This window comes from Lytechinus variegatus, chromosome 1 (assembly GCF_018143015.1).
Source record: "Lytechinus variegatus isolate NC3 chromosome 1, Lvar_3.0, whole genome shotgun sequence".
NCBI classification, from domain to species: domain Eukaryota; kingdom Metazoa; phylum Echinodermata; class Echinoidea; order Temnopleuroida; family Toxopneustidae; genus Lytechinus; species Lytechinus variegatus.
Window position 1 is genome coordinate 70,831,225 of NC_054740.1, and position 237,631 is coordinate 71,068,855.

Genomic DNA, 237,631 nt, shown 5'->3' on the forward strand with positions numbered 1-237,631 from the left:
TTACTGTTGTATCTCTCATTCAAAAGTAATCCTCACATCTTTCTCAACCATCAATTCACAAAGAACATTTCACGAGGGATTTGTCAAAATGGTTACATTCAGATACCTGTGCTTCTCAGCCAATAATAATCAATGGAAGTTGCAAGATCTGACATTACAGATGACGAAACGTCATCCCCAACCTCTTAAGTTTTCTTCCCTCTCTCACTTCCAATGCACCCATCTCTTCTCTGACCATTTGACCCCTTGCACTTACTTCTTCTGATACACCATCCTTTTATTCAATCTTTCTCTCCTTTCCCGCACCTTTGCCACTTCCTTCTCATCCCACTCTCCACACTCTCTAAGTAGTCTATACATTTATCCTTTTCATTCCATTTCTTTCTTCCCATTACTTCTCTTTCTATCTCCTACTTTAATCCATACTATGATGCACATGAATGAAAGTGCTGTATATTCATTAATATTACCATCAACAAGTTTATTTTCAAAAATATAAAAATACAATGTACATCATTTCACGCTATAACCTTTCTATATTACATGAAGTATGTCTGAAGTTTTAGGACTGGTACCATAAAAGTATTTTGATGTGAAATAAAAACTAGCACATCAATGATGTGGAGCTCATCCGGTATCACGTAACAAAATTTCACACAATTTTAATTTCAGCCCAGTTGACACTGTAGTGAATTATATTGGTGACATAAATTGATATAGAATTCAAATTGATGAAGAAATGACAGAGAAGCATTTTTTTGTGATCTACGAATAAATTTCAAATGAATTAAGTATTAATGATTATCTAGTCAAAGTTTCTTAACTCTGCGTAGAACCTTGGTGACCCTAATGTAGCTCTCAGATGGAACAAAAATAACCAAAGTCAATCAACAAATAAATAAGTATTTTTTGTGAGTTTTGAAAATATATGAATAAATTCGCATATTATAATGAGTTTCAAAATTCTATGTTGAAATTTTGTATCACCACCTCGAGCTATTATATAAAGCAAACAAAATTGAAAATTGATCAACCAAAGAAAAAAAACAACATTTTTTTGTAATTCTGTGTAGAAGTTTGGTGAACCTCAAAGTTTTACAAGATGGAAGAAGAAAAAGTAAAAATTGGTCAACAAATAAAGTAGAAGCATTTTATGTGAATTTCTAAAAATATGCATAAATTAATTTCGCATAAATTAGCAAAAAATTGTCCTTGTCAAAATTTCAAAATTCTGTGTAGAAGATTGGTGAACCTCATGAAGCTCAGATGGAAGAAAAAAATCAAAATCGGTCAATAAAGAAAAAAAAAAGTATATGTGAATTTTAAAAAATTTGCATGAATTGATTTCACATCAATTAGCATAAAAATTGTTCTGGTCAAAATGTCTAAATTCTGTGTAGAAGTTTGGTGAACCTCATGAAGCTTTACCAGATGGAAGCAAAAAATTCAAAATCGGTCAAAAAATAAAGAAGAAGTATTTTTAAAGAATTTTGAAAAATGCGCATGAATTAGCATATTTAAGGAATTTCAAAATTCTGTGTAGAAGTTTTGAATCCCCCACCTAGTGCTATCATATAAAGCAAACAGAATTGAAATCGGACTTAAAATGGTGAAGTAGTAGCATTTTGAAATTGTGGACGGACGCTACGCCACGGCATAAGCTCACCTTGCCCTTCGGGCCGGATGAGCTAAAAAAAAAAAAAAAAAAGTTTCCCCTAGCCCTTCAAGGTAATCATCCTCAAGTTAATGTTCCATTTGATCGATGATTGACAGACTCTTCTGGAAGACATTTCAGTTCAAAAAATTTGGACAGGGAGCCACAGATCATACACAACTGAAGTCTTGTCAGTTACATTATATTGATACAGAAGCATTAGGGAGTTTGCAAAACCACTATGCAGATGATTTCTGGAAAATTGAGAATCTATTGTCAAAATCCTTTCCTGACAAAGCAACCTTTGTTGAAACTCTGTGAAACAAAACAGCAGTGTCATCTTGGACTCTGGACAAGCAACACATTTGCAATTTCTTGTCAGCTCCGAATCTTAGGACCATCATGAGGGCGTTTCATGAAAGGACTTGTCGGACGTTTTATCCGACAAGTCCCATTTTATCCGACAGTTACCATAGGAACAGTGCCTCTCAGCCAATCAAAATCATGGAAAGATGTCAGATCTGACAACTTGTCGGATGAAAATATTGATGAAATGCTCCTGGTTCACCAGTTTTCGACAAAGGCTTCTAAGCTCTTCATTGTAATTTGACTGTCATCTTCAATAGATTTACTATGTTGTAAAACCTGTCCATGTTGGAATTGCAAAAATTTGCTATTGTCTGCAATGAAAATGGGTTGGTGTTCAATCAACAAATCTATAGTAAGATTCTCCTGCATTCAATAAATGCTTGAAAAAATATAACGGCAGGACAACCTGGGTGCTTGACCATAGCAATGGCTCAGATTACAATGCTATGATCATGATTTCTGCATGACTGAACTATTGCTGTACTGGAACAACCTCTCAACTTTTAACTCTGTCTGTATTGATTGTTTCTTTTCCCCAATCCAAACAGATTCTTACAGACGAGTGAGTCCACAAGAATGCCAATACAACAAGTTTGAAACATTAGATTTAGCAACAATGCCCATCAAAAGAGGTGACTTGATAACTTTAACTGTTCCTGAAGTCAACATTATGACAAATTTGCACCATTTTTCATTATAATGGCAGACATTAAAAAAACAGACTTTGCAAAGTTCAGTGTTGATAACAGTTCATTGCATGACAATAGCTACATGACCCTAAATGCTATGAAAACATGTCATAATAATATAAGGATGAAACTTTCAAAAATGAATTTCAAAAGGAATACCAAGTGCTTCAAACTGTGTAAAATAAATGTGAAGGTGACCAGTATTACCAAGCACTGGCATACACAGGTTCGGGCAGCAAACTACAGAAATAGTTTCGTAAAAGAGTGATGTAACTCCAATAGTGTGGCAAGAAGATTTATTTGGTCATAGATAGATAAACAGAGATAAAATATAACGCTACCACAGAACAATTGAACAAATGGCACTTTTCACTAATGAGATACATTTAATATAGGTACATATATCTACAGAGATTAAAAAAACCTTCATATATCCTGACTTATAAATAATAAGCAATCAATTTCCACATACATGCTAGTTATTTTTTTTTTAATGACAACAAAGTCTATTTTGCAATAAAGCTAAAAAAGCAGAAAAACAGACCATAAAATATTCATGAGAGAAAAAATAAGACAACAACAAATGACAAAAGATTCATTAATTCTGTGAAATTGTTCCTTGAAGAGGAATGTTTAACCCTAGTGGAAAGCAGGTTATATATGTCATTTGAAGATGAAACCTGCCTTTGACCATTTGCAATGCTTTGAATGTATTGCAATGTAAAAGCAAATGCTCTAGGTGACAATAAAAATAGAGGAATGGCAAGTGCTTGGAAAAACTTATGCACAAGTTTATTTGCCTTTTACATTTTGTCCACCAAGAGCTAGCCATGTACTTTTATTCCATTAGCAGAATTCATCCTGGTGGAGACACTATAGGGCAATTCCACAGGTTGGTGGACACGAGCTTAAAAATTCAAATTCAATATTTTCTTGAATTTTTTAATACTTTAAGTCCTTCATACATGATAGTTTCAGGAACTAGAAATAAAAAGTTTATTTTCATATGTATACTTTGGAAAAAAATGGTCAAAAGTTGTGTCTTCCATTGTGTACCAAAATATAAGAAAAATAGTGAAAAATGAAATATGCCTTATTACCATTTTGTTATTGCAACAACATACCACTTTATATATTTCTGAAGTTTAGAAGAGTCAAATTACTTAAAATACACAACCGCTTTTCAAGTAAATTTGTAGTACTCATTCAAAAATGAATATTGCAACCTGCTCAGGTGATGTAACGTGAGTAACCGAAAAAACTGACTTCCGTAAACCACATCAGCAAAACTGACTTTGTTTTCTGAGAGAAAAATTCTTCACAGTTAATTGGTGGGATTTTAAATTCTCTTCCTTCAAACAATCTTTGACACAGTGATGACTATCAAAATCATTAAAAATTACAATTTTTTTATAAAGATGATGAAGAAAAACTGTAACGTGAGTAACTTTGTAACGTGAGTAACCATCATGTAATGTGAGTAACCAGTAAAAATTATTCAGTTCGGTAACATTTTCTGTGGGATGTCAAGTTTTAAGTGTCATGGTGAGTTGAGAAGTTATTTTTGATTAATTAAAAGCAAAATGAGGGTACATCTCTTTGATGCGACTCTTTGTTCATCAAAATATCAGTGGTCATACAATCACACACAAAATTGAATATTAGTAGAAGTATTCACAATGCGAGAGTGCATTAGTAAGACTTGGTTTTGATTAACCCAACTTTAAAGAGTGTTGGAACAACACATTGAATGCTCTTACCTGTAACCCTATCTAGGCCGGGGTATTTTGGGAGTTGATATGGCCCGGGGGGGGGGGGAGGGGGGGCTCCCAGGCCCCCTTGAGATCTCGGCCATTGGCCGCACGATCACGCCGAAAATTTGCGTGCAGGTTGTCTTGGACATAATCTACAATATTATACAGTAATTTATTTCATGCAAATTGGTAATAAGCGATTATGCTAATTTATGCATAATTAGTAAGCGAAATCATACTTTTCCCTCCTACTCCCTAATAAAGCTCCAATTGTTCCAATTTTTGGTATAAAATCTCTTTTTGATGTTCCTAGCAATGAATTTTACACACATTATTGAATTTTTAATGACATGTGTGTTGTTAACCATACATGGACAAAATGTAACGTGAGTAACCATATTATCTGCACCCCAAGTAAAAACCATGTGTTCTTTATTTTTTTAATTATATACAAAATTTGTCTCCCTAATATACTTCTTTGAAATGGATATAATCAACTTTCATAAAAGCCTTGTATGAGGAGACTTTTCACTTATGTCGACTTTTCATTTTATGCATGTCCAAATCATGTAACGTGAGTAACCGACACATTCCAAAGATTTGCCAGGAGCATAATAGAATTTCCCAAGTTTTGTTTTTATACAAAGGATAGTCAGACTGTGTACTTTGTTGTGATAAGGAGATGTTTAGTTCCTATCAATAATAATGGAGTTACAGCTCCAAGTATAAGTCAAGGTGTCTCCAAATGTAACGTGAGTAACCGTGGAATAGCCCTATATGAAATTTTAGTTGCCCAAATATGGAGTAGTGTGTGTACAGCGATTTGTAACCGAAAGGAAAAGGCGCTACAGTATATCAAATTATCTTTGATCGGATTGGCAAAAAAGGCTGGCAAGAGGCTAAACAAGTGGAATGCCTCTGGCCGTCTCACCTGCATCACGCGATTCAACATAGCAGCAGTGCTGACTTTGAAAACTACTCTAACTCGCACAAGATGTTCAGTGATACATGGTTACTCTTATGTCCACTTTTTATGAACTAGACCAATAAACTTACAGAGATATGGTTATTCAACAAAAAACCCCAACATGGCCAAAGTTCATTGACCTTACATGACCTTTGACTTTGATCATGTGACCTGAAACTCGCACAGGATGTTTAGTGGTACTTGATTACTCTTATGTACAAGTTTCATGAATCAGATCCATAAACTTTCAAAGTTATGATGGTAATTCAACAGATACACCCAATTCGGCCAAAGTTCATTGACCTTTGACCTTGGTCATGTGACCTGAAATGCGCAAAGAATGTTCAGTGATACTTGATTACTCTAATGTCCAAGTTTAACGAACTAGACCAATAAACTTTCAAAGTTATGATGGTAATTCAACAGATACCCCCGATTCGGCCAAAGTTCATTGACCCTAAATGACCTTTGACCTTTATAATCATGAGACCTAAAACTTGCACAAAATGTTCAGTGATGCTTGATTACTATTATGTCTAAGTTTCATGAATCAGATCTATAAACTTTCAAAGTTATGATGGGAATTCAACAGATACCCCCAATTCGGCCAAAGTTTATTGACCCTAAATAACCTTTGACCTTGGTCATGTGACGTGAAACTCATGAAGGATGTTCAGTGATACTTGATTAACCTTATGTCCAAGTTTCATGAACTAGGTCCATATATTTTCTAAGTTATGATGACATTTCAAAAACTTAACCACAGGTTAAGATTTTGATGTTGATTCCTCCAACATGGTCTAAGTTCATTGACCCTAAATGACCTTTGACCTTGGTCATGTGACATGAAACTCTAATAGGATGTTAAGCAATACTTGATTAACCTTATGGCCAAGTTTCATGAACTAGGTCCATATACTTTCTAATTTATGATGTCATTTCAAAAACTTAAACCCAGGTTAAGATTTGATGTTGATGCCGCCGCCGCCACCACCGGAAAAGCGGCGCCTATAGTCTCACTCTGCTATGCAGGTGAGACAGAAAGAATCCAGTACTTTTTATGCATTTGGCCCACAATTTTGCAGCATTAAGTCTGTCATGCTACCCTTTTGAGTCTTCACTACATAAAATTCCTTGTATTGCAACCTTTCGAATTAATTCAGTGCTGCAGTTAGAAAGCGAGCTGATGTATTGATTACCAGTAATATTTCTCTATTTATTTATTATTGATATTTTCTATGAACAAAAATGTCATGGCCAATGTGCAATAGAAGAATATTTTCTCTACAACTGATAATAAAATCTTTTCTACTTCATTTGTATGTAACTGATGAAAGGTGATTGATAAAGTCAACAAGGACTGTTTAACTACTATAAATTATAAGATGAGATGCTAAGAAACTGTCTAAATGTTATTTCTATTGCATGAGACTTGCCCACTTAAAGAGGAAATTATCCATAAAATCAAAGGGCAAATGATGGGTGGTGCATTTTGGGACAGTTTCATGAAAATTGTTAGCATCGACAAGATGTCATCATTGGACAGTCCAACTGCAACAGTCAGAAACCTGTGTTTCACAGCCAATCAAGCCAAATTAATTTGATGTTGGTTGGTGGGGTTAAGTGGTGATGGCGCTATCCCATCGGTATCAATGATTTACTCCAGGCTATGCGAGAGGCATTCCCTCCCCTGTACAGCTCCTGTCTTTCGATTTCACTATTAATTGCATTGTGTGTTAGATTAAGATTCACCCGACTGTGTGTGAGATTAAGGTTGATCTGACAACTTGTCAGACATCAAATGGATGACATGCCTTCCAGATTATTGGCCAGAAACATGCTCTAAGAAGGTAACTCTGCAGCCATGCAAGACTTTTGATCTCAGTCTGGCAAGAAAATATAATTTCTGCCATACTCTGTCAAAATAAATTATAGGTGGTTTCAGACCGCCTCAAAGTTTGTCAGTTCCAGGTATTCTCTGATCGGGAAATTTACCCCGATCAGAAAATACCAGGTATTTTGGTAATGTGAAAGCAAACTACGCGTAATCTCCCCGAAAGAAAATACCCGCTAAATAGTAGGTACTTGGCGAAATTACGAGAACTTTCGCGGGGATTTTTCCAAGGTCGCAGGTATTTTGGCGATGTGAAAGCAAATTACGGGAACTTTTAGCCCAGCGTGTTGTTGGGTGCGGGAGCTGAGGGTGGCTGCTGGGCTATTGATTTTGAATATCGCGCCTTGCCTGCTTATCAGACCATACTATAAGCATGCTCGTAACTTCAGGCACTTATCCCGAAGGGTATGTTTCGGGGCGGTGTGAATGCAGGAATAATTAATGGGTATTTTTTAGCCGAAAACAGTTCCTGTAATTTAACGGGGATTCTTGTGATCGAGGCGGTTTGAAACCACCTATTGATCTATCAAACTTTGGGCATAGCAAAAGATGGAAGACAACAGAGAGTCCAGGACCACGGCCTGAAAATATTGCAGGAGATTAAGACTGTTCACAGACTATATCTTAAAAAGCCACTTCAGAAAGTTCAACCAGACACCAGCCGACATGAGGCATGGTTGTTTACTCTTTCCTGTCTTTTTCAACATGTATTCTTGGTCACATCTATATAAATTGGTGGTGGACCTTTCTGCAATATCCTAATTCATTGAAATTGACCTCAGTGTTGAAACTTTTAGCAAATAACAGGACCTGAACTAATGTACAGGACGGATGAATAGGGGTCTATCAACATCAGCAGAGAAAAGTACATCACTGGAAACATCATAACAGATAAACATTAGGAAAAGTTAAAAGCTTCAATACTTAAGAGCAATGGTTCATGCCACTTACAGAAGAGTTGACTAGGCTCAATATGGAAAAGCAGCAAAGACTATACAGGATCATAAGCTATGGATGTGCAACAGGCACAATCTTAGTTGAAACTGGAAAGATAAAACTATGGGGAACACAGAACCAATGGGTTTCTCAGAGACAAGGTCACCAATCTAGTGGGTCACTGAGAGACAATACTAAAGTTGGTCAAGAATTACAAGCTGGTCTGGTATGGCAATGTTCTTTGACACAATGCTGCCATGGTAGAAAGAAAAAGAGATGGTCACATGATGAGAAGGAACAGACAGTGCTATCCATGCCCGACCTAAGCTGTATTACAACAGCCTAGATTGGAACATTTGGAGACAGGTCTTTCCTACAAGCCAAGGGATGTTAGTGAATCCTTCATTTCTGAATGTGTTTCTAGTATGTTCCTGCACAAGTTCCACAAGGCTGCCATTCACACTATACATGTATAAGCAGCTCAAGTTGTTCCCAAAGATGGCCTTTCCCTTTTTCACGTTCAATGCTGGAAAACCTGCCTTTACCACTGAGAGCACTGTGTTACTCTGGTACAGTTGTCTCAACATGAGTGGCCACATGCACATCATAGCACTTCTTGTAGCGAAATACCCTGCTGCACATTTTGCAATTGAAGGCTTTCTTCTCTTTAATTCTGACACACTTGTGGTGATTCAGATTACTTTCTAATTTGAATTTTTTGCCACACTTCTGACAATCAAAGGGGAATCCATCATGAAACTTTGTCATATGTCTTCGCTTCAAGGTCTTACAAGCAAATTTCTGTTTGCATTTGAAACATTCTAGAGGTATCGGTCCAGCATTACCCACATGTGCATTGTATGTACCCCTATGGATAAATTCCATGTCACAATGCTCACATTTATACAGTTTCTCTTTTGTGTGGATTCTTACATGGTAATCTCGACGATGTTCCTGGTCAAACGTCTTGCCACAATACTTGCATTCATAGGTTGCTGGTAAATTTCCCTCAGTATACGCAGTCATATGAGAATCATATCGAATCTTGTTTTCAAAGGATTTTTCCTTTGCGTGAAGTTCAAGATGTTTATTCAGATTACTCCTTATAACGAATGTCTTTCCACATTCTAGACACTTATAAGATTTATTACAGTATCCATGATACTTTATCATGTGTCTTCTCTTCATGGTCACACAGGCAAATTTCTGCTTGCATTTGAGACATACTGGTGGTTTTGTTCGTCCAATACCCAAATGTGACATTAATGACATCCTACGGTATAATTCTGCGCCGCAATGTTTACATATGAAAGAGGATTCTCTTGTGTGGGTGTTAATGTGCTCCACTAGATTACCTTTTAAGCGGAATTTCTTTCCACAATACTGACACAGGTAAGTCTTGGGTAAATCTCTCTCAACATGTGAGGACATGTGCCTATCATATTTCTTCTTGTCAGAAAATTCCTTGCTGCAATGGTTACACTGGAATAATTTAGCCACTCTATGTAATTCCTGTGTACGTTTATTCAGATTCTGTTTCAATCTGAATTTCTCGCCACATTTGAGACGTTCACAAGATTTATCGTGATATGCACGACAATTTTTTGTATGTGTATACTTCATGGTCACACAGGCAAATTTCTTTTTGCATTTGATACATTCTGGATTACTCACATGAAACTTTAATGAAATCGCATGGATGAATTTTTTGCTGCAATGTTTACATACTAAACGTTTTTCCCTTGTGTGAATTCTAATGTGGTCAATGAGATGGTGTTTCAGCTTGAATCTCTTTTTACAATACTGACATTCAAATGGCCTTTGCTCTTCATGTGATCTTTCATGTTCATTTCTTTCTTGTGGAGATGGGAAAGATTTGTCACAATAGTAGCAATCATATGATTTTTCTGCATTATGCTTTATGTTATGATTTGCGAGATCACACTTGGATGGAAAGCTTTCGCCACAATGAGAGCAGTTGATAAGTTTCTGAGAGTATTCTTTGTCTTCATCTTGGAGATAGTCTAAAACACAGATTTTCATGTGTTTGCGCCTCATCGTCTTACATGCAAATTTCTCTTTGCATTTAGGGCATTCTGGTTGAGTCTTACCTACATGTTCACTCAATGATGGTTGATGACTATATTCCTTGCCACAGTGCTTACATTGGAATGGTTTATCCTTTGTATGAATTCTAATGTGTTTCTTCAGAGTACCTTTTAGGCCAAATTTTTTGTCACAATACTGACATTCATGATAATTTTCTTTTGTACATTCCAAGTCAACAATTCCATGATATCTTTTCATATGTCTATGCTTCATGTCTAAAGATGCAAATTTCTTTTTACACAGAGAACATTCTGGAAAATCAACCCCAGGGTGTTTGATTACATGCATATCACATTCTTTCTTCCGGGAAAATTTCTTCTTACAATATGGACATTCATAGGGTTTTTCCTTTGTGTGAATTCTAATGTGGACTTGGAGATCGTGTTTCAACCTGAATCTCTTTTTACAATACTGACATTCAAAGGGCATTTGGTCGTCATGTGATCTTTCATGTTCATTATTTTCTTGTGAAGATATGTCACATTTATAAGACTTACCATGATTTACAATATGATTAGAGAGATCACACTTGGATGGAAAGCTTTCGCCATGATGTGGGAAGTTGAAAAGTTTCTGAGAGAAGTCTTTGTCTTCATCTTGACGATAGTCTAAAACACAGTTTTTCTTGTGTTCGCGCCTCATCGTCTTACATGCAAATTTCTCTTTGCATTTAGGGCATTCTGGTTGAGTCTTACCTACATGTTCATTCAATGATGATTGATGACAATATTCCTTGCCACAGTGTTTACACTGGAAGCTTTTACATGTATCCTTTGTATGAATTCTAATGTGTTTCTTCAGAGTACCTTTAAGGCCAAATATTTTACCACAATACTGACATAAATGACAACTTTTTTCTTTTGTACAGTCAGCAATTTCATGATACCGTTTCATATGTCTATGCTTCATGTCTAAAGATGCAAATTTCTTTTTACACAGAGAACATTCTGGAAAATCAACCCCAGGGTGTTCGATTACATGCATATCACGTTCTTTCTTCTGGGAAAATTTCTTGTTACAATATGGACATTCATAATGCTTCTCATTTGTGTAAATTCTCATGTGGTCTTGGAGATGGTGTTTAAGCTTGAATCTCTTTTTACAATACTGACATTCAAATGGCCTTTGCTCCTTATGTGATCTTTCATGTTCATTTTTTTCTTGTGAAGATATGTCACATTTATAAGAGTTACCATAATGATTTACATTATGATTTGCGAGATCACACTTGGATGGAAAACTTTCGCCATGATGTGGGAAGTTGAAAAGTTTCTGAGAGAAGTCTTTATCACCATTTTGAAGTGTTCCTTCATTAAATCTGCTATCGTCTGAATCAAGTTTTTTAAAAGAACTCAATCCAAACTGCTTTCCCAAAGAGCATTTCGCTTCATGCGTCACAAAGTCAGAATTACATCGAAATGACTTTTTACAATGCGAACATTGAGTCATGTCTTCAGACTCTATGACGATGTAATGACATCGTTGGAAGTGTTCCCTCAGTTGAGACTCTTCAGAAAATGAGAGAGCACACACTAAACATTGAAGAGTTCTTTTATCCTTGGAAGTAGTTGTTTCATGATTCTTAGTGCTTGAATGCATAGACCTTGAACAGTCTGCCCTATTACAATTACATGGCCCAGTCAAAACATCCTCTCCACTTTCCACTCTCCCTTCATCAGAGCATCGTCTATCCTCATGCTGCTGGGGACCAGTTTCTGTAAGTGCGACATAAGAAAATGTACGTAAAGTCATTTATCGTGGAAAAAATTCAAATGTAAACATGAAGTCAATAAGAAATTACGCAATAAAATACTGTGAAAAAGTACAATTTGAATATTATGAGGGATGGAAACTGAATCATCATATTCCCAATTAAGTTACAGCACTCCTTCACAGAGGCTGCTCTATTATATAAGTTTGACATATACAGTTGTGCTCAGAAGTAATCCCCAAAGAAATTTTTTTTTTTTGCATTTTTCATAAAAATGAAAGCTGGACTAGAATAACTTGCATAGTAGATAGATACTACTAGACATTATCTACAAAGCATGATGATTTTATTTTCATCTCATTTGCATAACAATAGAGAAGATGACTTTTCTGAATTCTCTGATGTTCAAAAGAATTCATACCCCTGTCTTGCTCAAGTATAAGATACCTTATTTTCCATAATTAAAATATTTTACTACCCCCATATGGTTTCATGCTGAACCCTATAATGTCAGACATAAATACAAAAGAATTTAAGCCATGTTGCATGATATCCACGAAGAGGAAGTTCCTGAGATCTCAAAAATCTTCCCTCTTCTGGCGTTTATTCAGATGTTAGTTGCCTACATGTAGTTGCCTTGTTGATGAAATTAATTTCAAATCAATTCAATTCAAGATGGGGGAAGGGGCATTCAAATTTTTAAAATAAAATTTGATGAGAAAGTAAAAGTCTTTGAAATACAAAAATATCAGTGGTCCTATAAATTGAGAATCAGTGGCAACATCTTTGTCAGTTCATCGGAATCGGCTTAAACTCCATCATGTTCAAGCGAACGGAGCGAACGGACGACCTGAGATTGCGAATAGTGAATGCTCAAAAAGATGGTTTGTGCTACAGGGCAATCCAAGCAGTTTAAGGTTCATGTGGCTACTGTCCAGAGCATCATCAGAAAGTTCAAGGCTTTCAACAAAGTGGAGAACCTTAAAAAAAGACCCTGACAAAGCCCAAAGTCTCAGCAAGGCAAGCGAGATGCTTAGTACGAGCTGCTGCTGTCAAACCCAGAATCACTACGAAGGAGATGCAGAAAGATCTTGATGGCCAAGGGACCAAGATCTCCAGGCAAACCATCAAGAGGACATTGAATAAGGCAGGATTGAAGGCATCGATTGAAGACTCGACTCCTAAAACCCAACCACACAATATCATGTTTGGACTTTGCCATAAGACATCTGGGAAGGGCTGAAACTTTTTGGAGGTCTATTCTTTGGTCTGATGAAATGACGATGGAGCTGTTCGGACACAGAGATGTCCCCTGCATCAGGAGGAAGAAAGGCAAAGCCTTTAACCCAAAGGACATGGTGCCTGCAGTAAAACATGGTAGAGGGAGAGTTATGCTTTGGGGCTGTTTTTCAGGAAGAGTCTGCTGAAACACTTCAGCTTGGCCCCTATTGGATCCTACAGGACAACGATCCAAAACACACTGCCAAGAAGTTCTAAGCATGGTTTCAGGAGCATACCGTCTGGAGTGACCGGGCCAAACATGAGACAAAAATTTAACTTCAATTGGCCTTGAATGCAGGACAATTACAAGAAATAACTTGCCACAGTGATGATTTAATCATAGGCCTACATGTAACATGTGACAAGCATTTAACTTCAAATAGGCCTTGAATGCATGACAATTACAAGAAATAAAATGCCACAGTGATGATTTGACACCAGTTCATTAAGTTGAATCATGCTCAGTCATGCATGAGAGTTAGATAACATAAGTGATATAACTGGACGGAGGACTCATTGGACTATCTAACTATGAAAAAAAAATTGTAAATATTTTTTAATTTTTTTCTGAAAATTTGCTGTTGAAGTTGTGTTTACTTTTTTTTAGAGACATGCTGTATAAGAGATGTCTGGAGGCAGACATTGCTAATAAAGGCTATTCAATTGATTATTAACTTGTGGTTCATGACAGGATTATGAATACTTTTGGACATCAGAAAATCCAGGAAAGTTATCCATTCTTTTGATATGCAAATGAGGTGAAAATAAAAATGGCATGCTTTTGCATATGATACCTAAATGTATTTATCTGATTTGTAACTTACCCCAGTTCTACTCTTATCTTTATTAAAAATGTAAAAAAACTGTGATTTTCCAAGGGGTATGAAAACTTCTGAGCACAACTGTATGAGCATTAGTGACAACAGCATTCATAGCTGTAAGGTCAGTCTAACCTGTAAATGTTCAACAATGAATTATAATCAAGTGCCATCTATAATTCAATGTTACCAAAGTTTGGTGGTCATTAAATCCCTTTTCATCATTAAATTTCAATGAAAATTTAAATTGAGGTTTTGGGGATATCAATTATATTTAGCACCATCTCCTGTCTTTATTTTTTTTTTTATTAGGGTTACTATCACAACGAACATAGAGGGCACCAACACTTTGCAGTCTTGCTTTTAGGAAGGTCCACTTGATACGCACACGAGTGCATGCACAATTTGGTAGACATGCAACAAAATCATGAACCGATATACATGTAGGAGACCGGGGTTAGTTGGAACATGGGGTAAGTTGAAACATTGAAACACGGTCATGCTAGAAGATCAACGTATTGGCTTTGGTACTGGCTGGTGTATTATTGGTATGGGCAGCAAAATTCAGCAGAAAAACAGAAATGCAATGTCATCAGACTATGTATTTTTAATGATGTGCAAACTACAAGAATCCTGATGACCTTTTGTCTTACTTTTCATAAAAAATACAGTAGGCGTAATATATTCTAAAATTATATTCAACATTCTTTCTTGGAGTTCTCAGACTCATTATCCATAAAAAATAGTAAAATAGAACAAAACAAAATAAAATTGACTCTACAATCTTCTAAAAAGTGCGCTGAGTGAAGGGCAGAGCTTACATGTAAGTGGTCACAAAATCTGAGCAGGGTGGACCTTCCTAGAAGCAACACTTATGTGTGTTGCTGCCCTATATGTTTAAAACCTGTAGTTACAGTTACTCTACTATAAAGTGAACTTAATCCACTTTAATCCGATAGGTCAGGTCTTACATGTACCTCTAAGGCTCCAAAAAAGAAGTTGATTTGAATACATAGAAAAAATCTAATGAGCATAACAATACAAATTTCATCTAAATCGCATGAAAATAAGAAAGTTTAGAAATTTCACTATTTTCACAATCATGTTTTATGCACAATTATCATACAATTAAAATGAGGGAGGTTATAATGTCACAAATCAGATTTTGTTATATTAATCATAGACTATTTCTAATTGAAAAGGAGCTCTTCATTGAATCCGTGTATGTTCACGTGCTCAGGGAGGAGTCGAAACTTGTTTCATATTATAATGATGACAACTTACAATATTTCATATAATACAAAAGAAATTGTGGGTGGAAGGCTTAATTGGTTCCCTCACTTGCATAACAACCCAAAAGTACATAAACCATTTTTTCTTTAAAGTTTACAAGCAAAACTTCAAAACCTTACCTTTTTCATTTTACCTCCGATTTTTCTGACTTTTTCAACGTTTTGCCTTAAATACTTCTTTTCATTTAACTTTTATGGGTTGAAATGACCTTCAAATCCTCAAATATCTGTTCCACTCAAAAGAAACATACTTCACCTTCTTTGCTTGAAAGATCAAAACTCAAAGAACTACTTCCATGGTCCCCAGGCCCCTTCTCATCATTATCTTGAGAAGTTTCATCTGTCTCCATGAGAGCTGCAGACTTGCCATCAAACGTTCCCTCGTCTTCAGGAAGAGAAGAATCCTTGTCGGTTGCAATCAAATCTGTTTCACTTTCTTCAATCTCACATTTAATGAAAATCAAACTATCCTCATCAATGCAGGTCAATACAATACCGTCATGCAAAGAATTCTCATCACTGTCATTCTCATCCATCTTGGCATCTGAATACTCAAAGTCCTTCCTAATATGCAGAATTTAACTTGGCTTTTCTTCTCTAACCAAAAAGTAGACCGACTTCACAGATTCATGAATGGCCCTTTCTGGCAGGGTAGAAACTCTATCCTCATTGGACTCTTCGGTGTCTTCAGTTTCCAAGTGATCTAAGCAGCAAAACAGAGAAATATAACAATTTTTAAAGAAATTTTAATGTATCAATAAAAAGTCAAGTCCACCACAGAAAAAGGTAGATTAGAATCAATAGAGAAAAATCAAACAAGCATAATGCTAAAAATTTCATCAAAATCAGATGTAAGAAATTTATGATATCTTATTTAAAATGTTTTTTTCGCGAGGTGCGAGCAAAAAGTTTATACAGTGACATCAAAACATTTTATTATAATTTTCTAAGTCTTCCCAGGCTAACTTATTTTACTCACTCTTCTTCATCCTCTTTTTTTCCTTTTTCTTTCTTTCCCTCCTTTTTATTTTTATTTTTGCTCCACCAATATGGGGGCCCAGGCCCCCATGGATCCGCCTATGCCATACTAGGCAGCACCCCCCTGGAAATCAGATTGACAAAAAAAAAATTATGGATTTTGCTCCCAAATGACAGTCATCAGCTAGAAAAACTGGGAGCGGAAACCACTTTTTTTCTTGCATATCAATTTTTTTTCTGTGATGAAATTGTCATTGATAATCCCTGGCTTGAACAAACCCTCAGGGCCAGGGCCCAGCACCCCATATTTAAATAAGTGGAGCACCTCTGGCAGTCTCACCTGCATTATCAGGGGCCCGTTTCTCAACACCTGGACAAGTTAGTCATATCTTTATCCACCAACCACGGAGTTAGTTCCAATCTTACTAAACCCGTTTCTCGAAAGGCTTCCTAACTAAAATACCTTGATATCGATATTATCGGTAAAAAGAGCAGACGAGACGTAGCCTTAGTCACAAAATAGCATAATTTTCAAAAAGAAAAATTATAACAAAATTGCAAATATTTCGATGAATTGGGAATTTCATCTTTTAAGAATAATAGCACAGGTATATTATGCACCATACATACTTAGACCATGAAGACTTGAGCATTCAATTGCTGAGAAAATGGAATTATGAATAATTGATCTCGTGACTAAAAAATCACATGTGGACGTTGAGATGGGTACCCCCGGGATATCCAATTTTAATAGTTTACGAAAGTAAAACCATAACGGTTTTCGTTGTAAAATGATGATAATTATACGGTATTTTACGATTCCAAACATCATCAAAATATAGTTTAACAATTTTCTTTTAAATCTTAGATACTGAAACTTACTATTCGACAAATTCTATGCATAAATTAGAGATAGAATTTATCAAAATGTTAATAGGGGTCTGAAAACGACAAATACGAGTCCATTTATGGATGGCCTGACGTGGTAGAATCTTTATCAAATAGATTATTTTACTATTTCAAAATGAATGGTTTTGTGGAGTATTACCAACAGTTTTTGTAGATTCTTTGTATTACAATGATCATAGAATGCATTATCCAACTTGTTTTTTATGTAATTTCAACATCTTTGATTGATTACGTAAGATTATAATTTTCACATTTCTAGGCACTTTTGCATGTCATAGTCTACCCACGTGATGCCACTACGTCATTAAGAAAGAAGTTGTGACAGGTTCGGAGGTGTCATAAATATTTAGTGAGGTTGTTGTACCCGATCTTGGTAAAGAGGGCTTCGTGAAACGGTTAGCGGACAAGTAGCTCACTATCTCCGATTTAGTCAAGAAGTTAGACTTATGACGGTGTTGAGAAACGGGCCCCAGAAGTGCTGACTTTGAAAATTACTATAAAATAATTATTCACAAAAATAAACATTCATATAATGATACAATACTACTTTCATTGACCCTAAATGACATTTGACCTTGATCATGTGACCTGATCATGTGACCCAAGACTTGTCAGTGATACTTGATTATCCCTGTCCACATTTCATAAACTATATATCCATAAACTTTGAAAGTTATGATAGCAATTTAATAATTACCTCCAACCAACATGGCCAAAGTTCATTGACTTTAAATGACCTTTGGCCATGTGACCTGAGAATCACAAGAGATGTTCAGTGATATTTGATTACTCTTCTTTATGTTCATGTTATATGAATTAGATCCATAACCTTTTGAAGTTATGATGGTAATTAAAAAAATACCCCCAACTTGGTCAAAGTTAATTGACCCTAAAGGAACTTTGACCATGGTCATGTGACTTGAAACTCAGGCAGGACGTTCAGGAATATTTGATTACCCTTATGGCCAAGTTTCATGAACTAGGTCCACATACTTTCAAAGCTATGACATTTCAAAAACTTAACCTTAGGTGTTTTTTTTATGAAAGGTTTTTATAAAATGTTTCACCTACTTTCCAAAATCTTTAAATAAAGTCAAACGCATGACCTGAAACTGAAAGAATGATTCTGCTTCTTTCCAATGACACCAAAATCATTAGATCTAATCTATAATATATTTGACGTATATTTAGAGGAGCAATGACCGAATAATAAAAGAGGTGTTTTGGTCTGCATCAACATAATTGGCAACCTATATGTTGGGGTCATAGCCTTCGCGGATGACATTGCACTTCTTAGCAATGAGCCCATGGAACTGCAGCAGATGTTGAATGCCACTCTTCATTACACTCAGGAGTGGAAGTACAAAATCAACCCTTCCAAGAGTGCAATCATCGTGCTAAACAAAGACCTCCAGAACAGTGACAACTCTTGGCAGATCAATGGTGAACCGATTGCACAGGTCTCCTCACACAAGCACCTTGGCATCATCAGGACTGACAATCTCCAGTATGACTACGCCGCTGATGCTATCACAAAGGGATACAGATCATTTTATGCCCTTGTTGGGAACCTCACCACTAGGAGCAAGGGTAGTTCCCCATGTCGCTGCAAAACTATGGAAAATGTTTTGTGTTCCCAGGATGATCTTCGGCTGCTCCAGCATTCCCTTCTCAAGGGCAATGTTGAATCGCCTAGATAAGGCACAGATTCATCTATTTAAGCGGATTCTGGGTCTACCAACAACATCAGCCGACGAAGCAGTATATCTTCTCACTGACACAATCCCAATTAGCCTGCTGGTCACCCAAGAAATGCTCCTACTTCTGGGTCAGATCTTGTGCACCGACATGGACAGGATAGAACGAAGGATGCTTCTTCATGGTATCTGTGCCAACACCAAATCCATACAAAAATGGCGTAATGCACTTCAACAACTTAGCCTTCCCCCACTTGATGAACTTGTAAGGAATCCCCCTAACTACCATCTATGGAAGCGAATGGTTCAGTCAGCAGTGATACAGGTGTCTGAGGCTAGACAGCATAACGCCCTCACCAAGAAGACATCCTTGTCTTTATGGACTAGAACACCTAAACCAAAGGCGAAGGTTCTGTACCCTGGGCACATTTCCAATCCAAGTCTGCGGTCAGCCATCACCATCCGTGCTCAGATCTCTTGCCAAGTCTATCTGACCCAAGTCCGGCTCGCCAAGATTGGCAAAGCACCTGATGATTGCTGTCGTCTGTGCATGACAGCCTGCGAGGATGTGGAACATCTGGTTGCTACCTGTCCTGCCCTAGCACCTGTCCGACAGGACCTTATCCAGCGGGTTAAGGCTAATCCCAACACCAAGCAGTTTGGACCATGCTTTGAATCTACCCCTGCTCTTTTCGTAGAGTCGGTCCTTTTTCTACCACTGGGGCGTATTAGCAGCAACACAAAAGCCCAATTACATACGCTTATTCTATACTTCTTACGCAACCTCCACACAACTCGTCAAAACTTACTCAGTACTTCATGATTGCATCTATTAGAGCCTTAATTTGATAGCGGCTCCCAACGGCGCCTTTGATCTCCGACCTTAGTGGAGGAAGAATACAGGAGAGACTAGAGATCAAGCTCATCACGCAAAACCTTAGCCTAACTTTTGTTAGACCAATTAATAAGTCTAACGGCAACGTTAGATTTTTTTTCATCAGGAATAATATTTGGGACCTGCCTACTGACTGTGATCATGACACAGTCACAGGTTATAACAACTTACATCTCAAGCTCTCTTACTAAGTGTAAGATAGACTTAACTCAACAATGCTCAAGTTTACTCAATGATGAAGTTAAAGTTTCGACTTCACAACAGTTCTTCCGGGGGGGCACTTCTATTGACAAGTGGATACCACGCGCAGCCATCACCAAGTGACCATGGGGTCTCGAAAAGCACCCAAAACACGTACTTTCCATACTCTGAAAATGCACCCCTTAACAAGTATTGGCGTGTGAAAGCCTACCCTTAACAAGTATTGGAAGCAAAATGATACTCTCGGCAAATATTCCCTGAAATAAACCCCTTAACAAGTACAGGAATATCTAATTGTTTTGTTACGGGTCCTTTGGTCGTTGGTTTTACCTTTGCACATCACTTGGTTTAGTACGACGCCACCTTCTACACCTCGCGCAAATCGGACTCTAAACACTTAGTTTTGGGGCAATAAGGACATCCTTTATCTGTTTATAAAACATTTTAATTTTATCATCCCCGCAAATTTGACCCTAAACACATAACTTTCCTAGCGATTACTATTTTGTCCAAGTTTCAAAAGTCAGATCAATAAACTTGCAAAGTTATGATGGTAATTCAACAGATACCCCCATTATTGCCAAAGTTCATTGACCTTTGACCTTGGTCATGTGACCTAAAATGCGCACAGGATGTTCAGTGATACTTGATTACTCTTATGTCCAAGTTTTATGAACTAGACCAACATACTTTCAAAGTTATGATGGTAATTCAACAAATACCCCCAATTCGGCCAAAGTTTATTGACCCTAAATGACCTTTGACCTTGATAATGTGACCTGAAACTTGCACAGGATGTTCAGTGATACTTGATTACTATTATGTCCAAGTTTCATGAATCAGATCAAAAAACTTTTAAAGTTTTGATTGTAATTCAATAGATACCCCCAAATCGGCCAAAGTTCATTGACCCCAAATGACCTTTGACCTTGGTCATGTGACGTGAAACTCATGCAGGATGTTTGGTAATACTTGATTAACCTTATGTCCAAGTTTAATGACCTAGGTCCATATATTTTCTAAGTTATGATGACATTTCAAAAACTTAACCTCAGGTTAAGATTTTGATGTTGATTCCCCCAACATGGTCTATGTTCATTGACCCTAAATGACCTTTGACCTTGGTCATGTGACATGAAACTCTAATAGGATGTTAAGTAATACTTGATTAACCTTACGGCCCAGTTTCATGAACTAGGTCCATATACTTTCTAAGTTATGATGTCATTTCAAAAACTTAACCTCAGGTTAAGATTTGATGTCGACGCCGCCGCTGTCGGAAAAGCGGCGCCTATAGTCTCACTCTGCTATGCAGGTGAGACAAAAATGATCTAAAAAAAAGTTATAACTTTCATTTGTTACTGTTTGATTAAATTCAAACTCAAAGTACCGGTAGTTATCTTCTCTCTGGTGTTGGCAACCAGTCACTAAAATTAAAAAAGGGAAGTTTTTTGCCACTGCTTTAATCTAATAAGCCAGTTCGTAGTTCCTTTCTGCGCATGATCAAAAGATTTTACGCATGATCAGAAGGTCATTTGTAATGAAGTGACATGGTGCTTTGAGATACCGTAAGCACCAACTTTGATGTCTTGATTATTCATATATTCTTTTGAATTGTTGTTTTCATTTACATCCACAAAAAACAACAATGCTTCCACGAACGACTACATTTGTCAAGTACATAATTGTGCAACATGCTATAATATGCATTCAAAGTAGGAATGCAACAAATACCTTCATTAAGTGTTCATTGGTGTGCTATTCTCAGAGCTACCAAGTCTCACGCATTATGCGTGAGACTCAAGCATTTTGGACTCTTGTTCATCCCCTCAAATCTCTGTCTCACGCAACTTAGCTTTCACAGCCTACATGTATCCCCAGGCCCCATATACATTGTACACAACGTCTGTGATCTCACTCAGATTCACAGAAAATCTCACGCATAGGCCTAGCTGGTCGTCTGAACTTGGCATCTCTGTATTTCTAGTCACCTGGGGCCGATTGCACGAAAGGGTCTTTCCAAGGACCGTCTTTCGTGTGGCCCATCTTTTATGATACGCTATAAGCGGGGGTGTTTCTGAAATTTATGATAAAGAATAAGATTCGTTAGCTTGCTTTTAAATCAAATTTTATACAATTTCATATGTCACATCATTTTATAGACGAATATTTTGTTTATTTTAACGGACGAATGAAATATGTTTGCAGATGATTTATTTAAAATGCGTTTCACATGGCGCATCATAAAAGATGGGCGACACGAAAGACGGTCCTTGCAAAGACCCTTTCGTGCAATCGGCCCCTGGTCTATTCAATTTCTTCATCCTGCTATGAGTATGACTGTAATTGTGTAAAAAGTGTAAGGCAAGCTTACGTAATATCTTGCTTTGATTGAAATCTGGCTATCATGATGAAAGAAATGAAAGGTCATTTGACCAAAATTGCCCATGAAGTAACTACGAATATTTGGAACCTTCTTTGACAGGATGAAAAGCAAAAACAAAAACATGTCTCTTGTCTTACCACCAACACAACAAGGCTGGCTCTAGGCTAGCTCTGCCGTAACTTCAGGCTTCAGCACTGGCAGTACAGTGGACAGGACACTGCCTATGCATGCGTTAGTCTTGAGCGCCTCGGCCCGATCGGGCCGCTCCCCGTCGCCGCCGACCCGGCCGGCCTCAGCCGCAGCTCAGACTCAGATGATCGCAGATTTCAGAGAGAAGCAGACGAGTACAAACGGAAACGTCGAAACCATTTTTGTGTTCATTTGGGGGAAATGGCTGTACAGGACGTTTGGAACCGCCTGAGGCAGTTTGATGCCTACCCTAAAACTCTCGAAGATTTCCGAGTTAAAACATTTGGAGGAGCTGCAGGTAAAAACCTTTTTGATTTCGTGGCAATTCGAAATAACAAACATGAATAGATTCATGTGGGACTGTAGTGTAAGCCCTACCAGACCGCCATGCCCATGCACTCAGCAGTCAGAGGCTCTGTGTACTGTTGCCTGGCCGCGCCAGGGAGCTCTTAAGGCCCGCGCCCGGAGCCCGTGCAAAACGAGGAAATCGCTGGGGTCGATTGGGGTCTCATATATAGTCAATAATAGGTAATCTTAATAAAACATGGAAATAGAAATTATTACCATGAAACTTGAAATAGGGTGTGCTGGAGAAAAAAATTATTTTTCTTATTTCAAGAAAATTTCACATTTTCTTTGTGAATTTGAAGAGAAATGACCTTCAGACTGACACTGACAGAAATGTAACATTTTTGAAAAAATCCAATTATTGGCTGCAAAAAAGAGGAATGAAATTAGGTCAATTTTCAGCATTTCTCTGCCATAGACTGTGTAGTTTAGAAATGGACACACACAAATCCAAATTTTTCGCATCCGAGAGCTGTTGTATAACTTCTAAATTTATTATTAATGCCAAAAACTTGTCCATAAAGAGTCAAATAGGATTTTTTATGCTCTTTCTGATGGTATGATTTTTATAAAGATTTGGAAACCAGATCACAATGAAAAATTACGACAAAGTGAAAAAAATTGTACAAAACAGAAATTTCATTTTCCCATAGAAAACACATGGGGAAATAGCAATCTCAACACGCACAAAAATAAGGGTTTGCAATTTATCTCTAAATCCTTATTTAAAATGATCATATAAACTTGTCCTTACTGTCAAAAGAAGCCCCTGAATTTTCTCTTTCCATAAATGCCAAACACAAGTTAATAATCAATTCATATCACATTTTTCTAGTAGCCTGAACTTCCCGAAAAAAATCTGCCATATTTTCCCCTAAATCAGCCCATTTTATGCTGACACTTTTCAGTGTGGCTTCAGACACCCTACTTGAAAGGTCTATCGTGACACAAATCCTGACTTCATCAAGGCACAGTGACAGTCTGGAAGTGGAACCTCAAGTCAAAATAAAAGAAGAAAGTTCTGTCGCGATACCTCTCTCAAAATTAAAAACAAAATGGCAGATCGAGACAGAGGCTATATTTTGGTTTTTTTTGAGGTTCCAGTCTGCTTTGATGTCAGGATTTTTGTGTCACGATAGACCTTCATCCATGGCATATGTGCATAATTTCTGTTCCCACATTTTATTAAAGGAATGCTCTGGCTGAAAGTATTTATAGCTTAATAAATAGAGTAGAATTAGAATTCACTGAGAAAAATGCCAAAAATTTCATCAAAATCGGATATTAACAAATGACTAAGTTCTTGAATTTTGAAGTTTAGCAATATTTTGTGAAAATAGTCATCATGAATATTCATTTAGTGGGCTGATGATTTACATCTCCACTTGTTCTTTTGTATTATTTTATATGAAATTAGGTTTATTAAATTTTTTTCCTCCAAGAACTAGAAAAATTGAATTGACCACTTCCTTAGTGCATGAGATATTTATTGCTGCAACTTATTTCATTATATATTATTCACACAAGTATGAAATAATGAAAAAAAAAAGATTTTATGTAATAACATAAGAAAACGGAAAGTGGAGATGTGACATCATCAGCACACCTAATGAATATTCATGACGACTGTTGTCACAAAATATTGATAAACTTTAAACTTCAATAATTTTATTATATGTTATCCGATTTTGATGAAATTTTTTACATTTTGCTTAGTGAATTCAACTCTATGTATTAAGACAGAAATATTTCAGCCTGGACCATGCCTTTAAGAACTATTGAGATCCCAATCTACCCCAGTGTCTCCCTCACTTTGCACGGTTGACTCCTGGGCTCTGGCCTGCTTTGCGGGCTGGAGCTCCCAGGGTTACAATCTACCTAGCCTTGAGGACTCCATGATGATATTTTTTAATATTTTGACATATACTTCTTCATCATGGAGCCTTGAACTGCCTCCCATTTACGTATAGAGACACATCAAAACAAATATGGATCTTTGTAGATAGAAATCACTCAAATTTTTGTGATTTTTACGCCTTCATATGCCTAATGTGTATGAAGGTTAAAAAAATTTGTCAATAAAAAGGTGAAAAATTGAAGGTTTCCTACCAGACTGATCTTGTGTAGATTCCTCGATCCGTTTATCAACAAAGCAAATACAATAGGTCTGACCTTGAACCGCTTCGTTATGACGTACCTTCGATAAGCGATGTTACAAAATGCTGTTTTGAAGAACAATTTATAAGTAAAAATTATTATTAAACAAATACTGAAATCCAAGATGTGATTATGAATAATTATTATAAATGGATCTTGGTCTACTCTTATTAATCAATATTATATTTTGCTTATAAATATTTACCTTTTCTTTAAATTTCAGTGACCATCGTAAGCAGTATTATTATGATCACACTGTTCATATCAGAACTGAATTTCTATCTTACAAAAGAGGTGAGAACATTTCTATTAAGAAAATTTAATTCAATTGAAATAGTGTTTAAATCATTTTAAAATTCAATATTGAATGCATTTTAAAAACTCTTAAATATATATTTTGATTTTTCTGATTGTAGCTTTCTCTTTCTATCCAATAACAGGCTGCTGTAGAAAAATCATGTTCTAAGAATTTAAAGTCTATGTTAAGTAAAGGTAAATGAGTTTTTAAAGATTATCCATCGTCAAAATATTGATTCATTGGTAGATAAAACGGAAAATTAGAAAATATAAAACACGCTAGTTTATGTGAAAGATGTAGTATAATCAAAATAATCTGGTGTGTTTGTTTATTTAAGTGTTTTAAAGTTATTTTGCAGGATGTGATAAAAAGAAATGCCAAGCCTTCATTTTTTAAAAGTGCTATTGAGATGGAGATACACTTTTATTATTGTTATTAGTATTATAATCTTAATTATGCAGGAAAGAAAATTGAATTAAAAATGACTGTATGATAAACTTGCAAGTCTTTTTCCCCTTACCTTAGTTAAATGCAGCAAGAGATGCCTATGGCTTGTGACATAGGATCAAGAAGCAATCAAAATCTGCAAGTTTTAAAGCAAAACATGCACTGAATTATCCCAGGTGTCACTAAATAGATCAAAAAAATAAATTTTTGTGAATTGTCAAGAGATTTGAAGAAAGTGATGAAAAAGGTGTCATCCAATACCACTTCAGTTTGCTAGGTACTCATAGTTGACTCAAATGAGAGATTTATTTACTGTCTTTGTTTTTGTTTGTTTTCACAGGTTATTCCAGAGCTTTATGTGGACGCAACTAGAGGCGAGAAACTCAAAATCAATATGGAGATAGTATTCCCCAAAATGGCTTGTGCTTGTAAGTTGGCTTTATAGTAAACAATTTACTGTTATTTTTGCTGTTGTGTGAACAGCAAGGACAATAGAGTACCACAGTGATGACATGATATGACATCACAATTTTTTTTATGCATTTCAGAATTTTTGATACCATATTTTGGAAGAGCATGATGAAATGCCTCCACTACCAAAATTTTGTGCGAATCAGTTCATGGGGGCTGAGATATGACCTTGTGAATACATAATTAGCCCCATTGAAGTCAATGTATTATTGGCCTTGTTCTAAAAGTTTGGAACAAGGCCAATAATACATTGACTTCTATAGGGCTAATTATATATTCATGAGGTCATATCTGAGGCCCACATGGGACCAATTCACACCAAATCTTGGTAGTGGGGTTGATTCATCATGCTCTACCAAAATGTGGTATCAAAAATGCTGAAATACAAAATTAGAAAATTGATGATGTCACACTTCCGTACTCTATATTGTAGCAGCGTAATCAAATTTCATCTTCAAATAAAACCATGAATGGATGCATGACTTGTAGAAAAGTGTACATAATAGAAAAGTATCATGAGTGGAATTTTGGGTTGGGGTCAACAAACTAAGTAAATCATCAAATAAATGGTGTTTTGGGGGAAAATTATTCATAGTTGTTTGCAAAGTCAGCACTACTGCTATATAGAATTGTATAATGCAGGCAAGACTGCCAGAGGCGTTCCAGGTGTTGACTAATTTCCAGAGTGACTTTATTTCCAAATTAGGAGGGAGATGCATTTAGTTATCCAATGAAAATCCCACAAAAACTCTTTGATATTCACTTGTGTGCCTTTGAATAGAATACATAGTGTTACATCATTTATTTATTCATTTACTTATTTATTTGTTATTGATATAGATCTTAGTATTGATGCAATGGATATATCAGGAGAACAGCAGTTAGATGTAGATCATAACATCTTCAAGCGAAGGATTGACAAGACCGGAACTCCTATTAGTGAAGCTGAGAAGGAGGAACTAGGAAAGAAAGAGGAGGAAGAATCAGAAAAGGTAAGAAAGAAATTTATTTTCTATTAACACATTATTTTTTTTTACAACAGACATCTTTAGACACAAATATCAAGACACAGACCTCAGGAACTTTTCAAAGAGCGAGTGATTTTAAGTTTTGATAACATTGCTTTTTAAATTAGTAAATGATAAAATCATTTCTTTTTTAAAAGGTACTTCCAGCCATCATGGGTGCAAGAAATAGTATATATTTGTGCCATAGTTTTAGCCTATTGAAACAACTTGAAGGCTAGTATAGCTTGTGGCAGAAAAAGTAAGTACTAATAGAATAGATTTGCAGAGGATCAAATATGATGAATTTGCCATTTCAGTTGAAAGTGATTATTGCTTCCATGATCACTGCACTGTCAAGAATTATTTAAGAAATTCTATATTTGGAGATTGTTAGGCTTATCACATGAATATGGGTTTCTTCTTAGGAAGAAGCTAGACATGTTTGATGGTAACATGCTATGCAGTATACAAAACCAGAATATTTTGTTATTGTTATTAAAAAACTTATATTGTTGCCATTTTCAAATCTTTATTTGTATGTTTATTTTAGAAAGAAGAGGACCAGAAAGAAGAGAAGAAAGAAGTATTAGATCCAAATCGATGTGAGAGTTGCTATGGTGCAGAAACAGCCGATTTAAAGTAAGTATGACTTTAACATAATAATAATAGGAAATCTCATGACATGTTAGGGATCATTCTGAAAAAGTCACATTTCATAAATATCATGTTTTAGCCATAGGTGTTTTTTCTTTGTTTTGTTTGTTTTTTATTGGAGAGAAATAGGTTTCCTTTCCTATCCCTAACTTGAATGTGAAGCATTCAAACATCTTTTGGTGTTCATGGGTTAGAGAACTTCTCACTTTCTCAGCGATGCAAATGTAGATGCTATCTTTGTTCAGCTTCACTTCGGAAAGAAAGCTACATCAAAATTTTATTTAGAATAATGGTTTGTCCCGTCACTTTCACCGACTAATTATTTGCTTGTTATTGTTGTAGTTTCTAACATGGCCAAATTGAATACTCTTTTTCCCGGTCACAGATGTTGTAATGATTGTGAGGCAGTACAGGAAGCTTATCGTAGGAAAGGTTGGGCTTTCAGTGATCCTTCCAACATAGAGCAGTGTAAGCGGGAGGGCTTTGCCGAGAAGATGCAATCACAGAAGGAGGAAGGCTGTGAAGTATTTGGGTATCTAGAAGTAAACAAGGTAACTATTAAATACATGTGCTTCTATGTCAAGGGTGTAGGCTGGTTTGAGCATGGGGAGGAACTTAAAGGCCACCGCACACCTTACGACCCGACTGGTCTTCGACAGAGTGAGGGGAGATGAATCGCAAGGTAGTTATAAGCCGCGACACCGCACACCTTGCGATTCGACTGCCATGCTGTCCCCGACTCATGCGTGCGCTTTTTGCCATAGCAACTAAGAAAAAGCTCACTACTGCGTATGCGCATTGTTTATCATATATGCGTCGTGCAACTCTGCTGTCTGATTGGCTGGAAGTTGGATTGAGCTTGCGATCCAGTCATAAGGATTCGACATGTCAAATCCTTACGATTTTCCTTGCAACTTGTCTCTAACCTGTCTGCGACTCAAGCTGACAAGAGCGGGAGGGTACATGTGCATCCCCCCCTCGCCCGCCTACACCCTTGGCTATGTTTATTTGAAGATTTACAATCTTCAGATTCAGACTGATCTGGGGGGTGTGTATTTTTTTGTGTGAAATGGTTATGCTTAAGTGCCACCACACACATGATATATATCACTCTAACTCATTGATTCATACCTAGTAGTGCCATTCCTGGATCAAGATCTGACCAATGCAGTGAAACAAGTATATCTCAAGTTATAAATGAAGTTGTGAATCTTAGTAAAACATGGACAACAATAATGCAAGACTATTACATCAAAAGATGCATAGAAACATAAATGATTTAATAATTAAGAAGATCAGTTATGAACCATGAAAAAAATTGAAATTTATGCATTTTATAATGGGCAGCTGCTCGCATATGACGTCACAAATCAGAATCTTCAATTCTAATAATTTCTTAATCTTTGATGGATTTTCCTCAAACCTTCACCAATGTGTTTGTTTTTTTTTTGTCTGGTATTTTTACAACAAACCTTTTGTCAAGCTGAACTTCCCCTTTAAACATAATCCCTTGTAAGTTTGAGGCATATCATGAAGCATCTACATTGATCTTTGCCATGGAAACCTTCAGAAGTTTACTTTACAATGTTTAAATGCAGGTTGCTGGTAATTTCCACTTTGCTCCAGGAAAGAGTTTCCAACAGCATCATGTCCATGTTCATGATTTACAACCTTACTCAGGAGGAAAGGTAGATATCTAATTAAATCATCAAAACCAACATCAATGGCCCGAATTCACAAAGGTGGTTAAGAACTTGAAACTTGGCTCATGTCTTTATGTGGCAGTGATCTGATTAGATTTTGGGGTCATGAGGTCAAAGGTCACAGAGGTCATTATACGCATTGAAAATTCTTGTTCTCGCAAGAGCCAGATGATGTCATATATAATCAGGGTCCCGTAAGTTAAATGTTAATAGCTATTAATTGTACGCATAATTTTCATGATTAATTATACATTGTAGTCAATACAATCAGTCTTGAAAGAAATGACGTACAATGATTGCTTTGCTTTGTGAAACGAGTCTCAAATCATCTGAAATACTATGGTTCATCCATGTACATTAGAGGGAAGATGGTCTGATTATATTTAACATCATAATGTAAATGAGCAAAGGTCGCATTGATCATCATATACCTGATTATCTTTTGCTTGCAGTTAAGAACAGTTTTAGGGATCATTTCAAATGAGGCTCATGTACGCATAATTATGTGTGTGAGAATGAACTGATCAGAGTTTGGGGTCACAAGGTCAAAGCTCACAGAGGTCATTATTTGAATTTTAGATGTCAGGTTGGAATATATTCATGATCTGACAATGCCAGAGCTATAAATTTTTACTACTTGCATTTAAGAATCCATCTCACTTTCGTGGATGGCTGGAATGAATTACCAGAGTAGTCTGACACATTTAGTAGTACAGATTTATTTCATAGATGAATAAGTTAGTGAGCCCTAGTCAGAACTTATTAGACCTCAGAAATCTGTTCAATTTAGCAAAATTTGTCTTGAAAGATGTGAATGATGCATGGTTTTCATGTTCAGGGGTCCGTTGCAGAAAGAGTTGCGTTTAAACAAAAAGAATCAATCGCAAGTCCCGAATGCGTGCTGTTGATTGGTTGAAAATCAAGTTGCTGCGTATGATTTTTAGAGTTGCAATTCTTTGTGCAACGGGCCCCAGGTCTGAGAAAATTGTTTCCACATAGCTGATTATTCAGGTAAATGCTAGTTTTGGTAACGATATCAAAATGATTTCGTACAGAATCCAATGAAATGACCACCAAAGTGTCTGTATAAGTAAAGAATATGTGCCAAGGATTCTTGAAGAAATTGTGTAATTGCTGAGAAATTAGCAAATAAGCACAGAATTTGGGTCAAGCGTCGGGCATGACATTCAAAGCAATAATAATAAGCACAGAATTCGGGTCAAGCGTCGGGCACGACATTCAAAGCTAATTTTTTTCAGCGTAGATTTCAAGATTTCACAAAGTTCAGTATATGTGACTGTACCAGATGTAGATCCTCGATGATATACTGACAATTAAGCCTGGTTTTACAGACTTTCTCATGAAATCAGCGTTAACTGCAACTACTGGCATTTCTCTTTAATCACACTTGACAGTACATATTTAAATATCAGTAAAAGTCATTTTTTCTATTAAATTGCTTTCTAATGTTGTTTTCTATTTATATTTATTCAGTTTAACATGACACATCACGTCAAAACATTGTCGTTTGGAATGGAGTATCCTGGCATGGAAAATCCTCTTGACAATACAAAGATCATTGATGTTAAAGGTAAATATTAGTAGCAAAATGCTTCTTGTTATATTAGAGGCTTCAAAGTTGGATCTAAAATCTTATAGAGCATTTATTCTTTAATTCATATCTGCTGTAGACTTAGCATGATTTATTATTTCTCCCTCTTTCACCCCCTCCCCTTCTTTACACCCTCCATCTCCCTCTTCTCTATCCACTTTTTGCTCTCTATTTTTTTCTCTTCCTTTCTGTTGTCCCCCCCTCTCCTCTGTTTGCCGATCTCATCTATGTTCTTTCTCTTCACTCTTTTTTACCTCCCTTTCTTTTCTCTCTCTCTCTCACCCCCCTCCTCAAACCTCCACCTCTCTCTCTGCTGCCCCCCTCTCTCTTCTTTTCTGCTGTCTCCTCTTCCCTCTCCCTCCTAGCTTTGTATGTCTATCTCGTATATTATCTTATTGACCCTTTATGAAATCTTCAGATAGACATTTGAATGTGCAAAGAATACTACAAAGTGATACTAAGTATCCAGACTGAAAAAATAGCATATAAATGAATCTTTATTTGCAATATGGATTTTAAAGTGTTTTTTTTTTACACATGTATACCATGTAATATTATTGATGAAATGAATTACAAGTAATGTCAAAGAAATCAGAATATTGCAAAGTGCTTCCTGACTTTAATGTATTAGCCTCCTAGCAAAAAGTATTACAGGTGATCAACTGATCTTTTTGAGGCAACATTTCAATTAAGTTCTTTGCCAAGATAAAAAAAAAGATATTAGAGGGTGTTTTCAGTTAGTTAAAAAAAGTTCTCAGCTTCAACCCATGCTGTGAAGAATGAATGGAACCTACACTGTGTGTTAATGTGCCCAGTGCTGCAAGCTACATATACGCACAGAAACCTTTAACAGAGTACTATGTAGACCTAGTTACATTTTTTTTATTGTGATGTCAAATAGGTTGTTGAGACATTAAGCATCTGCTACTTTACCGGTTGTAACAGAGGCCTCTTAATGCTCACGTTTCTGTGCCAGTACCACTCGACAAGGTATAAGCGCTCATTGGATTTACCAGTATACCATGAATACACATGTTTATGATCGTAATATGCTATTGGGTCATTTATATCAATGTATTTGTAAAAAAGAGGGTTGGTGTTCGGTTCTCATAATGAAATTATAAATGCTTCAACAGATAAATCATCTACTATGTTATTGAATGAACTCTGCACTCCAAACGATTTAATTTATGCTTTGTTTCTACAATGTATTCTTTCTGCAAAGTTAACACTCTTTTCTTGTACATGTGATATCATTTTGCATGTTAAAAATAAAACAAACACAATTCTCTGCAAACTAATTGTAGTCTAGCCTTTCATTATGTGATATGATGACAATGCTGTGCATATATTATCACATTTAACTTAGCATTCTTACTCATACCCTATCCAAATGTCATTTTGGTCGCAGTATAAAAGCTTTCAACCGAGTTCCTTACAGCCTTGTTTAAAAATCATATACGCAAAAGACTTTTTGTGTAGCAACTTCAGAGAATGTGGAGCAAATTGGGATGCGATACCAGGAAAATTATTCCCTAAAATGGACTTTACTCAAATAACAATCCCTAAAAGGACATTTAGTTTTTATCTCTTTTCCACTTGAAAGGAAGAGGTGAAGCCAAACAAAAGCCTATCAAAATTTTGTGTTCAAGTTAAGCTATTCATCGATCTGTTGGTAAGCATGGTTTACATTTTGGGATGTACACACCTACAGAAACACCAAAGCTTATTCTGCTGGTTCTGTTCACGGCGAGATCAATGGATTTTCTTTTTTGGGGGGGAGGGGGTGTGGATGTGCTCTTCAAATAGAGTCCTATATTCATCACCTTGAAGTAGCACTTTCTCTGGAAGAAGAAAACAAATTTAAAAAATACACAATGACGAAAAAAATGTATTTTTTTGTTCTCTGTATTAGTAATTTTTTACCACATGAAAATATTTGTACATCAAAATTCTGAATGATTAAAGCGTACATGTATAAATATAACAGACTCGTAACTGTAAATCAGTCATGGGAAAGTACACAAACAGATCATTTTGATATGTTTGACAATGAGGAAAGAAATGCTTGTTAAATCATTCTCACAATTGAACATCCACCAAATCAAATACACAGGAGGAGAGTTAGTCTCACAACCGCAGTATTATTGTTCAAAACTCTAGGTCACTTCCTTGATGAATGATATCCTATTTGTGATCAGTTCATGATTGTAAGAGTCCTTTCAAGATATTCCTCATGTATCAGCATCGTATTCCTGTTCCAATTGACATGAAGAGTCCAAACGTTCCCCCTCCCTGCACCATGCTCTTGCCTACTGTATTCATCAGCTCGCGACCACGAAGACCGTATCTGGAGATCAGGATAAAAAGATACACAATTCTTAGTTTTGACTATACAGCATTTGCCTCTCAATGTATGGGTTTTCTGTGCATTAATAGATTAAAGGGGAATGAAACCTTTGGAACCAGTAGGCTTGTGTAGAAACAGAAAAATCAAAGAAGAATAAAGAAAGTTTGAGAAAAATCGGACAATAAATGAGAAAGTTATGAGCATTTAAATATTGCAATCACTAATGCTATGGAGATCCTCCCATTGGCAATGCGACAAGGATGTGTGATGTCACTGATGAACAACTTTCCTTTTGGTGGACTATAAAATACCCTCAAAATGTCTCTTTTTGCTTTTTCTTATGCATTAATAGATTTAAGTCCAATAAGGATTGATCAATTAATATCTTTGATAGAAAACAAAGATTGGTACAAAGTATGCACCGTCTGAAAATGTATACAGTTAAGGCGTAGCATGAGAGGATTTTTAAAACAGGTGATCTTAGGGAAGTACATTGTAAATCATAGGTTTTTTTCTTCTCTCGTTTCAATTCAAATATGATGCTGTAAACAGGTTCATTTCATTTTGTACTGTAGAGGTATGCAAATATATCAAGGAGAGACATCCCTTTTATGTTTCATTTTTATTGAAAGATTTATAATATACCACCGTTCGACTACTGTTAGTCTATGATCTAGTTTGAGGCTGCGGCTATTGTCGTTTCGGTTTACAATTCTGATCTGGCAATATTTTATTTGCTGTTATGCTCAATGCAGGTCATACTTCTGATGTGGCAAGACTACAAACAGCCTACACCCTCTTCTCTTGCTAAATGATTTTGTATCGCGAAAAAATCTGTACCAAAATTGTGCCTTGTGGCCCAGTGGATTAGTCTCTGGACTTTGAAACAAAGGGTTGTGGGTTCGAATCCCAGCAATGGCGTAATTTCCTTCAGCAAGAAATTTATCCACATTGTGCTGCACTCAACCCAGGTGAGGTAAATGGGTACCTGGCAGGAATTTATTCCTTGAAATGCGTGTGCGCTGTTATCTTAGTAATTACGGCTGCCAAGCTACAGCTGGGGTAATAATATCCAAGCCCTTTGGAAGTGCATAGAGACATTCATAAATGCACTATACAAGAACTGCATATTATTATTATTACCTGCACCAAACCATCTTCTGTACAAAAACAACAACTGCAATAGCCTATAGGCCATGACTGTTAGCTCTCTGCAGTCTCACTGCTTAAGGAGTGTTACTTATTTTCAGCATAACAGCATATACAATAGCTGCATTCTTTGCCGAGACTACTTATTACCAGTAGGCATGAAAATAAATCAATCAACAAATGATAGTAAAGAATGAATAATAAGATATCTCTCCTTGACATATTGCCATATGGCATAAATCTATTTCATAGACTGGTGGTTCTAGCCGTTTGCTCAGAATGCATGGAAAGGTACCTGCATGTACGGTGCAATGAAAGTACTAGTATCATAGTGTAGTTGATGTTAATATTTCAGCTAAATGCCACCCAACTGCCAAAATTTGCAAAAAAATAACCCACCACCCCCCTGGTAAAAATATATAGCATACTGTCTGAAGGAAATTCTCAAATATATACCTTAAAGCTGAAAATCCACCGAAGAGTGCACCTGACCCCATCCCAACACAGAAACCGATCATAAAACCCATCTTCACCCTGTCAAAACATGAAGGTCCCGATGTAGGTTGCATTGACACTGGCATCTTGATCTCTTTTGTCCTGAATGAGGAGACATCAAAACATCAATTAATTAATGACATGTATTCATGAAACCAACCCTGTCAAAGCAGGGAGGCCCTGACATAGGTTGCACAGACCCTGGCATCTTGGTCAATTTATCCTGAATGGGGAGACATCAAAACATCAGTGAATTAATGACATGTAGGGGAGACCGGGGTTAGTTGGAACATGGGGTAAGTTGAAACATTGTAATTTTCTTTAATGCCTGTAAAGTAAATTTATGCAATACTGCCCTCAATTTCACATTATTGATAATACAACAGTTGTATTATTAATAGCAATAAATTGAGGGCAGTATTGCATAAATTTATTTTACAGGCGTTAAAGAAAATTGCAATGTTTCAAATTACCCCATGTTCCAACTAACCCCCGTCTCCCCTATTCATGAAACCAACCATGTCAAAGTCAAAGCAAGAATATTCTGTTATAGGCTGCCTAGGCACTGATATATCGATCTATTTATCTTGAGGGGGAAATGTTAATGAAAACAACCATGCCAGAGTAGGAAGGTTCTAGTGCAATTTGCATAGACACTGACATCTTCATCATTTTGTCCTTAGTAGGAAGACATCACAATATCAATGAATTAGTGCATTTCACAATACCTGCAACATCAATATTCTGTTTGTTTTCATATTTTATTAATTTTTAATATATTTGTATATCACTCCTAGGTTCGTCCATGTTTCAGTATTTCGTCAAAATTGTTCCTACAACGTACACCAAACTGGACCAATCTATAACGAGAACAAATCAGTATTCCGTCACAAAACATGAGAAGCAAGTAACGACATCGTTTTCAACGGGAGAACATGGTCTACCGGGTGTCTTTGTTCTATATGAACTGTCTCCACTTATGGTTAAATTTAAAGAAGTAAATAGGTAAGATTCTGATCATTAAATCATTTCTACAGGGGGGGGTGGCTTCAGCCCCCACTTTTTTTAAAAACCATGTGCAATATGTAAAAGTATATGATTGTGATTTTTTGCATAGTCAGCCCCCCCCCCCTTTGAAAACCGTTCCGTGGCCCCTGTTCTAATTGTAAAGTTGTTAAAAATCTAAACAATCCATTGACAGAAAGATCTTTCCTGAGATATACATAAAAAAACATATTGAGGTTAATTTGTTGACAAAAATTTAATATTACCAACAGGGTATACATTCTATACTAGCAATAGTCGTGGTAGAAAGAGAATGCAAAAGTTGTACATTATTTTTTCTTAATATTTTTTTTCACTGACTGCTTATTGAAGCATTGCATCAGTAAAACCTGGCTGAAAAATTTTGTCTTTACAGTGCATAGCTTTTATAGAAAACAATGCAATGAATTGTCTTTATTTTACAGGTCATTTATGCATTTCTTAACTGGAGTGTGTGCTATCATAGGGGGAGTTTTTACAGGTAAGTGTATATTTTTTATCACATAAGACATATTTGAAGTTTTCAGTACTGTACCATATTAAAATTTGAATATCCTTAAAATGTGTAGTCTACTTAATACATTCTTGGACATGCTGATGAGATAATTTCATTACCACATCTTTACAATCTGTACAAGCAATAGTTTTCACAATGCTGTTATGATTAATTTCAAATAATGTAATTTTAACGCCCTGCATGTTCAGGTTAAAATTGTTAGAATGGACATGTGAAGGGCTATGTCATAATTTTTCATGTTGTGCAGGTTTCAACGATATAGCGAGTGATTTTTTTTAAATCCTTTTTTCTATTTTCTGTTTCAATTGTTTTTTAATACAGTTGCTGGACTGATTGATTCCATGATTTACCATTCAGCTAAAGCGATACAGAAGAAAATTGAGCTTGGGAAAGCTTTATAGCACTTTATCTCTCGCTTTCTAGGCATATGTACCATTTCTTTATGTGTATGTTCTCCATGAAATAATCATGGTTCTTAAGGAGAATGAAACCCTGGAAGAACAATTGAAAGACCTGTATAAATTGGAAAACCTAGAAAGTTATTACTATTTTAATGCTGATGTCATTCTACAAAGATCATCCCATTGGCAATTATACCAAGATGTGTGATGTCACACATAAACAATTTCCTCATTAATTTTGTAGGTAATATAGTATAGATCATGTTTTCTTTTGAGTGCAAGGATTTACTGCAATAGTTTTACAAAATTCATCATGGACAAATAGCTGGAGCTAAATCAGAATTAAGCTAAACAATATTTATTGAAAGATTTTTTAACTTATCAAATGAGAGAGCTGTTTATGTGTGACATCTATATCTTGTTCACTTTGCCAATGAGATCTCCATAGCATTAACATTCTCGACATTCATATGCTCCTAAATTTTAATTCAGAAGTGAGAAGAAAACAAAAATTTAAGCAGGCCTATATGAAGGTTTTTCAAAATATGCTGGTGCCACCCTGGCTTTCTTGTTGCATGTCTAATTTTCATTGTACTTTATTCATCAAGGGTTTCATTCTCTTTAATTCCTTCAAGATATTTTTATAGCATTTGCATCCTAAAGGGGCAGTCACATTTGGACATCTTAGCTAGGGTATGCTGACATTCCGTGTGTGTGGCCAGCCGTTTTCCCTTTTAATCTTGTTTCTTATCAAGCATTCCATTCTTCATATTAAGAACTGCAGTTTGTTTGTAAACACAAAATATCAAGAATTCAAATTCTTCACATGAAGAATCATATGTGTAGTAAACAATAAGGCGATTCTTGATATAAAAAATTTGGATTAAGAAAATGACTTGCCATAGCCTAGGTATGTCAGTGTACACTGGCTAAGATGTTCAGGTGTGACTGTACCTTTATTCTCTTACTTTTTGTTCTTATTTATTAAGGTTCAGTTGTAATAACAGTCTTAGTAGTAGAAAACTGAAAATGAAAGCGTTTGAAGGCAGTTGGCAACTTTGTCCGAGTTCATTGAATTCACTGATTCAGCCGGTACTTCATTCACATTTGCACACCTTAAAGGTCAAGTCGACCCCAGAGAAATGTTGTTATGAATAAATAGAGAAAAATCAAACTAGCATAACGCTGAAAATTTCATCAAAATCGGATATACATAAGTTATGGTTCACTTATTTTTCACAAAACGGTTATATGCACAACTCGGTACCATGCAAATGAGACAGTTGATGATGTCCTTCACTCACTATTTCTTTTGTTTTTTTATTGTTTGAATTATACAATATTTCATTTTTTTTAGATTTGACAATAACGACCAACTTGACTGAACCATATAGTATTGAACAATGCTAATTCCAAATGTTCAGGGAGGAATTTATCGTTGTTTCACTTGGCAATGAGGAGAAAATTAGATTAAATTCCATTTACCGGTAATAAAATACAAATGATATAGTGAGTGGATGATATTATCAGTCTCTTCCTTTGCATACTGACCAGGATGTGCATATAACTGTTGTTTTTTAAATTAAGCAAAACTTTAAAATGTCATAACTTTCTTATTTTACATCCGATTTTGATGAAATTTTCAGTGTTATGCTTGAATTTTCTCTTTTTAATTTTTATTTAAATCAACTTTTTGTTGGGGTGGACTTGTCCTTTGGGATGGGTTGGAGCTCAGGCCAAGTGGTCAATTATTTACCAATACAAAATTGAGATGATTTCATGCTAAGGGTACCTTCGTTAACCACTGTTAAGTATTCTTCAGACAGGTATGGTCTTCCTGTGTCACATGTCATTGTGATGGGCCAACATGGCCATCTTTGCTGTCTACCAGCTGGGTACTCTCAAGCTTGCTGTATGGCAAATATTATTTTTCATCTTTTAACATAGTTATTGAGTTACATGTCATCCGAAAGTTTAGGTATTGTTGATTAGGCTTGTACACTACACCTTTTATTCTGGCAGAAGCAAATAGAGACAAAGTTGTTTCGTCCCTTTAAATTGTAGTCTTGTGCACTAGGACAGAATCTGGCCACTCCCTGCACAGCACTTCAAAGAAATGAGCAAAACTCTCGAACAAATTTGAGTTGTGTTTCGAGCAGTACCAAATGTTAATGTTGATAATAGATTGCCTATTTGACATTCCAGTATTTAAGCACTCATTACCAAATACTTCGCCTGAAAGGAAGCTATTTGACGATATGTTGAGGCTGATTTTAGTGATGATTTCAAAGGGGGGGAGGGTCTCAATGATTTTAAGTGATCAGTTTTTAAAGTGCTATTTTTTTTTTATCTTGGGGTTAACATTGGTTTATTTAGGATTTTTTTTATGAAAAGGTGTTGTGAATCAGCTTCTTTTAGTTTGAAAGAAGTCTGTCCAGAGGTAAAATCTAATGTTATGTCTACCATTCCCTACCCAAGTTACATAAAATATTACCTTATGTATTTTCAAAGAAATTAAATGAATACTGGAGTGCCTTATGATGGTAGCCATGCAAAAGCTGGGGGTAATGATATTGCCAGCACTTGGAAAAATGTGTTATTTAACCCTATCTAGGCCGGGGGGGGGGGGGCTTGGAGGTCCCCCCTCAAAGATTCACGCAACACTTTTGCAGCACGAAATTTTTTGACCATGCCGCTCGCTGATTTTTTATTTTCAAGTCTTGTGCAACTTTTGAGACCAATTTAGCGTCACCCAGGTAATGTACATGGTTCCGAAATTACGCAACATTATGTAAGTGCATGTCAGACCAAAAAAGTTGGTCAAAAACTTGACTTTGTGTACTAAGGCAATGCAAATTGTTTTTCAACCAAAAATCACAACTGTATTATTTTTAGTTTTGCTGGTCTACATGCATTTATTTTATGCTTTTTATGATCTCAGAAGAGTCCCCAACAAATTTCATTGAAAAGACAAGGAAAAACAAAAGGCAAAAACAAGGAAATGCATAGAAATTGCAAAAAACAATACATAAGAAAATGATTTGATATCACAGTTTTGTTCATGTTCACTTGCTAAGAACACTACAAAGAGTTTCTTTACCAAAAAATAGAACATTTGGAGCTTTATTTAGGGAGTAAGAGGAAAAAGTATAATTCCACATTCTAATTATGCATAAATTAGCATGATCACTTACATAGCAATTCACATGAAATAAATTACTGTACAATTATGTAGATTATGTCCCTGACAACCCGCGTGCCAATTTTTTGCGCAATCGCCTCATCGCTGGCCAAGATCTCTCCCCGCCTGGCCATATGAACTCTCAAAATAACCTGGCCTAGATAGGGTTTAGCAGTTTATAAATGATGTCACACTTTGTTGGATTTCTATTTCTCAACTTCATGAGAAAAGTAGCTTATCATAGCTGAATGTTAACTAACATATACCATCATATGCATCAGAAGTTGGTATAATGAATTATTGATAAAATAGGATTAAACGTCAAAATGGACTGTGATACTTATGTTGCTGTAGAATGGCTATAATGTCCAGGTCTAACAGCCCCATTTGCTTCCAAGAATTCGTGAACTGCACATCTGCAATCAACCACAGATTTTCACTAGAAATCTGTATCCTTTATATATATATATATATATTTAAACCCAAACATCCTTTTTAATCTCTGCATGTGACAAAGGTTGTATGGAGTCCTTCTGACCAGACTGCTACCCAAATATTTTTACTTCACATAGCTTGTCTCAGTAATTATCTGTCCGTTTTATCTCTACATATAGTATGTTCTTGGTTGAAAGATATTTATGTAGGGAATTCAATTATCACATTTTATGTCTATCGATCATGTGACAAATAGTAATTTGTATTTTGATTTTTCAATAAATGCAGTAAGTCCTTGGATACTGGTATCTAAAAGTGAATAAATTCAATAGCATTCAAATCTCTATCTAGCCAAACATTGGATTTTGTTTCTTGGTTAATTAGGCTGTTCTGCATTTTTTTTCTAATGTCTGTAAAGACGTTTCTTTTAACTTTTTAAGAAAATAGAATCATCCAATAATAAGGCATAAAGAGGCACATACTCAGGATATTTTAGCTGTAGGTGCAGAAAGGGTCTGAAATTTAGTATTTGCATCATTGTATGAAGATGATTAGAAGAATTATTCCTATTTCCCCTTAACAATTATTGAAGAAGATGTGTTTTCTTTCTGAGGATAAATTATAATAAATCTTTTATTCTTTTCAATTCCATTGTCTTGGTCTTAGTTCATTGATTGTTGAAGTATAATTAGTAATATAAAAATCTAGTATCCCGAGATATCCTTTCCTTATTTTGAATTCAAAATAGGAGATAACAAACAGCAACAAAATTTTAGAAATGTGAGACTTCAGAAAAAAAAATTGTAATGGAAATATCGTTATATTTTATCAATGAATATCATTGTTCAGAAATCTCACAAATTAAACAATTTCAATAAGAAAACTCTACAAAATAAAGATAACCACAGAAATAAAAGCATCCACAGAAATAAAAATAACCATAGAATTATAAGTTTCCGCGGAATATAAACAATTCTCGGAAATAAACACAATCCAGCATAGATTTGCATGATTTTGTTATCACAAAAATAATGTTTTTTTTACATTTATTTCTGAGAGTTTCTTTATTTTTGAGATTGTTAATTTTTGCCCTATTGGTTGCTGTATCTCAGAAATAAATGTAGTCTTTCAGAAATAAATGCAGTCTCACAGAAAAAAATTGCTACTTCTCAGAAATAAATTAACTTCCTCAGAAATGAAAGTAGTATCTCAGAAATATAACATTCAGAAATTAATACATTACTTTGGATGAATAATACATAAGTCAGAAATAAAAGACAACGAAATAAAGCTTGTCAATCATAGATAACTGAAATAGTTGCATATATTACAAAGAATGTATCGTTAAGAAAAAGATAATCTCACAAATAAAACAATTTTTAAAAATGAGATAACTCTAGAAATAAAGGTCACTACAGAAATAAAAGCAACCACAGAAATAAAGACAACCATAGAATCATTTAGCAGAATCAAAACCATTCTTGGAAATAAACACAATCACAGATTTGCATGCTTTTGCAGGAATATATGTAAACCACAAAAACAATTTATTACTGAGAGTCTCATTTCTGAGATTGTGAATTTTGGCCGTTTGGCTGCAACCATCATGCCAGTGGGGAGTCTACAGGTAGGACTATGGTATGCCAATGCAGTACACAATACACATTAAAAAAAATATTGTTAAAATATTAGGTATTACTATTAAGAAGAGGACTGAAAATCAGAAAAATATTCAGTCTACATCAAGAGAGATTCAGGTCAAGGATGCGAGACATTGCCAGGCTTCCACTAGGCCAAGGCATGCCATGGCATGGGCATCAGAGGACAATATTATCTTGTATGTGTGTGTGCGGGGGGGGGTCACTTAGTATAAATGTAATATACGTATGTGTTGCGGTTGAGACCACCATTTTCAGCCGAAATTTCTGTTACAGAGCATCACCAATAATGCTTGGAGCCAGGCCGGGCTGGAACTAGGAGCGCGGCGAGTTAGGGGGATTTCCGCTGGGTCAAGCCAGTTGAGAGCTAAAATAGCAGAGATTTGAAGGTGTGATAAGTCAAATAAACAGCGAGATGGTGTAACTATTTACCTCCAAGGTGAACTGAGCTTATATTTACTCCCAAATGATCTTTCACATGAATTTCAGCCTCATCTAGTATCGGAAACTGCCTTATTTTGACTTCGATTGAGACGTCTTCATTCTAATTCTTAGTCAATATTTTGCCAAATGAACGTAGAGGGCAGCAACACTGTTAACTTCATGTTTGCTGGTTGGAATCGCTAACTTCAGCTCATAAGATAAAAAAAATAAACGGCCGAGTAAGACCCTAAATCTGATCAATTTGATCAATGAAATCAAGATCAAAGCTGGAATAAACCTGTTCCCAATGCTCAGTGAGGATGAAACTCAGGCTAAGATCGTTACTTTGGAATTTGATTCGGACAAAATTTTAGTTTTAGTTCGCTGACATTGCGGGGTACGAAAGTGCATGCAGGCTTAGCGTGCACCTAGCGAGGCCAGGCTACTCTAGGGGCTGCAGCGACGGACATACTCAGCACAGAAAAGTTGCAAACTGCGTTCAATGGAATGACAGCAAAAGATATGCAGAACGATTCGGAGACTGCTAGTGATTGGTTCATGGTGCAAAAACATTATGAACAATTGTACGCATATTCATGTGATGCTTCAAAACATAACACTTTGTGCCATTCCAGACAGGGTTGCCATTTTGCTTTTTTCACGGCCAGATTCCTGGAAACTGGCCGTGAAAAAAAATTTCACGGCCAAAGAAATTTGGCCGTATTCTGGCCGTTAAACAGAAATCTTGGCCGCGAGTTTTCATTTCTGGTCTTTTTCATAATCAGATAGGAAATTTGATCAGAAAATCACTTGAACATGTATGTATGTACAAATGCAGTCAGGTCTTAGCACGCATGCATGTGCCACGGCGTGTGCTTTGCATGGATAGCAGGTCAGCCGTTCAGAAAGCACACGCCAGACAAACGGCAAATCTATCTTCAATTTTGCCTCATGCTTTCAAGCAAAGAAAATATAGATCTGGATGTGTGATGATTGTGCATTATTCTTGACCTTGAAATTCAACGTTAGAAAGTTTTGACTTTCATCAAATGAAATTATCGATGAGTTTGAAATAAACTAACATAATTTTTGAAGAGCTCCACTTTTTGTTCTAGTGCAAAAGTTGACTTAAAGTTATGCAGATCAGGAAAATAAAGCATAACAAATTTCAACATAAAACTTTCAAGAACGATTTAGCGAATTTGGTTGAAGACTTTGGAGTTACACTAAAGGTTTAGAGAGTTGTGACTGTGATGAGACAATATATTAAAGTGGTACAAGCTAGTGGACATGGAAGCAACTTTCCATCTTAGTATTTCAGTTAAAATAAACAATGAGGTGAACAGGAGAAATTGAAAAGAAATGCCATGGATCAATATATTTTTGTGACTTGGTATCCCCTCTTGCTGTTTATCCTGACATGTGTGTGAAATTGGCGAGATAACTCTCCAAACGAATATTTTAAATCTGTTTTGTTATTTTGTAAAAGCACTGCATATTTAAACATCTAAAATTATCAGAATTATGAAAAGGGCAGATCATTGGTTCTATAATCTTTAACACATGGTAGGGTCCGGATCAAATCTAGAAACTCGCATCTTGTGGTATCGCTAAATATCATGTCAAACTATTTATGTTAAGTTCATACAAACGTGATCGACAGGAGGATAATTATCGCGGGATACTCGCCGATCACAACACTGGAGTGAGTGGGAATGTGCGCAGCATGTGTGGATTGTGCAGCGTCCGCTATACGACATGTAGCTCTGACGAACTATTCTCCGCTCCAGCACCCGTTCCACACGGTTTACACGAGATCTAACTTTTTTTTAAGTATGCAGGCTCTATTAGGGCAGCACATAGCATCATGAATTTGAGGAGGCTATATAGGGATACATTTATGTCTAATTCTTTTCCAAGGTAGAGAAAATTTGGCCGTGAAAAAAAAATTGTTTGGCCGAAATTGGCCCCAAAATCTGTCGAATTTGGCCGTGATCAAGACTAGCGACAAACTGGCAACCCTGATTCTAAAGCATCATTTCTAGCAATCGATGATACTAGAATAGTTCCAGAGACCTTGATTTTTTTTAATGACAAAATTTTAGTTCCAAAGCCCCTGATTTTCATTTTTGGTGTGGCACATAGCAGGTATCGATCCACTCAAGCTCAGGGTTCATTAAATGCCACCACGCACAGAAAAGCCATGATAGAAGTCATGTGTTGTGGACGCCAGAAGTGGCGTTACAGCAAGCGCGACTCGCTAGTTAGAAATCCACTGCCAACTGTAATTAGAGTACCACTGGCAATTGCACTTGACACAGAAATAAGCATGTGGGACTGTAATATAACAACAGTGTGGTAAAACATTCAAACGATTTGAAATAACTTTTACATAATCAATTTATTTTTTCAGGATTCACGATTCACGATCAATCATCATTAAATTGGCAATAAAATTTTCTCAAATCTACCTGAGTCCTGACAGTTGTCAATGTAATGTACCTTTTCTAGCCTTTCGAAGTGATTCTTTACTTCTGTAGCTGTTCTGCCTTCTTTTTGCTGTAGGTCAACGACCGTAGAGAGCAGCAATCCTGATATTGTAAGGCCCTATATATACACACAACAAAAAAAGTAAGTCCCCCTTATATAAAATTGCTGTAACTTTTGAACCGAATTATTTTGATTGAGATATGATATTTCATGGGTGCTTTTCTACACTCATTAAGCAACTCCTGGGGCAAAATGAGATTGCTCGGTTGAGTCATGCACGAGTAATTAAAGATTGAATTAAAAATGACCATTTTTGAAAGTCATCACAATTGAGTCGTTTTTCAGATTGTGCAAATACAAAGTTGGGCAAAAATTGTGAATTTTATGGTGTTATGCTGTTTTACTATCCATCATTTAACCACTTCAGACCAAACTTTGATATCGTATGTTCATGGTTGAGTGAGCACGGTGTATTGCAGCAGGGCCGCGGAAGCGGGGGGGGGGAGCTTCAGCCCCCCACTTTTTTCCATATAAGCAAGTACAAATATGTAATACGATTGTGATTTCTGGCATGGTCAGCCCCCCCCCCACTTTGAAAACTGCTCTGCGGCCCCTGTATTGTGACGTATCATCATAAGGTAGTATCTTCTACACCTTGTTAGATCATGTTAAAATTTGAAAATGTTGATGGCTCCCCCGATTATAGGCCCCTCCCCCATTCAAAATTCTGGATCCACCACTGATCTGTCCATACATTCAACTGATCCTGAGAAATTGTTAGGAAAATGATAAATTCATGCAGTTCAAAGAATATTCATTCCTAAGTTTTCAAATGTGCTCGCTCAACCATGAAAATGGTTAAAGTTCGGGAAGTGTTTGGTGAAAGAAATGATGGATGATAAAAACAACAGCAATTAAAGACACATTTGAAACCAAATTTGCCCCCAATATTCACTTTATTACCCTTTAAAACGATAATAAAGCCTACATAATGTGCTAAATATTACTGTTACCACATCTAGCATTGCTTGTTTTCAATGGGCATAGTTGTTTTATCCCATCTTGGTATAATTGTTTAGTATGCTAATTCCATGTTTATACATATAATACAACCAGAAATTATTTAATCGATCTTTAGATTTATGATATCTCTTATTTCCGTGTAAGCCAGGTGAATTATACTTAATTCATTGACAGAATCCCTTTAAGCAGTTTTACCAACCTTATCAACATATTTTTCATTTCCCCCTTTTTCCGGCTCAGTTATATTTCATATTCAATTCTTTAAAGAAATACCATTTGTTTATAATTTGGTTATAAAATCATACTCTGGTTACAACTACCCAAGGTTACTGTTATCCCATGTATAAAGTTATTGTTCTCTTCTCCTTTCTTTATTTTCAACATATAACATTTATTTATTACTTTTACATGTCATTTTGTTATTGCAATTGTTATTGTATATATTTTGTATTTTACCTTGTACAGAATTTCGCAATTCAGCCTTTGGCTGCGATGAAGTTTTCTGAATAAAGTTTTCTGAATAAACCATTTCAATTTCAATTACAACAATTTCAATTTCAAAAACAAGTCTGTGACTATTGAAAATACAAATTTTTCCACTTTGATGCGTGCTCACTCATCCATAAATAAACAAATCGATTTCATTTTTGCACAGAATTCTGCCCATAGGTTGATAAACATTACTGCCAAACGACATTGCTAAAGACAGCCTTGAAAAAAAGGTTCCACCATATTGAATAAGGGGTTACGTATGCTTAAACATATGCACCCATAATGTACACAAGTCTATGAGAGAAGTCAAAATTTTAGCAAATATGAAATGAGGGTTTGTTTCATGAACGGTTTTTGTTACTTCTGCTAACAGTTATTTCATGAAACTTCGCACATGGCTTCATAGTAACACTATCCAAAAGGTGCGCACACCAAAATAACAATTCAATACGGCACAGAGTGGGGCCAAGGCCTTGAACTTTCTTCTCATTTGCATAATTTTCGAATATTGTGTGCTCACTGATGCATTAAACATCGGGATTTTCATAAAAATCAAATCAAATGAACTGTGCAAGGAGATTTGTGACAGATATCCATAGTTATAAATTGCATTTTTTCCAATAACGTAAAAAAGAGCTAATCACATTCCACATGTTCATTCAAGCGTAAATGTTTAATTTGACACCTTTGAATCATTGAAGCATGTTAATTGGTCATGAACATAACGAAAATGTTGAGAAAAGATAATTTTCAGTTACCAAAATAAAGCAATACTTGCCTACGATATTTGAAAATCGCATTTTAGTTTCCAATAAATGTTCATTGAACCGTGAAACGATGAATATTGTTGAAGATAGTCTTCCCCAAAATAACTGTCATCATATTCTAGCATTTTTATTGATAGAAATGTGTAAAAATCCAATTATAGCAAATTTGGACTTGAGTTTATTCAACCGTGAAATTTAGCTAAAAAAAGTTGCATCGTTCACTCCATTCCGCTGCGCATGCGTTAATTCATAATATACTGTTTGTTTGTCTTTTAGAAAGTAGCCTTTAAAAGCCTTCTGATTATTTTTCATGATGAGCTAGAATGTGGAATTAGTTCCAATAAAATGGAATCAAAGTCATGATATTTTGCTTGTGACTTTTGAAAAGTGACATTTTTGCCTTCTGACGGTGCTCACTGAAGCATGACGTAAGATACGTCCACGACATTAACATTTACTCAGAGGGTAGCTTATAAAATTACCTACACGCTCATGTAAAAATATATCAAAAACTTGCATTGGTTCGGAAATTATTGATGCTTGTTTTTTTTTTTGGGGGGGGGACTTACTTCTTTTGTTGTGTATATTTCGTATTCCTTTATGAATTTTTCTCAAACCCCCGGGGGGGGGGGCCACTTACATTGACGAGTGGATACAGTGGCGTAACTACGGGGGGCAGGGGGGGGCACGTGCCCCCCCCATCGGCTTTCCAAAAAAAAAACGGGGAAAAGAGGGAAATTAGAGTTATTATTGTTTTAAGTAGTGATATATTCTTCTTTTCATGACTACTGTCTACTGAAAGATATTGCCCTATTTTAATGTCTTAATATAAAACATTTCCTGTCCGTGCTAACGTTCACATTAGTGGATTGGTGAATTTTTTGCTCTTCATGAACTCCTAAAATCAGTCCTTAAAATGTCAATTTTTCTGATCTGAATATCAAAAAATTTTAGCTCGCGCTTCGCGCTCGCATCATTTGGTTAGTGAATACGTGGGGTCTTAGTGAATTCCTTCAAACAACCTTTAGAATGCCCCTCTTCAGGTCTATATTTCCTAAATTTTCAGCTCGCGCTTTTGCGCTTGCAGTATTTGATTAGTAAGATGCGTATGATAATCATGATTACATGACTACAAAAGGTGCTTCATGACTGTGTTTAGATGTAATTCTAACAAAATCAGCAAAGGATGGCAATAGCATTAGATGACTATGGTGAGATATTTATACTCTTAATGGATTCTAAAATATAATCCTTAAAATTTCCTTGTTTAGGGTCAATATATACAAAAATTTTAGCTCGCGCTTCGCGCTCGCATTGTTTGTTTAGCGAGACAGTTAAGTATCATGATTACAAAACAATTCGCTTATAATGTCAATTTTTAGCTCGCGCTTCGCGCTCGCATTATTTAATCAGTGAGATACATATCCGTTTGATGGCACTGCATGTCCTTAAAATATCTCTATTAGGTCAGTATACCTGACAACTGAGCGCGCTCCCTAAGTGACCCGAAATTTTTGCTGGTGCCCCCCCCCCCTTCCGTGACCCACGGTACGCCACTGAGTGGATACCATGCGCGACCCCAAAAACAAGTAAAAAGGATGTCTTTTTCACGATAGGGCACGTTACGTACGTAACGTGATAAGGGTGTCAAAATCACAAAAATAATGAAAAAAGGGTATCTATTTCGCTAGGAAAATTACGTGTTTAGGGTCGAATTTGCGGGGATGATAAAACAAAATTAAAATGTTTTATAAAGGATGTCCTTTTTGCCCCAACACTTCGTGTTTAGAGTCCGATTTGCGCGAAGTGTAGAAGGTGGGATCGTACTAAACTAAATAAGGTAAAGCCGACGACCGAAGGACCCGTAACAATAAAACATTCCTGTCCCGGATTCCTGTACTTGTTTAGGGGTTCATTTCAGGGAATATTTGCCAAGAGTATCGTTTTGTTTCCAATACTTGTTAAGGGTAGGGTTTCACACGCAAATACTTGTTAAGGGGTGCATTTTCAGAATATGGAAATTACGTGTTTAGGGTGCTTTTCGAGACCCCATGGTCGCGCATGGTATCCACTCGTGAATGGAAGTGGCCCCCTGGGCTCAAACCTTTATCTTAGGTGATCTGTCAATCGACAGATCAACTGTTAATTTCTCACGAATTTTCTTTTTTATTTCTTTATTATTTATTTTTATTTTCCGCCCTTTTCTTGTTAGCACAAAATCTACATTCAATTATCTTCAAAATATCATCAGATATGGGGACTTATCATGTGATGTGTATAAAACAAGGTCAAGGTCAAAAGGTCATCATGATGTCATCTAGTTTATTATTATATTTTTTTTGGCTATATTTTTTCATCAATCTTTTTGTCAGGGTGAACTTCGGTTGTGCCGAGAGCGTTACCCACGCCATGACCGGGCTGAGATTCCCTGCCCTAGACGGATAAACAGAGAAAAAAGTACAGTCATATATTGAAGGGGGAAAAAGGAGATATAGCCTAAATAAACAAATAAAGAGTTGGATAATAGGGAATATCTTCTTGAAATTTTTTAACTAATTTATTATTTGATCCCGAATATAAGTCGTTGGGTCGAAGAAGTAGTAACGAGGCGCCTCTGGCAGTCTCGCCTGTATTACGCAATTCGATACAGCAGCAGTGCTTTCTTTGAAAACAGATTTATTCACAGAAGAAAACACTAATATGATAACAAAATATTATGTCCATTGACCCCCCCCCCCCTATTGGCGGAGCAAAAAAATGAAAAAAAGAATAAAGAAAGGAGGAAAAAGAAGAGGTAAAATAAGAGGAGGGAGACGAGTGAAAAAAGGTCAGGGAAAGACTTGGAAAATGATTTTAAAATACATTTCATATTACTGTATTAATTTTTCGCTGGCGCTTCGCGCTCGCATAGCCTGTTCGATGAGATACAAATCTTGCTAAAGAGGCTGATATGTAGCTTAAAATATCAAGTTTTGAAGTCGATATACAAAGCATATTTCAGCTCGGACATTATTCATTATTTTGTTTTATTTACAAACTGATTTTTTAAGTGCTCTGTTTAACGTCCATTTTATGGTGTGAATATAACTTGCAGCTTGCGCTATGCGCTCGCATTATTTGATTTGCCAAATTATATAACAAACTACTTAACCCGCCCCTTTATGACAGTTTACCAAACTTTCGTCTCACGATTTGCGCTCGCATTTTTGTTAAAAATATATTAACTCACAAATCCTATTCATGATTACAAAAGTGCTTAAAATATCCAGTTTTCAGGCCTCAGTGTCAACACATTTCACTTACTCATTAGGCCTATTACATTAATAAATATAATAAAATTTTCATGAATTTTTAATGACTAAATTGTCCCTTTTCAGGAAACAATATCGACAATATCTATTCACAGTTTCATATGTTTCATATCGCGCTTAGGAAGAGGAATAAGAAAGTTGTCATAATTTTCATATGATGACAAAATGTCCTTAGACCTATAGAATGTCCAGGTCCTAGGTCAAAATAATAATGAAGATATCAGCTCGCGCTTCACACTCTCATCATTCATTAAGTGTTTTCCACATCCACTTCACAATTTCCCTACACAATAATTTAGATAGTGCTCAAATTCACAATATTGATACAGGAATATCAAATATTTTGCATTATTGATTTTCGTGATAAAAAACTCTAATAACTCTAATAACAAAAAAATTTCACGACCAAGAAAAAAAAAGAAAAGGAAAGGGATAAGGGTGAAATACAGGCCTATTATTTTCGAAAAATGTTATGTCAAAACCTATCAAAAACTTTAATTTTTGTAATAAAAATGTTGAAATTTTTGCTCGCTCGCTCGCAACTTCTTATTAATTTTTACGTGATATGCTGTATTGAGCCCCCTCAAAATTTTTGGCTCATTACTCCACTGGGACAACCCCTTCAAAGAAACAAATTAAAATCAACTTTAAGCGGCGGATCTGGGTAAATATGTATAAAAAAAATTCGGCCCCCCTATTGGCAAGAGCTGGATCCGCCCCTGCCATCTGCAAATCTTTACGAAACCCAAAATTCGATCATAATTTGTATGTCACCGTAGCAGAAGATCATTCGTTTTCCCGCTCGCGTTGCTTTTTCGATGAGATTCATATCTTGCTCAAAATAGGCTGATATAGAGCTTAAAATATCAAGTTCTGAAGTCAATATACAAAACATATTTCATCTCGGATATCGAGCTTTCATATTTTTTAATTTACAAATTGATTTTTTCAAGTGCTCTGTAAAATGTCCGTTTATGATCTAATATTATATTTTCAGCTCACGCTGCTCGGTCGCATTATTTGATTTGCATAGGCCTACTTCTTTATAAATTCTTACAAACCGTCCTTAAAATGCACCTTAAACGAATTGCATACTATCATGGTTGTCAATTTGTATAGAAAAAACACTGTATTTGATTATGTCATATTGTTTACAATTAAGTAATTTTGGTACTTAATTTCCTTCTTTAATGTTGCTTTCACCAAAGAATAATACCCAAAAAAAAGACACCTTGTAATTTTACCATTTAGGGCCTAAATGGTAAAATTTCAAGATGTTCTTGTGTGTATTATTTTTCCATAAAGTTTTTTTAACTTACTGTTTTAAGTTACAAAGCCGCATCTTAATCTGGAATGTGCACCAATATTGTTTCATAATTCTTAGCTTCTTGTTAGTTGAATTTTTTAACAGGATTATAGGTCCGACTTAACAGTGTTAGTGCTGATAGTTACGTTATCGACTTTCAATATATTTCTACCTATGAAGGTGTCTTTTTTACGTTTTATCTATTTGCCTGATTTCTTTCCTGAAATTAAACCCAAAGTAAATATTTAAAAAATCAGATCAGTTGGAATCAGAGATATTCAGCATTTGTGATTATTATGACTAATCTTGTTCAATTGTTCTAAGAAAATTTAGTATGAGGGCCAGTTTACACACTTTCTGATTAATATATGCATAGCCAAATGGGAGGTTTCGGGTGCAAGCCCCCCCCCCCCATTTTTCATGATGCAGAAGGCGCCGCTAAACAACAAAGGAAGAAAAGAAGAAAGTGAGAGAACAGGAAAAAGAGCAATATAAAGAGAAAGAAAAAGTTATCAACATAAGATAAAGTAGAAAATATTTCGAAAACCTGTGCCACCGACCAAAACTTACAATGGGTCCCGCTTAGTTTTAACAGTGATGCTAGAGAAAGGGGAGGATTTTTGTCCTCGGGGGTAGTCGTCCGGGAGGTAGTTGTCTGGGGGGTAATTGTCCGGGGGGGTAGTTGTCTGGGGGGTAGTTGTCCGGGGGTAATTGTCCGGGGGGTAATTGTCAGGGGGGTAATTGTCCTCGGGGGGTTATTGTCCTCAGGGGGTAGTTGTCCGGGGGAATTGTCCTCGGGGGGTAATTGTCCGGGGGTAATTGTCCTAGAACCGCCAATTCAACACATGCTCCCAATACGGCCAGAGCTCATTGACCTTTAATTGACCTTTGATCTTGGCCACGTTCCTGAAACGCACTTAGGGTATTCAGATATACATTGCTGCTCCGTAAGTCCAAGATTCATGAACTAGATCCACTAGGCTTTTAAAGTTAAGATGATGCCCCAACGTTACAAAAGTTTGATGACCCTAGATGACCTTTGACCTTGGTCATATGTCCTGACACTAGCATAGGATATTCAAGGATACTTGATTGTTCTTATGTCCAAGTTTCATGAACTAGATCCATAAAATTTCAAGTTATGATGACAATTCCTCCTATACCACCAAAATGGCCAAAGTTTGTGGACCCTTAGCGACCTTTGACCTTGGCCATGTGACCTGAAACTCACACATGATATTTAGGGATACATGGTTGCTCTTATGGCCCAGTTTCATGAACTAGATCCATAAACTTTTAAAGTTATGATGATAATTCCTAAAATAATCCCAACATGGCCAAAGTTCGTTGACCCTAAGTGACCTTTGATCTTCATCATGTGACCTGAAACTCAAGCAGGATCTTTAGAAAATCACAAGATATTTATGAGAAAAAGAAGATAATGGGAGAAAAAAATCATAATAATCGAAGAAATAGACCATTTAAAAATTGATTTTGTATATCAATTTCTTTTGTCTTGAGTTTCTTGTGTCATTGAAATCCCTTAGATTACAGGGACAAATTTTATTCTGAAAACCACGATTTCAGAAGAAGAAACTTTTATAATGAAGCATTCACCTCAGTTGAATTTATTTTTGAAAAATGTGATATGCTCGACTTACAATATAATTTTTTCTGCGAAATGAAATGATTTGTTAGAGAAATTGGTTAATTACCTTGATTTCCAAAAAAAAAGAGATAAGATTTTGTATTTCAACATTTTTAGAATAGACCTGGCTGTTTCTTTGTTATGAGAAAGCAATATATAACTAAAGCATTTGTAAATTGGTTTTTAAATGTCTTTCAAGCCCAACTCATTTAACCTACATCTTGTTCATTTCTTTGAAGGGTTGAATATTGGAAACAATGTACGAATTATCTATATAAACTTTGATAAAACAAAATATTGTTGGTGTTACCTACCTCCTTGATATTAAAAGGTATTTGGCAGTGTTCCTTGTAAGTTTCTCATCTATACCCATCAGAAATACTATTTTTAGATAAAGATATTTCATTCAGGAAAGAAAAGCTGTTTTAACCCTTTATAAAGAAACGATTGATATGGAAAGGAGTATTTTTTCAGGGGTTTTCGAATTTATCACATTCATTTTTATTGTCAACTGAAACTATGCTTTGGCCAATTAGCAAAATTTCCAAATAAAAGGCATTCCTGTCAAATAAAAAATTCAACCTAAGGAAGAATTCGTTTGTTGGTTTTTTTTGCAAAATACTAGAAAATGAAAGATATATTAGAGAAAGTTTGTGGAAAATCCATGAGAGATAAAGAAAATTATTAAAATATTAAGGTTTACTTGTGACGTCATTTTCGAGCTGCTACCCATATATCATTATGTAATAGGGCCTATGAGTAATAAGTTATATACACTGCATAAATTTTGATTTCATAATTGGTCATGGTGGCTAAAATGTATTTTTCTTTAAAGGTCAAGTCTATCCCAGATGTTGATTTGAATAAATAGAAAAAACAAACCAGCAAAACGCTGAAGATTACATCAAAATCGGATGTAAACTAAGAAAGTTATGACATTTTAAAGTGGGAAAGTTTTGCTTATTTTTCACAAAACAGAGATATGAATAACTCAAATGAGACAGTCGATGATGTCCCTCACTCACTATTTCTTTTTTTTTTTAATTATACAATATTTCATTTTTATTGATTTGACAATAAGGGCTAACTTGACTGAATCATATAGTATTAAACATTACTCATTGAACATGTTCAGGGACGAATTAATCGTTGTTTCGCTTGACAATGATGAGAAAAATAGAATATTCCCTATTTCATATAACAAAATACAAAAGAAATAGTGAGTGGATGACGTCACCAGTCTCCTCATTTGCATATCGACCAGGATGTGCTTATAACTGTTTTGTGAAATATAGAAAAAAATGTCATTACTTTCTTATTTCATATCCGATATTGATGAAATATTCAGTGTTATGCTTGTTGGATCTTTCTCTTTTATTCAAATCAATTTTTTGTTGGGGTGGACTTGTCCTTTAAAGGGCAAGTTCAAAATAATTTGTCTATTGATATACCAAAGGTACAATAAAGACCATTTTCATTTTTGGAAAATTACATTTCATTGATTTGTACTAGACGATATATAGGAAAGCGACTTGCAACATCACAAATAAATCAATTAAAATGAAACTCTAATGATTTTTTAAATCTGTGATAAATATTTCCTCAATCAATTACCACTGTATTGTTTATTTTACTGTGTTTTTTTCACAATAAACTTTTTCGTCAGGGTGAACGATCCCCTTAAAGAATAACAAACTAAAACTTAATATTTTTGGCTGTAAATAGTTCTTCTTGCCTTATTGATGGTTCAAATCACTAGCGTTACTAGAAAAAACAGGTGCCAGACAGAGCCAATTGGTCATTTAAAAAAAAACTTTTTATAGCCCTTCAACTTTTCATCCTATTTTCTACCAAATTTTCTCTTCCTCCTTGTGCAATCAGAGATGGCAGATACTATAGAACACTGCCCTCTCTGTCTGTTTAACGCTGAATCTTTTGAAAACGGTTTCAAATTCACAATGGGAAAATTCAAGAAAAATTATGCCCAATAGCAGCTTGGCACATCGGAGGCAATGCTGAGTCATGACAGGGAGGGGGGGGGGGGGTTGACATTCCAGGGGCATATTTTTTTTTTTGGGGGGGAGAGGGCCCTGTCACATATATTTATGTGGCATTTTGGATCTGTACGCAAAACTTTCCCGGAAGGGGGGGGGGGGGGGGTTCCCACATATTTTATCGAAAAACTGGAAAGCGAGGAAGCAAAGCGACTGCGTGCTTATCACAAGGAAACAATTTAGTGTATAATTTTGGTAAATTAAAGTAAACCTCAAAGTTGTGAGTTTTCATAATTTTGAGGTGTAGAGGGCAACAGCAGACACCCTGTTCACTTTGGGTTCTACGGACTTAGATGTGACCCCCACATTTGAATATTGACACACGTTTTAAAAAGTAGCTACCTCCTCACACTCGGCCTCATATTGACACACGTTCTAAACCTAGCTACCTCCCACACACAAACACCGTGACACGCACAGAAAAAAGTGAATTTTCGTTTCCTTTCACTACAATTTAATATACTGAGATTTACTAGGTTATCTAGTTTCGGCCCTTCATATGAGTTTCATTTACAACCTTCGGAAGCTACAACCCTGCTACAATGAAAAATGTCAATAAGGGGGGGGGGGGGGGGGGTGATTTATTTGCAAAAATAGATAAATTATGATAATACACAAGATTAACATAGCGCACTTCTATATTCATATCTTCATTAGATGTCTAAGGTTTAGAGTAAAATGAATGAATAAATAAATAAAGATAAAATTAACAAACTTTGAAATCGTTATGACGAAGCATATCTGATTTAATATAATTTGGAATAGTGCAAGCGCAAAGCGCGAGCTGAAATTTCAGTTGATATAACGTTATGAAAACAAATAAATTTAACCACTTTCTGTATAGGCCGATCTCGAACGACTCTTTTTTTTTGGTAATTTTATTTTGTACAAATCCATGATTAGGCTGCGTATCTTACCAAACAAATTCCGCGAGACATGGGAACTTTCCTAGAATCATGAACACGATTAGATGCACATCTCAAAAAGCAAACAAATGAAAGAGCGAAGCGTAAGCTGACCTATTTCTTTTTATCAGAAAACGAGACAATTATTGCTCTCTATTTGTAATGATATGACAGGAGACAACGACTTTAAATATCCAAGATTCTTTATTAGGGGGGGAGGCGGTCGCACAGGGGCGGAAATCTCTCCCAAAAGATATAGGACAAGGGTCTGGAAAATTTGACAAGCAAAAAAAAAAAGTCTATTACCTAAAATTTAAGGTCATTTCGACGAAAATATATTTGACAAGCAAAAAAAAAAGTCATCTAGTCCGAAAACGCACGTTTTATTCACATTTTGAGTGATATGTTTCTTAGCATCACCAAAGACCCAAAACAGTAGGGGGGACATTTGATATTGTGTCCCCCCTACTATTTTGAGTAGGGGGGACACGTCCCCCTGTCCCCCTGGGATTTCCGCCCATGCGGTCGCATACTGCATTTCTTCCCTATTCCCCTCTCCCCTTTCCGCCCAGTTTCTTTCATCTTCCTCTTATTTCGTCCCGCTCTTTTTGCGCTTTATTCCCTTCTTTTCATTCCCTCGATCTTTACTTTGTCTTCTACTGTTTTTTTTCTTCAATAATGTTTAATGGGGGTGGGCTTGCGCGGACGAGTCTGTTTTGACCCCGGACTCCTTTGTTTTATTATATCATTTCTTATTCCCCATCACTATTTTTGCAAGAGGGAAGGTACATGGTCGCACGGTCCCTGGTCTTGAGGAATGTGTAATTATTTGGATTTCAATGCACAAGATGTTTATATAAGCGCGAATCAAATAACTGTGGCAAGTACAGAGTTAATTGATTTCAATAAAAAATACACTGTATGTACCCCTCAAATATTCAGTTTTAACTGTATGTGACAAAACTATATTACTTGAGCAATCCAGGACAACCCTTTTGTAAATCCATCGAATTTATCAAATGACTTTCATGATAAACTCCCAATTTTTTCCGAGAAATCCCATTACAAAATGTGACCATTCTAAATTGAAGTTGAATCGATCAACGTACCTAATAACTGTCTCGCTGGCCTTTTCCGTTATGTTGTGCATGTTATATCTGCTGAAATCATTTTCAGGATATACATGTTTGTAGCGTGTTATAGGAAGTACATGAAGTTTATTATGCCGATTGAACAGAGAGTTTATTTAAGTAAAACATAAACTTATTTTGAGAACGGCAACGGAAATATAGCCGTGCTTTCTTTAAACAATGAGATGAAAACATTTCTTAAAGAATGTACGAGGTACTACATCTTTTTGCTCGGAAAATGTCATGGTATGAAAATATCCAAAAACAATATAATATTCTTTTTTGGGTTTAATATATCGTACATAATAAAGAATATTGTAGCCTTGGTAAGGGCCATAACTATATGAGTAGTTTATGTCTTGAGCCAATGCTGTCTAATCTTGCTGTGTTATATTGACTACATAACTCTTGCGAAATTACTTTTCAATGAAATAAACACGAGAATCATTACCAAAAAGTGTGATTAAATAATGATCATGTTATTATTTTTTGAAATAGCTATTTTGCAAGGTATTTACTGCAATTCGTAATATTATGGTTTCATTGACACCTGGTTTCATTCCTCGCATCCATGTGATACGAATCGAATTTTACTCATTCCAAAAATGCCTCCTCATTATCCAGTTAATCATAATATGGGAAAGGAGACTCTTTCTGAACGTTTATAGTAATCACGTGTTCATGACAGGGACTCTGATTAATGTTAAATTGGCAATATTTGAGATGTATTCTTATTTTACTCATTCGGTATATCGTGCATATGACTGTGTTCTGTGCCAATAATAGAGAACATGACGTCAGAATATGGAGGATGCCAAAAGGCTCATCGGATCTCAAGGCAAGATGATTATATAGAGATTGAGCAAGTTCAATCAATATCCTGTTTCATCATGAATTTATTCAATTACAAGGTAATATTGAATGCAAAATCAATACCAAGTGGTATGCCACATCATCCAAGTCAGATTAAGATAACATTGCTGTGAAAACAATGACGGGTACAGAACAATAATATCTAATAATTATGATTATGATAATGAATATTATTCTGATCATCATTATTATGATGATGATGATAATAACATTATTATCATTATCCTCTTTTGATAATGATAATAATGATAATTTCAATTGTGACAATAAGAATAATGATGATGATATAACAGCAATAAAGATAATAGGATTTATGAAGCGGGTTAAAACACACACAAAAATCAGAGTGCTATTCCAACCACAATAAAAGGAGAGAATAAAAATGGAAATAACTGAGGGTAACAAAGTTGTATTTTCCCCTTTTTTTAAACATAATCCTATTCATTATGATGCAAAAAATTAAGGTTCTTGCATAACATCTGTTTGCTTTACGTAATGTATATCAAAAGTCTTTTTTATTATTAAAAAAAAACAGCTGTACTGAGTGTTGAGCAAGGATCTGAAATGAAATCAATGTATTTTGAAAGCTTTATTATGATAGGCTATTATTTATATATATATTGTTTAAATACTGCTTTATTGCTAAGAAATACTCGCCTGTGGAAATTTGTTACATTTATATTTACCTTATAGTCTATATTATAGATCAGATAGAATTCATACTCAATATAACCGAGTTAACTAAAAAGCAACAAATAAAAGTCAAAATAAAAAGAAAGAAAAATAAGCAAAGCGAATAAAATTTTTACCCTTGTACTCGAGATAGGTGTACAATAATATCTTGACAAATTATTTCATTTGAACTATCCACCATGATATAAAAATACACATAATGGCGTATCAAAGAAAAGGGGAATAGATAATGTATGTAAGTATGTAAGGGTGGGTGTATGTATGTAAGTGTATAGTCTATTCGCAGATTCGTGTGGTTTAAAAATTGAACGATCAATTGTGAAAGCCCGAATCACGAATTTATCTATAAATATATATATATAATTATGTAAAAGTACGTATTAATGCGGCTTCTGACTCTGTATCCTTCCTTTGCCTTCCAACTATGTGCTTTACGTACATTATGACGCCACGGGTGGAAATCTTTTGAATTCGTGGCTCTTGATTTATATTTATTTTTGAGATGCTCATGTGCATCGCATTATCTACAGCAGCCTGCCGTGGCCATGAAGGCAATGTAACGGCGTCCCGTTCCCAGCTACACAAGATAGCTTTGAATTCTGGTGGAGAACCCCGATACTACTTCATGCACTCTCACAAACACACACACACATATAACGCATACCCACACAAAACTCTCACGCACACACACACGCATCCTAACACACACCCCATAATACAACACGATACTCGTAGGATGCATGCATACGCACACTTGCTGATTTCATTTCTTCAGTGTATGAGGCGCATTATTTCAGATGTGTACGTTTTTTTACCACTGGTTTGTAAAGGAGAAAGCGAACCACTCTCTTGTTTCCAGCTCGACTGATTATGCTCAAACCAGACTGGTGCAGTGTATTTTCCTCTTCATCTACGTGAATGGAGTTTACCGATTATCAATATATGCACATATGAGCAGGAGGGAGAGTACGTACATCTTCCATTCTCGCATCAAAGGAATCTAGTCGTTTGAAAAGAGGAAGAAAATATCATTCTCCACTTATGAGGATAATTTTCTTTGGCATCTTTTAAAACGGACTAAGGAACATTATATTTTGTGAAGATATACCTCAGACGGCCAATGCGTCCAGGGTAAGCTATTACAGCAACATGGAAGGATACGGATTAGCATATTTATTGATAGGGACATTTGTTACAGTGTGTGTCTGCAAGAATGTTTCTCCAGAAAGAGCTCAAGGGTTGTTCAGCGTGAATGGAAAGGTCCAACAAGGATACATTGATCAAGTTCTGAATCCCAATCGTCTCTCCGGGCGCCATAACAGAACGCTGAAGAACGAAACGAGAATGCATTCGGGACCACATGCTAATGAAACAAGAAGTCGAAAACTGCCGCTCTATGCGCCAAGCTATAACGACATTGGACCAAGTAATCATTCACAAGGTGAAATGGCCAATATTGATAAGCATGATATAAATCAGGAAAATGCTATTCAGTCGAGAGAGAGAAGAGAGGTGTTTAATTTAGATAGTATACTGGAGAGTCCCAACCCTGTAACAAGCTTCCTTAACGTACTTAAACGATCTCAAACCCTGGATGAAGGGAAATGTGGGTGGCATTCTCACTTTGACTGGGATTCGGATGATGTAGAGCACGATGTGCTGTCTCAAATCATTGATTTTGACTCAATAAGAAACGTTAATAGTACAGCGGTATATACTGCCAATCTCCTTAACACCTTCTTTGGTCAAGGTAACCCTTCCCCATCCAGCGTATTTAATAAGAAATCACTTTACTTCTCACTTGTACGAACGAACGTAGAGAGTAATAAAGAAATAATGGGCTGTTGCATTTCATTCGCATACATTGGAGAGGACTTGTTTTCTTCTTGTGCATTTCGCAGGGGTCCTGGAAGCTCCACGATTAACGAAATAAATGTTGATGACGATAAAGTTCAAAATCACCCGATTCTTAGTGGAAACGGTATTTTAGATGCACATCCGTCCATTGACAGGGCAATCTTTCCCCTTCAAAATCACATTGTGATCCGAAGACTAAATGAGACTACCAATGGAATATCAGAGAATATATCTTCTTTCTTTGTGACTAGTAAGCATGGAACGTGGTCAAAACCATATTTTGACTGCAATAAGACAAATCGCTGGTTAATAAGCTATTCGGTGCCGTTTTTCAACGCTTCAGATTCGATATTGTAAGTATAAAAATAAAGCACGTATACAGGATAATAATAATGCAATCTTTGTACATGTAGAAAAATATTTTGAACAAAGTTACACTTTAATACTGTTCCTAAATGTATATATTCATCACAAATTCGAATTATTTTGTCCGGGATCGAATGTATCAGAGCAAATCGCATTCATAAATATAAGATTCAACGCGCTCATATCGGCTCCCGCAAGGTAAACACCATCCCCACATTAAGCGAGATAAATGCCCTGAAAATCCTCCCTGACACATGACAGTATCAGTTCGAACCACCACTTTCTCTTCGTATACCTACAATGCTTTTTTGGAACGGGACGTGTATTTCCTCAGTTTTTCTTTAGTCTGAATGTTATTGATTGTGATATGTATTTTGAATAGTAACTTTGCCAATGCATCAGTAATATATGCAACTTGAAGGGCTATGTCTACCAAATGCATTAACAATCAAGAAATCATTGGTTTTATCTTTAAATCATATTCATACATATTGTTCCAAATCAAGAAGATTTCCATTCTTCCATGTCTTCTAATTACATTCCATTTTACCTTTAGATGTTATGGCTTATAATTGAGATTCAGACTGATATCCCCAACACTTATCTTTCATAAACAAATTAATTTTTAGAACCCCCGGTCCTTTTAACGATGTTCATCGTAATAATGAAGAACTTGTATTATTTGCATGATCATCATAAACATTGTGCTAGAGATATCACACACCAGTGTTACTGATTGCTATTCCATCGGTCGAGTTCATGAAGCCTGGAAAATGAATCTCTTCTGTCATTTCGACATGGCGAAAATCGCAAGAAAGCTCGTCACAACACCTGTTTCACAATGTCTACAGGAAGTAAGGCAGGTGATTGGGGATTTTTGGCGGGAAATTGATTTCTATCAAAGGCAATTGAGTATTGCTGCAGGTATGTGTTTGGGGTTGGGGTAAATGCAATCCGTCCATATATTTGTGCGAAGTTGGGTGTGATTTGTGTCAGTGTTCAGGGCTGGGTTCAGATTAATAATCATATCGCTGGTGGAATCGTCTCCGCGATATTTCAGTCTAACAAAGGTTTTAATGCAAGACGAAAATCAGGCCGGAGTTCAGGCATTCCTTTCGCATTATATTCACTGGACACATATTGGTTACGTTGGTCATAAGCCAACGACTATTATGAATCTATAATACATAATCATAAGTGGAATAGAGTGTTTGATGTTTCAACTATCAAAAATATACTCAAGATACTCTAAGATAAACGTTAGAATTGATTAAAAAAAAACAATTATGGCTTAGATTCAGACTTATATCCCCAACACGTATGGCGCGTTACACGAAACTACCTTTTAAATCCAAATCAAGCGTAAGCGTAAGGCCAAATATTTGCATTATGCTTAACATTCTTGCAACGTTCTGTTACGCTCGAGTTTGGGACTTATGCTTCATTTGCAAAATGAACGTAAATTGTGTTTCCTGTAATACCCCACTTGCCAGTCAGAAAGGAAAGACATATGATTTTTGTGTTTCACAAATAGACCATAAGAATATACCCATCCGTCTTTACTACATTTCGGGTATTACAGCACTTGCGCTCCAGGGCATGATCCCGATCACGCCACCTTTCTTATCTTATGGATTGCCTTTTGAAATTCAGCAAGGTTCTGTCATCGGACCATTATAGTTCACTCTTTACACCTGGGGGATATTTTTTTTATGGTTCATTGGGTAATCTTTCATGAAACTCTGCTTCAATTTATTGATGTAGTGCATGGTGGACTCAATTATATTGTAACAGTTGATTTTTTGTTGGAAAGCTCAAACTAAATTATTAGAAGACTATTTTTGTTTCATCCGCTTCAACATGTTTCCTCAAACAGAACAAAGGATATCATACTAATGATCATTGAGAAATCCTACCAAACATTACCATGCAATTCCATTGTAATCTTGGTCTCGTCAACTCGATGCATCATCTACAGTGTTGAATCCCCTTGTCTAAGTTGTTGCCTACGCAAGGTGAGGCAGTAAAGCCAATATCACGAAGGCTATTGTGTCTGTCTGGATTAGAGATCCGCTATCTTATCCAGAGGGACCAAATCGTCCTCTCCTTAATCTCCAGACACTGAAAATATCCTTATCCTCTTCGGACTCACACACTCCTTGATCTGTCTGCATACCCTATGACTGACAGTTCATGTACAGAGAATTGTCTTGTCGACAGAAAATTACTTTTACGACCATATTGCCATTGCAGGTGTTAATTTGTTATGCATGGGGGTTTATTGTTGATGTCTTCAGTATGTTTGACTTTGCTTAAGTCCGAAATTTACGTTCGTCGTGATGACAAAATAATGTTTATGACGTAACATTGTGCAAATAGCTCTACTTCCCATCCTAACCTTGACTTTCTTGCCTTTCCATTTCATTTCTATATCTAACCACTTTTTACCTCAGACCTTCCAGGACTTTACACATGGTGTACCGTAAACCACTTCCGCGATTAACAAACATCAGTTTATAAGATGTCAAAATTTGGCGAAACTCAATTCTCATTATCTCATGCATGTCATCTGTGGGTTTATGCCAGAGAGGAGGAGAGGAGTAATGAGAAAAAGAACGGAGAAAACGGAGGTTACCATTTTGTAAGGCTTCGTATACCCCCCCCTCTCTCTCCCTTGATCTGCACCTGCACCTCGGTTAGCCATTTATTCGTGTTCCTGGTGTCACGGTTTTCGTCCACTTATTGAATGACTGGAGAATAAATTTCAATAAAAATCATATCATATCTGTGTTGGAGTATATGTGGGTTAGCTATGTGGTATAATGATTTATTTGAACTACGTCTATATTAGAGATACATTTTGATATCGTAAACTCAATTCAATTCGAATCAGTATCTTAATTTCCAAATCATTATAAACATTACATATTTACAACACATAAGATCATATAAATGCATTTGAAATCATTAAATATATATATTTATAGGAAAATAGATAAACTGTGTACACAAAAAACTAAATATTTTAACATGCAGAATGAAAAAAAAGTGGGGAGGAAGGAGAAGAAGAAAAAATCCACACCACAAAGTCAATCACATAGGGATGGGGGGGGGGTAGGAATTTAAAATATGCATTACAGACATTGTAGAAAAAATGACTATAAGTGGATAGGAAGCTTGACTTACATTTTCGTTTTAAACAGTTTAAGTAGCTACATGATGTAACAATGACATTTAAAGAATTCCATATTCGAGGACCTTGATGACGGATCTAATTCAGCGAGCATTATTTTTTTTTTTTACTTTTGTCGGGTATTGTAAAAATTATCAAGTTGAAGAAAAGAGGAGATAATGAAAGGTAATATTGCTTTTGTTATGTTTGAACATTACCAGCTTGAACTTAACGTCCCCCATTTGTAAACACACTTTACAATGATCATGCTTACGTAATGCACGTTTTTAGGATAACTTACAGCTACTATCAATAGCTATAATTTTTTAACATTTTAATCTATTAAAGTAACCAAATTCTAAATAAGATCCGATCCCTTAAGATTTTTAATCTCCAGATATCTGTAGGTCCAATTTACTTTTTTTTTAATTGCCACGTTCTTTATATTCTCATTTCCCTTTGATTATAGCTATGTTGAAGTTTTGTTAATTTATCATTTATTCCTTTGCTGAAATTTTCCATGTGAAATCGTGGAAAGGACACATATGATTGAATAATAATGATTGAATGTTTGGCTGATATATCGTCTTGAACTTCCCCGTATCAAGCCTTTCTCTTTACCTGACACAAGTTTATCCACAATTCTCTGTTCACTTGTATTCAATTTGAAGTGGAATATACTTTAACCAAATAATGCAGTAGCTTTATTACGCCACTACTGTACGCAACGAGTCGATACTCTAGAAATCAGATGAAACGTGAATTAATGATTTTTCTTAGCAGTCACTGGCTTATAAAGACAGAGAGTAAACGTCCCTCCTATACTGTAATATATTCACATCATTGTCAGAGTGTAGGTATAAGAACAAGCACAGGACGCGATATATACCATCTAATATCCTGCTTATATAAATGACCATAAACTACCGCATCACTAGAAACTCTTCATATCATAGAAATCAATTTTCTATTTATGAAAACTCTATATAGCCTCTACAGGCGCGCGCTGTTTCTTCTTCTTTTTGACATAAATTATGCACAGTTGGGTTCTCTGACTACTAACAATATACTACCCTGAGGAACTCTTTGCTTTCGACTGCCGAGTGTCATGTTACGCTCACCGTGTCTGGCGTTCAGCTATAGGTTGAAGCATAATAATATCCAGTCAATGTACTGACAGTGCAAAAATTAATATCGAAGATGAACGATTAGCAATGGGCATCCAAGTGAACTCCTTTATTATATGTAACCGAGTTTATATGGTTTCTTTAATTTCCTCTTATTGCAGTTTGTTAGTAGTGCATGAGATTTGTCAATTGGGAATTTGATCTGATGATAAATCAGTTTAAGAGCAAATAAGCTTGTTGATTAAAAAGGAGAAGCAAAATTATAAGATAGAACCGATTACGTAATAAGAAAGCACAGCAAAGTAATTAAAAGGTTCGTCTTTAAATGACGGTAAAGTGGATGACATTTTCCCATGAGCAAGACATTTATTTTCTAGAGTGCCCTCTTAAATGAATTATGTTTCACTTAAGAATTATTGCGCATTATATATGTATGAGTGTGTGGCTTAGTGTGTGTGTGTGATGCGTGTGCTTGTGTGGGTGTGCGTGTGTGAAGGGTTTATGTGGGGATGTGTATGGGTCTGTTTAAAAAAACATTGTGTGTGATTGTAAATGTGCGGTTGAGGCATGCCCTGTTGTGAAAGTGTGAGTATATTTGTGTGTGAGCACACTCACGGACGTATGTGTGTGAGTATTTTGTCTTCATTGAAGATCTGTTGCGTTGACTAAAGTAAACATGACTTATAAATTCTATTAAACATTTATGTAGGGAAAAACGTATATTTGATATGATAGGCTATCCCCATTGGAAGTATTGATTTATTCACCTGTTCACTTTCCCATTAATTACGTGAATATCAAAATTGAAATATTAGCTGCCATTAATGATATAAATATCACACATAGAGGTAGCTTAACACGTCATTATGAACTGTACCAAACTGACAGGTCAACGTTTTTACATTTTACGTTGACACACAAGGGAGGATATATAACAACATTAGTAACTGCATCAATGCGATACGAAATAGCTTATCTTGAACTGAGGGCTACTCGACAAAACCTTTTATAAATGATTAATAATTTCAAAATTATCCCTGGCTCATTTCACAACACGATCCTAATCAACGCTAAGTAGTTATGAGGTCTGTTTCAAAAAGAGCTGAAATCAAATGCAATTACAAAAATCATTTGCTTTTTTGAGATACAAGCAATCAAATCTGCATTTCGGACTTCAGATAATTTTATGTTGGGTTAAACAGAACTCTTTCTTGTCTAGTATCTGTTTCTTTGTCCACCTTGCTTCATAATGCTTGATATATCAATTGTAAGTTTGTGCTCCATTTGCAAGGTGTCCCATAAAGAGTGGAAACACTATTTTATTCACCATTTTGATCACTTGATTAAAGACTCGTATCTGTCCATGATGCCATATTAAATGTGGTAATATTCTGTCACCAATACTCTTCTTTAACGCTGCAATCTGTGAATAATAAATACGCATAATAAATACGCCAATAGTTGTATTTGATGATATAATAATTCAAAATAATGCAATTATATTGAAAGCAACTGATTAAATCAAACCGTAGAAATATACAACAATGTGATAGCAAACATCTAAATCCTTTCAACACAATATAGGGCCTTTTCACACGTGAATCTTGAATCATTTTTGTAATGATGATTGTAATTCGTCTTTAGGATCGTGAGAACTTTCACACGGTCACTCAAAAGCTGTGATTTGAGTGACATTAATCTTGAGGATTCACCTCGTGAGTAGAATTTGAATAGGCCTACGTGATTGTGAGTAGCGTTCATGATTCTACTCATGTTCTGGTTTGGTTTCACACGTGCTCAAAATTCGTCATTACATTATATTTTTAACTGGAATCATCATTCAAATTACGATTTTTTTTACCGTGTGAAAGGGTGGATAGAGACATAGGCCTACACAATTCACGTAGCACCTTGAAAGCTTCCTGCAGTCTCACGACGAATGGGCTCTTGTTAGTATTAGAAATTGTATGGGGGAATATTATGAACATTTATAACCAAAAAGTGTCATCAATATTAAGCACTGATGCGTTACTTAATCACAGATTTCTCTTCTATGATGTGGTGAGGTTGAAAAGGCTTTAAAAGTTTTCTTAGTTATCATGGATCGATGAGCACTAGGAGTGTCATGTTTGTTTGTTTGTTTTATTTTTTTCTGCATTCATTAATAATACGCATCCTGTCCAAATATGACATAATACAAAGCTGTATAAATTTTGTACAAAATTGCTCTACATGTAGGGATTGCGAACAAATAACTGAAGTTCTGTTCAAAGATGCAACAAAATAATAATCAATTAGTTCATCTAGCGTTACATAATCGCAAAGGACTGTCATTATCATTATTATGCAATCATAATTACAAATTAATGTTTATGGCAAAAGAAGATGATAAAGACGGAAATAGCATGGATGAAGATGATGATGATCATCATCATGTCATTTTCATTCATTTGATTTTTATTTCATTTTTTATATTCTCGTTTGACATCTGTTTAACATAGAAGAAACAGCAAAAATAATGTATAATATAAAATTATAGACGATTGAAAGGTATACAAGTATCATAATCAGTCAATTGAAGCTTAAATAATTTAAGTCAAAGAAATATGATCAAGCTTGTAGAACTGCGGGGCCCGATAAAGTAAAATGTAAGTAATGAATGGTGCAAGACGGATCAAGCTTTATGTCATTAAACATACAAAATTGATTTTCCATTTAATACCAAAAAATAAAAAAAAAGAGAACGAAAATACATTCGAATGGGTCAAAAGCAATGAAAATAATTTGTATACTCTAACAGATTAATATACATCCCTACATATTTATGTATGTAATACAAATATACCCCATATGATGATGATGATGATAATGAGGATAATAATGACAAATATGGCTGAGTAATATCAGACTGACGTGTTTGTGAGATGTAAAATGATCCATAGCACTTATTCTATTTTTTTTACGAATAGATACCTTTTCCTTTGAATTTTACATCGCATCGGTTATCACAGCTAGAGTGTATTTTTAGAATATCTGAAATAAATAAGATGAAGACTTTTGTAAGAGAGCCAGAGAATTAAGTTGAACACAAGGCCGCATTCTTGAGTTATGCCATTTACGTCATACAATGGGCGTATGGAATCATTGCTATCGTATGCAGTCTGAATTGGAAAGAAGGATTTGAAGTCAGAAAGCCAGATACAGACACTCAGATAGACCCTTAGTTTTATCATTCACCTTTAGTTCATGATCAACTGCAATGTCCGAAACGTTTGTACATGAAATCAACTGTGGTATTCGCTGTGACTTTAGTTCTTCAAAGTTATTTCGCCATTGAGTTATACTTTTATTTACTCGGGAATCTTCACTTCAATTTGAAAAGAACAAAGTTATCGTTTATGACTGGCGATCTGCTGTCCATATGATTTTCAGTATTTATTCAAACCAGTAAAACATGATGTCATTTTCCCTTAAAACTTGAACTAAATCGTTGTTAAGAATGTGCAATCATTATAAACGACACCCTTTATGTTATGACCTTTCACGCTTATCGCATATCTTCGATTTGACAAGTTTGGTTAAAAATGGATTTCCATTTTCTTCAGTACTAGTAGGAGAACGTTTTAATGGAAGCTTGGGGATTAACTATATACGTGCATTATAAAAAGCGAATAAATTTGAATGTCAAGCTTGTAAGATAAATGAAAGTAAGAATAACACCAGCACCTACCACCACCACCAAAATAATTATGATGATGATAATAATAATGATAATAATCATCATCATCAGGTTTGACTTAAGAATCAATGCGCTTATGTATGAGGGTGTGGGTTGGTGTGTGTGATGCGTGTGCCTTTGAGGGTGTGCGTGTGAACAATAAATTGTTCATTATATGGTAGTAATTGTTTCGTCCTCTCCAATTATTATTCAACAGCCCAAAATAAATATTTTTCCCCCTGTCTTCTGCAGGGGCGGATCCAGTTGTTTGAGCGGCATATTCCCATTAAGGAATATATTGGCTGTGACTCTCAAATGGGGGGGGGGCACTTGTGTATGAACGACATATTTACATTAAACACATTGACTATGCCTCTTAAAGGGGGGGGGTCGGGCCAGAAATGCCCTCCCCCCCCTTGGATCCGCCACTAGTCTTCTGCTCTATAGTTACAGGAAATCACAATCATCCACATTTCAATTATCAACACTTGTTTGTTTTTCAGCAACAGTCTGGTTTCAAACTACAGAGAAACCTTAACACCGAAACAATAACTTTCGTCTCAGATAGCAGCTATGCGTTTTGAAACAGTTAGCCCATCTCTCAAAATGTCACCTCCACCTAGTGCAACTAAAGACATTTATGGTTTGGAGTTTGAGCTGGCATTTTGTTTTTGTAATGCTTTACAGGAGTTGATACTTACCCGTTCTGACTAATTATATAAACATTTTAGAACATATCCTTATACCTCAATCAACATGATCAATGAGTTAGTTTTATAAAAGACAACGAATCATTGACCATCTTTAAAGTTTGAAATCATCCTAATACCTTTGATTCTCATTTTACTCCCATAAAAAAAAGATATTTCGCAGTTTCCTTCTTTTCAAGATTGCACTTCTTTTCAAATGACTAAATTGCCTACATCACTTTTACCTCCATGATAGAAGATAGCGAAATAGCCAAACGGCGGATGGCCGGACGCAATATGCCATGGTGCTTTCATCGAGACGTGTCAAATTATTGTCGAACTACAACTGTTCAGTTTGTTCAATTATGTGTGCATCAATCAGCATGACATGGTCGTGTTATTGCTCCTACTGTTATTCCAGGGTTCTCCTCCAAGGAACGGAGAAGCGAACTGTAAAGAATTATCCCAACATAACTAGAGTTAATAACCAAAGTATTGCAGATATGTCACATAGCTTTTCAGGAATGTGTTTAGTCACATAGGAGGTATCCCGACTCTCCAGGAGTCTTCATTAAGGAATTATTTATGTTGCTTTGTTAAACTCTATTCAGCTAACATTGTGGAGACAGTGGTGGGCCACATGGAACACAAGTGTTATGTTTTGCCAAATATGTATGCTGTATGACGTGTGCCACATATTATTTGTAAGATGTATTATTTGATTGTTTTAAGCTCATTAAAATTAATTTTAAGTACGATAAGAATATCGTGGCTGTCCTTGACGTACCTATTTGAAAATCCTTTAATATAAAGAATCATATTCCGTTTTCAATTTTATTTTTTTTTATTATTACTTGCCACCCCCCCCCCCCCACTCAAAAAAAGAAAATTAGGATCATGTGCAATGTAAATTGAATTGGATATAACTTTAATACATTTTAACTGTTTTGGGGGGAATATTGTGATCATTTTCGTCACATTGGTGAAGCGGGGTATATGACGATACCTTGGATTTTATAGAATAGGTCATATTGTACAAAATTGTCATATTAATACTTTATTGGAACAAAGATGAATAGAACTGTATGATTCACTTAATTGTGTTTTGACGGAAGAATTTGCATTCTTTCAATAAAATCTTACCATAAAATTCCAAGCTATAGTAATATTTGACACATGTATGTGATAAAAGAATATATTCTAAATATCTTAGGCTTTTCATGCTCATAGTATATTTGAAAAAAAAATCCATGGAAATCCATATCTTATTATTCGAAATAGACATGAAATTAATTACTACGAAAAATTGCTTTGCCCAATTGATTGTGGGCCCGGCAGCCGCTGTGCGGCGCCAGATCGACGAGGCTCTATCCCTTTAACATGTTTAAACAGGGTAGCAGCAACTCCATTGAAATAACTGTTTAAGCAGAAGTTCAAGCCCCCAAAGATTTGAATTTTGGTGCAACATAAAATCATATATATAAATTTTAGCAGATGTGACGCTCTTGAATTTTTAACAAATCTTCTCCATCATATCTATCCGTAACGCCACTATGTCTGTCCTTGGAGAAAGTTTCTATCTCTTGCAAAATTGGAACTGAAATTGATATCTTCTTAGAATGTTTGAGGGTCAATACGCCATATCAAGGGTTTTAAGAAGAAATCTGGAAAAGTGTACCAAAAGGTCAAGAAAACAATTTCCTGACTTGTCTGCCCTCGATATTCAATTTCTCTCGGAGTAGTCGATAGAGATAATTTTACCTTTGCACTCATAATGCAATATCGAACTCTGTTTGATGATTTAAGTCGTTTGAACAGAAAATTTATTTCAGTCCTAATTTATTTCACGTAGGATTCTACATCTCTTGTAACGTTTCTTCTTTCTAACATAATGACATGCAGAGATCTCTCTCCGTGCACATCTTTCACTCAATGTCGGAATATGGGATTATTACTTTTAATCGTTTCTGATACACCATTTGATACTACGTTGATGTCATTGAAATTATAATTTTACTACTATGACCTTGGCATGGGATCCGGGCATGGGATGAGACGGGAAATGTGTTTTATTATCAAATCAACATCCTTTCAACAAGGCGACAATCTCTCTTCGTAATATTAGATTAAACGAAAGGAGAGTGTCTATTGTCAATTCAACTATGAAATGATATTTGAAGTAAAGAAATTTTATATCGTAGTGTTGAATGGTTTTGATCAAATTTACTTCAGTACATGGACTTGTGTAAATGATCTTTTCATTTTCTCATCTTATAAATTTCATACGAGTATAATCAAATAAGAATCAGAGATCAATTTTCAAGACAATAAAACGAACAATAAATGTTGATAATCTTTTGCGCACTCATTTTTCTCGAACCTTGATTTATGAAATGATTTTTAGTTTTGTACTAATAATTGTTTTTACTGGTCATGTGGGATTGACTTTTGTCGTATTTCATTTCCATTGTTATCATTTTCATTGTCATATTAGCTTTAGTACTCATCAATTGCTTTTGTTAGCAATAAAACACTCTCCAGCAGTATTAGAAGAAAAAATTGAAGCTAAATGTAATGAAAAATACTCATTTGAAAGTGATATTGTCCCAAAGGGGTATACGATTAATAAAGAAATTGTGTATGGTAGAAAATGACTGTGAAACGCAGTGGAGAGTACAAGGAAATTCATTTTGTACCGCACGCATTCGATTAAGAGGAAGGCCCCACCACCACCACTGAAAACAGAAAGATGAATGTTTGTTTAGCTGTTACTTAGTAATTAAAAAATGTTTACAGAATGGTTTTAATCAATATGATGAAAGACATAATTATACTTATAATAGCCGTGGGTCTAAATATTAATTACTTCATTATTAGGAAACTGATTGATGCAATGTAAGATTTTGGAGAGAACAAAGGATATAGAGAAAAAACAGTTTTCTAAAATTAATATGAGAATAGAGATTAAAGAATGGAAATTAAAGGAAAAATGATAAGGAAAGTTTAGGGGGTGAGAAAAGGAAGAACATCAACAATTATCAGACACCATAAAAGATGCGAGAGAGTTTAGCATGGACCAATCGAGCTGAATTACGGAAAGGCAACTCACCGAGTCAACTAGGGAGCCGAACGGGGGGGGGGGGGGGTGGGGGGCATTTTCCTTGTTTGTTTTGATATTTTTTTGCATGTTATTTTTGAGATAATACTGCTACAGTGGTGACCTTTGACCTTTTTTTGGTTGACAGATTTTGTCTGTACACAGTGCTCCCCCCCCCCTCTCTCTCTCTCCACATGTCAATCCTGGATCGATCCATTGAATAACCTTCCCCTTGTGTAAAATAATACCGAGACTAGTATCATGGGAAAAGATCCGAGAGATTGCACTTTGTTCGTTAGAACTGCTCAGACATTGTGACAGATGTATTTCTGCAACATCTCCAGAGGTGACATGACATTCGCTCCTGCGACATTTGCTCTGTTCTTAATATATCAGATGTCATGCTATTAGAGTTAGGATTGTAATAAAGTTTATGGTTCAGAATAATGAGAAGATAGGGATTCGAGTTGATTCAGTGTTAGAGGTTATATTTTAGATTTCATATTTGGCTTAATGAACAAATTTTCCATTGGAGCGATTGACGCCGGAGCCAATGTCATAGAACTTCTCCAGACAAGTTTTTTTTTGCTAACTGTTTAATCACATCAGGAATTTTCTTAGAAGAGCAGTAGGAAAATCCATTGATAAAGGTTTTACTCAACTGATCGAATCCTCCTCAAGAGCCGGCACAAGCATTGTAGATCACTTGTTCAGATTCGGTTTTTAATTATTTGTTCTACAACAATCCGCAAGGAGGTAAAGGACTGATAGAAATGGAGAGGTATCAGTTTAGATGTCCAAGACATTCCTTCCTCCATGCAGGGCATCGCAAATATCCGACATTAACAATATTAATGAATAAAAGGGGCCCATCTTGCCCCTTTAGGCACACCAGTTAGGGATCAAACTTCGAAGATGGTGTTACCTACCTGGACAGAATGTCTAGGTCCGCTTAGATAGCTATATAGAAGATAGCAGCAGTATTATATTCATCTATCCCACCGTTGGATAAGTTTTTAAACAACTACACCGTGATTCACTAAATCAAATGCCATTAAGAAGTCGATTGTGCGCAAGATAGCTAACTTCAGTTGCTCTTCGACTTTTAAAAAACAGATTGTAGTCACTTATTGGATGTTCCAAACATAATATACCTTACGATAAGGAGACTGATCACACAAACGTTGTTTAGATATGAAAGATCCAAACATGAAAAAGAAGATACATTGGAAAAAATCGACTGCAGGGTAATTCTTTACGATTATCGAAAAGCTACCAGCAGATTGGACAAACAAAATATCGAAAAGATATAATTGCCTCAGTGATATCAACTAGGAGGTGGCTGATTGTCTAAGGCCTCAGACTAGAGACCTAGGTTCCGAGGTCCATCATGAAAGCATGCCCTTGATATCAAGGGATTTTTTTTTCTACATAGCTCTTTTTAAATGATCGATACCAACATGGCCACACTGTCATACCTGTAAAAACCCAAACATTTTAGGGAACTACAATATGGTCCATAATTCCAATGCTTAACACAAATGAGTTGATCATTGAATTTGTGAAATATCTCGAACATGTTCTTCCTTCTGTATTTCTATCATTTTCTCATTGATTATTCTACACTGGATTTTTTTTCAGAGGCATAGTGTCCGTTGATATGGATCTGATGTCTATGGATATCGACCAATGCGACAATGGAACAGGGATTTTCGCTGGCACACACAAGTGTCGAAACACTACAACAGTAAGTATATCATTTTGATATTTTTTTTTCTAGACGGCCAAACCTACCCGGCAGAAGTGGTGATACCTGAGGGTAGACATTTTTAAACAACCCCACCTCTTTGCACATTGAGAAACTTCTTGCGCATTTTAAAGGTACAATTAGCTTCATTTATTTAGCTTTAGAAATGCAGAGTTATTCCCTTCTGGGAAGGTGTACATGTTGAAAGCAAATATCTGTAGTTGCGCAAATGGGCATTTCCGGATGCAAACAAAAACAAATATATGTATTTTATACTTGAAGTGCAGATTTGCGACTAAAACGTGCTGCTGTAAGTGATGAATTGATAAGTGATGCACCCTCTTATAACCAATAATAGAAACAAATGATCCCTTCTCATAAAAAGGGGATAAAAGGGGGTTGTACATCCATGAAAGATTTGACTTTTAATAACTCATTTTACTTCCTACATAATTGTAATACCAAAAATTACGATACCTATCTTTACTTTTGCCTCTATTTCAAGACTGGAGTTCATCTGCTCTTATTGTTTTGATAATATTACCCTGATTATGGTACCAAGCTAATAATCATATCATTTCGTTGCTTTCCAGTGTGTTCCTGTATCAGGACGTGGGTTCTCCAGTGGTTCCTACCAGTGTGTCTGCAAAGATCGTTTCTACTTCCCTGATACCTTTGCGCCGGTAAAGGGCTTCAATGGATCGCTGGTTGAACAAGCTTGGATACTATCAATATCTCCACAACACCAAGGAGGTGTCGGAGCCGATGCCTATATACATGATTTTGACTGTCGACCTTGCCGTGAAGGCTGTACCACCTGTGTGGATGATGCACCTTGCTTCGTGACTAACGATGCCATACTTCGAGCTGTCATACTCACCATGCAAGCTTTGTGCATGCTCCTGACGATTGGTTTGGTCGTAATCATCCTCAGAAATAGAACAGCTAAGGTAGGTTCCTATCCACTATTTCTCATTATTTCCTCCTCAATTAAGCAAATAGTTTTTGTTGGTGAAAATGATGATACAACCTATCTTTTCCGGGACGATATAGATGTGGCTATCGGAACCAGAACTGAAGACAGATTCACTTCGACGACAAAGTGATGGTTTGCTTCATTGCTGAAACGAAAAAAAAAATTATTATTTTGCTCATATAAAATAACGTACAGACAAAATATTTTTTCTTTTTCGGTAATTTGTGTTTTTTATCTTAATTGAAAATATATGACCAAATTTAGGCAAAGCTAAGAGTTTTCATCTTTCCTTATGCATTCCTTTAAGCTATGGTGCGCGTATGTTAACTATTATCCGAGTTCTCGTATGAGAAAATACGACACAGTGCAACAAACTTTTATCTAACATAATACAAAGTGCAACGCACTATTACAATGTATTTCTATGACTATGCTGTACATATTCCATATAATACTAGTTACTTCATAGAAGTAAATTGTAAGGAAAGGAAGCTATCATGCTCATTAAACTGCCCATAATCCAAGTAGTTTACAACTATTTTAAAGAGTTATATAAAAGTCATAGGCAAAATAATCCATTTTAGAATAACATTACAAAATATCTTATTCCATACTGTTTGGATAATTATTCTTTCAAATGGAAGGACTTCCCATCGAACCAACATCTATATGTCGTTGAAAAAAAAAGAGATTAAATGCACAGCTCATATAAAGAGCATGCAAACCTTGATTTGAACTCAATACCTTCAATATTATTACAGGTGATTTGCTGTGACAGTCCGTGGATGCTTGTCGTTCTCCTCATTGGAGCCTTTGTTCTCTATGCTGAGCTTATCGCTATGTACTTTGAACCATGTGCACTGACCTGCTTCCTCGCAAAGTGGCTCAGAGGCTGGGGGTTTGCAATTGCCTATGGAATGCTTGTCCTAAAAATTTACAGGTTGGTGGTAGGATTAAGACCGCTCATTCGCTCATGGTGATTTCGTGATTATTAACCATTCTGTTATCTAAATTCTTGTTTTCATTAGGATTGCCTTCTTTCTCTCTCTCTCAAAAAATGGAATACCCTCTTATCCTCGTATTGGTGTTGAAATATTTATTTGTCTTTACACTTTTAAATTAGAAGGGCAAAAATGCCCAACTTTTAACCAACCCTGGACAACATACTGTCCATACAACTATTGGTTAGAATCTGTCCAAACTGGGTGATAAAAATTAATAATTGAGTGACAAATTTGCTAAATTGGATAATAATTGCCCAGAATATAAATATATATTGCCAACATACATTACTCAACACAGTATGTGTACATTTTTTTTCAAGTGTGTAGAGATATTCATAGTAGTAGTAGTAGTATTGTTGCTGTTGTTTTTATTATCATCAACATCATCGTTATCTAAGCCTTCTACATTTATATCATTCATGTTGTCGTTATCATGGTTATTATTTCGCTGCTATAGGCGAATAATTGATCAGCCCTAAAAAAAATGCATAGTGCATGTTCATTAAGGTTACCAGCCCCTATAGGAATCTAGTCAGACCAGAAAGTGATGACAACACAAGATTTGGAGTGTACATCACATATAAAAAAAACAAATGTAATTTCTAATATAAATTCTATGAAAAAAATAAATCGTTTTTACTGTGTATGTATGCAAAATTTAAGAATTTCTCATATTAATTTTGATCTACATTCAGGAAACTGGCCATTTTCCAAACCCGATCAGCTACTCGTGTTCTAGTGCGCGACCGTGATGTCCTCAAGTGGCTCCTTCTTATCATCTTAGTTCTTTCGGGTTACCTAGCTGCTTGGACCACATTCTCTGTTCAGAGTATGCAATACTGTGACGTCGATATCGTCGCTTTAGGGCAGGACGGGGATGGAATGAAGTTCTATACGTGTGAAGTACGATGGTGGGATTACGTCATAGATGTCAGTAAGTGCGATTGAAATTTAAGATGATGATGATGGTTAATGATTTTATTGTAATCGTTTAAAAGTTTGCATTATGGAAAAGAGGTACTTTAAATCCATTTAGTATTGGTATCACCACCGTCGGCATCATTACTAGTATTGTTATTATTGCTATTGTTATTACTATTATTATTATATCTATTTACCATCATCATCGTTATCATTGTAGTAAAAGTGATAGTGTTCATACCCTTTGTAGTCACTTCAGTACATTTTCTCGTCTACTAGAAGCGGTGGTGGTGCTGCTGCTGCTAGTGGTGGAGGTGGCGGCGGTGGTGATGGTAGAAGAAGAAGTAGTATTATTATTATTATTATTAGTAGTAGTAGTAGTAGTAGTAGTAGTAGTAGCAGCAATAGTAATAAAAGTAGGACTGGTAGTAGTAGTAGTAGTATAGTAGTATAGTAATAGTAGTAATAGTAATAGTAGTAGCAGTAGTAGTAGTAGTAGTAGTAGTAGTAGTAGTAGCAATAGTAATAAAAGTAGAAGGACTGGTAGTAGTAGTGGTGGTGGTGGTGGTGGTGGTAGTAGTAGTAGTAGTAGCAGTAGTAATAAAAGTAGAAGGACTGGTAGTAGTAGTAGTGGTGGTGGTGGTGGTAGTAGTAGTAGTAGTAGTAGTAGTAGTAGTAGTAGTAGTAGTAGTAGTAACAACATGCAACATGCAGCGAATTTGGTATCTAGAAAATTTGGGGAAAAAGAAAATGAGAAAGAAAGAAATAGAGAGAAAGAAAGAATAATATACCCCCCCTTGGTCATGTAATGTCCCCTATCAAAATATTATACCGCCACCCCTCTTAGTATAGCCTTTGGATCAGGTGCTTTATTTGAAATATGCTATATAAATATAAGCTATTAACCGAGTGCCTCTATGAAGACCTTAATAATTATGTGGAAGTCATGGGGAAAACTTACAATTCCGAGACGATTCAAGTGTTGCTATCTTTCGAAGCGAACAGATATGTCTAATCATCTGAAATCACTGGATTTATTATTATTGATTTATCTTTTTCATTTGCTATCAACTACAGAAAGTAACAACTTATTGTCCACGAACAAAAAATGACTTATTTCAGAAGACAATGTTTTGTATCTATAAACTGCCACACATTTGCGTGTTCGCGCACACCCTCACACCGTAAAGAAAATTAACGCACACACACACACAAACATCCTACAGACCAGAAAGGTTGAAGATTAATAATGAATTAAACAGTTCGTTTTTTAAAGTCTAATGTAGAAAAATCACTACAGTCACGACAGACACCATCTATACTGTCACAGCAAACTTTGACAGTGTAGCGTTTAAATAGTTAACCCAAAATGATGAATATGTACATGCGCACAAACAGGGTATACAATCATGACTGTAAAGATGGATTTGAGAAAAAGCTTTTACCAAGGAATACATATATGATAAAATGCATCATCGGGGGAATAATTAGCCTCAGGTTCGCTTTTTTTTACTATCTCCTCCCAAAAAATAAAAGTAGAATTCAAATAAGTATGATGAAAATAGACATTAGTATACTTACAATATGAAAGGTCGGCATTAGAGATTAAAATGGATCTATATACTTCAATCTAAAAGTAAGAATAATGAATATGTTTCTGCGCAAAGTGAACAAATGTACATTGCCTTAAAAAAGTCGAAGCGCTTTTGGCGTTTATTGAGTATACTGATTAGCATGTTTAAAAACAAATAAATGTTACATAATTATTTTCTTTTCTTTGTTTGCTTTGTATAGTTGAATTCCTATTCCTTCTGTTCGCTATCTACCTTTGTTATGCGGTAAGAGGAGCTCCCTGTGAATTCCACGAAACAAGATATATCACAGTAGCCATCTATAACGAGACAATACTTTCTGTCTTTCTACATGTGCTAAGGTGAGTAATTTACAGAACAAAAAAAGTAAGGGGCCTCCGCTTCATCCACCCTAAATAAAAATGTTGTAACTTTTTACGCTAAATTTCAATGTTTCATAATTTTATACCTCTTTTAAGTTTTGGAAAATTCCCTAAAGAGGGGATGAAATTGCGCTTTTACATGAATTTCCTCTGTGGTCCGGATCTTGGTCAATATAAAAATAAGTGCGCATTATATTTTTTTATGAAAGTACTTTTGATATGAAGATGAAGAACCATTGTATTGTATTGTGGATGGGTCGTTTATCTGGACAAGACGGTCATTTCCATTACTTTTGCAAGTAATATATATCATGAACAATAGTAGGCTTAATTTAAAGCAATATTCGGAGATCATAACTTTATAAATAATTCATATTTGTTTATGAATATAATTCCTGACATCCCGAGGAAAAATAAAATGTAGATAACTGGTAGATGCTATTTTATCTGTGTCCAAAAAACTGACCCCCATCTTATTATGATTCTTGTTCTATTTTCAGACATTTTCTGTGGTCAACTACACCGCCTGACTGGACTTTTCTAATGACCTTCATTCATTCTCAACTAACAATAACTGTCATGGTATCAATTATCTTCATACCAAAGGTAAATATATTGTGATATACTGTACACCTGTAAAAACACACGTACATACATATATATATATATATATATATATATATATATATAATCAATGAACGAAGTCTATTTCATAATGTTAACTTTCAGTGTATAAGAAGTAAATAACGAGTCAAAAGCCCTTTGTTATAGAAGAAAGCAGCAATGCAAATGCTTTTTAACACAAGCCATGGAGAACGTAGTGATCCTATATGCTCTACTTGGAAAGAGCACTTTGATATTTCCAATATCTTCTTCATCATTGTATAGACTATATTAATGATGACATATTATAATGAAAACTGTAGCTTTGTTTATGAATTTTGAGGACTGACCAGGAACCTTTCCCCCTACTTTCGCTTTAGCTGATAGTGTTACACAAGCTGATACATAATGAGGAGTTTCGAGAAAGAGTCAACTCTAGAGTGGTATACGATGCAGCTAGCAAGTGGCAAAACTCCACTTTCCTCAAACAAAATTCAACGTCTAATCCTTCTACCGACCAACACAATTTCAATGCAGAAGATGTTCGGGTAAGTATACAGATGGAAAAGTGATGATTTGCATCACTCACATGGGAGCAAGTTGGCGACTGCTCCCTGCGATCTTACAAGTATTGAAAAGGGGAGGAGGAATAAGCCGAGAAAGGAGATGATAAAAGTACTTTGGGTCGTTTTAGTCTATGATACTCCTATTATTCAATAAAACCATTCATTGAAACCATGAGATAGAGATAATCAAAACCCCGATTAAAACACACCTTGTGCAGAGACATGTCCTTTAGAACAGCTGGATCCTCAGTCGAGGTCCTCCTGTCAGCCATTTCGGCCCATTATCTGTATGGCTATGTGGCAGGAGGAGGGCCAGCAGCATTAAGACGAAATGCCACCTCCAGCTGCTCGTTTGGTAAGTTGGCTTTGTATCCGTTCCAAATCCAGACTGAGAACCTTGTAGCACTCTCCATTTAGTCGAAAGCCAGCTTCCTTCTGTTCGTAATTCCCATCCTCGAGAGGAGCAAATTGAGAGATTTTGTAGAATATCCTCTACAGCAGATCTCCGCTGGGTAGCTACCTTCCTTCCCCCTCCTTGCATTCTGAGATAGGTCTGGCATACTTTGCTGTCTTGTACTCATCTCTTAGTTCCCCTCCCATGGGACAGTCAATTTGCAGAGGATAACAGACTTGGACTGCTTCGACCAGACTACCATGTCTGGTCGAATTCTGGTAGACGCAATCTCATTGGGGAAGGTCATCTGCTCAAGTCTGTGACCAACTGCCAGTCTCTTGCTAGACAAAGGAGCCTACTTGTATGTGGTCTATAGCTTTCCTGTTGTATCCAGTGCTTGTTCCTGCCTTCATAAAATATATCATCACTGGAGCATTTGATGATTTTGTTTGGTTTTAGATTTTCTATGGTGTTATTAAAGGAATTGCTAAGTTCTTTCGAGATTTCATTGTGCCTCCATGTATAAAGGCATTTTATTAGAGACATATCATCTGAAAATTTGATAGAATGTGCCTGAGTGAACTCTTCTTTCCACATCTAGAGTAATTCTCGTTCTTGGCCCACTTCTTCAGGTTGTGAGGGGAAGGAAGATCGAGCATCATAAGTTGCTCGTATATAGCAAGAATTTGAGTATGCCTGTTTCCATTTTCCATATGTCTTTCCATGACAGGGACCTCGGTTCTACACACTCCCATCGACACAAAGCTCCCTGCTACACGAGACCATCTGCTTTAGCTATGCGACGTTCCTCCTCTTTGTGACGGATTTCGTCAGGCAGTATCCTTCGCTTGATTTTCTTAAAGAAGTACTGGATTGGATTCATGCCTAGCCATGCTCTGTTGGTTTGCAGGCCCAACCATGTCTTTGTGCCTCAGCCGAGACTCCATTTCCTCAATTTCCATTTGCGTCTTATGCGGATGTCTGGCACAGTCCCCTTAACAAGCTGGTCGCTGGAGTCTCTCAATGTTGAACTCATGTGAGCCCTTTTCTACTAAAACTCCTCTGTACAGGGTAGCTTCAACTTCGTGGAATAGCTGTAGAAGCTTATGCATGGAGGAATGCCAAGCCACATAGTACACTAAGATTCTTTGCTCCATCCTCTGAACATGTGTCTTTGCTATCTCATAGAGCATCAAAGGCCATTTGACCCTTGGGAAGAGACCTAACTTTAGGCACCACAGCGTAAGTTTATTCGGGAGGGTACATTTGTCAATTCATTTTGGTCCATCCTCCACCACTGTTTGGACTTTCTTATTGTATCATCATAGGAAAGTTGGGATGGTGACTGACTAACATAGACTGGAGTGTCTAAAACCATGTAGTATACAATTAAGTGCCCTAGGAAGTTCATTGCAGCCAGGATGGCTTGACATCTAATGAGAAGGCTTTACAATATGCCAGGTTAATTATTGAACTGTGTCTGATTGATTTGCGGAAATTATATAAGAGGGAAAAGATTGTTTTTAGGAATTCATGCAGGTGTAAAAAAAACCTATCTCACTAGCAAAAATAATTATGTTTTCCTATGATTAAAACGGACGTTCATTGAAGAATATCTCGCAATTAGTAGAATAAGCATGATCATAACCATGATAACTGTTTTTTCCCCTCACTTCCAGGAGGAACTAAAGCGACTGTACACTCAGCTTGAACTCTACAAGACCAAGTCTCTGAGGATAGACAACCCACACCTACCTTCAAAGAAACGTTCCGGAGGGCCAAGATGGCGACCTCCTCGTAGATTCTCTCGGGGTCACAGCCTGCGTACTCACAGCGGTCACTCGGAATCCGAGTTCTCTTCGGAAATTGCTCGGAGCAACGAAAGCCTGACGAAGGCCGTCGAACTGCACGATTACAGGCCGAATCATGTCGATGGTTTAGAGGTCCACGCGCATGTCAACCAAAAGTGGTCCCCTCAATCATGACATCTTGCTGGAAACATATGATTTCGGCAATTACCTTTCTTAGTAAATCATCATTTTACAGGAGCAATGACCACAGCTATGAAATTATTGCAGCCCAACCTTATTAAAAACATCATCTTATGACATCCTTTTACCGCCATATTAACAAGTACTTGTAATAGATTAAATCGCAAATTATACCGTGTACCAAGGGGTCTATAAACTCAGCTGGAACTCTACAAGACCAAGTCACTGAAGATAGACACTCTGACGAAGGAATCGACTAGTATATCTAGTTTTTTTTCGCTTGATGCGGCAACGCCATCCCATTCATTAATCCAGTGGATACATTATAATGCCCTGCATGGCAAGCTGTAACGCAATGAAATTATTTTAAACGAATGTGTTGTGTATTTAAAAGAGGATTTCAAAACGTATCTCCATATCTCACTAAATGATAATTGTAAGAAACCATGCAGTCCCAAAATGTAAAGATCCGAGGGGAGATGAGGTGAGACAGATCGAGGGCCTCACTGCCTCCCCAGAAATTCTCTAGAAAAAAACCCCGCACAAACATTGTACCAGATTCATCAATTACTACTTAAAAAGGAAAACTGCGATATGCTTCATCGCTTCGCTCCCCGCTCAATACTGCCCGTCAACGAGGAGTCATAAACCGATCATGACCTCAATTCCAGTCAGGTGTGTTATGCCGACTCATCAGATGCTGATATTTAATACGTCAACCATCTCTAACCACGTTATACCTATTATAAAGAGTCTGATATACAACCCCGAATAATGTCATTCATTATTAGATGATTATTAGGTATATTATGTTCTAACAAGCGTTTGTAGGATTTTAACATGATTCCTAATAATGTTGGCGTTTATTAATCATTCTAAACTGTAATGATAGTAAGTAGGGACTTACATTATCTGCAATACACTCATTTATATATGATTGATTTCTGCTTCGTTCGAAATTTGTACTCCATGTATTTTTGGTTTTCATTATGAAGGAACTATAAGAATATATTGCATGTGTAATTATTTTTTAGACACCTCAGGGGAAAGAGAACGAACTGCAAATAAGTGATATTTAAGGGGCTGTCACCAAGAGGGTATATCACTCGGTGGGTAGCTAATATCAAATGCATGACAGGTATTGGTTGGTCTATTTAAGCTTTTGTCGACGATCTATTTGGTCTTTTCCCACATGGTCTAATCCTGTATGTCGTCTGAAACCAATTCGTCTTCTAACCATTTGGTCTAATTGCCATTTGGCCATTTACAATTTCTCTAAAGTAACACTCTAAAAACAAATCAGTCAAATTGACTAGACAAGTAGTCAGCTGGGTGCAAAGTCTGATATGCTAGTCACACTTCTGACAAATATCCTGGTTAGAAATAACTCTCTCTAGTAACATACGACTAGAAAATATTAAAATATGACTACAATAACAGTAACACCCAGCTGACCCTATTAACTAGTAATTTTTTGACTGATTTGTTTTAAGAGTGTAGATTATCCCAATTTTAACTATCCACTTGGTCTAACGAAACACCACTTAGTCCATAAGGTTAATGAACTGCTAATGAAGGAAAATTTCATTTGTAAAGGTAAAGAATATCGTAGATCAGTCTTGATCCACAAAATGTTCTGGAAACAATTGCAAATCTAGCATAATGTTAAGTATAGGCATGCATGGTCATTTATCATTATCAGGGTTTTGATTTGTAATATGATTATTTTATTCCTCGGCAACATCTCTGGTATAAATGATGTAAGAGGTGAATGGGATGAAACTGTTATCATTCTGGTAAATAAACAATATAATACTACATGATCCAAATTAAGATATATATTGTGTTATGGGCAATGCCTAGTGAATATTTGGCTTCAGCCATCTGGATATCTATTTTTTTTTTGTTACAAGTTTCCTTTCGAATTTTGGGCATAATCACCATAGGTGATAGTTACGTTGATAGTCCAGCCACGTTCTGTTTTATTTACCTTTACAGATGAAATGAGTGAGTTTACACGCTGCAGAATAAAAAATAGACAAAGGTAGATCGAAAATAGGAGTGTTGTTACTTTCACTATTTTTTATCATTGTAGATCATTAGTATATGAATGTTGCATTTTCAGAGACAGAATACTGAATATCATTACGTGTATTACTTCAGAATAACAAAGTTTAGTTCTCTATCATATATAGCGTGTTTTTTAGAAACCGTTTTTCCTAATATAGATTTTTTAAATACATCAAAATATTTGCATGAAATGTATAAAATTGTATTGAACCGAGCATACCTGTGTGTGATGTAACATTTCAACCAAAATTTCATGTTTGTATATGTACAACTGTATGGTAATTTTAGTGTATAAATGAGGGATGCACTATATAGTCACGTCATTTTGATTGGCTGCTTCCATTTATGAAAGAAAAAAAGTCATGAATTGTCAATTATTGTTAAACAGTGCATCAAAGAAAATTGAAAAAAAAATATATCCGACAATAATAACTACTGGTGTTTTCTGAAAATTTAATTACGTTACTGCTACGCTGCTCTTTAAAAGCTTGAATCTTCTTTCATTTTGATGGAACTGATATGATAAATGTTTCACTGATAATAGAGAAATAGCGATTTGAAATATAAATAAAAATGACGGGAGAAATCTTAATTTCAAAGGAAAAAAGTGTTTTTTAAATTCAATTTTATGTTCTTCAATGTGATACCTCGATGTAAAAACAAAAAGGTCAGGAGGTAACGAAATTCTGATTCCTTAATTTTATGCTCATATTAAAAAAATTATGGTACCAATCGAAGGCGTTTCACAATACTGTTTGTCACAATGTGTCAAGTTTTTCGATTGTCAGATGTTTGTTGCAGCAATGAAAACTAGTTGATTAAATGAAAATTAAGAAAATACAGGCGGTTTTGTAAACAAACAACTTTGATATTCCTCGCTCATTTCGTTTTTCGATCGCGGTGTACATTGAAACGGTAGAAGGCGATCTTTCTAGAAATGTCCTTGAAATCAAGATATCGCCCTCTAAACAACTTTTCGTGGCAATGAAACCCTTTTCCTGTTGTTTTCTTCGGTCATGTATCATATATGCAATTATACATCATCATAACTTTTTCATCAAATGAAAGAGGGTCACCAAATATATCGTTAATCAATTAATAATTGTGATTAAGTTATTGTAAAACATAAGTATTGGCTTTATTTTAATGGGTTGTGCTACATAGCCTCATAATAAATCACAATTTTACTCATCCCTTATTTCATGCTCTTCAAATGTGCGCACTAGCTGACTTTAATATTTACCACAAATAATTAAACATTGAATCTTAGTTAAATGATTCAAGTTGAATATTTATTTTGAAGTGTGACCTAGTCAAAATAATTACTATGTTTGCTATTAATGGTGTATAATATAGAGGCTATCTACCTTGCTGTCTTGTATTTCATGCGGTTTCTACTGCAAGGATTAATTTCATTAAAAATTCACATAACTCATGAAAGATGCTGGAGAGTTGTCCTTATGATTCTGTTTCAATCGGATGTGGGGTATGGTGTGTCTGTTAAAGATGAGAGTGACTGAGCAATCACTGGCGTATCTTCGAAAAGAAAGAAAGAAGAAAAAAAAACAGCCCGCAAAGCAAGCACGTAAATGGCGCCCCATTCCAACGTATTTTACCTATGGATTATTTTGTTATAACGTTCTGGGGATTTTTGTCACTTCTACCTTGTTGATTCCCAATTCAGATGGACCAGCGTAACAATGATTTGGGCCAACTGGTGGGCCACAAAGAAAGCACAGGTGGGCCGCGAGAAGCCCCAGAGGGAGGGAAAAATAGAAAGAAAACTATACCGTAGTATATTTCACAGACCTGTCCGCTAAAGCACGCTTCATTCTCGGTATTGTGCATCTTGCAAAGCACGAAAATGCAAACTATGATGGTTTCGATCTAACTTTGATGTGAACCTCTTGTGCATGCATATTGTTTACATGTATGTAGTTAATCGTCGAACATTTACCGGACATTTGCGAAACAAATGTGCTTCACAGCTTCGTGTTCAAATTTTACGATACTTTTTTGTCATAAAAATTTTCGTTTTCCTAAAATTTTGGTAGTTGGGTCCTGAAAAAAAAGAGACAAAGTGGTCCTCGAGTAAAAAAAAGAGGTTGAGAAGCACTGGAGTAAGCCAATATTGTACAGCAGAAAATCTCTATCCCATTTCATTACTAGATTATGATATTAATGCATGTGCCTCAACGGTCGCGGTGCGAAGGATACACGCTAAAAAGGTGTTTTATTTGATAAATTTACCGACTTTATATTTCATTTTAATTTGATCGGGTGCCTAACCACAATAAGATATTTTTGTCATGTTTAAATAAAACACCTTCACAAGCACATAATCGGCTTAAAATTTCAGGATATAATCTTTGTCAGTATCCCGGGGGGCCACTTACATTGACGAGTGGATACCATGCGCGACCAAAAAAAAAACACGTAAAAAGGATGTCCTTTTCACGATAGGGCGCGTTACGTACGTAACGTGATACGGGTGTCAAAACACAGAAATAAGGGGAAAAAGGGTATCTATTTCGCTAGGAAAATTACGTGTTTAGGGTCTAATTTGCGGGGATGATAAAACAAAATTAAAATGTTTTATAAAGGATGTCCTTTTTGCCCCACACTTCGTGTTTAGAGTCCGATTTGCACGAGGTGTAGAAGTGGGGTCGCCGTACTAAACCAAATAAGGTAAAGCCGACGACCGAAGGACCCGTAACAATAAAACATTCCTGTTATTGTTTAGGGGTTCATTTCAGGGAATATTTGCAAAGAGTATATCGTTTTGTTTCCAATACTTGTTAAGGGTAGGGTTTCACACGCCAATACTTGTTAAGGGGTGCATTTTCAGAATATGGAAATTATGTGTTAAGGGTGCTTTTCGAGACCCCATGGTCGCGCATGGTATCCACTCGTGAATGGAAGTGCCGCCCACCCCCGGGGTCAGTATCTTTCTAATATGGCTATTTTAAATGAAAAATAAAAACATAACAGAGAGGGACGCTAGATTTAGATAAGAGTGCACAAATCTGTTTCTTGATGCATATCACTGAGTTCAAAGAATAAAAGCTGGTGGTACCAAGTTTTATTTGCACACACAATTTGGAACCTTCATATAATTGTTATTTATGAAATAGAAATGCATCTCATGAAGATTCATATGATACTTTAAATAACTGAATTACACATTTCATGTTAGAATATGGTGATACATAAAGACGTTATTGGGCAAAGCTTGAAATCAACCGGTGACATGTTATTTTGATAAATGAGATACCCAAGGTGGTTTTATTTTAAAAAAGTAAAAAGTAAAGTTTCTTTCAATTTGCAATCAAATAATATTAATTTTGATGGTAATAATTATAATACTTTAATCTACAAATATGCTGATGGAAGAAATGATTTTAAAAATCTTACACATGTATCTACGGTGTTTTGATGATTCGCATTCAACGGGAAAGATCCTATAAATTAGGTAAAACGGAGAAATACACCCTACACACATCCACACTACACTCTCGCTCATATTAGCCTTCTCAGAAGAGTGGCTTTCAATCAATTTTCATGCACGTAAATTGCAAAAGTGAAAAAAATATAAAGAGAACATTATTTTACAGGACTATAATACCAGTATTGAAAGGGGGATGGGACAACAAACACTCAAGTAATGGACACTGAATCATATTCAATCTTTATGTAGTACTTTCATTAATTTTATTATTTACAAGCATTGGCTGCGACTGAAAGAATTGTATTCTGGGTGTTACACCTGCAAAAATTAAAGAAATTATAGTAATTTATGGTAATTCAAGTGATTACATCATACAAAATATAATATAGAAATATACATAACAAAAAATATAGAACTCAAAATTACAGTTTTATAATTTGTAACATTTAGGAATAGCTCTTATTTCTATTTCATTAGCTCAGTATGAAAGACACCCTTTAAAATCCGAGAAAATAACTCTCACAAACTTAAGATCTAACAAAGATTAGTGAGATTATTTTCTTTCTTATTCTTTGTGTAAAAGGATTGATTTGATAATATTGAATTAAATTATTAAATGAAGCAGATATTGACTTCACAAAAATGTCATGAAATCATATGTTCTTTACAGTTTGAGAAAGTTGCCATTATATTAAAGCAGCAAAAACATAGATCTAGATAAAAAATTATCATATAAGATAAGAGCCACCTTTTCATGTCATTTGACCAGGTTTCATTCGTAAAATTTAGGCGTAGAGATTTGTGGTAATTAATTTACAAGAATAAAATTATTTTGATTTCTTAGTCAATTTGCAGCAAGATACAACTTCATAACAACACAGGATAACATCAATACAATGTCATAAGTTTATATCATTACTGATAATACATCGCCAAACTTTTGCAAATTCTATTTACCAATTCCCACATAACAGTGCTAAAACATCTTAATATTTAAACAATATATATCCAGCCTTTTGAGTGTGTGTGTATGTGTGTGTTTGCGCAATTTAGTTTTATAGATGTGTAGTAATGGGATATGATTATTATATATTAACCCCAACCTTTAGCATCACTATCCAAAGATGCAATTCTAGCCCTAAACCTCGTACCGCAAAAATTAGTTTGTATCATATACACATAAATGTAGCTTGATTAAAGGTGCATGTTACAAAACCCATTTGCACTGAAAACCAACTTATATCAAGCAATGGGTAAATGCATTCTCATAATATGTTATTTCATAGAAAATGCATCGTTACAAGTATCTATGTACAATCACAGACATGTATTTGATAAATGCTACAATAGTGGAATTTGGTATCATGATGAGCAAACAACTGCTACCTGATGAAAGTGACGAAACAGAAGCAATCATATCGGAGGCCATTTTAATGTAGTTTTCTTTCCGCAGTTGAGAAAGGATACATTTGGGATCTATGTTCCTATCACTAAGGAAGTGATTATTTATCTTAATTATAGTTACAGTTGGCTACATGTTGACTGGTCTGGCATAGACAACACTTACAAGCTGCTTCCAAGTCCTCTGTAAAGCGTCATCGACTACAGTCCTGTCTGTAGAATGATACTACACTACCCAGCAAGGCTAGGCAACTTTGACCTCGTGTGACCTCCTGAAAGGTATTTAGTTAACCCCGCCCCCCTCCATAAAAAGGACAAACCCACATGCTCTGTTAATCCCTTGTTTAACTACCACTCCCCCTCTAAAAGCAGATCCTTTGGTTCCATTCCAAAACATTCAAACCAAGCATCTCCATACAGTACCATGAGTAGAACAGTAATCATCAAACTTCATAATTTTGCATATTCATTTCAAAATTCTGAAATACACATTTCAATTGAATGCTTGCATTTCAGTTAGATACAATATACATACATGTACAGGAAATAATATACTGAGGGTGATAGATACATACTTTTCTTACATACATTTTACATGTAACATATTCATGACATACTTCTTAATATCTTCTCATCAACAATACTTTCGTTGTTTCCATTCCTCCATTGTAGAAGTTTATGCACATATAAACGCTTATCATCAGGAGAAACACAATAAAAATGCAGAAAATATAACCTCTGTATAAATATGAACAATAAAGTACAAAATCAGGCATTTTTTTTTTCTACGTTGCTGTAGTAAATATAAGGAAGCATTATTTCTTCCTCTCACAAGACCTTTTCAAGAGGAAGTCTTGCCAGAAAAATGAAGGTACTGTATATGCAAAGATTAGCAAAATACGTTATAACCATATTATGAATTCTATCCAGGGCTCCAACCCCAAGCTTCGTTGACACTATAGTTGAAAGCAAGTCAAGATCCAGAAAAAAAGGTTAAAACTCTAATAAAATTTCCTTCAGCAGAAATAATGTTAATAAATAGATAATAGTAGTATCAGTGATATTTACACATCCTCCTATCTTTCTCTTCTTTAAAGGTCAAGTCCACCTCAGAAAAATGTTGATTTGAATCAATAGAGAAAAATCAGACAAGCACAATGCTGAAGATTTCATCAAAATCGGATGTAAAATAAGAAAGTTTTGACATTTCAAAGTTTCGCTTATTTTTAACAAAATAGTTATATGAGCCAGTTACATCCAAATGAGAGAGTTGATGATGTCACTCACTATTCTTTTGTTTTTTATTGTTTGAATTATACAATATTTCAATTTTTACGAATTTGACGATTAGGACCTCCTTGCCTGAAGCACAAATGTTAAAATAATGGAATTCCGCGTGTTCAGGGAGGAATGAAACTTCATTTCACATGACAATGACGAGAAAATCAAAATATTTCATATTTCAAACAATAAAAAACAAAAGAAATAGTGAGTGAATGACATCATCGACTCTCTCATTTGGATGTAGCTGGCTCTTTCATATAACTGTTTTTTGTGGAATGAAGCGAAATTTTGAAATGTCATAACTTTCTCATTTTACATCCGATTTTGATGAAATTTTCAGTGTTATGCTTGTTGAATTTTTTCTCTTTTTATTCAAATCAAGTTTTTGTTGGGGTGGACTTGTCCTTTAAGACATGAGTAATGAGAGAACCTCCCTTGGTTTTACATTTCCATGCATTGTAAACTTCCTCAACACACTGCACAGCATTAGGGTATACATGTATCTCCCATTATGAAAATATGCTTAAATGAAGCTTACTCAAGAACATCACATAATCGCATTCGATCACATGTAAGTAACCCAATCTTTCATGAAAAAAATCCCCTAATTTCCAAAAGGAAGGGACCAGGATTTGGGATATGTAATCCCATCTAGAAATATTTGGGTCCAATTTACTCATGTTGCCTGATGCTTTGTCATATGAAGGTGATATTTTTTCACAAACATTGCTGAAAATTCATGACAAGGACCATCACTTGATTAGACTGATCTTTTGGAAACCAGGGGCCGTAACACAAACCTTAGCAATGATCATAGAACATTTTTCTATGATTTATTCCATTGACTACAATGTACAATCAATCATGAAAATCAAGCTTGTGATCAATTGCTAACCTTTGTTGTGGGACCCAGAGTTACTTTTTCATTAAAAGTAAAGTGACAAAATCTCCTGACAATATGCAATTACTGGATGGATTGGTGTAAACCCTAAAAATATATTGTGCTTCTTGCGCAGAAGCCAAAATTTCATACCACCTTTAAAGAAATATTTCATTATTTGGTTGTGACAAGATAGTCAAGAATGCTATGGTTTGTATGGATATGGAAGTGCGGATTACAAAAAGTGCATATAATATATACCTAGAGGACGAATAAAGCACCATAAAATATATACATCTGCTGTCAGCATAGCTTTCAGAATAGAAGATTGCAATTGTAAGAGGAAAATATTAGCCATGCCAGACAGATAGTCATAGGTATACGACTTATAAAAATGAAGGAGTACTACATAAAATACCCATAATAAAAGTGAAGCATGAGTAGCTGTTCTGTCACCATTTTAGCAATGACTTATATTTTTTGTACTGAGTACAGACAAGGTGATTAATATTGAATTCTTTTTTAGAATAATAAAAGCTGTAGGTAAGTTGAATACAATATAATATAAAAAGCCCAATTAAATGAAAAGTTCAAGATGTTGAATAAGGTACATAGAGCTACTGATCAAGATATTATAAGTACAATCAAGCATTGTAAAAGTAAATGCAACTTTTTTTAAAGGCATATTTCAACTGCAAGTCAAGATATTTTTATTGTAAAATAAAGTACTGTGACTTGATGATTAAGGACAAATTGAGTACTTTTAGTAATTAATAATGCTGAATTTCAAGGAAGCATGATTTTTTTTAATATAAAATCAAGAAAAAAAGTTCCAGGCAAGATTTTGTCCTCTTTGGGAGCATAATTTGGCTTACAGTACCTTGATGTGCCTCCAATCTAAAGACTTAAAATTAATAATTTAAAAACAAGGTTGTATCTCTTCAATTTTTTTAGCATGATCCATGATCTATACCCGCTATCAGAAGCAGAAAATATTAGAATCAATAAGTCAAAAGTTGGAAGAAAAATAGACAGGACTAAATATAAGTTTTGATGCTTTAAAAATTGGAGTCAGCTCAGGGGAGAATTTCATCAACATTTTTGTCTGACAAGTTGTCAGATCTGTCAACATTCCGTGATTTTGATTGGCCATGAAGCAGTGTTACTATGGTAACTCTCAGATAAAATGGGGCTTGTGGGATGAAACATCCGACAATTCCTTTCATGAAATTTTAGTCCAGATTCCGGTGCCTTTTTAATAACCAGAATTTTGTATTAGAATAAATGGATCTCTGAAATTGGAAAACACTTTTTTCATATATACAGAAATAATGGATTTGTTTTATTTGTCAATGTAGGGTTCGACAACTGAAACTGTAAGTATAAATTAGTGCTATTTCACAAAAGCGCATTTCAAACGTTGAAGCAAACATGTCCTTGCGTAGGGCTCCAGCGATCTCCATAGAATACATTACAGACCATGATTTGATTTCAAGCAATCAATGGCAACCGCTGTGGCGACAAATAAATATTTATACCTAGATATTATTTTCTATTTTTTGTTTCAAACTTTCATTGAAATGCTTATTTAGATTTTTCTGCATCTGATAAAGGGTATAGAAGTATGGGCTGCATTCTCCAATAAAATAAGAATAATTTGATTTTAAAAATTGCAAAAGCTTTTCAGAAACAGGCATGGAAACAATCAAACCTTAGACCGACATATTCAAATTCATAAAAAGACTAGAACATCAGTTTATAAGCATGAATTTCCCATCTTTCTTTTTTGAATAAAATGTAAAAATATAAGTCTACCCGTATATTTTAAAAAATGTAAACATAAAGCTGTTACCACAGCCACATTTCCATAATAAAAAAAGAGATAAGAGATTTCTTACTGTGTCTAGAGGTCTGCATTTGAATGAAAATAAAACATTTTTTTTCTTATGAATCATCCACTATTGATACATGTCATTCTTTTTTAGTTTTTATTAGTAGTTCTTTTAGCTTACATTGATACATCTTACACTATAATATACTATAATATTGGCATAATAACTTACGAATAAAACAATTTTTAAAAATGCTTTACCAGAAAAGCAGATGCACACTTCTTTGGTGTACATTTTTAATGAATACGTTGCTGTTGATTTCACACATAGTACAAAATTTAAGTACAGTGTTTTACATGCAAATACTGTAATATTGACTTTGGATTAACAATAATACCATCTCTGAAGCCCGGAGGTGTTTCACATAGGTTTAAGTGTGACTAACATCACACTTACATTTCTCTGTAATAGAGAATCTATCACCGCATCGTTGAGATCGTGATCGCGGGACATGTTTAACCTGGTAATAAACAATGAAATCATGCAATGAATACAATATGCACATTGGTTCTGAAGCATAACTTTAAGTCAGACTCTTCCCTTTGTGAAACACTTCCTTGGGATAACACATCAATGAAACACATAGCAATGAAGATCCCATTCGTCAAAATGCAATGCAAAAATAAAAAAATAGCTTGATTCACATTGGACTGAAAGTTCGAGTCTCGGTGGCATTGCGGAGAGCGGGAGAGTTGTTTGTATTTCAGCTGAGTTAAACGACGCCTCCTATCGGGCTTCAGTCATCATCTCCATCATCCTGAAGAAGTCTTTCTGTATCTCGCTCTGGTAGGTCAACAAACTGTTTATTTTCTAAGCTGAGTTCAGAGCCTCTTTGGTTGAGATACGAGCTGTACATCGGGTTTGTAAGGTTGGTTCTTGCCTGCAAAACAAAATGAAATGAAGATCCAAATGTATCAACACAAGATATATTCATTGACTTTCTTCAGGTGAAGTAATGCGCAAAGTTTTGGCAATTTCTTAGTCCCCCCCCCGGAAAGAAGAATAAGATACAAACAGACAATATGTTTGATGCATATTCACTCTCCCACTCCTGGAATAGATTGTAACAACAGCTTAAATCATGTACAAGTATATACAATATGTTAGTACCATTTACATATTTACAAACAGGACAAATTCAAGTAATCTTCATGTAAAACATATACATATTAGGGTTAGCAGGCGATCATGAAACCCAGTAAGATATATTCCATTGAGAGGAGAAACATGTAGATCTACATGTAGTATGAATACCTTGTGATCAAGTAATGTGAATGGGGAATCCATTGCATTGAGAAGAGAAAGATCTAGTATGATGGTATTACCTTGTGATCACATAATGTGAATGGGGCATCCATTGCATTGAGAAGAGAAAGATCTAATATGATGGTATTACCTTGTGATCACGTAATGTGAATGGGGCATCCATTGCTTCCCCTTCATCTTCTTCATTCAGTTGACGCGAGTATTTAAATGTTGGGTTTCCAAACTCCATATCCTCCTCGCTTTCTATTCGACGATGAGCAAAACCGCTCGTTGACCTTAAAATATAGAACATTACAAGGAATCCCATTGTTCATGATGTACTTATAACACAAATCAAACAATGAACAAGTATCACATCTTAGGTCTTTGGGATGCTGATGTCATCAACTTTCTCATAAGTTATAGATATTCTTTGTTAGTCATTGGAAGAATATATAGACATAAATAACATGAAAAATGGATTTAAATCTATAAAACCCTATAAAACAAATGGAAAATTATGAATCAATAACCTGAAACTATAATTACTAAAATTCTACATGTCAAAATATAGTGAAATTGAGTAAGAGTTAGTTTGGACAGTAGATTCATAATTTTGCTGTTGTTGAACTCAGATCAAATAAATGATAATCATCATTATTTATAATCTTCATAGTAAACAACTTAATAAATGTGAAATAGATTTCCATTCCTATTCAAATGCAAATAAAAGACTTACCTTTGTCTTCGTTTTAAGTATATTAAAACAAGAACCACAAGAATAAATAAAATGATGAGGATGGGCACTACAGCTGCCACTGCCACTGTAAAGAGAAGGATAAAAGTAAATAATTTTACTCTCACAGGTAAATAATATGGCAACAATTCATTAACTACAAAGATGACATGCTGTTGTTGCTTAAATAAAGATATAAATAATAATACTTACAAGGCACATAACTGATTTCAAGAATAAGTTAAAAAAATAGGAACCAAAAGCAATGAAATTTCACTTATCAATGTATACATCTAAAAAAATATGACGTTTAATATCGAGGGGCATACCATATCAAATATAATTGTGTAAGATAATATGGGAAAAGAAACCCCTATCAACAAATTCAAGATAAACATTACCAAAAAAAACAACATCATCATCCTCATCATCATCATTTTCACAATCCTCATTATCATCATCCTCATCAACACAATCCTCCTCCTCATCATCATCTTCATCATCACCACCATCATCACAATCATCATCATCGCAATCATCATCATCATCATCATCACCATCATCATCACCATCATCACCCTCATCATCATCATCATTACCATCATCATCATCATCATTATCATCATCATCATCATCATCATCATCACAATCATCATCATCATAATTATTATCATCATCATTATTACAATCAGCAACACATACATGTAAGTTTGCAATGGGTCAGATCAAGCCAGATTAGACACAACAGTTTGATGGGCCGACTATTGTGTAAAAACATCACAAGCCCCTGAAATTTTATTGTATCCAACCACGCTTGATCTGCCACCGGCACCACTTCCCTGTCATTTATCCTCTTCTCAAAACAAAATCCTTACCTTGTGATGACTGTGAGTTTGTGCTTGGATGCCCATCACCATGATCTCTGTTAACAACAAATATAACATCTCTAATAAAAAACAGTTGACATCATTATAAAAGCTGATCATAAAGTTAAAGGTCAAGTAAATCCCCATCCACCCCCCCCCTCACCAAAACAAAGTTATTTGAATAAATTTTTTAAAAATCAAGCAAGCACAATCTTGCAAATTTTATCAAAATTCAGACATAAAATAAATAATAAGTGAAGACATTTTCAGTTTTTATTTATTTTCACAGACCAGTTATAAACAAACACTATTACGCATATCTAGCAGCCTATCAAGTCTCACACTCAATATTTTTTTTCCATTATTTTATGAATGGATATTTGAAATGTTTCCATTTTCCCTTCAATAATGTAAACTTTGTTTGATTCTTCACGGAACAAGTTATGTACATGTAATCAGCATTTATTTATTTATTTTTGTGAATTAGGGGAGAGCAAAAAGTTTAAGTGTCATACATTTCTTATTTTACATCTAAATGTATTTTGATGAAGTTACAAAGTTGTGCTTGTTTTTCTTTTTCTTTATTAATTCAACTGGACATGATATAAGAGAGGACTTGGCCTTTGATTAAAAAAAAGTATGACCAATTGCTTCAACATGCCATCAAAAGTTTATACTGATGACACATAAATCTTTTTAACATAACTTTTAAAAGGTACAAAAATGAATAGCATCGAAAAGTATTTGTCATATCTTAAACTGCAGATCTGTTTCTTCATTATTATGTTGACCACAGATTCTGATTTGTCAAACCACTTGTAATTTTTTTTAGTTTACTTTACCTAATATTTGAATAGGGAAATAAAAGGAAATTGCCAATTCATCTACTGCCAACTCGTCCACTCACCACATGGTCTACTTTCATCTAGTCTAATGCCATTTCATCCTTCAACATTTCGTCAACAACCATTTGGTCTAATTATTATTTCATCCAATCACCATTTTCGTCTATGACCATTTCGTCTCATAACCAGTTGGTCTAATATCCATTTCATTTTCATTCATTTTGCACAATTTAACACTTCGTCCAATTAGACCAAATGGTATACGGACTAAATGGTTATTGGACCAACTGGTTATTATACGGAATGGAAGTAGACCATGTGGTGAGTGGACAAACTGATGGTAGACCAAATGATAGTAGAGAGTTGGCAATTGGACGAATTGGCATTAGACAAATTGGAAATAAACCGAAATAAATACTATACCTGCATTCAACACTATCGGTCAAGACAGCATGATTGATTTATGAGTTTACTGCAGTCACTACATCTATCCTCTTCACATCGCTGACCAGTATAACGAGCTGAAGAACAGATACACTGAATAGTCGTACCTGGTAATTTAACAAAGAATTGGTAAGGAATCAAACCAGGAGGCAAACTAGGCTTGGGTGCTGAATGTACATAACTTATATAATGACTTACTTCTTTAGATTACTAAACAATTAAAGTGATTGGTTAACATTGGCTTGTCTTTTAAAAAATCTGAGCTAGAAGGTCATACTTGTCACCTGTGTCTGTGATATGTTACAAAAATGAAGCCCAGAAAAAATTGCATTCGAAAATAATTATTTAGTGCTTCAAAAATTGAAATATAAAGTGACCGGAAACACCATCTTAATTTCATCCCGTACACTTATGTGTACTATTTAGGTGTCTATAAGACGCCTATTTACAAAATCGGGGTTTGCCTTGTAGTTTTAGCTTTTCATTCTCAATAATGGTTGTTTTCAGTGTTTATTAGTTCTAATACATGCACTTGTACACATGTTTCATCTTGGTTTGAGATTTTTTAAATCCGCTCCTCACAAAGTTAAAAAATACCTTTAAAGATAATACACAATTATTACAGAACACATTACATGCCTGTTAGAAATATCCGTCTGAATTGATGTAAATTGATGTACTTCTGACAAACAATCAAAATAATGAATACTTAATATTGAAGAAGCAACAAAATTGTGTCATTCGTTCAATATATCACCTAAAAAATTCTCACACATACAACAGATGGTGCTATAGCGGATTGTGCCTGCTGAATTCCAAAGTGGCGTTGCATTCAATGTTTGTTAATGTGCAGTAACAACTGTCATATCGCTTAGATCTCTCAAACTGCAATTCACATGAGCTCTCCATTAAGTGCTTTAGAAATATTCTGATTTTCACATATAGAAATTGCAAATACATGAAGAGAAGAAAAAGAGTAGTCTCTGACCTATTTGTTGACATTTGCTGCCCGGAGAACAGAATTCATGACAGTCGTCACCATCGCACCGGGTACCAGTGAATTCTTTAGGACATAAGCACTGTGGATTACCATTATCATCTATTGAACATGTTCCTCCATTGCGACAATATGAGTCACAGATGTGATCATTGCATTGATCACCACTCCATGGTTGATGACATCTGTTCAAGAATTAAAATAAGATATGAATCAGATGTGATTATTGCATTAGTCACCACTGCATGGATGATGACATCTGTTCGAAGATTGAAATCAAATATGAATCAGATATGATCATTGCATTGATCGCCACTCCATGGTTGATGACATCTATTCCAAGATTGAAATCAAATATGAATCAGATGCGATCATTGCATTGATCACCACTCCATGGTTGATGACATCTGTTCCAAGATTGAAATCAAATATGAATCAGATATGATCATTGCATTGATCACCACTCCATGGTTGATGACATCTGTTCCAAGAATGAAATCAAATATGAATCAGATGTGATCATTGCATTGATCACCACTCCATGGTTGATGACATCTGTTCCAAGATTGAAATCAAATATGAATCAGATATGATCATTGCATTGATCACCACTCCATGGTTGATGACATCTGTTCCAAGAATGAAATCAAACATGAAGCAGATGTGATCATTGCATTGATAACCACTTTATGGTTGATGGCATCTGTTCCAAGAATGAAATCAAAATGAAATATGATCATTGCACTGATCACCACTCCATGGTTGATGGATCTGTTCAAGATTGAAATCAAACATGAATCAGATATGATCATTGCATTGATAACCATTCCATGGTTGATGACATCTGTTCATGAATGATAAGAATGAAATCAAATATGAATCACAGATATGATCATTGCATTGATAATCATTTCATGGTTGATGGCATCTGTTCATGAAATCAATACTAATATCAAACATAAATCATATATACATGTATGTGATCACCATGTCACAGTTGATGGCAGTTGTTCATAAATGAAAAGAATGAAATCAAATATGAAGCGCAGATATGATCATTGAATTGATGACCACTCCACAGTTGATGGCATCTGTTCATGAATGAAAAGAATGAAATCAACTACATCGTACAAATCAGATATGATCATTTGAATCTAAACTTACTGTGAAGATCAAACGATGATGAGTGCAACATATCAAAACATTGAAGTCATGAAGATCTTCTCCTTGCTGTTAGTTTGGATTCTTGATTTATGTACTACTTCATTTGAATTTAGACTGAATGAGTGAACTTGAGCTACAAGATTCTTACCGACATGCTAATGTGCTACCACTCTCAAAGCACTGGCCGCGACCATTGCAGTACGTACGACACCTGTCCTCTGTACAAAATGGCCCTTTCCATCGCGGAGTACAAGCACAGTGTAACATTCCAGGAGATTCATATGTACACGTTCCATTATTTTGACAACGGGAATGGCACCGATTACGCTCACAATGCTCCCCACTGAATGGAACTTGACATCTAAAAAAACACACAGTAGTCTAACAATTAATCACCCGTGAACAAAATACAGTCTTGGATTAACTGATTTATTACATTTCTAGAGACTTATGGTTAAGTAAGTTATATGTAGATTACATGAAAGGTAAAGCTGTATCTCTCACCCATTTACAGATACAATGACTAGAACAAGGACTTACATAAGTGAATAACCAAATAAACTTTACTGATTTCGATCAAAATTCCGCCCCAATTGATGGCTAAATAGAACATCATACCTGCACTTTGCTCTTCCATTGACTTCAACACAGTTTCCATTATTAGCACAAACATGGCTGGCACAAGGAGAGTTATCTAGGGTTTAAAAAAAAATACATAAATGAACTTCAGCTTTTAGATGTTTTCATCCCATATACATGTATAACATGAGAATATAAATAAGATTGTTGAAAGACCGTGCATAGGGAATTAATTTCTTAACTAAAATTCAATAGATTCTTGACTGCATCTTGAATCACCCCCCCACATTTTCTGTAACCATTCCGCAGTGAAAAATGTGACCTCATACCTTGATATTCAAAAACTAATCAGATCGTCGTCCCTATATCAAATCATGCATACTTGTCCAGATTGGACGTTGAAGTTTTCTTTCCCAAAGCTAACATCGATTTGAGGGCCTCCCGACTCGATCCCAAACCCAGTGACAATCCCCTCATCTCAGGAGGGGATTTGCACTGGATTAGGGATCGAGTCGGGATTAACTATGACCAAGTTTGAAGTTCATTCAACAAACATCTCTTTAGTCAATGTGAGAATGAGAACAACGGAAGACCCCAAAACATAATCCCTCCAGCAACCGTCTCAGTTGGGCAGAGGCATAAAAAGACATGAATGAAAAAATTGTTGTTTAATTTAGATTTACCTTGTACTGGTATGCAATCTGATATCCCATCAGGCTCATAGCCTTCCTTACAGACAGTAGAGGGACCAAATGGAGTTAGCAGACATAGCTGATTGGAAGAGTACGTCTGGTGTTCACAAGGATTGACGATACCTGAAAAAATACATACATCACCAGTCATTTCCACACCGTTTCAATAGGTTTGCAGTCACTTAGTATACAAGCAAATGGTCTCATTCTTAGGTTGTCTACACAAGCACGGCTAAAACCACTTGGTCTACTATCACTTTGGTCTAATTACCTAGTGGTCCAACCATCACTTCGGCTTATTGTCATTTACCATATCCCGCAGATGGAATAACTTTCCACTTCTTCTAATAACTGTTTCAAACTCTTCATCTCTTCATACTGACTAAGACATTGTTCTCATTATACTTTCTAATACTAGTTTTACTGGAAACTGGTTCAGGAAATACATTTTTGAAGATCTCTTTGCTAGCATTCCCATTTGATCACCCGAAAATGATTTTCAAACCCACTTCACGAAAGTGATCCTGTTGCTATGGGAACGCTCTCAGTGGGGTGACATGTTTTGCGCAAAATTTGAAACCGCAGCGTATAAATGAGTGAAATAGCACGCTCAAAATGTGCCACAAAGATTGCTTCCCGAAGAGCGGTTGTGTCCTCACTTACTCTGCAACAGTTTAACAAGGCTAAGCGATCTTAGATAACTAGGTGTCAAGATAGCAAGGTGGTTTTCGAACTGGTTTGGAAGATTGCTTTCAACCTTCTCATTGTATGTTAAACTAGTTTCCAGTAAACTAGTTTTTCGGGCAGTAATGAGAACAGGATCTAAGTAATAATAATAATAATAATAATTGGATTTATATAGCGCTTTTTCCAGAGGATACAAAGCGCTGTTAATTGCATAAGACAAGTTAAGGTTTATGGTTATATAAGTGTGTTTTGAGATGTTTTTTGAAGAGGTTAAGAGAAGAGAGGTTTCGAAGAGATGGAGGGAGTTTGTTCCAAAGACGGGGGGCAAGAGATTGAAAGGAGTTGAAACCGGCCTGTTTTCTGGACTTTGGAATTACATAGGAAGGAGCAGCAGTAGAACAAAGTGAGTAAGTAGATCTTTGTTGCTGAAATAATGAAGAAATGTAGGTAGGTAGTGTGGTTGACAGAGACTTATAGGTTTGAACAAGTATTCGATAATGTATTCTATCAGAAACAGGTAGCCAATGTAGTTCATTTAGAAGAGGGGTAGCACGACACCATTTTGGTTTTTGACAGATTAATCGTGCACATTTGTTCTGAAGGCGTTGAAGTCTTCCAAGATCCTGTTTACTAATACCCCCCACAAGCAACCACCATAGTCCAGCCTGGAGAACACAAGAGCCCTAACGACATTATGACACGTGTCCTTATCAAGGAAACTTCTAATGCGATTGAGATTATATATTTGCCAGTTGAGAGTGCGACACAAGTATGTTACATGTTCGGTCATTTTCATTTCACTATCAAAAACAACTCCTAAATCCTTAATGGTTGAAGATAATGGAATATCTATGCCATTAAAAGAAAAAGAAAGGTCAAGGAACCGATTAAGGTGTGCAGGAGATGCAGCAACAAAGAATTCTGTTTTACAAGAATTTAATTTTAACTTATTATCAACAAGCCACGATTGAATGTCAGACAAACATTTTGAAATACGAAAATACGCGCAGGCTGCATCTCCAGGCTTGGTAGGATCAAAAGTGGTGAACATCTGAATGTCATCGGCATAAACATGGTACTGAATTGAGTGCCGACTGATGATGTTCCCAATATTACCGATGTAGTATGTAAACAACTGAGGCCCGATAATAGACCCTTGCGGTATACCATATTCCAATGGTTTCTAATGTGAGACCAATGCAACTGTCAATTGTAACTTCAGCATCTGGGGACCCAGGCACTTCCAGGAACCTGTCTAACACCATCATAGCTAAACCCACAAGGTCTACTCTAAATTTGGTCTAATAACCATTTCGTCCAACCATTACCTGGTGGGTAAATTCCCTCGGGGTTACTGTCATTTGGTACAATGGCCCAGATGATCTAAATTTCCACTTTGTCTACTTACTTTTTAACACTCTGTAATATGAATTATTGGTACATATAAGTTCAGAAACTCCAGAAACAACAGAAATTATTTTCACAATATCTTTTGCCAGTTTCACATGAATCAAATGAGATTATGAAAGACTAATCCACATTTGGGTAAACAAAAACCTAGTTATTTACTTTAGTTTAATCTTTTCTTTCTTGATATCTACAATCTCTAAAAGAGGGTTTATTCTTGATTATAATGACTAAATCAACATTCAAATGTGACTGTATCAACTGGGTTCTTTGAAAGTAGATTTATAATGTTCTGAAGTAATACATTACCTGTGTCCTGTTTTTGTTGATGGACAATTTTGACCATGGATGTCTTTGGTCTTTGTCGAGTAAGAAAAGTGAGCCTCTTTCTATCAGTACTCTGGTGACCAAACTTTCCTACTCTGAAGAGTTGGTAAGGATTCTTGGTGGAGCCGTAGATACGATCCTCAAAGATATCAATGGAGAAAGGGGAACCGCCAGCTGAAAGCAACAAACAATAATATTTTTATTGTTTAAAAGCAACAACAAATCTTGTTATGTCTCAAGTACAAATGAAATCAACTTTTAGGACTTTAAGACTTTTAGGAAGCACTGAATATGTCAGAAAGATATCTATACACTGACAGATACATTTAGATCATTAACTTGGCCAATAAAATTCTAGCCTATAATCACATAATGTCTGTGAAACATTATGGACATTGCAGACACAAAAATTGTATAAAAAGGAGAAAAGAATTAGGTGTAAAAGCATTATAAATTATGATATGGATCATTACTTTGGCTGAAACTGATCATGCCACCAGTCATTTATTTCAGCTAACATGACAATTGCCTATGACTAGTCATGGTTTTACAGTAGAGGATGGTGTATCAAGTAACAAGTATCCACACATTAATACCTCACAAACCATACAAAGCACATTATTTTTTTCCTTGGAAATTTGAATAATTACCCACACTTCTTAACTAAATTTGAAATGGTCCAAATGCCCTCCGTTAAGCCTCAGGCATGCTAGAACTCTTCCAAAGATAACTTGTGCTTGTAATTCTTTCTACCGTCCTCAATTATGTGTACTATTTGTATACTACTCACTATGAGGGAATGTAACCACCGGAACTCGGTCTCCGCCATCCAAATCAGAGCTCTCAATCAGTCTCATCTTGCTGTCCGCCCAATACAATCTCTCGCTTACATAATCAATGGCGATACTTGTCGGCTGGGCTAGATTCTCCTCTACTATCGTTTCTAGGTGAGTCCCATCCATGTGTGCCTTGTTAATAGCGGGTCTCTTTCCCCAGTTACTGAAGAACAGCACACTGATAGAGGAAGAATAAAAATTTAAAAAAATTAAAATACGATGTGCCACAGTCTGTTGAGAATTATTCCACCAAACATCTTTCCCTGTGTTGTGAAAATGTCTCCAGACTATGCTTTGGATCTCTTGAATTCACAAAGATAGTTTCAATTGTACAATGGGGGAAAAAAACCCAAGGACTACACACAGTTGTGTACATAATTATGCTATTTCATCACATACACTAAGAAAGGTCCAATTATGTATAATTGCATGCTTTTGGCAAATGATATTATACTACAAGAAAATCTGCAAGGTTTTGTACAATAGTACAATTGAAACCAACATTGTAAATTTGGGTCAATGAGATTGGGTGGGGGCATTGGCTTCATTATTCGCAGTAAATCAGTAACAAGCAAATTTTGTAGTTATGTAATTGATATGGCACTAACATTTGATCAGAAACAGGAAATAGTTTGAAAATGATTGAAGTAGAAACATGTTCCAAGATACAGATTGCAGAAAGTCTCATTATCCATCAAAGTCTATAATAAAAACACCTTTCCATTCATACCACCTGTGAAAAGGTACCCTAGGACAAAGTTTTGAAACCTTACTTCTACCCAAAAGAAGAGTTGACGAAGAAACCTTTACCCTTTCTTTGGATGGACGACAATGGACTGTGGATGTGTTCTTGCATTTGATATCAATGTTTTCCTCAGTGAACCATCCAGACTGGCCACCTCTAATGAATGAACCGAGCTATCCGTCCAGTATACCATGTCACTGATCCAGTCAACGGCAATGCCCTCTGGTTGGTCCAACTCAAACAGCTACACAAATAAACAAAGTAAAATCCATATCGAGCGATGAAGAAATGTATTTTCTGCGGATAAGCAGTATGAAAACTTTTAGGCATGTACACTGTATGATTATAAATATTTTTTTTGGGGGGGGGTGGGGAGTTGAAATTTCTAGAGAGGCTGCCCAGGTACACATTTTTTTTCATGGTGAGGGAATATTCTAAACATTGCTTATTGTAACCTTCCCAACTTCCTCATCATCATGTCTTTCTTCCTCAAGACATAACCATCCATATATCACATATTCCAGCCCAATTTGATTATTTTTTTTTCTTTCTAATGTTTACAATGCTACCCCGTCTCTTTCAGGACGGGAACAGAAAATTCCTGACAGAAGCGTTCTTGGTAAATACCTCAACGAGGGGATCTTCTTCTTCTGTATCTCTCTTCTTCCTTGCTGCATCATTATGAAGTGGTATTTGATATAGACGATACCCTGACGTATTGTAGCCTGATAGGATGAAGACTTTCTTCTCACTGTAATGCATATCCATGGAGATTATTCTTGTCCCAGCATCCACGCTTGCATCTGTTTGGTAAGGTGACGGTGGACCTGATGTGTTCATGTGACGAAGTCTGCCTTCTTCAGCTATGTATAGAACAGGAGGACCACCTGAGTGTTTAGACAGAAAAATTGGAGAAAAAAATCAGAATGTAAAGATTGTTTGAACTAAAGTATAGGGGAGGGAGCAAATTTTCATTTGTATTAAAAACTTTTATACCATTGCTACAAAGGCGAAAATGACACCAGAGAGACCAAATCTATTAAATTGTTTCTAATGATGTACCATAGGTCAGCTTGAAGTTGGTTTCAATAGTACAACAGTAGCACACTACTTGTAGATTAAAGATTAACTGTCATGAATTACATGACAAGTGAAATTCAAACAAAACTGATATAATTAACCATACAATCAACACATTTGCATATTTAGAGCAATACATAACAGAGCCACCACCGAAATTTAACAAAGAAATTACATGAAAAGTACCATTTCATCAAGTCAATTCAATCTTCTAAATGCAAGTCTTATACAATGGTAAAAACAGAAGCAATGCAATTTATCTGTAGGATATAAGGTGTAGGCTAGGCCTTGCCATATTGAAACTTCTGAAGCTACAAACTTATCATGTTACCTATAGGTGTTTACACATGTAGGTACTCTATACCTTATTATTATAATTCTGATTCACTGATACATAGAGATACAGAGATACTGTACTAGTGCAGGTAGGGCAAGCTATCAATTAATATTTTTATCATTATATACTGACCTATTGCTTCACAATGAATTGAGCCATTGATCCTAAGCTGTTTATAGCCTTTAACACAGGAGCAGCTATACGATCCATTCAGGTTCTCACAGGTCTGGGTACATGTACCAAACTCAGCACATTCATTCACATCTGAAAAATGTTATAAAACAAATAATATTCATGAATTTAAGGCATCCTTCATTGCTTCATATCAATGAAAAAAAAACAATACTGAAATTTAAACAATCACTCATGGAGAAAAGGAAACAAAAATTACCCTTACACAAGGATGAAAAAAATACATCATTAACAATAATAAATTGGAATAATACCTGAAACTCAGGTAGGATGTTCAGTAATACCTGATTACCATTTTGTCTAAGTTTCAAGAACTAGGTACATATACTTTTTAAGTTATGATGGCATTTCAAAAACTTAACCTTGGTTAAGATTTCAATGTTAATGATGCTGCTGCTGTCGGAAAAGCAGCACCTATAAACTGAAAAGATAAAATATAAGCAATAGAACTCCTCACATACCTGCACATGATACCCCATCAGCAAGTAACTCATATCCTGGATGACAAGTACAGTAATGGACCCCACCTACTAAAGAACATTGATGGGCACACTGAATGGCTCCACTGTGACATGAAGGATCTACAAGATAGATTCAATAAAATCAAGTTTGTTAGGTAAATATCATACTCAGTTCTTGTATAATACATATGATATACCATTTAACGTCTGATTTCAAAGGGACTTTGGGTATTACTCTGGCTTTTTTTCAGGGAAAGCCTTTTACAGGGAACAAAAGTATGACAATGAAATAATTATCATATTCCTGTAAGGTTACCCCTTTAAGATAATATTAAACAAGCGTAACAATTGACTTTTTTTTATCCAAATCGTATGTTAAGAAAAGAAATGAAATTTTAAACTCAAACTTGAATGATCACAAGCAATATGCAAATGAGATCCTACATGTATAATGCCACACACTCAATTTTGTAATATGAAATTCCTTTTTCTTTCTACCAATTTGACAATTAAAAAGCTTCTTCATTGAACTAAAATAGGTTGCAAAAATGAAAATCCTACATAACAAAATTTAACAATGTAAACATTTCATAATTTCATATAATAAACCAAAGAAGCAGCCAGTGCATGACATCATCATTTCAGATCCAATTTGGATGCGATTTTGATCTCTTTTCATACAAATCTATTTTTGTTGGGGTGGACTTGCCTTGAAAATCAATAACCCAAGCTTGTCACAATAATTCCCAATTATAAATGTAGATCTGTATAAATAAGCGCAAGACAACATAAATCTCTAGAGTTAAGAAGATGAGATTTACTTTTGGTGCAGTCTGCTTCATCTGAACGATCCTGACAATTATCCACTCCATTACAGAGCAGATTGACATCGATGCAACGGTGATTCTTACATTTGAATTGGTTGGCAGTACACAGAGGAGGAGTACCTGAAATTAAAATAACAATCAAAACACATATATAGTCTGCCATTCAATAGGCAACTAGATGATCAGTGCCTCATCATAAATGCTACACATTATTATTAATGTGAAAGGAAGATTAGCATTCTTTTTTTCATAAGATGATGTGCAAAATCTACATGTACTTCACTGATATGAAAATTATTTATGTGTCTGTTGAAGAATGAAATTGTAAAAAATTAACAAAAGGAAAATGCAGCCATGCAATATAATGAAACGTGTACTTTTATGTACCTGGTGAATCATTGCTATTGTTGCTTAAATAACCAAATGCTGGTTTCTTTCTCAAAGAATACTAATCCAGATGAAAAGTGCAATGACATACATAAATGAATCAAGGACCATTTTAAATTCTTTGTTTTTAAAAGCCTCACTCTGTTGGTAAGTAGACTTGGTAATTTATTATTCATCAACACACAGTCTGAAGGAAGTGTTCAAAAAGATATGAGAGTAATCTTAAGTCATGCTAACACACTGACACACATGTAATATTTAACACACAATCTCATCGATCAATACGAGGTTGAGCTCATAACATTAACCCTAGAGATGTCTACCTTTGCTATCACCATGAATATGAAAGATATTTGTGTTATATGAATTCTTGTTTATGAACTGATGTGAATTGATAAGGTGTATTGATCGCTTTCAATAAGAAAGAAAAGGATTCTTACAAAACATCTCATCACTGTTGTCTCCGCAGTTGTTGATACCATCACATACAAAGCGCTGATTGATACAGATGTGATTAGAACATCTATACTTGGTAACAGGACAACTTAGGCGAGCTGAAAATAAAACAATAACGATCATAATGGCACCGTAAACGAAAGAACAAAGATAAATTGTAATGTATTCCATAATTCTTTTTTGTAATCATTGATGTAATGTGATTGCCCAGTTAAGTCCTGGCTGGCATTGTGATCTTGGACAGCCCTCAACCACCTGGTACATGTATGAATACTTTTGATGCAGTCCCTAACATATATCTCCATTTATAACACAAGGTTAAAAAAAAAAACATGATGGACATTGCTATTTCTTACAATATTGAATTAAAATGAAATTCTATATCTTAAATTCAAACAATCAATCAACAGGAGTTAGAAATTGAAAATTTCAAATTGAATTCAACAAGACTCCACTCCCGAGTTTTTATTATTTATATTACAATACATACGTGTGGTAATAATAGATTTTGTAAAATAAATGGAAACAAGAGTCTTACCACAGAGTTGAGGATCTTCATCGGAGTTATCTCCACAATCATCTTCTCCGTCGCATCTCCACATTAAAGGCTTACATTTATTGTTAGTACAATGAAACTCATCTTGCAGACATGAAACATTCTCACCTAAATGATAAGAAACATGACACAAACACAATAGGCTAATCCCAATAAAACATGTACATCTATTAACAAAAGTGGCTGCGCAATACTGTTGTAATTACTACTGATCAAGTACAGTGAAAATAAATATATTGAATAGCTTTTATCATGGGATACCAGGAATATTCCACTTGTTTGGTCAATATTGCATCGATCTACAATCTGTGCAATATTTCTTTATCACATTCTGAGACAACCAAAGCAATATCTCCTTCCCCAAGTCTACACATGCGTATCTGTGCAAATGTAGTGAAAGAAGATACGCATTGACCACGAACTTTTCACTTGCAATACATAGACAGATATTCATTAAAAAAATCTGATTTAAATGGTGGAAAAATATTGAATTTCATGTGACAGCCTCAAAGTGCAGCCTTTCTCATCAAGTGAATGGGGCACCACATTTTTGTGCAATCTGGAATTGGCTGAGATATTTTCCAAGAAAATCCAATATTTATCCCCATTTTCAAGAGATTTCTGGATTACTTACATGTAACTCGTAAGAATACGAGACACATTATGAACTGAAATTTTCTGTGGAATAAAACAAAATTCAGATTTAATCTTAAGTTAAATTTTTAGGTGTGCAGACATGGGGGCCCCATCATAATCATTTTTGTTTTACAATAAAGTAATGAAATGTGATGAAAGTAAAAAAACAAAAGTATAGTACTTACAACCCTCCTCATCCGATCCGTCATTACAATCTGGATCACCATCACAATTCCAGCGCCACCAAATACAACGACCATCGCGACACTGAAATTCAGTCTCGGCACAGTCTTCTTCTACAAAACCAAAGAAACACACAAATAGTGGATTGAAAAGTTTAAAGTAGCTTTAATTCCATATCTAATCAATATACATGTACATGCGTACTGATCAGTAATCAGGAATTATATTTAGGGAACTTTTCAGACACACTTGAGAGTTAAATATAGTTTCGCTTCTACATGTAGCTGCAAACAGGGGGGTGTTTCACAAAGACTTAAAGGGCTTACAAACCAACAGCTTTATAAAGCCCCACCTCAAGTCCTCATATCTGGCCAGGTTCAGTACCCACGATGCAACATTCTCAGCAGTATAGTCTTGTAATATAGGCCCACTTGATTATAACACACTTATTCATTCCTGAATACATTCATAACGCAAAAATTATGTTACCAACTTACCATGAATCATAACAGGTACCAGTTTCCCCCAAAAAACACTTCAGTTTCTCTACACAAGTAAAATTATATGCTTATTTATCCTCTGTATTACTAAAAGTTATCTCAAAAGGAACATTTTAAGACTAGCCTTTTATCTAACACACGTTGAATGAAACAATACACAGTGGTGGCAGTTCGCTCCTTCTTTAAGTACAACTTAATGTCATGCTCAGACACCAACATGATAACGTTATAAATATATAATCTGGGGACTGTTTCACCAACATTTTCGACATCTTTCCTTGATTCTGATTGGCTAAAAGGCACGGTTAGTATGGTAACTGTTGGATTAAATGGGACTTCAGGTATAAAACATCCGACAAGTCCTTTGATGAAACGCTCCCCTGGAGCAACCCCTGAGCACAAGCTGAATAGAGAGATTACTTACTACAAAGCGTTTGTTGTTCATCAGACTCATCCCGGCAATCAGGTTTACCATTACACGTCAGATTCTTGGTGATACATTGACCATCATCACAACGGAATGCATCCTTCTCACATGACGTATCTGATAACAAATATTTGGGCAATACACATAACAGGAATAAAATCTGTTTACAGATGTACTATTAATTACCTAATATTTCATTCATTTGTACAGGGATAACAGCGTAAAAAAAAGAAATGAAAACTATTTTGATGGATGGAAGAAAGTATTGGGTGGAAAAAGATCACTTCAATCCCCTACAATCTACATGGGCATAATTTAAATTTGGAAAATAACAAACTCCATGTGTTTGTGGGAGTTAAATAATAGGAAATGCTGCGAAAAGAGACGAGTTGGCAAGTCTGTTTGTGTTTGTGCAACATTCACATTTCAAGAAGATATCATATTCATTATTTGGTGATATTTTATGACAAAATTTGATAAAAGTCGACTTACTGCAACCATCTTCATCAGAGTCGTCTCCGCAATCGTTGTCTCCATCACACCTCCATAGAATAGGGATGCAGTTATAATTCTTGCAGCGGAACAAATCTCCAGGGCAGGAACGATTGGCTAATGCATTGAACAGATACCAAACAGTTACATGGCAATTAAACTGAATTCATGAATACAAGTTTAAAATAGGAATTACATTCTGTACTCTAGTAGGAAATTACCTTTATTCACTGTTCACAAGTAGTTACAATAAAATCATTAAAAGGTACAGAAAATGAATGTTTAAGGTTGCTTGTCTGTGTATAGTGCCCACTTAATTTTCTGCCTTAGATGGCAAAATGTGTAGTAGAATTAAATAATCACTGAATGGCTCAGGAAATAGTGGCACTAGTTTCTACAAATATACAATAGCGTAATACTTTGCAGTGAATGATACCTTCACTTACTAACTCATGAAAAAAATCCTTTACAAATCTCTGTAGATATCAAACCAAAACATAGCAACAGATTTTTATATCACATGACAACAATAGTGCTGTATTTTCTCAACTTAACTTATTTCTGTCATCTAATGAAAAAATCCAGGGCATATTTTATCACTATTACACTGAAATACAGAAAAGAGCTATTTTACCCTGTGTATATGCAACAAAATGAAAATAAACTTTTTCTGAACCCCCCCAGCAATTTCACACTGTACTAAAAATGATAGTCAAGTCTTACCAAGAGTTATAATTAATCCAGATAATATCAACTATGGATGAATGCACATGTACATACAGGTAGAGATATTCTACCTCCATTAAGAGTATACATGTACATCATATTAATATATGTATTCTATATGTTTGGGATCACTGGCTTTCCGTAGTTGAGATCGATTGAATCCATTGCAACTGTTCGTGAGATGTGGCCAAGGTGTTCATGATAACTTACAACAATCTTGAGGTTTTTCATCGGAGCCATCAGCACAATCTCGCTCACCATCACACTGCCATCTCTGCGGTATGCAACGACCGTTGCCATGACAGGCAAACTCATTCACAGGACATGAACGATTTACTGCAAGGGAGTTAATAAAAAAAATCAACATCTAAGAGCAAGCTCAAATGGTCATTTTCATACGTGAGTGACACAACAATCGGAGAGGTTTAAGGGCTCATATCTTCAAACGTAAAGGTTATGAATCAATCACGACTACTATATTATATACAATATAGGACTGGCATGGGCCACTACGAGTTTGATTTGAATTCAACAATTTGTTTCGTAGATATGATTAAAAAATGGTGTGTGAGTGACACGACAAATTTTGGACATGGGTTTCTGACCATTAACACATATGGATGGATTCGTGCCCAAGTAGTTTTCAAGGAGTACTGTACCAGTAAATGGACATAAATAGTGTACCTATCTAATACATAGAGTCAAAATCAATCAAACCTCTATGGAAAATGGTACCCTCCTATATACTGTGAGTGACACGACATCCAAAACGTGAGTGACACGACAAGTGCAAAAATACAACATTTATCTCAACAATGAAAGTATTTTTTGCATGATGTACAAGAGTAAAATACCATTAACCTAAAAACAAGCTTAATTACATAATAACTGCTTTCTTTAAAGTTGATAATATGTCATCCTGATGTTTTATTCTTGGTTTATGGTCATATTTGCCCATCAACTCACATTCTCTATACCAAACCACATTATTGTCACACTACGGCTTCTACATGTACCACTCCTCTTTGGAGGAGGAGGCACTTGAAGGAGGTGTTATACAGTCTTGGCATTGACATCAACTCAAACATTCTTTTTGTGGCCTGATTTCATTCAAAACTTTAACTCTTTCTCCCTATCTGTATATGAAAGTTTACAGGTTTACAATTCAGCATCCACAATGGATGGAATATTTTTTCCTTGTAAGAAAGGTATTCTCAATAGTCACTCACATCATCTGGCATGGTCTGGTAGCCAATGATGTCATGTATGACTCCTTTTTCTTGAAATATTGGATTACAATATTATCCTCCTTTAATATTTTAGGCATTGTCCAAATAGGACATGGCAGTTTCAATGTCTTTTTTTGGTACCAAACCACAATTACATTGCTGCACACTTCAGATGGACTATCAGCAAATCCTTGAGAAACTTGGGGATCAAGTTCAACTCATCAAGCATAGGTTTTCTCCTGAACACTGCTTGTATGTGGACCCTCCCAAGGCAGTAGGCAATTTACCAAAATTCAGAGTTGTGCTTTTAGCAGGAATCTTGCAAGCGGCTTCTCATTGCTAATTATTTGATCATATACCAAGCCATGGGAAAGCCACAAGGTGAAAGACACAGTCAGTACCTGATTCTCGCAGACTGCTATTACCTACACCTACAAGTCATTACAAGCCTTTCCATTTCCTAAGCCCTAGGATGACACACTAAAATCCAATTCAGCATCCCAACCAGGCTCCCCTTATACCTCAATAGCTTTTTCTCGAGGTCCAGCTCTGTTCTTATCAGGGTACCCCCCAAAAAAAAAATTTGATCTACACGTAATGGCAACCCATCCAAAGTTGCTCAAATCAAAATACGGTCTCAGTTGGGACTTGTTGGGACCTACATGAACATGCATCATTTTGTTGTAATGAATATGTGTAAATGCAAATCTGCTCTGAACACACATCAGCCCGCTTACGTTAGCTTGCTGTTCAGACCCTACATGTTGTTAATCACTAGCGGTATGAATGGTGGCAAAACAAATAATGATTTTGAACTTGGCATGTAACTGTTTCAAGCAATATCCAAAATGTTCTATCAAATCTCAGACATTCTCACCTGAAAAGTTTATGTTTTCTTGCAAATTTGTTTATTTCATGTCCTGGAATACAAGCTTTATGGCAAATGAAAAGGTTGATTTAATCAATTAGAAGGAAAAGAAAAATATTTTCTTTTCTGAATTTGAAAAAATGTTTGGTGTTCATGGAGATCTCTTATATCTCATACACTACTTTACCACTAAAATTTCTGCAAATTTCAAAATAAGATCCCTGACTTTTCTAGCTTTCTTAATGAGTATAACAAAGAAATAACATTGCTAAAAAGAAAGGTGAACTTTCTGCTCATTTCTGTAAATGGAGACAGAGAATGTTCAAGTCATACCTGTATGACTTGAACCATCACCATCACCAACCCTTTATGCATTGTAAATATGTCCATTGCTAAAGTATAGTGGTTTTTCTCTTGATACATTCATAATTTTGTGTTGATTGATTATGTTGTTATATTCTTAATCACAGTACATTCACCAAAATATGAATTAGGATCCGAGTCTTCACACCAATGGAAAATTGTCAGGATTTTTTAAACCAAGGCAACCATGGATAGGAGAGAAAATAGATGAACTTGATGTCAAATGCAATATTTCCAAAAAAATGAGTGAAATTAGGAAAATGGAGGAAAATATTAGCCTAAAATAGGTCTAAATGATGTCAGGAACAACATTTGGGCTGTATCCCTGGTAAAACGCTTCAAAAATTACTGGATGTCCTTTTTTATACACAATATAATACCGTGAGTGACACAACATTTCGTGAGTGACACGACACAACTTTAACAGTTAATTTTAGCTTTACCTTAACACATTGGACCAAGTTACTTTATATACAATAAGGTACAGGAAAACTGTATTTGCTCCTGTACTGGGATAAATTAATTTTCAGATTACACAGCTCTAGAAAACTTTTTGTATTTAAAACGTGAGTGACACGACAACCAGTTTTGAAAACTTCAAAACCCTATTTTTTCAGATAAACACTTCACAGAATTTTTTTTTGCTATTTAGGAGTTAGATACAATACACAGCTTGTATCTTGCCATTAAATGCGCTTCTAAATACAAATTTTATATTAAGATAGGCAATATGTGAATTTTAATGCAAACATCAACATTTTGTAACATTTAATTTCCCTTTCATAAAATTCACTGTATCTAAAGACATAATTAATAATTTTATGTAACTGAAATGGAAAAATATACTTTAAGATGTCTAGTTTAAAAAACATTAAAGCCTAATAATTTCTAGCATGTTTTAATTTTCACCTCCATGTCCACTTTTGTTTGAAAATGACCAATTATCTGAATTGCTTATGAACAAACCCTTTCTAGATTTGGAGATTCATACATGTACATCTGTTGATACTAATACCATTTTCATATTCAACAACATCACAATTCATGCTTTAACAAACTGATTAGTAAACCTAACCAAGTTTTGTGAATTTCAGATTTTGAATAGGGGTTAAATTTCAAAATGGCTGTACATGTACCTCTATGTTCCAATTAAGTCAAATATGCCACCACTTGGTCAGAATGACCACTTATCTATAAAATCTTCAAGATGTTGGCCCGAATTCACAAGGATGGTTTTGAAAACCTTTGGTTGAACCCATGGTTTATGTAGATTTCCTGTATAAATCACTCTTATTTTAATACCGAGTACATGTATATTAAAAAGTGTCTAATACTGATGCTCGCTTTTGTCACTGTGCGCAAAATTGACGCCTGTTGTCATGGTTAAGTACGCTATTTTATTCATGAGTAATGAGTGGACTCATGACTAAAATAGTGTATTTAACCATGGCAACAGGTGTCACTTTGGTGCCCTGTGACAAAAGCGTGCATCAGCATTGGACACTTCAATATACAAGGTAAATAAGTGTAATTTATACAGGAAATCTGCATAAACCAGGGGTTCAAACGATGGATTTCAAAACCATCTTTGTGAATTCGGGCCACAGAGTTTCCATATTTGAACATGTATATCAGGAATTTGTCTATAAAGGCAACCTGCTCATAAAAACTGCTATTCTTGTGTCCCTTAGATGGTATTTATATACAGGTTTAATTGTGATAAAGCCTAAGAACTCTATTCTTCTCTTACACGGATGATCTTTATGAAGGCATGATTATAATCTTAAAACTCCATTCTTGGCATAGATGGGTGGTCATTATACACAAGATTGATGTCAGGAAATCCAATTAAGTCTAACATTGATGGTCTTTATATACAGGTTCAATAGCAATAAAGTGCAAAGCCAACCGCACACTTTGCTATACGATGCAACATAATTTTTTAATAAATTGCATTTTGCATTGAATGTGAAGGTTCCAAGAAGTGAAATTATTTTATTTGAAGTTCGGCATTGTGTTAGGAATAATAAAATCATAATTTTGCTTTGCGGTAAGCCCTGTGGTTGGAGAAAGGTCCAAATCTGTTTAAAGTTGCAGCCGATGATGACATCATTACGATTTAAATTTGAATTTGCTTTTATTCCTACTGGGAGGCTCAAACTAGACTAAATTTCAATTTCAGTAGTTCTTACCAATATTCTGAACTCTAATTGCTAAGATTTTTTATTTGCTGGAATGTTCATCTCAACTGTTATTACAAAATCTTTGAAATTTGTATTGTAACAAATCGCACTATGTGCGCCAGGCTTAAGAACTCACGGCATGTTCCCAACTCATCTGATCTGTCCTCGCAGTCATCTTCACCATCACAACGCCATACTTCAGGTATACAACGCCCTGTTGCATTACACCGAAACTGATCGTCTCGACACTGAACTTGATCTAAATGAAAAAAAAGTTAATTAAAAAAATAATAATCAATTCAACTTACTGTTAATGTAAGTTCAAATGCATTATAATAACCCGGATATCCCAGGTCAAAGTGATTTAATTCATGAAAAATAAATGTCATACTGTCCGAGTATTTATCATATTAGGCTTCATCTAAAGCTTACAGAAGCTGTGAAGTGCAATCTACATGTATATGACGAGATGGCAAGATACATTACTAGTATCTTGACAAGTCATGTTCGTAGACCTGTTATGTCAGCATAGCAATAGAACATAAAATGATGTTTGATGTTTCATTGAATGATGAACAATAATAACTTGATAACATGACTGAATGTACAATTGCTGAAGACGGACAGTCAACCTGTCACTCCTGAAGACGGACAGTCAACCTGTCCGAAACGTCGAGTCTCTCTACTACTCATCATCTCTACTCGCCGACTCAAGCCAGCATCTCCTCATCAGCTCTACTACTCAAGCTGTTCTCACTCAACATTCCTTCTGGTTTACAGTCCTTTTCAGGACTATTTTCAAGAAAGAATACTCTACTCTCAAATCTCCACTTTCTCGCCTATCCACTTCTTCTCTTCTTCTATCCACTGTTTCTATAACACTCCACATGGTGTACCGTAAACCACATCAGCAATTGTACATGCCACCATGCAAACCTTCAAACAACATATGACTGAATGTACCATTTACTATATATACATGTATTAGATGATAAAGTAAGAAAGCTATAAATACTAACCACACGTAGCTTCATCTTCCCCATGTTCACAATGATTGATACCATCACACTGAAAGGATTTGGGAATGCATATGTTGCTTCTCTCACATTTGATCTGATTCTGCAGACATGTATGATTCACTGCATATACAAACACAAAAAAATACAACAGAATAATCATTCATCCATTCTATATATGTATATCAACTTCCATATACATGTAAATAAGAAAAGAACATGCAAGTGCAGGTAAACCACCGTACTGATAATAATGCTATAATGATCAAATTATCAACATACATGTAAGGTTACTGAGTGTATTCAATGTATTCAATCAACTCTTCTTTCCAAGTAGTTGTGTTTAGAACAGTTCATTTAAATTTCTGTTGGTCAGAAGCAGTGTTTTATACTGGTTGACCCAACCACATATTTGATCATTAAGAGGTTTCTTTATGATTATGATGTAGAAAATAGAAGGTGATATCAACTTACGGCAGCGCATTTCATCTGATCCATCTCTGCAGTCCTTCTCACCATCACATATGAATGCAGGATTGATACATTCATTATCAACTTCAGATGCATTCTGACACTGAAACTGACCAGGTGTGCAATAAAATGGACCTATATACAAAACAACAAACAAAAAATGAGGTATGTGGGACTTGGTATAGGATGAAAGTGATGTATTAGATAATGGAGAATTGAATGGTGGCAGCATAATGAATAACGTTGGGATTCTAGAATGATAATTTATCAGATAAAATGTTTGTATTTAATACTAGCTAACTTTTAATCCCAAGAACATATCACAGATTTTTTTTCTTCAAAATCTAGTGACTCTAAATATGATAAACATATGCAATTCATATACATTCATTCATGTTCGAGACAAGAGAGGCTGACTGCACTAATCAAGTTGATCTAAAGAGAAATATTTTCGATATTATCAGAGACATCAAAAGGGTTGCTATTTATGCAAGTCAAGAAATCCTTTGCTTTTTTTGCACTTTTACATCTTATCATTTGACATTTTAAAACCATCCTTCTACAAAAAACAAAAAAATGAACAGATTACCTCTGGGGGTCCGGAAAGTAATAATGATGAATGATTTCAAATTGAATTTGAAAACACTTCTATATTTAATCAATATCACACACTTATCATGGGCCGTTTCATAAAAACTTACAACTACTGTACTGGAACTTTGACATTATTGTATCTACGATGGAAACCTTGATAATGATTGGCTGCTGAGCCTCATTTTGTAGTTGCGACATGTTAACATAGTTGCAAATCTTTATGAACCAGCCCCGGGACCTCCCCAATAGTTCAGTAAATCTGTTAGAAAGTGACTTATTATTGTATTATAACAATACTAATAATAATAAACTGAACTTACGGCAGTTATCAGGTTCATCCGATCCGTCGCCACAGTCATCCTCTTGATCACAATGCCACCACGATGGGATACATTTATCATTCCCACACACAAACTGACTTCCGGTACAGTTTGATACACATGTCCTTCCATCGGAAGCAAGGTAGAAATTATTAGGACACGCACACGTCCTTCCGCCATCTTGATTCAGAAGACACAGGTTTGAACAGCCACCATTGCTCTTACCACAAGGATTGTTCTCAACTGGAAAAAAAAATCAAACAAATAATCAGGGCCCCATTTCATAAAGAATTGTTATCATAACAAGTTTACCATCAGCCAATGAAAGCAAACGATTTCAGTAGCTTTTTAGTGTTATTGCAAATCTGTTGTAATAATAAGTTTTGTGAAAAGGGTACCAGAATACTAACATGCTTTTACAGCACATACTTGAGATGTTGCAATGGACTTGCATGTATTATGTTCAAGATTTTGTTGTTAACTTTCCATTGTGTTCTTGGCTCATCTCCCCAGTACCTTATTTCACTGATCAAAAGTTATACCCCTTCAAGATCCTTACGTTCCTCCCTTTCCAATTCTCTTGTTACCCCCAAAGTTTCCAAAACCTGGGGTGAAAGATCATTTGTTTACTCATCCTCGAAGCTATGGAATAGCCTCCCTCATAACATCAAACAGTGCTCGACTTCTGAAACTTTCAAAAATTACCTCAAAACATTTCTGTTCAATTCTTCTTAATTTCTTTTATAATTTCCTAAAAAGCGCCTTGAGCACTCTACAGAGTGGATTTGGCGCGATATAAGTCTAATCATTATTATTATTATCTATGCATTCAGTTCAAGAATGTATTGTCAATCAAATGCATAGAAAGCAACATAATAAATGGACATGCCAATGTAATATACACATGTACAGTCAATGTGTACAATATAGACTTAACAACATTTCATGTAATGTGGCCACTATACTCAAATTCAAGACGTAATATCATGGTTAATACCAGGGATAATGAGCACCATTTATAAAGGCATTCATCTTCCTTAAAAAAGTACCTTGAAGAGCATTTAAATCTGTCCTTAAATTGGTCCTTACACTATGTTACGAGGAAGTGAGTGAATGAACAGATAACCCTATAGCAAATTCCTCTTGAAGCACCATCGTCTGTTATAAGACAAATGGCCATTATAATAATTGAATACTTACTTCGAGGCTGGCGAAGAGGATGCAGGACTTGAATATCCATCGGTCTATGTACTACAAGGACCAGGTCTAACTGATCTTGGCCAGTGAACTTGTGAGCCCTCTTGACCCTCCGTTGGTCCCAGTCGGTCCAGTAGATGTAATCACCAAACATGCTCATGGCAAAGATATGAGGGACGTTAGACCCCACCACAGTATGTCTGCAACAAACATAAATTAGAAACTATCATATAATCTCCATATGTGGTACGATAAAAATAATGCACAGTTGCGTGTGAATAATTGGCATTAAAGTGCACTGAAGAGTAACGTATTTCCATTGTGAGACAAGCACGAGGTACTCCATCATTTGCTTTAACATAACAATGGAATACTGGAGATGCCTACATCAACACTAACATTACAGATTTAAATCTGTGCATTATTTGTTGTATAAATCAGGCAAAAATTATCAAATTGCAGTTTTAAAAAAAGGCAAGTTTCTTCAAATTAGACAGACAGAAGAACAGCATCTGCTATCTATTATGTATTATGACTCCTTATAAAAGTAAAAGAGTGAAAGATAAATTCCAGTTTTGGTAACGATCTCAAAATGACTTTTTACAGAATCTAATATAATGACCACCCAAGTGTTTGTTTGTATGAATAAAAAATATGTGCCAATGGATTCTGGGAGAAATTGTGTAATTGCTGAGAAATAAGCAAAATAAGTGCAGATTCGGTCACTTCCGTCGGGTCTTTATTCCAGCAATAATAATACACTGTCCCACGTGTGCCTATCTGTGTTGGTGATCTTCAGTGTGAACGTTTTTCAGCGTAGATTTCAAGATTTCACAAAGTTCAGTTTATGTAACTGTATCAGATCTAGATCCTCGATGATATTCTGACAATTAAGCCTGGTTTTACAGACTTTCTCATGAAATCAGTGTTTACTGCAACTACTGGCATTTATCTTTAAGTAGACGTAGGTAAATGTCTTACCTGTTTGTTCCATTCCAAGAGACAGACTCTATCCTATCCTCCCTTGCATCTCCCCAATAAATTCTATCAGTCGTGTAATCGACCGTTAGGGCATTGGGCCACTGAATCTTCTCCGTTACCAATCTTGTGAAGTGGCGTCCATCAAGGCCTACAAATAAGATGAGGATAAATGTTACATTTAAAGCATCGCTATCCTTGAGAGGTATATGAATTAAATGAAAGTAAACAAACTAAGGGAAGATACTGGAGCTTTGTCCCTCCCCTCCAGAATAACTTTATATCCTTAAGATTATAACAATAATAATAATAATAAAAACATTGACAAGGTTATTTAAACAGGTGTTTCAAGCATGCAGGTAGGCTAGTCTGGCTAACGAATGACTTATAAAAACAAATCTCAATCCGTAAACCACTTCTGCGATTAACAGCAAATCTATTCACATTAAAATAAAAAGTTGCATGCTTCCATTATTCTAATGATTAAAGAGGTAAGTTTCAAGAGGTGAACTAAATGATTCAAAAATTGTAATCAAAGAAAATATAATGAATAAACAACTAAACTCACTTGCTCTTCCAATGTATGGTGAAGATCCCCAGTCAGTCCAAAACATGACACTGTTTAGAATACAAATTTATGTACATGTATAATCAATAAAACATCCAACCTGAAGTTAGAAATAACATGTCTGGATAGAAAATAACATGTCTGGATAGAAAATAGCATGCAGCGCTTAGAAACATTTGTATTAAGCGCTATATAAATATTGCAAATTATTGTTATTATCATTAAAATAATGGAAAGATCCCATTCGAGAAAAACAGAATAAGGCATATTACAACTTTTAACTTCAGCAAATAATGGCTTTCAGAAAAATAATATTAAGGAAAAAGCCTTCTAAGCATACAATTTTAGAATAGTACAAACATATTTTTTAACAAAAAAATAAATATTAACATGAATAAAACCAATAATCATTGGAGATATATCTCGTCAAATATAACAGAGTGTCAATGTGATACATCATTAATTTTATTTTTGTGCATTTCAAAATGATCATGACCATATTCAGTAAAGCATGATGAAATACTACAGATCCTCATTATGACTGAAGTACATTGGCTTATCTTGGGGCCCCCATACACCAACCCCTTTCTAAAATTGGATTGTGGATGTGTTTTATAATGCTCTGCAGATGCACTGAATGGTATCATATATCCTGAAGTGCCAAAAAAGTTGATTGTTAAGTTATGTAACACTACATGATGGGATACTAACCCTCTGATGATATCGAGAGCAATGGCTCTAGGTTCATCGAGATTCTCTTTGATCAAGGTCTTGCGATAGCTTCCATTAAGCCTTGATACTTCAATGACATTCAAACCTTTATCACACCAATACAGGTTCCTTCCAGCCCAATCTACAGCAATACCATCAGGATTCAATACACCAAGATCATGTAATACCTAAAAAACAAAAGAAAATCAAACAAAACTTATCAATTATTGAATAAAACAGGTCTCTATAAAGGCCATCAATCTAGGCCCCGCTGCATAAAAATTAATATCAAAGTAACTTTGGCATTAAATTGTAAACTTCCTTAAAATCCTTTATTCTGATTGGCTGACATTGTTACCATAGTGGTTACCATTGGATGGCAATGTTACCATAATAGTAACTTTTATGCAATAGGGCCCTGCTATCTTGTCATTCCAAAAGTTCCATAAACTTGAGAGGAAAAGATCCTTCGCTCGAGCATAACCTATAATGTGGAAAAGCCTTTCTGAAAACTGTTCAACTGCTCAAGTCTATTGAGTCTTTCAATAATTTTCTCACATTCTGAATTTGACGATATATAAGTCTCATTACTCTCATCATATATATCATCATTATCTAACCTTAATAGATTTCATGTACATCATTTCTAAGAAAGATATTACGGTAAATCAGAAGAGAGCCACTATATCAAATCCACTTCATTTTATGAAAGGGTGTAAGAATCAAGGTATTGTATTGTATACATGGCACTCAGCAGAAGATTCAATTATTTGTTACAGCTCCTTGGAATTAAGTTCCTTCCCCTTTTAAAAAAAATTCAAAAATGAAAAATATTAAAAATAACAATAAATTGAATACTAAAGAATAAAATTAAAGATATTTTACCTCTGTAGTTCCATGAGTAATATTAGCACGACTGATCTTGCTGTTCTGTTGAGTGACATCAGACCAATATATCATCCGTTCCTCCCAGTCATAATCTAATGCCACTGCATTGGTGACATTGACCTGAAGCGTGGTGTAGTTGGAGCCATCGACGCCAACTGTGCGAAGCTGATATCGATTCGAAAACAGTAGGTAGGGTTTAGGTTCTGGATAGAAAGAAAACAAAACACATCACGTATCACTTGCTATATTACCATGTTATGATGAAAACATTCTGTCCCTCGGATAGGATGTTAAAAATAGACCTCATGAAGAAGACAATCACCACCTTTGCAGGTTAAGAGCCCACTGCATCATTCACTTTAAGATTAGCGGGTAAACCACGGTGTAGGAGACCACCTGCACACCAGTAATCAATCATATCAGGAGAGACCTGCAGGTCATCGTGATTCGATTCGCTTTCTCCTACCATGCAAAGGTGACACTGACCTGTATTTCTAAGCTGAACTGGTGAGCCTGAAAGGTCTCTGCAATGGTTGAGCTAATAACCCCTTCTTTCTTCAGAAGTGTAACCTTTTATCATAATAACAAACAGATTTCTTTTTTGTTATATCTTTCAGGAGATGCCAAGCTGCTGGCTTGCTGCATATTTCTTATCAATGTGAAGACTTTCAAACTTTTCAGTTTTCTTTTAAATCTTGTTTTCAAGGGCCACTGTATAGAAAAATTAAATATCCTTTTAAGTGAGACTAAATAAAATTCTGTAAAAATCTTACGGTCCGGTTGTAAGGCACAGGTGACCTGGTCGTCTAGAAGTGTGAAGCCTTCGACGCAGTAACACCAGAAGTAAGCGTTCAAATCCACACACCTCTGAGAACATGGATAGTCTACCTCACATTCTGTTGTACACAAACAAAACATTACTTTCAAAACATCACATCACCATTGTAAATAAAATAAATAAATAATATAGGATTTGTATAGCGCACGTATCCACTTTGCTAGGTGCTCAAGGCGCTCCTATATTACCCCGGCTAAGCTAGTCTACCGATTCTGGTGCACACAGCTCTCTGAGGAGTTTCTTCCTGCCTGTACCCATTTACCTCACCTGGGTTGAGTGCAGCACAATGTGGATAAATTTCTTGCTGAAGGCAAACACGCCATGGCTAGGATTCAAACCCAAGACCCTCTGGTTAAAAGGCTAGAGTCAGAACCACAAGACCACAACACACCCACAAAAATCAACAAAAGACCTGATAAATGAAAACTTCCTAACCAAAAGAGGTACAGTATGTAGATATTTTTGCATTACATGTATCTATATATAGGAGCGCCTTGAGCACCTAACAAGGTGGATATGTGCGCAATATAAATACCCTATATTATTATTATTATTATCTTCTGATTCATAATGCTGGCAATGACACATGATATGTGACCAAAAAGTGGAAAATATAGAGAAAAATATAATCCGATTTTCAATGGAACAGTGGATCTACTACCACAGTATCAATGTATCAAATTGAATCTCATTCTGTTCACGCTCAAAAAAGCTATAAATCAATAGCTGAAATTAATCACATTCACCCCCCCCCCCCCCCCCCCGAATCCTCTGTGTGTATTTGGACAGTTCATAAGAACAGTGAAAACAAAATATCTTTAGTAAGGGCATGACAAACAAGATGCATGTAGGAGGTCCATTGAAATAAGTCTTATAGTGTGGCATTTACTGTACACCATATTCAATATAGGAGAGAAATGAGTGTAAAATATGACTCTGTATTTTCATTGGGGGGGGGGGTGGGTAAAGGGATGAAATAAAGAGAGGTCCATTACAATAGATTTTAAAGCTTACATTATATCCAATATCAAAAAGAGAGAAATTAGTGTAATCTATAACTTACTGCAATCAATTTCATCCGAATTGTCGCCACATTCATCACTGGTATTACATCTGGCTGATAGAGGGACACACTTTCCATTACCACACTGAAATAAGTTATTCTTTGTGCAGTTATTCGGTGGAGCTGGTGAGGCTATTGAAGCATTGAAAGGGTACGGTGGATATGTTAAGTGTGAATGAGCAGATGAGATTCAGTGACTAAGGCCCATATTCTTAAGTCAGGATTAACTTAGACCATGGTCTCACTCTGTACTAAAATTATGGGAAGCCAAGAGTGTCAAAATTTGTATTAAGTTGTATGTTTCTTACGTTTACTCTGCTCTTTCTTGATTCATTGATGGTAAAGACATTCATCTATTTATACTTCCTAGACAATTATGAATGGTTTGAGAGCCAAATGAGCTGAAATATGATGTCTCTACTGTTAGTGATTTATGTAACAATTGGCTCTCCATACTTTACCACAACAATAAACCTGAGTTTAAGTTAAACCTGACTTCAGAACACGGCCTAAGACTACGGGTGATAAGCCTACACCTACTTTGTGACGTTCTCTCTTTTTAATGTACAGTATTATTCAGAGTTGTGCTCCATAGTCTACTGATTTCTGCACTGTGTTTTGTCATCTGTTTTGGTTTCATCAGGATGGGTTCTGGAAGGATGGCTTACGGGCCTTGGTTGTTAACTTGGCCCTTTCCATACCCAGGCTGCCCCAGCCTTATGCACCAATAACTACATTAATCCGAAATTTATATGATGTCTCAACTGTGCAAAATGCTGATAAAATAATACTAAATTATAGTTACTACTTTGTCTTCTGTCTTATCGAAAAGTAATAATGAATAACACAGACATGCTGAAAAAAAATCATAAGAAAATAACTTTCAAAATTTCATAAATCACTGCTTTCTTAACTTTTATGCTACTAATGCCCATATCTATTCTATACATATACAATTCATGATGTTAGTAACTCTGCTATAATAGAGGATAATACTTATTTCCTGATTGTGTACTGGTAGAAACTATTTGAATAACAATGGCTCAAATGTCCTACAATTACACAAGAATGCTTGTCATTATGAATAAATCAGCTTTATGGAAAGATCTTTTGATCACTTTATATAGGGCCAGGGTAGACAGAATGGTGCTTGAATGGTGTTTGTATCATATCCTTAGCTTTTAAAAGCAACAGCCTATTCTCTTATAGGTTACAAAAACCGTCTAAAATTTTTGGAAAGACAGACACAGAATTAATGGTATCAGAAAAAAAAGGCTTTGGAAACATCTCACCTCAATCATGAACTCAAGTACAATATGCAAGCATGAAAATGCATTTGTGTAGAATTGTCATCATTAAATCATAAAATGTGCTAAATTTCATGAAATTCTACAATACCCAATATTTATGATATATCCAGCAAGAAGCGATCTTTCTGAATTCATTATGATTAAATGAATAAATAATAGTCTAATCCAGTGCCCTTTAACACAAAGTGTAGTAATCAAGAATGTCTTGAATGTACTTTTTAAAAAAGAGAAAAAAGAATGTCTTGAATGTTTGCATTGACTACAATACACAATCACTAGTAAAAATCAAGCATACTATCAATTGCTAACCTTTGTGTAACGGGACCCTGGGCACAAATTGAGCAATTACATGTATCATTAAACAAATTCTTATGACTAATTGCACCAACTAAAACTGTACTATCAGAAATAAGCATTCATTTGGTGGATTCACAATACAGTGCGCAACCTACTGGTTGCAGCGGACAGGCTAAAATTCGCAATGCCTCATGGGAAAAAGTGGGCATCTGTTGCGTGGGTTAGTGTTACTTTTGAGTATGCTGTTTACAAGAGTCCAGGAGGAGGGAGAGAAATCTACCGCATATTTCTTTGTAAAATCCATGTATAGACCGTTTTTGGTGAATTCTTCCTCCATATTTACCATATGGATTACATTTTTGAAGCATCACAGTTACATGACAATGTCACAATATACTAGCACTGTGCACTGCCTGCGATGTCGACCCCCCCATGGTAAAAATTGACCTGTCCGCTGCAACCGATAGATGGTGCACGATATTTTGAAGCCATCGAATTGTACAACCACCGCTATCAAAGCTTTGAGTGACGGAGCCCTACATTCACATGTGAGAGTGATTTACTTACAGTCGCAATTATTTTCATCTGAATCATCATGACAATCTTTATCCCCGTCACACACCCAGTCCTTGGGAATACAACGACCGTTGCTACATCTGTGCTGATCATCAAGACACGCTGGAAATTCTTTAGAAAATAATAATAAAATGTGGAAGAGATAAAGAGAGTCCATACAAACCAGTATCAAACTAATGTACATCATCTTAAGCAATATGCAGCACACAGACCTGCCAAACCTAATTATAAAAATATCATAGTCTTTATTTCTCTTTATCCTATTTTCAGGCCCAAAATCCTGTCTTTCTTTCAAATAAAAAAAAACAGACAAAAAATCTTCATTCTTACAAGTTTAAAAAATCTGATTTCTAGAGGAACAAGTGGAATGCCTCTGGCCGTCTCACCTGCATCACGCGGTTCAATATAGCAGCAGTGCTGACTTTGCATACTACTCTAACTCGCACAAGATGTTCAGTGATACATGGTTACTCTTATGTCCTCTTTTTATGAACTAGACCAATAAACTTACAGAGATATGATGGTTATTCAACAAAAAACCCCAACATGGCCAAAGTTCATTGACCTTACATGACCTTTGACCTTGATCATGTGACCTGAAACTGGAACAGGATGTTCAGTGATACTTGATTACTCTTATGTACAAGTTTCATGAATCAGATCCATAAACTTTCAAAGTTATGATGGTAATTCAACAGATACACCCAATTCGGCTAAAGTTCATTGACCTTTGACCTTGGACATGTGACCTGAAACACGCACAGGATGTTCAGTGATACTTGGTTACTCTAATGTCCAAGTTTAACGAACTAGACCAATAAACTTTCAAAGTTATGATGGTAATTCAACAGATACCCCCGATTCGGCCAAAGTTCATTGACCCTAAATGACCTTTGACCTTAATCATGAGACCTGAAACTTGCACAAAATGTTCAGTGATGCTTGATTACTATTATGTCCAAGTTTCATGAATCAGATCCATAAAATTTCAAAGTTATGATGGGAATTCAATAGATATCCCCAATTCGGCCAAAGTTCATTGACCCTAAATGACCTTTGACCTTGATCATGTGACCTGAAACTTGCACAAAATGTTCAGTGATGCTTGATTACTATTATGTCCAAGTTTCATGAATCAGATCCATAAACTTTCAAAGTTATGATGGGAATTCAACAGATATCCCCAATTCGTCCAAAGTTCATTGACCCTAAATGACCTTTGACCTTGGTCATGTGACGTGAAACTCATGCAGGATGTTCATTGATACTTGATTAACCTTATGTCCAAGTTTCATGAACTAGGTCCATATATTTTCTAAGTTATGATGACATTTCAAAAACTTAACCTCAGGTTAAGATTTCGATGTTGATTCCTCCAACATGGTCTAAGTTCATTGACCCTAAATGACCTTTGACCTTGGTCATGTGACATGAAACTCTAATAGGATGTTCAGTAATACTTGATTAACCTTATGGCCAAGTTTTATTAACTAGGTCCATATACTTTCTAAGTTATGATGTCATTTCAAAAACTTAACCTCAGGTTAAGATTTGATGTTGACGCCGCCGCCGCCGCCGCCGTCGCCGTCGCCGTCGGAAAAGCGGCGCCTATAGTCTCACTTTGCTTCGCAGGTGAGACAAAAATCAAATATAGTGCCACTTTCCCCTTATAAATCCTACTAATTGCAGCTCTGAGCACATAAAACCACAAATGCATTTATCACTTATCCTTATTTGAGGGTTTCATGATATATGCACCACACACTATCATTATCCTGAATGAAAGGGCAACTTTTCTACTTGTGGGTCGAATTTTTTTTCCCTAGATAGCATAGGCTTAGGGTGAGAAAGGATTAATTAAATGAATATCTGACTGACTGGAATCCCCCATCAGAGGGAAGAAAAGGAATTAATTGGTAGACCTATGTTAAACAGTAAGGTCCCTGAAAAAAATGTATAGTTCTCAATGCCTTGTATTCACTTAAAAAAAAGAGAGAAATACAGTGATTTCTGTATTGAGTAAACCAGTGTTAACAAAATTCTCATGATGAATGCACAGTAGTGACGCAACAATAAGGGCGCAAAAGATTGTGAAATGCAGGAATTAATACATCTCTGGATTGTGAAGAAAAATAAAAAGGTTTACATATACATGTAACAATGGAATTAACATGGTGAGACACACATATGCACTTGCTCCACATGTAAGGAAAACAATAGGTACCTGGGAGCAATACACTCCTTCAGTGCAGAAGTACCGTTTAATAGTGTTTGCTTTGTATAAGATTGGTCATTTGCAATACATTGCATACCTCAAACAATAATTACACACTGAATCAGACAAGATGAACGCTGATTGATATGACATGAAAATGATATAAAACAGTAGAAAAAAAATAGTAAAAGATGGCATTGTGTACAAGAATATTAGATGAAATTGTATTTATCTCATCAGAAATTCAACAAACAACAAATGGCATAAAAGCTTGAGGCCAGGTGAATAATATAATCCTATCATAAAGACACATATGTGCTCCTTAATCTAGTAATCAGTGTTCTTCATGCAATTTCGGATGTATCAAAATTGACCACATATATCATGTCATAACAGGAGGAAAAATAATCAAATCATATCAAATGGTGAACATATTGACCAATGAGCACAAGGGCTGAAGCTATGCCTTTCATATATTGAGCAAAAACTAAGCTAATTGAACTCACCAATCCATTAAACACGCAAGTAAAAAATAAATATGGATAAAAACAGTTGTGGACATGATAAATAAATACCATAACTTTAAACATAAAGCTGCCCTCCCTTATAACCCATTTCTCAAACATCTTTAACCAAAAACATCAACCAAAGGTCTATGATATCCAATAGAAAGAGAGAGTGGGAATCAAGAGTGAGCAATGAAAAGGTATATAATACTGTTATCTCTTTTTATTATTTTCCTTATATGTTTTTCGTGGTTCACACATGCATGTTTATATAATTAACTCAACTCATGCACTTGCGAAAGTGCAATACTCAATTTTTATCAATCATGTTCTCTAATAACAAGTTATGTTCTGTATGATAATTTTGAATATGAAAAATTGAAAGTGGAAAATAAAAAACAATTGAATTGGAATTTAATTCAATAATTATGGTACATATACACGTACTTCCATCAATCATATAGCACTATAGATCATTATGTAATCAATGTGGTTCATAATGACAAATGGTGTTCTATTCTCTGTATTTACATGATGTTTGTGCCAATGTCATCTTTCGGCCATCTACAGATTATTCCTTTTTTAATCCGAAAGTGATTTCAAAGCAAGAATTCCTTTGTTTTTACATCCAGATATTGAAAAACATCTATTGTAAGTGAGTTACAGGATTTAATAGTATACAAATATTGACCGATGGCTGAGCATACATAACCGAGCAGCACCAGCCAGTTGCTGGAGCAAGCTAGCCATGCGCATAGCAACACAACCTGTGGCCCCACCCTCAGGGATTACATTTTCTCTAACTGGGTTTGGTAGAGGAAATTGGAAGCAAGTCAAAATCCTGAATTGATGATTAGATGGTTATGCACAATGGCACATGATGTAGTTTTGACCCACCAGTGATAACAATCTTACGGCCACCGCACACCTTACGACTGTTCGTGATCCGATTTTGGAACAAATCGCATTTTGCTCATTTTCTGAAAATGTGAATGGAACATATCATTTTATTTGAGGTTTAAATTAATTGAAAAAATACTAATATAACCATTTTGAAAGATTGCAAGCCTTTATTTCGGAGTAAAGGCCAAATTGGTTTCAAATCGTAGCCAATGGTACGACTGCTATGACGTCATTATGACAAATATTAAATTCGCTTTTATTCTAAGAAGTATGATAGCATAGTCTTAGATTTGAACATCGGTATTCGTATAATGATTTAGAATATTACACAGTAAGATATTCCAAGTGTCAATGTTAGCATCAAATTCTTCTACATTTTATTCTAAAATCGGTTCGCAGACCAATCGTAAGGTATGTGGTCGCCTTTAGGATATGATACCTAGATATAATAAGTACAATAACATACCACATTCATCTTCAGGCTCATCTGACCCATCGCCACAATCATCATCGTGATCACAAGCCCAGGACCTCTGAATACACCGGCCGTTGGCACATGAAAACTCACCATCTCTACATAGATTTATATCTACATAACAACAAAAACAAAGGAATACCATAAACCATGTCAGATAAGCTTCAACCCCCAATGATTCACCATGTTTCGTTTTGGTGGATACAAAAAAAAACCCCAAAGACTTTAATGGCTTTATTTGAATTAAAGACCCCTGTAACTATGCCACCTTGATCATTCTGTAAATCAACTTCAATGATTATTAAACTGTACTTATACTCAATCATCAAATGCATTTTCTATTCATATAATCATTACACTTGTGTTCATACCTTATTCAGAAAGAAAGAAAATACCAATGGGCCTTTAATGGGTTATCTCATTAATAACATAGTTAAATCTATTTTTATTCAAACCTAAAGATCCCCTTTCATCAGTTACTGGTTTCACGAGCAGTTGTGATTGATCTGATCAATTGCAATTATGTAAATCTATCAATGTCATAATTCTCCATCTGGAAAATGTACGCAACATCCGTTTGGAAACAAGGAGGGGCATATAAGTGACCATTTCATGAAAGGACTTGCAGAATGTTATATCCGACAAGTCCTGGTTTATCTGACAGCTACCATAGCAACAACACCTCTCAGCAAATAAAAAATCACAGAAAGTTGTCAGGGGCCCGTTGCAAAAAGAGTGGCAATCAATCGCAACTCTAAAAATCACGCGTAACTTGATTTTCAACCAATCAACAGCGCGCATTTCGGACTGGCAATTGATTGTTTGACTTGCGTTTAAACGCAAGTCTTTCTGCAACAGATCCCAGATCTGACACATTAGCAGATGACAAATGTTGATGAAACCCTCCCCTGATTTGTCAAGGCAATGATGAACACATGGGTATAAGTTAGAAAACACCATGAACAAGAAATGCATTCCAGACAATTGACATCACTCGCTTCCCCAAGTGATCGGATCAATCACGCTTCTTTGTATAATCAGGGCCAAAATGAAAAAGTGTGATGTAAGCTTACGGCAACCCTCTTCATCCTGACCATCTCCGCAATCATCTTCACCATCACAAACCCATGATCTTGATACACATCGGCGTTGGTTGGTGCAACGGAACATATCACCGGTACAGTTATGGTTTGCTAAATAAATGCAAAATGCAAATTGGATTCAAATCACTGTATTTCATCTTCTGACTACAAAACTTTGTATTTTACTATATACATGTACCTTTAAAAAAAAAATAAACAGTTTGCATTACTTGATTTAATTTTAAAATATACATCATCCTTCCATTCTGATTAATCACTGAAAAAATGAAACAATATAAATGTATTTATAATAAATACACTTCTATATGTATACACTTAGGTTCCTCTACATGAATACATGCTAATGCTACTGTTTTACTTTTAAATAGTTTAATATAAACTCTTTTGCTAATTTGATATAAATTGATCAGAATTCAACACAAACATTGATATAAGACATTCACCTAAATATATGTTTACATATTAGTTGATATCAAGAATATTAAATAATTGCAACCCTGAGTTCTGAAAATAATAACTGCATACTTACAACAATGGTGTAGAGTTTCATTCTCATCACTGTTATCTCCACAATCATTATCCCTGTCACAGACCCAAGACTTATGAATGCACTGACCATTGGCACACTGGTGGTGGTCAGGTGGACACGTAGAAGCTGTAGGAAAAGTATATCAAAGTATTGGTCAGTTTGATGAAGAATAAAGGAATAACTTCACCATTGGTTCACTAATGGTGATCAGGGGTGGACAGGTAGACATTAAAACAAAAGTATATCAAATTATTTGTCAGTTTGACAAAAAACAAAATCCATCTACTTCTTCAAATTCAGAGCCAAGATAAATGCCATTTGTGGTAATGTTCTCAAAATAAGATTCAACATAATCCAAGAGAATGACCATCCAAGTGTTTGCATGTAGGCCTATACATAAATATACATATACACTTTTAAAACAATGCCCTGATAAATAATTGTATGATTGTAGAGAAATCAGCAAAATAAATACATCATTTCATTTGAATGTCAGGTCTTTTTTCATGCAATATAGTGCAACATCCAACATATCGTCGCACGCATCATGAACCGTCCTCTCTGTGCACTTCAATGAGAAAGTTAGTTTTGCAGAAAACGCATTTAAAAAGCTTTTTTAAAACCAGCAATAAGTGCACCTACAAGGAGAGCAAATTATTTACCGGTGTCTTCGTTTGAAAGTTCAGGTTTCAAAGTTCCATCCTGTATCTTTATATTTTCTTGAAGTAAATTATTTACGCTACAGTGGGCATCGTAACAGAGCGGACGGTTTGTGGTGCGTACGACGATATGCTTTTCTGTGGTAGTGATGTTCAGAGTTAATCAATTTTCGTTTCTGCTAAGATTTTGTGATTCCACAAAGTTAAGTTTCATGTTTATGTACCGGATCTAGATCTATGATAATAATGTGACCATTAAACTTGACTTTAATGACTTTCTCATGAAATAACCAATGCTACAACTACATTCTATAACCTCTTTTTAATGACAAGTTAAATCAATAAATATGAAGCATTACCCAAAGTTTCAACTTACAACATTCTTCTTGCTCTTCATCAAAGTTATCGCCACAATCATTCTCTCTGTCACACACCCAGGATTGCTGGATACATCGACCATTGCGACATTGAAATTGACCTTCTTCACATTGTGCCCTTGTTGGGGAATCTGAAATAATAAAAACGGAAATCTATCACGTTCATGACAAAGAAATACATTAATTTTTTTCAAGGATTTACAGGAAGGCAATGAAAGCAATCCAGTTTGCGACATAAAAGTACATGTAATTCAAAGAGTTTAAAAACGTTATCAGCCACATCAACATTGAGTTACATAGACAATAAATTTTACAAAATTTCATGGAACTGATTTAGAGAAAACACACTTATAATGTTACGTGAAGAAAATGATATACATATAAAGCCCTGTCCGTTCGAAATCATTTTGAGTATATTCTTAGATAATAATAATAATGGTGGCTACTTATATAGTACACAGGTCCACCTTTCGCTCATGGCACTTTAAATAAGGCCCTGCTATTATTACCCCGGCTAAGCTAGGCAACCAATTAAAGGTGCTCACAACTTTTTGAGCAATTACTTCCTGCCGGTACCCATTTACATCACCTGGGTCGAGTGCAGCAAACAGTGGATGAATTCCTTGATGAATGAAATAACGCCATGGCTGGGATTTGAATTTGAACCCACGACCCTCTGATTCAAAGTCCGGGGACTAATCCACTGGGCCATAACGCTCCATAGATCATACAAAGACTAAGTAAATCTTTCATTTGAAAGACATTCAATTATAGTTGTACAATGTTCACATGGCATTGAAAGCTACATATATGTATACTAACCTGAGCTGCAATTTCTTTCATCACTACCATCACCACAGTCATTAACGCCATCACATATCCAAGAATGGAAGATACAAACTGAGACATTCGGACAGTTCACAAAGGTCGTACCATTGGGAAGTAATAAGAACGTCTTTTTACCCCATTCTGCACAGTTTACTTCAGCTGTTTTATTTAAAAAAAAAAAAAAAACACCCATGAAATGAATGATAAACAACTGAAGAATTATTCCCCTTGCTTAAACATGGTCCCAATGTGACATCTAAATGTATTTCTCAAATAAGTATTTGAATCTATGGTGGCAATTGAAACTAAAGGAATTATCTCTGCTCTGCTCTCCACAGTTATACATGTAGATGATGACTTTGTCCATTTATAACAATGGAAAGTGTGCTTTGGATGAATTAAATACATGTATATATACCCAGAGATGGAAATGCACATCTTAAACATGACCAAGTCACTTAACCTCAAGTTTCCTTATTTGAGGTGCTTGTACTTTCAAATTTTCAATCAGATTTATGCGTGGTACTGTACGTACATGCCATACAGGCAGGCCTATCCCCAATCATGAATGATTGCCCCTCCCACCTAAAAAAAAAATCAAATAAATTGTAATATAATGAGCAACTTCTAACTTTGGCATCGCAAAGCTATAGTGACTGTTAAAAAAATGATTCAAAATGTTAAGAATAGTACATGTCTTTGATACAATATAATACATAAAACTAATCTTGTCTGATTATCGCTGCTTAGACCCCTTGACTCAGCTGTTCTGTTCATAGCATCTTGTATGGTCCAGTATATTTAAGGACTCTACCTCATCTCACAAAATACTATTCTCATTTCTAATCTATCTCTTTCTTGCCTTTCGATTCCCACTCAATCTCTTTCACTATTTAATCAGCTTCTGTTCATGCCAGTTTCCAAACAATCCTTTTCAGAACTAACCACATGACAGTATTCCTCTTCCTCATCATCTATACCCCCCATGCAAATATTTAAAGATCATTTGAAAAGAATCATAATGTAAGTTAACTGTTACTTACGGCATTCTTCTTTGTCTTCATCCGACCCATCATTCTGGCAGTCTAGTCGATGGTCACATTTACCGCTTAATGGTACACATTCACCGCTCCTACACTGAAATTGATTCTCTTTACAACCTGAAAATAAATATAGATTACACTTCATGGTCAATATCAAAATAAAGATTAAAAAGATTAACTCTTAGAAAAGATTTGCTTCAATAAATATGTTATAAAATCTAAAAGCAAAACCATCTTTCTTGCAAATTATAAATACAGAAGGCTTTGCACAAAGTCAACCTTCTACGAGGCAAGTTATGGTCCAACTCAAAGCATTATTTCAGATTATGCAAGAGATATGTTATTATCACCTGAAATAATTTTTACCTATAAAGTGAAATACATTTCTATGGTCCATAGAGATTCAACACAGGCAGAGTCACCTGTATCACATCCCTGTTTTAAAAAGAGTTACAATTGATCCAATCAATCACAACTACGGACAACCAACAATGTCAACATCTAAAATACATGTCTGTTCAAAATATTTTCTAGAAATGATGTACATGTATATTCATACATTCACTGTTTTCTCGACAATTCAGTATGCTTCTCTTTGTTTTCAAAAGACATTGTGAAAATTTCCTACAGAAAAAGTTATGACATTGATGGATTTCCATATACTTGAGGTTGATCGGATCAATCATGACTCTTTGTAAGATGGGGCCATGTACTCTCTACTTCTGTCACCACACATTTTATGATACACAAGCAACATCAACTTCTGCATTCACTTGACACATTCTAATCAGCAAAGTGATACTAATGAATTCTGTGTGCAGTTGTTTGCGACGTACATAAATAATATGGAAATTCAAGGCTGTTTTCTTGTTTTCTGCGATATTTTGATAGTGCTTTCTTAGCTGCTGTGTGTACAGCTTTTTGAAGTGAACGAACAGCATTGCAATGTGTGGGAGCAGCACACAATTGATTTATGAGCATCAGCTGTTCGCGCTTTGTTGATAGGAGTTAGTGGTGACCATGCATGTTTAAGAGGGGAGGGGGGATTTGGCAAATGTCCATTTGTGATGGGTCCATGATTGAAAGCAAGAGAGATCTCAGCCATGATTTTTTCTTGGGATTCAAACATGTACGCCAAGGTTGACCATTACTTCCTGGATCTTAATGACTGATCAGCAATGCATGGGAATGCTTAATAAAAAGAGAGGGAAACAGTATGACTGAATAATCTCCCCAAAATTACAAAGATTTGTATTTGCATTTCAATTTGTGATTCTTGTATGTGATTTTAGCCTAGAAAATTTAATTCAATGAATGAACCCATCCTTAGAGAGAATAACTCTGAAATGGTACAATAATGAAATACTTCAGATTTGAAATCATACTAGTGATAGTAATATCAACCAGCTTACCACAGTTGAGTTCATCGCTATTATCACCACAGTCGTCATTACCATCACAGCGACGGTTAGCTGAAACACATCGACCATTATTACATCTCATATGTTCCTCACGACATACCCGATGATCTGCATTCAGACAATAATCAAGGCTTGTATTATGATTTTTGCAAAAGCTTGTATTAATATCTAGATAAAATATAAAAAAGACTTTTCAACATGTCCCAATACAAAAGAGAGAATGACTGAATGGGTAGAGTACATGTGCATGCCAGGTATTCGAGGTGCAGTTTGCATTTCTTTTCTTTAAAATGATGAACTGACTTCGCTGAAAGTAGGAAATATTGCTCATGACATAATAAGTTTACTGTAACTGTAACATTGAATAAGTTACAGTACCTTAACCTTTTACACAAAACAGAAGTAGCTAAAAATCAAGCAGATAAGGTTCACCAAACACCATGCCTAAGAGCACCCAATGGACATCCTCTGCAAGTACGAGACGAAGACCATACCAACAAGAAGAATTCTGAAAGTGTATGGGGTGCCCTTATCACAAATTATAGATATCTTGATAAGCAACTGACCATATTCTGAATGATCCATCACTAGTTTTGAAAGTTTTGTTAAGGAATCTTCGAAATAGAAATGTTAAATGAAACATAAACTAAAAAAAAAAAAAACACCTGACCATTTGACATACAAATCTCTGGCCATTGCTGTCTTACCTATAGGATTTCAATCATTATCCAATAAGTATGCAATCTAGTAATCAATTTTATTTTACATCCTGGGGAGCATTTCATGAAAGAACTTGTCGGACGTTTAATCCGACAAATCCCATTTTCATCCGACAGTCACCATAGAAACGGTGCCTCTCAGTCAACCAAAATCTATGAAAGATGTCAGATCTGACAACCTGTCGCACAAAAAAATGTTGATGAAATGCTCCCCTGGGTCCTTGTAACATGAAGCTTAGCGATTGATTGTGGAGTCGATTTCTAAAATTGATTATTGTGTATGATCAATTACAAAAATCAGCCCAATGATCAAATACTAAGCTTTACATGTATGTTACAGGGTCAACGGTTCAAGACACGCAACCCTGTCTTAATGGAGAAACTTACATCAGGGGCCCGTAACATCAAGTATAGTTATCGATCTTGGGGCTGATTTCAAAAATTGATTACATTGATTGTGTCAATTGTAAATTAGCCCAATGATCAAATACTAAGCTTTACATGTATGGTACGGGGTCAATGGTTCAAGACACGCAACCCTGTCTTAATGGAGAAACTTACATCAGGGGCCCGTAACATCAAGTATAGTTATCGATCTTGGGGCTGATTTCAAAAATTGATTATATTGATTGTGTCAATTGTAAATTAGCCCAATGATCAAATACTAAGCTTTACATGCATGTTACGGGGTCAATGGTTCAAGACACGCAACCCTGTCTTAATGGAGAAACCTAAATCAGGGGCCCGTAACATCAAGTATAGTTATCGATCTTGGGGCTGATTTCAAAAATTGATTACATTGATTGTGTCAATTGTAAATTAGCCCAATGATCAAATACTAAGCTTTACATGCATGTTACGGGGTCAACGGTTCAAGACACGCAACCCTGTCTTAATGGAGAAACTTACATCAGGGGCCAGTAACATCAAGTATAGTAATTGATCGTGGGGCTGATTTCAAAAATTGATTACATTGATTGTGTCAATTGTAAATCAACCCAATGATCAAATACTAAGCTTTGTGTTACAGGGCTCTGGAACATCAGGGAATTTTTTTTTTATAAACTTGATTTAACAGCCGTTTGTATGAAATGATAATAAAATTTGACTTACTGCAGTATCTGGAATCTTCATCTGACCCGTCCGCACACTGATTTATACCATCACATGTATCTTCATATCTACTACATGTTCCATCAGTACAGGTGAATTCTCCAACTTGACAATTAGTTTCAACATCTGTATAATAACAATAATGATTTAAATGATAATAATGATGATGATGATGTTATTGATGATGATGATGATGATGATATGATGATGATGATACTACTACTGCTACTGCTGCTGCTGCTACTACTACTACTACTACTACTACTACTAATAATAATAATAATAATGATAACAATAAACCAACAACAATAACTATAATCATAATAACAACAACAATAACTACCTATATAGCATTTAACATCGAGCAGAGCACCCGTTTACGCACACTGCGTTTCAAGGAATAAGTTCCTGACAGGTACCCAATCCATTTCCCTCATCTGGATAGAGTGCAGCAAATTGGGTATCAATGTTTGCCAAGGAAAAATTATGCTATGTCTGGGATTTGAACACATAACCCTCTGTTTCAAAGTCTGGAGATTAATCCACTGGGCCACAATGCTCCACATTAAGAGGTCAATTATCAAACAATGAATTCCATGGATGTTTTGAATGTAGTGCAGACGACATCTCAATATCAGTTTGCAAATGAAGAATAAATCTATTAAACCTTAACATGGCCATGCTTATTTGGCAATTCTAAATAAATCACAGTAAAACAATAAAAGACTGTTTTGTCTTAAGACGATATATATTTCATCTTCCATAAAACAAATAAACATTTTAAAACATCATATTTCATAGACAGCAAAATGGTTTGTGCAAATATTGTGAACTTCATTTATTATTCAATAAACAATGCCAGAATTACAAAGTAAAATAAAGTGTACATGATATCTTTACCTATGCACCGAGTTCTCTCGTCTACTTGCTTTCCTTCTGGACAGGTACATACCACATGACCTGTTACATTAGTCAGACAAGTACCATCGCATCCACCGTTATCATCATGACATGGCCATTGGTAACCTGGTAACAGACAAACAGAGAAACACATTTATCATCATGGCATGGCATACCCTGGGCCCCATCTTACAAAGACTTACGATTGATCCAATCAATCGCAACTATGGAAAGCCAGCAAAGTCAACATAGAAAAATGCATGTATGTTCAAAAGCTTTTCTAGATATGGATGTACACGTATATCCAAAAATTCATTGATTTCTTGACAATTTAGTGTGTTCTCCTTTGTTTACAAATGACATTTTGCAATTTCCTGCATAAAATATCATGACACTGATGGCTTTCCATAGATACGATTGATTGGATCAATAGTAACTCTTTGTAAGATGGGGCCCTGAACATAGACAGAAGTTTGCTAACTCAACCAGGGGTCCATAACACAAAGCTTAGCAATGATTTTTGTGTTCTCTCTCAATAATCTGGGTTGCTTAAGTCATTCAAAATTTAGGACTGAACATTGGAAATTTCATTCATACATATATGCCAATCGGTCTAGTGCCAAATGATAATCGAGAAGGCACAGCACTTTTAAGTTCCCCAAGAAAAAAACTGTGACTGAATTTTAACAAAAAAATAACAAACGATTTATTGTTTATGACAATTAGACTTCCATGTATGCTCACTCATGATTGAACAAATGACTAAACCGATCAATTTCATTTGTACACAAAAGATAGTCAATCACTGAAGAAAGACTCTAGCCTAGAATATTTCCTCAGAACTTTTAAGTTAAAAAGCTTTGCCATTTTCATCACAGGGAAGTTTTTTTAATTGCATTGTGGCATGTGCCTACAATCCAACAACCACCACCAAGTGAGCGTTGTGGCATGTGCCTGTAATCCAAGCTACATTGGGGAAGTTATAAATTGAAGAAGAGGCTCATGGTCCAAGCCAAAGTCACATCTTTCAGATGTAAATGTCAGTCCCAGAGAATTTCATTGACATTTTCATCCAACAAGTGACAACTTTCTTTGATGTTGATTGGCCAAGAACCATTGTTACTTTGCTTGGACCACTGTGCTTGTAAACTGCCGGTTAAAATGGGACTTGTCAGATGAAACATCCAACAGCTCCTTTCATGAAATGCTCACATGTCTGTCAAAAATCTCATAACACACACACAATACATGTACAGAGTTACTTACAGTTATTAGCATCGGCTGCCATGACGACGATACCCATGGGTTGTTGTGGAATGTTAGCTCTAAGGACGGTGACCTCTGCTGCAGTGTATTTATCAGCTTTCAATACAGCCCTCCTAACCCAGTCAGTCCAGTATAGGAAATCATCGAAAACAACCAAACCAAATGGATGAACGGGTTCTGTTACAAGAAGTACCTGCAGAACACATCAAATAATGTAATTGAAAACATTTATAGAATACTTGCTCTTATGCATTCTATAATATTGTAGGTTAGTTCCATGTGGAAAATGACAACACCTGTTGAATATCAAACTTGTTAACAACAAAAAATAATGAAAATAAAAACAGCTGAAATTGAATCAAATTACACACAAAGAGACTTAAGACCTGCAATTACATATTCAGTAAATAGCTTTTTGTAATTTGGGACCCTCCAGAGACAATTTGTCTCTGTTTTTACATGTAGTTCTCATAGAAACCTATAAAAACATCAAATAATCATGACTTGGGCAGTTCATGAAGTGAAAAATATATCAAGAAAATGGAGGTCGGACATCCAAGCAGATTGATAATTTCATGGAATCGCCCTATACAAAGAATTTCCATATTTTAAGATTGATTGGATCAATCATAAGTCTTTGTAAGACGCATCCTTACCACTCTGTTCTGTCCATCATAATCGCACCGTTCTATCTTATCTTGTTTAGCGTCAGACCAGAAGAGAAGACGTGATTTATGATCGATTCCAATCCCATTGGGCATCTGAACCACGTCCGTTATGATGTTGGTTACGTTCTGACCACTGAGGGTAGCTCGCTGGATGCGAGGGAATGCCTCGTTCCAATTAGTCCAAAACATCAGGCTGAAAAAATGTCATATTTTCAGAGTTAAACTAGAGATACATTTTAGGAGATGATAGTTTGACTACTTTGAGTCTCACAGAAGATCGATTTGTCTTCACACAATATTCTCTTTATCTTCATTTGCCACCATCCATCCAGGAGTAGTAAATGGATATCTGGTAGGAAGTAATTCATTAAATGCTCGAGCACCCAATCAGAGTAGCCATGCTAAAGCCAGGGTAATAGTTTGGAGTTCTCAGGAACATGGTATTTAGTGATATATACATATTGCAGATGATTAATGAGATTATACCACATTAGGGCCTATCAAATCATTGGTAAAGATACAGTATTGTAAAGTAGTGATGTGTATGTACTGAACATTCAAACACTTACCTATGGCAATAGTCTATTGCGATACCCCTTGGATGATCACTGGCAGTGAGTCTGATAAGAATCTCATCTCTATTAGGTTGATCAATCATAGCGCGACCAATGGAGGAGTTTGTGTAGCTTGTCCAGTATACCTGCCTCATGATCGGATCATACGCAATGCCTTCTGCCGACCCAATACCTGCAAACAGAATAGAAACAGGAACAACAAGAGAGTGATCAATCTATTAAACATGGCTTTTTACAAGTAGTATTGAATTGAACACTCTTGCTTTTAATTCATATTCATGAGACATACTTATATCCATAAAAAAGCGTATTCTCTGTGACTATGTGCAATCAAAATGATTAAATAGATGAGGATTGACTTACCGGTGACAACTGTTCTATGTCCTGTCCCATTAACATTCACCATTTGTATATTACCAAGCAGTATATCTGTGTAGAAGATTCTTTTCTCTGCATAATCGACAGCTAATCCAATGACATTTCGAATGTTCTCAGGGTCGGATAACGGTGGGATTGGTTGATTCTTGTCCGACGTGTTATATAGGTTGATACTCTTGACACCATTCCTTTCTGAGTACAGGATATAGGCATCATATTCTGAATGAAAGAGGGAAATAATCATATAATTAATAAAACATCAAATGAAAGTGATTGTTACAACCAATAGTTCCTTTAATAATGATTTTGATATTTCTTCGTTGGGAACGACCTTAATAGCAAAGCATTTATTCTGAACATTAGCTCAAAGCAGATGATCTGTGTAAGAAAAATTACCAGGCTGTTTCATTTTGGGCAAACCGTTTAATACAGATTGATTGAAGTTTATAAAGAGGTCATTTTCAGACAATATATATGAAGCTGCTGTACAGACATATCCGTTGGCACGTTGTTGCTGAAGCAACATGCTTATATTTTGTTCAAATTTCAGCTATTGATACCTTGCTGTTTTTATGAACCTCACTGAGTATAACTTACCCTCGCAGTTCTTTCCATCCTCTGCTACCGTTCCATGAGCACATGCACATATTCTTCTTCTTTCTCCAAGATAAAAACAGATCTGAGAACAGTTTCCATTGTTTACACTGCAAGGGTTCATGTCACTACGTATTCAAGAAAAGCACACAAAAAAGAAGGTAAATATACACCTTTCAATCTCTCAGTTGTTTTCTTTTGAATAGCAAAACTGGAAAAAAGTTATCTCTCTAATCTATTACAATAATTAGAGGCAACTGTCAGATATACATCTACATACAGTATATCTAAAAAATTGTGAACCACAAAATGATTAATCATCTTTTATTGCTTTGACAGAATAATTCTCATCCATCAACCAAGTTAAAAAGACATAATTTATGTACTACATGTATGAAAAACAAATTTTGTCAATTATATTGACAGTTAGGAGGAGAAAATACTTATCTGGTTGGCTGTTGATACTGTATACATGGACATCTTTGACTGCTACTCCAATACCCCCTTTCATCATTTTCCCAGTGTCGTTTCCATCCTTGTTCAAACGATAAATGGACCCGGAACCCGACGTCCTAGCAACAAAATAAACAAATAAATGGTCATTCCTGAGCACAGATATATCAGGCTTATGCTTGTTTTGCTTTTAAATACATGCGAAGTCAACAAGAAAACTCCTAATTTTGAGTTGTAATAAGTTCATATGAATGCTTATTTCTTAGGGTTCATGCCTGGATGTGCGATATATTTTTAATGCTTGAGGCAGAAGAGATCACTTCATAATTTTACAAGTTTGAGACCTTCAAATCAAAGCCCTACCATTTCCAGCAAATGTGTTAATTATGGGTAATACATTGTGTAAGTCAGCATCTTTGATAGTTTTTCACAGATATACAGTAATTATGTTGTTAACAAATGATGCTTATCATCATCATCATCACTTAAAAAAGTGTAATATAAAAAAAAATCAACCAACAAAGGAAAATAAAAAGGAAATGACAAACCTGTCGGTGAAGTAGAGGTATTGTTGGCTCAATGTGATAGCAAAAGGATCATTGATGTGAGGGACATTGCTCGAGATAACTTTATAGTTGGCACCATTCAAATCTACTCTGGCTATGTTATTATGACCTGCATCACACCAGTACAGCATGTCTGTGGTAAAATCAATGACCAAGCCATTTGGCCAGTTGATTCTGCTACTATTTACAATGGCAGTCCTATTCTCTCCGTTAAGGAGGGCTCGTTCTATTTTAGGCTCGGCTCCCCAATCAGCCCAAATAAGATATCTGCAGGGGGAGAAAAATACATACAAAAGCATTAATCTACAATGTAACAATCAAATAAAGAGTACAAGAACTAAAGCCATGGTGATACATAGGGCCCCACTGATTAGTCAACTAGATAATCAGTGCCTCATAAATGCTCAGATTATCACGTGCAAAAAACAGTTTGTGGATACAATCTGAGCACGGGCAGATAAAAGAAAATTAAACTAAGATTGAAAACACACTGACATACAACTCTTTATGGATTTCCTGACATAGCATCACACAATTAGTGCAAACGTGATTCCAAACACCCAGTTCTATTTACTACATAAATCGGGCAAATGGTATAACTTGTCTCAAGGTGCTCATAGCTGGAAGGTGCATGCATAGATAGGAGTGACCGATGGTGGCAGTCTATTTTTCATTCACACCCGGTGAAGGAAGTCACTTTCAAAGTAGAAATTAGAAGCAATTCATGAGGCACCTCTGTTACATTGTAAATGCATGATCTAAGTGCATATAAAGACATGTTTTAAAATATCCATGGATATAAGAGCTCATTTGAGACATGGGTTACCTACAAACTGGTCCTCGCCTTACAAAGAACTGCGATATATTATATCAAACTCCAATTGCAATTGATCTGAAGTTCCTGTCTCGTAACTACACAAATTTAGATAACTGGCAACTTGAGATTGATTAGAATTTGTTACAAATCTTTGTAAAACGGGTTCCTGGCCAATTCAATCAGTATAAGGCTCCAATAATAACACACAAGTTGGATTAACACAACTAACTGAAGGCAAAAAATATTTCTTTGAGTATTTAAAAACCTTAAGTAAAATGGTTTTGAAGATTAAGAGACTTACCCTTTGAGAGGATGAACAACGATTGGTCTGGGTTTATCAAGTCCTGATGAGATTAAAACATATCTGAAGGAACCATTCATCCTTGATACTTCAATCACATCATTCCTTTGGTCTGTCCAGTACATGTTACCTTCAGGAAAAAAAGAACATATTAAAGATGATAATAAAAATAAAAATACTACTACTAATAATAATAATAATGATAATGATGATAATAATAATAATATTAATAGTAACAATAATAATAATAAAAATAATAATTATAATAATAAAAATGATAATAATAATAACAACAATAATAACAATGATAATAATAATAATAACAATAATAATAATAATAACTATAATAATTACAGTAATAATAACAATTATAATAGTAATAAGAATTTTCACACCAAGTTCAAAATATAGCATAATTTTTACCTGCAATCCAGTCAATAGCTATGCCTTCAATTCTGCTGTTAGTAGCTGTGACCAAGACTTGTCTTTCTGTGTGATCTCTCTTGATCCGATTCAACGTGTACAGTGCTGTATCGGCCCAATAGATGAAATTCTCCGCTGCAAAATACCAAAGGAATCATCACCGAGGTTATCAAACGTTACATGTAGATAATTGACATTAAATACAGTCAAACCTGTGTATTAGGACCACCAACGGGAACCAGAAAAAGAAGCAACTGTATACAGGTTCTATAACACCTATTCCTTTCGATTGGAAAACAATTTGGCTGCCACTAAAGACAGGTTTTCACTAAAGGCAGGTGGCTGCTCAGACATGTTTGACTGTATTTAGAACTACATTTTAAAAAGAAAAAAAAAGAAATTTCAAAACAATGCATTGTTAGACCACGCATTCAATAAAGTGAAGCATATATTTGTAATTATTTACACTTGGCGAATGCTATTCTTTTTCCCATGTCGACAAGACAGGGCAAAAAATAATAAGTGCAATCTACAAAGATCATATTGCACAATACATGAAACCTAGAGTAGTAAATTAATGTTATTAATATTGACAACACATTATCTGTGTAGCTTGAACTTGTTATAATAATAATAATAATAATAATGCTCAATTCTTGTATAGCGCATCACACAAAGCATAGCATGTCCCTATGCGCTTAAAGAAGAAATAGTGAAAGGTATATAAGAATAAAGTAATCGAGATATTTAGATTGGACCATTAGTTCAAAGTTAGTTTTTTATGCATTGAAAAGATATGTCTTTGTTATTTATTTATTCATTTATTTATTTATTTATTCATTCATTTATTTATTTATTTATTTATTTATTAAATTTATTCATTCATTTATTTATGTGTTCCTTTTTACTCATTTCTACAATATATCTCTGAAAATCAGTAAATATTTGAAGAATATTGATGGTAGAGTAAAGTGAACTTTGATAATTACCTGCATGGAAGTCAATAGCAATGGAGAGCATATGACCAGTGATTGGAGTCAACATATCTTTACCATCCAAAGGTTCATTGAGGGACAGGCCTCTAATGGTCTCATCGGTTGAATAAAGTAGGAACTCACTGACACCTAAAAACAAACACAGTTAAAATTCACCATCATCAAACATGTCTCATCATTTTCTATACGATGCTACGAGCTAAGTGTACATGTCCATGAAGAAGTATTCAATATTGAATAATTAATGCTATAGTGAAGCAAGACAATACCTTTATAGAAAACTTATTGTTGAAGACAAGCATCGGCACAATATGTAGAGCAGTGGTATTGCAATCAAGAAAATGCAGGTTTCATAAATCTGTTATAAATGATTTGATGTTCACGATTACTGTTCTTGCTTGATGTGACATTTACCACAAAGTAAATTGTTTGCTTTGTTTTTTTGAAAAATAATGAACTTTCCGTTGAGATGCTTGTTAACAATAAGATTTCCAATTAATAAAGATCACATGTAAGCTTCAGCTCTGGCATCCAAATAACTGAGAATCTGATTTGGAACCCATGAAATGCTCCAGTTGTTCTTGAAGTAGTGCTAAATTTTACAAATAGATTTATATAAATGTAACAGCCCCAGTTTCAACACCGAGTAGAAGGGTCAATGACAAAGGACCTAATGCTGAATAGCTGTCAGTTAATAGAAAAAAACCATCAACAATGAACTTAACACTGTTTTTTAAAACAATCTCAAGATAATTTGATGTGAAGACTTACCGTTACATGTAGTACTATCTGATGAGGTGATATAACCAGCAGTACAAGCACACTTTCTATCATTGTTTGGTAGAGGGAGACATAGCTGCTGACATCCTCCATTCTGATCCTTGCAAGCGTTCTCACCAACTGAATAAATGACAAAATTATTTCATTCTTGATCATAAAATTTCATCTGTGTTGGTTGAAAATATGTATAAGTTGACAGCCAAAAATTTCAAGGTAATTCTTCGGATTTTTCTTTACGTGCTGTGAGCAAAAGGTCAACTTTTACTTTCATGATTTCATTCTCATTAACTAAACAAAAGACAGAATAATACCATTCAAACTAACTACATGTAAATGAAAAAAAAGAGATAATTCTCACAAACTTAACGAAAAAATGATATTCTCAACAAATAAATCAAAGAAAAATGCAAAAAATAACAAGTGATGATCAAATCATCAATACAATGTTCAGGATAACACAAAAAATCAAAAGGGCCAAACATGGAAAGAGAGGAAAGAGATAGAAATAAAGGAATATAAAAAATATAGGATGATGAAAACAACAGGGAGGGGGGAAAAGCAGAGTGAAAGAGAACGATCGAAAGGGAAGAAGAAAGATACAATCAAGGGGGGGATTGACTTACTCTGTGAGGTAGGATTATACATAAACATCTCGGTAACACCGGGAGTCTTCCTTCTAAGGATGTTGATGTGATCACTATCATTCTTCTGGACATACTTGATGGTTCCTAAATCTTTATTCTCAGCCCAGAAAACCTGCAAAACACAATCATACATCAATCAGTTAGTATCTGTAATAATCCTTACAAGTCTCCATCATTTAAAATTTATAATTTTGTTTTCTCACTTTCAAATAATTCATTGATCAATACCCCAAACAATATTTATCTTGTCAATTATTTCATACAAACAAGATCTCTAGGCTCACCAACAACTGATCTCTTAACATTATCATTACCATTACAAATTATCATCATTATCATTGATTGATATTATCATTATTATAAATCATTACTACCATTTTCATTATCATAAGCTGCCTAAAAGCTAAGATAGGGAGTATCATAAGGGAGAATCGTGGGAGAAAAATGGGTTTATTCTGTCAATAATAGGGCAGCTGATGTTAAACGGAATTAGATCTACATTAGCAAAATGTTTGAACAATGGGTAAGAACAAAAGAATTCACCCCTTACATCTGATGTTAATAGTATTAATGTCATTTTTTTTTCATTATCATTATTATCATAATTATCATTATAAACATCATTATCATCCTTATCATCATCATTATCAATATCATCATCATCATTGTCACTATAATTCAGCTTACCTTGTCATTAGTAACAGTAATAGCCGATGGTTGGGAAGCTTCATCCAGAGATAGGAACTCTTGGATATTACCTCCTTGCAAATCACTTGTCTTGATCTTATATAGTCCAGCATCAGTCCAATACAAACGCTCCTTGGAGCGATCAATAGCTAGACCTATCACATACATGTAATAGAATAGTCCATATATGATTATGCAGCCCTTGAATTTCACTATTTTTTTTTATACAATGCGACTTTTGAACAAGACATATTTTCATATTACAGTGAACATTGAAATAAAACATGAAATAGTTGACCAAAAAAAATGAGGTCAATGAGAGGGGCATTGAGGTCAATCAAAAGGACATCTACAGCTATGGCCTTTGATGAATTGGGAATAATAAAAACCCTTTTTTGCTTCAAACATAGACAAACCTTTCTATACAATCGAATCGAAAATGAAATTCTCCGTATTACTTCATAGAAAGGTTGTTAACTAAAATATACATCAGCTTTATCACGAAGTGAAAATGTTTGATGTAGAGGTAGGTGTTTGTAAGTAAGCAATGCACACTTCCACCATGTTCTTAGAAACTCTTGGGATCCAACATTTACTACAACAGGCATCAGTCATTTCTAAAGTCATTTGTAACTTACAAACAGCTTTATGAAACACCCACCTGTTCTTGTACTGAGATGCCCTAAATTTTCCCTCTTTAACATACATTTAGTGAGAATAAACTTTCTACCATCCTAAAATAATTTTTTACACAAAAAATACACTTTGCATAGAGAGGTTTATTACAAAAAAAAGTTTAGATACATGTATGTGGTGGTAATATGGTGGAATTTGATTTGGCAACTATGAACAGGTCATTTGTTACACATAACTAAGGAAGACTTGTAACACACATAAGTGTCTGCCCCCCTCCCTCCCTAAGGTGTCCTAAGCCAGAGATAACCTACCTGTCGGTCTATTGAGCACATGTCCTGAGACAATTGAAGTTTGATTTGTACCATCCATTCTAGCTTTCTCAATAGATGGACTTGGCCCAGCGTTGATCCAATACATTATCCTAAAGAAATCAATCACAATTCATCGTTACATGGTAACGTATTGAAGCAGATGGAAGTGATTGGCTTCATGTCATTAAAATATACAATAACATTCAAATGCACATAAACCAACATGCTTTGATAAGAAACATGATCCTGTTCCATAGATTGGGAAAATGTTCTTTTTACAAAATCATTTAAAAAATTATTGTAATTCTGGAATGTTAAAGCTCAAACTTGCGAGGCTCAACGATTTATCAGACCATTGTCATTTTACCTGAGAAATGACCAAAGTCTTGCTTACATGTAACATGTAGAATAATTCATAACTGAATTCAAATAACTAATGAACTGATAAACACTTCTGACTACATATCACAAAAAATACATTCTACCCATCATTCCTTCAATCATTATTTTGGTTGGTTCAATAACAACACTTCTTTGAATTAGAATTTACAAATAAACACATTGTTTAGTAAACCAACAATTTTTATTACAACCCTGCAGAGACAGTGAATAAATATCTTACCCATCAGTTGGCTCAATAACTATGCTTCTTGGGTTGGTCAGGTTCAGATTGTCAATTTCATTCTGGAAGCTTCCATCAAGTCTAGCAATGTTTATAGTACTCTTTTCTGGCGAAAGGTTTGTCCAATACATGTTCCTGGAAACCCAATCTATGGCTAGGTTATATGCATGTGGAATACCTAAAAAGGGAATATGATTTGAGGATTATTTAAATTATCCAGGAAACATATTGTTTGAAGTATAATCAATTCACTTATTTTTCTAAGCATACATGTATCAACTGTGTATCTAAAGAACATGAAGAAAAATATCGCAAAAATTATATAAAGCCAAAATTATAGACTTTTTCAAATAAGAGAGGATCCAAAGGATATTCCTCACAGAAAAAAAATGAATGGTATCTTTTAACAAAAAAAAATACAATTCTTCATCTACTACAAGAACTTCAACTTCTCAATAGAATCCATTAGGATCTTATTGATGACAAAGTATAACTCAGTTTTTACAAATGAAATGACCACTATCACATCACTTCCTCCAAACTACCATGTAAATTGACTCTTGATCCAAGTTATCTTTTTATCAAAATGTTGAAACTTTTTACAACATCAAAACAGTTAACTTCATAATAAAATACAGAATAAGAATATTTTGCAATGAAATCTGTACAAAAGAGTGTTGATACCTTCAATGACTGTTTCAATGGCGGTTCCATTTATAAAAGCTCTGTTGATGCTTTTCCTTTGTAAGTCAGTCCAATAAATCCTATTCTCAACGGTATCATGATCAATAGAGGATGCGTTAGCTACGTTGGGTATCGTAAGGGCTGGAATCACATTGTAGTAGCCGTCATCTATGTCCACTCCACGAATGTCCGTTGGACGCGAGATAACAAAGAACACAGTGTCATCTGGAAAAAAGAAAACAAGTCTCAAGAAGTTATTTCATTATCACCATCTTTATTTTTATCCCTCATAAATGTATTATCCCAAAGTAGAAAACCTACTTCACATTCAGCAAAAGAAGGAATATAACTGCAAGCATACAATTACTAAACTGAGGTTTATATAGGTCACTGTGTCTGGTGACATTATAATTAACAAATGTAAGAATTAAAGAATAATAAAAAAATGTTATATCTCCTGTGTCAACATTTGAATATGTATTTTTTGCTAATGGGTTTACACAACTTACTGATGCATGTCTTGTTGTCTGTATGGAGTTTCTTGAGGTGAGGACAAGCACAGGCAATTCCATGTCCATTAAGTAAACAAAGGTCAGAGCAACCGCCATTGTCGACACCACATGGATTGGGTTCTAGAGACAAATATCAAATACAGATATGTCAATATATAAAGTACAGGTAATGCTGTACGAGTCACATCTCTTCAGACCAATGATATTTGTTTTACTGAAACAAATTTGACTCAGAAGATGTGCATAACATACATTTTAAATATATTACTTTGAAAGATGCTTGACTTACTTGATATAATATAAGACTTAGTGAGGACTAATTTATGCAGACTTAATTGTATTTACACAGCACAAATGTGGAGAAAAACAAATTTGATTGCCTAAAAAAAATTCCATTAATGCTCACAAAGCTAATAAAAAAAATATTCTAATACCACATACTTTGCAAAATAATTGTAATTGATAGGTTTCATTCATTAACAACAATTGAAACAGACACCACAGGTTGAAACAAACTGAATTTGCAACAACTGAATAAATTATTTTAAAAAAAACACAATTATGTTTACATAAGTCAAAATGAATGAGAATTTACCAGTTCAAACACTGATATGGAAAGACTCACTTATAAATTGCTCCCTAAGAAAGCATACACGTTATGATACAGCAAATAAAAACACTCAGTGTAGGAAAACATTGAAAAAAAATATTGCACAAAAATTACCCCATCTCAGAAATGAATATTTTCTTGGAAAGAACCCCCTATGAATCTACTGTGAACAAAGCTGAATCAAAAGCAAAGGCTTACTTTGACGTTGTCTGTAAGGGTGATAGACATGGATATCAAACGGTTGAGTACTTGTCTTCTGTATGGATGTTACATTCTGTCCAGTAAACTTATTAGCTTGGTAGACAGTGTTACTCCTCCAGTCAGTCCAGAACACACTTCCCTCAAATACAGTGATAGCGAAGGGATGATAGAGGGAGTTGTGTCCCTTTAAAACGGTGAAGACATTTGATCCATTGTACAGGGCAGCATGGATGGCATCTGACCTGTATGCGAGTGTATCAAAACACGTTTGTTTATAAATTGTGAAGAGGAGAATTCTATAAACACAGTCTGTCTTGATAAGGATGGTAATGATTTGTCAATATGATAATCCTGTGTAAATGGAAAATGGTATTGCAAATTAGGTTATCCCCTTTATTATGATAAACAAAATTCCATTTTTACTTCATTTATATACTGTCTTCATTTTCAGACATAACACCATCTCAAGTTTACAAAAACAAAATATGAAGAGCTAGTACTAAACTAGTCAATACCACTTGTCCATGAATATAGCATTTTCTGTTTCTCAGAAAAGAAAAATAGTTTCATGTTTGTAGGGAGGTATGAAACAGGTACATGAAGATCAACTGCCTGTCATTTTATCATCTCCAATAATGTTTTGAAAGACTTTTGTACACAAATTTCATGGAAATTGCAGTTTTTGATGCCACAAAATTACAATGACTAAAACTTTAGTGAAAATAATAAAAATCAAAGTGAAATCCAATAAAACACAACCATGCATTCATGTGAGTGAGAGCCTGCCCATCACACATGTTCACAATCTTTAGCATATGTTTTCAAAACTTTATAAGCATGGGAACTTGTGTTTTTCTAAGATTTTCATTATTTACAATTGTTTTACTATTTTATTTTATACATGTCACCAAAGAGAACAGCATGAGATGTTTAAAACATCGCAGAATACAGAATTGAAATTTTAGAAAAATGAAAATAGGGGTCTCTATTACAAACCTTGCATCAATCCAATAGATTCTTTTCTCCGAGTAGTCAATAGTGAGTCCATTAGGCCAGCCTCCTTCTAGCTGAGTAATGTTTACAATGACGCTGCGATTAGCACCACTCATAGTCGCTCTCTCTATGCGTGGGGCACGATTCTCCCAATCAGTCCAAAACATTAGCCTAAATTCAAAGAAAAAAACCCAGATATCAATCAATACATCAGCAGTGGAAGAGAGGTAAAGACAGAAAACAGATCTGTGTTCTTTAGTAATGTATATGAGACCCTCAAGTAAAGTCTCTGTCACATCATGTTTGGCGAAAATCCCTTTTCATATCTACTGTATTACTATGGCATCTCTGTCTACATATTCCACAAATGGAAGAAGTACCATGAAAGGATTCCTGCAGCAAGACAATGCTCAGACTTTATTTTAATGGCTAAAATCATGTGATGGGTTCAATTCTAAAAATAAAAAAATAGTATAACTGTTGGTGATACCATGTTGCAAGGTATGGAATAGTTCTCATGTATATTTTATATTTGAGTATATGAATAAAAGAGACCCAATCCATGAAAGTTCATTTTGAGTATGAGGATTTTGGTAACTGATTGTCCGTAGCTGGCACATTTGGATGGAATTTCAGGATGTACTATACACACATGTTGTACACACAAGACAAATGTCAACAAGCAACAATATCGAATGTTAAACTCAATGGCCCGTATTCTGAAGGCAGGTTTAACTTAAACTCAGGTTTAAAGTTGTAGTTTAAGTATGGGAAGCCAAAAGTATCAAAATTGTTATCAAGTTGTATGTTTCTTGTGTTTACTGTGCTCTTTCCTGATTCATTGATGGTGAAGACAATCATCTATTTATACTTCCTAGACAATCATGAATGATTTGAGAGCCAAGTGAACTGAAGTATGATATCTCTTCTGTTAGTGATTTATGTAACAAATGGCTTCCCATACTTAAACCACAACTTTAAACCTGAGTCTAAGTTAAACCTGCTATCAGAATATGGGCCAATTTGGCCAAGAGATGGACTCAGGTCGTTCCAATATTCATACACTCATTTGCAAACAATATATAAACTAAATAATGTGTTTTATTTGCAAATAATTGAAAAGTAAACCAATACGTTATCAACACAAAGAATATCTCACCCTTCAGTAGGATCCAGAGCAATGGCCCTAGGGCTCTCCATATTAGATGCAACCACAGTAGTTCTCATAGCTCCGTCTAATCTAGCTACTTCTATCTGATCAAGATGACTTTCAACCCAGTAGAGGTTACCTCCGATCCAATCAACAGCAAGTCCTTCACAGGTTGCCAAACCAGCTTCAATAACGGGTTCTATGTTCCTCAATCCTATCAATGATATATACAGAACTTAAGATAACATCACAAAACTATATAAAATATTCATAAAGCGCTTAACACAATGTTTTCTAAATGCTGCATATCCCAACCCTGGCGTTAACACGGCTACCCTGATCAGGCGTGCAAGCGATCTCCATGTAGGAACTACTTCCTGCTTGGGTATACAAGTATTACACAGGGTGGAGATTGGCAAATGTAGGTAAATACTAACTTCTGTAGAAAATTTGTGAAAGTTAATATAAATACAATTTAATCAGCTGTTTACACTTGTTGTGAATGAATATCATACCTGTACAATATGGATTTAAAATGTAAGCTTCATGAATTGTTCTTACCATATATGGTATTCATGAACTGGCTATTAAACATAAGCGATTCTCAATGTGCAAAGCTCAGTGGGTAAAGAGGGCAATTTATGTAGAGTGATTTAGTTTGCTCTCTCTCCTTCCATGACAACAAGTTTTGAATACTGGGAAATATTCAATTTTTTTTTTACTGAATACATAAATATACATATAAAAACAACAACAATAGTGATTACACACCTGTATTCTTGTTCGATATGAAATTGAAAAAATAATAATAGTAAAAAATGATACTGATTACAAACCTGCATTAGGCGAGTTTTCATCAAGCCATCCACGATAAATCTTATCGTCTACTACATCAGTCCAATAGATTGAGCTATTACTATAATGGAAGTCAACTGCAATACTGTTGTGTAGATTGAAGACAAGGACATTGTATTCACTGGTAGCTAGGTTAACACGGCGAAGCTGATTGCGATTTGAGAATATCAGATAAGGGTTAGCAGTGGCTGTGTGGAAAAAAGAGAAAGAGAAAATAAACATATTAATATACTATGTAATAACCTCATATATATGTACAAAGATGTGTGTGTGTGTTTTTCTTGATCTTCTGAACTGAATAATACAGGTAATTTGAATAATGAATAAATAATGAATTATTTTTAATGAATGATAATTCAATTCAATTGAATAGAACTGAAGTGATCTATTATGAAGTGGTTAGAGATGGTAAATATTTCACACATAAGTCATAATAAAGGACTATTCAGATAATGAATTTTTAAATCAAATTTTTTATTTTCTTATTTTCAATATGTCGCAATACATGAACTACGCTTTTGATCAGATCTCCCTATTTCCATAGATATTTAAAGGTCAAGTACACCTCAGAAAAATGTTGATTTAAACCAATAGAGAAAAATCAGACAAGCACAATGCTGAAGATTTCATCAAAATCGGATGTAAAATAAGAAAGTTATGACATTTCAAAGTTTCGCTTATTTTTAACAAAATAGTTATATGAACGAGCCAGTTACATCCAAATGAGAGAGTTGATGATGTCACTCACTATTTCTTTTGTTTTTTATTGTTTGAATTATACAATATTTCAATTTTTAAGAATTTGATGATTAGGACCTCCTTGCCTGAAGCACAAAATGTTAAAATAATGGAATTCCACGTGTTCAGGGAGGAATGAAACTTCATTTCACATGGCAATGAAGAGAAAATAAAAATATTTCATATTTCAAACAATAAAAAACAAAAGAAATAGTGAGTGAATAACATCGACTCTCTCATTTGGATGTAGCTGGCTCGTTCATATGACTGTTTTTGTGAAATGAAGCGAAATTTTGAAATGTCATAACTTTCTTATTTTACATCCGATTTTGATGAAATTTTCAGTGTTATGCTTGTTGAATTTTTCTCTTTTTATTCAAGTAAAGTTTTTGTTGGGGTGGACTTGTCCTTTAAAGGTCTCAATCTACAATGAGCATTTTTCAGATTTATAATTTAAAAGACGAGAAAAAGAATGTTCTCTATTCATACACTTACATTATCCATTTTCAGGCATGGTACAAAATGTTAACTATGAAACGACTGGATTTTTTTTTTGGAGTTGAATGTCATATGAGTTAAAATTACCATTGCTTTTACAGGTCCATCCATCAGATGACATCTGATAACCAGGATAACACTTGCACACATACGTTCCTTTACCGTTGACGCACTGCTGACTACATCGGCCTACTTTGTTACACATCTTAGTATCTGCAGTAAACAAGACATATGTAAGAATAACATTCAGCATTGAATGAAGAGAGCCTTTGTCTTCCTATCGGATAGAATGATGGGAAGCAATTACAAAAATTATCCAATTATACAACAGTTAATGCTTTCTCATAACATTTTAATTTTCCTAATCATAGCAATATAAGTAGAAACTTCTCTGTTATTGAAAGTGATGAACAGGTTTTAATACTCAGCTATGACAATATCCATCAATTGATTTTGTGGAGCAGCAAGTGCAGCATTCATACCATTGCACAGTCTCATACCATCCAAAATGAATCATTTTATGGCCATCGTGTCATCAATATATGAATGCTGTCAATCTAATGATTTGCAATTTAATTGTGTGTGTACACATCAAAATCACTTATAACATTAGTAGTTTCTTTGTCTCTTTGAGATATTAATTAGAAGATTCTGAACAGTGGTATCTACGGGCATTGCAAGTTGCTCATTACATAAAGACAAGATAAAGTGTGATGAGAAACTGGAGAAATTATTTTTTTAAAGTATTTTTTAAATAATATACTTGATTTCTGTACAAAATAGGAATATAACTAAAGGTGACTACCACTAAAATGCAAACGGATGCCATGGAATTGTATAATCTTTCACATTCAAAACATGTGTCTTGCGGGTCTCAACATCCAAGACCAATGTGTATGCTAAGTCTCATGAGCACTGGGCAAAAACCGAGGAAGTAGTTCCCACTAGTTAAGAAATTGTACAACATCTACAGTGGAGATTATAATTTATATAATACAGCACATAAAATTCTGTGAAAGGATAGATATAATTTCTAACTTGGCCGACCTCACTTTCACCCCATGCGCAATCTTATGCCATTGCAGTGATATCTATTGTCTTCTTTTGAACCAATGTGAGTAAATCAATTAATCACTTCTTACCTGGTATGCAGCGTGTTGGGTCTTCAGGGTCAATGACCTTTCCTTCTCCACAGTAACACATGACTCCTTTACCAGGGGTCACCTGACATTCCTCCTTACATGCTGCCTTTTCACACATTGTAAAGTCACCTGATAAAACACAAACGCGTGTTTGATATATTCAGTTTTATTTTGACACTTTCAATGCATAATACATACCATAATGCGGTCATTGAAATCATCAATGTTATGAAGGCAATGTCATCATATGAGGTATGACAAATACAAGTTTATTTTGGCAGGAGTACACTTCGTCAAATATTTTGTTCTAGTTGGCAAAATGGTAAATTGGGTCAACATTTGCTTGAATTCCCCGAATCATGACGAGCAAAATAACACTGAAAAATAATTATCCCCCCCTGTTACACCCACAAATGTAATAATCGCCCACAAATGTAATAACGCCCACAAATGTAATAACACTTTACCCACAAATGTAATAACACTTTACCCACAAATGTAATAATTTTTGATCGCCCACAAATGTAATAACACTTTACCCACAAATGTAATAACGCCCACAAATGTAATAACACTTTACCCACAAATGTAATAATGCACTTTACCAACAAATATAATAATGACTTTACCCACAAATGTAATAAATTTGAAGTGATTTTTGGCGAATTCGTTCTAAATTAATATCCTATACTAATGCGTTCATCTCGCACAAAAGTTCAAAGTCTTTTTTCCAGACCCGGTTAATGAAATATTACAGTACAAGTCCAAGTCTTTTTCCAGACCCGGTTTTTCAAAATTATAATATACGTCCAAAGTCTTTTTACCAGACCCGGTTGTTTCAAAATTATAATATACGTCCAAAGTCTTTTTTCCAGACCCAGTTAATTCAAAAATTATAATGCAAGTCCAAAGTCTTTTTTTTCAGACCCGGTCGTTTCAAAAGTTATAATATACGTCGGTGAGGGGTAAAGACAACACTCTAAGCCCAAGCATTTTAAGTGGGTTTAATTTTGAAGATTGGTCTCAGCTGTCATTTCTTTTTCTTTATGTTTTAAATAACTGGGTCCAGACGAAAGACAAAGCATAATACTCGTGTTATTCAACAAGAATAAGAATATGAGTCTTTTGTTTTTAGGATTGTTTAAATCATTTTTAAATCACCGGGTCTGGAATAAAGACAACGCTCTAAACATGTGCTTTTCTACATGCATGGTCTTAATTTGGAGGATTGTTGGTTCTTAGATTCGTTGTTGGGGGTTGAGTTTTATTGATTTTTTATTCCTGAAATAATTGTGTCTGGAGGAAAGTCGATCTTCGACAATCGGTCTTCATGTTGTTCCACAGTAATTAGATTATTGGGTATTCGTTTTAGAATATTTGTAAAAACTATTTTATTTTTCAAATAGTAACCAAGTCTGGAGAAAGGATGTCTGCTTTACCCACGCGTTATTACAATGTTTTGTAGGGGTAGTAGTATTATTAAAAAAAAACTTTGGAAATTTGGTCTTAGATTTGAAGTTTTTCAGTTACTTTTTTTTTAATAGCCGGGTCTGGAGGGAAGAGTACGTTTTAAAACTCGTGTTATTCCACGAGAATAAGAATATAAGGTCTTATGTTAGAAGATTTTTTTTCGTAACTGTTTTAGGTCTGGAATAAAGACAACACTCTAAACCTCTTTTAAAACAGGTTCTTAGGTTGAAGGTTTGTTTGGTCTTAGACTTTGATTTTTTTAATTCTTACTATTAGCGTTTTTTTAAGAAAAAAATGGTCGGGCTGAAAGACTACGCTATATCCAGCATTAATAAGATTATGGGGTCTTTATACTGTTTTTAAACTGTTATTCATAATGTTTAAATAACAGGTAACCGGGTCTGGAGAAAAGACTACGCTTGATTCTCAATTTACTCTTAGTGCACATATTCACAATATACACCGTATAAGTTGAAACAACAACAACGACATTAATTCCACCAGTTTTAATCAACTGGGTCTGGAGAAAAGACTAAGCTCGATTCCCATTTTTTCCACAGGAATATCATTATCGTATCTTAGTTTGGACTTATATTATAAATTTTGAAATAACTGGGTCTGGAAAAAGACTTTGGACTTATATTATAATTTTTGAAACAACCGGGTCTGGAAAAAAAGACTGGACTTTTATTATATTTTTTTAAACAACCGGGTCTGGAAAAAAGACTTTGGACTTGTACTTTGATGTTTTATTAACCCGGTCTGAAAAAAAGACTTTGCACTTTTGTGCTATATGAACGCATTACTATAGGATTTTAGTTTAGAACGGATTCGCAAAAAATCCCTTCAAATTTATTACATTTGTGGGTAAAGTCATTATTACATTTGTGGGCGATCAAAAATTATTACATTTGTGGGTAAAGTGTTATTACATTTGTGGGCGTTATTACATTTGTGGGTGCAACACCCCCCCCTAAAAAAAATCCCTTTTCCTCCTTGAAATTCAGATTATTGAAATCTTCAAAATCAAATATTTGAGTAATCAGAAATTAGCTTTTGTTATATATATTTCTAGTTAGGGGGACATTTTTTTTCCAGAATCATGAAACATCATCATATATATCTTTACACCAGAGTTCCACTACATACTTATAGGTTGGCCAATGTACGAGTAAAATTTAACAACTTTCTGATTAGGTTACATGCTGTAAAATCTCATTATGCTCAACAAGAATTTATTTCAAAATCATAAAATACAAGAATTAATGAGATAACTTACAATCTAATTCATCGGTTCCTCCAATGCAATGTTGAGCACCATCACATAGATTATGTAATGGGATACACATGGTATGGTTTGCACACTGCCATTCATTCACTTCACAACGCAGTAATGCTGATAAGAAAAAAACATATTCATATCATTAATAATAATGGTATCTTTAAAGAGTGTTTTATAGATACATTAAAAACATGTATTTTGGTCTGCAACAATTGCCTGATCAATATGAGAACGTAACCATAAAAGAACCAAAATCGCCAAATATCCATAGGCTCCTTAACAAAACTTGCCGTTGAATATGAGACGGTATTCAACAGTCTTGTGCACCTGCACGTACAACGCGAACAACAATGAAAACAATGAGATGCGCAGCATAGACCAAAATAACACTCGATGATGATGTCAAAATGGCCCCGTAGTAAATGCAAAATAGCATGAACTAAATTCATGAGAGAAAGTTGCTGAAAAGTGTCTATTAACTTACGACAGTTGAACTCGTCTGACTGATCTTGACAATCTGCTATACCATCACAATGCCAGGCATCGGGGATACACTTGTTTTCATTAGGACATTTATAATGGGTTTCCTCTCGACATACAGGAACTACAAGAAACAAATGAAAATATATAAAGTATGAACAAAAATTCATTTCAAACAGTATTCAAATTTCCAGCAGAAGCAGATGATGAAATGGACATGTTTTGTTCTATTTACTTTTTATCATTAATACATCGCAGGGAAATAATTACAAGGGAGCTAGGGGCGATTCTGCCCCAAATATACTCAGAAGAGCACTGCTGGAAACTAAAAAAAAAAGGAGCCGTGGAAATCCCCATCATCACAATAATAAAGCTCATCAAATGTTGCAGATTTAGGCAGTAAATTGTGAAAAGTAACCCCCCCCCTCCAACCCAAAAATTAAAAAAAATAAAAAAAAATTGCCTGATACATCCTTAAGCAGAAACCATCATCAATGGACCACCATAGATAGTAAATCCCAAGAAGTTTTTCTATTATTCTAGGAGAATATCATCAATAAACATGACGATGATGATAATGATTATAATAATGATGACGATGATGATGATGATGATGATGATGATGATGACAATGATGATGATTATAATGATATTAATAACAATAATATTAATAACAATAGTAATAGTAGTGATAACAGTGATAATGATCTTTGCTTGTAAGCATTTGCAAACATACATGTACGAATGCAATTTGCTGTACAGCATCCAATTTACCTGCAGGGTTTGTACAGTTATGTTCATCTGTTCCATTGATGCAGTCTTCTTCTCCATCACATCTCCATGTTTCAGGAATACAACGTTGTCCATCACATTGAAACTCATTGTTGTTACATACAACTGGATTGAAAGCTGTGATATAAATTGAAATTTGAGTAAGGATTGGAATTGGAATTAAAACTTTAATTGGAATTGAATTTGGAATTGAAACTGGAATTTTAATTGAAATTGGAATTGAATTCAAATTGGAATTGGAATTGAAATTGTAATTGAAATACAAATAAAAATCAAATTCAAACTCAAAGTGAAATTCGAATTTAAATACAACATTTGTATCATTAAGTTAAAACAAACAAAGTGGGTGTTTTATGATAATCAACCTGGGTTTGTTCTACTCAAGACTAGACCCAGAATTGCAGTCCAAATTTCCATGGAATGCTACGATTCACGGTCCTAATTTCGACATTCATGACAAATGTAATGTACCAAGTAATTCATAGATATTCACTGTTTCTCGACCATGCGTCAATAATTTTTCACACACATGGTCTCAAATGGAAGATGAAGAAATGGATATTTAAGTTATGAAGTTTGTTTTCCAGATATATAGCAGTTAAAGCCGTAAAAATAACGAACTTCAAATCGTAATTAGCTAGTGCAAATGGATACTTCCATTTGCATTGTTCTCACTTCCATTGTTCTCACTCAGTCATGTGTGCATTGTGAATATTGAGATGGGCTTCAAATTATTAAGGGGAATCATATCTTTTCATTGATATTCATCTCATGAAGCAAATTTACTATGTTGGTAAAAATTACTCTGAATTACGTTCTCCTTTATCTGGGATGTACTATACAGTGATTTTCTGACATACCTTATTTCTTTTAAAGCTAATCACATTACTTGCCCTTTTAAAGGAAAAACTGATCATTTGTAAATACAGTCCGACCTCTCTTATCCGGACACGTTGGGACCAGCACCAATCCGGATAAGGGATTTATCCGGATCTGGGAGACCCAATATTAAATACACGCAGCTGCGCTGCCGGCTACCTCCCCAGGCCACCAGCAGTAGCTACACTGCACTAGTGGGCGTACGGTAAAGACAATATTCACTGCAGAGTCAGTGCAAATTATAGGCAGTGTCTTTTTATTGAAATGTAATCGATCGATGGCCAAAACTCTTGGATAATTTACCTGCTAAAATGACTGAGGTATACATCGAGCATACCTCGAAAGAAAGTGAATGACTCGATGAAACCAAGTTTTAAAATTAGATCATCGCGGCGGTTATCGCAGCTTCGCAATGTCAGCCATTGTTCCACTGACTGTAGGCTCAAACATGATAGATGGCGCTGTCCGTATTGAGGCCTAAAGTTAGCTAGGAAGACATGTGTTGTTTTTCCCGCGAAGCAAAAAGAGAAACGTGATGAAATGTTTGCCCTGCACCCTGATTTACTGGAAATTATCATTCCTGAAGTTCTTTTGGTGATTTGGGTGAGATATTTTCATAAAAAATATGTTTGGTGTAGGGTGACTATGTTGGGAAATATATGTAATCAAAGTGAGTTCATGTATAGGATTGAGTTTAGATTGAAATCTCATTTCCTCACGTACCTGTACTAGATTTAAAAAAAAAAAAATATCGGCAAGTGTGCGTCCGGATAATAGAGAGATCCGGATAAGGGAGGCCGGATAAGAGAGGTCGGACTGTAGTATCAAATGGTTGAAGCCTGTCTAAGACAAAATTCAATGTGAATAACTGTACTTACAGCATCTTTCTCTTTCATCACTGCCATCATCACAGTTGGGAACACCATCACATACCAGATCAATATTAATACATCGAAGGGATACATGGCACTGGAACTGGGTTTCATTATCACATGAATAGGCACAGTCTACCTCATCCGATCCATCACCACAGTCATCATCTGAAACAATCACAAAATGTCATGTGATTAAGTCATGTGACAAGTCATGTGATAAGATACTGGAACTTAATTCATCATCACATGAATAGGCACAATCTAACTCCTCTAAAAAAAAATAACAATATGCAATGCGATAAGTCATGGATACATGCATACATCTCAAATATAAATTCCCTTATTCCTCTCTATGCAAGTGCATGCATCAAAGGCATGGTATATAAATTAAGAATCATTAAGAATCATGCACTGAGAGCTGGTGATGGTAGCTTGAACTAAAGCAAGGGTAATAATATCAAGCGCTTTGTATCCTCAGGCAAAAAGCGCTATCTAAATCCAGCTATTATTATTATCATTATAATGAATCAACAGTATAAATAAATCTGCTACTCTATCAATGACCAGAACTATTCAACTTGTTATCCAGATCCCAAATGACTGCATACTCATCTCAAAGAAACCAAAAAACAAAGAATTGGTTATATGGCTATGGATGGTTTCAGACCTTATGACTGCTTGTGATAGGTAGCACCCTTATCATCACTGGTTTTCTATTAAATGTCATTCACACTTTATAACCACTGGCCACATGTTACATGCTTTATGTTCCACACAGTAGCACTGTGATGTACCATGCAGAGCATGATCCAAGCTCCACCCAATTTATCATCAGAGGTGATCAGTATCATGGGAATATGTCATTCAGACAGCATTGTGACTTCATATCTGTAGCACAAATATGGCTACGAGTGGAGATTTATTACAAGTGGTGATCAAACTAAACCGATAATAAATCACAACGGAGCAATCAAATGTTTGATCTATCAACATTGATAACATGATCCAACACTGTTAATAATCATATGTGAAATGAGCAATAAAGAAGATACTCACCTCTGTCACATAGCCAGGTTATGCTGATGCATGCTCCGTTATCACACTCAAAGAGTCCTTCACGGCAATAATCTGTAAGTAAGCAATAGCAGAATTTGAAATTATTTAAAAACAAAGAATTTAAAGTGGAATGTTAACTCTAACGGTTCCAATGACAAAGACATTATGCATTTCAATTTATCTATATTTAAGAAATATTTTTCACTACATTTAACTGCTACCATTTAATTTCATTAAAAAATCAATTTCCTCTTCTTATACCAAAGATCCCGTATACCTTGAGCAGGAATTAATAATAATTAAATAAAAAAGATGACTGCCAAATGCCCTTTAACTGCCAAGGACATTGAGTCTCTCCCTCCCCCCCCCCCCAGTTTGTTTAATTGTACAACATTGCAGGTTCAGAGTCAAGAACTTAATGGGGCCTTTACCCCACCCCAATCTTTTTTTTGGGGGGGGGGGGCAACTACTTTCATGGTGACAGACGATTTGTACAACACAATATATACATGCACTTCATACTTCAATTCCGGCATGAAACATGCATAATACAGCAGCAAAATAATTTATGCATTTATAATCTAATCTTGTATGACTTCTGTAAAGGCTTTACTTCAAATAGAACTTAACTTAATAGGGCCTTTCCCCCACCCCAATCAATTTTTTTAAGGGGGGGCAACTGCTTTTATGGTGACAGAAGATTTGTACAATAAAACATATATGTGCACTTCGTACTTCAATTTCGGCTTGAAACATGCACACAGTAGCAAAAGAATTTATGCATTTATAATTTAATCTTGTATGACTTCTGTAAAGGTTTTACATCAAATAGAATACTTACTGCACTCTTTTTCATCACTGTTATCTCCACAGTCGTCCTCTTGATCACAATGCCATGATGTAGAGATACAACGGCCATTATCACATTGGAATAAATCAGGATCACAAGTTTTCTCTGCAGAAACAAAAGAATAAACATGGCGTCAAAGGACAAGTCTGCCTCCACAAAAATTGTCTTGAATACAAAGAGAAAAATCAAACAAGACTAACACTGAAATTTTATCAAAATCTGCTGTAAAATAAGAAAGTTATCACATTAAGTTTTATTTCATAAAACAGTTATATTCACATCCTGGTTGGTATGCAAAATGAGACATAACCCACACACAATGCTTTTGTATTTTATGATATGTAGAATGCAATATCATAATTTTCTCCTAATTGAATGTCTCACCACTTTTTTCATGGTTTATAATCAGTTTTCAAAACATTGAGTAAAATCAATTTAAACGCATAAAAACATATTTCTGTAGTAATACTGGCAAACAAAATGAAATATTACATCATGCATAATTACACATTCACAATTTGCCTTATAAGTACAAGTTTCAAGTGATATCAGTTTAATTATCAAATTTTCTCACAATGAGGAAAGACAGGTTTTACTTGTAGATGTATCGCTAACTGAACCAACCTCTTATACCAATCAGTAATATATAATGATGGAACTTGATCAATGTGATATACAACTTACGGACATGTCCACTACAGAGCTCAGGCGTTTCATCACTACCTCTGCTATCTCCACAGTCATAATCACCATCACATGTCCATCTTATAGGAATGCATTTATTATTAGGACATTGAAACTTGTTAGGTCCACATGTCTGATTGTCTATATACAAACAAAAAAAAAACATTCAGTTTGGTTGTGAAGGTTCAAATGATTACAAGTAAACTACAGTGTATACCTCAAATTATGTTTATATTGTACATGTATACAGTACATCAATATAATTTCACTATACATTTATTGAGCAATAAGGTACATGTAGTTATGATGTCTCATCAAATACAAACACACACATATTCATTTTCATTAATGACCATCAATGTAAATGTAGAAAAAAGAATATTTCATGTTACTTTGATTTCATTATTAACTGATTTTTTTTTTTTTGGGGGGGGGGTTGAAGGAAAATGTTTATTTCAATTCATTGTACAAAATATATTAATTCAATTGTATTCAAGAAGGAAGTAACTTCAGAGCTTTTCATAAAAATGACAATTGGCTGTGTTGCCTGTGTAGTTAATCGAGAGTCATAAGTATGATTAAATCATATTTCATACCTATTGTCACAAGAACATAATCTTTAGTCACACAATTGTATATTTCATAACCCTTCACAATTGTATACATGTATTTCATAATTTGCAGTCATATGATTGCATATTTCATAACCTGCAATAACAGTCAAATAACTTATGTTCAAGTACCTTTTTATTCATCAACATGTACATACATATGCATGATATGAGTAAAGAATTAATCTGTTGTCTCACGATGCAGCAAACTAATTCTTTACTCAGATTCAGCTACCACGATGATCAACATCTTCCGTACCATATGCATGATGTTTGATAAAATAGACAGTCCAGTAAAAAAAAGTCTATATTGGCAATTAAAAAAAACTATTGATGAGATACTTACGACAGCCACCATGGGTTTCATCTGTATTATCTCCACAATCATTATCTCCATCACATAACCAGGTACGATCTATGCAACGACCGTTGTTACACTCAAACTCATCTGAAGATTTGCTACATCGAGAATACCGCACATAATCAGGGTCATCTGAAAAAAATTGATAGAAAATTTTATTGTATTATGTTTGTAAATAAAATCTCTACCATCATTTAGTAATTTTAATTTTAGAAAGTTATTAGATCTGACAATATTCCCTTCCTTTTTCACAAAAGATTGTCTGTAATATTCTAATGTCCCTCCCCCGAAAAAAAAGAAGAAGAAACCATACATGTACATGTTACTCTATATTGAAATTATTGCAAAATTGCTGTGAAAGTTTGTTGGGATAACAACTTGAAAATGTGGCCATCATACTGCCTTTATGCTTGGAGGCCAGTGGTATAAGCCTTGGATATTCAAATGAGTTTGTTTTTATCCATAACATTTAACATCTGTAACAAAATCAATTGAAATCTGCTTTTATACTTAAGTTTGGGAATGCTGACCATCGTGTGCAAATGCATTGTGTACCTTTTGTGTGTGAGTTCTTTCTTGTGCAGGTTTGAGGGAGGGTGTCAAAAGATAACTTAGTCATTGGAAATCTCTATTTAGAATGACCCTAAAACTCTTTACAAACCTGTACAATGTGTGTCATTGCTGAGCTTCATTCCGTTCTCACATTGACAAACTCTACCATCGGGGACGGGCAGGCAAAGATGCTCACATCCACCGTTCTTTACACTACATGCGTTGCTACCTGTACAGAAGAAAGAGGAAACATTAAATAATAAAGATAAAAAGATGATGATGATGAAAATGATGATGGTGATGAAGATGATGATTATTATTATTATTTGTTTGGTGTCATCTGTGCCTGGGAGGCGAAAAGCGAACTGAATCACTATGACCCGCAGGTCTCTCCTCCCGATATATAACTGATTGGGGGAAATGTAGGTGGACCACTACACCGGGGTTTCCCCCTACTCTTATACGAATAGTGCAGTGGGTTCTTAACGTGCAAAGGTCGTGATGATGATGATGATGATGATGAGGATGATGGTGATGATGATGAGGATGATGATGATAAAGACTGTAATGGTGATGATGGTGATCTTGATGATGATGAAAACTTTTGACAACGATGATGACAAAGACAATGATGATGTAATGATGATGATGAGGAGGAGGAGGAGGAGGATGATGATAATGATGAAGATAATGATGATGAAGAAGAGGATGATGATGGTGATGATGATGAACACTACATAACTTACGAGCACAGCATCATCAATCTAGAAACAAATTCCTCCGAGTCTCCCTATTATTATCAAGTTTGTTCAAGGATTTCATCCTTCTGGGTACCCATTAATGTTAATATTAAAGTATAAATACCCATTCAATTTAATATTAAAGTATAAATATATATTAAAGTTAATATTAAAGTATAAATCCACTCAAAATTTTATTAAGTTATTATAAACAAGATATAATCCAGGCTTTGCTTAAACAAAAGTATATCATTCATGGTATGACCGGCAAAACAAAACAAGAACATACCTTTTTGTGCATTGGCATCATAAAGCTTGAGTTCAAAGACCAAGCCACCTTTACGCAATGATATGGGTGTGGGTGTTTCCATTGTTGTATCGTAGCGATAGATATATCCAGTACGGTATTCCGACCAGAAAATGATGTCTTTATAATGAGTGATACCAAATGGATGATTTAGCTCTGGTTGAGGCCGTATTGTTACAGTCTACATGAGAAAAGATAAGAGACATTTATAATTCATGCGGACAACTTGAGTCCTCTTTTGCTCCTTCAATCTTTAAATTGAATCCACTTGAAATGTTTATCAAATCATTATTGTTCCATTCATATTCATACTTAGAAATAGCAAAATGGATACAATATCAGTCAAAATGTACTGACAAGATTTTAATTCAAAGTTCCTAACTTGTATTCTAAAACAGTTTAACTGATTTTATTTGACAATAGTACCATAAACTGCACCGGAAATGGTTTCCACATTTTAAGTACATTTATTTCTTTCTTATCATTTTAAAACTACAATGGTCTCGTAAATAGACATTCTACTTCTATGGGATAAACAAGATGAAACAAGAATAGAAACAAACTATATGACTTAGCACATATGTCAATGTCCTCTTACCCCATCGCCAGTGCCATTGAGAAACTTTTTAGAGATTCTATCATGAAAGGCATCACACCAGTACAAGACACCCCTATCTTTATCCAGGCTCAGACCGTTGGGCCACTGCAAGTATTCGTTGACAAAGTCTGTCCTGTTGGTACCATCCATAAAGGCTCGCTCAATACGAGCAACCTGGGTAGCACCCTCCGACCAATCAGACCAGTACATATACCTGTAAGAGATATATCATGAATGATAACAATTTCATTCATATTACAACATAGACGTATATCAAGGCCTGGCCCAATTTCATAAAGGTAGTCTTGAACCATCGGTTTGAAATCGTGGTTTATCAAGATTTCATGCATTGTTTATGCTCAATTCAGCAGGTTGGTATATTGAAAAAAAAAAGCATCTAATAATGAATGCACGTTTCTTGCACAGTGCTATTAAAATGCATGCCTGTTACTGCATTAATTAGCCAATTATTCATGTAAATAATGAACATAAATTTTGGACCCATTCATTCACATCAATTGGCTTGTTCATCATTACTTATTTTAACCATGCATGCATCGTGCAGGATGGATTGTAAATTTACATATAAAACGAATGACAACTGTGCATTTGATATTACATAGATTGGCAATTCTAAGACTTATAAAACATCTTAAGAAGCATACATATACATAAGTTATGATATGCACTAGATAAACAGAATTTTTATTATTACAAGCATGTTGGTCAGATAGGGTGGCATACATCTGTTCTATCCCTCCTAATTTGTTTCCTCATTCTATGTAAGGATACTTAAAGGCATGGATACTTACCCATCGATAGGATCTACTACAATAGCTCTTGGATGAGTGAAATTCTCTTTCAGGAGCAGCCTTCTCTTGGTCCCGTCTAGTCTAGCAACACTGATAGTCTTAGATCCATCATCGGTCCAGTAAAGATTCTTACTGATCCAATCCACCGCTATCCCTTCACAATTTGTAATATCTGCGTTCAACAGATAGGAAAAAGACAACAGTCACATAGAAACATTTCCAGAGGTTTCTAAAACTTACATGGGGGGGGAACAGCACAAGATCTTTTATGAAATCTGCCTAAATTTGTTGGTTAGTTTTCCCAAATAAGCTTTATGAAGGTAGACCTACATGTACCATGTTTTTCCAACTTGATTGATGAAAGTAATCAAAACGCTCACTATTTCAACTTACAAGATATAATGAGATTTTGTATGTGTTACAGTATTTTATTTTTTCTTTTTACCTCAACTGTTGAAATGAATGATGAAGTTCACTCTTTCAACCCACAATTATCTAGATGATCTACTCTTTCAACCCACAATTATCTAGATGATCTACTCTTTCAACCCACAATTACTTAGATGATCTACTCTTTCAACCCACAATTATCTAGATGATCTACTCTTTCAACCCACAATTATCTAGATGATCTACTCTTTCAACCCACAATTATCTAGATGATCTTCTCTGCATGTTTCAGTTGATTTTTTAAACTTAATTGATAAAAGTAATAAAAATGCTCACGTTCCTAACTTGCAATCATTAGGGAGACCTTCCTTGTGTATTTCATCAAGTTATTTTCTTAAACTTATTAAATGACAGTAATCAAAATGCTCACTATTTCAACTTACAATCACAAAGGAGATCTTCCCTGTGTGTTCCATTAAGCTTTTGTCTGCCTATGGTATAGTTTGTCGAGTCTGCATAGTAGACGTAATCCTCGGCAGCGTAAAAGTCCACGGCCCTTGGACTCTGAAGGTTAAGCACAGGAACCATTGATTCGTAGTTTGGATCCCTGCTTTCGTTGACTGGTATCCCCCTTACCGATCCTGGATAACCCTGACCGAATAGAAGGAACTTGGCATTGTCTGCATTCCCTGGGGTAAAAACAAGGAGAATCAAATCATGCAAAATGACTACATAAAAACGCTTACTGCTTTACTCAATAAACAATCGTAGTTTATTAACATGTCATTTGTTAGATCGTCACTTCCAGCAATTTCCTGAATATTTAATTCGTTGTATTGTTTTATGTCATATAAATATCATGTACTCGATATTCATTTTGTGAAAGCATACATTTATGCACTTTTGTAATAATATTAACAGTTCTTGTATATAATCACATTATGTTATAACATCTCTAATACCCAAGCCTTAGCCTGGCGACCTTTCACACCACACACGCATGTCAAGAAAATTAATTCCTACCCTGTACCCATTTACCTAACCTGGTAGGAGAGCAGCATAATGTGGACCAATATCTTGCAAAAGGAAATTATGCCATAGCAGGGATTTGAAACCAAAACCCTCTGTTTCAAAGTCCAGAGATTAATCCAAAGGACCACAAGACTTTTTGTTGGACATAGCAATTAAATCATATACATTACTTGGTTCTTGGCGAAATGAATAATGACTAACTTACTGATACATGTTCCGTTGCTCAAGACATTATATCCATGCTGACATCGGCAGGTTGAAGATGTTTCACCGGCTATCAAACACAGATGCTCACACCCACCATTGTTCCTACGACATGGTTGGTTTGTTGCTAAACAACACAAAGAAACAATACAATCATAAAAACATAATAACAATAAGCAACAAAATATAGAACACTTAATATAAATGTTTCTAAGTATGAATTATGTTTAAAATGGAGCCAAGCGAGTTCCTTCAGTTCTACAGATTTTTTTTTTTAAATATAGACAAAATTCTATCTAGGAATCATAAAAGACATGTTTCTGTTGCATTTATTATCTATAGAAAATCACTTAGTTCCGGTCATCTATTCTAAAATGGTAATCTTTCTAACTTGAACACATTTGAATTATGTAATGACAAGTAAAATGAAACTCATACCTAAACCAATAAACTTAATCACAATATCCACACAAAACTACACACAGTACCATACATTCAAATTCACAAATAAACTAATGATCCCCTAAAAATAAAAAAATGTGAGGAATCAGAGGTGTAGAAATAAGTAACCAACTTGCAAATTAAATGTAAGTATAGAGATAATATTCACAAAGAATACTCTCCCAAGTACTAGTTTCAATATGGAGTTAGTGTTGACTTACGCAGTGGCTGTCTCTGAGGATGCACTGCATGAATAGCACCAGCTCTGTGTGTAACAGTAGATAACTCCCGTACTTCTCCATTAAATTTATCAATACTGATTATTGTAGCGTTCGACTGCCACTTGGTTGCGTAGAGGTGATTCTCAAATAGGGTCAAGCCATACAAATAGCTCACCTACAATGCAAAGAAACAAGGTACATTTCAATAAAAAACATAGCTACTCTAAATAAACACCTCAAATGGGCTTTGCCTTCTAGAACAAAGCCTTTGAAAAGAAATCATCATCATCATCACCATCACCATCATCAACATTTTGAGATACCTATCAAGATGTACTATTCAAACACACAGCACATAACATATGTTTTACAAAGCCCAGGGTAATTATGCTGCATTATTGGAAAGAGACTTGGAGACTTTTAATTAAGTAAGTAAGAGTTAGGAGCTACATAAGCAAGTACTATCATCATCTTCGTCATTGTTGGTGTCATCGCCGCCATCATCATTATCTCCATCATTATCATAATTCTTATTACTCTTTTATATGAATGTGTACTGTTAAGATATCATAACTATCACCATATCAAGTACCGTCATCACGGATTTATCAAGAGAAGGCATACCTTAATATACAAGTATTTTACTAAATTAATAGAATTGCAACATGATGTTATAAATATGAAGGAAATAGAAATTGATACAAACCCTGGATCCTTGAGCGATGATTCTTTGTCCTGTGCCATCATATCTAGCGGTCTGAACCATTTCAAGCTGCGTATCGGCAAAGTAGATTCGCTGGGCAGCGTAATCTGCTGTTATGCCATGAGGAAATACAATCTTTGTGATATTCAGATTGATTCGCCCACTACCATCCATGTTAGCTCGTTCAACTCTAGACGGCCTGTCCCTTGACACTGTTCCCCAATCAGTGAAAAACATGAATCTGGTTGCGAAAAAAAAAACAGAAGCATATGATTACATGCCATAGATCATCCAAGTATTTGATCACTTGGTATATCACACAGAGATCCTTTACTCTTGTACAAGAAACTTTGTATACAAAAACATCACTTTCCAAACACCTCACTGTAATTGTGCCAGTGAAAAATACTTGTTCACAAACTACAGCAACAGATGGAAATCTATTAATCTTATATTTTGCTGTATTTATCTCATTCTCGTATTAAATCCCCAACTGGAATAATTAACAATCATCATAATACAATACAATAGTCTAAGATATCAAAAAGCAAAAAAAAAACCAAAATAATATACAGTCAATCTTAAAGTAAAAATGAAAAAGAAAAATGTACATATCAACACATCGATGGACATAGGCACAGGCACGCACATACATGCTCACACACAAACTCAGAGACAGACAGAAAAAATGCCTGAGACTTAAATTCAAAATAGGAAGAAAGGGTCACATATGCATCCAAGTACTGAATAAGTGAATAGAATAATTCATTTCAATCATTTTCATTTCAGTTAATTACAGGGAGCAGAATTCTTAATGTGAACAAGTGGAATGCCTCTGGCCGTCTCACCTGCATCACGCAGTTCAATATAGCAGCAGTGCTGACTTTGAAAACTACTCTAACTCGCACAAGATGTTTAGTGATACATGGTTACTCTTATGTCCACTTTTTATGAACTAGACCAATAAACTTACAGAGATATGATGGTTATTCAACAAAAAAACCCAACATGGCCAAAGTTCATTGACCTTACATGACCTTTGACCTTGATCATGTGACCTGAAACTCGCACAGGATGTTCAGTGATACTTGATTACTCTTATGTACAAGTTTCATGAATCAGATCCATAAACTTTCAAAGTTATGATGGTAATTCAACAGATAACCCAATTCGGCCAAAGTTCATTGACCTCAATTCGGCCAAAGTTAATTGACCTTTGACCTTACATGACCTTTGACCTTGATCATGTGACCTGAAACTCGCATAGGATGTTCAGTGATACTTGATTACTCTTATGTACAAGTTTCATGAATCAGATCCATAAACTTTCAAAGTTATGATGGTAATTCAACAGATAACCCAATTCGGCCAAAGTACATTGACCTTTGACCTTGGTCATGTGACCTGAAACGCGCACAGGATGTTCAGTGATACTTGATTACTTTAATGTCCAAGTTTAATGAACTAGATCAATAAACTTTCAAAGTTATGATGGTAATTCAACAGATACCCACAATTCGGCCAAAGTTCATTGACCCTAAATGACCTTTGACCTTAATCATGAGACCTGACACTTGCACAAAATGTTCAGTGATGCTTGGTTACTATTATGTCCAAGTTTCATGAATCAGATCCATAAACTTTCAAAGTTATGATGGGAATTCAACAGATATCCCCAATTCGGCCAAAGTTCATTGACCCTAAATGACCTTGGTCATGTGACGTGAAACTCATGCAGGATGTTCAGTGATACTTGATTAACCTTATGGCCAAGTTTCATGAACTAGGTCCATATACTTTCTAAGTTATGATGTCATTTCAAAAACTTAACCTCAGGTTAAGATTTGATGTTGACGCCGCCGCCATCGCCGTCGGAAAAGCGGCGCCTATAGTCTCACTCTGCTATGCAGGTGAGACAAAAATCTTATAGAGTTATACTTGATCAAACTTCTTCCTTACCCCATCCTGGGATCCAGAGTGAGTCCCTTCGGTCTAGACAGGTCTCCATCTACTACCGTAATGCAGATATCCCCAGCAAAGCGACAAACAATAATAGCATCCACCACATCATCCATCAGATACATGTTACCAGTAACCCAGTCAAGGGCTATCTGCTGGACATCTAGAAATAAAAGAATATTTGAATGAAAAATAATTAATGGTGGGAATAATCCACAGTCAAACCTGTCAAAATGGGTTCTATAACACAAACATGTATTCCATTCCAATGGGAGACAAATTTTGGTTGTCACTAAAGGCAGTTTTTCCACTATAGACAAGTGGCAGCTAAGACAGGTTTGACTGTTTATCAATGAACAAGTCAAAGGGATTGGTACAAAAACAAGTGGAATGCCTCTGGCCGTCTCACCTGCATCACGCAATTCAATATAGCAGCAGTGCTGACTTTGAAAACTACTCTAACTCGCACAAGATGTTCAGTGATACATGGTTACTCTTATGTCCACTTTTTATGAACTAGACCAATAAACTTACAGAGATATGATGCTTATTCAACAGATACACCCAATTCGGCCAAAGTTCATTGACCTTTGACCTTGGTCATGTGACCTGAAATGCGCACAGAATGTTCAGTGATACTTGATAACTCTAATGTCCAAGTTTAACAAACTAGACCAATAAACTTTCAAAGTTATGATGGTAATTCAACAGATTTCCCCGATTCGGCCAAAGTTCATTGACCCTAAATGACCTTTGACCTTTATCATGTGACCTGAAACTCGAACAGGATGTTCAGTGATACTTGATTACTCTTATGTACAAGTTTCATGAATCAGATCCATAAACTTTCAAAGTTATGATGGTAATTCAACAGATACACCCAATTCGGCCAAAGTTCATTGACCTTTGACCTTGGTCATGTGACCTGAAACGAGCACAGGATGTTCAGTGATACTTGATTACTCTAATGTCCAAGTTTAACGAACTAGACCAATAAACTTTCAAAGTTATGATGGTAATTCAACAGATACCCCCGATTCGGCCAAAGTTCATTGACCCTAAATGACCTTTGACCTTAATCATGAGACCTGAAACTTGCACAAAATATTCAGTGATGCTTGATTACTATTATGTCTAAGTTTCATGAATCAGATCCATAAACTTTCAAAGTTATGATGGGAATTCAACAGATATCCCCAATTCGGCCAAAGTTCATTGACCCTAAATGACCTTTGACCTTGGTCATGTGACGTGAAACTCATGCAGGATGTTCAGTGATACTTGATTAACCTTATGTCCAAGTTTCATGAACTAGGTCCATATATTTTTTAAGTTATGATGACATTTCAAAAACTTAACCTCAGGTTAAGATTTCGATGTTGAATCCTCCAACATGGTCTAAGTTCATTGACCCTAAATGACCTTTGACCTTGGTCATGTGACATGAAACTCTAATAGGATGTTCAGTAATACTTAATTAACCTTATGGCCAAGTTTTATTAACTAGGTCCATATACTTTCTAAGTTATGACATCATTTCAAAAACTTAACCTCAGGTTAAGATTTGATGTTGACGCCGCCGCCGCCGCCGTCGCCGTCGGAAAAGCGGCGCCTATAGTCTCACTTTGCTTCGCAGGTGAGACAAAAATCATAAGGAAGTATTACATCAATTGATTATGTTGCATGCCTCATGATGACAGTATTACTATCCAATATGTCATAGCCCCTTTGTACAATAAGACCTGTGCTAAAAATACACGAAGCTGTTCCCCAAGTCATAACTTCTTTGAAAAGATTAATCACCTCAAAAACCAATTTTCAAGCGCTGAAAGGTCTACCAATCCGTCTCTGTAATGTCTTCGGAATGTCTCCTCTTGCAAAACAAGATATTCTTGATTTCTTGATGCAGCAATAAATTATTATTTCTGACCAACAATATCACATAAAGTTACAATAGCCCCTAACTCTTGTATTTTTTTTTATATTTCACAAAGAAATTAACTGAATGCAAAGATAAGAATACCTTTTATCTCGATATGTTATTTTGCGCACACATACATATGCGCCGTTATTAACTTTACGCATCATAGCTCTGACATCATACCCGCTTAGTGAAAGTTACAAGACAATTAACAAGAAAAGATACAAGAATTTTCAGAATATGGATTTTCTTGTAACTCTGAAGATACAATAACATTTGTCTTTAAACAATTTTTAGAATACGGCCCCTGGTCATTTCATGAAAGGGTTCAAATATATGAGATTAAGCGTTCAAATGCACATGGCCTGATGGCAAGAGATTCGTTCTTTGAAATTGAGTACATCAATCAATATTATTATGTAAAGGACAACCACCATTTCACTCTACAGGAGTACACAGTATGAACATGTCTCTGCATGTCACATGAAGAGGCATAAAGTATTAATGAATGACTTACAACAAAACAAGTAAATGTGATTAAGGATACCATTTACAACAATACAAAGTTTAAATGCATTCTCAAATAACAGTCATCAGAGAAGCGTTTTCTAATTTTTGAGATTTTATGCAGCATGAATATGTAAATCAACATCATATCACTTACTGGTAAGATCTAGGATGAGATCTTTTACTTCGATGTTATCCATCTTGGTCAAATCAGCACACTTCAGCTGCTCGGCATGGTTACCAAAATTCACCCAACAAATCTGAGGGAACAAATGTGGCAAATGAACATCAATAATCATACAGCTGTGAGGCAAAGATCAGACAACACGCGATTTATAAGAAGTCTTTTGGAAAGTAACAAATCCCCCAAATGTTAATGTTACATTATTTATCAAATTGACATTTCTATGTGTATGTACAAGCTGTAATACCATCACATTAACTCAGAAATCAGGAAAAGCAATCCTGAACTTGATATTTGCTGAATAAATTCATGTATCTACTTATTCTATGCTAACTCATCCTGAATTCGCCTCAATCACATGAATGCAAGTTGTCAAACGAGCAAGCACACCTCCCCATAGTGCACTTCTCATACGTCAATTGCGCATCACACGCAATGCCATCTCCTTTTCAGTCGGCAGATATGAAGGGCTTTTACAAGGCAAAGTCCTTCTCACCTAACATTGGTCATGTTGGGGCATGAATTTCCGGTCTAGGACGTATGCCAATGAATGAAAACTTGCCTGAGACCTTAAGATTTTGGTTCAGTCGGAGCCAAGACTGAAAGCCTTCTTGGGCTCCTTGATCAGTGTAGGGTATACTGGTTCTATCAGGGAATCTTGTTACAGATTTCTTTAAAGGCTATTTCGGCCATGAATGCCCAAAGGGAAAGAGCACTGTTCTTGGTTGCCATTCAGCAGAGGTATGTCCCGTTTCTTAGGGTGTGGTCAATGTCGGTTACCAAATTTAAACGGCAACATAAATTGTGATTACAAAACGCAGATAAAGTGAGAAACAAAGGCTGTATCCAATGTCCTCTATTCCGAGTTGTAAAAGTTAACGTCTTTCAAATCAAGATTCGAAGTGGCATTTAAACATCGAAAAAGATGTTTGTAAACGTGATCAGCTCAAACTTTACGACCTCAGCTTCAAAATGCAATAAAAATCACAATTTAGTTTTGAAACGTCTTTAAATTTGCTGTCGAAGTTGAAACCTATACAAACAGATGCCAGAATTGACCTCTCTTATGATGGGTCACACTGTGCATTAAAAGCTACACTAATGAAAGCAGGAAATTTACAGACGATCGCTAAATAATCAGCTTTATATTTTTGACACTGAACAGTACACTGCTGATTCTGTAATTGAGTTTTCAATCATGATTCATGTTGCTGTTTCAATTTGAATATTGACCACCCTTACATGTATGTACAAGTAGTGCAAACCCTCAGGAAGAGGAGCACCTGTTTGGAAATCAAATCGCTAGCATCTTGAATCAAGGACTTGACTCGTGCAAACATGAGTCACGTACGTGCACGAGCCATAGACCCAACGTCAGCTTAAAGGGCGACGCCATATTGCCAGATTCTGGCCAGATTTGGCGCGCGCCCTCACCCGGCTAACGTTGAGCGCCATTCATCTATACACTAATTCCTCTTGATTACCATTGATAAAAACCTCGTTCAAATCTTTTCCGGAATTATTATGAATAAGCGATTGATGTTTTTCTGTTAATCAAATATCCGTTATTATACCCATATTTTTGTGATATTTGTAACATTTTTATTTTAATCACAATTTCAGTCCAAACGCGGGTCAGTTTTTGAGAACCCACGTTGTTTGTGCATGCCCACGTATGGCCTTACGCGTATTGAACGGAATGATGTTGGGTCGAACACCAGAATATTGTTGTGATTGTTTGTTCCGTGTTTGTTGGGGATGAAGCTATGATGGCGACCAGTCACGTTTGACAGTACCGCCAAATCGTTAAGATTAACTAATTAAGGTCAAGGTGAGATAAGAGAAATGAGCAAGGCGCTTTATGGGGGGGGGGAGGGAGAGAGAGAGAGGGGGGGAGTTAAGAGGACCCAGTGGGGATACAGTTTCATCATCAGTGCAGGGCGTCGATGAAAAACTTAATTTTTTTTCTTCAAAATGTGGAAAGTGACAGAAAAATCAGAAAAAGGTTAATTGGTTCTTATTTTTTGAAAAAAACCCAGAATTTATCAAGATTGCTGTTTATTCTTCATCATGGTTGTAGAATTTAATAAAGTATAATTCTTTCAAACAACTCAAATTGTGATTAATCGTATTGGATTTATTTCACTCTTTTCTTTCGCCTTGTTTTTTTTTCTTCCAAAAATCAGGGAGATGAAAAATATGAGAGCTAGAACGTAAACATATGGACTCCGTAACACAAAGGTTTACGATGAATAGCAAAAATGAAAGAACGCTTCTGATTGGTTCTTAGTCAGTATTTTGCGACAAATGCACGTGTAACATTGATCTTGATTAGCCAATTCATTTAGCGATTGATCGCTAATCTTTGTGTTACGGAGCCATGGTGAAGTTATGACGTTGGAGAGGGCGCAGCCCCATGCACTTGCAGATCCAGATTGATTTTCATGGGGGACACTTAGAGTGCCCCTATATTCAGTATTATTTTTACACGCAAAAAAGTCAAAGAAGACATCATGCCACTCATGCCACCGACAGCTGCCTCGTCAAAGGGGGGCGGTCAATTATTTTGATTTTTTTTTCATTTTGTCCTCGATAGGGAAGCCGGGGGGGGGGGGGTCAATTCATTTTATATACATTTATATTGTGTTTATATATGGGAGGGGGTCTGCTACTGAGCATGTTTTTACAAGGGCTTAATATAACAGAAATGGCACGATTTAACACAATAAAATGTATCATGGAGGTTAATACTAAATTAATACATAATTAATAATTGTTTTAATTGAAAATGAAAATAATGAAGGCACCCATAGATCTTAAAAATATCTCATAAATACAGGCCTAAACCTGTATGAAGTTGAACAGGCATAAAGTATAAATGTTTAGTTATAGCTGAATTGATCCCGCAACCAAATAATGTTGGCATAAACTAGCTGTTATATCAGTGGCGTAACGACATGAACGAGCGAAAAAAATTGGGGGTTATACACGATATGGCGTATCGATCAGGCAAAATTTAAAAAGAATTTAGTAAGTTGCAACCGACATGAGCATAATTTTGATGTTTTGGTTACAAAAATCCAATTGAACAAGTTCGCAAGATTCTCTTTCTTTTTCCTCTTTTTTTCTGAATTGGGGGCATATGCACGACCCCCCCCATTAAATTATAAAGCACCACTCTGTTCTGCCACTGTCTAAAATTGGATTTAATCTTTTAGAATTTTAATCTCTTATCTAATTAATCTAAAGGGATAAGAGTAAGACAAAAAATAGTTGCAGATTACTTATTTCAAAGTATTTTTACTTAACTCCCCAACTCTGCTCTTGCTGCACTGCACGTAACGGCCCTCCACCAAATTGCCAGGCCGACTCGCCCCGTGAGCAAGTGACCGCGTTCGCGTAAGTTCACCCGAAGCCATGACTAAATTCTGACCATAAACATCACCTAACTAATCACTCTCTGACAATATTTCAAAGTGTATTTTATTACAGTCGATCCTTTGGGCCATTAAACGATAATATTTTCAATGTTATCATGACAAATAATTTTAATGAGATAGTGGCATTGTAGAAAAAACAAATTTATAAGCACGAAATGGCACCAGATATATCATCAAACATACAGCGCAGCGTTCGGGACTGGTGAGTGGGACGGCTCGCTTGTGTTTTCGCCCCAACGAATTCGGCGAAAACGTTACCATTGCGCCGTGCGAATGTTAAATATGTGGCTCTCAATCAGAGACTTGAATGTCTCTTTTTGCATTATCGAAAATAAATCATAGACTTTGTTTGATTTATTTACAAGTAAGTTGCATATCCGTCGTGATAATTAGGAAAATCCATGATGTCTTCTTCTAATTCTGTAAAAACTATGTCTTCAAAATGCCTATGTCAGAAAATTGCCGGAAATCATAAAAACTTGCCTAAAATATCTCTTTTTGAAAGTTCATCCATGGTCTGGAAAAAAATGTTACAACTTTTGTAGACGTATACCGTAAACAAATACATCCTCGATCACTGAAATAAAGTGTTTGCTACGCTTTTTTAATTCAGGCCATGTTACCATGACAACTTGGGAAAACCCTTATTTTTTCGAAAAAAAACTTTGGTTTTAAGGGTCATTTTACAGACATAAAACTAACCCAATTTTGAAGAATTGTGTTTAAATTTCACATAAAATTAAATTATCTATGTTTATACTTTCGTATATGAATATTCATATTTCTTATAGAATCTTAGTTTTTGATTGGTCAATGTTTCAGTCATGGATAATGACTGAGCGTAAAAAAAATCTGAAAATGCGCATTTTATCGGCAACCAACAAGCAAGATGTCGGAACACATTAAGTTGGCGCTTTGCACGTACGTGGAGTCGGAGCTCTCTAACCAGCTCCAGTCGAAGCCCTGTAAGACAATGAAACGGGCATATGCTGCCAAACCATTTCTAGCTTGCTCAGCTCAGCCGAGCATTTCTGCACCTGCTACTCAGGCTTTTATATCCTATATGTTTGATAGCCTGGGACTTGTAAATTATATCTAAAATATGCCTGATACTATTATGTATGTTTGTATGTTTGGATACTCTTCAATTCCCTCTTCCCTTTCCCTTTGAAAAATTCTTTTCTCCTTTTATTGTCATTCTCCTCTTCTCCCTTTATCTTTTAATCCTTTTCTTTTTTATAATTCTCTTCCATTATATTTTTTTCATTCAATTCCTTCTGCTTGGCTACATTTCCATACATGTTTATTACTTCTTACCACTAGCTTTCCTTGAAACCATACTGGTCAGGTGCCTTTATCTGGGTGTGCTCTGGCTCAAACAGCCATGTGGCCTGTTTCATACAGCTGTTCATAAGTTAAGAGCGACTTTAAGAACGACTGGTGATCCTTTATTGTGGTAAATGGTATATTCATTGGCGATGGTTACATGCGTAAGAAAGGTTCACCAGTCGTTCTTAAAGTTGCTCTTAACTTACGAACAGCTTTATGAAACAACCACCTGTTTCATAAAGAGTTGCGATCATACACACCCCCCAAAAAAAATAAATAAATAAAAATAAAACAAGAGCATGTGCACTTCTCATTTGTTGAAAGTCAAGTTGCAATTGACTTCTGGAATCACACCTGATTGGCTATTAATTCTTCAATGGGCTCCAGAGATATACAGTGGTTGACAGAGTACAATTGCTCGAGTTTCTAGAAGAAGTGTCTTTTGTGTTTAACCATTGAAAAGTTGAGCTGATGGGGGTGGGCCGGGGCACTGTGTTGTAAGATTTACATTACATGTCTTGTCTCCTCTCTAGTTCCACTTCTAGTCTCATCCCTTATCTGGGGGTGTTTCATAAGCTTGAAGTCTGCCTTAATAATCACTTGTAAATTCCCAGTTGTGTTTGGTAAATAATGCATCGATGCATTAGTTTACTGTAGATCATGCTCCGTGGTCATCCATGAGATTATGCAATATCATTGTGTGCATTGGAACTTATTTAAGCATGACTAGTTGTCAGCATTTTAATACTCTTTTTTGAAACATTTCCTTGCTATTCCCCTCTTATAGTGCTGATAACTTTTATTTCCCTGTCAAGAATGCTATTCTCTATTCCTGCTTTAAAGTCTCTCATAATTTCAGTAAATCCTTTTAGAGTGTCTTCCCCTGTTCCATACATGTACATGTTTTTAATTGCACCATGTATATATTTGGCACATGCACTTTACCCTTGTAATGCACACTTCACCAAGTTCTGCAAGAATCTTCAGGATGAAGAAGCAGCTGGGGGGAGTCAAATATATTGCTGTATACATGCATGACCAAAAAATGTGTTTTTCCAGTTTTGGACGTGGGCCGTGCGTGCACTTGTTAAGGGTATCAAAAACACAGATTTTCACCAAAAAGGGTAGTTTTGAAAGACTGGTCAATGGTCAACCGCGGGGTAAAACGTATTTAGGGGATGTTTTTCCCTGGGGATTTTTCTTGCAACAACTTGTTTAGGGGCCAAATGTGTAAACGAAGCCTGCGAAAAACTTGTTTAGGAGGTTATTTTGCAAACAGGTAGGTGATGTTTGGAAATAATTTGGTCGCATGTGTACAGCAATACATTCATCTGCCCCCCCCCCCCCCCCCCCCGGAAGCATGTCCATGTACATTATACAAATGTGTATGTGAGAACTGTTATAGTGTGGATAACATGTAATAAAATCTTGCCTCAGTGAATTTGCGATAAGACAGGAATATTCTCAAGTCTTCATTTTTTTGCTTTTGATATAAAACTACTTCTCAGATATAACATGGGCTGAACATGTTAAGGATATGACCTTTGTATGTAATTTCTGATTTTTAAAGAAAAATTTGTGCAAGAGTACTTAGTCCAAATTCCTTTTTAAAGAAAATATAACTTTTATATATCTGTTAGAACTACATGTACATGTATATACCAAGATATCAGCATTTCATATAATAAAATTCAAATTTTCATTAAGATCCTTTCAACAAATTAAATGAAGATCTACTACTGTACTTTTGTCAAAGAATGTTATGTGAAATTACATTGTCCCTTCAGAAAAGCTCTTGATTTTTTATTAATTGATAGTATCTATTGTGCAGCAATCATTGATGAATGAATTTTATCCGATTTCTTTTTTACCTTGTTCATGAACACCACCAAATTTAGACTGCTTGAGCTGTAAGCTTAAGCCTGGTTTACATCATCAATCACCGCTCTCCATTAGACTCAAAATTCATGTGTCCAATCTCAATGAAGCCTCTTCTGAGAAAAATATGGTCTCTTATAATGAAGCCCACTGGGGCATCAAGACTTAATGAGGATTACCAAGGCCCAATGTGGATGACATGTATTGTGTCTTGGGCACAGGAAGCAACAATGGCCGGATTAGCACAGATTACCCTCAAAGAGATTTCAGATTATCTCCAAGCTTTGCACATACATTCAACAATTCTATTCAATTACTGCTTTCAAATCAACCTGCTTTTATTGCAACCTTGGGGATGGGGTCTAAATTAGCTGAAGATCCAAACAAAATCTCAGTGAAAAAAAAATCAACCGCCAATGAGAATCACAGGCCTAATTGACATTGCATCTGAAGCCATGCTATTCAAGTGGGGGAGGGGGAATGATAAGAGATTAGATCACCCCCTTCCACATGAATAAAATTCACTGCTTGAATCTACTAATACCCCTTTCATAAACCTATCCTCCAATTAGCCGCCTAATAGTAATGCGGATAATTCAATAAAAATTGCGTTCACAAACTCCGAAAATTATCCACATTATTTTTACGAGCACCCGTCCTGAAAAAGGCGGATAATCGTCATGACAACTGGACACGCCCCCTCTGATGCGGTTGTGTTGGAAAAGGGTGACCTTGTGACTGCACCATGGCAATTATCCGCATTATTTGGAAATGCGTTCATAAACTCAAAATCTTGTCCCGATGCTGCTAATATGCGGATAATAGCAGCATCAAAATAATGCGGATAACTCTGGTCCTCCTCCAATTTTACGACCAAATTATGCTGCTATTAGCCGCATAATTGGGTTTATGAAAGGGGTATAAGTGTTGATAATCCAAACTCACTACTTGTACTTCATAACAAAACAAAAAAAATGAAGGTTAAAGCTTGCAATATGCATGTAGGGCCTTACCTAACCATGGACTATGACCCAATTTTTCTAGTAATTGCAAGATATGTAGACCTACTAACATTGTAAGAGTGATATCCTAGTTAACTTCCTCTCCTCTATGATTTGCATTATAAACTTTGTACATGTATGATTGTTTATTTTCTCTATTTTTTTTCTGTGAATTATGTTAAGCTGCTAGGCACCTTGAGCATTCCTTGGAATGGATATGTGCACTTTAGAATGTAGCTATTATTATTATTATCATACAGAGAGAGTAAAACTGAAATGGCAGCATCGTATTAAGATTTCATGTCTGAGAGAAGCCCTACAAGTAACTTGTTCAGAGTCGTAGAGAAGTTAGAGCAGTCTGCAACAGTCTATGATATGACACTGACTTGGCTCTCATTGTAGATGTAACATCGCAGAGCTTTCAATACTCACATCATGGTTTCCAACCTGTAACATCAGAAACCAGGGTAAATTTTTTGCACTGTGACAAAAACACATTCTGCATTGAACACTTTCTCAGTAAAGAATTTAGAGGAATTGAAGCATGAAATCTACAATTAACAATATTTCAGACCATGGATCGAAAAATCACAATTTTGTGAATTTTGGCCAGTATGTCATACCTTATTTTTCTTGAGATTGTAGTCCATAGCCCTTGTGCCCATAGCAGCCAATAAGCTGGTTCCGTTAACTTTACTCCCATCAAGGTTCAACTGCAGGAGGTTATCCACATTTGCTACAAGCAGCTTGGCTTCTACAGATATCATTCAGACAAGCAATCATTCTTAATTATACAATAAAAAAGCACACAAAATATGACAAATAGAAAATATAAAGTAAACAGTTCTCTTGTTGTGTACTTAAGTTTCTGTGGGAAGTCCATCATGGCATTAAGACATAAACAAGAGAAACTAGTGACAGATCAGAAAAAAAATTAAAGGTTCACAGTTTCAAATTTTGATTTTTTATGACATCATACATGAGCAGCACTCCCTAATTTTGTTCAATGCATTTGATATATATATCCAGAACCACTATTTCATATGTTTTTAAGAAAAATGATATTCATTATCATGAAAAAAAATATTCACAAACTATGATGATAAAATTGCCCTTTACAGACTTTATTAATATGGCATATAGCTGACTTGTTAATATGTGACATTTGATGGGTTTTATCAAACCTTTGACTATAAAAATTCCACATTTCTACATATTCATACTAAAATTAATGATGAATACCATTACAGGAATTAAGATCATGAATGTGTGCCATAGGTAAGGTTCTTGTTATAAATAAAAGTTTGTTACCTTCGTCAGACCGACATCTTCCCTCTGAGACCATGGAATAACCACTAGCACAGGAACATGAATAGGATCCTTGGGTGTTTTTACATATCTGATCACATGTCCCATAGAGGTCACATTCATTAACATCTGGGGATTAGAACCAGAGAACAATAACATCACTACAAACATCCAAGAGACCGAAAGAAAGACAAGAGTCTATAAAAAAAACTTAACATATAGCCTCGACAGTGTTTCATTATGATTTTTCCAGGTTATGCATGATTTTACACACAATTTTTAGCATAAATAAAGACCTAATATACATATACAAGAAGTCTCAATCATTTTGATATCAATCAGCTGAAGTAGTCTAATATTTCAATCCTTCTTGAATTGAACATCATTGAAATATCAGTGAATGAAATATAATCAAAATAACCTTGAAACTTATAGGAAATACGATTTTAGAAAGAAGAAACATGATTAAAACATAAATCTTTTAAAAAAAATGAAAAAATATATGTATTTGTCATTGATGTGTATCATTAAATGTTGTATATTTTGTATGAAGATTAAAGTAATTACCTTCACAGAGTGTGGAGTTGTCTTGATTGACTTGGTATCCTGGTGGACAGATACACATACCACCATTGATAGTCTCTTGACACACTTGATCACTTCCACACTCCATCCTTGTACAATCTCCTCCATTATCTGTATTGAAGAAGCAAATGGTTAAAACAAACTGAGGATGGTGTAGAATGAGGTGTTTGAATCTCACTATATTCTCATCTGGCAACAAATTAGGTGTTTCTCCTACGATCTCCACCAACCTGGACTCGCTTAATCTCCAGATTCTTGTGCAATGAGACCTTATAAAATATTGAGATCAAAGAAACTTCAGAGTGGGATGATTCTCACTTGAACATGAGATCTGGGCCCCATCTTACAAATAGTTGCCATTGATCCGATCAACTATGGAAAGCCAGCAACGTCATCTTCTAAAATACATGTTTTTTCAAAATATTTTCTAGATATGACTTATATTAAAATATACAATCACTATTTTCTTAACAATTCAGTATGCTTTTCTTTGTTTGCAAAGGACATTGTGCAAATTTCCTATAGAAAAAGTTATGACACTGATGGATTTTCATAGAGTTGCGATTGATTGGATCAATTGTAACTCTTTGTAAGACGGGGCCCTGGCCTTCCGTTACAGCTTTGTTAAATATTGCCTGCAATGGTATAGCACTAGAAATAAAACATTTCAAGCCAATAATCAAGAGCATGCTCTTTAAAGAAATCAAAGTTGACTCAGGATTGAATTCTTTAATAAAGATTGAACCTATGAAAAAAAATGTATATTGCATCCTCAGTACAAATACGATTAACCTGATTGGGACCATTTTCCGGCTCAGTAATAGCAGGATAATATGAACACTCTGGCAGAAGGAGCTGGGTTAATGCTATCATAGGCTCCTGAAAAGAAACCAATCCTAGTATTGTTTCCAGAGTGCCATGATGGCTTCAACTTTTGAGCAAGAGTCCAACTCAATGATTACATCACAGAACCAAAAGTGTTACAATGACCTCAGTATTAATAGTCTCAGATGCACATGGAAACTAATTTTCAAGTTTGTCAAATAACATATCCACACTATCGGTACTTGAAACTTCAAGAAGCAACCACTTGTACAAGTAGTTTGTGGATAGAGCATTAACCATTTTTCAAGTTTTGAATGGTGTCAACAAAGGTCTAAACTATATTAAAGCTAATCATCAGTTTCAGTGAGCAAACATTGCAGGAACTTACCTGGATTGCAAAATGCACCCTCATCTGACCAATCAACACAATCAGGAATGAAGTCACAGATACTGCTATAAGGTATACAGTTAGAACCATCTAAACATTGATAGGGCATGGAGGATGGACACTTCAAGGCAGGTGGAGCGGGACCTAAGAAAACAACAAAAAATCATCCTAATCAAAACAAAGGTTGATGTTATGAAAAAATAACATATTTTTAATTTCACTGTATTTTACACACTTGAAACGAGCTGAAAATTTCATAATTTAATTTTTGTCTGTAGATATCTAGAATCCAACTACCATATTGGTATTAGAGATAATGCTCAAGAGCCTTTTTTTAAAGGAAAATTACAAAATCATTATTCTTTAACATTTCTTTATAACTGCACTTCCTTCGCATACATTGTATGTCCCTGTGACACATACATGTAGAGTTCAAACATGACCAAAAAGTCTGAACAGCTGGTCTAATCATGAAGATTCTCTCCAAAATATGTCCATCAAACTGATTCGCTGAGCATCACTGCTCTGATAATTGCACATTGGTGTGAAATATCTGTGTCGATGACGTACTAGCTCATGAAATCATGTCTACACACCTCATTACCTTTTAATATCGTAACATTCATGAAAACCTTGTTCATTACACATGGCTGGCTTGGAACAATCTAGTCAAAACCTCATAACAAGCCGGTACATGCTTATTATCAAATGTACATGTACAAAGTAAAAATTTGCATTCACTCTGAGATAATGTACAAATTCTATGCTTTGAAAGGGTTAATGCACTTTTTAATTTCATATGCAGGTATGGACAGTACTACTAAAGGTAAACATACACCGACCAACTGTTGTAAGCTTCCTAAAAAATAAGAGAAGACAAGGGAGGGTATAAAGACTTGTGTACATACATACATGTAATAAAAGATTAAAAGTGTGTGACATTGTCAATTCCCTGATTTGCATACAGGCCAAGATACCACCTACAACTGTTTTTTTAACATGAAGTGACACTTGAAATGGCATATAACTTTCTTCTTCTATGTGTATATCCAATTTTAATGAAATTTTCAACATTTATGCTTCTCTGATTTTTCTAGTAGATCAAATAAAGTTATGTTGGAGATAGACTTTGCCTTTAACCCAATGAACCACATTCCCAGAGTTAACTCAGAATGGGATACATGGGAAATAACATAGCGTACGGAAATTAAATCAAGTTCAATGAGTTAATAATGTTGATAAAAATAGCCATCTTTCATAGACCTACAATCTGGGCCTTCGTCGGAGCCATCTTGGCAATCCGGCTGACCATCACATCTGAAGGATTCTGGAAGACAGATCTCTGCTCCACTACTGGTACATTGGAAAAATCCTGTTTGGCATGTTACACCACTGTATGCTACCAGGGATGAAATAAAGAGAAATAATAGAATTATTAAAGTACATTTCCTACCTCATTCAATTTTTATACATGTATATATACCATACATGTACATGCTATTATATCACCATTCTTTCACTGAAATTACCGGAACTTTAAAGTTGTAACACAATGCTTCCTTTATGTACATATCATACTGCTATGGAGACAGTACTTGGGCCTACATGAATCTCTTGGAATGCATGTTGTTCAAACAATATGTTCAGATTTCAGAAGTTTCATCAAGGAACATTTAACACACACTCAGTTAATCAAAGCATTCTCACTCCCCCCCCCGAAAAAAAACCCAACATATTTTACTTTTCAAAATGAACTTATTGGGTGACCTTGTCCACATTTAACTCTGAAAAAGTAACCTAAAAATCTAGCAAATCTAGCACCACTCTCCCATATTCTATTCAAATTCATTTTTTTAATCATTGGCACAACTGGAACACAGAGCTACTAATCCGATGACTGGAATAAATGTTTATACAGTGGAACAACTAACCGAGTTTATACCATGGTCATTATAGTACACGCACAATTGTTTACAATTCATGAATAAACTTGAATAGGTTTCTGGCACAATATAATTGCAAAACCAGGATCCACTTGTCACTAAGCTAATCAGGAAACAATATATTAACTTCAATCCAAAGTACACTGTAATTCAACATCAATCAATGCAATAAGATTTTTTTTAATAAATGCCTTTACTTCCAGGATGCAAACTACTAAAAGAAAACTTACTGCAATTTTCCTCATCACTGACATCTCTGCAGTCTGGGTCAAGATCGCATCTCCATGGAGACGGGATGCACTGAGTTCCATCTGCACAGGCAAACTGTACGCCAGGAACACATCGAGCTGTCAACAGAAGAGAAATACACAAGAGAGAAGAATTTCAACTCTAGGGAATGTATGGGAAACAGATTACGAGGTTGAGCTATGGTCATAATGATTTTTACATGCCTAACTTAAAGGGTAAGTCTATTATGATAATGGGATTAACAAATACAAACAGGCCAGTAAAGAAACAAAAATCTGATTAAGAAATATTATTTTTCATAACTTTTTTGCCATCAATAAAACTTCAATAAGCAGTTCTATCATATATTGCAGGGAATAATTTTCCTGGTACAGCATCGCAATTTGCTCCACATTTTTGAAAGACTGCTATGCATAAAGTCTTTTGCATAGCATATTTTTACATAGGACTGTACATTAATAGTTGAGAACTTTTTCTTCCCACCAAAAATGCTATCAAATTGTAAAGCAAAATTATTCCCTGCATTGTCCACGAACAATTTTTTTACAGGTCCTCTCCTCTGTTTCATAGATTCTAATACATGTACTTTCTGACAGAATAGAATCATTTCCTCAAGGAATATTCAGGGTCTACATGTACATGCATATATCCATATCTCTAACCACACTTAGATACAAGTTTATAAAGCATTGGAAATTATTTTTTCAATAGGATACACAGATTCTCCTGTCTGTGTTCACAGGAGAAGAGTTCAAGAGTTATATTAAAGATTTCCTTTTTAATTTGCTGGCAGAAATAAAGCAAAATATATGGAGAGAGAGAGCGTTTGATTGATTTCACATTGCATGCTGAGATGGGATTTCTCCCTTTGAATCTAGGGTGCTCATATCTTGCGAACTCACACACATTGCCCTCTCTATCAAGACATTTTTGTAAAGAATTCAAAAGGCGGGAAACCTTGTACATGTACATGTTTACTGTACACAGTCAGGAACCTTTTTTTTTATCTCATTAAAATTTGATTACCTTTTAAAATGCTTTGTATTATTAGGTGTCAACTTTACAAGCAAATACATTAACATGTAGCTTTGATAGTACCAGCATGGTTATCAATCACCTTACTTGATTGTGAAGTTTAATAGGGAGGCAAGTATCTCTTCAACACTTTACATGTAGGTTTTCAAACCCCGCCCAAAATAAAGAAGAAAAAAAGCTCATCAAATTTCATCCCATCATGAGTGGTGAATATTATAAAAGCAAGCGTATAAACTGTAGCCAGCCTATGTATTGTATGTACCATCTTTCAAACCCTTTTCCTTCAATAATGTACATGTACAGTGTACATCCATGATTTTAGACCACATGGAGGCAACAAAAAGATGAGATGAAAAATAAACCAACAATGTGGGAATTGGACATCAGCAATCAACTCATTTATGTGTAGGTACATGTAGGATCCCAATCACAAAATACCAAGCATTTTCTGTGTATCCTATGGGTATAAAAGCACCTCTACCAGAGGAAATATTTAATGCTATTGCTTCCTGAGGACACCTCTCTAGGGAGCTACACTTCAGTCAGGCTTTAATTGATTGAGATCTTATCATAATTTCCTGAATTAACCCCTGCCTGTGTGTTTGGTCTCTACTTCTCAGTCAATGGAGTGCTAACAGGCTCTCTGATTGACTCACACCTGTCAGAGGTGACAAGTCATGCTTTCGTAAGAATCTATTCAGTCACTTCATCCCCAACCAAAGTGTATTTTGCCTTGTTAAAAAAAACTTTCTCCTTTCTCATCTTGAATGATTTAAGTTGCATACATGTACATAAAGGCAAAATACCTCAGTTTATCACCGATAAACTTAATAGATTTTCGGTGAAATAGAAAAACTAATACCCCTTTCATAGTGAGAGCCGAATTGGAGTTAGTCCGGAGTCCAGGAGGAGTTACTCCACTTTGGAGGGCAATATGAAAATTCTGAGATTAGTTTGATCCGGATTCAAAGCGGAGTACTCAACCCACTTCAAGAAGAGGGTTACAAATGGAGTTACTCCGCATCGGAAATGCTGTATGCGCTTATCGCTGTGATCGGCCACACGTATGGCGCGAACTCGCTTGGAAACCATGGCAACGACTGCGGATACACCGCTGCGGTGCTTGCCAATATTAATCAATAAAAGGGGGTTTAAAGTCGGTCTGCAGTACAAACGGATCAACTCATATCGGAGTAACTCCACTTCGCCTTCACTATGAAAGCGGTATAAGTCTATCAGCGGTATAAGTCTATCAGCGATAAACTCAGTTTTTTTTCAGATTTTCGCACATTTGAAACCGCAGCGCAGGCATTCTACACTTGTCATGTGGAGTAGCGCGCTCAAAATGTGCGAAGATCGCTTCCCGAAGAACGGTTGTATCCTCAGTTTAATACACTAAAAGTAAAAGTAAAACCAGTTTAAAGAGGCAAAGCAATCTTGAAAACTACATGTACATCACAAGATGGTTTTCTGAACCAGTTTGGAAGATCGCTTTCAAGATCACTTTGAATGTTCTCACTACACATTAAACTAGTTTCCAGTATTTAGTTTTAGGAAGGTAGTGAGAACGGTGTCTTGCAGTCTCTGATATGCTTTTTTTCCTTGACCCCGGGAAATTGGTGGGGCTAAGGGGTCTTAAGGCCACCGCACACCGTACGACCCGACCAGTCGCCGACTGGCTTGTGACTGAGTGAGGGGGAGATGTGACGTCACAGCTCTTGTCAGCTTAGAGTCGCAGACCGGTGAGAGACAAGTCGCAAGGAAAATTGGAAGGATTTGACATGTCGAATCCTTATGACTGGATCGCAAGCTCAATCCAACCTCCAGCCAATCAGACAGTAGAGTTGCATAACGCATATTATGATAAACACAGCGCATACGCAGTAGTAAGTGCAATTTCTCAGATGCTATGCCACAAAACAAAAAGCGCATGCATGAGTTGCAGATCGGATCGCAAGGTGTGCGGTGTCGAGGCTTATGACTGCCTTGCGACTCATCTCCCTTCACTCAGTTGCAAGCCAGTCGGCGACTAGTCGGGTCGTAAGATGTGCGGTGGCCTTTAGTTCCACCAATTTCCCGGGGTTAAGCTTAGCCCACTTTGTTTTCACACTACATTTGAGCAAAGTGGGCTAGCACGGTAAATAGTACGGTACTATCTGGCCCTGCAAAAAAGCAGGGTTAGCTGGCTTATTGTGGTGCTACATGTAACACCACAATTGCGGTGTTAAGAGATGCAGTGTGAAAACAAAACAGGGCTATTAAAGGAAAGTGGGGCTAAGCATTAGCCAATCACAGAAGTAGAATTGCACGTTAATCATGCTTTGTATGGTAAAATCATCAATATTCATGAGCTGAGGGATAGTCCGGGGTTAAGGCATTTACCATGGTTGAGCAGATATTGTGGGGTTAAGAAAGACAATGTGAATAAAAAAAAAAGATACTATGGGGTTAAGGATAGTCCGGGGTTAAGGGTGGTATGGGGTTAAGGAAATGCAGTGTGAAGAAAAGCATAAATATGGTGTTCACACTGTGTGTCCCATGTAATGGGGGGGGGAAGGGGATTGACTGAAAAAAAATTACCATGTTTTTACATGTGTACCAAGCAACTACATTATTTTTTAACCTCCTCCTATCGGGAGAGGGTAGAAGAGGAGATCAAGGCTCGCATTTCTTTCATTTCTTCAGATACATGTATCATGACATGGGCCACTGCTTGCCTTGGCTTTTATTGGTCCATCAACACAGGGAAAGCAATTCTTTGTTCCTGCTTCCCCCATCCACAAACCCAACATACTTGCAAGGGAGACAAGATTCCCAGTGAGTGTGCACACTAAAAGCGTTTGCCTAGAACAATCAGAACGTGTATCCATTAGCGATGAATTTCCCTCTTGCAGTGTATTTACATTCAAGTAAATCCCAAGAAATCACAGATAATCAATTGAAACTTCATGAAAGACGTGCAAGGTGATTTCACACTGACCAGAATACAAGAAATAGCTTTCCTGAGCAGGAACCTCCAATCAGACACTACATATACCCTGGTATTTTGACAGAATAGAACTTGCAATATGTACATGTACCTGGGATGTCCCTGAGAGAAAATGCATAACAGATGTACATGTACGTGCAAATAAGGCGTTCAGTACAATGTAGGCCTACTTTTTAAATTGTGAAATATTTGCAGGAATTTCTCCAAGCTGGCATGGATATTTGAAGCATGAAATGAAGTTTATTTTGCACATACCATTGATAATGACAACTTTTGTTGAGAATCTACGACAGGCCCTACATGTACATGTCTAGTTGAGAGATCTTCAGCTTACCAAAATGTTCACCTTTTCATCAAGCAGCAAAATGAAGCAGGCCTACAAGTACATAGGCCTACATACATGTACATCTTCAAAATCGTGCAAAAAACATGTACAGTAATTCACATTACCAAAAGATATGTAGTCTTGAAATGAATGTGAATTTGCAACTTCATGCTATTATGTGAATCAATGAAATGAGCCAAAAGCAGAATTGTTTTTCAATAATGATTCATTGAAAACAATACTACTTTGATGATTTTCAAAACAAGGATATAAATTTCTGAAGTTGAAGTCTTGTGAGGCATAGCCATAGGCCAACATGTATAGTACCAGAGTCATGGATCAAGAGGGTTTCACAAATTCACATAAGGGCCGTCTGCACCATCGCGAGTTTTCAAATTAGCGCGCTATTTCTGATCCGTCAAATTATCCCGATCTGAACAATCTCAAGATTATTTGCAATGGAGACGCAATTATCGCAATAGTTCGTATGATTAAATCTTGAGATTTTAATCCCATTCCCAAGTCGACTTGGGATTATTTGCAAAATAGCGTGTTATTTTACAAATTATTGCGCTAACTCATACATGTAGGTGCAGACGCACTCAGGATTATTCATTCACAGCATCAGACCAAAATGCATCAATGCCTCGCTCGAGCAGGAATCGCTTTTCTTTTTTAAATCTCAAGATTTATCGCGAAGAGGCCGATCGGGCTAAAAACTTGAGATTGAGCAAACTCGGGATGGTGCAGCACCATCTAGCAAGTATTTGTTTAAACTGGGAACTCTAGCTGGCCTTTAGCCTCTTATAGCACCTGTTTTACATACTACATGTACATGTATGCAGGTTATAACAATCTCTCCAAAGCACAATCTGCCATCATTCTCAAGTGGAGGATTTTTTCTCCAACCGGTACATGTTTTCCTCTACTCTTTTAAGTTTTTTTTTTCAATTCAGTGAGTAAGTAGAATACCCCAAATTCATGAATGATATTCAGGAAACCAATACTGTACATCATCCATGGATGATCAAGCCTTTGACAAGGCCTCGTGACTTACATGTGTATATGACATGACTGTATTCTTTGTCAGAATGCTAAAAATTTCTTAACTAATAAAGTTACTGAATTTTAAAGTTCAGCAATATTTTGCGAAGTTACACATGCATGCGGTAATGAATATTAATTACATGTAGGTGGTCCCCCACTTCCTTTTTTCTTACAGGTACATCATAATCATTTGATATTTTCACAAATGTGTGTATATTAGATACATGCATGTTTCCCTTGTCACAAAATTTCCAGCATAAAGTTACCTGTACATGTAGGGTTTGGTTTGGAAGAGGCTGTGTGGCTGAAGGTTTAAAACTCACACCCACATTAACGGGTCATTTTGGCTATTAAAGGGGAAGTTCACCCTGACAAAAAGTTTATTGTAAAAATAGCAGAAAAAATAATTAAAAATATTGCCGAAGGTTTGAGAAAAATTCATCAAATAATTAAAAAGTTATTAGAATTTCAATTATTGATTTGTGACGTCATATGCGAGCAGCATTCATACATAGCGAATGGTAAAAAATCAAAGTATTGTAATTTTCTCAGAAAATTGAAAATGGTTTTCACTGTTCCTTTTATATATCAATATACAAATCATTTCACACCCGATCATGAATAGAAAACAAAATTAAGTCATCAGGAACCTTACAAAATTTGAAATTCATGCATTTTATATCACATAACACATGGGGCGGCTGCTCGTTTATGACGTCACAAATCCAAAACTTTGAACTCTAATAACTTTCTTACTTCCTAACAGATTTTCCTCAAACCTTCACCAATATTTTTTACTAATTTTTCTGCTATTTTTACAACAAAGTTTTTTTCAGGGTGAACTTCCCCTTTAAGGGTACCCATGATTAGGGATTTACATGTACATGTATTACAGGGGCAAATTCAGGATTTCCAAAAGGGGGGGGGGGCACATTTTCCCCTGGAAAGCAAAAAAAAAGGTTATCACCCAAATGTAAGGTCATTTTGTAATGTATAAAGACATTGGAGGAGAATATGGACCAATAAAGGGGTGGTCCATGCTGAAAGTATTTATAGCTTAATAAATAGAGTAGAATTCACTAAGCAAAATGCCAAAAATTTCGTCAAAATCGGACAACAAATAGCAAAGTCATTGAATTTCAAAGTTTAGTAATATTTTGTAAAAACAGTCATCATGAATATTCATTAAGTGAGCTGATGATGTCACGTCTCCACTTGTTCTTTTGTATTTTATTATATGAAATTAGGTTTATTCAAATTTTGTCCTCCAAGAACAAGAAAAATTGGATTGACAACTGATTTAGTGCATTAGATACATGTATTTATTGCTGCAACTTATTTCATTATAAGGGAGACATTTTATTCACACAAGTATGAAATAATGAAAAAAAAAAATTTATGTCATGTCATATGAAAACGGAAAGTGGAGATGTGACATCATCAGCTCGCCTAATGAATATTCATGACGACTGTTTTCACAAAATATTGCTAAACTTTAAACTTCAATAACTTTATTATTTGTTATCCGATTTTGATGAAACTTTCAGAGGTTTGCTCAGTGAGTTGTACTCTGTGTATTAAGCTATAAATATTTTCAGCCTAGACCACCCCTTTAAGGCCAGTATCTAAAAATTGGGGCAATGTTTAGGGATTTTCCAGCATAAATGTAAATCATACCCCTTGTTTAGGGATTTCTTCCAAAAAAACGACCCATTCCAGCAGCACATCCCTGTACACCCTATTTCGTGAGTACCCCCCCCCCCCCCGGACTATTTTGCAGGGCCAAATAATCCTGTAACTGGGGTTTAATAGCCCACTTTGCAAAAACACTGTGTAAAGAAAAAGTGGGCTACATGAATAAGCTCAACCCCATACTACACATACATGTATATGTACATGTACATGTAGATGTTGGTAAACTGCAATTTAAAACCACCTACAATGTACATAGGATTAAGGAAATATTAGCAAGTGTAAAAAGGCTATTACATTTATGTAGTATTTCAAAAGAAAGAATACATTGTACGTAAATACAATCCTGACACGCATGTGCATGAATGCTACACTTCTTTGTTGTTTTATTCTTCGTACATGTATAATTCCAGGCCACTGTATCACAACTATTCTGATTATCTGCTCTCAACCAGAACATTTGTGATAAACCATTGATTTCTTTGTACCGATACACTGACATAACCTTCAGAATAAACGGTTCTGTAAAGGTGTAAAGTTCACTTTTGATAAAGCAATTGTTATGGGAAAATGAACTGCTCCAAAGCAAGTGAGAAAGTATTGGTGTGCAAATCTTATATCACTTTAATACATCCTTTACTGATTACTCCTTACTTATTTACTTAATACTTACTTACTATTTTACTTACTTTGATACTTACTCCTTACTTATTTACTTGATACTTACTTACTATTTTACTTACTTTAATACATGTACTTCCTTTACTCCTTAATTATTTAATGAATACTTACTTACTACATGTATTTTACTTACTTTTACTTTTACCTACAAGTACATGTATTCACTTACATGTACTTACTTTAATAATTACCTACTTACTTACTTTACTTACTCGCTTGCTTCATACAATACTTACTTATTATTTCAATTACTCACAAGTCACAATTAATAACAAAAGGAACAAGAAATACTTAATACTTATAGTTTCCCTTATTTTTCACAAAACAGTGATATGCATAACTTGGTGACATGCAGATGAGTCGGTCGATGATGTCCATCACTCACTATTTCTTTTGTTTTTTAATTGTTTGAATTGGGCAATACTTAATTTTTTACAGATTTGACAATAAGGAATAACTTGACTGAACCTTATGGTATTAAATAATGCTAAATCCACATGTTCAGGGAGGAATTAATCATTGTTTCACTTGACAATGAGGGGGAAAATTAGAATATTTCATATAACATAATACAAAAGAAATAGTGAGTGGATGATGTCATCAGTCTCCTCATTTGCATATCAGCCAGGATGTGCATACCGGGTATTATATTAAACTGTTTTGTGAAATTAAGAAAAACTTTAAAATGTCATAACTTTCATATAAGATTTTCATGAAATGTTCAGTGTTACATGTATGCTTGTTGGATTTTTCTCTTTTTATTCAAATCAACTTTTTGTGGAAGTGGACTTGTGCTTTAATACCGTGTTTACACAGTGACACGGCTCGGGGGTTCGACACGCGAGCCGTGCTCAACACAGCAATTTTATGCTGTGTAAACGCGATCAGTGTGATCCGCGAGCCGTGTCGAACACGGCTTTTTTGATCCGCCAAAAATCGTAGGTTTCAACCCGCGAGCCGAGTCAGACTCGGCAATTTTTTCGTGTGTAAACAGAAAGCCGTGTCGAACTCTCTTGACCAGGTCACTGCGCGCGCTTTCACTTTTGGCATTGTTGTTGTTCGCACGGACAAGATTCGATTCCGGCGGTGAATTTCCCGCGTTTAATTTGCGACGTCATAATTCTTCTTCCGTTCGAGATCCGCGAGCCGTGTTGAACTCGCCTTTTTATATGTACGTATAAACGCGATCTCTGATCCCTTCTTCGCAGTGTTCAACCCGGCTCGCGGATTCAACACCCGAGCCGAGTCAATGTGTAAACACGGTATAAGAGATTGAGACCAAACACATTCAGGCATAATTACAACATACATAGAGGCTTCCCTGAATGACTGTTCAACTCAATTTGTTTTTCTTCATACTATGTATTCCTACAAGGTGTGAAAGGTCAACAACCTATTATAACACTAGTTGAAATGCGAACAATAAGAAAAGTAATTTGATATACAGTGATTCAAACAGGAATAAAAGCTACCAGTATTGTAGGTCCAATCAATGATGTAATTAGGAATGATGTCTCACCCCCCAAAAGACAGGATTATGGTGTGTATCAAAATCAAAACCAAAGCAGAGAGATATACCGGTACTAATTTAACATGTTAACATATTTATATATTGTTAGTAGAAAATTAAATCAATCAAATCAAAAGGGTAGTTTATTTATTCCCCAAGTGACCTATATGACATTGGTTATGTTCTAATCCACTTGCTGATACCTGACAATTATCCGGAATAGGGACTTGAATTATGCATTTTCCAAAAAAATAAAATCTTACATGTAGGTCCTTACATTTTCAGAGTTAAGACATTTTTAAAACTTGTAAACCAGAGTAAAGACTTGATGCTGAGGACTACGCCACTCCAGCCATACCGTATATACAAAAGCGGCGCCTACAATGTCTCAAGGGACAAAAACTTGAAAAGGTTCTATATTTTTCTAAAAATTATGTCTTTGTTTGTACATGTAGGCCTACATGTACACATGGCAAACTCACCTCCCTTTCTCCTCATCAAATTATAAATTACAAAAGCATACTTGCTGCCAGACTGTATTGTGTCAATGATGGGAACTAATTATTGATTGTTACATGCTTCATTAATGAACCATAGAGGTGAAAAGGGTGCGCAGTCATCAAAGGAGATGCTTTGATTTGGCTGGTGATGGCAATGAACTGTGAATAGGTAAAACTTCTGGTCAGTTTGTAGAGTAGAGTGTCTCACTTCGGAGACACAGGTGCAGTTTATTCCGAATGGAATATACAGTACCATATTCAGAGATAATTATACTTGACAAGAATTTACAGTGCAGGATGCTGTGCATATATTTGAACAAGATTGAGTTTGACAACATAACGAAAACAATGCAATCGATGTTTAATTTCAATGATTCTGATGTGGATATCCATTTTTTTTAGCTTGTTACATGTAGATTTATATACCCATTACCTATTCCTAAATTTTCTTTACTTACATGTAAATATGATTTATAAATTGAATTAATCTAATTCTATACTATGTTATCAAGGGTGGTAATCCAGACAATTCCTTTTGGTTTTTTATGACCGCCCTATTCCAATAATGTGTTCTTTTTATATTGTATATCATATTTCAATACTATATTTTGAATTTTTCACTGCTCAAGTTTTTTACACAATTGCAGGGCGCGACAAACCCGCTTGCCCGCTTGCCCGGGGCAAGTGAAAAGGACGTGCTGGCAAGCACTTCTCTAAGTCAATTGCCCGATCGGGCAAGTGGTTGTTGCGTCTTTTTTTCTGTACCGTACCTCGCTTTTCCATAAATCATCAAAAATCCACACTCAAAATAATGAATAAGCCTTAAAAAATAACGAGTAGCGCAGTTTCACATTCCGAAATTGCGTTATTTTTTCTGTACCACGTATTTCCATAGCATACATGGTACCAGGTATGAAAAAAATCATCGCAATGGCCGGGAAACAGTTGAATGTAGTATAGGGGTCCATTATGACTACCACCATGTGCAATTTCTAATGCACATTTTCCCCCTTCCGATATCACAATTCTGTGATAAAATAATTAGAATTACACAGGAAATAAATCACAGTCTAGTAACCGCGCATTGGTGAGTTGTCATTCGGCTTTGCTTTTCAAAACGGCCTATTAACATCCAAAATAACTTGCCGTATTTGTTAATTATAACTTAAAATTCATTTGTTTCCCTTTTTGAGGGGATGAGGTAAATATCAGACAATAAATCATCAAACAAAGCTCCATCTATTTTACAAGGCCGGCGGGAGACTCACACACGTGCGTATACTAGCTAGCCAGTCTGAGCTCTGTCTCTCTGCCAGAGCTCTGGGGGACAATTCGCTCAGTAAAGGCCTCAATGATGGTGATTTTCTGTTTCAGACAGAGTTTACATTTCGGGTATATTATTCAAAACTTCCAATAAAGTTTGATGATTTCTTCATTGTCATGTATATTTAAGTTATTAATGAATACATTCTCACCAAATTTAGACTTCCCAATAGAGAAATGCAATTTTCGTAGAACTTCAGGAAAAGTTAGGGTATGTGGGCCTTTATTTCATGGCCGAGTACAGGTTATTGTACTGGAATAGGCGAAGTAGAAATTAGATATTGAATTCATTTATATCAAAGTTCAACTCACAGTCACACCCACACAAACACCCACACACACACACACACACACACACACACACAAGATTCTAAGCATAGTGAAAAAAATTACTTAAAAATCATACAATATTAAACAATGTTAGTAATAATTCATTAATAAGTGAACAGGTATTCCTCAAAATAAAAAAAGTAGCATGTGAAAACATGTAGATAAAATTATTGACCGAGTGGAACATCATAAAATGATGAAGAAAAGACTTGATGGTTTCCAACTAATTTTTTTTTTTAAATCAAGGAAATATGGAAAATAAATTACCATTTCATGGATTTAAAGATGCAAAATGTGAAATTTTAGCCACTCCACTTTTGATGATAAAATATTTTTTTCCGAGTCAATAAAGAGCTGAACATTTTCACTGGCTTTCTTACTTTTTCAACTGAAAGCAATTCTAAGGAAATATGGTACGCAGGAAGCCATTTCATGGATTTAAAGATGCAAAATATGAAATTTTAGCAACTTTTGTTGAAGGGTTTTTTAAAACCTTAAATACCCATAAAACATCGATTTTTTTCTCCAAAATAAACGTAAAGACTTAGGCCTACGTTGCTGAAAATATCCTTTTCAATGTGTGTTCTTTTATACTGGACATGATTCTCAATTGTTATTTTGTATACCTTAATAAAAATAAGAGTAGTGCCGTCATAATGAAAAAATTATTTAAAAAATTGGGCAAGCAGTTTTTTCTATTGGGCAAGCAAATTTTTTCATCACTTGCCCAACAGGGCAAGTGACGAAAAAAATTTTTGTAGAGGCCTGTAATTGTATGACATGTGTACGTTTTATTGGAATTGAATAAATGAATTGAATTGAATTGAATAACAAAGTTTCAATGACAGTTTAAAGTCATTTAACGTTTTCAATTTGATTGGCCTACATATATAGAATATCATAGAAATTGTAGCAAATCTGGTGAAATGGGAGCAGCTGACTGTCCTGTACATGTACATAAATAAAATAATGTACTTCCAAAACGAAATCTACATCTTACGACAAGGAGACATTTATCAAACTGACCTTAGCTTTTGAAATTAATATTCAAGGTTTTTCTAGCATACACCATACTATTCAAGTTAAAAACAAAAGTAAAAAGACCCTGATCACTCTCTGAACCAGTTCCCACTGAGCCGATTTGCATTGGAGTGAACCCATTCACAACAATGCAGCAAACCCAGGCATTAAATTAATCCAAGGTCATGGCCTTGGATATCCTCATGTTTGGTCTCAAGCATGGCCCTTTCACACTGTCCTATCAAAAATATAAAAGCAAACTTTTTTTCAATATGGTTCCTACATGTATGGGAACATAACACTCACCTTTGGGCAGTGAGGTCAGAGGATCATGCAGAACTGGTGAACGTTCTCACGGCCACCATATAACTCTAGAACACACCATAATCAAATGTATAGGCCTACCTGTAAAATGGCCTACTCCCATAGAACACTTTGTACATGTACAATGTACATGTACATGTAGGTGAGGGTCATTTCAAGGAACGGTTCTGTTCACATTCACAATCACCCATGAACTGATGTGCTTTTCACACCACATCTCAAAGTAGTCTCCGAAGTTGCTTGTCATTCAAAGTCACGCTGAACCAAATTCCTACTGAACGTTCAGCCTTCAGAAAAGTATCATACATGTACACTGTACATGTATGAGATTTTCAAATTGGGAGTCTTCAGCCCCCCCCAAAAAAAAAAAAAAAACCGTGCACAAAATCCTTAAAATGACCATCTGATTGATTTTTGCATGGTCTGCCCCTTCCCCACTTTTGGCTCATCCCCTCATCTTTCAAAACCATTCCCCTGATCCTCATTGTGAAGGGTAAAGCCCATTCACAAATGTACATGTAGTAGGGCATCCTTTAATTACAAAAGTTTAATATTTTATTTGAACTTGCCCTTTAAAGTCATTCAAGGCTTGAAGCTAGACTACATGTAGACCTGATGCGAAGCACAGATGTACAAAGATGAGTTCAGGAGACAGGATGAAATGCCAATTACATCTTTCAGATTTCACGTCCAAAATATGTTGCATCAGTGTACAATGAACCTCTGGTACAGGTACATACATGTATGGTATGTATCTCTTTTATGTGGTGACAATGATGTAGAATTGCACACTGTACAGTACTTCCCATCCAGAAAATTCAAGTATTCAGGCGTTTATAATCAATTTGCATAGTGCAGTGATTTATATTAAAGGGGAAGTTCACCCTGACAAAAAGTTTATATTAAAAATAGAAGAAAAAATAATAAAAAATATTGCCGAAGGTTTGAGAAAAATTCATCAAATAATTAAAAAGTTATTAGAATTTCAATTATATGATTTGTGACGTTATATGCGAGCAGCATTCCTACATAGCGAATGGTAAAAAATCAATGAAATGTCATTTTCTCATAAAATTGAAAATGGTTTCACTGTAACTTTTGTATATCAATAGACAAATCATTTCACACCCGATCATGAAAAGAAAACAAAATTAAGTCATCAGGAACCATACAAAATTTGAAATATAAACATTTTATATTACATAACACATGGGGCAGCTGCTCGTTTATGACGTCACAAATCCAAAATTTTGAACTCTAATAACTTTCTTACTCTTTAACGGATTTTCCTCAAACCTTCACCAATATTTTTCACTATTTTTTCTGCTATTTTTACAACAAAGTTTTCTTCAGGGTGAACTTCCCCTTTAAGGCCCTACATGTACGTACATGTATGCATTATCATGGACTTCAATTGGCTAGAGCTGAATGAAGTCCTACAAATTTCATAGTGTGTGCTTGTAGTCTGTAGGCCTACACATTATAAAAGTTGTGATGGAAATTTTGAAAATAAGATTTTTGCCAAATTCATGAGAATTAAAAAGTAAAATTCAGAATTCGCCACAGGCCAAAAATCCATCCAAAGAAACAACAACAAAAAATAAACGAAAACAAAAGAGGTTGATCCTGTGGTTCATCCTCCTGGACATCCCATGATGTACATGTAGTTGATGGGAAGTGTAGAAAGATGCCAATAATAAAATACAGTGTATGCTGATGTCATACTATACCGGTAATTAGATTTGAGAATTCTTCTGTGAACAGAGACCTTTCCTCTTCATTTCTGTCTGCTTCAATAAAATGAGATTACATGTACACATGTAGATTTAGGGCATCCATACAGATACCGGGCCTTCCAAAAATACAACTCCCGAGTAGCTTTTGGTGTTCAAAGGGGCATTGATATCAAAAGAATTTATCTCATTTATTTGATCTTTTCTTTCTGAATATTGTTCAAGGTCTTTCCTCTGTATAATACAAGAGTTTCAAGGTCACATAAATTTCCATTTACCAGCATGCACGTATGTAATAGTAGTTCTCACACAAATCACATTCTACACAGAGGCACATGTAGGTGACTTCATACATACTCGGTCACAGAAAATCTGAGTGAAATAGCATTTGGCCATTGTGGAAGCAAATTACATGTACTTTTCCCTGGCACAAATGGTCTATGCACTGATTACTACTAAAAATCTGAAAAACATACAGGAATTTTGTCCTATAAACATGTATACATGTACATGTACATATTAATGTACTTTACATTTGGAGGTTGCAGGATTTGCAGTGTTGGAGGTGTTGGAGGCAAGAATAATGTTCATCCTCTGGCTACTGTAAGAGGTTACACTGTAAGTCTTCGGCTTGAAAATGAACTTTACCTGGGTGAGATGGGTGTATCAAAACAAATGAGACCTGCATATACATGTACATGTATTTCAGTTCTTAATAATTCTAAAGGGATTATTTTTCAAATGGATGCTCCAGGTTGAAGATACATGTACTTACATCTACTTGTAAATGAATAGAGTGTTAAACTTCACAGAGCAAAATGCCGAAAATTTGATCAAAATCGAATAACAAATAACGAAGTTGATAATGAATTTAAAAATTTGCATTATTCTGGTTAAAGAGTCCTATACCCCTTTCATAAACCCAATTATGCGGCTAATAGTAGCATAATTTGGTCGTAAAATTGGAGGAGGACCAGAGTTATCCGCATTATTTTGATGCTGCTATTATCCACATAATAGCAGCATCGGGACAAGATTTTGAGTTTATGAACGCATTTCCAAATAATGCAGATAATTGTCATGGTGCAGTCACAAGGTCACCCTAATCCAACACCACCGCATCGGAGGGGGCGTGTCCAGTTGCCATGACGATTATCCGCCTTTTTCAGGACGGGCGCTCATAAAAATAATGCGGATAATTTTCGGAGTTTGTGAACGCAATTTTTATTGAATTATCCGCATTACTATTAGGCGGCTAATTGGAGGATAGGTTTATGAAAAGGGTACTAGATGATGTCTTCATGAATATTCATTACATGGGCTGATGATGTCACATCCCCACTTTCCTTTCTTAGTTCTTACTGTATATATGTTTACAGTTTTAAAATCATAATTGTTTCATTTTTTCATAAATGTGTATATGATGTGTCTCCAATATGATGAATACAGCAAAGAAATAACTACATGTAATGCACTTAATCAGTTGTCGATCCAAGTAGTTTTATAGTTCTTGGTAAAAAATTGAATAAACCTAATTTCAATAAAATACAAAAGAACAAGAGGGGATATATGGCATCATCAGTCCACCTAATGAATTGCATACATGTACATGTATGTACATGTACATGTAGAATTGTTTCATCAGCATACATGTAGTGCAAATCTTTAAAATTCAATAAATTTTTATTTGCTACCCGATTTTCATCTAATTTTTAGCATTTTGCTCTGTGAATTTTATTGAAATATCTTGAACCTGGAGTATCACTTTACTACATGTACATGTAGCTTCTACAGCAGACAGCAGCAGACATTTGCACATTCCAGGCTGACATGCTTACAGATTTTGTCAAAAATTTTATCAGTGTAACCTCCCTATTCTCTACACCCCGATGCAGGCAGTTAAAATCATTCTCAACATCAACATATCCTCATGAACAGTGTAGAAGTGTATTGAAAGGACTTGAGTGTACACATGTCTGCATGGCTGTCAAGGCTTAGTCCTGAAAGGAGAAAAAATAAACTTGACCTCTCTTCACCTCCATAATGCAATGCCAACATTAAAAGGGAAAGCTGAGCCCTAGTTCCTTCTCACACTGATTGAATTAGCTTCTGGAATAGGTAGAAGAAAATATCACGTCCAGATTACCATGGTAACTCATCTCATCTGCATGTACTAATAAATGAAGTTTGTGCATCGTTGTGACTGTGGTTATCATTAAAAATTAAAATTAGTTTGCTTTACATTTTCAATGTTCTTCGCAGATCGTTTCATACAGAGAAGACAGACGTATATACATGTACATGTAGATTCATCATGGCTACTTGGTGACTATGGCTAAACCATGAGCTTCAAAATATGTGGATTTGAGGTTCCACGGGTCCGTAAAATACTATTTATTTTAAGTTATAAAACCAATATGTATAAAAATGAAATATGAAGGCCAAACTTTTGCTCGTCCGTGTAAGGAATTGAGCTTTTTGGATTCATGCAAATCACTTGTATCAGTCTTGCGCAAAAATAGCGTTTCTTTTGTTTTCACTGAATTTATTTGGTTGTCATAAAAAATGTTCTAGAACTACATGTAGATTTTTAATTTACAAAAACAGGCATAAAGTGTCTTTTTACAAGATTTAATTGAAATTAGTAATGATTGAAAAAATACAATTTACAAGGGTTTGTAGAGAAGACTGGTTTGTTCCTACATGTAAAAAAACCAACAACATAGTATTATAAAAGAAAGGTAAAGGGTAAAAAGAGTTGCTCAAAATTGTTCTGTATAAAATACGTACTGGTACATGTATAAAAAAATGTACAGTACAATCTGTCTTCAAAAGGTGCCCATCAAATAGGTGCAGTTTATCAGGATAGAAAGTGTGTGAAATTTGTGTTCATTTCTGGTCTTTTTACCAAGATGGAATTTGTGGGAATTATTCTGGCGTACCCAATCCAAGGATAGTAAAGCATAAATACAAGAATACAGCCTGATTCATTGATGTTTTTTTAAATGACCATACAACAATTGTATTGGTCATTGGGCTTATAATCATAGAACTGGAACGTATTTCAGCATCAATTACTTTTAGTCAAAAGTATGTTTTAAGTTTTAACACACACATGCCTGATCTTCAGGAATTTGTAAATACTGATTATTCAGGTTTGGAGTTACTGCATTGCTATTGAGCAACGTGGCATTCATACACTTTGATGACATAATTCAAAATATAGATAAACTGTGTAATGGTTGAGGATCTGGCTATTTAAAAACTATTCACATCGAAGGAACATCAATATTATACATGTACATGTACATGACATGTATTCTACTATTGATGTTCCAGAGTGTACATTGTAAATAGTTTTAGCCTGTTCTGGAAATTTGTTTTAAAGCAGATACGAACCAATAGGCAAAGCGCCACCTACAGTCCTCAAATACCCGGCCAGTTTCCCATAATATTAGTGTAGTCTAGTAATGTAGACCAAATTGAATGATAACATGCTATTAAAATTAACTACTCAATACATTTTTACTGCAAATGAATACCAAGTACCAAAACAATTACTTTTCCTCTCAAAACATTTTAGTTTCTCTATACAAAATACAGGTCAATGTATTCTCTGTAGTTAAAGTAGATGTCTGAAAAATGTATATTTTAAGAATATGTATTTATAATATACAGTCAATGAGAGACCACACATAGTTCACTCCCCCTTTAATACAGGTATAAGTACACCCTCTCTTCCACCTCTATCATTCCTCATTAAATCCAAAAAAAAAGAAAAAATAGAAAGAAAAAAGGGTAGTAAACTGCATGTATTACAAATTTCATCAAACTTTTCAGATATGCTGATCATTTGGCAGCCCCCCCCCCCCCCTCCGGCCCCCACACGTTCTACATGTAGATGTGCACCCAGTGAAATTCGCACAATGGCTTAATTGCTTGAGCTGCCATGCGTGACAGTTACATGTATGTGTCTTTGGCAAAGTATGGGGGGGTGGAAAACACATGTGATGTAATTCATTTCTTCCCTCAGGAAAAAATGGGAAATATATATGTACATGACGTCAGCTGGGAAATGAACTACATGTATTTCATAGCAAATGTTTCTTCCTATAAAAACTTTGTATCCTCCTTGTGTACACTCATAAATTATCTCTATGCAACATATGCATGGGATACCTGCATCATATCAAGCTTTTTGATGCTCAATATTGTGGGCCATTGGAGACAAAACATGTTATTATTTTATTCATATTGTTTTGGATACATGTACAGATTGAATATAAAAATTGTGCTGTACAGCCTGTGAAATTCCAAGCAGGTTCTTGCAAAAGAGGTGTTCTTTTCTTCAATAAACCAAAAAACCTTTCTGCTGGTCTTCATTATTATTTTTTTTAACTACCGGTATACAAAAGGTCTAGCATTAAGGTCAAATGAAACTCAATTGAAGTTGAATTCAATTCACTTGATAATAATATTCAAATAGTGCAATGCATATCACTTGACAGTACAATGGTGCACTGCAGTGTGTTCCTCAATAGATGTTCAAAATTATCAGAGTTCAGATTCAAGAAAACATTCTCAGTACATACACATTTACATGTATATGTACATACTATATTGAAGATGTCCATTTAAAGGACAAGTCCACCTCAACAAAAAAAAGTTGATTTGAATATCAAAGAGATAAATGTAAACAAGCGTAACACTGAAAATTTCGTCAAAATCGGATGTAAAATAGTAAAGTTGATATGATATCTTCAAGTTTTGCTTGATTTCACAAAACAGAAAACGCACATCCTGGTTGGTATGCATATGAGGGGACTGATGACGTCACTCACTCAAGTGCTATTTTTTGTATTTTATTATATGAAGTATTCAAATTTTCTCCTCAATGGAAGGTGAAACAAGTTTTCTTCCTCAATGAACATGCAGAATTATAATTGCTTTAACATTTTATGGTTCAGTCAAGCTGGTCAAATCTGTAAAGATTTGAATATTGTATAATTCAAACATTAAAAAACAAAAGAAATAGTATCAAAAAGTGAGGGACATTATCAACTCACTCATTTGCATGTTGCTGAGTTGTGCATAATTGTTTTGTGAAAAATAAGCGAAACTTTAAAAAAATGTCACAACTTTCTTATTTTACATCCCAGTTCGATGAAATTTTCAGCATTATTCTTGGTTGATTTTTCCCTATTGATTCAAATAAGAATTTTCCTGCGGTAGACTTGACCTTTAAAATGTCCGTTGGAGAGTGGGAGAGTGGGGTATATACATGTAAGGCCGCCTGAGAATGGCTAGGGTCAAATGGATTACTGTTTGTGTGGTATTTGAGACAGTTCCTAAGCACAGATTTTGAGCACAGAGAACGTCTCACAGCCCAGTGCACATGGCCAGGAGGAACACAAACCCAGCAGAATCTTCAAATAAAACTTTTTAGAGTAGCATTGCCACTTTAGAGAGGCAAGTTCTGTATCTACATGTACCCAGTAATGTGTATTAACTTTTAAACTTAGTAGTTTAGTTGTAAAAGGCAATATTGCGCATGCCAGAACTGTAACAGTAGTTAGTAAATCTCTTTTTATTCTGACTGGATTCCTATGAACTCAACATGTCCGATGGGGCAAATGAGGCCACCCGCATTAATACAAAATTTAAACTCTATGGTTACATCTTTTACAACTTTAAAATGCAGTAGAGACATCACCACTTGATTATCTATAATGTACATGTGTCCACTACCAATGAAACAGATACCTATGTAACTGTGACAGTAGAAAACACAATCTGAGAATCTTTTTTTCCATAATATTGGAAAGGATTAATAAATCAATCCTTAAATTGGGGTGTTTTGGTAAATAACTAATTAATATAATTGTAATACTAGTTACAAGTCATCCTGTTATTTCAAAAACTTAATCTTTGGTTAAGATTTGGTGTTGACGCCACCGTTGGAAAAGCGGCACCTACATGTATAGTCTTACTCTGCTATGTAGGTGAGACAAAAGGCTTAAAAACAAATAATTAGAATATATTGATATACATGCATAATTCAATAAAAACTAAAATTAATTAATACATAAAATTGATTAACTTTAACTGTACAGAGCTAGATTTTAACACAGTCTGGAGTCTAACCTACAGGTACTTAACATTGTTTTTGAGAGTCAACTGGAAATTCTGAAACCTAATGATCTCACAAAACCAGCATCATTAAGATTTGATATGGTATTTTCCCCAGCACTCTTTTAATACTGTCCATGCATAAAATAGAACAAATAATTTTGAAAGTTTACACAATGGCATACTCACTGGCTCACATTATTTTTTTTTCGATCATGTAATATTTATCACAGAATTCCTGAAATTTCAGCCTTGTCCAGACATATACATGTACATGTAACTGCTGGGGAAACATTTAAAAGTTAGACAAAAATGGAGTCTGAGAGTGTATTAAGTGCCTATAGAGTCTCAGACACTAATCATAAAGGGGACGACCCTGAGTTTAATTAACATAATAGACAAAATAATAAAAAGATTGGTAAAGGTTTGTAAAATTCACCAAAGATTTAGATTGAAAAGTTACAAGAATTTAAATTTTTTTATATTGGCACCGGGTATGGTTGTAGCTATCCATATATCGTAAAGTAAAAAAATTATTAAAAAAAACAATGGAAAGTCATTTTGCACCTTCAGTATACCAACATACAAATTATTTAACACCTGCTCCTGAAAGAAAAAATAACAAGAATTAACGTATGAGATTAGTATTAATGATTTTTTTAAAGAAATACATATCACAAAACAAATAAAAAAACATGTAACATTCTAATACATTTCTTAATCTTTGATGCAATTTCCTCGACCAATATCTATCATTACTTTTCTGGTATATTTCAACAAACTTTTTGTCTGACCTGCTCTGAATGAACTTCCCCTAATTTCAAACAACACAGTGACAGTCCGAGTCAGACATGGAAACGAGGCTGCAGAGTGCAGTGCAAGAGTCAAGACAAGTGATTGTATTTTCCAACTGATGTGGTATTTACTGAAAGTTTTAAATGAAATATATACGTTAAAACACCATAAATGAGAAAATATGAGCCCCATCAATCCCATATCATCATGTTTGGCAGAGACCCACACATATCTACACTGTAGCATTACGACAGCGGGACAGCCTTTTAAATTTAATACAGCCAGGCGCAGGCCCTGTGGCCCAGGGAGCGCTTCTTGAATGAGCGACCTTCCCGCCCGCCCACACCGTAAAATCATGACAACTTACCCGAAGCTTCGGCGAAGCGAAGATGATGTAAGCACACCAAATAGATGTTGCACAAGAACCACAAATGTCTCCCAGCTGCCCAAGCCATTGAAAATGATCGATATTATAAATCCTTTTTTCAAAAGGGTTCGAATTCCAAATCAATATCTTTCCATCCAGGAGATATTCCAGTCGTGCCTGAAATCACAGAATTTATTGGTGTCTTTCTCCAAGAGCAAAGTGTTTTCCAGAACCTTGCTCGTGACGTATGACATGAATGAAGCACCGTACTAGTACCTCTACGGACCGGCGTGAAGTTGGTTGGATATTCGATATTCGATATTCAAACTGTGAAGTTGGTTGGATATTCAGGTTCGATATTCAAACGCGTGTGAAGTTGGACAGATATTCAATATTCGATATTAAAAAATTATGGGTTTTAAAAGCTAGCTAGGGGTTTTAAACGGTGGAACACGTCTCGGGCAACCATAAAATAGCTGGCTTGCCCTAATACGAGGATTTTTTAGGGGACAAAAGTCAGTGAATAAAAGGGTTGGAAATTTCTAATTTAATTTTTTTTTCAAGGGGCCCCCAGGGATATCCCGACGGCCTAGCCAGGGTAACCACCTATCCTAACTTGTAGAACTCGATTCGGGCAACAAGATAAACACCTGCTTGACCCGGCGCATGCACATTAAGGGGGCTCAAATTAACAAAATTAAAGGGAATAAAGGGCTATTTAGACCATTTTTTTCATTAAAAAAATATTTTTTCAAGGGGCCCCCAGGGATATCCCGACGGCCTAGCCAGGGTAACCACCTATCCTAACTTGTAGAACTTGATTCGGGCAAACAGATAAACACCTGCCTGACCCGGTGCATTCACATTAAGGGGGCTCAAATTAACAAAATTAAAGGGAATAAAGGGCTATTTAGACCATTTTTTTATTTAAAAAAAGTAACTTTTTCAAGGGGCCCCCAGGGATATCCCGACGGCCTAGCCAGGGTAACCACCTATCCTAACTTGTAGAACTTGATTCGGGCAACAAGATAAACACCTGCTTGACCCGGCGCATGCACATTAAGGGGGCTCAAATTAACAAAATTAAAGGGAATAAAGGGCTATTTAGACCATTTTTTAATTAAAAAAAGTATTTTTTCAAGGGGCCCCCAGGGATATCCCGACGGCCTAGCCAGGGTAACCACCTATCCTAACTTGTAGAACTCGATTCGGGCAACAAGATAAACACCTGCCTGACCCGGCGCATGCACATTAAGGGGGCTCAAATTAACAAAATTAAAGGGAATAAAGGGCTATTTAGACCATTTTTTTATTTAAAAAAAGTAATTTTTTCAAGGGGCCCCCAGGGATATCCCGACGGCCTAGCCAGGGTAACCACCTATCCTAACTTGTAGAACTTGATTCGGGCAACAAGATAAACACCTGCTTGACCCGGCGCATGCACATTAAGGGGGCTCAAATTAACAAAATTAAAGGGAATAAAGGGCTATTTAGACCATTTTTTTAATTAAAAAAGTATTTTTTCAAGGGGCCCCCAGGGATATCCCGACGACCTAGCCAGGGTAACCACCTATCCTCACTTGTAGAACTTGATTCGGGCAACAAGATAAACACCTGCTTGACCCGGCGCATGCACATAAAGGGGGTTCAAATTAACAAAATTAAAGGGAATAAAGGGCTATTTAGACCATTTTTTTAATTAAAAAAGTATTTTTTCAAGGGGCCCCCAGGGATATCCCGACGGCCTAGCCAGGGTAACCACCTATCCTCACTTGTAGATCTTGATTCGGGCAACAAGATAAACACCTGCTTGACCCGGCGCATGCACATTAAGGGGGCTCAAATTAACAAAATTAAAGGGAATAAAGGGCTATTTAGACCATTTTTTTAATTAAAAAAGTATTTTTTCAAGGGGCCCCCAGGGATATCCCGACGGCCTAGCCAGGGTAACCACCTATCCTAACTTGTAAAACTTGATTCGGGCAACAAGATAAACACCTGCCTGACCCGGTGCATTCACATTAAGGGGCTCAAATTAACAAAATTAAAGGGAATAAAGGGCTATTTAGACCATTTTTTTATTTTAAAAAAGTAACTTTTTCAAGGGGCCCCCAGGGATATCCCGACGGCCTAACCAGGGTAACCATCTATCCTAACTTGTAGAACTTGATTCGGGCAACAAGATAAACACCTGCTTGACCCGGCGCATGCACATTAAGGGGGCTCAAATTAACAAAATTAAAGGGAATAAAGGGCTATTTAGACCATTTTTTAATTAAAAAAAGTATTTTTTCAAGGGGCCCCCAGGGATATCCCAACGGCCTAGCCAGGGTAACCACCTATCCTAACTTGTAGAACTTGATTCGGGCAACAAGATAAACACCTGCTTGACCCGGTGCATGCACATTAAGGGGGCTCAAATTAACAAAATTAAGGGGAATAAAGGGCTATTTAGACCATTTTTTTATTTAAAAAAAGTATTTTTTTTCAAGGGGCCCCCAGGGATATCCCGACGGCCTAACCAGGGTAACCATCTATCCTAACTTGTAGAACTTGATTCGGGCAACAAGATAAACACCTGCTTGACCCGGCGCATGCACATTAAGGGGGCTCAAATTAACAAAATTAAAGGGAATAAAGGGCTATTTAGACCATTTTTTAATTAAAAAAAAGTATTTTTTTCAAGGGGCCCCCAGGGATATCCCGACGGCCTAGCCAGGGTAACCACCTATCCTAACTTGTAGAACTCGATTCGGGCAACAAGATAAACACCTGCTTGACCCGGCGCATGCACATTAAGGGGGCTCAAATTAACAAAATTAAAGGGAATAAAGGGCTATTTAGACCATTTTTTAATTAAGGGGCCCCCAGGGATATCCCGACGGCCTAGCCAGGGTAACCACCTATCCTAACTTGTAGAACTTGATTCGGGCAACAAGATAAACACCTGCTTGACCCGGTGCATGCACATTAAGGGGGCTCAAATTAACAAAATTAAGGGGAATAAAGGGCTATTTAGACCATTTTTTAATTTAAAAAAAGTAACTTTTTCAAGGGGCCCCCAGGGATATCCCGACGGCCTAACCAGGGTAACCATCTATCCTAACTTGTAGAACTTGATTCGGGCAACAAGATAAACACCTGCTTGACCCGGCGCATGCACATTAAGGGGGCTCAAATTAACAAAATTAAAGGGAATAAAGGGCTATTTAGACTTTTTTTTTAATTAAAAAAAAGTATTTTTTCAAGGGGCCCCCGGGATATCCCGACGGCCTAGCCAGGGTAACCACCTATCCTAACTTGTAGATCTTGATTCGGGCAACAAGATAAACACCTGCTTGACCCGGCGCATGCACATTAAGGGGGCTCAAATTAACAAAATTAAAGGAATAAAGGGCTATTTAGACCATTTTTTAATTAAAAAAGTATTTTTTCAAGGGGCGACCAGGGATATCCCGACGGCCTAGCCAGTGTAACCACCTATCCTAACTTGTAGAACTTGATTCGGGCAACAAGATAAACACCTGCTTGACCCGGCACATGCACATTAAGGGGGCTCAAATTAACAAAATTAAAGGGAATAAAGGGCTATTTAGACCATTTTTTAATTAAAAAAAGTATTTTTTCAAGGGGCCCCCAGGGATATCCCGACGGCCTAGCCAGGGTAACCACCTATCCTAACTTGTAGAACTTGATTCGGGCAACAAGATAAACACCTGCTTGACCCGGCGCATGCACATTAAGGGGGCTCAAATTAACAAAATTAAAGGGAATAAAGGGCTATTTAGACCATTTTTTTAATTAAAAAAGTATTTTTTCAAGGGGCCCCCAGGGATATCCCGACGGCCTAGCCAGGGTAACCACCTATCCACACTTGTAGAACTTGATTCGGGCAACAAGATAAACACCTGCTTGACCCGGCGCATGCACATTAAGGGGGCTCAAATTAACAAAATTAAAGGGAATAAAGGGCTATTTAGACCATTTTTTTAATTAAAAAAGTATTTTTTCAAGGGCCCCCAGGGATATCCCGACGGCCTAGCCAGGGTAACCACCTATCCTAACTTGTAGAACTTGATTCGGGCAACAAGATAAACACCTGCTTGACCCGGCGCATGCACATTAAGAGGGCTCAAATTAACAAAATTAAAGGGAATAAAGGGCTATTTAGACCATTTTTTTAATTAAAAAAAGTATTTTTTCAAGGGGCCCCCAGGGATATCCCGACGGCCTAGCCAGGGTAACCACCTATCCTAACTTGTAGAACTTGATTCGGGCAACAAGATAAACACCTGCTTGACCCGGCGCATGCACATTAAGGGGGCTCAAATTAACAAAATTAAAGGGAATAAAGGGCTATTTAGACCATTTTTTTAATTAAAAAAGTATTTTTTCAAGGGGCCCCCAGGGATATCCCGACGGAATAGCCAGGGCAACCACCTATCCTCACTTGTAGAACTTGATTCGGGCAACAAGATAAACACCTGCTTGACCCGGCGCATGCACATTAAGGGGGCTCAAATTAACAAAATTAAAGGGAATAAAGGGCTATTTAGACCATTTTTTAATTAAAAAAAGTATTTTTTCAAGGGGCCCCCAGGGATATCCCGACGGCCTAGCCAGGGTAACCACCTATCCTAACTTGTAGAACTTGATTCGGGCAACAAGATAAACACCTGCTTGACCCGGCGCATGCACATTAAGGGGGCTCAAATTAACAAAATTAAAGGGAATAAAGGGCTATTTAGACCATTTTTTAATTAAAAAAAGTATTTTTTCAAGGGGCCCCCGGGGATATCCCGACGGCCTAGCCAGGGTAACCACCTATCCTCACTTGTAGATCTTGATTCGGGCAACAAGATAAACACCTGCTTGACCCGGCGCATGCACATTAAGGGGGCTCAAATTAACAAAATTAAAGGGAATAAAGGGCTATTTAGACCATTTTTTTAATTAAAAAAAAGTATTTTTTCAAGGGCCCCCGGGGATATCCCGACGGCCTAGCCAGGGTAACCACCTATCCTAACTTGTAGAACTTGATTCGGGCAACAAGATAAACACCTGCTTGACCCGGCGCATGCACATTAAGGGGGCTCAAATTAACAAAATTAAAGGGAATAAAGGGCTATTTAGACCATTTTTTTAATTAAAAAAGTATTTTTTCAAGGGGCGACCAGGGATATCCCGACGGCCTAGCCAGTGTAACCATCTATCCTAACTTGTAGAACTTGATTCGGGCAACAAGATAAACACCTGCTTGACCCGGCACATGCACATTAAGGGGGTTCAAATTAACAAAATTAAAGGGAATAAAGGGCTATTTAGACCATTTTTTAATTAAAAAAAGTATTTTTTCAAGGGGCCCCCAGGGATATCCCGACGGCCTAGCCAGGGTAACCACCTATCCTAACTTGTAGAACTTGATTCGGGCAACAAGATAAACACCTGCTTGACCCGGTGCATGCACATTAAGGGGGCTCAAATTAACAAAATTAAAGGGAATAAAGGGCTATTTAGACCATTTTTTAATTAAAAAAAGTATTTTTTCCAAGGGGCCCCCAGGGATATCCCGACGGCCTAGCCAGGGTAACCACTTATCCTAACTTGTAGATCTTGATTCGGGCAACAAGATAAACACCTGTTTGACCCGGCGCATGCACATTAAGGGGGCTCAAATTAACAAAATTAAAGGGAATAAAGGGCTATTTAGACCATTTTTTAATTAAAAAAAGTATTTTTTCAAGGGGCCCCCAGAGATATCCCAACGGCCTAGCCAGGGTAACCACCTATCCTAACTTGTAGAATTTGATTCGGGCAACGAGATAAACACCTGCCTGACCCGGTGCATTCACATTAAGGGGGCTCAAATTAACAAAATTAAAGGGAATAAAGGGTTATTTAGACCATTTTTTTTATTAAAAAAAAGTATTTTTTCAAGGGGCCCCCAGGGATATCCCGACGGCCTAGCCAGGGTAACCACCTATCCGAACTTGTAAAACTTGATTCGGGCAACAAGATAAACACCTGCTTGACCCGGCGCATTCACATTAAGGGGGATCAAATTAACAAAATTAAAGGGAATAAAGGGCTATTTAGACCATTTTTTTATTTTAAAAAAGTAACTTTTTCAAGGGGCCCCCAGGGATATCCCGACGGCCTAGCCAGGGTAACCAACTATCCGAACTTGTAAAACTTGATTCGGGCAACAAGACAAATACCTGCCTGACACGGTGCATGCACATTAAGGGGGCTCAAATTAACAAAATTAAAGGGAATAAAGGGCTATTTAGACCATTTTTTTATTTTAAAAAAGTATCTTTTTCAAGGGCCCCCAGGGATATTCCGACGGCCTAGCCAGGGTAACCACCTATCCGAACTTGTAAAACTTGATTCGGGCAACAAGATAAACACCTGCCTAACCCGGCGCATGCACATTAAGGGGGCTCAAATTAACAAAATTAAAGGGAATAAAGGGCTATTTAGACCATTTTTTTATTAAAAAAAGTATTTTTTTCAAGGGACCCCCAGGGATATCCCGACGGCCTAGCCAGGGTAACCACCTATCCTAACTTGTAGAACTCGATTCGGGCAACAAGATAAACACCTGCTTGACCCGGCGCATGCACATTAAGGGGGCTCAAATTAACAAAATTAAAGGGAATAAAGGGCTATTTAGACCATTTTTTTAATTAAAAAAGTATTTTTTCAAGGGGCCCCCAGGGATATTCCGACGGCCTAGCCAGGGTAACCCACTATCCTAACTTGTAGAACTTGATTCGGGCAACAAGATAAACACCTGCTTGACCCGGCGCATGCACAGTAAGGGGGCTCAAATTAACAAAATTAAAGGGAATAAAGGGCTATTTAGACCATTTTTTAATTAAAAAAAGTATTTTTTCAAGGGGCCCCCAGGGATATCCCGACGGCCTAGCCAGGGTAACCACCTATCCTAAATTGTAGAACTTGATTCGGGCAACAAGATAAAACCTGCTTGACCCGGCGCATGCACATTAAGGGGGCTCAAATTAACAAAATTAAAGGGAATAAAGGGCTATTTAGACCATTTTTTTAATTAAAAAAAGTATTTTTTCAAGGGGCCCCCAGGGATATCCCGACGGCCTAGCCAGGGTAACCACCTATCCTAACTTGTAAAACTTGATTCGGGCAACAAGATAAACACCTGCTTGACCCGGCGCATGCACATTAAGGGGGTTCAAATTAACAAAATTAAAGGGAATAAAGGGCTATTTAGACCTTTTTTGAATTAAAAAAAGTATTTTTTCAAGGGGCCCCCAGGGATATCCCGACGGCCTAGCCAGGGTAACCACCTATCCTAACTTGTAGAACTCGATTCGGGCAACAAGATAAACACCTGCTTGACCCGGCGCATGCACATTAAGGGGGCTCAAATTAACAAAATTAAAGGGAATAAAGGGCTATTTAGACCATTTTTTTAATTAAAAAAGTATTTTTTCAAGGGGCCCCCAGGGATATTCCGACGGCCTAGCCAGGGTAACCCACTATCCTAACTTGTAGAACTTGAATCGGGCAACAAGATAAACACCTGCTTGACCCGGCGCATGCACATTAAGGGGGCTCAAATTAACAAAATTAAAGGGAATAAAGGGCTATTTAGACCATTTTTTAATTAAAAAAAGTATTTTTTCAAGGGGCCCCAGGGATATCCCGACGGCCTAGCCAGGGTAACCACCTATCCTAACTTGTAGAACTTGATTCGGGCAACAAGATAAAACCTGCTTGACCCGGCGCATGCACATTAAGGGGGCTCAAATTAACAAAATTAAAGGGAATAAAGGGCTATTTAGACCATTTTTTAAATTAAAAAAAGTATTTTTTCAAGGGGCCCCCAGGGATATCCCGACGGCCTAGCCAGGGTAACCACCTATCCTAACTTGTAAAACTTGATTCGGGCAACAAGATAAACACCTGCTTGACCCGGTGCATGCACATTAAGGGGGTTCAAATTAACAAAATTAAAGGGAATAAAGGGCTATTTAGACCATTTTTGAATTAAAAAAAGTATTTTTTCAAGGGGCCCCCAGGGATATCCCGACGGCCTAGCCAGGGTAACCACCTATCCTAACTTGTAGAACTCGATTCGGGCAACAAGATAAACACCTGCTTGACCCGGCGCATGCACATTAAGGGGGCTCAAATTAACAAAATTAAAGGGAATAAAGGGCTATTTAGACCATTTTTTTTATTAAAAAAGTATTTTTTCAAGGGGCCCCCAGGGATATCCCGACGGCCTAGCCAGGGTAACCCACTATCCTAACTTGTAGAACTTGATTCGGGCAACAAGATAAACACCTGCTTGACCCGGCGCATGCACATTAAGGGGGCTCAAATTAACAAAATTAAAGGGAATAAAGGGCTATTTAGACCATTTTTTAATTAAAAAAAGTATTTTTTCAAGGGGCCCCCAGGGATATCCCGACGGCCTAGCCAGGGTAACCACCTATCCTAACTTGTAGAACTTGATTCGGGCAACAAGATAAAACCTGCTTGACCCGGCGCATGCACATTAAGGGGCTCAAATTAACAAAATTAAAGGGAATAAAGGGCTATTTAGACCATTTTTTTAATTAAAAAAAGTATTTTTTCAAGGGGCCCCCAGGGATATCCCGACGGCCTAGCCAGGGTAACCACCTATCCTAACTTGTAAAACTTGCTTCGGGCAACAAGATAAACACCTGCTTGACCCGGTGCATGCACATTAAGGGGGTTCAAATTAACAAAATTAAAGGGAATAAAGGGCTATTTAGACCATTTTTGAATTAAAAAAAGTATTTTTTCAAGGGGCCCCCAGGGATATCCCGACGGCCTAGCCAGGGTAACCACCTATCCTAACTTGTAGAACTTGATTCGGGCAACAAGATAAACACCTGCTTGACCCGGCGCATGCACATTAAGGGGGCTCAAATTAACAAAATTAAAGGGAATAAAGGGCTATTTAGACCATTTTTTTAATTAAAAAAAGTATTTTTTCAAGGGGCCCCCAGGGATATCCCGACGGCCTAGCCAGGGTAACCACCTATCCTAACTTGTAGAACTCGATTCGGGCAACAAGATAAACACCTGCTTGACCCGGCGCATGCACATTAAGGGGGCTCAAATTAACAAAATTAAAGGGAATAAAGGGCTATTTAGACCATTTTTTAATTAAAAAAAATATTTTTTCAAGAGGCCCCCGGGGATATCCCGACGGCCTAGCCAGGGTAACCACCTATCCTAACTTGTAGATCTTGATTCGGGCAACAAGATAAACACCTGCTTGGCTAGGCCGTCGGGATATCCCTGGGGGCCCCTTAATTAAAAAATGGTCTAAATAGCCCTTTATTCCCTTTAATTTTGTTAATTTGAGCCCCCTTAATGTGCATGCGCCGGGTCAAGCAGGTGTTTATCTTGTTGCCCGAATCGAGTTCTACAAGTTAGGATAGGTGGTTACCCTGGCTAGGCCGTCGGGATATCCCTGGGGGCCCCTTGAAAAAAAATACTTTTTTTAATTAAAAAATGGTCTAAATAGCCCTTTATTCCCTTTAATTTTGTTAATTTGAGCCCCCTTAATGTGCATGCGCCGGGTCAAGCAGGTGTTTATCTTGTTGCCCGAATCGAGTTCTACAAGTTAGGATAGGTGGTTACCCTGGCTAGGCCGTCGGGATATCCCTGGGGGCCCCTTGAAAAAAATACTTTTTTTAATTAAAAAATGGTCTAAATAGCCCTTTATTCCCTTTAATTTTGTTAATTTGAGCCCCCTTAATGTGCATGCGCCGGGTCAAGCAGGTGTTTATCTTGTTGCCCGAATCGAGTTCTACAAGTTAGGATAGGTGGTTACCCTGGCTAGGCCGTCGGGATATCCCTGGGGGCCCCTTGAAAAAAAAATACTTTTTTTAATTAAAAAATGGTCTAAATAGCCCTTTATTCCCTTTAATTTTGTTAATTTGAGCCCCCTTAATGTGCATGCGCCGGGTCAAGCAGGTGTTTATCTTGTTGCCCGAATCGAGTTCTACAAGTTAGGATAGGTGGTTACCCTGGCTAGGCCGTCGGGATATCCCTGGGGGCCCCTTGAAAAAAATACTTTTTTTAATTAAAAAATGGTCTAAATAGCCCTTTATTCCCTTTAATTTTGTTAATTTGAGCCCCCTTAATGTGCATGCGCCGGGTCAAGCAGGTGTTTATCTTGTTGCCCGAATCGAGTTCTACAAGTTAGGATAGGTGGTTACCCTGGCTAGGCCGTCGGGATATCCCTGGGGGCCCCTTGAAAAAAAATACTTTTTTTAATTAAAAAATGGTCTAAATAGCCCTTTATTCCCTTTAATTTTGTTAATTTGAGCCCCCTTAAAGTGCATGCGCCGGGTCAAGCAGGTGTTTATCTTGTTGCCCGAATCGAGTTCTACAAGTTAGGATAGGTGGTTACCCTGGCTAGGCCGTCGGGATATTCCTGGGGCCCCTTGGAAAAAATACTTTTTTTAATTAAAAAATGGTCTAAATAGCCCTTTATTCCCTTTAATTTTGTTAATTTGAGCCCCCTTAATGTGCATGCGCCGGGTCAAGCAGGTGTTTATCTTGTTGCCCGAATCGAGTTCTACAAGTTAGGATAGGTGGTTACCCTGGCTAGGCCGTCGGGATATCCCTGGGGGCCCCTTGAAAAAAAATACTTTTTTTAATTAAAAAATGGTCTAAATAGCCCTTTATTCCCTTTAATTTTGTTAATTTGAGCCCCCTTAATGTGCATGCGCCGGGTCAAGCAGGTGGTTATCTTGTTGCCCGAATCGAGTTCTACAAGTTAGGATAGGTGGTTACCCTGGCTAGGCCGTCGGGATATCCCTGGGGGCCCCTTGAAAAAAATACTTTTTTTAATTAAAAAATGGTCTAAATAGCCCTTTATTCCCTTTAATTTTGTTAATTTGAGCCACCTTAATGTGCATGCGCCGGCTCAAGCAGGTGTTTATCTTGTTGCCCGAATCGAGTTCTACAAGTTAGGATAGGTGGTTACCCTGGCTAGGCCGTCGGGATATCCCTGGGGGCCCCTTGAAAAAAAATACTTTTTTTAATTAAAAAATGGTCTAAATAGCCCTTTATTCCCTTTAATTTTGTTAATTTGAGCCCCCTTAATGTGCATGCGCCGGCTCAAGCAGGTGTTTATCTTGTTGCCCGAATCGAGTTCTACAAGTTAGGATAGGTGGTTACCCTGGCTAGGCCGTCGGGATATCCCTGGGGGCCCCTTGAAAAAAATACTTTTTTTAATTAAAAAATGGTCTAAATAGCCCTTTATTCCCTTTAATTTTGTTAATTTGAGCCCCCTTAATGTGCATGCGCCGGGTCAAGCAGGTGTTTATCTTGTTGCCCGAATCGAGTTCTACAAGTTAGGATAGGTGGTTACCCTGGCTAGGCCGTCGGGATATCCCTGGGGGCCCCTTGAAAAAAAATACTTTTTTTAATTAAAAAATGGTCTAAATAGCCCTTTATTCCCTTTAATTTTGTTTATTTGAGCCCCCTTAATGTGCATGCGCCGGGTCAAGCAGGTGTTTATCTTGTTGCCCGAATCGAGTTCTACAAGTTAGGATAGGTGGTTACCCTGGCTAGGCCGTCGGGATATCCCTGGGGGCCCCTTGAAAAAAATACTTTTTTTAATTAAAAAATGGTCTAAATAGCCCTTTATTCCCTTTAATTTTGTTAATTTGAGCTCCCTTAATGTACATGCGCCGGCTCAAGCAGGTGTTTATCTTGTTGCCCAAATCGAGTTCTACAAGTTAGGATAGGTGGTTACCCTGGCTAGGCCGTCGGGATATCCCTGGGGGCCCCTTGAAAAAAATACTTTTTTTTAATTAAAAAATGGTCTAAATAGCCCTTTATTCCCTTTAATTTTGTTAATTTGAGCCCCCTTAATGTGCATGCGCCGGCTCAAGCAGGTGTTTATCTTGTTGCCCGAATCGAGTTCTACAAGTTAGGATAGGTGGTTACCCTTTCTAGGCCGTTGGGATATCCCTGGGGGCCCCTTGAAAAAAAATACTTTTTTTAATTAAAAAATGGTCTAAATAGCCCTTTATTCCCTTTAATTTTGTTAATTTGAGCCCCCTTAATGTGCATGCGCCGGGTCAAGCAGGTGTTTATCTTGTTGCCCGAATCGAGTTCTACAAGTTAGGATAGGTGGTTACCCTGGCTAGGCCGTCGGGATATCCCTGGGGGCCCCTTGGAAAAAATACTTTTTTTAATTAAAAAATGGTCTAAATAGCCCTTTATTCCCTTTAATTTTGTTAATTTGAGCCCCCTTAATGTGCATGCGCCGGGTCAAGCAGGTGTTTATCTTGTTGCCCGAATCGAGTTCTACAAGTTAGGATAGGTGGTTACCCTGGCTAGGCCGTCGGGATATCCCTGGGGGCCCCTTGAAAAAAATACTTTTTTAAATTAAAAAATGGTCTAAATAGCCCTTTATTCCCTTTAATTTTGTTAATTTGAGCCCCTTAATGTGCATGCGCCGGCTCAAGCAGGTGTTTATCTTGTTGCCCGAATCGAGTTCTACAAGTTAGGATAGGTAGTTACCCTGGCTAGGCCGTCGGGATATCCCTGGGGGCCCCTTGAAAAAAAATACTTTTTTAAATTAAAAAATGGTCTAAATAGCCCTCTATTCCCTTTAATTTTGTTAATTTGAGCTCCCTTAATGTGCATGCGCCGGGTCAAGCAGGTGTTTATCTTGTTGCCCGAATCGAGTTCTACAAGTTAGGATAGGTGGTTACCCTGGCTAGGCCGTCGGGATATCCCTGGGGGCCCCTTGAAAAAAATACTTTTTTTTAATTAAAAAATGGTCTAAATAGCCCTTTATTCCCTTTAATTTTGTTAATTTGAGCCCCTTAATGTGCATGCGCCGGCTCAAGCAGGTGTTTATCTTGTTGCCCGAATCGAGTTCTACAAGTTAGGATAGGTGGTTACCCTTTCTAGGCCGTTGGGATATCCCTGGGGGCCCCTTGAAAAAAAATACTTTTTTTAATTAAAAAATGGTCTAAATAGCCCTTTATTCCCTTTAATTTTGTTAATTTGAGCCCCCTTAATGTGCATGCGCCGGGTCAAGCAGGTGTTTATCTTGTTGCCCGAATCGAGTTCTACAAGTTAGGATAGGTGGTTACCCTGGCTAGGCCGTCGGGATATCCCTGGGGGCCCCTTGGAAAAAATACTTTTTTTAATTAAAAAATGGTCTAAATAGCCCTTTATTCCCTTTAATTTTGTTAATTTGAGCCCCCTTAATGTGCATGCGCCGGGTCAAGGAGGTGTTTATCTTGTTGCCCGAATCGAGTTCTACAAGTTAGGATAGGTAGTTACCCTGGCTAGGCCGTCGGGATATCCCTGGGGGCCCCTTGAAAAAAAATACTTTTTTTAATTAAAAAATGGTCTAAATAGCCCTTTATTCCCTTTAATTTTGTTAATTTGAGCCCCCTTAATGTGCATGCGCCGGGTCAAGCAGGTGTTTATCTTGTTGCCCGAATCGAGTTCTACAAGTTAGGATAGGTGGTTACCCTGGCTAGGCCGTCGGGATATCCCTGGGGGCCCCTTGGAAAAAATACTTTTTTTAATTAAAAAATGGTCTAAATAGCCCTTTATTTCCTTTAATTTTGTTAATTTGAGCCCCCTTAATGTGCATGCGCCGGGTCAAGCAGGTGTTTATCTTGTTGCCCGAATCGAGTTCTACAAGTTAGGATAGGTGGTTACCCTGGCTAGGCCGTCGGGATATCCCTGGGGGCCCCTTGAAAAAAAATACTTTTTTTAATTAAAAAATGGTCTAAATAGCCCTTTATTCCCTTTAATTTTGTTAATTTGAGCCCCCTTAATGTGCATGCGCCGGGTCAAGCAGGTGTTTATCTTGTTGCCCGAATCGAGTTCTACAAGTTAGGATAGGTGGTTACCCTGGCTAGGCCGTCGGGATATCCCTGGGGGCCCCTTGGAAAAAATACTTTTTTTAATTAAAAAATGGTCTAAATAGCCCTTTATTCCCTTTAATTTTGTTTATTTGAGCCCCTTAATGTGCATGCGCCGGGTCAAGGAGGTGTTTATCTTGTTGCCCGAATCGAGTTCTACAAGTTAGGATAGGTGGTTACCCTGGCTAGGCCGTCGGGATATCCCTGGGGGCCCCTTGAAAAAAAATACTTTTTTTAATTAAAAAATGGTCTAAATAGCCCTTTATTCCCTTTAATTTTGTTAATTTGAGCCCCCTTAATGTGCATGCGCCGGGTCAAGCAGGTGTTTATCTTGTTGCCCGAATCGAGTTCTACAAGTTAGGATAGGTGGTTACCCTGGCTAGGCCGTCGGGATATCCCTGGGGGCCCCTTGAAAAAAAATACTTTTTTTAATTAAAAAATGGTCTAAATAGCCCTTTATTCCCTTTAATTTTGTTAATTTGAGCCCCCTTAATGTGCATGCGCCGGGTCAAGCAGGTGTTTATCTTGTTGCCCGAATCGAGTTCTACAAGTTAGGATAGGTGGTTACCCTGGCTAGGCCGTCGGGATATCCCTGGGGGCCCCTTGAAAAAAATACTTTTTTTAATTAAAAAATGGTCTAAATAGCCCTTTATTCCCTTTAATTTTGTTAATTTGAGCCCCCTTAATGTGCATGCGCCGGGTCAAGCACGTGTTTATCTTGTTGCCCGAATCGAGTTCTACAAGTTAGGATAGGTGGTTACCCTGGCTAGGCCGTCGGGATATCCCTGGGGGCCCCTTGAAAAAAATACTTTTTTTAATTAAAAAATGGTCTAAATAGCCCTTTATTCCCTTTAATTTTGTTAATTTGAGCCCCCTTAATGTGCATGCACCGGGTCAAGCAGGTGTTTATCTTGTTGCCCGAATCGAGTTCTACAAGTTAGGATAGGTGGTTACCCTGGCTAGGCCGTCGGGATATCCCTGGTTGCCCCTTGAAAAAAAAATACTTTTTTAAATAAAAAAATGGTCTAAATAGCCCTTTATACCCTTTAATTTTGTTAATTTGAGCCCCCTTAATGTGCATGCGCCGGGTCAAGCAGGTGTTTATCTTGTTGCCCGAATCGAGTTCTACAAGTTAGGATAGGTGGTTACCCTGGCTAGGCCGTCGGGATATCCCTGGGGGCCCCTTGAAAAAAATACTTTTTTTTAATTAAAAAATGGTCTAAATAGCCCTTTATTCCCTTTAATTTTGTTAATTTGAGCCCCCTTAATGTGCATGCGCCGGGTCAAGCAGGTGTTTATCTTGTTGCCCGAATCGAGTTCTACAAGTTAGGATAGGTGGTTACCCTGGCTAGGCCGTCGGGATATCCCTGGGGGCCCCTTGAAAAAAAATACTTTTTTTAATTAAAAAATGGTCTAAATAGCCCTTTATTGCCTTTAATTTTGTTAATTTGAGCCCCCTTAATGTGCATGCGCCGGGTCAAGCAGGTGTTTATCTTGTTGCCCGAATCGAGTTCTACAAGTTAGGATAGGTGGTTACCCTGGCTAGGCCGTCGGGATATCCCTGGGGGCCCCTTGAAAAAAATACTTTTTTTAATTAAAAAATGGTCTAAATAGCCCTTTATTGCCTTTAATTTTGTTTATTTGAGCCCCCTTAATGTGCATGCGCCGGGTCAAGCAGGTGTTTATCTTGTTGCCCGAATCGAGTTCTACAAGTTAGGATAGGTGGTTACCCTGGCTAGGCCGTCGGGATATTCCTGGGGGCCCCTTGAAAAAAAATACTTTTTTTAATTAAAAAATGGTCTAAATAGCCCTTTATTCCCTTTAATTTTGTTAATTTGAGCCCCCTTAATGTGCATGCGCCGGGTCAAGCAGGTGTTTATCTTGTTGCCCGAATCGAGTTCTACAAGTTAGGATAGGTGGTTACCCTGGCTAGGCCGTCGGGATATCCCTGGGGGCCCCTTGAAAAAAATACTTTTTTTAATTAAAAAATGGTCTAAATAGCCCTTTATTCCCTTTAATTTTGTTAATTTGAGCCCCCTTAATGTGCATGCGCCGGGTCAAGCAGGTGTTTATCTTGTTGCCCGAATCGAGTTCTACAAGTTAGGATAGGTGGTTACCCTGGCTAGGCCGTCGGGATATCCCTGGGGGCCCCTTGAAAAAAAATACTTTTTTTAATTAAAAAATGGTCTAAATAGCCCTTTATTCCCTTTAATTTTGTTAATTTGAGCTCCCTTAATGTGCATGCGCCGGGTCAAGGACGTGTTTATCTTGTTGCCCGAATCGAGTTCTACAAGTTAGGATAGGTGGTTACCCTGGCTAGGCCGTCGGGATATCCCTGGGGGCCCCTTGAAAAAAATACTTTTTTAAATTAAAAAATGGTCTAAATAGCCCTTTATTCCCTTTAATTTTGTTAATTTGAGCCCCCTTAATGTGCATGCGCCGGGTCAAGCAGGTGTTTATCTTGTTGCCCGAATCGAGTTCTACAAGTTAGGATAGGTGGTTACCCTGGCTAGGCCGTCGGGATATCCCTGGGGGCCCCTTGAAAAAAAATACTTTTTTTAATTAAAAAATGGTCTAAATAGCCCTTTATTCCCTTTAATTTTGTTAATTTGAGCCCCCTTAATGTGCATGCGCCGGGTCAAGCAGGTGTTTATCTTGTTGCCCGAATCGAGTTCTACAAGTTAGGATAGGTGGTTACCCTGGCTAGGCCGTCGGGATATCCCTGGGGGCCCCTTGGAAAAAATACTTTTTTTAATTAAAAAATGGTCTAAATAGCCCTTTATTCCCTTTAATTTTGTTTATTTGAGCCCCCTTAATGTGCATGCGCCGGTCAAGGAGGTGTTTATCTTGTTGCCCGAATCGAGTTCTACAAGTTAGGATAGGTGGTTACCCTGGCTAGGCCGTCGGGATATCCCTGGGGGCCCCTTGAAAAAAAATACTTTTTTTAATTAAAAAATGGTCTAAATAGCCCTTTATTCCCTTTAATTTTGTTAATTTGAGCCCCCTTAATGTGCATGCGCCGGGTCAAGCAGGTGTTTATCTTGTTGCCCGAATCGAGTTCTACAAGTTAGGATAGGTGGTTACCCTGGCTAGGCCGTCGGGATATCCCTGGGGACCCCTTGAAAAAAAATACTTTTTTTAATTAAAAAATGGTCTAAATAGCCCTTTATTCCCTTTAATTTTGTTAATTTGAGCCCCCTTAATGTGCATGCGCCGGGTCAAGCAGGTGTTTATCTTGTTGCCCGAATCGAGTTCTACAAGTTAGGATAGGTGGTTACCCTGGCTAGGCCGTCGGGATATCCCTGGGGCCCCTTGAAAAAAATACTTTTTTTAATTAAAAAATGGTCTAAATAGCCCTTTATTCCCTTTAATTTTGTTAATTTGAGCCCCCTTAATGTGCATGCGCCGGGTCAAGCAGGTGTTTATCTTGTTGCCCGAATCGAGTTCTACAAGTTAGGATAGGTGGTTACCCTGGCTAGGCCGTTGGGATATCCCTGGGGGCCCCTTGAAAAAAATACTTTTTTTAATTAAAAAATGGTCTAAATAGCCCTTTATTCCCTTTAATTTTGTTAATTTGAGCCCCCTTAATGTGCATGCGCCGGGTCAAGCAGGTGTTTATCTTGTTGCCCGAATCGAGTTCTACAAGTTAGGATAGGTGGTTACCCTGGCTAGGCCGTCGGGATATCCCTGGGGGCCCCTTGAAAAAAAAATTTAAATTAGAAATTTCCAACCCTTTTATTCACTGACTTTTGTCCCCTAAAAAATCTTCGTATTAGGGCAAGCCAGCTATTTTATGGTTGCCCGAGACGTGTTCCACCTTTTAAACCCCCTAGCTAGCTTTTAAAAACCCTAATTTTTTAATATCGAATATTGAATATCTGTCCAACTTCACACGCGTTTGAATATCGAACCTGAATATCCAACCAACTTCACAGTTTGAATATCGAATATCGAATATCCAACCAACTTCACGCCGGTCCTCTACGGTTCCTAATTCTATATTGTACGGTATAGGTATTAGTTTACCGTCCAGACTCGACTCGACTCGAATACGAATAGTCGGCACCAGCAGCTAGCTGCTAGCCTGAAACAACATCCTGCGGTTCTGACGGGGGACGGGGCAGGGGAGCAACACAGAACAATACTTTGAGATACTTGTAGGGGCACAGATAAGAAGTATCATTGTTTTTCTAACGACCCTTTTTTCTTTTATGTTATACAAGGACCTAGATGGGAAATTGGGGAAGGGAGCCCCCTGAGCCCTCCCGCGGTTCCGGGGATCCATCACTTTTAAAATAAATGTTTACCAAAGCCACTGATAGCGATTTTCGATTAATTAATGACCCCTCTCTTTCGAAGTCGTTCAGCGGAACTTAATGCGAGATGACCAGAGTCATTTTTTTTTCAAATCATAATTGACACCATTTATGCATGATTTTATCAATGCCTGATCTATATTGGTGCACAGGAATATATGAATCTATCATGAGGGCCAAAATATGCCACAGATTTTCAATTATTGCACTGTCTTAAACAATGCTCTCCTTTTTTAAAACAATTGCTTTTATAGCCAATTGTTATTTTATTTCAGTCTCAACTGATTTTTTTACATGGGTAGGGCCTATAGAAACAAAAACTTAGTTCTCGGTATTGTCTTTTTTTAATAGTGGGGATTCTATAGCATGATAACGCAGTGGCCGCGGAACGGTTATCAAAGTGGGGGGGGGGGGGGCTGACCATGCTAAAAATCACAATCATTAGGTCATTTTTACGTTTTTGTACACGAGGAAAAAAGTTAGGGGCTGAAGCCCCCCCCCGGTCCGTGGCCCCTGTTAGTGGTGGAAATAGAAACTCAGTTCTATGACTTTTTTTAATAGTTGGGAGTCATATGCAACAATAATAATAATAATAATAGCGGTATTTAGAAAGCGCCTTTTGCCTGAGGATACAAAGCGCTGCTCACCGGCGCTCAGTGCATGCAAGGAATTAATCCTGCCGGGTACCCATTCACCTCACCTGGGTCGAGTGCAGCACATTGCGGATAAATTTCTTGCTAAAGGAAAACACGCCATGGTTAGGATTCGAACCTACGACCCTCTGTTTAAAAGGCGAGAGTCAGAACCACTAGACCACGACGCCCATTAAAGGGGCCGCGGAAGCGGGGGGCTGGGGAGCTTCAGCCACACCCAAAAAAAAAAAAAAAACGTAAAAATGACCATAGGATTGTGATTTTTGCATGGTCAGCCCCCCCCCCCCACTTTGAAATCGTTCCACGGCCCTTGTTATGACCCCTCTCTTTCAAAGTCGTTATTCAGCGGAACTTCATGCTAGATGACCCGGGAGTCATTTGTTTTCAGTTCGTAATTGTTACCATTTAATGCATGATTTTATCAATGCCTGATCTATTGGTAAACATGAATGTTTTGTAATAAAAATGCTATGAATATATGGTATTACACAATATTCACGTTTACCAAATACTATAAGTAAAATTTCGATTCATTCTTAAAATTTTGACAGATTTTCCAAATTTAGTATATATCATCAATTTAAATTCTATATATATTGCACTGTCTTAAGCAATGCTCTCCTTTTTTAAACAATGACCTATTAATATTTTATTTCAATCTCAAATGATTATTCTTTTTTACATGGGTAGGACCTATAGAAACAAAGACTTAGTTCTCGGTATTGTTTCTTTTAAAAATGGGGATGCTTAGCATGATAACGGTTAGAAATAGAAACTTGGTTATAGGAATTGTTTTTTTTTTAATAGTTGGGAGTCATGCAACAAAACTACAGCGGGTAAAAAAAAATCCCAGTTCTTGATATTATAGCAGCATAAATACTTAAACGTTTCTCGGGGGTTACGTTTTTCGAAAGCCTGCAGTTCGGGGATTTTATAATAAATTATCAAACATCATCAAAGAAAAATCGCTTGAGCAAGATATACCGATATCGTTGTATGGAACAACGTTTTACACCGTATAGGCCTATCCAAATATCAAACCATATATTGAAACTCAATAATTAATCATAATTATGGTTCGTGTTCATTATTCAGTTTTGAACGTGTTACAATCAGTGAAGCATTAATATTTTTTTTTTAAATCCATGTACGATTTTTTTTTTAATTTTACAATGAATGTCTGAACAAAATAATGAAACACTTCTCAAGTTGTGATAAACAGCACCGTTGCCATATACACATATTTTAATCTGACTGCCAAATAAAGCATCTTTTATAGAAAATAAAGAATATATCACACTCCCTGCACATCTTTTCTGACAAAATATTCACGTTAATGCAATATTGTACCAAGCCTCTGTTCATTTAATTGCATGACAGAAACATCCCCGGTCACCGGACCATCTTGAATATTGCGTAAAAAATACACCTATTGGTTTACATCAATAAAACATAGTAACTAGATTTTAATTCGTCATGCGGACGAATTAGGTGGTCTGTCCTTATTTTCGCCGTCATGATCATCATCACCATGTTCATGCAGGTCAATATGATCTTCATGATGACAACGGAATGTTCATTATGGATGGAATACTTGTGAAAGACGGGAGATGATAAAGCACTGTAAAAAATGTCGCTTTAATATATGGCAATACATGTGATATGAATAAAAGTTATTATAATCTGTTTTATCTTGCTAAATATTAACTTTCATACCTTTTAATTGTCATAAAGGATCATGTACGAGGTGGTATATAAAAAGGAAAAACAAATGGAAAAAAAATATCTAGTTTACCCCGGGACTCGAATTGCCCCTTTTTAGGGGCAAGAGTCATTAAAATGAGGTTCAAATTTCCGAAGGTTCGTTAATCCGAAAACGAAATGATTAACGATACTTATTTCGTTTTCGGATTATCGAACCTTCGGAATAACGAACCATTGGAATAACGTCACAAAATGTTCGGATTAACGAACCCTTTTACGTTTTCGGATTAACGAAAATCGAGGTTAGGAAATTTACGTGTTTCGGAATTACGAAGTGTAACCGGAAAACCGATATACCGTGATAATGAAATATAATTTGATATAGGCCTAAGAGTCAGTTAAGAGCTAAAAAAATTATACTGATGGGAAAAAGGAAAGTTTATCTACACTGAAAATTCATCATGACCAGAACAGCATGATACGTTTAAACTAAAAAAAAAATAAAAACTTGTATACGAAGTGCTGATATAGTGGGTATTCATAAAATAATAAAGTTATTTTAAGCGGAACTGTAATCGCGAACAAAATATTATTACATATTATCCGAAATATTTCTCCCGAACATACATGAGAGCGAGCTGAAAATATTCTTGAAAGACAAAATTGGGCACAATAAGCACTTTTTTATGTAGAAATTCATGGATATGATAATCGTCTCACTTAATAAACAAAGCACGAAACGTAAGTTTGTGAAGATTATTAGGACATGAAAACGGGACATTATTGTTGTTGTTTTTTTTTTTCTTTCTTTAATTCTTTCTTCGATCTTCTTCCCAAAAGTAATGTGAGGGAGCGTGGCAACCAAGCAAGAAAATTCGCCACTTTAAGTTGTGCAACTTTGCATTTGCAACCCATATAGTGCAGAGCAGTGATCCACGCCATATTCCCAAAAAGGGAAATATCTGTTACTTTTTGAGCGCATAATGGGAGTGTAAAGCGACTAAGCCAGGTAATTTGCAAACAAATAGAAAGTCTTAGTACTGCATGAGGTGCAATAAGCACACTTCCAAATTTCCAAACTATTAATTTCCACAATTATCCCTTTTTGGTAGGCCAAATTAAACCGAATGGTGAAATATACCTTACCACGCGCCGTATGGTTCCGACCTGGGGGTGGGGAGGATAGAAAAAAAAGAAAGAGAGAACGATGAAATATTATATAATTTTCTGAATAATGTCAAAATCTACCACAAAAAAATAGCACTCGCTAGCAATGAAAAAAAATGCCCAATACGCCGTATCTTGCCGCTCATTTTTTTTTGGGGGGGGTTCATCACGCCACTGAGCACACAATGCTATAAAGCTAACAAACTTTTAAAAGGCAAAAAGTCACTATTCAATCTTCGTTCAGCATAACATTGCTTTTTGACATTAATTTTGCAAGTTATTACATGATCTCACATGGAAGTGTGCTCACTCAACTGACCTTATATAGATTATATGATAAAATAACAGATTCTATAGGGGGATTTATATATGCTATGGATCAAAGGCCTTTGATACGGTTGACCACCAAATTTTACTTCAAAAACTTTACTCTTATGGAATCCGTGGTGTTGCTCTTTCCTGGTTTCAAAGCTATTTTACCAATAGAAAACAATATGTTGTATTTAATGATGTTTCTTCAACTTTTATACCAATCCGATGCGGTGTCCCACAAGGATCGATATTAGGCCCATTACTTTTTTTTTATATTATATATCAATCACTTAACTAATACAACTTCTCTTCTATCGTTCATTATTTGCAGATGATACTAACATAATTTTTACTCACAATATAACCTTAACACCCTAAATAATGAGTTACTGAAATTATCTTTATGGTTTGAAATGTAACAAATTGTCTCTCAATATCAACAAAACTATTTTCATGTATTTTAAACACATACAATCTCATATAAATGACGTACATTACAACTTATAATGTTCCTCTTGAAAGAAAGCATCAAACGAAGTTTTTGGGTGTCATATTTGACGAAAATTTAAATTGGAACGAACATATATACGCCATATAACTTCTACTTCTAGGAATACTATCTAAATTAAAGAAATGTATTCCTTGCAAAACACTTGCGTTGCTTTATAATTCATTGATTTTACCGTATAGCAATCTAGTATGGGCCACAACAAACAAAACAAAAATAAATTCTATTCACTTATTGCAAAAGAAAGCGCTTCGCATTTGTACCG

The 237,631-nt window shown here is 35.9% G+C and overlaps 4 protein-coding genes across 5 annotated transcripts; 2 read left to right on the forward strand and 2 right to left on the reverse strand.

The window, feature by feature from the left end:
* Positions 1-7,778: 7,778 nt before the first annotated feature.
* LOC121421768 (zinc finger protein 11-like) lies at positions 7,779-22,775 on the reverse strand. The gene is made up of 3 exons (XM_041616571.1): positions 22,678-22,775; positions 15,731-16,177; positions 7,779-12,087 (listed from the first exon to the last, which is right to left on the reverse strand). The coding sequence occupies exons 2-3, from the start codon at positions 16,008-16,010 to the stop codon at positions 8,825-8,827; spliced, it is 3,543 nt and encodes a 1,180-aa protein (XP_041472505.1). The 5' UTR covers positions 16,011-16,177; positions 22,678-22,775; the 3' UTR covers positions 7,779-8,824.
* A 53-nt stretch (positions 22,776-22,828) lies between these two features.
* LOC121421777 (endoplasmic reticulum-Golgi intermediate compartment protein 3-like) lies at positions 22,829-38,594 on the forward strand. Of its 2 annotated transcripts, XM_041616586.1 has the most exons (11): positions 22,829-23,027; positions 25,458-25,528; positions 26,320-26,407; positions 27,291-27,442; positions 28,008-28,096; positions 28,497-28,662; positions 29,710-29,799; positions 31,309-31,405; positions 36,218-36,425; positions 36,890-36,945; positions 37,303-38,594. In XM_041616586.1, exons 1-11 carry the CDS (start codon positions 22,931-22,933, stop codon positions 37,380-37,382), a joined length of 1,194 nt encoding a protein of 397 aa, XP_041472520.1. In that variant the 5' UTR covers positions 22,829-22,930; the 3' UTR covers positions 37,383-38,594. The 2 variants fall into 2 exon arrangements, with proteins under 2 accessions (XP_041472520.1, XP_041472514.1); XM_041616580.1 differs by lacking the exon at positions 29,710-29,799.
* Positions 38,595-60,564: 21,970 nt separating this feature from the next.
* On the forward strand, positions 60,565-85,406 carry LOC121421795 (probable G-protein coupled receptor 158). Its single transcript, XM_041616597.1, has 9 exons — positions 60,565-61,981; positions 75,439-75,544; positions 76,138-76,494; positions 77,282-77,460; positions 78,220-78,458; positions 80,240-80,378; positions 80,900-81,005; positions 81,383-81,550; positions 83,642-85,406. The coding sequence occupies exons 1-9, from the start codon at positions 60,921-60,923 to the stop codon at positions 83,945-83,947; spliced, it is 2,661 nt and encodes an 886-aa protein (XP_041472531.1). The 5' UTR covers positions 60,565-60,920; the 3' UTR covers positions 83,948-85,406.
* A 7,481-nt stretch (positions 85,407-92,887) lies between these two features.
* Positions 92,888-215,039, reverse strand: LOC121421804 (low-density lipoprotein receptor-related protein 1-like). Its single transcript, XM_041616606.1, is given in 92 exon segments — positions 92,888-95,808; positions 96,325-96,469; positions 96,913-96,997; positions 97,785-97,831; positions 99,044-99,070; positions 99,072-99,171; positions 100,053-100,246; positions 101,374-101,586; positions 101,844-101,919; positions 102,488-102,619; positions 104,900-105,091; positions 105,708-105,931; positions 106,564-106,742; positions 107,126-107,385; positions 108,048-108,179; positions 108,569-108,688; positions 109,390-109,515; positions 110,223-110,336; positions 110,777-110,902; positions 111,616-111,726; positions 112,538-112,657; positions 113,033-113,149; positions 113,969-114,094; positions 118,538-118,660; positions 119,421-119,540; positions 119,892-120,023; positions 120,803-121,045; positions 122,003-122,199; positions 122,981-123,128; positions 123,546-123,595; positions 124,257-124,444; positions 125,142-125,347; positions 125,918-126,040; positions 127,046-127,177; positions 129,220-129,339; positions 133,319-133,441; positions 134,401-134,520; positions 134,960-135,085; positions 135,995-136,126; positions 136,818-136,982; positions 137,867-137,983; positions 139,279-139,395; positions 141,120-141,245; positions 142,020-142,145; positions 143,286-143,478; positions 143,942-144,146; positions 144,523-144,700; positions 144,892-145,125; positions 145,504-145,632; positions 145,948-146,072; positions 146,502-146,786; positions 147,638-147,767; positions 148,061-148,195; positions 149,050-149,184; positions 149,827-149,955; positions 150,459-150,591; positions 151,167-151,321; positions 152,114-152,223; positions 152,736-152,913; positions 153,420-153,644; positions 153,929-154,051; positions 154,740-154,984; positions 155,739-155,906; positions 156,895-157,099; positions 157,722-157,928; positions 159,064-159,189; positions 160,119-160,247; positions 162,868-162,984; positions 163,355-163,474; positions 164,125-164,259; positions 165,900-166,061; positions 166,953-167,024; positions 167,794-167,907; positions 168,487-168,627; positions 169,444-169,590; positions 170,120-170,239; positions 171,040-171,238; positions 171,656-171,869; positions 172,468-172,639; positions 173,301-173,546; positions 174,095-174,220; positions 174,756-174,930; positions 175,462-175,699; positions 177,418-177,580; positions 180,003-180,105; positions 188,301-188,431; positions 188,989-189,114; positions 189,553-189,681; positions 190,784-190,927; positions 192,051-192,182; positions 192,957-193,073; positions 214,776-215,039. Coding segments are annotated over 92 exon segments (13,557 nt in total). The 5' UTR covers positions 214,864-215,039; the 3' UTR covers positions 92,888-95,664.
* Positions 215,040-237,631: the final 22,592 nt, after the last annotated feature.

Coding starts and splice junctions, on each gene's coding strand:
- LOC121421768 (XM_041616571.1), bottom strand. CDS start 16,010: ATGGATGAGAATGACAGTGATGAGAATTCTTTGCATGACGGTATTGTA. Junction 12,088..15,730: donor TGATCTTTCAAGCAAAGAAG/GTGAAGTATGTT, acceptor TCGCACTTACAG/AAACTGGTCCCCAGCAGCAT.
- LOC121421777 (XM_041616586.1), top strand. CDS start 22,931: ATGGCTGTACAGGACGTTTGGAACCGCCTGAGGCAGTTTGATGCCTAC. Junction 25,529..26,319: donor ATTTCTATCTTACAAAAGAG/GTGAGAACATTT, acceptor TTGTTTTCACAG/GTTATTCCAGAGCTTTATGT. Junction 36,946..37,302: donor CATAGGGGGAGTTTTTACAG/GTAAGTGTATAT, acceptor TTTTTAATACAG/TTGCTGGACTGATTGATTCC.
- LOC121421795 (XM_041616597.1), top strand. CDS start 60,921: ATGGAAGGATACGGATTAGCATATTTATTGATAGGGACATTTGTTACA. Junction 77,461..78,219: donor CTTGTCCTAAAAATTTACAG/GTTGGTGGTAGG, acceptor ATCTACATTCAG/GAAACTGGCCATTTTCCAAA. Junction 80,379..80,899: donor GTCTTTCTACATGTGCTAAG/GTGAGTAATTTA, acceptor TTCTATTTTCAG/ACATTTTCTGTGGTCAACTA.